The 288,358-nt window shown below is 43.1% G+C and overlaps 1 protein-coding gene across 1 annotated transcript; it reads right to left on the minus strand.

Annotated features, from left to right (window-relative positions):
- Positions 1–56,520: 56,520 nt before the first annotated feature.
- On the minus strand, positions 56,521–228,685 carry KIF26A (kinesin family member 26A). The gene is made up of 15 exons (XM_043980675.1): positions 228,606–228,685; positions 223,064–223,327; positions 162,438–162,926; positions 139,770–139,936; positions 108,471–108,654; positions 81,457–81,666; positions 79,822–79,915; positions 78,081–78,343; positions 77,630–77,813; positions 75,579–75,738; positions 71,347–71,509; positions 66,237–69,588; positions 62,887–63,077; positions 61,131–61,281; positions 56,521–58,132 (listed from the first exon to the last, which is right to left on the minus strand). Exons 1-15 carry the CDS (start codon positions 228,675–228,677, stop codon positions 57,969–57,971), a joined length of 6,108 nt encoding a protein of 2,035 aa, XP_043836610.1. The 5' UTR covers positions 228,678–228,685; the 3' UTR covers positions 56,521–57,968.
- Between the last annotated feature and the right edge of the window lie 59,673 nt (positions 228,686–288,358).

Genomic DNA, 288,358 nt, shown 5'->3' on the forward strand with positions numbered 1-288,358 from the left:
GATTCTCTGGATAGAGGCATAAACCATTGATGTTATTACCAATGTCTCCAAGATTAGTGCTGGTCTTTCCATTCTTAATAACCAGCTAACTATAATGATAATTAATATTCATTTAATAATGATGATAAATGATAATAATAGCCAACATTTTTATGGGCAGCTAGGTGGCAAAGTGGATAGAATGCTAGGCCTAGAGTCAGGAAGACCTGAGTTCAAATCCACCCTCAGATACTTACTAGCTGTGTGACCTTAGACAAGTCACTTAACCCAGTTTGCCTCATTTTTCTCACCTGTAAAATAAGCTGGAGAAGAAAATGGAAAAGCATTTCTGTGTCTTTGCCAAGAAAACCATGAATGGAGCAAAGAATTGGACATGACTGAAAAATGACCAAACGACAATAAATATGTATATGGTGGTTATTATGTGCCAGTCACTGTGCTAACTGAAGTGCTTTATAATTATTATATTACTTGATCCTTACAACAACCATGGGAAGAAGATGCCATTATTATCTCCATTTTACAAATGAAGAAACTGAGATTAAGTGACTTGCCCAGGGTCACACAGCTAGTATGTATATGAGGCTGGATTTGAACTCAGGTTTTTCCTGACTCTAGGCCTGGTATTCTATACACTGAGTGACCAGCTGCCCCATCTAAAGCTTTAGGGTTTATAAAGTACTTTATATCCCAAATAGTATTGTGGAAAGAGCACTGATTTTAGAATCACTTAAAATCTGCGTGATCTTGGGCAACTCACTTTGAGCTTCAGTTTCATCACTTGTAAAATGAAAAGGTTGGACTACATGATCTCTGAGACTCCTACCAGCTCTTAATCTCTGGTCCTACGTGTGTGATCTTCCTTAAGTCCCACAATTGGAGGAGCCTTTAGAGATAAGACAGGTAGTAACAGTATGGACCCAATTTTATAGGTGTGGAAACTGAAGGTCCGTGGATAAGCCCATATTCATTCAGGTCCCTGGATCACTGAATTAGGGTCTTCTTAGGAAAGACATCCCCATCTTACCAGGCCAGTGAGGCTTTGACCAGGACACAGTAATCTCCTTCAGCTCAAGGGTAGACTTCCCCAATAATAAGCAATAAATATTGGGATAGAGGTCACTAGAGCTATAGAATCCTCTTCATTGTAGATCTTAGAAAGCAAGTTTGATCCTCTTCTGGTAAATTCCTTGAGGGAAATTACTATTACACTTTTGTCTTTGTATTCCCAGCTCCTAGCACCATCATAGCACATGCTAGGCACTTAATAAATGCTCATTGAAGGGGGCAGCTAGGTGGTTCCGTGGATAAAGTACCGGCCCTGAATTCAGGAGGACTTGAGTACAAATCCGACCTCAGACACTTGACACTTACTAGCTGTGTGACCTTGGACAAGTCACTTTACCCTCACTGCCCCACCAAAAATAAATAAATAGATAGATGGATGGATGAATGAATGAATGAATAGATAGATAATAATATAATGATAGATAGATAGATAGATAAATGTTCATTGATTTATTGACTTGATTCTGGAAGGGTACTGTCTGGGTGCAGAAGAAAGGACTGAGCAGCTAGGTGATTCAGTGGATAAAGTTCTGGGCCCAGAATCAGGAAGACATGAATTCAAATCCAGCTTCACTTACCAGCTGTGTCAACACTGGGCAAGTCATTTATCTTCTGTCTCCCTCAGTTTCCTCATCTGTAAATTAGGGCTCATAATAGTACCTACCTCACAGGGTTGTTGTGAGGCTCAAGAGACATAACATTTGTTCAGCATAATGCCTGGCACATAGTAAGGGGCTTTAAAAATGCTTACTCCCTCCTTTTCTTTCTTGTGTCTTTCCAGATATAGGCTAGACTAGGTGACTTCTGGGGTCCCTTTCAACACTAAGGGTCTATAATCCTATGATGGTCCAGTCTTCTCATTTTACTGATGAGGAAACTGAGACCAAGGAAGGGAACCCAGTTCAAGGTTAGTCGGGTAGTAAATCACAGAGCCAAGACTCAACCCCAGGCTGCTGTGTGGCTTCAGACCTGGGGCTCGTCTTTGCTCCCCCTCCTCCCACCCCTGCCCCGTGTCTGCTATTCCCAAGATGCTGGCTCAGCTCAGCCTAGGCTGCTGCCCTTGACGCAGTGCATGTCAGCAGCTTATTACAATTTTACTCCCAGATGCAGCATACAATTTCCACTCCCTCGTGGCTTAAACCTCCCATCAGTTTCATGTCAGGACAGAGAGATGCTAGCTTTGATGGGCAATTTTTTTAATCTCTATACTTTTTAAGAGATCAATCTCTCTGCTCCCCTAACCCTGCACTCCATCCTACGCTTTCCTCTATTCAAGTGCCCAAGGATTTGCAATCACAATCTTTGTAGAAAGACTCATTGTTGTTGTCGTTGTTGTTGTTGCTGCTGCTGCTGCTGTTGAGTTATTTCAGTTGTGTCCAATTCTTTGTGACCCCTTTTGGGGTTTTCTTGGCAAAAATACTGGAGTGGTTTGCCATTTCCTTCACATCAGATCTATGGGCATCTCACAAAATTTCACAGTCACATAGATGACAGAACCAACCCTCCCAGCCAGGGTAGAAATCCTCACTACTGTCCAGTCTCCTGATGGGGGAATCATTCTTCTTTTTTAATATTTTCAATCATGCTTCTCTCACTACCTAGTAAGATAAACCATTGCAGACCTGGAGTTCAGGAAATCTTTTTCCTTTTATTGAGCCAAAATTATTGGGGAGCCTTTGATCTCTTCCCTCTGACCGGCCTAAAGATTGTCAACTCTAGGCTGGAAAATTTCAAAGCATCACAAAATTACAGACACTCAGAGTTGAAAGGGACATCAGTGGTCATTTAATCCAACCCACACCTCTCCCAAGCTATTGTTTTCTGATCCCAGTTCTGCCATTTTCTTTCTCTGTGACCTCAAGAAAAACCCTTTCCCAATCTAGTCCTCAGTTTTCCAGTCTTTATGGATTGAGCCAGTATTGGGCTATATCTCTCCCAAGGCCTGGGACAGTAAGCTGTGCTTACTGGGAGATATTTTTGTATATCAAATGCTAGAGGGCTTTGTTCAAGGATCAGAGTGAAGTTATATATGTATGGGACGTTTTTAAAGAGACCCAGGTAGGAAAAGACACAGGGAGAAGAAGATCATGGCTTTTGGGTCTAATTCTTGTCCAGAGTATACCAGTGCCCCAGAGTATCCTGTCCATAGCATCCATCCCAGGTGGAACCAGCAGTGGCACCAAGGTAACAAGATGAGGGGCTCAAGCTTCCCTCCAGGAGGTTTTCCCTTCACTAGCACCAAGATCATGCCAAGACAGGGATTCCCAAGTAGAAACTTCTTCCTTCAGGAGCAATTCCTACCCATGGTTACCATCCCACTGGCTTCAATCCTATATAGTTCCATTGCTGAGTCTGCAAGGATTGTAGCATTTCCCTACTACCTCCCATGAGTGGGTAAGCCCTTCTTGGTGTGTTGAGGAGGCAGAAGGGTTATTTGGTTGCCACTCTAGGAATCCCTCTCCCGGGGTGTGGAAAGATTACCAAAGGAACGGAGATGAGATTCCCAGAAGGGAAGCAGAGAGATGACTTGCCTTGTAACTGTGGAAGATTATATCCCTGGCTGTATGCATTGATTTTCCTTGTCATTAATTTTGTTCTGCTTTTTAATTTACTATCTTTGTTTTGAACAAGCAGGCCTCTGCTTGATTTGAAAATGAAGGTGGGAATTAGGAGCTGGGGCTTTGAGTGCCTGAAGACCAAACTCATTCTCTGAACTTGGGTTGTTTTCAGGGGGACCATAAGGAGGAGCCTCTGAACCCCATTTTCTAAATGATGAAGAGTTCAGCCTGATGATCTTCCAGGGGTCCTTCCAACTTTAACATCCTCCTTCCTATACTTCTAAGCCCCCTAAGCTCCAACACTGTATGGTGTATGATTCTAGGGCTCCTGTCAGCTCTCTCATTCCAAGCTCTGTGACTGAAAGCTATGGCCCATTGAGGGGAAAGGTGAGGAGCAGGGGAAGGAGACCCTCATTTCTATCAGGACATTCTGAGTGAGTGATTGGTTCTCGGGTTTCATTCTCATTTCCCCGCAGTGAGCATTTACACTAGCCACCTAATCCCTTTAGGAAAAAGGCTCCTGAAAATTGGTCCCTTCATTAAATTTGTAGCAATTTTTCATGAAATACAACCCCAAGCCTGGGCCAGTGAAAATCCTGCAGACAAACTGAGGGAAGCATTAGATGAAGACCTTTCCAACCTTGAAAAGGAAAGAAATCCTCCCAGACGTTTCCCTGCTGAATTATTTCAACATTTTAAAACTCATTTTCAGGAATAGGATTTTAAGTGAGGGATTCAATTTACACAGAGAAAAGAACTCAGGCCTATTGAAAGAAAGTGAGCTCTCCTGTCTGTTGCCTGGAGAGTCTGCAAAGACATATGTGCTTTGAAGACTTGGGAAGTGTTAACCTGACAATGGAACAGGCTCTATGGGGCCAAAATGACTTCTACTACAGCACTAACTACCATCTAAAGGAGGGTCCCATTAGGAGAGGGAGAGGGCTGTGTCTCTGTGAAAATAGTGCTAAATCCAGAGCAACCCAAGGCCAGGTAGGTCCCAGCTCTGCCACTTACTAGTTATGACCTTTAGCAAGTCATTTTCCCCCTTTCTGAGGCTTAGTGTCCTCTGTAAAGTGTCAATCTAAATTTTGTAGCCCTTGTAGCATCTGTACAGTGGTCTGACGTAGTAGGTGCTTACTAAAGTTGGGAGAATGTTTGGCAGAAAGGGCAGAAGACAAGAAAATGAGAATACAGGTAAATGAGAAGAAAGGGAGAAAGGAAGGGATAGGGAGGGAAGAAGGGAGGGAGGAAGGAAGGGAGGGAGGGAGGGAGGGAGGAAGGAAGGAAGGAAGGAAGGAAGGAAGGAAGGAAGGAAGGAAGGAAGGAAGGAAGGAAGGAAGGAAGGAAGGAAGGAAGGAAGGGAGGGAGGGAGGGAGGGAGGGAGGGAGAGAGGAAAGAAGAAAGGAAGAGAGGGAGGGAGGGAGGAAGGAAGAGAGGGAGGGAGGGAGGAAGGAAGGAAGGAAGGGAGGGAGGGAAGGAGGAAGGGAGGACAAGAGGGAGGGAGGGATGGGAAAAGGAAGGAAATGAGGGAGGAAGGAAGGAAAAAAGGAAGGAAGGAAGGAAAGAAGGAAAAGGGAAGGGAGGCCAAGAAGACAGTCGAAAAGAAAGGCAGAAAGACCTCATTTTGGCACGGAGGGGCTGCTGTCTTCTGGCGGGCGTTGCCAATAAAGTCAGCTGGAAAAACCTCAAGGATGGACCAAGGTGGTGGACAATGAGCATGCCTATTGCACGAGGACAGTCTAGCTAAGAGTAGAAAGATCCATCCCTTATAGAAGCTGAACACCAGGGGATGATACTTTTTGGCCAAAGCAAGTGAGGAAGAACAATCAATTAAAGCATGCAAAGAGTTCGGCTCAGCCTCAGTGAAGGAAACAGCCACCTCATTGAAAACCAAGGCTCCCTATAGTATTGGAGTAAATAGAAGGGTGGCATTGACTAGCTAGAACAGCCCTTGCTACTTGAGAGCAGCCCTCTGTGGGTTCTGGGAGGGCAGGATCCAGGTCTGCTCTCTCTCTCTCTTACACTCCCCCAGGCTGCTCCTTCTCTGTATCCCCTACACTGGAGTCCAGCACAGACTTGAGAACATTGAGCAGTAGAAAATGCAGATCTCCTTGGTTTATGGATTGGTGGAGAGAGCTCTGACTCCCTGCAGAAATGTCCCTGCCCCTGGGAAGGCCAGCATCCTTAATTTAGCTTCCAGCATCTCCAGAGGAAGTCTCTCTGTGATTCAGACTCAGTAGTCCAGCCGGGGAAGCAGAGCACAACTTATCTCTTTTTGAAGGCTTATGCACTGAGCAACCCAAGGGGCTCAAATCCTTTGATTAGACAAGCCTGGGGTACCACCCCCCCACTACCATCTCCCCCTCCCCAACCTGAACTAGCTTAAGAAGGGAAGGGGATTAAAGGAGCCTTCCTCAGGCTACAGATCATCAGCAGCATGGGCCAAGTTCTCAGCTAAGTCTCATCCAGACTCATAAAAAAGCCAGCAAGCCCTTTGCTTGCACAGCGGGAACACAAATCAGGCCTTGGGGCCCCAGGATTGAAGATGCTATCACCTGCCTGCCAGGGATCGGTGGGCTTAGCTGCTCCTACAACAATCCTGCCCAGAAAGAAAGAAATACAGCCCTTCTCCCTCACTGCTGGGGCTTCTCTGGACCAGAGGAGATTTATTCAGCCAAGGAGAGGGGAAAAAAATTAACTGTGGGCTGAGGCCTCTGTGAACCTCTTTACACATGTAGCCTACTGCTGGCTGTGCCCCTAACAGCGACTAGAGAGCAGCTCTGCCTCGGGCCAGTGACAGGGACCAAGAACACAGACTCTTAGGCACCCCAAATATTCAAAGTCATCAAATCTTAGATTCTTATTATTTTAGAATAATCTACTCAGTATCATAGAAACATAGTCTCTTGAAATATTAGAATCTTAGGGGCAAGGGGCAGCTAGGTGGCACAGTGGATAGAGCACCAGCACTGGAGTCAGGAGTACCTGAGTTCAAATCCGACCTCAGACACTTAACACTTACTAGCTGTGTGACCCTGGGGAAGTCACTTAACCCCAATTGCCTCACAAAAAAAAAAAAAAAAGAAGAATCTTAGGGGCAGCTAGGTGATGCAGTGGATAGAGCACTGGCCCTGGAGTCAGGAGGACTTGAGTTCAAATCTAGCCTCAGATACTTACTTGCTAGATGTGTGACCCTGTGCAAGTCATTTAACCCCAAATGCCCCCCCCCAAAAAAATTAGAATCTTCTGGTTAGAACTAGACAAGTCATTCTCCTTCTCTAGGCCTCAGTTTCCTCATCTGTAAAATGAATGGGTTGGACTAGATGGTCTCTGAAGTTCCTTTGGAGTCACGTCTGACATTCTATGATCATAGTCGTCCTGTTTAACAGTTGCTTCCAGAGGCAGGACTGAGGAGAGAGGGGAAGAGGGAGGAAACCAGAAGACTGCACGGTTAAACAAAAGGTTAAGGATTCTTGAAATTTAAAAAAAGCATTTATTAAATATACATGTGTATACCTGTATCTATATCTGCACATAGATGTAGATATTGATATCAGAGATGCATTACAGAGTAGTGGATAGAGAACTGGTGTCAGAGCCAGGAGGATATGGGTTCAAGTCCTGTCTCTGACTCCTACTGAATGTGTGACCCTGAGCTAATCCCTTAACTTAACTCAGAGCCCCCTGGCAATTTTCTAAGACTAAATTTCAGAATGTTTGCCAGTGAGGAATGGAGGGGGAAGGGTCCCTAACCAGGAGCTCTCCACACAGCATAGAGACATAAATCCAATTGTAAAAGTCTCGGGCCCTGTGCCAAGTACTGGAGACACAAAGACAAGAATTAAACTATTCCTACCCTCAGTGAGTTTACACCGTGTGGGAAGAAAAGCAATAACATTGTTGCAAGAGAAGGTTCCCTGGTATAATGTGATGGGATCCCTCCATCCTCCAGCCTCACTCCTCCCTCAACTGCCTGGCATTGTAAACAAACTAACTGTTTGCTTAATGTTGAGACCCGGAGGCTGAATTTTGGGGGAAAGAATGCTAGATTAGAGGTCAAATGACCTAAATTTATAACCCAGTTCTATAATTTACTGCCTTAGACAAATCCCTTCCTCTCTCTGTCTCACATTCCTCATCTGTAAAATGAGCTAGTTGACCTCGGAGATCCTAGTTATCTCAGCTGGAACTTCATCCAGGTGAACTTGGTTTGCTCCCATGGATTCATTTATCACCCCATATCTATACATCCAGCCCTAACCTCTCTCTCTCTCTCTCTCTCTCTCTCTCTCTCTCTCTCTCTCTCTCTCTCTCTCTCTCTCTCTCTCTCTCTCTCTCCCTCCCTCCCTCTCTCCCCCTCTCCCCCTCTCCCCCTCTCCCCCTCTCCCCCTCTCCCCCTCTCCCTCTCTCCCCCCTTCTCTCTCTGTCTCTCTCTCTGTCTCTCTCTGTCTCTCTGTCTCTCTCTCTCTCCCCCCCCTCCCTTCCTCCCTCCTCCCCCCTCTCTTCCCCCTCGCCCCCTCTCCCCAGCACTCCAATCTCATACCAGCTGCCTTTTGGACATTTCAAACTGGATGGCCCTGGGAATCTCAAACTTAACATGTCCAAAAAAGAGCCCATTATCTTTTCACCAAACCCTCCCCTCTTCCAAACTCACTACCGAGGGCACCACCATCTTCATAGTCACCCAGATTTAACATCATTCTTGATTATTCACTCTCATCCCCTCCATATCCGATCTGTTGCCAGGACTTGTCGATTTCACCTTCCTAACATTTCTCCCATCTCTCCCCTTCTCTCCTCTGACACTGCCACCACTCTAGTGCAGGCCCTCGTCACACACACCCAGATTATTCAGCAGCCTGCCTGCCTCTCCCCACTCCAGTCCATCCCCCACTGAACTGTTCAAGTGATCTTCCTTTTTATAGCACAGGTCTGGTTATGAAACCTCCCCTACTCAATAAACTCCAATGTTTTCAGGATCAAATGTAAAGTCCCCAATTTGACATTTAATGCTCTTTACCACCTGGCCCCTTCCTAACTTTCTTACACCTTATTTCTTTCCACATACACTATAATCCAGCTGCAATCTCTGATTGACCATCTTCTACCCTCATATTTTGTCTATCCCCTTTCTCCTCTTCATTTCTGCCTCTAAGGATCCCAAATCTCGGCTCAAATCCTCTGACCCTCCCCCACCCCATGACTTTCCAATTACTCAGTATATCTCTTGCATTACCGAGGTATTTACAGGTTTCTTCTCCCATAAAACGTGAACTTGTTGAGGACAGGACAATGTTTTTGCCTTTCTGTGTATCCCCAGCACTTAACACAAAGGCCAGAGTTCATCACAAATTACATACCCAAGCCACACTGGTGATGTCAGATGGTAGCTACAAGTCTATCCTTCTCCCTAGAGCATGGAATCTTAGGAGGAACATTTCTATGATCCTAGTTGTGGTGCTAACACTCTGTGGGTCCCTAGGACCAGTAGCTTGAGCTCTCTGGGCTTTGATTCTCATCTACGTTTTGGTGTAAATCATCCCTGCCAGGGCAGCTAGTTAGTGTAGCGGTTAGAACCTGACATCAGGAAGTCTCATCTTCCTGAGTTCAAATCTGGCCTCAGACACTTACTAGCTGTATGACCCTGGGCGAGTCACTTAACCCTGTTTGCCTCAGTTTCCTCAGCTGTAAAATGAGCTGGAGAAGGAAATGGCAAATCACTCCTGTGTCTTTGCCAAGAAAATCCCAAATAGGGTCAAGAAGAGGCAGACACAACTGAAAGGACAGCATAACAACACATAAAAGAAAACTGAGTGTCAGAAAGGAGAAAGTGCCCACCTTGGGTCATCAAGAAATTAATGCCTGACAAGATTTAATCCCAATTTTTCTGATCCTTAGGCCAGTGCTCTTTCCAGCCCAATATAATAAGCCTGGGGAAAAGAGGATTTGGGTTTATCTGGGGTCTCTTTTGTCTCTCCCATGTTCTTCTGAAAGGTTCCAAATGTAGATGCGGACAAATGAAGACAGGAACAGGGCCTGGGTGAGGTGGCACAAGGCCATCAGCCAGTGATTAGGTTGATGTCAGCTGGGACTTGATCCAGATGAAGCCAGAGCTCATCCCATTTAGCACATCCCAGTCCAGTCAGTGACATCAGGTGGTGAGGACACCAGGTTCTCCATTCTACCTTCCCACTGGGCATGGAACCAAAGGCAGGCCCATCACACCTTCATGGTCTGGCCCTGGAGCTGCGGCTTGTGTTAATTAATGGACCTGAATACTGGCAGCTTCTAGGCAGGTCTAGAAAGTAGGTGTTTACAGCAGCTGCTGAAGAACTTGGAGACCTCTGGCCTACTTCCAACAACCCCAGGACTCTTCCACTGTTCCTTTTTGGGCATGGTGAACTCCATTCCTCATTTCCCCAAGAGATCACTGGAATAGTGGGGAAAACCTTATATTTAAAGTCAGGACCTGGGTTCAAATTAACTTATCTTCAACTTCTGCTTGCTATATGACCATGGGAAATTGAATTTACTTCCGAATTAAGTCTCTGAGCCTCAGTTTCTTTATCTATAAAATGGTTGCATTAGATGACATTTCCTTCCAATCCTAAATCCTATGATCGACCTGGAGTAAAAGAAAGCACCTTGGGCTGGAAGTTTAGAAACCCAAAGATCAGGGGTGTGTTGATAAACATTTTAAAAATGGGGGAAAGGGGGAGGTTTGGCACACCTCTAAAATTAATCTGAATTATCAACATTTCCAAATCAACAAAACAATAAACCAAGCCCTGTTTTGTTGGTTTGCCAGTTTCCAAGGTATAAATCCTCACACTGAAAATTTAACAATCAGCTCTCCTCAGCAGGTTTGAGCTGGTTCCAGCACCTCCCTGCCTAATACCCATCTCTGATCATGTCATTCCCTTGCTCATAAGCCCTCAATAGTAACAGCTTACATTTCTATGGTGGTTGAAGATTGGCAAAGCTCTTTTCCTCACCACCCTATTTTGTGTAGTGCATGTATCATTGTCCCCATTTTGCAGATAAGGAAATGAAGTGGATCACATGACTACTAAAAGTGAACTCTGAGTAGCCCACATGGCCTCTCACACCAAGATCTCTCTGGGCCTCTGTCCTCTCATCTGTAAAAGGGGAGAGCTGGACTAAATGATCTAAGGTCCCTTCCAGCACTAAGTCCTATGATCCTCCAGCATCCCCAGACCTCTCCCTTCAATAACTCCCCGGGCTTAGTTCCAATCATTGTCCCCAAGGAAAGAATAGCTGCTCTGGGGAGAGGCAGCAAGAGAACACTACGTCAAGCAATAGCCTGGCTTAGAGTCGTCAGCTCATGAAATGTGTTTTGCCCACAGGGCAGGGAGCTGGCCTCTTTTTCCTCTGTCACTGACGTCAGAGAAACCGAGGACTGTCTGGACAAGGCAGCTGGCTCTAGTTTTCAAAAACACGTCTTCTCAAGTCACATCTTTACAGTCCAGTCAGGAACTTATCAACGTAATATTGGTCCTGTAGACAGGAAACCTCAAATGTAAGTGCCTAAGGTAGAATTTGGGGCCTACATCATCTGATTTTCTAGCTGTTTCCATGGTCCACATCACCCAAAGTCTACTTGTCAGGAGGCTATGTGGACAGGGCCCCATGTATCCCACTTTGTGGAATTACAAAGTCAGGGAACCTTGAAATTGTGTAACAGAAAATCAAAGCCGAAGTGGACCTTAGTGATGGATCATCTAGTAACCAGGGAATCAGGCAAACTACCAGGGTCTGTTTGGGTAAGATATTGACTTAAGAACAGTTTTTACATTTTCAAATGCAAAATATAATAAAAACTTCATTTTAAAATGTAAATACCATTCTTAGCTGGCTGACCAAAAAAAAGCAAAGGCAGGATTTTTCAACCCTGAATCTCCCTCATTGTATCAATGAGAAAACTGAGGCACAGAGAAAGGAAAGGGACTTCTCATAAATCAACAAGCCATTATTAAGTGACTAATATGTGCCAGACATTTTGCTGAATGCTGTCTTTGCTAAGGAAAGGCAAAAATGAAGCATCCCTGCCTTCAAGGAGTTTATACTTTATCATACGTATTGAAAGAATATATACGGAATTAATATAAGGGAAAAAATTTTGGAGGGAAGGCACTAGAAGCTGGAGATAAAGAAAAGCTTCCTGTGGATGATAATGATTGAGCTGAATTTTGAAGGAACCAAAGGATCCTAAGAAGCAGAGATGAAGTAGAACCGCATTCCAGGCACTGGGAACAGAATGCAAAGGCACAAAGACACAGTCAGAGGATCATGCAAGGAAGTCGTGGGAAAGGCAGGGTGTGTATGAATCCAGGTCTCCCATCTCTTAGCCCAGGAATTCTTTAGAAAAGAGATTTTTAAGATTTTAGCTGGGTTCTTTTCCCTAAAACTTGAGCTTCCCCTAAATCCACCTTACAGTCAGGCTGAGACAAGACCCTAGGCCCCATAATTACTAGACTTTACCATCTTCTTATATTACATCTCACTCCCCCCACCCCAGTACAGTACCTGAACCCAGAATCTTTGGGTAAATTGCCTGTCTGGAGTCTCCTATTGCCTTTAACCTATTATCAGAGAATATCTTGCTTACAGGCAGGGCTTTGGACTCTTCCTTGGCATATATGAGAGAGAGAGAGAGAGAGAGAGAGAGAGAGAGAGAGAGAGAGAGAGAGAGAGAGAGAGAGAAACATACCTATCCATGGACCAAACCTTTAATCCTGATTAGTATGGCTAGAGTACTAGAGTAGCTGGAGCATAGAGAGGTCTGCTACTTGCGATCTCCTATCATCTTAGCCCATAGTTTATAGAACCAAAATCTACAGACAAATATTGACTGTTTCATCCAGGGGCCTCAACCTCCTGAGTCCATCGGTATGATGATAATGAGAGAGGAAGGGAGGCCATATAGCCAGAGAGTAATGCTGAGCCCCTACACCCAGGACATCAGGCAAGGTCCCTTTGGATTCCAAGAAGCCCATAAGGAGATAAAGATTTGTGCACAGGAAGAATTCAAACCCCTCCCACACCCTGTTCAAAATAGTAATAGAAAAGAGAGATACACATATATGTGTGTATATGTATGTGTATGTCTATAGACATTTATGTGTATATGCATGTGTACATATATTTCTTTTTTATCATTGTGAACTTGATAAACATCAACAAATATGAACATTTCCATATACAAAGAATAGACAAAGAGGATTAAATAGGAAATTACACATCTCTATTACTTACAACTTGGGCTTTTTAAATATATAGTTTACAATAAATTCCATGCATTAGTTCTAAAGCTGTCCCACTTGTCTACACCCCCCCCTCAAACTTCCTCCTATTCTCTTACATGTATTTTTAAGTGTTTTATTGATATATTGTTTTCCTTTTCTTTTTTTGTGTGTGTGGCATCACTATCATCGGCCTTCCTATCTGTATTGCCCCCCAAAACCCTCCTTGATCATAAACAAACATATTCAAACAAAAAGAAAAAAAATCCACACATAGGTCATGACTGAAAATGTACGTGTCATTTTGTATCTCTGGTCCCTCACATCTCCTTCAAGAGATGAGAAGCATGTTGCATCATCAGCATTCTGGAGGCGTGATTGATTGGTCATTGCATTGATTGCAGTTCTTAACTCTTTCAGAGTTGTTTTTCTTTATAATGTTTTTGTTATTTTATAAGTTGTTTCCTTGGTTCTGCTCATATCATACTTTATCGGTTCATATACATCTTCCCGGGTTTACCTAAATCAGTCTCGCTCACAATTTCACATAATGGGATATATATAATTTATATAATGGAATATATAAATTATATGGTATAATTTATTCAGTCATTTCTCAAGTGAGACCCCCTTTGCTTCCAGTTTTTCAAGAAATTATGCTGTTATGAACAATGGTGGCATCACTGAGTCAAAAGAACAGTTTGGTGACTTTTCAGGTATCCTTCCTAACTGTTTTCCTGGATGGTTGAACCAATTCACAGCTCCACCAGCAGTGCATTAGTGTGATTGTTCTCCTACAGTTCCTCCAAAAATTGTCATTTTCTATTTTTTTCATCATTGCCAATTTAATGGTATATGATGTAAGATGTTGCTCTAAATCTGATTTTGTCCAGACTGCTTTCCTGTTTTCCCACCAATTTTTGTGATACTTTTTAAACAATGAAGTCTTATTCCATTTCTTGAGGGCTTTGAGTTTAACACCATACTACTTTTGTTCTTCTGAGGCAGTTAAGTGGCCCAGTGGATAGAGCATGAAGTCAGAAAAACCTGAGTTCAAATCTAGTCTCAGCTATTTGCCATCTGTGCAACCCTGGATAAGTCACTTATCCTCTGCCTGCTTCAGTTTACTCGTCTGTAAAATAGGGATAATAATAACATCTTCCTTGAAGGGTTGCTATAAGTACCCAATGAGATAATAAAATCAGATAATATAATACTATGAGAAAACATTACAATGATATTTGTAAAGCACTTAGCATAATGCTTGTCATAATAGGTTTATTCCCTCCCCTCATTTGCTTCTGGATCTTGTGAACCTGCTCCACTCTATTGATCAGCTTTCCTAATTTGTAATCTACAATAAATCAAATCATTTTGGTGATTACTACTCTTTCTTTGTTAGTTTGACATATGGTACTACTTAGCTCCGGGTTTTTTTTTTAATTATTATTTCCCTAGAAATTCTTGACCTTTTGTTTCTCCAAATGAATTTTTTTTCTAGCTCTATAAATCATCCCTTTGGTACTTTGGTTGGTATGGCACTGAATCTGTAAATTAATTTATATAGTATTGTTATTTTATGATAATCATTCTTGTCATTTTTATGACAACCATTTAGTATGGTCCCATTCTCAACAATTAATATTCCTCCAATTATTTGTCTTTATTTCTATAAAAGACTGTTTTATAGCTGTATTCATGTGTGTCTTTGTAGATAGATTCCCATACATTTTTATGTTCTTGTAGTTGTTTTGAATGGAATTTCTCTTCCTCTCTTTTTCTGTTGGGGTTTCTTGGTATTACATGGAAATGATGATGGTTTTGTGGGTTCATTTTATTTCCTGTTACTTATAATATCATCTGTAAAAAAGCAATAATTTTGTTTCTTCATTGTATATGTTTATTTCCTCAAGTTTTTTCTTTTCCAGTGTTATAGCTTAACATTTCTAGAATCATACTAAATAACAAGGTGCCAATTACATTATTATTATTTTAAGCCCTTGGGCTTACTGGAAAGACCTTTAGCATTTCTTCATTATGGATAAAGTTTTTTCTAGATTTTATATTATTATTTATCATATTGAGGAAGGGTCCATTTTTCTTCTGGTTTTTTTTTTTTTAATTTAACCTAGGGGCAACTAGGTGGTACAGTGGATAAAGAATCGGCCCTGGAGTCAGGAGGATCTGAGTTCAAATCCAGCCTCAGACATTTGACACTTACTAGCTGTGTGACCCTGGGCAAGTCACTTAATCCCAATTGCCTCACTAAAAAATATAAAATTACCTAAATTGGCACTGTGTTTTTGTGTATTTATTGATATAATGGGATTTTTATTGTTTTTGTTATTTCTGTGGTCTACTATGCTGATAGTCCTTCATTCTTGTTTTTTGTTTGTTTTGTTTTATTTTTGGTTTTGAGGAGCAATGGGGGTTAAGCGACTTGCTCAGGGTCACACAGCTAGTAAGTATCAAGTGTCTGAGGCTGGATTTGAACTCAGGTCCTCCTGAATCCAGGACTGGTGCTTTATCCACTGCGCCACCTAGCTGCCCCACTGATAGTCATCCTATCATTGAACCAACCCCATATTCCTAGTAAACATCAAACTTGATTATAATGTAAAATCTTTTTAATGTGTTAATATGCAGTCTTGGCTAATATTTCATTTCATATTCTTATGTCAATTGCCATTAAGGACATTAGTCTATAGTTTTCTTTCTTTGCTTTGTCACTCCTTTGGTTTAGGTATCAAGACCATATTTATTTAATGTTTTATTCAATTTCTTTTTCTGATATTGGGTTAAAGTCTCTCTTTTTTGTTCTATTAATCTGGGTATTTTATATTTTTGTAAATATTCACCCATTTAATTTATTGGGTTTAGGGGGCAAATAGTTTCCAATAATTTTTTAAATTTCCTCTTTATTTATTGTGAATTTTCTTTTTAAATTTTTGTTGAAATGTTTTTTTCCTTTCTTTTTTATCAGATTAGCTAATGGTTTATTTATTTGATTAGGTTTTGTTTTGTTTTTTTCTTTCAAAAAAACAGTTCGGTTATTTTTAGCAATTAAATGTGGGGTTTTTCTTTCAATTTTATTTAACCTTGTCTTTGATTTTTCAGAATTTCTTTTTTTCTGTTTTTTTAGTTGTTGCTTGTCTATATGTTTTTAGTTGCATATCTAATTAGTTGATGTGTTGTTCCTTTCATTTTTTTTTTTTTTGGTTTCTTTTTTTTAATTGAGTATCTCTCTCAGTTTGAGAGGGGAAAGGATATGGGGGAAAAATCCATCACCACTGGAGGTTTCCTTCTTTCTTTGACATCCTTTCATCTTGTTCCCCTGTACCCCAAACATCCATGCAGGCTGGGGGGCAGAAAGACCCACCGTCATTAAGGGTAATGGGAGACACAAAGAAACTATAAATCAGTTCTGTCAAACTCAAATAGAAACAGATTCCAGGGGCAGCTAGATGGCGCAGTGGTTAAAGCACTGGCCCTGGATTCAGGAGTACCTGAGTTCAAATCCAGCCTCAGACACTTAACGCTTACTAGCTATGTGACCCTGGGCAAGTCACTTAACCCCCATTGCCCCACAAAAAAAAAAAAAAGAAACAGATTCCAGCCTGCCATAAATTGACTTAGAAAACCACAAACTAACATTAGTTATATTGTATTGTATTTTATTAAACATTTCCCAATTATGTTTTAATCTGATTCAGGTCTCACTCAGGAGTTTTTCTAGCCTTAAGTTTGACATGTCTGCTATAAATGAATTCAGAAAAAGAGAAGGTTTAAATACTATATTTATACATCTTAATGCAACAAAACAATAGCAAATTAAGAAAATTCGATAAGGGTATAGGATTATATTGAGATTAAATTACAATTTTTGAGGGGAGCAAAAGGGAGTGTCCTATTAAGAATGGAGTCACAGGAGAAGCTAGGTGGTGCAGTGGATGAAGCACTGGCCCTGGATTTAGGAGGACCTGAGTTCAAATCCAGCCTCAGACACTTGACACTATACTAGCTGGGTGACCCTGGGCAAATAACTTAACCCTCATTGCCTCACAAAAAAAAAAATGGAGTCACAGGATCACAGATTTGAAGCTCCAAGGGACCTTAAAGGTCCTGTAGTTCAACCGCCTCATTTTTCAGAGAAAGAAACTGAGGCCCAAGAGGAAATTAAATTAATTGCTCAATGACACACAGGTAGTTAGGGTGAGACTTGGAGCTTCTAGCATTTCTGATTCCAAGGATGGTGGCCTTTCCACCTCTAACAAAGTTTCAGCTTCCTATTTGCTTCTTGAAATGCACACTAATGGGGGAGAGGTTGGGGAGGGGTCCTGGAAGAATACATATGGATAGTTGATGGGGGAGGTAACATCAGATACAGGACCATAAGTAGAGTTCAAAGCAGGAGAAATAATAACAGTGAAAACCAAGACTTTCTCTTCTTTCCCTTAACCAAGTAACACAAAACTTGGAGAGTTTTCTCCTCCTTTCTCCCACGCCCTGGAAGCCACTGTGAGACCAGGGACAATTCAAGCCACAACTAAGCCTAAGGTGCCCTTGTTGTTGGTGGTTGAACTTCATTCCAAAGAGGACCGTGACATTGGGGAGGTGATGTCATGAGTTTCAGTCAATTGGATTTAAGAGAAGGCAAAGTCACCAGCCTCCTTTTCTCCTCCAGAGACAACTGGGTCCAGTGGCAAGATATACATCAGGATGACTGGAGGTGGCCCTAAATGTTTTTGTGGAAGCAACAACACTAATAGAGAAGCCCAGTGCCCATTCTGGTGGGCACTCATAGTCAGGGCAATATTGGCCTTCCTCCTGTGCAGCCTCAATCAGGAGAGGCAGAATGTCTGTTATAAAGCACTGAACTCCAAAGAAGATGCCCATCCATTGGGGAACAACTAAACAAATTGTGGAATATGAATACCATGGAATACTACTGTGCTGTAAGAAATGATGTGTTTGATAAATACAGAAAAGTATGGAAAGATCTATGTGAACTGATGAAGAGTGAACAGAGCCAAGGAAGCAATAGACACAAGAACAACAAAGAACAATGACACACAAAAAAATTCAAAATAAATCTAACAAAATTATAAAAATCAAACAGGATTCAAATGAAGAGACCCACATACATACACTTTGTGGAGGTATGGGTCTACAGGTATTACACATTGCACATGTTTCTAGACTTTTTTTTTAGTGAGGCAATTGGAGTTAAGTGACTTGCCAAGGGTCCCACAGCTAGTAAGTGTTAAGTCTGAGGCCGGATTTGAACCCAGGTACTCCTGACTCTAGGGCCGGTGCTCTATCCACTTCGCCACCTAGCTGCCCCTAGACTTTTTTAATGTATTGATTAGTTGCGTTGATTTGTTTTCTCTAAAAATACTACTTGTCACATGGGATGGGAAGGAATACTTGGGATAAATATGTAAAAAACAGAAGATATTCATAAAAACTTATTTTTAAAAAAGAATATGACATTGATTTAGTTATAGGTTAAGTCCCTCCAGCTCCTAGGTTGTTTGTCTCTCAAGTGGCAGAAGAAAGAGGAACTGAACTCTAACCTGGGAAGGTTGGGGTTTTTGTGGGTTGTTATTTTTTCTCATATTGCTGTATAGCTTCAGAACTGGGAGTGAGTGTTTATTGTGCTTTTCAATAATGCATTTATGACTTTTGAAATTTATTATGCTCTCATCTAACTTGATTTAATTGCTTGTTGAACTAATCCATTAAATGGGTGGCTAAAACCACATCCTGGGTCTGGAAAGGAAGGAATATGGTTAGTAATTGGGACAGAACTACATATGATAGATGATGATTGTCATATAACCCTAGATAAAAAGCCTGGAATGTCATAGTGAAGGGTGGAGCAGTGGATGTTTGATAGCCAAATGGCTGTTAACAAGGCCATGGCTGTTAACAAAACAGTCTGACATTGCTACAATTAAATACATCTTGACTTAAAAATCAAATTATATAAAGAATAAAAGTATATTAAAGAGAATGATGATATAAATACATCATATTAAAATGTATGTAAGGTAACTAAATCAGAACTGAGAGGCAATTTTACATCATTGTGAAGATGTAAAATGTCTGAACATTTTCGAACATTTATATTAATAAGAGAAAAATTTTAATTACTTATTTGCAGTTTCAAGAGTAAATGAACAAATTATCATATCAAAAGTACAAAACAAGAATATGTCAGAATTAGAAGAGAAATTAATAAAGTATAAGATGAAAGTACAATCTAATTTTAAAATAAAAGACTTGATTTGTGAAGAGACCAATAAAACTGATAAACTATTAGCAAGTATAATCAAAAAGAATAGAAAGATAAATAGCTTTTCCAAAATTAGAAACAAGTGAGGGAAAATCATAGCAAATGAAGATTAAAGAAAATTACCAACAATTATTAGAAACAGCTATATACTAACCAATTTAAGAACATAAAAGAAGTCCGTGAAAGAAATGGATTAACAATATGGCAAACCATGAAAGAAATGGATCAATATTTGCAAAAGCATAAAATGCCCAGATTGTCAAAACAGGAAACAGATGACTCCAATCAACTACCATCAGAATGATAAATTGACCAGATTATTAAGGAGATGTCGTGTGAAAAGATCTTAGTACCAGATATATTTATAAGTAAATTCTGTCAAACATTTAAAAAATTAATAAATCTCTGTACAATATAAATTACTTTCAAGACTGGAGAGCAAACTCCACCAACTTCCTTTTATGAAGTAAATATGATCTTGATTTCTCAAGTCTTAACTCCAACACTGGAAGACCCTTACCATCCACCTCCTTCATTTCTATTCCTGTGCTGCTGAACAGAACTAAAGGAAATCGTGAAATTGTGTAGAATGAGTCCACCAAAAATTTCCCATGATCTCTACTGGGCCCTCACTTCAACAAGGCAATCAAGCCTTCTACTCTTCCCTAATTGACTTTCTATCCCTTTCACCACAACCACTGTCTCAAACCTTTTCTTCTTTCCTCAAAACTCCCCTTCCCCACCTGATGTATATTTTGCCATTGGACCCAGATGGCTCTAGGGGAGAGATTGAGGTTGGTGACCTCACACAGCCCTCCCTCCCTTAAATCCAATTCACTGCAAGCAATGACATCACCCCAATGTCATGGTCCTCTTCAAGAATGAAGGATGGGGGCAGCTAAGTGGCTGGGGATAGCTAGGTGACATAGTGGATGAAGCACCGGCCCTGGATTCAGGAGAACCTGAGTTCAAATGCGGCCTCAGACACTTGACACTTACTAGCTGTATGACCCTGGGCAAGTCACTTAACCGTCATTGACCCACAAAAAAAAGAATGAAGGACAAACAACAACAACAATCTATGACGTTGCTTCCTCGTGGTTTTCTTCCTATCCATCTGACACTTCTTTCTCAGTCTCTTTTGCTAGATCTTCATCTAAGTAATGGCCACAAACCTTGGGTGTCCCATAAGAGTTTTGTCCTGGACCTATCGTGGATTCAATTATCATCTCTATATTGATGACTCCCAGACCTAAACATCCAGCCCAAGTCACTCTCCCGAATTACAGTTCCATATTACAAATGCTTATTAGACATTTCCAACTGAATGTCCCATAGATATTTCAAACTTTACATGTCCAGAAACAAAACTTATTTTCGTTTCTCCCAAGCCCACCTTTCTTCTGAATTCTTTATTACAGCTGAAGATATCACCAGGCTTCAAGTCACCCAGGGTTCAACCTCAATGTCACCCTCACTCCTCACCCTCAATCAGTCCACATAACCAATCAGTCACCAAATATTTTCATTTCTTCCCCACAACGTCCCTTGGTTACATCCCCTTATCTTCATTTATACCACTACCACCCCAGTTCAGACCCTCATTACCTTTTACCTGGACAATTGGAATAACACATTAATTGACCTCACTGCCTTAAGTTTCTCTCCATCCAGTCCATCCTCCAAACTGATTTTCCTAGAGCACAGACCTAAAAATGTCACCCCCTTCCCAAACACACACACATGCACATGTACACGCACAAGCACACACACACACCCATGCACACAGGCACACACACATTCAATAAACTCCGATGGCTTCCTATTACCTATAGAATCCAATGTAAAGTCCTCTTTGGGCACTTAAAATTCTTCACAACCTAGTCTCTTCTTGTCTTTCTAGCCTTCTTAAATATTGTTCAGTTGTTGTTCAGTCCTTTCAGTCATGTCTGACTCCCCATGATCCCATTTGGGGTTTTCTTGGCAAAGATACTACAGCGGTTTTCCATTTGCTTCTCCAGTTCATTTTACAGATGAGGAAACTGAGGCAAACAGGGTTTCTTGCCCAGGGTCACACAGCTAGTAATTGTCTAAAGCTAGATTTAAACTCAAGAAAAGGAGTTTTCCTGACTCCAGGCTCAACATTCTATCCACTGTGCCACCTAGATGCCCTCTTAAATATTGCTCCCCCAAAGTATATCCTAAAATCCAACCATACTTGACTGTTTGTTCTTTCTCACAGGATATTCCATCTGTTATTTTTGGCTTTTGCAATGACTGTCACCCATGTCTGTAGTGTCCTGTCTCCTCTTAGAATTCCTGGTTTCCTTCATGATTCAGTTCAAATTCCACCCTCTGCAACGTCTTTTCTGGTTCTACCTTCCCCTACTTCTGGTACTTTTCTATCTAAAGCTGCCTTCCATCTAATCTGTATGAATCTGATATATACCTATTTATGTACATTACCTCTCCCATTAGTATCTCTGCTCCTTAAGGACGGATACTTTTTGCTTCTTCTTTGTAGTTTAGTAAAGAGCTTATCAAGTCAAGTCAATGAGTAGTCATTAAGCACTTACTATGTGTCAGGCACTGTGCTAAGTGCTAGGAATACAAATTCAGTCAATTCTGCTATAATAGGACATATGGGTTCCCAAAAAGCACTATGCAAAATCACAGAAGAAAAACCCCAAGGGCTTATGGGGGAAATGGGTTAGGTGCACAACACTCAAAAACTTTGTTGATGACATAATAAATAGATAGGAATGGAACAGAAAAAGATAACACATTTTTATACATGTTAAATGGTTTAGAAAGACATAAATACAATAGTTGCGACCTCTGAGGCTGCTGGCTGCTCAGCCTGTGCAAAGGGTACACACACACATACACATACACACACACACACACACACACACACATACACATCCCAAAGTCTCACACTAGTTGGGCAGGCCAAAAACTCAAGACTTGGGGGCATGAGGCCATGGGGTAGGGAGTAGAGAGGACCAGCTTTTCTCTAACCCATAACTCCTACTGCACCAGAACATAAACAATAAATATGTCTTTGTCTCAACAAAAACGTAAAGTTAGCTTGTATCAGAAGGGTTGCTGCTTGTGAGTTATTGTGAAATGGTGTAATTTTCTGCTTTCTCACTGCTTTTTGAGGAAGAAATCATGCAGAAGCAAAAAGTTATGCTCAAAATGTTCCTTAATATATCAATCACATTGAAACAATTTCATGTTTTCAAAACAAACATTACAGCAGAACTGACTATATTGGCAAAAAGATAGTCCCTAATGTGGAAATACGTTTAATGTGATTGTACATCTATAGCCTTTATCAGATTGCTTGCTGTCTTGGGGAGAGAGGAGGGAAAAGAGGGAAGGAGAAAAATCTGGAACTAAAAATCTTACAGAAATGAATGTTGAAAACTATCTTTGCATGTAACTGGAAAAAATAAAATATATGGGGAGCAGCTAGGTGGTGTAGTGGATAAAGCACTGGCCCTGGATTCAGGAGGACCTGAGTTCAAATTTGGCCTCAGACACTTGACATTTATCAGCTGTGTGACCCTGGGCAAGTCACTTAACCCTCACTGTCTAGCAATAAATAGATATAAAATAAGTGTAAAAATATTATTCACATTTCTACATCTCATTAACAACCACAATCAAAACAAAGGACAGCTAGGTGGTACAATGGATAGAGCACTGGCTGGGAGTCAGGAGGACTCATCTTCCTGGCTTCAAATACTTACCTCATATACTTACTACCCGTGTGACCCTAGGCAAATCACTTAACCCTATTTGCCTCAGTTCTTCATCTGGAAAATAAACTGGAGAAGAAAATGGTAAACCACTCTAATATATTTGCCAAGAAAACCCCAAATGGGGTCATAAAGAGTCAAATGTATGAGGCCAAATTTGAACTCAGGTCCTCCTGAGTATGGAAAACAACTGAACAACGATAAAAACCCTAGAAGAAATTGATAGAATGAATAAAGAATGAGAATAATGAAAACATTTATTAATACTTTTGACTTATTAAGACACAAACAAGATCTTTATAATGGTCATTTTAAAGGCTTTTCAATCAAAATGGTGCACTGAGAAGTATGAATGAGGTTCTCACACACATACCTTGAAAAACAACAAAGAGATACAGAGAAGGAAAGAACAACTAAAAACTGCATAAGAAAATAAATAAATAAACCACATCAGAAAATTAACAAAGTAAAGGTCCTTGGAGCAACTAAATAGATGAAAATACTAGAAGCAATTGAAATGGAAAAAGGAAACATTCAAGATACCTTCAAATAGATAAATGCCATATTTAAATAAAACAAATAATAATTAACCTCAAGGCAGATAGGTGGCACAGTAGATAAAGCACTGGCCCTGAATTCAGGAGGACCTGAGTTCAAATCCAGTATCAGGCACTTGATACTTACTAGCTGTGTGACCCTGGGCAAGTCACTCAATCCTCATTGCCCTAAAAAAAAAAAAAGGAGGAAGAGGAGGAGGAGGAGGAGGAGGAGGAGGAGGAGGAGAAGAAGAAGAAGAAGAAGAATTAACCTCATAAGAAATTCACAAGTATAAATGAGAAATCTTGGGGAAAGTAAAGACATTCACAGAAAGAACTAAAAGACATTCACAGAAAGAATTAAAAGGTGCTTTAAAATAAAAATAAAGGTCAGGACAAAATAGTAGAGGAAAATGGCAGGTATGGAGACTGTAATAGAAAATCTCAACAAAAAAATCCCCAGAAGTAACCAGTATCAGATAGTTAAGTGGAAAAAAGAATTTCACAGCTAGAAATACAGACATAAAAAAATTACTGAATGATCCCCAAAAGTAGAAAACACAATGGCGCAACTGATAGATCTTCAAAAACTCAAGAGTTACTGACATCTCTGAAAAATATGTTTTAAAACAAGAATTTGAACATATATTCCAGGGAGTTGTTAAAATAAAGTTTGTTAATTATTTTTTTAAAAAATAGGATTCAAAGTGCAAATAGAATCTATAGGACCTTAATCTTAAGAACCTAAAATTTAACATACCTAGACACATTACAATAATGGTGAATTGAATGCTATACCTGAGTTTGACTTCTGTTTTAAATACTTACCAGCTATGTGACCTTGGGTGATTCATTTAGCTTTTCTTAGCTTCAATTTCCTCATATGTAAAATGGGGATAATTATAGGATCTGCTTCACAGGTTTATCACAAGGATCACATGAGAAAATATATGCAAACATGTATAGCCTATATCTGATTCCTTGCTGCCTCAGGGAGAGGCAAGGTGAGGGAGGGAAGGAGGGATAGAATTTGAAACTCAAAACTTTAAATAAACATGATTATTTTTTTTAAAAAGAAAATATATGCCAAGAGGTTTGCAAACCTTTGTAAGCACTTTGTAAATGTTAGTCGTTATTGTTACTTGAGCCCCATAAGAATCACTTGATGATTAGGTTTAGATAATGTCAATAGGAATCTATAAACGAGATCATAGGAAGAAATTCAATGTCTGGTATAGATCAAGTATAGGGCAGCTATTTATTTCTTCCATAATAACAACAGAAATGCTTAAAAGACAAAAGGCTCATAAGCACAGATTGACAAAAACTTAAACATGAAGCAGTAATTTACAAATACTGTTATACTCTTCTGGAAGATTGATACTTAAAACATCAAAACATGAAATATTTTGCAAGACTGCTGAGTCCACATTCACTTTCACTTCAACTCTGCACCATTTTCCTCAAGGTCTTCAAAAGCCAGGCTCCTCCTCCTGTCAGTGGTCATCTTCTCCTCCAGGAAGTTCAGTAGTGGCTATAGGGGTTACCTTCCATAGGGTAGCTAGCACTGACTGAGGAACCCAAGAGCTTCCAGCCTTTTGAATGCACAAAATTGCCTCCAAGGCTGGACACATCCAAGTAAGGAATCCTGTTGGGTCAACTATGCTCAGACAAAACACACACACACACACACACACACACACAGAAACCCAGCTCAACCTTAATGAATAACACCTACTTAAAGCCACCATAAGAGTAGAGTCCTCTCCCCATCCCTCACAAAAAGTTCTAGAGAGAAAGTTACACTGGGGTGGAGGTGGGGTTACTGGAACCCGCTCATCAGCTCAAGCCAACTGATTATTAAATTTTCAGGGTGAATATGTATTTATACCTTGGAAATCAGCAAGGACCACAACCACACCAGGGGTTGATTTATTGTTTTATTGATTATCTAGATTTTAGAAAGTGATGGAGAAAATATTAATAATGCCAATTAAAATTAAAAGTATGTCATGGCAAAAATGTAAAGTTCGTTTGTATCAGAAGGGCTGCTGCTTGTGAGTTATTGTGAAATGGTGTAATTTTCTGCTTTCTCACTGTTTTTTGAGGAAGAAATCATGCAGAATTTACCAGGATACCTCTAGTTAACATGTCATATTTTCTGAAGGGCAAAAAAGAAGGCAGAGTCACTCCTTTTAAAATGAGCAGGTAGCTCTTCCTCCCTCAGTGGCCAGGCCTCTATGAGGAAGCCTCCCTTCCCCTGCTGTCATGGTGGGGCCAAAAAATTGCTCTTTCAGCCCCAAATGCCAAGTCTTTCAGTCCTGAGCCAGCACATCTGGCTGATCTGAAAGGGCCAGGGTAAATGTGTCAGCAGAAGGGGCCTGACTCCAAGGACAGCACATTGGAAAAGGCCCAGCTCCAGGCACCATCCATGATGGGGTAGGTGGGTACTCTAGTCAAAGACCATCTGGAGGGTCCCCCTGATTGGCCCATTAACCATTACAAGAAACAGCAAGTATGTGAAGTTGGCTGGAATGTTGAGCACATGAAATGAAGTAATGTGAAATCAATCTCAGTATATATGCAGACAGAGACCAGGCACACACACACACACACACACACACACACACACACACACACACACACACACACATACATTCATTCACACATGTTGCAGAACTTCATTTGGAATGGGAAGAAGATACAAGGTAAACACATTATTTTAGTTATCTGTTAATTTAGCTGATTCTACTTTGTTAAATACTAGAAGTTTTTATGTAAGACTTTATTCCTTATTTTCTATTTATATTTGCTTTTGTTGACAGTTATGGTTGAGAATTTAATTTGAATAACATATTATTTTAATAATAAAAACAAAGATAATTATAAAATCATGTTTAAAGAAATAATTAAATAATTAGAAAGAGATACATTGTACACAGCTAGGCCAAGGCAATATCATAAAAATGATGATGCAACCTAAATTAATCTATATATTTAATGTAACACCAATTAAAATACCAATGGGATACTTTGCAGAATTAGATAAACTAATAACAGAATTTATATGGAGGGATAAATGTTCAATATATCAGGGGAACTTATGAAAAAGAAAAGATGAGGACTTACGCAACCAAACTTTCCATTATCCTATAAAACAGTAATTATCAAAACTGGTAATTAGAGAAAAGATAGAAAAATAGATTAGATGATCCAGAGCAAGAACCAAAAGCATCCAATGGGCTAGTGTTCAATAAATTTAAGACTACAAAACAATAGGGAAGGAATTTATTGTTTAATAAAAATTGTTGGGGAAATTGGATAGCAGTGTGGTTTAAAAAATAGATTAGATCCATTTCTCATGTGTATACAAAAGTAAATTTCAAATAGATCTTTGATTTGCAGATATGGATACATATATAGGAAGATAATAGAAATCTATCACAATTGTGGAGAGGAAGATAATTTTCATCTATTCAACAAACAGAAGAAATTATAGTAGATACAATAGACATGTTTGATTATATAAAAGTAAAGAGTTTCTGTGTGGCAAAAAAAAGAATGCATCTAGACTAAAAAGGAAAGAAACAGATTGGGAGAAATATTTACAGTGTAACTCAACAGTCAATTAATAAACATTTATTAAACACCTCCTATATGACATGCACTGTGTCAATGATACAAAACCAAAGAATGAAACAATCTCTACTCTCCAGAAGCTTACATTCTATTGAGGGAGAAAAACACTAGATAAAAGTTTAATAAAACAAATCTATAAGGAATTTATACCTATTTTTAAGTATAAGATCAGTTCCCATGGTCAAAGAATATAAACAAACAGCCTTTGAAAGAAGAAACAAAAATTATCAGTAGAGGGGCAGCTAGGTAGCACAGTGGATAAAGCACTGACCCTAGATTCAGGAGGACCTGAGTTCAAATCTGGCCTCAGACACACTTACTAGCTGTGTGACCATGGGCAAGTCACTTAACCCCCATTGCCTCACCAAAAAAAAAAATAATAAAAATTATCAGTAGCTTCATGAAAGTCTTCCAACCCTTCAACAATTGGTTGCTGTTTAGTTGTTTTCAGTCACATCTGACTCTTCGAGAACCCATTTGGGGTTTTCTTGGCAAAGATACTGGGGTGGTTTGCCATTTCTGTCTCCAGTTCATTTTATAGATGAGGAAACTGAAGCAAATAAGGTTAAATGATTTGCCCAGGGTCACACAGCTAGTAAGTATCTGAGGCCAGATTTGAATTCAGGTCCTCCTGACTCTAGGCCCAATGCTCTATTCACCATACCACCTAGCTGCCCTCTTTTAATAATTAGAGAAGTGCAAATCAAAACAACTCTGAGATACCACTTTTTTCTTTTTATTGTTTTTTATTGGAAAAGATAGTTTTAAATGATAAAATAAAGCACTGACAGGGCTGTGTGCGATGCTTTCAATTGCTCTGTTGGCAGAACTGTGAAATGGCACAATTTGGGGGGGAGGGAATAATAAGGATTTGTTATTAAAATTGGTGGGGGGAGTCATTGAGAAGTGACAGTGATCTAAAAAAGAAAAAAATCAGTATCAGTAAAGAAAAAAACACCCTTTAAGAGCAAAAAAAAAAAAAGATGTATTACTTGAGTAACAAAGTTGTCCAAATAACTCTACAACCCAAGACTCCCTTTCCTGGAATTTCAAAAGAATAAAAAGGATCATGGATGATATCATTACACAAGGTGACCAAAACGACATCAGCCAACTACCAACCCAGATGCTACTTTCTCATCTCTATAAAATAGTGATGAGAGTGGACAATATACACATGTAGGGTATCCTAGTTGAAAACATGAGGAGTGGACAGACAGGCTTTTCCAAATGATTTTCAACATCAGGTTACATCTGCACCATTACACAATTGCCTGAGAAGTGTCAAGAATACTTTATTTGCTTTAATTGTTTAAGGAAAAAGCATTTGAATCAGTAGAGCAAAACAAAGCTAGAAAAAGACTGTCTTCCAGCAAGATCTCCACTATGCTTATGGTAAGAACATATTAAATTCCTTGATAGATACAACCACAAAGATAATTTTGTTAAGTGGTCTTCTTCCTAGTCAATATTAAACCACATATAATACAGGAGAAGGAGGAAGAAGAGGGAGGAAGAGGAAGAAGAGGAAGAGGAGGAAGACAAGGAGGAGAAGGAGGAGGAAGAGGAGAAAAGAAGAAGAAGAAGAAGAGGAGGAGGAGGAGGAGGAGGTGGAGACAAATGAGGAGGAGGAAGAAGAGGAGGAGGAGGAAGAAAAAGTAGAAGAAGAAGAAGAAGAAGAAGAAGAAAAGAAGAAGAAGAGGAGGAGGAAGAAGAGGAGGAGGAGGAAGAAAAAGTAGAAGAAGAAGAAGAGGAGGAGGAGGAGGAGGAAGAAAAAGTAGAAGAAGAAGAAGAAGAAGAGGAGGAGGAGGAGGAAGAAAAAGTAAAAGAAGAAGAAGAAGAGGAGGAGGAGGAGGAGGAAGAAAAAGTAGAAGAAGAAGAAGAAGAAGAAGAAGAAGAAGAAGAGGAGGAGGAGGAGGAGGAGGAGGAAGAAAAAGTAGAAGAAGAAGAAGAAGAGAAGGAGGAGGTGGAGACAAATGAGGAGGAGGAATAAAAAGAAGAAGAAGAAGAAGAAGAAGGCTCACCAGAGGAATTTGTCACTATAATGGAGGATGAAGAGATGAAATCCAGAAGTTAATAGCAGAGAGCAACTCTGGAACCATAGAACCAGGTATTTATTAAATATATAACTTGTGTCAAGCACTGTGCTCCATTCTGGGGATACAAATGGAAAAATTAGACTGTCCCTAATCTCAAGGAGTTTCCGTTCTAAGAGATGAAGACAACACAGGAGGTTTTAGCTACAAATCAGTTGGAAAGGTCCATGAGTAGGTTCCTAGGTGGCAGCCACAGCACTGATGCTGATAACGCAGATGCTACCTCTACTTCAGCACCATTCCCATGAATAAAACCATACCTATGTCTGGAGAGGAGCCTCTGAAGGTTTTGGCCAAGGTGGTGACGTGATCATATCTGTGCTCTAGCAATATGATTTTGGTGGTTGTGTGGAAGACAAACTAGCAAGGGGAAAGGATCAGAAGCAGAAGCCGATCAATTAAAGAGCCCAAGTTAGGGTTTGGGTAGCATGAGTAGGAAGAAAGGAGCTGATACAAGAGATGTCATCTTGGTATTTTGGAGACTTGGCATATGGGTGGCTATAATGAGTAATGAAGAGGAAAGAGTCAAGCATGTCCCCACGATTGTGAACCTTGGAGAGGTTAATAGAAGGAAAGGTAGACATAGAGTAAACAGAAGATACTCAGTTCTGTCTTGGACTCATTGAGCTTGAGATGCTGACGGAACATCAAAGTGGGAATATCCAACAATCAGGTAAAAGACCCCTTTTCCCAGCCCATGGCCTCTGCTGTCTCCCCTCCACCAGCACCCTCCCCATGCTCATTTCCATTACTAGGGCCCTCCCTCCTCTTCTCCTAGGCCTTTCTTCAGGGCTTTATCCATGCTGCACCTGTTTCTGTCTTCCTCCAAGGGCACCTTGCCCTGACTATCTCAGCCCTGAAGGGGGCAGCAGCATACCTAAGCGAGTCTGAACTAAGGCCCTGGGAGTTGGGTAGAAGCTGGATATCTTGGCAGAGTAGCCCATACCAACCTGGAGCCCAGAACTACTCCTGTTGTAGGGGAAAGAGTGAGGGATGTTGGAGTCAGTGCTTGGGTTCTATGACCTGGAAGTCTTTTCTTTCCTCTGGGGTTTGGTTCTCCCATCTGCAAAATGCCCGTAGTAGACACGCTATTTGCTTTACAGAAACGAAAATGTTTTGTAAACATCAAAAGATGACTAATTATGATTACCTGTGTGACCTTGGACAAATCAATTAACCTCTCTAGGCCTCATTTCTTTATCCTTAAGATAGGGATGTTGGACCAGATGATCTCTCAGGCCTCTCATCTCTAAATCCTATGAACCTACTATTTGGGGCAGGTGGGGGGGGGGAACTAAGATGTAGGAATGATGGTACTGGGGCAGGGAAGTGCTGGTAAATGTGGAACAACCAGCTCTGTGGGGTATGGAGAGAAATGTGCCACATGACACACTTTTAAATTTGATCTAAATTATTAACATTTTCTCCATCACTTTCTTAAGTTAGAAAACTAACAAAACAACAAGCCAATTCCTGATTTGTAGCATTTGTCTACTGCAGAGGTGTAAACGCTCAGACTGGACATTTAATAATTAGCTTGGCAGCTTTGAGCTGGCTCCAGTTCACCCCTGACTGGACCTAATTAGAAAAACAAACTTAGCCTGTGCTTTTGGAGAACTGCACTCCCATCCCACATCAGTCTTTACAGACTCGAGTGCATACACACACATGCACACACACATTCACATACACACATACACAACTACCTCCACCAAGCTGTGTGACCAAAAGGAATTTGCTTAACTTCTCTGAGACCAGTTTTTCATCTGTAAGGAGGAGGTGGCCCTATTTAACCACCTCTTAGGAAGTTGTGAGCCTTTAATCCTTGCTTGCTCAGCCCTCCGAGAGCCTCCTGGGCAGGACTTTGCTCTGGCTCAATGCCTCATGATTAAGTGAAACAACTGTTAAATGATTAATGGCCCTACTCTATATTTATGTAGCCTCTTTCATCTAAGGATCTCAAAACATTTCCTAACCATCTCAGCTATATTCCTGCCCCATTCTTCACCTCACCTAACACCCAGGGCTCTATGAAGTCCAGCAGGAGTTGATAATAACCAGGGTTATTAGCTAGTGATCTTGCCTTGGGCTCATTTCTCAGATGGGGAAATTGGGTCCTAGAGAGACCATCTCCTAGTGTAAGTTCTGTGTTCCCTCTGTCCCCACCATAATAACAATAACAACAACTAATATTAATAATTCACATTTCTATAGTGCTTTAAGACTTACAGTGCACCCTCCTCAAAACAACCCTACGAGACAGGTAGCATAAGTATTATTATACCCATTTTATAAGTGAGGAAACTGAGTCTCAGATAGGGGAAGTGACTTGTCCAAAATGCCACAGGAACCAAGGATGAGAGCTGACACTCAATCTCAGGTCTTCTGACTGCTGGTACAGGGCTCATCCACTCAGGACACCACTGGTCTCTCCACAGATTTCTGGCAGTGCAGGATATAAAACGAACAAAGAGTCCTGCAAAAGTAGAGGGAAGAAATCCCTTGGGGTCTGAGGCCTGTGCTCCTCCTAAAACTGGCGGTCATTTTGCACTTAGATGTGTCTGCAAAATCCCGGCGCCCTCAGAGTCAGGGAAGGTCATAAGGCCTGGACTTTCTGCCTGCCTGTGGGGGGCTGCCATCCCCATAACTCGCTGTCAACACCACGTCACAACCTGCTCTCACCATTGCCATCTTCCTCATCAGTCCCATCCCCTTTGCCAACTCTGATGCCCTGGGAAAGCCATTTCACTTGTCTGGATCTTGGTCCCTTCACCTAGAGAATGGGAATAACAGCCTTTCAGTGCCAACTTCCTATAGGCCTTATGAGAAAAGTGCTTTATAAATCTTAAACATTCTAGAAATGAGAGCTGCTACTACTACGACAACAACAATGATGACTACTACTACTACTTCTATAACTACTACTACTACTACAGACTCTATCTTCTGTTCTTTCTCTCTTTTTTTTTTTCCTGAGGGGGCTATGAGGGTTAAGTGACTTGCCCAGGGTCACACAGCTAGCAAGTGTCAAGTGTCTGAGGCCAAATTTGAACTCAGGTCCTCCTGAATCCAGGGCTGGTGCTTTATCCATTGTGCCACCTAGCTGCCCTGTTCTTTCTCTAACTCTAAACTATTTCACTTGTTGTTTTTATCCCCCATGGTTTTAATTATCATCTCTGCAGATGATTCCCAAAGCTACTAGTCCAGCTCCATCTTCTCTGCCAACATGCAGTTTAGCATCTCCAACTCTCTATTAGACATCTGGAACTACATGTCCCATAGACCTCTTGAGCTCAACATGCCCCAAACAGGATTCATATCTTTCCCCCAGAACCCTCCCCTAACCCATCCTCCAAACTTCCCTATTACTGTTGAGGACAGTGCCATCATCCCAGTCACCCAGGCTCACAGTCTAGGTGTCATCCTCAACCCCTCACTCTCTCTCACCATCCCCAACCACCACATCCAATCAGTTGTCAATGTCTGCTGATTTTACCTTTGTAACATCTCTTGCACACTTCTCCTCCTTTTCCGCTCTGCCACGCCCACTCTCCTGGTATAGGTTCTCATCTCGTCACACCTGTAAAATGCAGCAGGTCCCTTGGAGCCCCAGATCTGTAAGCCTCTGACCATTACTACAATCATTAGCTTACCCTCACCATCATCATTCCCAGCCATGAAGCCTTTATGAAGATACTGCTTTAATCGTGGGACTAGATGACCAGCCTCCCTGCCCAGTTATGTCCAGTTATGTGAGCCCAGTTGGGATTTTCTTGGCAAAGATCCTAGAGTGGTTTGCCACTTTCTTCTCCAGATCATTTCACAGATAAGGAAACTGAGGCAAATAGAGTTAAGTGACTTGCCCAGGTAATAAGTGTCTGAGGCCAGATTTGAACTCAGATGGATCTTCCTGGCTCCTGGCTCAGTGCCCTATCACTGTGCCACCTAGCTGCCCCTATCATGCTTTCATACTTTAATATTTTCAAAGTATGTTGTCATCCATGACCTAATTTATTCCTTACAACACCCTTCAGAGGAGGGAATATTATTCCCATTATATAGATGGGGAAACTGAGGCCCAGGAAAGGCTTGTGACTTGACTAAAGTTTCATAGGACTCATTATAGAATCTAGGGCATCAGATTCTCAGCCCAGAGCTCTTTCCAAGGAGCCTGACTGACCTCCTCCAGGTTGCTCCGTAGGAAAGGGGGAGGGAAGGACATTAATCTCCAAGTCAGTAAGACTGGGAAGCAAGCCTAGTGAGTGATTCCCCAGCCTGCCGTGCCCTGCCCTTCCCCCACCCAGTCCTGTCTCTGGCTCTGCCTCAGCTTTCTGGGAGTTCCAGCACCAGGGCTGAATGCCAAGTATTTCCAGACAAGGGCCTGTGAGTCAGCAGGGGCCAGACACATCCCCATACAGGCAGGTCCTGTGCCTCTTTCTCAGAGGGTCAGTTAAACTCTCCTCAGAGAATTAAACCCAAGCGGCACCATTTCCTCAGCTCCCAAGTCAAGGATGAGATCAGTACCTGGCGAGGACAGTGGCCAAGTCCTCCCCCAGCCTTAAAGATCCCTAGGAACTAACTTTCTTTCTCATTAACAAAAAATCATAGAATCATGGACCTCTAGAGCGGGAAGTGGCCTTAAGAAGCCAGCAAGGCATAGTAGAATTAAATCAAATAAGGCAAAAGTCTTGAGCTCAGATCCCAATATCAGCACTTACTGATTGCATGACTTTGTGCAAATCAACCACCATCTCTTTACAAATAGCTCCCAAATGGATCTCGATGTCCCTCTTAACTCCCTCCAGTTTCTTATCACCAATGGCCCACTGGACATCTCCAAGCGAATGTTGCATAGACAACTCAGTCTTATGGCCAAAACTAAACTCATCATTTCTCCCCCCCCTCCAAATTCTTTCTACTTCCTAACTTCTGTATTCCCATGGAGGGGTCCATCATCCTTCTAGTCACCTTGATTCACAACACCTGAATCACCTTCAGCTCTTCCTTCTCCTTTATCCCTATATCCAGTCAGTTACCATGTCTTGTTGATTCTACCTCCACAGTCTAGCCTCCATCTTTCCCTTTTTCTCCACTCCCTGTATCATTTACAGTAGCCTCTTTAGAGGTCTCCCTGCCTCCAGCCTCTCCTTTCTCCAATCCATCCTCCACCCAGATGCCAAATTGATGTTCCTAAGACTGACCACCTCAGTCGGCTGCTCAAGAAACTCAAGCTCTTTCTTGTCTTTATGGTGAACTGCAAACTCTCTGTTGGATTTTTTAAAAACCCCTTTCAAGTAGGGCCTAATCTACTGTTCTAGATTTATTTCATATTAACAGTTATCCCTTCCACATCACAGGGGTTAAGAGCACGGCATTTCTGTGATCTAGAAAATCTGTGTCAAATGTTTTGCCCCCCCGCCCTGCACCAGAGAAGAAGTCTGAATTTTTATGATATTAAAAGATAAAATATGTTCTTATGCAATACTATATATATATTTTGTGCATTTCTGAGTTTCTAAACTTTTTTCTGTGTCATCTGCAGGCCTTCACGTGTCATCTGCGGCTTCCACAAAACTCCCCCAAAATTCCCATTTAATTTTTTATGCTGACCTGTGACATATCAAAACCACAATGGGGAAAGTTACAATGTGGAAGGGATAACTGTATTCTCTTGTTCGTGCTACATTCCAACCAAACCTGGCTACTTAGCATTCTCCATACACAAAGACACTCCCATCTCCTGGCTCTGCACTTTGCACAAACCATTCCCTGTGCCTGGGCAAAGTTTCCTTCTCACCTCTACTTCTTACAAGGCCTAGCTTCTTTCAAGGCTTAACTCACAGACTGCCTCCTACAAGAAGCCTATCCATCCTCTCAGATGCTAGTGTCTCTGCCCCCAGAAATTATTTTATATTTCCTTTGTCTATAGTTTACAGTTATTTGCTGTATGCAGGGCAGCTAGGTGGCAGAGTGGATAAAGCACTGGCCCTGGATTCAGGAGGACCTGAGTTCAAATTTGTCCTTATACATTTGACATTTACTAGCTGTGTGACTTTGGGCAAGTTGAATAAGATTAAAGAATCAGAGAATTGGAAGGTACCTCCAAGATCATCTCATCAGACCTCCTATCCAGTACCAGAATCTCCCTTGCTTGCCTGCCTGATGAATAAATTGTCATCTAGTCTTTACTTGAACACTTCCAAAGATGTAGATCTTACCACTTCTTAAGGCAGCCCAGTTTGGTTGTCTTCAAAGTCTGCTGGTCTATACCAGCTCACCCAGGGCTCTTAGGCAGATCCTATCACCTGATATGACCTATCAGCTCAATTGAGAATAGATAAAGATGGACCTAAGGCAAAAGCTTGGACATTAGGAGCCAGAGAGGGAAGAATCCCATGAACAGCTTCTCTCTAATCTGGGTCAGGCCATACTCAGAAAAGCCTATGCTCTGGACCCAAGCTGCCAGGTGAGACTCAGTAGCCCCTTCCCCTACTAAAAATGCTAACTTTAGAATCTCTACTGAGTTGAAGTCCAGGCTGTAGCACTAACTGGCTGTGAAATGAGGGGGCTGGACTTCTAGAGTCCCTCACATCCCTGCAGGCTATGGCTCTTAGGTCACTTTCTGCTGTGGTGTGTTCCAAGTCCTTAGTCATGTTCCAACTCTGACATTCTGTGTTCTAAGATCACCTCCAGCTATGGCGCTATATACTCTGAGCTAAGGTTAATATACTCTAGCTCTGACATTCTGTGTTCTAAGATCACCTCCAGCTACGGCGCTATATACTCTAAGCTAAGGTTATATACTCTAGCTCTGACATTCTGTGTTCCAAGATCACCTCCAGCTATGGCGCTATATACTCTAAGCTAAGGTTATATACTCTAGCTCTGACATTCTATGTTCCAAGATCACCTCCAGCTATGGCGCTATATACTCTAAGCTAAGGTTATATACTCTAGCTCTGACATTCTGTGTTCCAAGATCACCTCCAGCTATATACTATATACAGTGTTATATACTCTAAGCTAAGGTTATATACTCTAGCTCTGAAATTCTGTGTTCCAAGGTCCCTGCCAGCTCTAATGGTCTACCAAACTAGGAATTTAACTTCATCCTTCCCCCTTCCAAGGCCTGAGGGAGCCACACCTGAAACACTCCAGTTTTCCCATCCATTAAATGGGTATAATCATAGCTGTGGCTCAGCGGGGTGGTGAAGCTTTAATAAAGGTGTGGAAAGTACTTTGATATTCCCCGATGAAAGGGATCCTAGAAGTTCAAAGGGTTCTAAGCACAGGACAACAGTGTTTCCAAGAAAACCAATCTTGTTGCTAAGTGAAGAGGGGAAAAAAGGGCCTGTGAGAAAAACCAGAATGAGCAGCGAGTCAGGCAGGTATTAGCATCCATCCTGGAAGGGGCCCCAACCTCCAATCCTGGCCAGAAGGTGATCTTAAGCAAGTTTCATCCCCTCTCAAGCCTCAGTTTCCCTATCTGTAATTGGACTAGGTTATCTCTCAGGTCCCTTCCAGTTCTAAATCCTGTGACCTTCATATAATGAGAACTCCCATTTTTAGTGCCCTTAAGGCTTCCTAAGCCCTTTCTTCACAAAAAGCCTGTGATGTGGTAATTCCAGTAGTAAGTGGCAAAGGGAGGATTTGAACAGAACATTCTGGAGAGAGCTCAGCACTGCATAAAGTGTCAGCAGCTTCACCCCCCTTTAGTCCCTGACTAGGTTAAGTCTGACTCCTGTCCCTGGGGCTTCTCAGGGATTTCCATTAAAGCACCCAAACTTTTCTGCAGAAAAGCCATCATGGATAGGACATAGTTGGGGGAGCTGAGGCACAGCCCCTTTGACCGACTCTAAGACTTTCCCACCAGCAATGTTGGCCCTGAGACCTCAAGTGTTTGTTCCTCAAGCCAAGTCTGTAAATATGTAGTCAGGGTTTATTATATGCAATAGTCAACAGGCATACAAAGATACCTTAGACTTCATCTTCCATAACTTACAAATTGGGGGTGGGGAGCGCACAGCACAAATGATACCAGTGAGAAGGAAGTACATGCAAAGAATTTAATACAATTCCAATCTATCCTTTCTCTCCATCTCACACTGAGCTGCTCACACATTAGCATCACCAGCTCTTAGAATTATACCACATCTAAAAGATGGACATTCTGCTCTCTGACAACAGTCTCCAATCCCTCCACGTCACTGAAAGGGAGAGGGAGAGAGAGGGAGAGAAACAGAGATGGAGAGAGAGACAGAGGGAGACAGAGAGAGACAGAAAGAGACAGAGAAAGAGACAGAGACAGAGACAGAAACAGACACAGAGACAAAGACACAGAGATAGACAGAAAGAGGCACAGAGACAGACAGAGACAGAGAAAGGGAGGGAGGAGGGAGGAGGATAGAGGAGGGAGTGGGAGAGGGAGGGAAGGAAAGAAGGAGGGAAAAAGGGAAGGAAAGAAGGAAGGAGGGAGGGAGGGAGGAAGGAAAGAAGGAAGGAGGGAGGAAAGGAGGAAGGAAGGAATGAAGGAAGGAACTGTGCTAAGTGTTTTACAAATATCTCAGCTGATCCTCCCAACAACCCTGGGAGCCAGGTGCTATTATGACCTCCATTTTACAGTTGAGAAAACTGAGGCAAACGGAGGTTAAGTGACTTGCCCAGGGTCATACAGCTGTTAAGTGTCTGAGGTCATATTTGAACTTAGGCCCTCCTGACTCCAGGTCCAGCACTCTATGTATTGCACCACCCAGCTTTGACCCATTTCTTTTCTCTTAGCCCAACTCCCTGTAGATGGGTTCAATTTCTTCCAAGTTTGACCCAATAATTTGCCACTTTAATGTCTCACTAGATTTGAGGGGATATAGGGAAAGGAGCAAGTAGTAAAGAGGGACCAGATCTGCTATGTCATTCATGCATAGAAATCCCTATGAGGAAATTCCCTCTACCAATAAAGATGGTCAGTTAAACTGAAATTTAAAGTCCTTGAGAATTACTTGGGAATGCTGAAGTTAAATGACTTGCCCAGAGTCACATGGCCAGTATGTATCAGAGGCAGGTTTTGAACCCAAGCTCCATCCACAATGCCATAGCTGTCTCACTGGGCATTACCCCCAAATCCTACATCCCCGTGAGCAAATCTGGTTTCAGGTAATTCCCACTATTTAGTTTCTCATTCTTACTCTCAAACTGTTGAAAATAACTGAAAAAAAGCCATAATATTGAACGGATTTCGCCCACCACAAATTTAAGGACATAATTTCATCTTGACTCTCTCTGCTACTCAACAACCCTTTATTCCTCCTTATCCATTTAACCTCCTTCCCTGAACAGCATCTCCTTTTCTTCCCAGTTCAAGCATGGTTGAAGCAGCTAGGTCGCACAGTAGATAGACAGTCCTAGAGTTAGGAGAACCTGAGTTCATATCTGACCTCAGACACATGACCTTGGACAAGTCATTTCACCCTGTTTGCCTCAGTTCCTTATCTGGATCTGGAGAAAGAAATGGCAAACAATTCTAGTATCTTTGCCAAGAAAACCCCAAATGGGGTCACAAAGAGTCAGACACAGTTTAAAAAATATTAAAACAACAAAAATAAATTAAATAAGAAAAATGTCTAGTCACACATTTCCTCTATCCTATATTTGGGGAGTTTATTTTTTTAATTCCATGTATAGTCCATTAAATTCATCTCTATTAAATTTTATTGCATTAGTCAGCTCATCACTTATATGTTTCAGCTATCCCTCCCAGGTTTTTGTGTTATCTTTAAGTCTGCCATCTATAAGTTTCAAGTCATTTATAAAAATCTTGAACAACCCAAGGCCAACAAAAGTTCCTTAGGATCTGCCTACAAACACACTCTGGTCTCCTCAATCCTTTCTCTTCAACCCCTTGAAATGTGACTCTACTCTCCTGCCCTCAAACCATTTTGCTGAGGCTGCTCTAAAGCCTCCAGTGACCTCCTCAAAGCCAAACCCAGAGGCCGCTCCCCTCAGTCCTTGGCATCTGTAGCTCCTGGCACTCCTACTGGATGTGAAATCTTCCATTGGCTTCAGAGACAAATCATTTTCTGTTTTTCCTCCTGCCTCTCTAACTTCTCTGCTCTTAATTTTTTCCTGGTCCCTTAATTCAGGTGTCACCCAAGGATTTATCTTTGTCTCTCTTCCTCTTCTTTCCATTGGCACTCTACATTCTTGTTCATTGGCAATTTCATCCATTCCCAATATTTTGGCTACTAGTGGTTTACTATGCAGATGACTCCCAAAGACTTATCCTCAGCCCTGACCTCTTCTGACGTTTGACTCACCTCTCCCACTGCCTACAAGACAGTCTCAGTATGTCCAAAACCCAGATCAGCACCTCTCTCCCCAAATCCACTCCTTCTGACTTCATTATTTTTGTCTGTATCCCCACCATTCACCCAGGCTGCCATGTTGAAAACGTTGGAGTGATCTTGAATGCTTCCCTCTTCACTTCTCATTTCTAATCAATTACCAAGCATTTATTAAATGACTACTATGTGCTGGGAGGGCAGCTAGAAAGCATGATAGAGCTCTGGGCAAAGCGTCAGAAAGATTCCTCTTTGTGAGTTCAAATCTGGCCTCAGACACTTACTAGCTGTGTGACCCTGGTCACTTAACCCTGTTGGCCTCAGTTTCTTAATCTATAAAATGAGCAAGAGAAGGAAATGGCAAACCACTCCAGTATCTTTTCCCAAAAAAAAACCAATTGGGGTCATGAAGAATCAGACACCACTGAAAAATGATTAAAATGTGCAGGGACTCTACTATATTCTCAGGATACAAAAACAAAAATGAAACAATCCCTGACCTCAAGGAGTTTACAGCACAACAGGAGAAACAGTTTGTCATATTTAAGAGGTAGAGTGGAACAAGGACAGAGTCAAAAGACCTGGATTCAAATCCTACAACTGTAGGGACTACCTCACAGTCATGTAGCTGATATTTGCTGAGGGACCCAGTAGCCCTCAAACTCATAAAGCTGCCTACAAAATTGGAAATGTCCATCTAATGATCACTGTTCAATCAACTGTGCTCAGGGGAAAAAAACAAAACACAAAGCAAAAGAGGAAGCCCATGAACCAGGCTCTACTTTACCCATCTAAGCCCCTGATTTAGCTATCACATGCTAGCAGCAGCCATTTCTTCTGGGGTCCCTTATGACAAGCCCCTTAAAAGAGAACTGCATGCCATACATGTTCTACCAATCAAAAGGAAAAGAGATAGAAGGCTGAAAGTATACCGGGCATCACTTCCTGATTCAGTGACTGATCTTTAATGTAATTTTAGCAGAGGGACCATTCTTCAAGGAGAAGAGACCAAAGGGTCACCCAGCTTTGCTGCATCATCCGAAAGTGCCAAGTCCTTCAGTTCTCAGCACATGTCCCCCGTAAAGTCGCCAGGGTCTAGACTTATCCCCTATGGTTCCTGATATACCTAAAATATCCAGTCTTCTCCTTTCTATCTGATAAATTCCTACCTATCCTTTAAAGTCCAACTCAAATGTCACCTCCTCTCTGAAGGTGATCCCCTTGGTCAGTGATTACTTTTTCTCTACCATTCCTACTTCCCTTAAACTCACATGGTCCTTTGTTTTAAACCTAATGAAGTTAAAACAAAATATTGTGCATTGTGATTTAACTGTGTTGTCTTATCCCATGACTAAACTGTGAGCTCCGTGAACGCAGGAATTATCTCTTTTAAAGTTAACGTATCTTTTTTTTGTTTTTGTTTTGTTTTGTTTTTTGTGGGGCAATGGGGGTTAAGTGACTTGCCCAGGGTCACACAGCTAGTGTTAAGTGTCTGAGGCTGGATTTGAACTCAGGTCCTCCTGAATCCAGGGTCCATGTTTTATCCACTGCACCACCTAGCTGCCCAAGTTAACGTATCTTTTTAAAAAAATTTTACATTCATTATTTATTTATTTTATTGTTTTCTTTTTAAATTTTGAGTTCCAGATTCTTTCCTTTCCTTCCACCTCCTCTCCCATCCACTAAGAAAGCAAGAAATATGGCATCAATTATATATGTGAAATCATGCAAAATATAATTCCATATTAGCTATATTGCCCCCAAAAAGTAAAGTGAAAAAACTATACTTCGATTTACACTCAGAGTTCATCAATTCTCTTTCTGGAATTGGATACCATTTTTCATCATGAGTCTTTTGGAATTGTCTTGGATCAAATGTCTTGGATCAGAGGGTCATGGATATTGATTAGAGTAGCCAAGTCTTTCAAAGTTGATCATCATTACAATGTTGCTGTTACTATACACATTGATTTCCCAGTTCTTCTCACTTCACTTTGGTTCAGTTCATATAGGTCTTCCCATGTTTTTCTGAAATTGTCCCCTTGTCATTTCCTTTTTAAAATATATATATTTTCCCCCAATTACATGTAAAAGCAATTTTTAATATTTGGGTTTTTTAAAGTTTTGAGTTCCAAGTTCAATCCTTCCCTCCCTCCCCTACCCCTTCCTTGAGATGGTAAGCAATCTGATATAGGTTATACATGTGCAATCATGTAAAACATTTTCATATTAGTCATTTTGTGGAAGAAAACTCAACTCCCTCAAAAAAATGAAAGAAGGAAAGAGAGTGAAAAATAGCATGCTGTGGTCTATATTCAGATGTCAACACTTGTTTCTCTGGAGGTGGATAGCATTTTTCATCATGAGTCCTTCGGGATTGTCTTAGATTACTGAGAAGAGCTAAGTCGTTCACAGTTGTTGACCATACAATATTGCTGTTACAACTGCTGAACATTATATGTAATGTTCTCTTGATTCTACTCACTTTACTCTGTATCAGTTCCTAAGTCTTTCCAGGTTTTTCTGAAAGCATCCTGCTCATCATTTCTTATACCACAGTAAAACTCCATCACAATCATATGTCACAGGGGCAGCTAGGTGGCACAGTGGATAGAGCACCGGCCCTGGAGTCAGGAGTACCTGAGTTCAAATCCGGCCTCAGACACTTAATATTTACTAGCTGTGTGACCCTGGGCAAGTCACTTAACCCCAATTGCCTCACTAAAAAAAAAAAAAAGTGTAACAATCATATGTCACAACTTGTTCAGGCATCCAATTAATGAGTATCCCCTCGATTTCCACCACTTTTTGTGCTCTTTTTGAGCTGCTAAAAATATTTTTGTACACATAGGTCCATTTCCTTTTTCTTTGATCTCTTTGACATAAAGACCTAATAGTGGTATTGCTGGGTCTTTGGACATAGTTCCAAATTATTCTCCAGAACAGTTGGACCAGTTCACTACTCCATCAAAATTCATTAATGTATCTATTTTCCCTCATCTTCTTCAGCATTTGTCATTTCTGATAGGTGTGAAGGGGTACCTCAGAGTTATTTTAATTTACATTTAATGTTCATTTGCATTTCTCTAATCAATAGTGATTTAGAGCATTTTTACATGAATATAAATAGCTTTGCTTTCTTCTGAACACCACCTATTCATCTCCTTTGGACATGTATCAGTTGGGAAATGGCTCTTTATACATTTGACTCAGTTCTCTTTATATTTGAGAAATGAGGCTTTTATCAGAGAAACTTCCTGCAAAAATGTTTACATTACATCATTGTCTATGGTACCTTTAACAAAATGTAATTTCCAGGGGCAGCTAGATGGTGAAGTGGATAGAGCACCGGCCCTGGAGTCAGGAGTACCTGAGTTCAAATCCAGCCTCAGACACTTAACACTTACTAGCTGTGTGACCCTAGGCAAGTCACTTAACCCCAATTGCCTCACTAAAAAAAAAAAAAAAAAGTAATTTCCATTTTTGTTTAAGCAACAAGTCATAAACACAGTTATCTGAAGTTTACCAAGTTCAAATAGTAACATGCATTTATCAGTGTAGTTTATTAAGTCTTACTATTTAAAGTGTATGTTCACCCTGGGGGGGGAGGTTACAAAAATAAATATTTTAATTCTGTAAAAAAAAAAGTAATTTCCCTGATTATCTCTTTTAATTTGGTCTATTTTTGTTTTTCTTTTGTCTGAAATCTTGATCGCTACCTTTTTTTTTTTGGTAAGGCAATGAGGGTTAAGTGACTTACCCAGGGTCACACAGCTAGTAAGTGTCAAGTGTCTGAGGCCAGATTCGAACTCAGGTCCTCCTGAATCCAGGGCCAGTGCTTTATCCACTTCACCACTTAGCTGCCCTACTCCTGTCTTTTTTACTACAATTTAAACATATTAGATTCTGTTCCAGCCTTTTATTTTAATTGTGTGTATATCTTTCTTTTTTCAAGTGTGTTTCTTGTAAACAACATATTGTGGGATTTTGATTTCTAATCTATTCTGATATCCACTTCAGTTTTCAGGTGAGCTTATTCCATTCATATTCGCAGTTAAGATTACTGTCTTTCCCTCTATCCCACTTTATTCTGTTTCTTCTCTCTCTTTTTACCCTGTCCCTCCTCAAAAGTTTATTTTGCTTCTAATTACTGCCTCCCTTAATCCTTCTTCTCTTTGATCATTCTCCTCCTACTCCCCTCTCCCTGATTTATCTCTTTCACCTTCTATTTTCCTATTGGATAAGATAGACTTCTATACATAACTGTGTGTGTATATGTATGTATGTATGTATATTCTTCCTTCTTTGAACTAATCAGATGAGAGTAAGGTTCAAATATTGCCCACTCCCCCAGCCTGAATTTTCCCCTAAACTGTAAAAAGTCTTCCTTGCACAACTCTTTAATGTGAGGAAATTTTCCTCATTCTATCTCTCCCTTCCCCCTTCTCTCAATGCATTCCTCTTTCTCACCCTTTCAATTTTTTGGAGATTATTCCAACATAATTCACTCACACCAATGTCCTCTGTCTCTGTAAATTCCTTTTAACTGCCCTAATTATTATAAAGTTCTTAGGAGTTATATGAATCATCTTCCCATGCAGGAATGTAAAGAATTTGACCTTATTGAGTTCCTTATGATTTCTCTTTCATGTTTATCTTTTTATGCTTCTCTTGAGTCTTGTGTTTGAATGTCAAATTTTCTATTCAGCTCTGATCTTTTCATCAAGAATGCTTGAAAGTTCTCTGTTTCATTAAAGATCCATTTTCCCCCTGAAAGATTATAGTTTGCTTTGCTGGGTAGGTTATTCTTGGTTCTAATCTTAGTTCCTTTGCCTTCTGGGATATCATATTCCAAGCCTTCTGCTCCTTTAACATGGAAGCTGCTAAATCTTGTGGTACTGCAGCTTCATGATATTTTAATTATTTCTTTTTGATTGCTTGCAATATTTTCTCCTTGACCTGGGAGCTCTGAAATTTGACTATAAGATTCATGGGAGTTTTCATTTTGGGATCTCTTTCAAGAAGTGACCAGTAGATTCTTTGAATTTCTCTTTTACTCTTTGGATCTAAGATATCAGGGCAATTTTCCTTGAGAATTTCTTGAAATATGATGTCTAAGGTCTTTTTTTTATCATGGCTTTCAGGTAGTCCAAAAATTATTAAATTATCTCTTCTAGATCTATTTTCCAGGTCAGTTGTTTTTCTGATAAGATATTTCACATTCTTTTTTTGTTTTGTTTTGTTCTTTTGACCTTATTTCTTGATGTTTCATGGAGTCATTAGTTTCTACTTGTCTAATTCTAATTTTTAAGGAACTATTTTTCAGTGAGATTTTGTACCACTTTTTCCATTTGGCCAATTCTGCTTTTTTTTTTCTTTTTTTTTCTTTTTTTTTTAGTGAGGCAATTGGGGTTAAGTGACTTGCCCAGGGTCACACAGCTAGTAAGCGTTAAGTGTCTGAGGCTGGATTTGAACTCAGGTACTCCTGACTCCAGGGCCAGTGCTCTATCCACTGGGCCACCTAGCTGCCCCTTTATTAATATTTATTAATCACTTGATTAATCTTGGATATCAAATCGTTATCAGAGAGATTTGATGAAATGATGTTTTGACATTCCAATTAATCTATTTTGCCTTTAATTTTTTTTTTGTAGGGCAATGGGGGTTAAGTGACTTGCCCAGGGTCACACAGCTAGTAAGTGTCAAATGTCTGAGGCCAGATTTGAACTCAGGTCCTCCTGAATCCAGGGCTGGTGCTCTATCCACTGTGCCACCTAGCTGCCCCTTTCAATTCTAGTTTTTAAGGAGTTCTTTTCTTCAATGATTTTTTGTGTCTTTTTTTAACCAATCTGTTCATTCTCTTTTCAAAATTTTCTTGCATCTCTCTCAATTCTTTTCCCATTTTTTTCTCTTTCCCTCTTATCTCTTTAACTCTTGTAGGAATTATTGTTAGGCTTTTGTCCAATTATCAGTTTTTCTTTGAGGCATTGCATATAGATGTTTTTTGTATTTTCTTCTGAGTTTGTGTCTTTGTTTTCCCTGCCAACATAGTAGCTTTTAATGCTCAAGTTTTTTTGTTGTTGTTTGCTCATTTTTCCACCCTATTTCTTGTATGTTAAAATTGGGCTCTGCTCACCTCGGAGATGGGAAGGCACTGTCCCCAAGCTTCAGGCCTTTTCATTCTGCTGCTTTCAGAGTTAGTTCTGGGAGTCTGCAAGTTTCCTGTGCTTCCAAGGTGGTGCGATCTGAAGAGAGGTGTGGTCACTGCTTTCCTGGTCCCTACTCTGGTTTTTATGCAGGAGGAGTCCCTATTCCCCTGCAGCCACTAGCACTAGCACTCCCCTTGGCCCTGAAACTGTGACCAGGTCCCTCTTCTCCTATAGCCACAAGCTCTAGTGCTCCTTTCTGCCTTGGAACTGCGACCAGGTCCCCTACTATTCTGCTGCTACAAGTACTAGCACTCCTCTTGACCCTAGAATTGTGACTAGGCCTCCTGCTCCCTTGTGACAGACCACAAGTGCTCCTCTCCATTCTGGAACTGCATATGGTCAATAGAAATGCCAATTAGCACCATTCATACCTGGTGCCAACAATGGGTCCCCTGTAAATTCTTTCTGATTTTGGGCAAGTTGTTTAACCAAACTATATTTCAGTTTTCCCAACGAAGGCACTGCATTGTTGAACAAGAGTCTAAAGCCCCTATGTTGTAAGCTCTGAGCTTCTAGGTTCTAAAACCCTTTCTCTAGCATTTAAATTCTAGAATTGTAGACCCTTTATGGAAAAGAGGAAAGAATCTGCAAACTCCCCAGGGCCTCCACAGAATCTCTTTGTATTAAAAAAAATATGTCAAGTGGCAGATACACCTTTTCCTGACTCCATTACTTGACTCTAAACAGGGAATTAATTACCTTCTGAATTTAGTCCTAATGAACTATTAGCGTAAAGACCTGGCTGATAAGAAGCAATTTTGCTCAAGGGCTTCCTTAATGAAATGACTTATAGCATATTATAAAAATATGATAAATTGTGGCAGGCCCCAGGCTCATCTGTCTCCCAAAGTACTACTAATGCCTGAAGGTGACTGGTCCAAAGCCCTGGAGACTCAGGTAGTGGCAGGAAGAAACCAAAGTCGATTCCTAAAGCTTTAGGGCAAAAAGTCCAAAGTCAGAGAATGAAGAGGTGAGAGGTCACAATTATCTGGATAATTCAGGCCAATTCTCCTAGCATGATCTCCCTCCTGGTGAAAGTCATTTAGTTTCTATACCTCTAGAAACAAGAGAGGAGCTCAAAGCTCCCGTGCCCCCTGGGATGTCACTGGCTCCTCCTCCACCTGGCTGAGCTCACTCTGGGCACTGGACTTGGAGTCAGAAAACCTGGATTCATACTTGTCTCTGACACATTCATTCTCTCTCTCTCTCTCTCTTTCTCTCTCTCTCTCTTTCTCTCTCTCTCTCTCTCTCTCTCTCTCTCTCTCTCTCTCTCTCTCTCTCTCTCTCTCTCTCTCTCCCTCCCTCCCTCTCCTTCTCCCTCTTTTCTCTCTGTGTCTCTTTCTCCCTCCCTCCCTCGCCTTCTCTCTCTGTCTCTTTCTCTGTCTCTCTGTCTCTCTGTCTGTCTCTCTGTCTCTCTCTGTCTCCGTCTCTCTGTCTCTCTCTGTCTCCGTCTCTCTCTCTCTCTCTCTCTCTCTCTCTCTCTCTCTCTCTCTCTCTCTCTCTCTCTGACATTTGCTTTCTATGGAACAGTCATTTAGCACAGCTGAGCCTCAGTTTTCTCATCTGTAAAACTGGGAAGCTTGCTCTGTTATTTTTCCAAAATGTCAGTGTGTTAAAGAAATATAGAAATGCATGTTCTTAGCATCTTGCAGAGCCACAACTAGAAGTATTTGATTAGCCTCAGCTGTTAGCATGTGCTCTGTGTATCCCATTTTATTCTACATCTGCAGAAAGATTGTTAAAGTTACTAAGTCATTTCCTGTGGGTGGGTAGGTTAAGTCCTGTTTCCTCACTCAGATGTGAGTTCCTTTGGGGCAGGACCTAGGACTATCACTCTGCCTCTGTCTTCTCTGCCATGAATGCTCTAAGGACAGAATCCAGCCCTGCTCCTCCTCTGTCTCCCCCCAACTATGAGATTTCTAAGACCAAACCCAGGTCTCTTCCTCCTCTCTCTCTTCTCCCCTAACTCTGACGACATCATCTTGTGAACTCATTGAAAAAAAAGCCCTGGGTCTGTTTCCTCTTTTTCCTCTTCTGGGATGTTCCAACCACTGAATCCGTCTCTGGTTACCCTCCCCATAACTGGGAAAGCCCTTCTAAAAATCCCAGGGCCCAAATTGTGCTCCTTAATGCTGGTCCCCTGGGGGCAAGTAGTTGGTACAGTGGATAGAGTATCATTCCTGGAGTCAAGAAGACTCTTCTTCCTGAGTTCAACTTTGGCCTCAAACACTTACAAGCCATGTGACTGTGGGCAAGTCACTTAACCCTGTTTGACTCAGTTTCCTCATCTATAAAATGAGCTGGAGAAGGAAATGTCAAACCCCTGCAGAATCTTTACCAAGAAAACCCCAAATGGGGTCACAAAGAGTCAGACATGACTAAAAATGGCTCAGTAATGACAACAACACTGGTCCCCTAGAGAGACGAGGACACTCTCAAAATCTCTCTGAAGAACTTTGGAATCAATTGTGAGACATGAGAGACACTGGCACAGGCCCACCCAGTATGGCATGCTCGCATCAAAGAAGGCACTGTGCTCTCTGAGTGAAGCAGAATTGCAGTAGCTCAAAAGAGAGGTGAGCTGCACACATTTAGACATCTCCACTCCCAATGGTCATATGGACTATTTTTGCCCAACCTGTGGTAGAGTCTTCCTCTTCTTCTTCTTCTTCTTCTTCTTCTTCTTCTTCTTCTTCTTCTTCTTCTTCTTCTTCTTCTTCTTCTTCTTCTTCTTCTTGTGTAAGGCAATTGGGATTAAGTGACTTGCCCAGGGTCACACAGCTAGTAAGTGTCAAGTGTCTGAGGCCAGATTTAAACTCAGGTCCTCCGGACTCCAGGGTCAGTGCTCTGGACTCCAGGGTCAGTGCTCTATCCACTGCACCACGTAGCTGCCCCTTGTGGTAGAGTCTTCTGACTCCTATTGTTCTGATCAGCCATAGTCAGACACATTGTACACTGACCCCACATAGTGATGGCACTTTGGTCCTCTTCAAGCAGGAAGGACAACTGTACTATACCCCAGACCTTGCTTGCATCCTTTCTCTCCAGCCTCCCCCTTGATCTTCCCATTTCTCTTCATTATTTCTGTTTTAGTTGCTCTAGTCTCCCTCCTTCTGTTTGTATTACTAAGTTCACACCAAATCCCTTACTCTCGCTAAGCCTCACTTTCTTCATCTGTAAAATGGGGATAATAATAGCACCTACCTCACAGGACGGTTATGAGGATCAAATGAGATAATAATTGTTAAGCACTTTGCAAACCTTAAAGCAATGCATGCATTCTGGCTATCATCATCATCATTAGTCTTTGCACAGCCAATTAAGAGCCTGCTAAAGACCACTCCTCTCCCAGAAGTCCTCTCTGATTACCCACACACAACTCTCTAACACCTCCTTTCAGCCCCCTTCTCCTCCCTCCCTCCTTTCCTCTTCTTGCCCCGCCCCCAGTAATGTACCAAGGGCTTACTAATATGCTTCTGTCTATCTACATGAATTGTCTTTTTCTAGTTTCAGGTCCTGGACCCTTCTGTGGCCCTCCTGGACTCTTCAAACATCAAGTCATCCTGCAGAGACAGGTTTCTGGGTAGATGAGAGGTTCTGGCCTTTATCACTGGCCTCCACATGCTACAATCCAAAGAGACCTCCTTGCACCTCCTGGACCACGGCCCTCCATCTCCCTTCTCTCCACTTTTGCATGAGCTATTTCCTCATTCTTGAACAGTACTGACTCCTTACCATCACCATGTAGACTTGCTGGCTTAGCTCCAACCCCATGTCCTACATAAGGTCTCTCCCTACTCCTCCTGCCACCCCCTACTCCCCAAGCACACTCCCACCTATACTACTTTCAATTAATTTCTTTTTTTTTTTCAATTGATTTCTTAACAGCAGTGGACTGATAAACCATTAATGACCAGTTCTCCCAGAGGGGAAAATATACACTAGACATACTTTTCATTTTAATCTCCATTATTAACATTTTCTGCAGCACTTCCTTAAGTCTGGACAATCAACAAAAGTTGGTGTTGCTGTGGATAGAGCACTGGGCCTGAAGTCAGGAAGACATGAGTTCAAACCAGCCTCAAATACTTAATAACGGTGTGACCCTGGGCAAGCCACTTAATCTGTGCATGCCTCAGTTTCCTCAACTATAAAATGAAGACAATAATAGCACCTCCCCCCACAAGCATTGGTGTGAGGGTCAAATGAGATAATATTTGTAAAACTCTTGGGGGAAACTAGATGGCGCAGTGGTTAAAGCGCTGGCCCTGGATTCAGGAATACCTGAGTTCAAATCCGGCCTCAGACACTTGACACTTACTAGCTGTGTGACCCTGGGCAAGTCACTTAACCCCCGTTGCCTTGCAAAAAAAAAAATCCAAAAAAACCTCTTAGCACATTGCCTGGCACGTAGTAGGTGTCATATAAATATTTATTCTCTTCCCCACCCCCACCAATTTTAATCTTTTACTGAATGAAGTCCAAAAAAAGTCAAATTATTTGCCTAATGTCACACAGGTAGTAAGTAGATGCTACATGCTCTCTACAATTCCAGTATCTTGTGGAGCTATGAAAACATAAGTGAAGCCATGAACCTCTACAAGACCACAGCTGGTAGTATTTGATTAGCCTCTGCTGCCTCCCAAAGACTTCAGTGCCTGGAGTAGGCCTCCTGAAGAACCAGCCACCTCCCAATCCATTCCCCATCTTTTTCCTCCCATGACCTTTTGTTGTTGTTCATTCTTCATTCTTGAAAAAGACCAATGTCATCACTATGCCCTATGTACAAAAATTAAGATTTACATTGTTTGCTGTATTTTGTAGTAAAAAGTGTCCTGGACTAGAAATGGGAGACCTAGCTTCTAATTCCAACTTTGCCATTAAATTGCTATGTGGTGGGGCGGCTAGGTGGCGCAGTGGATAAAGCACTGGCCCTGATTCAGGAGGACCTGAGTTCAAATCCGACCTCAGACACTTGACACTTACTAGCTGTGTGACCCCTGGGCAAGTCACTTGACCCCATTGCCCCGTAAAAAAAAAAAAAAAAAATTGCTATGTGGCCCAGGGAAAACCTTCTTTCCATCTGTGGGCCTCAGTTTCTTCATTTGTATCATGAGAGGGTTGGACTAAATGATTTCTAAGGTTTCTTCCAATTCTGACCTTGTATTGTCTAGGTGCTAAGGTCCCTTATAGCTCCTAGGTTCTGTGTTCTATCTGCTAATGTACTTCCTAGCCTTGACTTTCTATGTTCTGTTGTATTATCTAACCCCCTCTCTCAGCTCTAAAATGTTCTTATTATAATATTCTATGAGGGGGCAACTAGGTGGCACAGTAGATAAAGCACCTGCCCTGGATTCAGGAGGACCTGAGTTCAAAGCTGGCCTCAGACACTTAACACTTACTAGCTGTGTGACCCTGGGAAAGTCACTTAACCCTCATTGCCCTGCCTAATAATAATAATAATAATAATAATAATAATAATAATATTCTATGAGTCACATATAATCCAGTCTCCTTAAACTTGACACTGAATGCCATTGCAACCCATATCCAATCTGCTGCCAAGTCAGTTTGATAATACCTTTGTAATAACTCTCCCCTGATATTGTCACTGCTGTGATGGTGGCCCTCATCTTCTAATACCTGGACTTTTGCCATAAGCTACAAAAGTGGATTTGCCTACCTCAAGTCTCTCCCCACTACAATCCATCCTCCGCTTGACTGTCAAAGTGATCTTCCTAAAGCACCAATCTGGCTATGGCACCTTCCCTATAACACACACACAAACACAAACACACACACACACACACACACACACACACACACACCCCTCAACAAACTCCAATGGTTCCCTATTACCTCCAAGAACAAATAGAAACTCCTCTGTCATCCAAAGCCCTCTACAACCTTATCGCTTCCTTCCTTTTCAGTCTTCTTACATCTCACTCCCTCCCCGATCCAAAGAGGATTTTCCATGCTCTGTCATCTTGGATCCATTGACATTGGCCTCCTTGTGGTTCCTCACACAAAACACTTTATCTCCAGACTCCAGGCATTTCCTCTGACTGTCCCCCATATCTGGTATTCCCTTTCCTCATCTCTGCCTCCTGACTTCCCTTGGCTTCCTTCAAGTCCCAGCTAAAATCTCACCTTCTACAGGTGTAATCCAATCATGCCTTCCCTCTGTGGATTAATTTCCTCACCCATAAAATGGGAATAATCATACTCATACTATCTACCGCATAAGGTTGTTCTGAGGAAAGTACTTTGCAAACCTTGTCGATGGGAGTTGTTATGGTTAAGTGGAGGAAGAGCTAGGTGGCACCACAGTGCACAGAGCACTGGGCCTAGAGTTGAAAAGACTCATCTTTTTGAGTTCCAATCCGATCTCAGACACTTACTAGCTGTGTCACCTTAGGCAAGTCACTTAACCCTGTTTGCCTCAGTTTTCTCATGTGTAAAACAAGCTGGAAAAGAAAATGGCAAATTACTCCAGTATTTTTCCCAGGAAAACTCCAAATGGGGTCATGGAGATTTGGACCTGACTGAAAATGACTAAACAATAACAAAAACCTTTAAGCTGAGGGTAAGTGGGAAGGGAGAAATAAGAAGTAGATTTGAAGTCAGAAGGTCTGGCTTCTAGTTCTTCAGGTGTTACCCACTACCTGCATGGACCTTAGACTTTACCTATCTGAACCTTGGTCTCTTCAAGCCTTTGAGGCCTCTTCTAACTTTAAATCTTTGTTATACCTTATGAATCCTAGATCCGTGTCTCAGTTTCCCCTTTCTTTCTGCCCCCCCCATAAAATGAAGGGTTTTGACTAGACCTTCTTTGTCACAGGACAACTAAGCCTCCCCATCTCTCTCCTCTAACCCTTCCATACATAGACTCCATAACTCCTACAATACCAAACCATCATTTAAGCATCTTCAATGAGGTACCTAAAGAACTAGTTATCCGTGAAAGTTTATACAAGTCACCTAATATCTCCACACCTCAGTTTCCTAATATGTAAAATGGGATGGTTGGGCCAACTGAGCTCTAAGAAGATTTTATGATTCCATGTAATTGTTGAGTGGATGGATACTCGTAATCTCTGAAAAATGAAAATAAGAGAATTAAAGAGGTGCCCCATGATTGGAGCTCCCCTTCATTTACTAAGGGATGGAATCTTCAGTCTAGAGGCTGATGAGCCTGACTTTAGTTCCTGAACAGTCCCAATCACCAGCTTCTGAGAGAGCATCTAGATGGAAGTGTGTGTGGTCCACAGATCATGGTCACCCATGGAACTGATTTCATAATAATACTAAGACATGATTTGCCTATTGAAACACTCCTCCCTTTTCCAACTACATATCTGCGTATGGCTGGATTTTCTTCAAATACTTTAACCAAAAGAGTTTATCACAATGATTGAATACAGAAGCAGATATGAGAATCCAGAATTAAATGAGAAATTAAAGGGATTCACAAAAAATATAAAACAATGCTACTCTTCTTACTACATTTTTGTTTTGAAAATGTAGCTATTTTTCATTAAAAATGTTACTTATATTTAAATGTAGTGGGTTTATTATTATTATTTTTTAATGAATTAAGAAATATTTTTAAATTTTATCAGCTTTTAACTCTGTTACAATAACTATAACCCATATAAATAAAACCTCTTTGAAGTCCTCAGTAATTACTATTGTTCTAGATCATAGAACTAGAGAGGAGAGAACCTTGAAAGGCTTATCTAATCCAACCTGTCTCTTTCACACACGAGGAAAGAGTTAATTAATTTTCTCACCAGACCACTTTCAGTGACATCACTATTCACCCAGGCTTCTACTGGTAACCATTGTCACCAATAGCTCTACCCTCTCTCACTTTAAATTTTTTTCTTTTGTTGTGAATTTAACAACCATCAACAAACATTTCAACTCACTAATTTTTCTGACAAATAGAATTGATCACGCTATACCTGTCCTCAAAAGCCTGCTCTGTCTATTTTTTTCCGGAAGTAAATTCCAGCCTGTTCGCCCAACTTTCAGACGTTCCCCAATATGGTTCCATCCTACCTGCGATATTTATCTGTACTCCCTCTGCTCCACAGCCTACACTTCAATCGAACTGGGTCTCTGCACTTTTCAATGCCTTTGTGAAATGCCTTTTCATGTGGAATGTCATTCCTAATCTTTGCCTGTTGAATTCTCACCCATCTTTAAAAACCCATCCCAAATGTCATCTCCCCCAGGCGGTATGCCCTGACTCCTGGATATAATCTTTCTCCACCTTCCATTTTCACAGCAGGACTCCAGTCTATTCCTGTGCCCTAATAGACCGATCTCCCCAATTTACAGCTCAAACCCACTCCCTTTGGCTTCTATTTACGAACTCTCCAGAGCCCAGGTCTCCTCCTCTTCCACCTCCTGTGCAACCCTATGCCATGCTAGAAAGAAGCAGTGTGGCAAAATGGTTAGTGCTGGACTTCTACATCCAGTGACAAAGAGGCAGTAGCGATTTAAAGTGGTCAGACCAGAACCCACTATAGGCTGACCAAAACAATGATGTAATTTCGCCATGACACTCTTGTCATTCTCAGGTCTGACTTTCTTTTGGCTGGAAGATGTGGATTTGAATCCTACTTCAGACACTAAGTATGTCAATTGACCACTCTTAGCCAGTCTCCTTCCTGATGAAAGGTGGATAACCACTGGAGCTTTATCTCCCAGGGCAATCATTAGGTAGGTTCCAGAAAGATAAAGTTGGTCTTTGTTCTTAGAATCTGCATTTGACCAGAGCTTTCTTCACATACACTACATACACACACACACACACACACACACACACACACACACACGCACACACCACCCTTTCCATACACCTTCTGACCAAAATGGAGAATGTACTCAACCTGGAAAGTTCCCATTAGAGAACCTCAAATTCCATATGCCAACATCAGCGTTAAAGTTGAAAGGGACTTCAGAAGTCATCTAATCCAACCTCCTCATTTCACTGATGAGGAAACAGGCCCCAAATGCTTGTGATGGAAGACAAAGTTACTGTTACTTCATTTTATTTATCCTCTCACAGGATTCCAGGGGACTCTGTGGCTGTCACCCCATGTCTACATTTTTGTGATGTGACCTGAGACAATAGAAAGAGACCTGGATTTAATCATTGGAACAGAACTGGAAGGGTCCTCAGAGGCGAACTAGTCCAAACCCCCAATTTTATAATAAAGAAACTGAGGCACATGGAGGTTAGGAGACGCAAGTTCATATCCCAGCTATAATATTTCCAAGCCTTTTGAGCTTGGGTGAGTCATTCAACTTTTCTGGGCTTCAGTTTCCACAAACATAAAAAAAGGGAAAGTGTTTTGTAAACCCTAAAGTGCCGTACAGCTGGGAGCTAATGTTCCCTCTTCTGAATTCCTAGAGCATACTTTCTGCCCCACACTGAGTGGATATTGGTATCCCTAGCTGGTTTCCCCTCTCCCCCTATTACAATGCAAATTCCTTGAGGGCAGAGACTGGTCTGAATCATCTCTCAAAGTCTAGTCTCTCTTCTTCATCTCCTCCTTTTTCTTTTTTCTTCTTTTTCTTTTTTTCTTCTCTCTCTTCCCTTTCTCTCCCTCCCTCTCTCTTTCTCTCCCCCATTCCCTCCATTCCTCTTTCTCTTCTTCCTTTTGTTATGGGGGAAATAGAGTGGGGGTTTGGGATAGGAGTTCTTAGGAATTCCTCTTTAAAGAATTCCACCCTCTTGCACGCAAATCCAATTAGAATAAAATGAGTTTATTTAGGGACTAGGGAAAGGAAACCAAGAGAGAAGTCCTTGGACTTCTTCTCATGGGGAGAAGGCATGGCACAGAGGCGTGGCTCTGAGATACCAATCTTCTCAAGCAGAAGACAGGTAGATACTTCTATAGAGGACTGATGGTGGTCTAATGGGGGGATCATTCGACTGTGGAAAGTTTCCTTATTGGGGGTGGATCATCCCGCACTGGTGGTGGCTGGGGGAAGTTGGGTGAGAGACAGCTCGGATCTCTCAAGCCATCTCTGTCCCCATCAGGCAACAAAGGTAACAGCCACACCTAATCTTATCTCCCCGAAGGGTGGGGGAAACTGGAATGAAGGGTCCTAAAGCTAACAGTCCAGATCGGTGCCACTTATCTCTTTAGGTGTGCCTATCCTTTGGTTTAGTTTCTCAAGGAGAAGGTTCCTTGATTTCCCCCAGAAAACTTCTGAGGTACCCCAGTCCCATAATACCTTCCTCTCCCCATAGTAGTCATTGCTTCCCAATCATTTCTTCCTTATGGAACATAATGAATTGAGGACATCAATCATTTCATTTCTATCCTTGTATTTTCAGTGTCCTCACAGAACACATGAAATAAATGTTTCTTGATTAATTGGTTGTAAAGGAAAGACCATATAAATATGACTTTTTGTTCATTTTCGAAAGCATGAAAAAGCAACATTAACAATAGATGTATCTTTTATTCACAAGTAAAAGGGGGGATGCCATGTTATCATACACATTTATACAAAGGCTCATAAAACCCCTATAAATCAAAATGGTCAGAAAATATGATTCGTATGAAATGGGACCTTACATACAGTATTCAACCCTGGGAAAAGTTTGTTTTCTTTTTCCTTTTTTCCTCATTTGGCAACAACTGATTGGCCCAGGGCCCCCCCACTGGGGAACCTCTGGGCCAGCCTCTTTCCCTCCCACTTCCCCCCCTTCCCCCCTCCATCCTCAGCACAAACTCATGCAGCCGTCCATCCCACTCATATCCTGAGCATTCATTCATCATTACAAAAACTGGGAAAAGGTCGATTTTTTTGACTCCAAAGTTTTTGATGCAAATATTGGCTTCATGGTCAAAACGATAGAAAAATATGAACCTAATGAAACATTTACAAAAACTCTTCCCCCCAACTTTTTTTTTTTTGCTGGTTTATTTTGGTAAGAAATTGGAGGCTCTATTCCTGCCATTGAAGAAGGCTCTCGGTGCTTTTTACTAAGCCCTTGGCCGCTGCTTTCCCCAAGGGGGAAGAACAGGTTTGTAAAAAATGAGGTTAATTCAACCACGGATGAGCTCATTCCGTAGTTAACGGTCCCCCTTGGCCCCAAATATACTTCAATCCCCACATTTATTTTCATCCATGTGGGTCCTCCAACAACACAGTTCCTAACCCCTCTTACAATTTTAGTAAGACAGTCTTAATGAGTTGCTGTGCACCCCTCCCCCCCCAAAAAAATATTCCATCCCCTAGTGGCTAATCCTCTGGCGATGAGCCCTGACCATGGAGGTCGGTATTCAAGGCTTTTCTAGCTAGGCTAGCTCTCCACACACAGGCTTCAAAAGCCTAGGGGGTCACCTCCACACTACAATGAGGCATCAGATAAGGATGGCAGAAAACTTTTAGTTTTTTAAAAAATATGTATCAACCAGAAGTAAAAGCCAATCTTGGTTCTGCTCTGATGAGGGAATGAAAACTAGTCCTTGTCAGAGCTCATTCCATGCCCTTTGGAAAGATAAAAACGCCCATGAAAAATATCTTGGATCCGAACCCCCAAATTGGTTTTCTGGCCATTTTAAGTTTTGCTACATCAAACCACTTCTCTAGGAGACCAGAAGGCAAGGCCAGTGGGAAACAGTCATGTGCTTATTGCTCTTGTTACTGTGTTTTTACACGGGGTCAGAAGTATGTGATACAATATCAAAGGGTCTGTAGGAAAACAGCTGATGCCTGGGCTGCTGGCTTCCAAATTTCTAGCACCAAAGGGAGAAAAAAAAAATCCAATTAACGTGAAAGGCACTTGGCATTGCTAGGGGAATGTCTGTTGGTGTTCTTAATCCTCAGTTCCTGTCTGTCTGTCTGTCCGTCCGTCCGTCCGTCCATCAGTCCATTTGTCAGTCAGGCATGGTTCATTCTCACTCTCTGGACAGTTTGGTCTTGAATGAGGCACCATGTTGATTGTGAAACATTCCAGTTCCTTGCCCACATCTATCCCCTCTCTCCCTCCCACGTTCCCACCCCACTGTTCCTTTCACCTCTACATTCCCGTTCCCCTTGTCACTTCCTTGTGGCGTCGCAACCTTGGCACAACCAGGCATCGCCCTGGATTCTGTCTTCTGCCCCTTTCCTTGTCTCATCCCTTTCCCATCCCATTCCTGTCCCATCCTGTCCATTCCAGTCAGCTCTCAAACTTCTACTTCCTGTACATCTGACACGCCAATATCAAAGCAGGTGACAATCATGACGTGGGCTTTGCACAGGTTCACACAGTGCTCCAGGTCTTCCGTGACTTGTTCAAGAGCCTCCAGGTACTCTTCAGACTCTTTATCCAGCTCTGGGTCCACCTCAACTGCAAACAAAATTATAATGGGGTTCAGAACATTAAGTGCTCTCTAAGAAAGTCTCCCTGCCTCCACCATAATCCATCCTTTACTTGGCTGTCCATATCCTATAAACACCAGAGTCTCTTCCATCTCTGAACTCCCATTGTTTTTCACTGCCTGATCCTGATTCCTGGAACTCTCTTCCCCCTTATCTCTGTCTCCCAGCTTCCCTGACTTCCTTTAGGAGTTGTATCTAATCCCACTTACTATGGAAGGCTTTTCCCAGGTGTGCCTACCCTGCCCTCCCACTTCTCTGAGATTATTTTCATTAACAGAGTATAGATTTCATAAGTACATAGTTATTTGCATGTTGCACAAGATGTCTGAGGACAATGAATGTACTTTGGTATTTCTTCCTACGGTGTCTTTACCCCTGAGACCATCTCCACACCTACTGGAAGCTCAGACTCCATACCTGACTACCAGCTTTGAAAGGTGAACCTCCTTGGCTTATCTGGTAAAGAGCCAAGACTCCATACCACTTCCTTCAGTATCATCACCTCTCCACTCTCACTTCCACCCCCTGCTTTCCAACCCCCCATTATGTGTCTTCCCCCATTAGAATATATGCTCCTTGAGGACAAGAAATAACTAACAAGCTTTTATTTGAAGCCTCATACTGAGCACTGGGCCTGGCACTTAATATGTGTTCTAACATCTACCTATCTATGGATCTGTATACCTATTTATCCATCCATCCATCCATCTATCCATCCAACCATCCATCCATCCATCCATCCATCCATCCAACCATCCATTCATCCATCCATCCAACCATCCATTCATCCATCTATCTATCCACCCATCCATCTTTGTGTCCCCAGAATTTAGCAGAATATCTGTAGCATACTAAGAGCTTAATAAATGTGTATTAACTGACTGACTGATGTGTCGTATAAGCAAGCATCCAAGAATAAACTCCTTCAATACTTGAAACATTCATCATTTAGTCAATGAGGTCCCTCCCATAACCTCTGTAGCTCACAACCTCTGTACAATTCATTTTTCAGAAGAGGAAACTGGGGCTCAGAAAAGTAAAGTGACTTGCTCAAAGTCCCATAGGTATTGAAGTGGCAGAATCTGGATTTGAACCAGGCTCCTGTGACTCCAAATGTATGATCAAGGGTAAGCCACTGTCACTCTCCAGGCCTCAGTCTCTTCCTCTGCAAATGGGAAGAATAGCATGTGTATTAGATACCAGACAAAAGATGGTGGGAGGAAAGTCCTTTGTTTACGTCAAGGTACTTTAAAATGTGAATTGTTAGTATTCAGGGGCTAAAAATGAGCAGCCCAGGCTCCAGTCCTTCCCTTTCTCCTCTCAGATGACTGACCATCCATTAGTAGGTACCTATTCATAAGCCCTTCTCCCAGGCTGGGAAAGGGGAATAGAGACCCTGGCCCTTGGACAAATCACTTTTTTTTCTAGGACTCAGTTTCCTCTTGAAATAAAGGGGTTGCAATTGAGAAATGGTCAAAGGATATGAACAGGCAGTTTTCTGATGAAGAAACCAAAGCTATCTATTCCCATATGAAAAAATGCTCTAAATCTCTAATGATTAGAGAGATGTAAATTAAAACAACTATGAGGTACCACCTGACACCTATCAGATTGGCTAAAATGACAAAAAAGGAAAATAATAAATGTTGGAGAAGCTGTGGGAAAATTAGAACACTAATTCATTGTTGGTGGAGCTGTGAACTGATCCAACCATTCTGGAGAGCAATTTGGAATTATGGCCAAAGGGCGATAAAGCTCTGCATACCCTTTGACCCAGCAATACCACTTTTAGGTCTTTTTCCCAAAGAAATCATGGAAAGGGGAAAGGGACCCACATGTACAAAAATATTTATAGCTGCTCATTACGTGGTAGCAAGGAATTGGAAGTTGAGGGGGTGCCCATCAGTTGGGGAATGGCTGGACAAGTTGTGGTATATGAATACAATGGAATACTATTGTGCTGTAAGAAATGATGAGCAGGAGGAGTTCAGAGAAACCTGGAGGGTCTTGCATGAGCTGATGATGAGTGAGATGAGCAGAACCAGAACATTGTACACAGTATCAACATTGAGTGTTGATCTACTGTGATGGACTATATTCTTCTCACCAATGCAATGGTACAGAAGAGTTCCAGGGAACTCATGATAGAAGAGGATCTCCAAATCCAAGAAAAAAAAAAAGAACTGTGGAGTATAGATGCTGAATGAACCATACTATTTCTTTTGTTTTTGGTGCTGTTGTTTTTTTTTTCTATTTTGAGGTTTTTCATCATTGCTCTGATTTTTTCTCTTATAACAGGACTAATGCAGAAATAGGATTAATGTTATTATGTGTATATATATGTGTGTATAGATATATCTATATCTATATCTATATAGATATATAGATATAACCTATATCAGATTACCTGCTGTCCAGGGGAAGGGGGAGGGAGGGGAGGGAGGGAGAAAAATCTGAAATTGTAAAGCTTGTATAAACAAAAGTTGAGAACTATCTTTACATGTAATGGAAAAAATAAAATACCTTATATACCTTATATGTAAAAAAAAAAAAAAAGAAAGAAAGGGGTTGGTCCACATTATCTCTAAATCCTCTGATCCTGTGAAACTTCAGCCAGGCTGCAGTTAACAATGGCAGTCCTTACTCAGAAGCCCTCAGCACATAGAGGGGGAACTGGCAGTGCCTACACCGCCTAGAGGCACATTCCATTGGCCCTTGCCCTGAGAAGATGGATCAATGGGAATGTTTCCCCGTGGTGGGACCTCAGACTATGCCAACCAATGAAAGAGTTTAGGGATTCTCTGTACATTTCAATTATTCAGACTCTTCCCAGAATCAGGCAGTATGGACAACAATGCAAGAAAGACCGCAGGACACAGGCATTGTTTTTGTCCCTGCAGCCACCGAGTCTTAGGAGGCTCCAGGGTACAGGGAGCATCAAAAGGATGCTGTTCCTACACACTTACATTCATCTCTCCACTTGTTAGGATCCATCATCAGCCGGCTTTTGGTCTCCTCCAGCTCCTCCTTCAAGAGTTCATGCTTGGCCTCCATCTCCTTGATTCGCTGATGTCTCCTTTCCAGGACCTTCAGCTTGGCGTTAAAATACATCAGACCCTTTGGAAAACAGAGAGAATTCCCAGGCATCTGAGTTCATGCTGTAGCCATCAGTCTCAGGCAGGTGAAAGATTAAAGGATGAGGTGCAGGAAGAGACCCTAAAGATCATTTAGTCCTACCCCAATGTCTTCTAGGTGAGAAAACCCAGGCCCATCCACAGAGAGGGAGGGATCTGCTCAGAGTGATAGTTAGTAAGTAATGAGACCCACAGTTCAAGCCTAGGTCTCTGAATTCAAAAACCCATAGTCTTCCCTCTCCATTACATTAGGAAGTTGGGGGAGCAGTGGATAGAGCGCTGGTCCTGGAGTCAGGCCCAAGTTCAAGTGCTGCCTCAAACACTTACTAGCTGTGTGACTCTGGGCAAGTCCCTTAACCTTGTTTGCCTCCGTTTCTTCAACTGTAATAACAGGTATAATAATACTCCCACCTCATGAGGTTTGGATGAGCAAATGAAATAATATTATTGAAACTCTTAGCAAAATTCCTGACACATAGTATATAAATGTTGTCTAAATGGTTAGTAGCAGACTTGGGTGACCTTGGGCAAAACCCTTTCCCTTCCCCTGGGCTTCACTTTCCTCTTCTAATAGATAGATAGATAGATAGATAGATAGATAGATAGATAGATAGATAGATAGATAGATAGATAGATAGATAGAAGTAAATGAACAAATGATGTATAAATAAATGAATAAATGAACAAACCAAATGGATAAAGTAGAAGGAAGGAAGGAAGGAAGGAAGGAAGGAAGGAAGGAAGGAAGGAAGGAAGGAAGGAAGGAAGGAAGAGGGAGGGAGGGAGGAAGGAAAGAAGGAAGGAAGGAAGGAAGAAAGAAAGAAAGAAAGAAAGAAAGAAAGAAAGAAAGAAAGAAAGAAAGAAAGAAAGAAAGAAAGAGAAAGGGAGGGAGGAAGGAAGCAAGGAACGAAGGAACAAAGGAACAAAGGAAGGAAGGAACAAAGGAAGGAAATGAGTGAATAAAAAATGATGAAGCTGAGTTCCCAAGGAAGGTATCCCTATGGGTCATCTCTAAGGCTTCTCCTAACTCTGAGGCTCTGAAGTTCTGCAATCCTGGAGGAGCCCTACCTACATCAGCGTGGGAAGGGAACATGCTATTTACCTTTTCCACATCTTGGAAAGGCTAGAGGAAAAAGAGAGAGAGGAAAAAAGGGAAAACGCCATCAGAAGGACGCAGGCATTGGGCTGAATGACTTTCCCAATAATAGCCCCCTCTGCCTCCCCCTCCCCACCAACATGGAGGTGCCCTAACTAAGGGTGACTGACCTTGCTCTGGAGGGAAGCTATTAAGGGGGACTTAAAAGGTTCTGAACAAAGTCTGCTGCAACAGGGCTAGGAGCAGACAGCATCCTCATCATGAGTGCATGCACATTCTCCACTCATGTTCTCCATCGGGTTAAACACAATTAACTATAGCCTATAATGATGTTTCTCTATTCAGGGGATCTAAACATGCAAAACAGTGAAAATTCATCATGCCAGGAGCTCTAATTGTGTGGCCATTTTCAATTGAACCCCTTCCTCCCTCAGGGACCTGGACCAAAGGGGTTAGGAAGGGAGGGGGCTGAAGGAGAGGGGAGGGGCTGACCTCGGGCTCCTCCCGCCGGTGCCTCTGCAGGCGCTCCACATCGTCAATCTCATACACTTTGATTTCAAAAGGCTCCTTCAAAGTGCCAGGCAGTGGGGGCAGGTCCACCCACTGCCCAGTCGCACTGGGCTTCCTGCCCAGCGCTGCCGCATCAGGCAATGGAGTGGGCACGAGGCGCCGCCTCTGCAGACCTGCAAACACATAACCAACATCCCCAGGCCGTCAGTCAGTGATGCTCCCCAGGCTAGCTTCCTGCTATCTGCCACACATCTCCACGCACACATGTTTTCTTCTTCAGGTGAGAGCAGAAGGGAGATTGCTTAGCAATAGTAAGTAACAGTGCTTAATGAGAAGCCCACTGACACTGGTCTCATGCTTCAGTTCAATGCATTTCTGTGATGGAAAGGTTGCTGCCTTTGGGGCTGGAAGACTGGATGTGACCCTACCCTTGATGCTCGCTGTGTAACTTTAGACTGGTCACTTATCTTCATGGGACTCAATTCTCTCGTTTGTAAAATGAGCAAATTGGACTAGGTGGAGCCGACTAACCCCAACCCCTGCCTCCCATTTTCTGATTCCCTTCCACTTCCCCCCATGTTCCACTCCATGTGGCCACCCTTTCCACTGTCCCCTGGAATTACCATTCCATAGTGAACAAATTACTCTATAAGCTAGACCTCTTTCTACTTCCATCTCCTCACCCTCACTGAGACCTGGCGCTTCATCTACCACCTACCCCACCCCTATCTCCCAAATTGGAACTTAAGTTCCTTGAGAGTAGGGATTACATCATTCTTTGTCTTTGTATGCCCAGCACCTAGCATAGTGTCCGATACACAGTAGGTGCTTAACAAATGATTGTTGACTGAATAATTGACTGATGGAAAAAAATTAGCAGGTTTAGGCATTACGCATTCAAAATAAGAGAGCCCATTTACCGATAACAGACAGCCCTTATTGGAAAAGAAATAGTTTGTCATCTTTAAAGACCTCACAAGTATTTCCTGGGGCTAAAAACAAAATCGAATCCATCAGTGAGTAATACCCTCCTCAATTCCTGTGCAACTTTACAGGGCCGTTAATATTGATTTGTGGGGGAGGCTTAAGTGGGAAGGGAGCTCACGTTAGTTTGATTTATTTCCCGCCCACAGAAGGGACTCAGAAACCCTGCCCACAAAGCTCCAGCCAAACTGGGCTGGTTATCTCACTGAGGCTGAACTTCGGTACTGGAAAATTAACTATCCTGTTCTCAATTCCCCCTCCCTAGTGGTGGGTACCCAGTGGTGAGTAACAGGAAGGACAGTTAACAGGAAGCCAGGGTACCTCCAGAAGAAAGCAGCTCAGATGGACAGAGGACTAGTGATCGGGCCAAGGAAGAGATGTAGGGTAGCCTACATGTCTGAAGGGCTATCAAGAGGAAGAGAAATTAGATTTGTTCTGGTTGGCACCAGAATATCAAACTAGGAGCAATGAGGAAAGTTTCAGGGAAGCAGATTTGGCTTGGTAATTAGGCGGTGCAGCAGATAGAGCACTGGGCCTAGAGGCAGAAAGACTCCTCTTGGTGAATGCAAATCCAGCCTCATATATTTACTATGTGACCCTGGGCAAGTTACTTAACCCTGTTGGCCTCAGTTTCCTCATCTGTAAAATGAGCTGAAGAAGGAAATGGCAAACCACTCCAGTATCTTTGCCAAGAAAATCCCCAGTGGGGTAACAAAGAGTCAGATGTGACTGAAAAGACTGAACAACAACAAAAAGAGTAATTTCCTAAGAATCTTGGCTTCAAAGAGGAATGACCTGCCTTGGGAGATAGGAATTTTCCCAGGACTGGTCTTGATTTGAACCCAGATCTTCTGACTCCAAACACAATAGCTAAGTGGTGCAAGAGATAGAATGATAAGCTTAGAGTCAGGAAGACGTATGGTCAAATTCAGCCTCAAAACTAACTAGAAAAACTTGAAAAAGTTAAGACTTAAGACTAAAAAAAATGAAGAAGTGTGACTCTGGAAAAGTCACTTAACCTTGTTTCTTCACCTATAAAATGAGAAGAATAGCACCTACCTCCCAGTGTTGTTGTTAGGATAAGATTAGATACTATTTGTAAAGTGCTTTACAAACCTTAAAGTACTATGCAAATGCTAGCTACAATCATTATTATTATTATTATTATTATTATTATTATTATTATTATTATTATTATTATTATTATTTTGTGGGGCAATGGGGGTTAAGTGACTTGCCCAGGGTCACACAGCCAGTAAGTGTCAGGTGTCTGAGACCAGATTTGAACTCAGGTCATCCTAAATCCAGGGCTGGTGCTTTATCCAGTTCGCCACCTAGCTGCCCTCCTACAATCATTATTTTGTTTCACACTATCGTCTCTATTGGTCTCAGTTTGCCCATTTTTCAAATCTTTATATCCCTTCCAGTCCTGACATAATATGTCCTATGATTCTGTAAGCCTCAGCTTTCTCAATTGTAAAATACAGATAACAAAAATGGCTAAAATGCATTTGCCTAAATTATTACACTCTACAAAGCACTTTACATTCCTTTCTTCCTCATATAATGTGAGGCATTTATTATGCCCATTTTATAGATGAGGACATTGAGGCTCAAAGAGATGATGTTATTTGCCAAAGGTTGCATAGCAGTTCAATGTCAGAGTCAGGACTTGCACCAGGTCTCTGGATACCAAAAGCCTTGCTCCATTCCTCCAAACTGGAAACTGGACCAACTTTTGCTGGCTTTCTTGGATTACACTGAGATTAGATGCTGAAAGACTGCCCGAGGTTGCCTATAGAGTTCCCCTTTCGGAGGAGGGATTAAGTAGAAGGAAGTGGAGTTGAATGTTGGTTTTGTAGCATGTCACTCAGGATTTGGCTGAGTTGCCTGGGATGAACTACATCCCTCAACTCTGGGCTGAACGCTTATCTTCACATCAAAGACCATGGGGCAGAGGATGCCTAGGACCATCAAAGCCCAGATGGGGAGTGGGGTACTCAAGGCTGGCATGAATCTTAGAATATAGAACATAGTCTGAAGGTGGTTTCTGCCTCAACCCAATGTCTGGTCTGGGACGGAGGGGGGAGGGGTTAGGGTTTGGAAAAACCACTGGTGTCAGCTCAGTTTTGTCATCCTCATCCCTCTCTCTGCTTTCTCTGCCCCTCCCCAGAAAGCTGTGAAAGGTAAAAGCCATAGTTAAAGGTTCCCTGGGTCATCTAACAGAAAACAATGAAGATAAAGTCCCCTAGACCCTCCACCCTTTTCAGATACTGAATATCTGGGAGAGGAAAAGGGAGGAAATTTTTTCTTTAGAGTACTTGGGGTTTTGTTGGGTTTTTTTTTACCTGTTGACCTTTTCTTGGGAGATTTCAGGCTCCTCATCCGGCCCCCAGGGGACGACAGGCCACTCTCGCTCATGGAGTCATGGGTGGAAGAGGCGCTCCCAGTGGCTTCGCTGTCCCGGATCATGCTCTCGTAGCCACTACTGCCACCGCTGTGGTAGAACAGGGCTGTCCGGCCCATGGCGGGGGGCAGCTCCCCACTCAGCACGCTGCTGTTGTCGCTGCCGTGCCCGCTGCTGTACCGCTGCGGCCGCCGGGGAGCCGTGATCTTGCTGTAGGGGGAGGGCAGGGCGGGCACCGGCAGCTTCTCATCTCCCAGATTCACCCCGCTGTCATTCCCGCTGTCCGAGTCCGCCGAGCTCCGGGAATGACCCCCTCTGCCAGGGTTCCCGGAGGCCAGCTCGTTCACGCGGCTGTTGGCGGCCCTCATCGCCTGCTTGGTGCCCATGACGGTTCCCCGGCTAGGCTTGCTGTTGACCCCGGGCGTGGTACGTGGGGCCACCTTGCTGTTGGCGGGGGCCCCGGGGTTCTTCCCGGCAGGCTGCTGACTCAGAGACTTCACCGAAGAGCTGAGAGACCGGGACCCGCTGGCCAACAGGTTCCGGCTCTTACTTCCACCGGCTGGTGATTTAGCGTTGGCCACACCCTTCGCGGAGCTGCCCTTGCAGGGACCGGGAGTCATGTATGATGTCGGAGATACAGGAGAAGAGGCCGCGGGGGGCACGCCCAAGCGTGGCACAGACCGTCCCTGCCTCCCGATGTTGCTTCCAGCGGCGTCGGCCTTGCCCCCACCCAGGCCTAGGCCCTCACATCGCTCCAGGGACATGTGGCTCCCGTAACGATGTACTATATCGGGCTTGGCTGCTCTCGCCTTCAGGCTGGATGTACTCTTGGGCAGAGAATGCTCCCCCTTGACACCAGCCTTGCCTTTCAGGCTCTCTGGAGCCATGCCTGTACCAGGCCTAGGCCGAAGCTCTGCCTCATCTTCCCCTTTGGAAGCGGGGGCTCTTGCAGGGTCCATGGCTCCCCTAGATGGAGAAATGCCGCTTTTTTGCTCAAGGCTTGATTTCCGGACTGGGGGGGCGGGAGGTCCTGCCCCGCTGGGCCTGGGTAAGAGACTTGACTTCTGGGGGACATTCTTCTTCCCTATAGAGGTTTTTAGGCTGCTGCCGGTCAAGGTCGAGTCGGGATTGCCTCGGGCCAGGGCCTCAGCAGGGCTATCTCCATTTCGAGGCACTGGCATAACACCCAGTGTGGTGGCTCCTCTCCTCAGGGGCGGGATGTGGGGCATGACCTCTGGTTTCTTAGCATGGTCCCCGGCTGACTTGCAAGACATTTCACATCCATCCACCACCCGCTGGGAACAAGCAAACATTGTCTGGGACTTGGGGGGCCTACACCCTGTGGCCTCCCTGCACGGCACCTTTAAGGAGTCACTGGCTAATGGAGGATTGCTAGAAGAGGACAGTGGGTCTGTGGAGTGGGTGCCCGGTGGGGCATCCACTCGCACTAGCCACGGGTCATCAAACAGCCCACCCGGACTGGGCAGTTCATGGCTACGGTGCATGGCACCCATATAATTGGGGGTTGAGGTAGTAGTTCTCAGAGTCCGAGGAAGACTAGAATGGATGGTTTGCATCTTAGGTGTCACTTGTGGGTTCCCGGCCCTCCCCGCTCTCCTGGGCTGATTGGGGATCCTGGAGATGCCTGGAGCGGGGGCAGCTTTGGTGGATCCCAAGGACGGAGAATTCTTGGCAATGGCTGGTGACATCTTTCTGGAGCTGGTGCTCTCCAAGCTGTCCAGCTCTGAGACACAAAGCCCGCTGTCATTCAGGGAGTTCTTGAGGTTCCCTGGAGTAAATGTGACAGTGACAGCGGGAGAGTCCAAGGTGAAGTTCTCCCCAGGGGGATCACAGGCAAAGGGAGAAGATGTAGTGAGGAGGTCCCCAGGAGGCATCCCATCACCATCCATGGTGCAGAGGCTGACCTCGCTTAGCCAGGAGCTGATGGAAGAGCGGCGACTTCCAGAGGGAAAGGATCCCTCTGTGAAAGGTAGGACAATGTCAATGTTCACACCAGATGCCTGAGACGTGTAGGCATCAAACTCATCATTGATGCTGCTGATAATGCTGACTGGGCGGGAGCCTGAGGCCAGGGCCTGCAGGGAACAGTCACTGTTGAAACTGATGATGCTTGTGGGCCTGCCTGAGTCCACCATGCCGCTGATCGACAGCTCCTCAACTACTGTGAACACCAGCTCATCCTCGCCATTCAGCTCCACTGGCTGCTGTAGGGTCACTGTGGTTGTCAGGATGTCTCGGTCAAAGCACTTACCCCGGAAAGCAGAGTGGAAGCTGTGTACCTCCAGGGTGCCAGTGGATGGTGGTGGGGATGCCCCCTGTGCAGAGGGCATCTCTCCAGAGCTCACCATCTGCTTACTCATTCCCAGTGGAGGTGTCCGAACCCCACCATCATCCAGCTTGGAATACGTGTTGCTAGGCGGTGTGAGATCCTTCTGCTGAGGGGGTGGGGGTGCTGGGCTGGGCAGAGGTCGCTTCCCATACGTGGCCTTGTCCTTGACGACTGGCTCTGTGGAGGTGCTACAGTCTGGATTCCTAGTCACATCAGGCTTACAGGATCTTGATGAGTGTAGAGTTGTGTCTCTCCCTCCATCTGAGACCACATCTGATTTTTTCCCATCACCTCTAGTCATGGGAGCCGGGATATCCACTTGGCCTTGGGAGGGGCTGTTTCCTGGACAGGCACCATTTCGGGGAGGTCCTGCTGAGATATTAGGGCCAGGCCCCTTTTTGGGGGATGCTGCCTCCAGCAACGCAGGTTTCTTGCACCCCCTCAATGGGGAGGGTGGTTTCTCCTTGGCCGACTTGGCCGGGCCAGCCTCTGCATTGCCTGGACCACCGCCATTTGCTAACCCAGAGGAGTCGCCCCCACCAAAGCGAGCGGGCTCCTCGCTCCCATCAATACACTCCAGTCTCTCCTGCAGCTCAGCAAACGTGTTACACTTGAAGTGGTCCTTGTCTGAGCTCCATGGACCAGCCAGCCCATTTTTACCCCTCTTCTTGTTGAGTGATGGGATGATAGGGACAAACTCGGGCGGGCCCTCGTTGTCTGTGAGCTCACGGTCAGACAGGGCGGCCCCATTGGGCCCCACATAGATGACGGTGTCACAGGACTGCTCACTGCTGGAGGAATAATCAGGATCACTAGAAAGACCCAGGCCAGGAAGGTCAGGATCCAAGGCCACCGTGCGTGGGTGAAAAGGCCTCAGGTGTGGGGGCCTCCGCACCCGGCCCTCCTCACAGGAACTCTCTCCTCCTGAGGAGCTAGATGCATACTGAAACAGAAAGAAAGTGCCCCCATCAGTTCAAGTCCTTAGCTTGGAAAGCTATCCTGGCTCTCGTACTTCCTCCTGGGATGAGTCCAAAATGATGTTCAAGACTCTCCAAACCCCGCTCTCCACAAGCCTCAGTTTCCCTATCTGTAAATAAGGAGGGTTGAACTAGATAGCATCATTGCTTGTTGTTCACTTGTTTCAGTCATGTCCCCATTTGGGGTTTTCCTGGCAAAGATACTGGAGTGGTTTGCCATTTCCTTCTCTAGTTCATTTTACAGATGAGGAAACTGAGGCAAACAGCATGAAGTGACTTGCCCAGGATCACACAGCTGGATTTGAACTCAGGGAGAGGAAGCTTTCTGACTCCAGGCCTGGTATTCCATCCACTGAGCCACCTAGCCACCCCCTAGTGACATACAGAGTCCCTTTCAACTCTAATATTTCATGTTCTGAGCCTATGTTCTAAAAAGTCCCCTCCCTCAACCACTTGAGGGTTCTGCATTTCTAAGAGCCCTTCCATTTCTAATGATCCATGTTCTGAGGTGCCTTCATCCCTGACATTCAATCCGTGATCGCAAGCAGACCACCAACACTTTCAATCCTGAATTTGGAATTTAAGGAGCATGGGAAAAAAACAAAACAAACCAAAAAAAAAAAAAAACAGACAGAACTTAGAGCCCCAGAAGATAAAAGCTCTAGGTATCACACAGTGCCTTCCAAGAGAGGCATTCATGGGGAGGGTTCACTTGGAGAAGGAGCCTGATATACTGGGACAAGCAATGGGTAGGCATGGCAATCAAGAGCTATGAGGTCAAGTCCTGTCTCCAAGATCCATTGGGTGATTTTTCTATCAGCCACAGGAAGATCTGAGTTCAAATCCTAACTTTGATACATCCTGACCTGTAACCTTGGGCAAATCATTTAACCTGTCAGTGCCCCCAGACAAGCCTCCAAAGCTATAAGTTTCAGAACAGTTGAGACATGTCCTGGAAGGAGGGGTTCTTCACCAAGAGATCCCTATGGTGATGGAATCACAGGTCTGGTTAAAACAAGGATAATAGGGGCAGCTAGGTTGGCATGGTGGATAGCACACCGGCCCTGGAATCAGGGAGACCTGAACTCAAATCCAACCTCAGACACTAACTAGCTATGTGACCCAGGGCAAATTACTTGAATCTGATTGCCCTCCCTCCCCCAACCCCCACCCCCAAAAAAAAAAACAAAAAAAAAGGATGTGACAATTTCCCAGGGTTGCTATAAGGATCATTGTATCATGGTTACAGAGCATAGAAGCCATTAAACCCAACCCTTCCATTTTGCAAATGAGGAAACTAAGGCCCGGAGAGGTTTAAGTAAACTGCCCAAATGTTAAATATCTGAGGTAGGATTTGATCCCAGGTCTTCTCACCTCCAAGGGCACTGCCTTATATACAATACTGTGTTGCCTTTCTCTAGGCCTCAGTTTTCCCAATTGTAAAATGGGAAGGTGTTTTGTAAACTGCAAAGAGGCTAGGAGCAGCTAGGTGGCACAGTGGATAAAGCATCCACCCTGGATACAGGGAGGACCTGAGTTCAAATCTGGCCTCAGCCACTTGACATTTACTAGCTGTGTGACCTTGGACAAGTCACTTAACCCTCATTGCCCCGCAAAAAACAAAAACAAAAAACAAAACAAAGGGTATGCAAAGAGGCTAGATAGAGGTCTACAGTTGTGATGATTCTGACCCAGGCGAGCCCCAACTCAAGGGGTTAACGCACCTTGGACTTCTTCTTTCTCATTCGGTGGATGCGGGAGGCAAGCTGCACCGTGGTAAGGGTCTCTGCATAGTTGGCTGGGGAGTCAGAGATGTGGGCGATCATGGTGGTCCTGCAGTTGATGTTGCCCAGTGACTCTCTAAGGAGCATCGTAAGCTTGTTGTCCCTGGTAGAGCATAGGGAAAGTCAGTTCCAAGGTCTTCCTTATCTCCACTCATCCAACCAGAAGTGCATCCCTCATGCCTCCCAATCTGACTTCTGCTACGTATTTCATGCCATTAAATGTCTCTTGTGGACTTACCTGCATTTGTGTAACAGGAAGAGACCACTGAGTAGAATCCCTGTCATTTTACTAAGACCCAGAGAACTTAGGGTCGTATAGCTAGGAAGTGTCTGAATCAGGATTTGAACTCAGGCCTTCCTGACTCCAAGTCCAGTGCTCTATCCACTGTACCACTTAGCTACCTTGATGGTGAGTCATGGACTTGGGAGTCAAAAGACCTGGGTTTTAGGCCCAGTACTGATACTTAATAGCTATGTGGCCTCAAGCAAACCACTTGCCCTACTGACCTCATAGATTTCTTGGGACAAAAGTGCTTCATAAACTTCAAATTATTAGTGGAATGGGGGCTGTTATTGCTATTCTCATCATGGACTTTCTAAAGGGCTCTTGGAGATCACTTAGTCAGAGAGAGAGATGATGGTTACACCCGCCCACTGCTGACCTTAGAGCCGACAAAGGGTCAGGGCTGTTGGCCTCTCCTAACCACCTATATCCTGTCCTGGAATGCCTACACACTTCCAGACCCACCCTTTAAAGATAAGTCCAACACTATCATTTTACAGATAGAGAAACTGAGGCCTGGAGCAAGGAAGGAACTGTCACAAATTCAAATGGAAAGGACCCTTGCACTTCACAACAGTCCACAACAAGGTCCAACCAAGGCAGGCACAAAACCAGGAAGCGATAGATACTTGATCTGGAGCAGAGATGGAACTACCAATATAATGACAGCTAGTTAGTGAGGTAGAGCATTGGGTCTGGAATTAGGAAGACCTGGGTTCAAGTCTGGTCTCAGACACTTCCTAGTCCTGTGACCCTGGGCAAGTCACTTAACCTTTGCTTGTCTCAGTTTCCTCATCTGTGAAATGAGGATCATAATAGCATCTGCTTCCCAGAATTGTTGCAAACATCATGTGAGATAATAATTGTAAAGCACTTAGCACAGTGCCTGGCACATAGTAAGCACTATATGTGTTTACTACTACTACTGCAACTACCACTAACATTACCACTACTACCACTACTTTAAAATTTTTTTTTTGAGGCAATGAGGGTTAAGTGACTTGCCCAGGGTCACACAGCTAGCAAATGTCAAGCATCTGAGGCCGGATTCAAACTCAGGTCATCCTGAATCCAGGGCCAGTGTTTTATCTACTGCACCACCTAACTGCTCCCTACTACTGCTTCTTTTCATTCTAACTGAAACAGTAAGCAAGAAGCAAAACCCCTTTCTCCCTTAGTCTATGCATAGACCAGAGTCCCAAGTAGCACCTTCTCTAAATTACACAAAAAATGTCAAGTGAACCTAGCGTTTTCCAGGATCTCATTTCTTCCATGCATCCCCCTGAACCTTCTGACAAGCCTAAAGATTTGAAAAGGTACTTTGGGTAGCATTCATGCAGGCATTCACATGAGGCCTGGAAAGATCAGAGACATTGTTATTTGCCTGAAGCACACAGTGAATCATAGGCTTGGAAGGACCCTGAAGGTCTTCTAACCCAACCCACACCAAACAAGAACAATGCCTTTCCACAATGACCCCAACCAGAAGTCATCAGGCTCCTACCTCAATACCTCAGTGAAGGGAAATTCACCACCTCCCAGAGACATCATGTTCCCATTTTAGAGGGCTACAGGATCAGGAGTTTGGGTTGTTTTTTTCTTTACCCCAAGTCTAAATTTGCCCCTCTGTACAACACCCATCCCCCAACCTCCACCTACTCATTGCTCCTGGTTCTACCTTCTGGGGCCAAACAGAACAGACCCAATCACTCTTCTTCACAACAGCCCTTGAAATAGGCAAAGACAGTCGTTGTGTCTCCTCTAAGTCTTCTCTTTGTCAAGCTATCCATCCCCGAGTTCCTTCCCTCCATCCTCACGTGGCACACCCTCCAGTCCCATCCCCACCCTCCGTGTCCTCCTCTGGACATACTCCAGTTTATCAATGTCCTCCCTAAAATGTAAGGCCTGGTCCTGAAATCTGGATGTAATCTGGGACAGCGAGACAGTCTCCTCCTCCTCCCTGGGCCCGGGCATGAGGCTTCCTCCCATTAATGCAGCCAAAGACTGAATAGCTCCAGTATTTTATAGGTTGTCACGTCATACTATTGGCTCATATAGAGTTTATGGCCCTCTAAAACGTACAGATCTTTTTCACATGAGCTGTTGTCAATGAATAGAGATGCGGGGGGGGGGGGGAGGGGAGACAGCACTCAGACTCGGAATGTCCTGGGACTCAACAGGCTGAACGAAACCAAACCAAATGAAAAATCTGAAGAGCCAAAAGGGACACATGCTGGGTCACATTTGAGGCTCAAACTTCCACCTGCACTTGGCTGAGGGCCACAAACTGAATTAGGGTCAGAGCCAAGACCCAAACCCAGGTCTCTTAACTCCTTAAAGCCTTTTGGTAGACGGGGAGATAGGCAGAAAAAAAAAGGGAGGTCTGTCTGGGGTTAGTACAGATTACAAGGACGGGTCACCTATGAAAGCCTCCATGACCACAAACTTTCTGTCTCACCTGGGGCCTTGTCAAGTAGAGGATGCTTGTGAGTTTCAAAGTTCTGTTTAGACCTTAGGAATGGGAATGTATGGGCTCTGGGAAGAACTACAAGTACACCATTATATTCCAATGACACTTTATCCCCACTGTATGATCCCAGCTGGCCACAAACTACACAAATGTTTTGTCCAAAAGAAACATGCGTTTGAGAAATCTCCGTTCTCAAGAAGCTGAGAGCCGATTTTAAGTGCAGGAGCTTTGGCCTAGATCAGCACAGCATATAGTGCGATGGTTCAAGGTCCAAGGGATTCACGATTTAAAAGATTTTAACGGCACCATAAGCTGCAAACAATTGACCAGAATTTGTAAAATGAAATTGAATATACAATCTTGAATATTTGTGGGCATATAAGGTCTTGCTGGAATTCTTCTTTTAATGCTTACAGAATGGCCCACATAAAATATTCATAATTCTTTTATAATTAGAACTTTATCATTGTATATTTAGCGTTTTCATAATTATAGGTAGAATACACTTTTAGATTGAATCGTTATATAATGCAAATTTTAATTCAGAGTTTTTGGGGAAAAAAGTTTTCACTGAAGTTACTGTAAGCACTTAATGAACAAATCTAAAAATATACTCTGAGTAGTGCATTAAATTATCCCGGGGGTTCACAACACATATTTTTGTTGTTGCTGTTGTTGTTGTTGTTGAAAGGGTATGGAAGAACCAAAAAAAAATGGGAACCATTGACATAGAGGAAGGAGTAGTGGACCAGAAGGCAATGGGTTTCTCAGTTTCCTCATCTTTAAAATGAGGATAACAAGTCCTATGATATCTATAAAATGGGATTGTTGTTAGGAAAGCACTTTGTGAATCTGAAAGTCCAACAGAAATTCAAGCTACTGTTCTTACAGTGTGAAAATTATACCAGTAGACACAAAGTTTCCAAAGAACCAGAGGAGGTTGGATGTCTTATGGAGGATTTATAGAAAGCCATAAATTCCAATCAAATAGGATAGGAGGTGAGAAGAGAGGGTAGAAATCTGTACCAGTGAAAGAAAAACCAACCTCGATAAGGTCATAATCCCAATTTCTATAGGAAGCCCTTTCCAATCTCTCTTAATTCTAGTGCCATCTCTCTGTTAATTATTGGCTATTTATCCTGTATATAGTTTATTTGTTTGCTTGTTGTCTTTCCTATTAGATTGTAAGCTTCTGCAGGACAGGGATTGTCTTTTGTCTCTCTCCATATCTCTGATGCCTGGCACAGTGCCTGGCACATAGAAGGTGCTTGATAAATGCACGTTGACTGGCTGACAGATCCATATGATACCAAGGTACTGTTATGCCAGAAACCAATACCCAGAGGTATCTGTGACCTGAACTGTGGACCCATGGTAAGATGTCAGTCTTATATGAGCTGTGCATGGTCATTCACTCACTTGTATGGCACATGCTTTGCACCATTGATTAAGGCCAAGATCACATTGCCCAAGGCAGACAGAGACAGGCAGAGGGAACCGCCAGCTTCCCGGTTCTTGCTCAGCACTTTTTCACAACTCCCCAGGTCAATAAGGTGCAAGCGGCTACGTCCTCCAGACACTGAAACCAAAGAAAGGGAAAATGTTATCATAGGAAACCGAAGGACTCTGGATACAACTCTGGACCAATTCAAAGAACTGAGAACTATTGGCTCCAACTGGATAATAATGAAAAATAAAAAGCAATACTAGCAGAACTCAGGAAGGCCTGAATTCAGATCTGGCCTCAGGCATTTACTAGCTGTGTGACCCTGGACAAGTCACTTCACCCTATTTGCCTCAGTTTCCTCATATGTAAAATGAGCTGGAGAAGTAAATGGCAAACCACTCCAGTATCTTTGTCAAGAAAACCCCAAATGGGGTCCCAGAGATTTAGACATGGCTGAACAACTGAACAACAACAAAAAAGAGCTAAGTGACATTTCACTAAAACCAAGAATGAGTCTCAGGGTCAGTGCTCAGATAGGCAAATGAATGGAATTGAACATTAGTCTAACTCAGCTCCTTGTCTAAACAGAGGATTAAGCAGATGGCAGGCAGCCTGTGCATGGGTATATAGCACAGTTCAAGCTCCCAGCCCCATTGCAGATACTGAGAGAAGTGCACTTAGAAGTCCTCAATCTGTACTTATCCATTGACTGGTTTTCAGTCTTGAAAACCAAATGCTAACTGTCAAGGGTATCAACCCTAGAATACTGATCAGGTCCTACCATGAGGATTCCCTTCAAATCTAAACTTTGTCTGTGATCAAGAGAATTCCAAGTCTCAATATTTGGCCTGATTGTTCGGAGACATGAAATTCAATGAAATTCTAATGGATAGATAGATGGATAGGATAGACAGAGGATGGATAGAGAGAAAATGAGACAGGAAGAAAGAGAGACAGAGAGAGAGAAAGAGAGAAAGAGAGGGAAGGAGGGGGAGAGAGACAGACAGACGACAGAGAGAAAGAGAGGGAGGGAGGGGAAGAGACAGAGACAGAGAGACCGAGAGAGGGAGGAAGGGGGAGAGAGAGAGAGAGAGAGAATGAGAGACAGAGACAGAGAGAGAGAGAGAGGGAAGGAGGGGGAGAGAGACAGACAGACCACAGAGAGAAAGAGAGGGAGGGAGGGGAAAAAAGAGACAGATGACAGAGAGACAGAGAGAGCGAGGAAGGGGGAGAGAGAGACAGAGAGAGACAGAGACAGAGAGAGACAGAGACAGAGAGAGAGACAGAGACAGAGAGAGGGAAAGAGAGAGGTTGAGCACATGCATTTATTAAGTGTTTCCTGTTTGCCAGGCACTGAAGTTCACTGTCCTGAGGCTAAAGGACATTGGACAGAACTTCACTGTTCTGAGGCTGGAGTAACATGAAAGACAAAGGACTTGGGCAGTGGAGGGAAAGAGCTCACCACTTCTGTTTACAATAGATACAGTTTTCATATGAGGCTTATATTGCTGATTCCCCATTGGTACAATATACCTACTGAGGAATTTTTCCCCCTGTAGTGGAGATGGGTTGCACTGAATTTTCCATACTCTTATGCTCAATCTAGGGTTAGGGGTCGTGGCTCAGTCTAGGACCAAAGAACAAAGCCTTGCCCCAAGACAATGAACCTCAGTGCTTCTTCACTCTCTGCCTGTGCTAAGGCAAATAGAAAACACTTAATAAATACTCTCTCTCCTTTCCTCCATGCCTCCCTCCCTCCCTCCCTCCCTCCCTCCCTCCCTCTGTCTCTCTGTGTCTCTCTCTGTCCCTGTCTGTGTGTGTGTATCTGTCTGTCTCTCTCTGTCTCTCTCTGTCCCTCCCTGGGTCACAACCATAACTCATGCCCAACATGCACCTAGGGTACACAGCCATGAAGCCTTTGTAGCATCCTGACACTTGTGGAAATCCAATGGAAGGTCCCAAACCTCAGAACAAAACCTAAAAAGAGTAGGGGGAGGGGAGGGGAAGAGGAGGGGAGACCTACTTCCTCCTTTGCCACACTTCTCCATCCGGTACTGGTAGATGTGGAGGGTGAACAGCATGTGTGAGTTCCTCCGGTCCTCTTCATCACAGTCAGCTCGGCTGGTGCTCCGGGCAGCCAGTGCTGCATCCAGAAAGAAGGCAGCTTTCTCTGCACTTGGGGCCCGGAGCTCACTCTGGTTCTGAAGCTGAAAACCAAGGAGGAAGCGGCTCATTAGAGAGAGGGCTGACTGGCATTTTTTGTCTGACAGATTAAGTCTCGAGGGCTATCAGAGAAATAAATATGTACAGCCAGGGAGAGGGGATTAAAAATTAAAGGCGGAAAAAAAAATTTAAAGGCACTATCTTTTTTTTATAGCCACCATAGAAACTGTTGTAATCATCTTCAGAGTAAAAGGCGGGCAAGAGAGGGAAGGGGCTGGCTTAGCTAGGGCTAGCCATGCTGCTCTTTATACCTGTGTCCCACAGACAGGATCCTCTCGAAGGTAAACCCCAGGAGACTGGCCGTCCTGAAGGCTGCCACTGGCCACGTCCCCTAACAAGTCCTTGAGGTTTTCATCTTTGCCGCTAATCTCCACAGCAGAAACACGCACGGAGAACCGAGTGCCCGTCTTCTCTTTCCGCTCATTGATCAGCTTAAACAACCAAGAAATGGCACAGGGCACGATCCCCAAGCTCTGGGTGGAATGATCCTTCCCAATCATGGTATATGATTTCCCTGTGGGGAACAATGAGGAAAAAAAAAAAGGCTGAGCAGAATTATCATCAAGTGATGGGAAATGGAGACAGGGACTAGGGGGACTCCATCCTTTGGACACCAGCCACACCAGCCACACCAGCCCCAGCAGCATTAGGGAGAAAACACTCAACTCAAATACACCCAGCCCCTTATGTGCTGGGCACTGTGCAAAGCACTTTTACAAATATTATCTCATTTGATCTTCATAACCACCCTGGGAGGTAGGTGTTATTATCATCCCCCTTTTGCAGTTAAGCAAACAGAGATGAAATGAGTTGCCCAGGGTCACTCAACTAGTACATTCTTGAGGCTGGATTTGAACTCAGGTCCTCCTGACTTCAGGCTGAGTGCTTTATCCACCATACCACCAGCTGCTTCAATGACCTTATCCTATCCCTAAGGCCATGAGAAGTCAGTGTCCATTTCAAGGCAGATCTATTAGTATTTATTAATCACATCCTTCCTTCTAACTCAATCTTGCAACATATTAATCTCCAAACTCAACTCATCTTTCCAATACATAGTATTTTGGAATTTTAGAACCGGAAAGAACCTTTAAAGGCCAACTTGTTCTGGGGTTCTTAGATTTCAAGGGGGTTTGTGAACTTAGACAGGAAAAATCTATGTCTTTATTTCAATATTTACTGTTTTCCTTTGTAATTGCATTTTATTTTATGCATTTAAAAATATTATTCTGAGAAAGTGTCCATTGACCTCACCAATTCCCAAAGGGATCCATGACATAAAAAAGTTAAGAACCCCTGTTCCAGACCAGTTGTCTCATTTTACAGATAAGGTAGCAGATTAGAATGGAAAGAAGCCTAGAGGAAATTAGAAGAGACCTTATTTTCAAATCTTGCCTCCAATGCTTACCATAGGCAAGTCTCTTCATTTAATTCAATATAACAAATATGTATTAGGCACCCACTTAAAGGTGCTGAGCCTTGGTTTCCTTATCTGTAAAATGGGAGCAATAGTCCCTGCCTCACAGAGTTTGTCTCTGAGGATTTAATGAGATGATGCATGTTAAGCATTTTACAAAATGTAAACCCAAATATGAAGATCAGTGAGAATGATGAAGATAACGATGATGGTGGTGATGGAACTGCAGCTCAGGGAGAAGGGTCAAAGGCCACACAGGCCAATGTGTGGAACCAGGATTTGAACCGAGACCTTTTGACCCTAAATCCAGTATTTTTACAATTACTCCACAAAACAGGGCCCAGCACATCGACCCCCTTCAATGCCCCTTGAGCTCCTTGGTTTCATTCTTCGACCTCCTCCCCCATTAAAGTTGAAGGTTTTAATGCTGCAGAAATAAACCTGGGAAGTTTGCAAAGCTAATTAAGAAGAAATCCCCATCTCTTTCCAGACTCCAGGTTTATTGTTCTGGGAGCTGACAGCGTGTAATTATCAGACTGACGGTGTCATTATCAGAAGGGAAACTGGGTGCTCACCAAGCCTGACGTGGCCAAAGCAGAATATGCAGCCATCAGCACCGTTCACCACTGACTGGATCACATCTGCCACTGTTCCAGAGCACACCTCGGCCTGCAGGAGAGGAGACATGGAGGTGGGAGTGGGTGAGGGCCTTGTCCCTGCTCACTACCCAACCTGCCACCCAAATCAAGAAGTGTCCATAGAAAACCAGTTATAGGTTCTCCCCTGGAATACAGAAACCAAATATTCCCTCTGGGCAATTTGCAAGCATTTATTAAGTACCTACTGTGTACAAAAACCAAAAGCAAGATAGTCCCTATCCTCATAGTTACTATTATACCTACTTTGGGAAGGAGGGTGTTGGGGGAACAACATGTGTGCAGATGAGTAAATACAAAATAGATAAAAAATAATTTCAGTGGGACACTAGAATGTCATCTCCTTGAGGGCAGGCAGAGGCTGCTCTTGCCTTTCTCTGTATCCCCAGCACTTAGTACAGTGCTTTGCACAAAATAAATACTTCATAAATGCTTGTTGACTGACTGATTGACTGACACTGAGAACTGAGAGATGGCCCTCAAGCTGAGCCCTGGAAAGGATCTAGGGAGTAATAGTGAAAACTGTGATTTATTAGTCCACGCAGAACTTACCTTTTATGCATTCAGGATAAATGCAAATAAAGTCAAAGAAGAATGGCACACTCACATGATACATGTGTAAACATACATGTGCCTTCCATGTAAACATGTATAATACATGAGCTAATCTTTAAATCCATTTTTATAGTCTTGAGTCTCATGACATACTAAGTTAGGCTTTTTTTAAGTAGGAGACTCTAAGGGAGAAAGAACCTTGAGGCCAGGTTTCTGTATCTCTTCAAGTGCCATCCAGTGGGGAAGGTGGAATAACTGGTCTATGGGGTGAGAAGGCAACAAGCACTGCTAATAACCCCAAGGTAGGAACCAGTTCCTCTTCCCCTTCTTCTGTGGTTGCCTAGAGCCAGCGTGGAAAAGCTGAATGAGCCCAGGCTGCTGAGTCACTCGCTTGCTGTTCCCAAGCTGGCCCTCCCAGCACTGAGAGTACTGACAGGGATGAGAGCAAGAGAAGCCAGTGAGATCTATCCATGGACAGCAATGGGGATCTGTACAATCTGCTTCCCCCGTAGGAAGTCTCATGCAGCGAGCTGGGCTGAGAACTGCCTGAGGTCTTGAAGGACAGCACATATACAATAAGGGGCTGAATGCCAATAACTTTGCATCACCAGGTCAATGCATCCCTGACAGCACCTTTTGAGCCCCTCCCTGTTCTCCAGAGTGGACCCATGTTAGAGTTGAAGAGAACACAGCAATGAGCTTCAGAGACCCGAACAGGCCAAGAAGCCTCCTATTTGTAGGAGAAAACATGAATGTTCTGAAATCTCACCAGGTGTCACCACTCCTACTGGAATGAGAAACCGCCTTGTCAGCAGGACCACATTTTGAGTTCTCGATTCTCTCTATTATGTATTACAGGAGAATGAAAACACTCTTCTCACTACCTCCTCCACCCCCAGAGAATGATACAACCATTAGGAGGCAGCTTCAAAAGCCAAGTTCCAGAGATCCCAGTCTGGCCCTTCCTTCCCCAAGATGGTCCTGCTGGCCCTAACTCACCTGAGCAGCATCCTGTGGGAAGACAGCATCAAAAGCAAACATCTTTGGGACTGCACCTGCGGTTCTCCGGGAGCCCCCATTAGCGGGGGAACTGGTGGCTGGGTCATACAGCGTCACCTGTTTCTTCCGGGAATCCACCTTGAGGAAGGACATGGGCTCGGACGAGTGAGGGGCACCCGGTGATGTACAGATCCTCACCATCACCTTTACCTGAGAGGGAGAGAGACAGGACATGGCTCTCTGAGCAAACCTCGAGCTGGGGCCAGTAAGCTCTTGGACAGTAGAGCAATAAGCAGATAATGAGACAGAGGTACAGGAAAACTCACATCCCTTTTTCATGTTCCAGAAGTTGAAAACACTTTCTTCATATAAAAAAAAAGAGACAATTTGTATAGTGGAAGGAGCCCTGGATGTGGAGTCTGTAGAAACTAACAGTGTGACCAAGGGAATGCCCATTAAACTCTCTGACCCTCAGTCTCTTCTTCTGTAAAATAAGGAAAATTAATTCCTCTAGTGCCAAATGAAATGAGGCATGTAAACTTTTTCAAACCTTAACATATTACCCAAGTATCAGTTGTTGTTGTTGTTGCTGTTGTTGTTGTTAGTCTATCAAGAGCTCCTTTTTCTCTAGTGCTTAAATATTTATAAATGGCTTTCCCTCCAACAACTCTGTGAGGCAGAGAGTCTAAGTGTTCTTATCCCCCTTTCATAGATGAAGAAACTGAGACTCATTGAGCTTCATCTTCAGCACAACAGAAATTATGAGAACCTTGTTGGCCAGTGACTAGTGCATCCTAGAGTTCATGATAGAGAAGGAGAGCAGGTCCAGTCTTGCTATGATACCTTGGTCTGACCCTAGACAAAGGGTCATACTTCAAAGCGTTCATAGAAAAGCAATCCGGGCTCCAATAATTTCATATTTTGCAGGGGAAGACAGCCCAACATGGAGAGGAAGTTCTCAGTGAAATTCTGGATAAGGAGGAAAGGGTGCTGCTGCTCAGTCTCTAGCCCTGTGAAGCTGCTGGTATAACTCAGGTATAATCATGGGACCTGATGCCTAGAAAAACCAGTCAGTCAGCCAGTCAACAAACATTTATTAAATACCTATTATATGTTACTACTGGGCCTGATGTCAGGAAAATATTAATTCAAATCCAGTTTCAGACATCAGCTATGTGACCTTGAATAAGGATAATAATAGAACCTATTTCCCATGGATACTTTGTAAAGCACTTAGCACCAAGCCTGGCTCACAGTAAATTCTATATAAATATCATTATTAATTTGTTTTATCTTGTTTGACAAACAGCAAAGAGACACATGTCACTGGGCCAAAGAGTACATGGGAGGGTCAATATAAGAAGCCTGAAAGGGGGTTGGGGTTACAGGCCACAAATGGCTTTGAAAACCAAACATAGGGAGACAGCTAGGTGGTGCAGTGGATAAAGCACCGGCCCTGAATTCAGGAGGACCTGAGTTCAAATCTGGGCTCAGACACTTGACACTTACTAGCTGTGTGATCCTGGACAAGTCACTTAACCCTCATTGCCCCACCAGAAAGAAAGAAAGAAAGAAAGAAAGAAAGAAAGAAAGAAAGAAAGAAAGAAAGAAAGAAAGAAAGAAAGAAAGAAAGAAAGAAAGAAAGAAAGAAAGAAAGAAAGAAAGAAGGAAGGAAAGAAAACCAAACATAGGATTTTATATTTGATTCTGGAGGTAATAGGGAGCCATTGGAGTTTATGGAGTAGGGGAGTGACATTGTCAGACCTGCATTCAAAGATCATTTTGACAGCTGGGTGGAGGAGGGGCCGGAGTGGGGAGAGACTGGAAGCAGGGAGACCAATCAGCAGTCTGCTGGTGGCAGTGGCAGTGGACATTAGGGGAGATAGAGTCCAGATGACAGTCCCTACTTCTGTGAAATTTATAATCTAGTAGGCGATAAGACACAAACTGAGGTAACTAACACAAAATAATTTGTAAGTGCAATGCAGGACTGCATGCTGGATGAATTCTTTCTTCCTCACTAGACAGTGGGCTCCCCGAGGGCAGGGACCTCAACTGTCTTCCCTTGCATCTCCAGTGCTTAGCACAGTGCCTGGCTCATAGTAGGCACTTTATAAATTCTTTGTCACTGACTTATTGACTGAAGGGGAGATCAACTCAGGGATCAGCGCAAGCTCCAAAGAGAAGCCAGTATTTGAGGTGGGCTTTAAGGAGGAGTAGGAACACAGCAGGAGGAGACAGGGTGAAATGTAGGCAAAAAAGACAGGAAATGACAGGGTGGCTTCTGGACTCAGGCATGGGGATGCATTGCATTAGAGCAGCCAGGAAGAGTGCTATGTTGTAAGAAGAGAGCAGAGGATTCAAAGTCAGAAGGTTTGGGGCTTGAGAATCAGCCCTGCCACTTACTGTGTGACCTTGGACAAGTCATTTCTCCACTTTCTCCTCTGTGAAAGAATGGGTTGCACTAGATCAACTCTAATATCCTTTCCTAAGATCCTGAGGGCCCGTGAGCTGTGCCGCCTGCCTCTCCTCTTGGCTGCCCCAAAGAAACTACAATGAGTATGTATCCATTGGGTGGGAGAGGAGGAGAGGGGGTATTGTTGCACCCCAGCAGTTTAAAGGGTTTAGTGAAAGTAAAGACTAAGCTTTCCACAGGACCCAAAAGGCAGCTTCCTCCCCTTCTTCTGCCTCAGGCAGTGCCTCAAGGAAGGAAGGAGAAACAGAAAGAGACGGAATTCTCCAGCTGAAGACGGTGACCTTACAACAGGGAACCGCCCCCTCCCCATCCCTCCTCTCCAAAGCCCAGGCAGAAGGGAGGAAACCGGTTCATTCAGGCTTCTATAGATTCTGGCTGCCCTGGATCATTAGGATGTACAACTAAAAGGTTGTCTCCTGGTACAGCTCTTTGTGCCCAGGAAGAAAGAGAATTCATTCAAATCATCAGCCAGCCTGAATGCTCTCCAGAAGGCCTAACAAGACCCCCAGAGCCCTGGGGCCATCTGCTGCAGAGGCCTGGACTGGCTCACACACCCATTAGCCTCACTTAACAACAGAATAAATGCATTGCTGGGGAGGGGCTGCCTAGAAAGTAAATTTCTCCCTATCAAATCATATTTTTCACATCAATTTTTGTTGTGAGATTGGAAATGTGTTCCTCTGGGGGACAAATACTCCTGACCTTGTTCAAAAGCTTAGAGATAGATGAGTCTGTGTGGTGCAGTGAAGGACTTGGAACAGAAAGATCTGGGTTCAAATCCTGACTCTCACTTAGCCTGTGTGACACTGACCTCAGACACTTGATACTTACTAGCTTTGTGATCCTGGGCAAGTCATTTAACCCTAATTGCTTCACCCCACCTCCAAAAAAAAAAAAATAGAATTCACACATAGGTTATCATTGGTCCCCTTAGAAAATGAAAGATGAACAACATCCTTGGAATGTCCTTCATCTCCCTCACTCATTCCCTATTGAATTCCTACTCATCCTTTAAAATTCAACTCAAATGCCACCTCCTACAAGAAGCCTTCCCCGATTCCATTCCCCTAAACCCCCAAATCCCAAGACAGGAAGTATTCTGCCATGAACTTCACTTAGCATGTATACACCTAAGGCCAAAGCAAATTACTGTTGGAGCTGGGCCTAGTACCCTCATCTCCTAATTCATACTCTAGTGCTCTTTCCACTGGACCACCTTGCCTCTCCAACTCTTTGTGACCCCATTTGGGCAAATATACTGGAGTAGTTTGCCATTTCCTTCTCCAGTTCATTTTTGTTCGTTTTTTGTGGAACAATGAGGATTAAGTGACTTGCCCAGGGTTACACAGCTAGTGAGTGTCAAGTGTCTGAGGCTGGCTTTGAACTCAGGTCCTCCTGAATCTAGGGCTAGTGCTTTATCCACTGTGCCACCTAGTTGCCCCTCCAGTTCATTTTTACAGATGAAGAAACTGAGGCAAACAGAGTTAAATGACTTGCCCAAGGTCACACAGCTAGCAAATGTCTGAGTCTTCTTAACTCCAAGCCCAACACTCCTATCCAATGTACCACCTAGCTGCCCATACATTGCCTCTCACATGTTAAATTAATATATAAATGAACCACAGGCTTCAAGAATTAGGTGGCACCTCGATAGCCACACACACACAAACACACACAAAAGGAATTCCCACTATAACATATACAAAAAGTGGTCATCTAGCCTCTGCTTGAAGACATCTAAAGTGGGGGAATTCACCATTTTTCATGGTAGCCCATTTTATTGAATGGATGAATAATGCAGAATGGAATAGCATAAAGTGGATAGTCCATAATAACACACGAATACCACAAATGCTGATGCATTTGTAAGTTCAATAATCAGTTCTGGTGAGGAAGAAAGAACCCAAGAATCAGAAGCCCTAAACTAATTTCTCCACCATTATCTCATTTAATCCTCCTAATCAGCTTTGTGAAGAAGTTGAGGCAGGAAATCAAACCACAGAGATCACAGAATCATAGATTTCAAGTTGGAAAGAACATCAGAGACCATTGAGTCCAACGTCCTCAATTAACATATGAGGAAACTGAGACCCAGACAAATGAAATGATTTGCCCAGAATTATGCAGCTATGAAACAGGATTGGAACTCAGATCTTCCTGACTTTGAAATCCCGCTTTCTATCCATTAGCTCACCTACCTGTGAAGCAGCTCAAGTCAGTGCCTCTCTCTCTCTCTCTCTCTCTCTCTCTTTTTCATGAAGCAGTTGGGGTTAAGTGACTTGCCCAAGGTCACACAGCTAGTAAGTGTCAAGTGTCTGAGACTGGATTTGAACTCAGATCTTCCTGAATCCAGGGCTGGTGCTTTATCCACTGCGCCACCTAGCTGCCCCTCAGTGCTTCTTTCAAGCACACCTGGGTGTGAAGGACATAGTGGAAGGATCAGTTATGGATTGGACTCGAAGCTCTCTGATGTCTCCTCCAGCTCTGAGGTTCTACCATTGTATGGATGTACCACGTGGGTTCCTGCTTCTGCTGCCAAGATTCATGGCAATATCAATCTTAAGTAAGTTACTATCCAGTAAAAACTGAAGAAGTTCTGAGTTCGGAGGTAGAAGTCCCTATGGGCTGAGGTGGTACAGGAAGAAGGGGGGACTTTGAGTTGACCTTGAAGGATGGATAGAATTTGGAGGGGAAGAAATGCTAGGAATCGTGAAATGCTGGAAAGGTGATCTGAGGCACAGGGGGAGGAAGGACCCTGGCATGTATGCAGTGAGGCCAGGTTGTAAGAAAACAAGCAAGCTGGAGGACATCCCAGAGAGGACAACCAGCAAGGTGAGGACTGGGATTCCTACTCTGTGTCAGGCTCTGGGCTGAGAGCTGACAAACAGGATCTCACTAGATCCTCACAGCAAGAGAACTGAGGGCTGTTTAGTTCAGAGAAGAGGGGACCTGACTGTGATCTTTAAGTATTTAAAGGGCATCTCATGAGGAGAGATTCAACTTACTCTGTCTGGTCCCAGAGAGAAGAACTTGGAGCAATGAACAGAACCTGCAGAAAGACGACTTTAGGCTTAAAGTCAGGAGCATCTGCCTAACACTCAGAGCCTTCAAAAAGCAAAATGAGCTTCCATGGCAGCTACTGAGAGACCTGTCGCTGAAACTACTAAGATACTGTAGAAATTGATGTAGTAGAAATTCGTCTTCAGGTACAAGTTGAACTAGGTGGCCCACAAGGTCTATTCAAACTCTGAAATTCAGGGAAAAGGAAGCAAAACTACCAACCATAAACCCTCAAAAGAATGTTGTTTGGGGGGTTAAAAATGTGAAGGAATAATAAGGGGGGGGTTAAATGGGAAAAAAATACAATGGATTAAGAAAAGTAGGGGCAGCTAGGTGGTATAATGGATAGAGCACCAGCCCCAGTGGTTAGGAGGACCTGGGTTCAGATCTGACCTCAGACACTTACTAGCTATGTGACCCTGGGCAAGTCACTTAACCCTAATTGCCGGAAGGGGAAGGGGAAGGGGAAGGGAGAGGGGGAGGGGAGGGGAGGGGAGGGAAGGGAAGGGAAAGATAGAGAAATGCTCAAATAAGGACAGCCACAATAACAGAAAAAACCCAGAGATAGTCAATGCTGGAGCTGCTGTGGAAAGACAGGAACATTAATATAATATTAGTGGAGCTGGGAATTGGTTCAACCATTCTGGTAAACCATGTCAAATTACACAAGGAAAGTCACTAACTTGTTCATACTCTGAGCCAGCAATCCCAATATTGGGTATATAGCCCAATGTAAACCACAGAAATAAAGGTCCAATATAAAAGAAAAATGTTTGTGTGTGATAACAATGAATTGGAGACAGAGTAGATGCCAATCAGTTGGGGAATGAGTGGGGAAAATGGTTTTTGACTGTAATGGAATATTATTGACTAATATGAGAAAGTCATAAAAACATGGGGAAATTAACATGACCCGATGCTGAGTGAAATATTCAGACCTGTTCGCAGTGACCACAACAATGCAAATTAAATGATCACTGAGTAAGGGGGGGGGGCGCGGGACCAATAATGGTACTAGGGAATCAATAATGGAACATATCCCTCCCTTCCTGGCTGGTACCAGGGATGATGACAAAGGCAGAATGCTGCATTCGCCATCAGATGCAATCATTGTATTGGTCATTTTTACTTAATTGCTTTTCTTCATTACAAAGAAGGATTCAGTTGGGGGTGGGGTGTATATAGAAAAACAATTTATAAATAGACATCATTAAAACATATTTTGAAAAAGAAGACTAGAAGCAACACTGGAATTTCCTATTAACACAATAAGCTATAGCTAGACTTGGAGACAGGAAGACAGTTCAAACCCAGACAAAGACACTAGCTGCATGACTCAAGGCAAATCAACTAACCACTGCCTGCCTCAGTTTCCTCATCTGTAAAATGGAGATGATAATAATGGCACTTACCTCCCAGCATTGATGTGAGGATAAAATGAACTGTTTGTAAAGAACTATATAAACGTTAACTATTATTGTTATTATTAAAAGGGAGAGTGGACACACTCATTAGCAAAAACATCAAAGGGGGAAGAGAAGGAACTAAGACACCGAAGAACAAAATTATGATAAAACTCAACAGGTTGGACATAGCTACGGCAAGTATAGACAAAACAATAGACAAAAATGGCTGAGAAAACAACAGAGAAAGCCAAACAAGTTCTCAACATCCCACCTCTAGAAACTAATTATGGCTTGAAAAATAGCCCCAAAGTCCACTCTCTCTTCCCCAAAATGGCCCTTCAGACCCTGGAAGTCAGCTACCATATGCCCACTGTCTTTTCTTCTATGGACTAAACATCATTTCGTTTAACTCATCCTTACACAGCAGTTTCGAGCTCAACTATCTTGCTCAACCTTTCTGGAGGTGATCCAACTTAATCTTTTTTATTTTTTTTAGAGGCAATTGGGGTTAAGTGACTTGTCCAGGGTCACACAGCTAGTAAGTGTTAAGTGTCTGAGGCCAGATTTGAACTCAGGTACTCCTGACTCCAGGGCCGGTGCTTTATCCACTGCGCCACCTAGCTGCCCCAATCTTTTTTATTTTAATCTGAACTTCTGATTTAATGGGTGTGGGGACTTGTAATGAAGGAACTCCGTCTACCAATGAAGGCCTCTAACTTGTCCGCAATATCTAGTCTTGGAGACCTGTCTGGGACTCAGAGAGGTTAGGTGATTTGCCCAGGGTCCCAGAGCTACTATATGCCAGGCAAAGGATCTGAGCCTAGGTTTTCCTAGCTCTAAGGCCTAGTCTACTCTCTATCCACTATGCAAGTGTCTCTCAACTTATCTATGTCTCTCCTAAAACATGGTAAACAGAGCTAGACTCACATGTATAACCTATATCAAATTGCTTACCATCTCAGAGAGAATATTTGGAGACCAAAATTTTTTTTTTAAATTAATGTTAAAAATTGTCTTTAGGGGCAGCTAGGTGGTGCCGTGGATAGAGCACCGGCCCTGGAGTCAGGAGTACCTGAGTTCAAATGCGACCTCAGACACTTAACACTTACTAGCTGTGTGACCCTGGGCAAGTCACTTAACCCCAATTGCCTCACTAAAAAAAAAAAAAAAGTCTTTACATGTAATTGTGGGAGAGGGGCTAAAATGTTATTTTTTAAAACAGAGCTGGAATCAGTACCACAGATATAATCTGATAGGGGCAGAAGACAAAAGCCCTGTGACTTCCCTCCCTCTGAAAACTAGATTTTATCAATGAAGCCTAAAATCACAATCATTTCATTGGCAGCCATACTGCATTGCTGGCTCAAGGGTTCTTCTGGTCAGCTGAGAACCTCTAACTCTTTTTCACAAGAACTGTTAGGGCAGCTAGGTGGCATGGGCAGCTAGGTGGCTTAGTGGATAAAGCACTGGCCTTGGATTCAGGAGGACCTGAGTTCAAATCCAGCCTCAGACACTTGACACTTACTAGCTGTGTGACCCTGGGCAAGTCATTTAACCCTCATTGCCTTGCAAAAACAAAACAAAAACAGAACTGCTGATAATCCAGATCTCTCCTTTCCCTTTGCTCTAAGGAAGGGAGTGAGAGGTTCCACCAGAATAGGCTGGTAGGATAACAAAAGAAGGTGTTGGGATGGGGACAGGGGCAGAAGATGGGGGCAGAGTGAGGGGCAATCCTTCACTGATCCAGGGGTAAGCGCTCCATGAAGACCTCTCTGCATATACCAATGTTGCTGAATTAAAAAAAAAAAATCAAAGATATAAATCCAATTGCCAGTTGTCAGGAGGCCCTACAGCTAATACTATCAATAAACAAACAAAAGGGGTATGCTCTGAAGCCCCAATATAATCACTACCTCTACATATAGCAAAACATAATCACGCAAGCCTCTCTTTGAGATTTATAGATGAAAGATGCCCTAAGGGCAAAATATGAGGCTGTTTGTTATTATTCCGCTGATAGAATTTGCAAGTACCTGGGAAAGGGGATAGACAGAAGGTAAAAGGGAGAGGGGAAGCCTCAGCCTGGGTAAGAGGCTAATGGCATTTCTTGGTTTTATCTTACACAAGATCAGCTAGGAGGAGAAGAAAAAAACCTAAAGAATACAAGGAGTGATGTTTGAAATTCACAAACTCCTTATATACATATATACACATTGTAGCAATGGGTTAAAGCCCTTCATCAACCACGTGCTGGTAAATGTTTAACATCCAGATTGCCCCCCCTCAAAGACCAAAAAAAAAAACTTATGCACAACACATTTTTAAAATTTAATCTGCATTAATAACATTTTTCTCCATCATTTCCTAAATCTAGACAATCAACACAACAATAAGGCAGGCCCTGATTTATAGCAACTTGCTGATTGCTGATTTCCCAGGTGTAAATGTTCACTCTGAAAATTTAACAGTCATGTTGCACTGACTCCAGCATGACCCTTCCTGTGCTAAAAAGCTAAAATTGTGGGTCTGAACCCTATACAGGCCAGGCAACTTTGCTTGGTTTCTCAGCCACGATGGAGAAGGGACAGAGAGCAGCTCCTGTATCCAGCCACCCTTTCCTCAAAGGGATGCATTGACCCCTGGTCTGGCTGGCGCCAGTGTAGTCTTGAATCAGAAAATCTCAGAGTAAAAAACGGATTTCAGGGTTCATCTGAGCAGGAATCCCATCCCTGCTCCTAGAATCGAAACATAATATATGAACAGGGTCCAGGAACTTGGTGTCTGTGTCCAAAGAGCAGCACACACTTCTTTGGATCCTGTTTCTGTCTATATGTCTGCCTGGTTTGCCCAGTGAGATTAGAAGAACCCTAAGAGGGGCAGCTAGGTGGCGCAGTGTTTAGAGCACCAGCCCTGGATTCAGGAGGACCTGAGTTCAAATCCAGCCCCAGACACTTAACACTTAGGAGCTGTGTGACCCTGGGCAAGTTACTTAACCTCAATTGCCTAACCAAAGAAGAAGAAGAAGAAGAAGAAGAACCCTGAGAGCAAGGACCATAATTAGGTTGTAGTGTATATCATAACCTAAATTCCTGAAAAAAAATAGTTTAAGCCTCTACCTCTCCCTTTCCTACTACCCATGAATTCTTTCATTGTAATCTGGTTCCTGACCTTCCACTTTACCACCATTATTCTATCCAATCACCAACATCTAGCAGTTACTAATCCAAAATCTAAATTTCTAACAACAAGACTTCGACGGCCTTTCTATAGCATTTGATGCCAGTGGCCATCCCTTCTGCCAGGATACTTTTCCTTCCCTCAGTTTCCTGGACACTGATCTCTACTGGTTCTCTTCTTCCTACCTCTCTGATTTCTCCCTCTCTTCATTATTCTTCTGTCTCAAAGCCTGTCATAAATCCTCATCTCTCTTTACTCTAATGATGACATTTCTTATCCGTTCTCATAGGTCCTATCATCACCTCAAAGCAAATGACCATTAAGTACATAAATCCATCCCTAATTTTTCTCCAGCATCTCCAACTGGTCATCTTCATTCAGATGTCCCACCAGCACCTCAAACTCAACATGTCCAAAAGAGAAATAAGTCATCACCTTCCCCTCCAAACAGCTACCTCCTCTAAAGTCCTTTTTTCTGTTGCTGGTACAACAAACCTCCCAGTCACACAGAGCCTTGAAATCTCAAGTCACCTTTGACTTTTCTCCATCTCTTTTACTTTCTATACACAGTCAGCCCCCAAGTCTTGAGGATTCCATCACCACCACATTTCTCAAATCTGCCCCCTTCTCTCCACTCTCCCAGCTATCATGCTGAGTCAGGCAATTTCAATTCTCACCTGGAATACTGTAATAGTCTCCGAACAGGTCTTACTGCTTTCAGTCTTCCCACTCTCCAATCACATAGCTGTCAAGATAATCATCTGAAGAAACTGTCCTGACTGTGTCACTCTCTTGTTTGGTGGCTACCTATTACAGCTAGGACAAAATGCAAAGTCCTTAACCTAGCATTTAAGGTCTTATGTAATCTGGACCCAGCCTATTATCCAGCCTCACTGGTTTCTTAAATGAGTTCTTATGAACAAAGTTTGACAATTAAGGACCCTAGGACCCTGATAGAAGTAATATAATCAGTTGTCCACTGAGGACCTGAGCCATGAATGGGAATTGGAGTAGGGAAAGTAAGTTCAGAGGAGGTACTATCCTTGACATTCTAGACACTAGTCTTGGAGGGTCATTCCATGCTTTTCTATTTATTCTGTTACCTGTTCTTGCTTCCATCTTCTTGACATTTCCCCACCTTAATCTAAATTGCTCAATGGATTCTCTGTATACCCACTCTGGTCTCTTTAGACCACTCTCCCCTTTCCTCATTAGACTGCCTTTGCATCTTCAGAATTTGATTCTAGAGAGCTTCCCATCCCTCCTATGCTGCCCTCTTCTAAAGATTTAGGCCCTGAAATTCTATCTATCTTTTTTGCTGAATGAATCTATCAATAAGCATTGATGGGGGGCAGCTAGATGGTGCAGTGGTTAAAGCACCAGCCCTGGATTCAGGAGTACCTGAGTTCAAATCTGGCCTCAGACACCTGACACTTACTAGCTGTGTGACCCTGGGCAAGTCACTTAACCCCCATTGCCTGCAAAAAAACAAAAACAAAATAAGCATTTATGAAAGCACCTACCATGTACCAATGCAAAGAATGCAAAAATCCCCAATCTATACCCAGCCTTCCTTTCCTTCTCTATCACAAATGCTAAGATGAAGCAACAATATCAGGAAGACCCGGGTTTGAGTCCTTGCCTCTGACACTGAGAGGAAAGTCACTTAATTCTTAGTGCCTCAAGAAACGACCTAACATTTTTAAGTTGCAGAGAAGTCGTAGGCCTGCATTAACAGAAGGAGCTTCTTCACTTGGGAGTTCTTTATTTTAATGAAATGATGATTCCAAAAATCATACAAGGGATTGTGCTTAGGTGCCAGTGGATACGCTAACCACCACAACAACAATATGGAGTGGTCACTTTATGGCCCATCCTCTGCAAGGTTGAAATCATTTCTAGTTCAGTAAATAATTCCTCCTTCATACTTCAGAAAGGTACACAAGAGTAGCTTCATTCTTTGCTTCCTCCTCCATTTGGAAGATAAAATTATCATTAAGGCAAGTCAAGAATGTATTCAATGCTCTGCTTTTGGCAGAGAGAACTCCAGAAGGTATCTGGAGCAATGAAGTTCTCCAACACAATTATATTATCCCACTATGTCATCCTTATGACCAGCTTCCTAAATTCCTCATCTCTTTGAGACTCTGCTCTCTAAGAGGGGTCATGCAACATGTACACATGTAATGACAATTTAAGGTAGAACGTGACGAGGGCAAAGTCAAGGTCCAAATAAAATAAAATACTCCAAGAGAATTTAAGGAAGAAGTGATCAATTAATGCCTCCAAACATTTCTCCCTCCCTCTGCCCCCTCTGATGCCCAGTCCTATGCCAAGGTCAAGAGAAGGAAGGTATCAGGAGGAAAAGTCATTTCTAGCTCCTTAGAGACCTGGCTTTGAATCCCAACTTTGCCTCTTGATAGCTGTGTGACCTCAGGCAAACTGTTTAAACACTGTGGGCCTGGATGTCCTCATTTCTAAAAAGAGACGGCTTCCAGATCTATGATCCCAATCCCTCAGAAAGCTCCCAGTCTAAACTTAGTTTAGAAATTTTTTTAAATTAAGTAAGACATATGCTGCTGTGCACTCTAGGAGAACTCAATAAATTCCCATTGATTTCCATATGCATTTAACAAGTATCCAGGACTATCAATGAATTTATTCACAAGCTTTAATCTAGCATGTTTTAAAAGCATGAGAAGACATGATTATCTTCATTCCGCACCAGGCACGCGGCTGATTCCAGAAATTCTTCTCCATTTCCGTAACAGCACAATAGTCAATCCTCATATCCTGTGACTGAATAAAGAACTCAGCCCATAGCAATAAAGATCATGAGAGCATGTTGGCAGGGGCATTGCAGATACCCCTGAAATCTGCATCGAAAGCCAAAGATACCCAGAGAAATTCATCTTGTGCAACGCGCCGCCCACAACTGGCTGTTCAAGCAGGTTTGTAAAGCAAGCTTATTTAGACACAAACCATCTGAATTAAGACTTCTTACCATCAAATTACCCGATTTCATTTTCCACCGGAGAATGCCACCGTCCATTTTCCAATGGAATCTCTTATTTCTCAACTACAGCATAAATCAAATTACCAAAGTCTTATTTCAGAGCCAATATTTTTCATGGATTTAATTGTAAGTGACAGATATATAACCCTTGCAAAATTGGTTTACTGTGGATAGTTCTTACAAGCCCTCCATACACTCCCCCTTTTAGCATATGGCAAATTTATATGCAAAATTGCTATGCACGCAGTTGAATAGCTGGCTCTCTAGGGAGAACCTTAAAGAAACACTTTTATATTGTACTCTTTAGAAACTGGCCTCTATTAGGCACGAATCGATTCTTTATTCCCAGATGACACTAACAAAACTATTTCATTTTCAAATGGTCCTGCAAAGTAGAAGAAAATGTATCCTTCCAGGTAATTTTCAACAATTTCTTTTTTTTTTTCTGTTCCTTAGCCTGCCTTTGGCAGGCAAATGTGTTCTCTGGATTTGAGAGCATCTCAAGATAGGAATAAAGGGTTGATTTTTTTTTTCCAGAGAGCCGGGCAATTTGTGTTGCTTTAAGAAATGTTCCTCTCACCAGGAAACCAGTGACACTGGGGGGAGGGGGGGGGGCGGAATTAAACACGAATTTGTTATTTGTCGAGCCTGGCCAGGCACTGAGAGATCCCATCAACCTAGGTGATCCCGGGAGTCAATGGGCTTCTTGGTACTTAGCTGGGGCCCTGAGAAAAAATTGAAGGAGGGAAAAGACAGAGAGGAGCTAATGATTAAACAACATACCAGCCAGTGTACTCAGACAACAAAATGTAGTCTTTGCCGATGCCCAGCTTGTGAACTGGTTTGTTGGTTCATGCTTTCCTCTAAGTGCCTCTTTTCCATTGTCTCCTACGGAAGGGATTTTATTATTTCTATTGGGGAGGGGGGGAACCCGCCAGCATCTTTAAAAGAGATGAACACTTTAAGTGGTTCTTCTGTATGTTGGGATATTACAAAGAGTGCTCTGAATAGTACCCCAGAAGAAAAAAAAATCTTACATGAAAAAGGCTTCTAGCTACACAGTGGTGTTCTCAGAGGCAGTGGGCAGGGGGGAAGAAAATTAGGATTCGACTCAGCCACCCCAGTGAAAAGGATGTCTTTTTTAATACCACAATATGATAAATTATCTTAAGTAGCACATTAATGTCAGAAATTGAGCATAATCTAACTTCTTTTCAGTGACAATATTAAATGGCTTTCAGATACCTTTCCTCCCATTCTGACATTAAAGTTAATGACATCCAGGGAGACCAGGCACCATTTTGAGGGTGGGTGGGTGGGTGTGTCAGGGAGGGGGGGGGGCGGTGTTTTAAGGATCTAGTTTTTTAAAATTTCTTCCCCACACAGGCTCCTTGCATTTAAAAAGAGGTTCACCTGAATGGTCTGAACTCTGTTGTCATCAGAGTGAATAGGAAAAGGAAGAGGGATCAAGCTGGCTCCGTAATTGGCAAGCAATAACTTGGGAAATTTCATTCATTGTAAGAATGACAGGATCACACAACCTCATGACTTAAAGGGAACTCAGAGGTCATTAGTTGAACCTTTGCTTGAATGAGAAATTCCCAGAGATGGGGAAAACACCAACCTGTCTCTCTTAAGGCTGCACACTGCTCCACTCTTGAACAAGTTACTCTTAGGAAGTTTTCTCTATATGCAGAGTCTCAGAATTTTTAGAGTCAGAAAGGGTCTGAGCAGACATCTGGACCCATCCATAGTTGGACAGCATCTCTACTATAACTTAACATATTGAAAAGAAGTCATCTAGCCTCTGTTTTTAAGATTTCAAAGGAGGGGGATGCTACTTCCCCCCAAGACAACCCATTCTACCTCTGGGCAGCTCTAATCATTGAGGTCTTCCCTGACACAAAGCCAAAATCTATCTCTCTCCAGCTTCTCCTCATTGTTTCTGGTTCTGCCCTTTGGGACCAACAGAACAAGACAAATCACATGATTACCCTTAAGATCCTTGAAGACAATTATCATATCCCCACACACCTTCTGTGGCCTCTTTGCCACCCTGGTTACCCTCTTACAAATGTGTTTGTCAAAGTCCTTCCTAAAATTCAACACCCAGACCTGAACAATACTCTAGTTATTTCTGATCAAGATGGGGAAGGAGAATGGAAATGATTTCCGTTACCCCGAGATATTTCATCCACTGCTTCTCCTGGTCTTCTCTTATTTGGAGAATAGCAAACATGAGAAATATAATTAAATTCAAAAAAGCATTTTTTAATTTTTTTTTTTTGCGGGGCAATGGGGGTTAAGTGACTTGCCCAGGGTCACACAGCTAGTAAGTGTCAAGTGTCTGAGGTCGGATTTGAACTCAGGTACTCCTGAATCCAGGGCCGGTGCTTCATCCACTGCGCCACCTAGCCGCCCCCCAAAAAAGCATTTCTTAATTGCTTTTCTATGTACTGACACTTATGCACTACCTGAGAGTTTGCAAAGCACTAGCCAGCCCACATCTCATTTGAACAACCGTGCAATATAGATATTACAGGTATCATCTCCATTTGACAGATGGGGGAGTTGAGGATGGAGAGGTTGATTTGTTCATGGCCACAAGTCTACCAAGCGTCAGAGGTAGGATTTGAACCCATATCCAAATGTGCCATACCACCTCACAGAGATGGTGGATATAACAATATTGGATATATCAATAATCAAGATCATCTTCATGAATTCAAATCTGACCTCAGATACTTACTAGCTGTGTGACCCCGGACAAGTCACTTAACCCTGTTTGCCTCAGTTTTCTCATCTCTAAAATGAACTGGAGACGGAAATGGCAAATCACTCCAGTATCTCTGCCAAGAAAACCCCAAATGGGGACAAAAAGAGTCAGAAATGACTGAAAAACAACTGAACCACCACAACAAAACTCTGCTGAGGCTGCAGCAATGTGGACATAGTGAAAAGAGCAATGAAATTAGACAACCTGAGGGCAAATCCCAGCTCTGATACTTATTATGTGACCTTGGGTAAGTCACCTCTCTTCCCTACCCAGGGTCAGGTCCACATAGATTCCCATCTAGTCACTGTTGCCGAATCTCCAATTATGCCAGAATTCTCACTTTCTCCTACATATAGTGGAATGGGAGACTCAGAATCAAGAAACTTGGAATTGGCATTGCCAATAAATCACTGTGTAACCTCAGGTGACTGAGGTATAAAAAACTTTCAGTCATGATGGAGTTTTATCATGTATGTGTATAAATGTTTATGTATATGTATGTGTCATATAACATAACAGCTTGCAATTTGGGCCTCAGTTTCCATATCTGTAAAATGAGAGGATTGGACGAGTTTTTCTCTAAGATGCTCAGTTTCCTCATTTGCACTATCTCACAAGGCAATTGCAAGCTAAGGAAAGTGCTTTGAAAACCTTAAGGTACTATCTAAATGTGATGTTCTAAAATCCCTCCAAGCCCTGATGGACTAACATTTTTTTGGTTGTTTTTTGGTTTGTTTGTGGTTTTTTTGTTTTGTTTTGTTTTTGGTGAGGCAATTGGGGTTAAATGACTTGCCCAGGGTCACACAGCTAGTAAGTGTTAAATGTCTGAGGCTGGATTTGAACTCAGGTCCTCCTGAATCCTGGGCCAGTGCTCTATCCACTGCACCACCTAGCTGCCCCCTGAACTAACATTTTTAAGTAGAATTAGGGCCATAGGGGTTTTTAACAAGGTTGGGGAGAGGGGTTCTCCAGGACAGAGGGCAGAGACTACCCCTCCAAGGCCCATACTCAAACAACTCAGGCCCCTGTTCACCATGGACATGTCTCTTGGGCTGCTCTCTCTGGGGTGCATGAGCCTGGGACCAGACTAGCCCTTGACCATCTGCTCTGAAGGCCACATCAACAATCTGCCCAGAGGACCAGATTGAACATAGGGAGATCTGGGTCTTGTCCCTGCTCTGACACTCTGTCTAGTTCTTAGTTTCTTCCTCTATGAAATGAGGAGATTGTATATCTAATTAATATTCTGTCAAGATACCTTGGGAGTTGGTTGGGGGGTAGCAGCTTCAGTCTTTCTCTCAGTCCCAGTCCCCAAAGCATGACCATCTTTGTTGTAGTCACCTTGTTGAGAACTCCATCCCCACTCTATGAATGGACTCCTTAAGATGCCAAGTATGAAAAAAAAACTGAACTTAGCACCTAGTTATGTTACAAAGTAAGAGGACATTACCTGATGGTCTGCTTCTTCTCCCTGGGGCAGCCTCCTGACCAGTGGCCTCATTCCATCCCAGGGCTTCCCCATGACAGGAAAGTGTATGTCACATCCCTTCCCCCAGGTGAAGGCACCTTATATGCAAACTGTCCCAGATGCAATATGTGGCGCTTGACTCAGATGCTCAAATTTCTAGTCACAGTTCTGGTGTGTCATGCTGTTATTATAATGATGACACGTAATATTTGTCTTATGCACTGCCTATATTGTGAATGTTTACCTTATACTCCTACAACCAGATTAGAAATTCTTCTTGGGCAGGAATCCTGTCTTCTCTTCCTCTCAGACACAAGGCTGTGCATAAATAGGCCCTCTGGAAAATCTTGCAGACTTTTGCTTGGTCCAGACCTCCAAGAAGCTTATGGGATAATGACCAAGATTTGGCTGCTTTTCTTGGCCCAGAGTTTGTAGCACAGATAGGTTTCCCCTGTTCAAGAAACTCCTCTGGATTATCTCAAGACACATCTCCCATAGCTCAGCTGGTTAATGCATCAGACTAATGAGACCAAGGTCATGGGTTCTATCCCCACAAGAGCCAATTAGCTTTTCTCAATTCCAGGGCCACAATATGCACCCCTGCCTTGTAAGTGTGTGTGTGTGTGTGTGTGTGTGTGTGTGTGTGTGTGTGTGTGTGTGAGAGAGAGAGAGAGAGAGAGAAAGAGAGAGAGAGAGAGAGAGAGAGAGAGAGAGAGAGAGAGAGAGAGAGAGAGAGAGAAAGAGAGAGGGGGGGGATGGTTCACTGGGACTGGAGAAATCATTTAAGAGTTTCTATGATGTAGATGGTAATCTCCCATATGTGAAGCCAGGAAAGAATATTAGACCCTAAATAATAAATGGTCAAGGGATATAAACAGACAGTTTTCAAAGGAACAAATCCAAGCTATCAACAGCCATATGAAAAAAAAATCACCAATTATTAGATAATTGCAAATTAAAACAACTCTGAAATTCTACCTCACTCTTCAGATTGGAAAAGAAAAGGAAAATGACAAATGTTGGAGAGATTATGGGAAAACAGACAATTAATGCACACTAATATAATGGTGAAGTTGTGAATCGGGTGGACCATTCTGGAAAGTAATTTGGAATTATATCCAAAAAATCATTAAACTGTTTATTCCCTTTGGCCCACTGATACCTCTATGAGGCCCATGGCCCCAAAGAGATCAGTGAAAGGACTCATTTGTACAAAAATATTTATAGCAGCTCAAAGAAATGGAAACTAAGGAGGTGTCCATCAAATAAGGAATGGCTAAACAAATTATGGGATATGGGTGTAATAGAATATTAGTGCACTATAAGAAATTATGAAAGGGATCATTTCAGAGAAACCTGAGAAGATTTGTATGAGCAAATGCAAAGTGAAATGAGCAGAGTAAGTAGCATAATTTATACAATAAGATACTGTAGATGAAAACAACTACACACCTAATATGCCCTTAATAAATGGCTTGTTGACTTATTGACTTGACTGCTGATCAATGCAACTAGGATTCTAGAGAAACAATGATGAGCTATGCTGCCCACCACCTGGGTGATGGATTCAAGATGGGGAATGAGACATACACTGTTGGACATGGACAATGAGGGAATCTGTTTTGCTTGACTACACGTATTTGCTAATGAGAGTTTTATTTTTCTTTTCAAGGAAGATGGGGACAATAAAAGATAGAGAAAGGGGAAAGGGGAGAAAAGCTTATTAAATTAAATATATACATGTGGATATGTGCACACACATGTGTATATTCATATAGATGTGTACCATATACCAGTACATCCATCCATTCATACACATACATGTATGTGTGTATACATGCATACATTAAATATGAAAGAATGTTGGACCTGAAGTCAGGAGACCTTGGGTTAGAGTCTTGGCTCAGGACACTTATTAGTTGCATAATTTTAGTCACTTCATTTCACAACTCAACCTCAGTTTTCTCCTCTATAAAATAGGATTATTAATACCTGAAGAACCTACGTGATAGGATTGCTGTGAGAAAACACTTTGTAGACATTAAAATGTTTCATAGAATAAAAGTCATCATTACATGAAGGTTAGTTAGAGAATTAAGTTCCTGCCATGTTAACCCTCCAGTGAAGTCTTTGCACAGTGTCTGCCCATGGTCTAGAGGTGATCATAGACTCTCAAAAGCTATCAAAGGCAGTCAAGCACCAGCTCTAACAGTTCTACCAAGCTGAAAAGACTTCAGCTCTTGGCCTCGTGCTGGGTCTGTGACATTTGAAGCCTGAAGGCTAGCCTGACCAAGGACAAAGAGATTCATCATTGGAAGACTGGCCACAGTCATTCATGCAAATTGTTCATTAAGGTATGGGTGGGTGTGATCTATGTTGGCAGAGGGAATGTTCACAGTGATATGATTCCAATTTCAAGACCTACTCTGTGCAGGGTGCTGAAGAAGTCCTAAGATGAATAAGACATAGGAGATTAATCTAATAGGGAAGTTAAGACATGCATAATTTTTTTTAATTTCGGACCTGACTTTTGATTTCATTGGCATAAAAACTCCTTATACCAATATAGATCTGAAACAGTTCTCTATAATCTGGTAGAGTTGCCTTGGGCACTAAGAAATTAAATGATTTCTCCCAGGTCACACTGTCAATTTTGTCAGAGGCAGGATCTGAACCCAGATCTATGATTCTGGTCTTATCATCTACCATACCATACTGCACCTCATGCATACAACATACAAGTGTTAAATGTGCTATGTGTCCACAAAAGGGAAAGATTCCCACCAGATGACTAGGGAGAGACAGCATGCAAGCTGAGCCTTGAAGGATGGATAGTCTTTCAACAGGTAGAAATGAGGATGAGGGAGGAACTCACAAACTCAGGGAAGGACGTGAGCAAAAGAAACTCAAGTGTGAGTGTGCAGGACACGCCTAGGAAGCAGTATGGTTGACATGTTGAGCCCATATAGAGTTAGAAATAAAGCTTGAAAGACAAGACAGGGCCAAACTATGGAGGGCTTTTAATTCTTGGATATATATTTTGGACTCAATTTTGCAAACAAGAGAGCACACAGTTCAGTTCAAATAAAGACCCACATTGCTATTTAAATTCAAAATTAAACTTAAATGCCTACTACATGAAAAGGTAGTTTCCCTCAAATAATCACAGCTATTTAAACTTATCTGTTTATGGAATATATTCTCCCAAGTAGAATGTAAGTTCCTCAAGGGCAGGAACTGGTTTTCTGTTCAGTCTTTGTATCATTAGTGCCTATCACAATGCCTTGCATACAGTAGGTTTTTAATAGATGCTCATTGGAGAAAGCCTTGTGCTGAGGGCTGGGGGTAGTTGTGGTTTAGTGGTTTTCAGTCATGTCTGACTCTTCCTGGCTCCTTTTGAGGTTTTCTTGGCAAAGATACTGGAGTGGTTTGCCATTTCTTTTTCCAGTTCATTTTACAAAAGAGGAAACTGAAGCAACAGAATTAAGTGACTTGCCCAAGGTCACCCAGCTAGGAAGTATCTGAGACTGGGTTTGAATTCAGGTCTTCCTGCTCCAGGCCTGGCACCAAGATGAGGGAGGAGAGGCAAAGCATTATCAGAAATCTGGGGAGAGTCACCTGCTAAATAGTGATAGTACTCGGGGATTGTGATTTTGGATTGTGACTTGGTGAACCCTAAGAAGACCACTCTTTTAGACACATGGTCCCCACATGAAGGATATGCTGTGCTTTTATTTTTAAATACACAAGACATTCCACTGCAGAACTTTATTGCCAACTCCTTGAGGTTTGAGGGGAGAATGTTTTCAGTAAACAACGTATACCACCATGGCGCAGAATGTAGGATTCTGGGAAGAAAGGAACACTGTGCCCCAATGAAGAACACACTGTGCATTCCAGTGATCTGTTCCAGTGAATTATCAGGCATTTTCCTCACTAATCAATCACACAGGAATTGGAAGGGAGCAAACCCGTATGGTCAGGAAAGCTGCATGGAATATCATCCCCACGTGCCTAGACTGGGCTATCACGGGGAATAGGGGGACGTGGGGGGGGGGCAGGAGAAGAGAGGCCTGGTCTTGTCTCTCCCAACCACAAGCTCTGTATCCTGGAAGTTCAAGGAGCGGCTCACAGCTGGCTTGGAAGCCATCAAAGAAACCCATCACCAACACAGATGCTGCTGAGGGGACCACAAATTCCTGCGGAGACTGGCATCTGGAACCCAGAGCTTCCAAGTTGATTGATGGCCAACACAAGTCATTACTGGCCTTCTCTGATCCCTCCCTGCAGCCCCCTCTAGTAATGACCTTTAATGGACTGATCAGTCATGTATTCGTTAACTGTTTGTGTCTTGTCCCCTTGTTAGTCTGTGAGCCATCTTACCTAAAATTTCTATCTCCCCTTTCCCCAACCCAGTGCTCTAGATGCAGCAAGCTCATTATGGATGCAAGCAGGGCTCACTCATATCTGATTTATCCTTCTGTTTCCTCTTGTTGTTGTGGTTGAGTCATTTCAGACTCTTCATGACCCCATTTGGAGTTTTCTTGGCAAAGATACTGGAGTAGTTTGGCATTTCCTTCTCCAGGTCATTTTATAGGTGAGGAAACTGAGGCAAAGAGGGGTAAGTGATTTGTCCAGGGTCACACAGCTAGGAAATGTCTGAGGCCAGATTTGAACTCATGAAGATGATTCTTCCTGGCTCCAGGCCCAGTGTTCTCTCCACTGTACCACCTAGCTGCCTTTATTTCCTCTAATACTGACTCAATGCTCTGCACATTTTTTAAAGATTCAGATGTGACTTCATTGGTGTAAGGAGCTTCTGCATGAGGAAACTTCCTATATCAAAGCACACATGCAACTCCTCCGAGAAGTTAATCGACTTCCACAGGCTCACACAGCTAATATGTGTCAGAGGCAGAACTAGAACTAGGGTCTTCCTGGCTCTGAGGCTGGCTACCCACTCCCCCTCATTGCTTTCTCACCCTGCATAGAGTAGATAATTAATAAATGGTTGCTGACTGAGAGGATGACATGGAACAGGCTGACACCCCACAACCATGAGGAGAGGCTGACTTTGAAGGGTGTGGCCAAGTTAGGCACATCTGTTTATTATTTTCCCCTTTGGGAAATGGAGGGGAGGGGGGAGAAGAAAGGAGGGCGGCAGTGGTTCTTCTTACTGAAGATATTACCAGAGATGATCATATCAGCAAACCACAGAATATGGGGAAATAGAAAACTCAGACATCATGCAGCATGTGCTTACTTCCCTGAAAGCTATTTTCCTACTGTTGATGGGTAAAAAAAAATGGCAAGCCAGCTTTGAAATGGGACAGGAATGCCAACCTTGGAGCACAGGTAATGTCCTGTGTTTGATTCCTTGCAACCCAGTCTGGGAGAACAATGACAACTAGACCTCAGCCAGGATGACAACCAGGAAGGTGAGGGAACCAGCTCTGGAGATTTTGTCATATCAGGACCAGTTAAGTCACTGGCCATTTCTTGCCTGAAGAAGAGAAGGCTGAGGGAAGAACATTGCAGATGTCTTCAAATGTCCAAAGAGCTGTCATGTCAGAGAAATTTGATTTGTTCTACTTGGCCCTGGGAGTTAGCTAGGGGGAGCAGGGGATAGAATGCCAAGCCTGGAGTCAGGAGGACCTGAGTTCAAATCCAGATTCAGATATGTACTAGGTGTGTGACCCTGAGCAGGTCACTTAACCCTGTTTGCCTCATCTGTAAAGTGAGCTGGAGAAGGAAAAATCCAGTATATTTGCCAAGAAAAACCCAAAAGGGTCATACACAACTGAACAACTGGGCCCTCTGCAGCAGAAATAGGAGCAATGCATGAAGGGAGTTAGAGAGGAGCTGATTTCAGACCTAACAATCAGAATTATTTAGCAATTCATATTCCACAAACATTTATTAAGCACCTCCTATGTGGAGACCTAGTCCTGGAAGATACACAATTTTGATTAAGACATGGTCCCTAGGTCTAAAATAATGAAACAAGCTGTCTTCGGAGGTGGGATCACAGGGTTTAGAACTGGAAGGGTCTAAGTGATAATCGAATTTAATACTTTCATCATACAGATGAGTAGCACAATTAGAATTGCTCACAGCCATTAAAAATTAACACATGGACATTGAGAGGATGCCCATCTGTTGGGGAATGGCTCAACAACTTGTAGTATACGATTGGGATGGAATACTAGTGTGCTATAAGAAATGACAAGCAGGATGGTTTTAGAAAAACCTGGGAAGACTCACATGAACTGATGCAAAGTGAAGAAAGCAGAATCAGGAGAACATTGTAAGAGCAATATTGTAATGATGAGCAATGGTGAAAGACTTAGCTACTCTGATCAAGACAATTTCAAAGGCTTCATGATGAAAAATGCTATCTACCTCCAGAGAGAACTGATGAACTCTGAGTGCAGATTAAAGCATAAATTTTTTCACTTTCTTCATTTTTCTCGCCTCTTTTTTTGCAACATGGCTAATATGGAAATATGTTTTACACGATTTCACATGTATAATTGATATCACATTGCTTAGGAAAGAGACCAGAGGGAGGGAGAGAATTTGGAACTCAAATTTTTTTTTAATGCATGTTAAAAATAAATAATGAATTTACTTTTTAAAGTTAGCATGCACACAAATGCAGACAGATACACACACACACAGACACACACACACAGAAACACAAAGAAACGAAGATGTCCCCCCACATACACCTTCATACACCCATAGAGATGACCACATAGATGCACATGTGTGCACACACACCCTTCAAACACCAGCACCCACAGGTAACCACTGTAACTGGAGAAGTTCCAGCAGAAGCTAAATCACCTCCTTTCAGGGAGGCTGTGATAGAGAGTCCTGCAGAATGGAAAAAATTACTGGTGTAGTGGAAAGATCACTGGATTTTCAGTCATATGAACTGAGTTCAAATTCCACCTCTACCACTTAGAAGTTGTATGACTTTAGAGCAAGACATTTTCCCTTTCTAGGCCTCAGTTTCTTCATCTTTAAAATGTGGGAGGGGGGCAGCTAGGTGGCGCAGTGCATAAAGCACCAGCCCTGGATTCCGGAGAGCCTGAGTTCAAATCCGGCTTCAGACACTTGACACTTACTAGCTGTGTGACCCTGGGCAAGTCATTTAACCCCAATTGCCTCACAGAAAAAAAAAATGAGGGAGGAGTGTACTAGGTAGCTCATGAGGCCTCTTCAGCTCCAATGTCCTTTAGTCCCAGTTCTGTGGTTCTGTGAGGAACGCCAAGACTTGTTCTTCACTGAGACTGAAATTGGCCCTCTATAGTCTCACCTGATCAGATTTTACTTTAAGAAGCCAAATGAGGAAGACCATCATCCTCTTTAATCTGGCGTCCCACTGAGCACATACTCAGATCTTCATGCCTACTCTCACAATGACACACAGATATAAAGAGGTCATCCACAAATATACATACATACATACACACACACAAAAACCCCAATCACCTCTACAGAGAGCTACACAGACCTTCAAACGCACACACCCCAACACTCCCATCAAGAGTGGTATTTGTGAACTCACGCACAGAGAAAGCCCCATCCGCACCACCCACAGTTGTATATCCACAGAGAACCTCAGATCCATACACTAACATACATGACCTCCCCACAGAGATAACCACATAGTCACAGAGATTTAAATATACACATATGCACTCACACAGATAAACCCCACATATATGCACAAATACATACTGATGTGCCTACGTTTAAACTCCCAGATCTGCCTCCCATCAGAGATGACCACACACACACACATCCACATTCTTACACCCATGCACAATCACACAAGAGACTCCAGATCCACAGAGACTCAAACTCCTAAAGATGAGCATATACACACAAATGTCAATGAACAGCACAGAGATGTATGTATGCTTACACAAAGAAACAAAACAATACCAAGAAATGGACCCAAGTACACCCTCATGCCCAGAGATAGACATGGGATACACACAGCTCTCATCACTAACCCCTGGACCCACAGGCAACATTTTTTTATTTTCTCCCCAATCACCCTAGAAAGAGAAGCCTCTGACCTCCCGTCATCTCATGTCTCCATTCTCCCTCCCTCCCTCCCTCCCTCCTCTGGTGTGAATTGGCTTGGCTCTGAATATTTTAGCTCTCCATTAGTTTGACTCCTTTCTTCTTAATTCCCATTCTCCGGCTTAAAATGCAATGTGATTTTCTCAATTACTATTAAAGACCAAGGACCTTAGATTCAGACATAATGCATGGTGGACATTGTAAGAAGGGCCCTGAAGTGAGAGACAAAAAGACTTGAGCCCAAATCTTTCCTGAAGTCAGTCAACAAGCATTTCCTCACACTGACTCATTGGATGATATCACTTCAATGACCTGAAATCAACCACAAGAATCTTGGGGGTATGGGGAGAGGGGGTGGTCATTTTCTTCTCACTGCCCACAATAGTCTAGTCACTTCACTGAGCCTTATTTTTTCCTATCTATGAAATGGGAATAATACTTGTAAATACATCATAGGGTACTGTGAAGAAAGTGCTTGATAATAATAACACTAAGGATAATCATGCACAAGTAGTCTCATCTAGCTTAATCTTCCTAAAGCATAGCTTTTAGTCAATTACTCTCCTACTCAAAAACCTTCAATGACTCCTGATTCTCTATTGCTGTGCAGTATGGCATAGCCCATGCCTCTAAAATCCTGCCCATCTCAGTTCCAGTACCACCTCTTCTTGCTCCTACAGCAATATATGGGTAGCAGGAGAAAAACAACTTGGGATTAACAAGCACATTAACAAGCAACACAACACAACTCCCCCATATGGATGGGGTCATCTCCCAACAGTGTCAGAAAAAAAATCAATGAAGGAGAAAGATTGCTAAACAGGGGCATAGTTATGGGTTTCAATACTGGCTCTACCCCTCAGTAGCTGTGTGACCCAGGGCAGGTCATGTCACTCTCTGTGCCTCAGTTTCCCTGCCCATAATATAGGGATTATAACACTTGCCGCCCTCCCTCCCTGGGTTGTTGTAGTGATGGCTTTGTCATTTCGTAGGGATTATTACTCATTAAAAGACCAAGAACAGAGTCTCTAGAACCCTGAGTGACTCCTCTATGGAGGATTTACAGAAAACGTATCCAAGAATGGGAGGCTCAAGAGAAGCTGCAACCTACCATGTTGGAGAGGACATCCAAACTGGAGAATCAGAGAGCTATGTCATTGAATCCAGCTCTTTCATTTTATATATAAGGCAACTGAGGCCCAGAGAGACTGTGTGACTTATCCAGAGCCACATGATAATAAGTAGAAGAGCTAGAATTTGAACTCAGGTCCTCTGACTCCTAACCCAGTATCTATATCTATATCTATATCTATATCTATATCTATATCTATATCTATATCTATATCTATATCTATATCTATATCATCTATATCTATATCTATATCATCTATATCTATATCTATCTTTTGATCCTGTCCCTCAGACCCATGCAACATCAAAGAATCTATGGCTTGTTCCAGTAGCTCTTGTCTACCCAAAGCTCTCCTACCCACCCCCCAAATCTGGCTCAAATCTGCACAAGTCTGCAGGCCTACCTTCCCGATGCCTGGGTTCTCCTTGGCTTTGGCCACCGATCTCAGGAGGCAGGGGGGTGCCGGGGGAGGGCTGAGCTGCAGCACACCACTGAAGTTTGTCCCGTAGATGGAAAAGTCATGAGCGGGGGTCAGGGGTGGGTGGGGCTTCTTCTTCTTGGAGGCCAGGTTGAGCTTCTGGGCTGCTCTGTGATGAGAAACAGCAGAGAGAGAGAGAGAGAGAGAGAGAGAGAGAGAGAGAGAGAGAGAGAGAGAGAGAGAGAGAGAGAGGTTACGTTACATTCCATCCCATTTCTGCAATCGAGACGGGCAAAACAGATGTGCGCTGTCCCTGCTGCCTGCTTAGCAAATCAAGTCATTCCATTCTAATCAGATTTCATAAGGACACACCATCAGGAGACTAATAGAGGAAAATATGGGCAGAAATATGGCTGGCAAGATAGTCTCTTAATTTCTCTCCCAGCAGAGTTTCAATTATACGGTAACTTTTTTTTTCTAGCCACTTGGCAGTTGAGTTGAAGGCTGCGGAAATCTCATTGACATCATCAATTACTGAAATCAGTCCCTTGTCACTTGGCTGGACCAGATGGGTTTTCCTGGTACTGGTGTTTAGAAAAGTGATATCCTGGGATCTAACAAGTTACTCTGCAAAAGAAGGCATTTCTTTACATTGCAAAACATCTCCAGCTGTTTTTAGTGAAATTAACTTAAAATAAACTAGGCTCCTCATTGCCCAGAGAATAAAATGCCAAGTCCCTAGATTGGCATTCAAGGCCCTCCATTACCTGGTGCCAACCTACATTTTGAGCTTTATCTTGCTTCCTACACTTTGCATCCCAATCAAACTGAAATATTACTAACTGTTCCCTGATCTCATCTTTCCTTCTCCTGCCCATGCTCACTATGGGAACTGTGTCTTATATAAACTTCCTATCTCCATGCATATGTTTATTACATTTTTTCTGAATGAATGAATGAGTATTTGGGGAAAGCCTTTGGATGAATTCTAGACATTTGGGGCTCAAAACCCCGAAGGCAGATCTTGCATATTTTTGCTTGACAGAACAGAACTTCGGATGGAAAGCATTGCTGAAAAATGAAAGAATGAGGAATGAACCCACCGGCCATTCTTACATCTAAAGTTGCCCCCTCCAAGCAAATTTCCTGATGAAATTAGTTCAACTAGTGAGAATTTAGCCTTGTACCAACCGTGACGTTATGGAACTCATATGCGAACCAAGAAGAAAACAAGAGACCTCTGAGCAGAGAAAGCAGGTGGTCCCAAGTACCTGTCCTCAGCTCATACACAGGGGACAGGGGGCCCTAAGGCTTCACTCTGAGATCATTTACTTTCATTTTCCCATAATTCTCACTGAACTGGACTCCTTGGGCCCCTAGGACCACAGCAAATCAGAAACAGATGTTTAGAAAATCACAGAATGAGAAGCCAGGAGAAACCTTACAGATTAGCTAGTTCCTCAGTAGGATCTAGAGACACTATCATTTACCCAGGGTCACCTAGGTAGTCAGTAACCAAGCCAAGATTCAGACCCAGTCTTCTGATTCTAAATTCATGGCTCTCACCATTACACCACACTGCCCGTAAGAAGCAGGCACAGTAAGAGGAGTGGGGGGTAGGGTCAGCCTGACACTGAAAAAAGAGACAAAAGAATTATAAATAGCAGACACAAGAATGCAAAAGGTCCAGCCATCTGGAGACATTTAGTGTCCAGGGAAACAGTCCCCCAAGCTCCAAGAGGCCCACAAGGGTATCTCTGCATTCCACTAACTGGTGCCTCTAATAATGATCCTGAGAAGCCACCTAGCAAAACATATAATGTTCATCTAGAATGATCAAGGGATCCTAGAATTAAAAGCAAAAAAAAATGTAGAATTGTACAATATCAGAGCTGGAAGAAACTTTACAAATCACTTATTCCCATGGCTATCCATTTGGGTGGGGGGAAGGATACAGGATACAGTAGTACTATTCTTTGCTGCAAAGAACTAAGATATACAGATTATATACACTGGCAAAATGCTGACAGAGTTGTGTTCCAGTTCTGTACAATCTAGGTGACACCTCGGAAAACTCATTGCTATAGAAGATCCTTTGAGAACCATGGATTGAATGCCTACATTCATTTTTCATATGGGGAAATGGAGGCCCAGAGAATTCAGGTGACTTGTTCAATGTCCTACAAGTAGAAACTGGAGAGCCAGCTCTCAAATTCAGGTCTTCTGAACCCAAATCTACTGCTTTTCCCACCAAACTGCGTTGATTCTCATATATTACATTTTCTTTTCTTTTTTTGTTTGTTTTGTTTGTTTGTTTGTTTGTTTGTGGGGCAATGAGGGTTAAGTGACTTGCCCAGGGTCACACAGCTAGTAAGTGTCAAGTGTCTGAAGCCAGATTTGAACTCAGGTCCTCCTGAATCCAGGACCAGTGCTTTATCCACTGTGCCACCTAGCTAACCCATATATTTCATTTTCTACTTTGCAATGTATATTCACATATTATATATTATTAGCTTGCATACTCAAAATAACAACAAAAAATAATAATATGAAAGACGAGTTATAGGATATCAACTTGTCCCAGGATCATTTCTAGCTGAGCCACATCAAAAAGAAGAAGAAGAATATGATTTTGATGATGAAAAAATGATGATGATGATGGGGGAGAGCCCATGGATGACTATGATCCAAGCATGGAATCAAGAGACTCCCATGGGCAGCATAATCCATATAATCTCAGCCAAGAGTATAATGACAAAGTAGCACAGAATATGGTTGTCATTCAAATTTTTGGAAATGGGGAGGTTTGTGATTGACAATTCCAGAGCAGACTGCCACTGCCAGAAACTAGAGAAGACTTATCCTTAAGAATTATAGACTTAATGAAGGATATAGATTATGCGAAGAAGCACCTACCAAATACCTAGCAAGATATGACCCAGTGGCTAGAATTATACATCAGAGACACATTATTTTTCATAGACTGACAGTCAGTAAATACCCATACTTACAAATACAGACCTCAAAATACCCTGGAGAACTCAACCAATAAATTGCGCTTATGATCTCCTCTATAGATGGAATAAATAGCTTTTAAAATCTAGAGACTTAGCAGAAGACGTTAAAATCAGATGCATAAGGTACATGGCATTCCTGTTCATCGTGTCTGCCATGGGACATGTTTTTGTCCATACACCAAGAATACTTTCAGTGACCCTAGAGAGGATGATGTTAATACTTTTACTCAACTACAAAAGGCAATTATTTTATTGACCCACATAATGATCAATAGAACATAAATGTAAAAGAACAATAATAGGATAGAGATTTGTCCAAGGAGCATATCTTTCTGAATGCCATTAATGAATGAATGAAGAGATGATGGAGGAGGAGGAGGAAGAGGAAGGAGAGGAGGAGGAGGAGGAGGCAGTGGCGGCGGTGGCAGCAGCAACAAAAAAGGAGAAAGAGAGACAGTGTGAAGTAATAAATAGAGAATGGCTTCTGAGTTAGGAAGACCCCAGTTCCAGTCCCACCTCCCACAGATTCTGGCTGTGTGACCTGAGGCAGATCTCAGGGCCCAGGGACCAAGAATTGCAGAAGAGTTAAAGATCTGGATTGGTTGTTGTTTGTGACTCCTGTATGGGGTTTTCTTGAAAAAATGATTTGCCATCTTGCTTTTCCAGCTCATTTTACAGATGAGGAAACTGAGGCAAATAGGGTTAAGTGACTTGTCCCGCATCACACAGCTAGTAAGTGTCTGAGGTTGGATTTGAACTCAGCAAGATGAATCTTCCTGCATTGGTAGAAACAGTTTACTCACCCAAAGGTGCCCTCACAAATGAAACTATGATCCATGCAAAATTATTATTGTTGTTATCATTATTATGCAAATCTTAAAATGCTATACAAAAGTAAAAAGTACTTTATATATAGTCTCATCTGATCTTATTTGATCTTATTTAGATCGAACAAATTTATAGGGTAGGAGTAGGTAGCATTATCCACATTTGAGCAGCAGGAATGTGTGATTTGTTTAAAAAGATTTCCATTCTAGGGGCAGCTAGGTGGCACAATAGATAAAGCACTGGCCCTGGATTCAGGAGAACCTGAGTTCAAATCCGGCTTCAGACACTTGATACTTACTAGCTGTGTGACCCTGGGCAAGTCACTTAACCCTCATTGCCCCGCAAAAAAAAAAAAAAAAAAAAAGATTCCCATTCTATATGGTTAAAAAATTTTTTTTTTTTTAAACTCTGGTACAGGGGCGGCTAGGTGGCACAGTGGATAAAGCACTGGCCCTGGATTCAGGAGGACCTGAGTTCAAATCCAGCCTCAGACACTTGATACTTACTAGCTGTGTGACCCTGGGCAAGTCACTTAACCCCCATTGCCCCACCAAAAAAACAAAAACAAAAAACCACCAACTCTGGTACATAAAAGGAATAGTCCAAACACCTAGGTCTCCATTAAGATTCATCTGCCAATAAGTTCCATTAAGGTAGAGACTAAGTCTTGCAGCTAAATGTTATATCTCCCCTCCTGAGACTCAGTTTCCTCATCTGCAAAAGGAAGATTTAGACTAGATGACCTCTGAGGTCTCTTCCAGCTCTTGATCTATGATCCCAGGAACGCAGCCTCTACATCACACAACCTCTCTTTAAAGTGGTATATAAAAGTGGGCAGTTTATTCAATTTCCATGTCCAATTTCCATTCTATTTAGAGGTCCTAGGTTCTCAAGTCCCTTCCAGCTCTGACACTGTGTTCTATGTTCTAAGATCCCCTCCAGCTCTTGTGTTCTATGATTCATTCTCTACTTGAGGTCAGAAAAGGACTAAGACTTTCTTTCTGGGATGAGGCTGATGGACTCTTGTGGTCTCCACCAGCCTGCCAACCGGCTCTGTGATCTCCTATCTTATTTCCCATTTCCCCCAGTGTCTCTTCATCTTCAGACCTCTCACTTCTAAAGGACTTGCTCCCTCTTCCACTCTTCCCAAAGACTGTTATTTATTTAGTCTGCCAAACGAAACCCTTGGAGTGGAACCACACCTTGGACTGTCGGGCCATGAGCCCCATCTCCCCTTCCAATTAAACCTTCCACCGAAGAGCTCTATATTATATCTGCCTCCCTTGCTGTGAGATCTACCGCCGGCATTTTGCTTAACTCCTTTTCTCTTTAATAGGAGTTGTCTTTTAAGATACTCCAGGGACATCCTTCCTCATAGCGAGGTGTCATAGCAGAAAATAAAAGTAATCTACGACACATTTAGGGGCACTCAAATATAACGGCAACAAGGGACAGGCCCTAACCCGCTCCTCTGAACAATCCACAGATTATAGAGGCTTGGCTGGGCTGCCCAGCAGGCCTACCAGAAGTTCAATTACCCTGTGCATAGGTCCAAGAGATCAGGCTTGCCTAGGGCTGGATCTAAGTACACAAACAAATATTCATCCTGGGAGAATGGCCTGGGGCTGGGGGTCGGATGGGGAGAGAAAGGAAGATAAGACTGTTGTTTGTCATTAGCTGTAAACATTCTAAGTGGTGACACTTTTGGAAGAATAGGATGGAATGTCATCTTACCTATAGGATCACAAGAAATCATAGAATCACAGACCTTGGGTTAGAAGGGACTGAGGGGACACTTATATCCCCAACCCCTTCATTTTACAGGTAAGGAAACTGAATCCCAGGGAAGTTAAATTACTTGCTCTAGGGGGCAACTAGGTAGCACAGTGGCTAAAGCACCAGCCCTGGAGTCAGAAGGACCTGAGTTCAAACCCGACCCCAGACACTTGATACTTACTAGCTGTGTGACCCTGGGCAAGTCACTTAATCCTGATTGCCCCACCAAAAAAAAAAAAATTACTTTCTCTAAATCACAGAAGTAGCAGAACCCTGCTATCTGTGTGGGTTTATGTATATTATCTCCCCATAGTGAGCACCTTGAACGTATTCCTTTTTTCTGTGTATCCCCAGAGTTCGGCACTATGCTTGTACATAGTGCTTTGGAAAAGTTTTTTTTTCTTTCTAAGTAGGGAAGAAGGAAACAAGTAATAATTAAGCCCCTACCATGTACCACAGGCACTATGCTACAAATATTACCTCATTTGACACCGGGAAGAAGGTGATTAGCCCTGCTTAGCTGGTGTAAGTGGGCCCTGGACCTGGAGTCATATCCTTCCTCAGCCCCTTGGTAACTGGGTGGGCAATTTAACACTTAACCTCTTGTGCCTCAGTTTCCTCTCCTCTGCAAAATGAAGACATTAGTTTCCATAGCCTCTGAGGTTGCTTCCTATTTGAAATCAATTGAATGTGATGATCATATTTCCTTCTCCAGGCCAAATATTGCCTTTTTATTGATTCTTTTATGGCAGTCCTTAGTGCTCTTCTCAGAGTAGAGCCCAGAGCTAAAGACAATGCTCCATGTAGAGCGTGACCAGGAAGGAATACAATGAAATTAAAGCCCACCTTGTCCTGGACACTTCTTCCTCCCTTAAGGGACCTGGAAGCATTTATTTTTTCTGGCTCTCCTGTTATATTGTTGACTCAATCTTAAAGTTGTGGGCCATTAAAACATGGAGATCTTTTTTCACACAAAGGGAATGACCCTTGCCCTTGAAATGGCAGGACCAGATTGGCTAACTGGAAGTTAATAGCCAAAATATTTAAAAGATAGTTAATGCCAAGATCTGGGAGATAATGACTTTTGAGTCACTGCTAATAAGTAGGAAAGAGAGAATGGGAGAGACACCACAAGACTGGAGAAGGGCCAATGTCTTGATTTTCAAAAAAGAGAGAAGAGTTGGCAACCTAGAGGTCAGTTAACTTGACTTCAATTCCTGGGAAATTTTTTGAAAGGATCGTTAAAAGATGGTTGATAAACATCTAGGAAGGAAAGCAATGATCACAAAAATCGAGCAAGGCTTCATCAAGAATAGGCCATGCCAAACGAATCTCATTTCCTTTCTTGACAGGATTACTATTTTGTTGTTGTTCAGTCATGTCTGACTCTTCGTGACCCGGTTTGGGGTCTTTTTAGCAAAGCTACTGGAGTGGTTTACCATTTCCTTCTCCAGCTCATTTTACAGCTGAGGAAACTGAGGCAAACAGGGTTAAGTGACTTGCCCAGGGTCACACAGCTAGTAAGTATCTAAGAATGGATTTAAACTCAGGCCCTCCTACCCCAGGGCCAGTCCTCTATACACTGTTCCAAGGTTACTATACTGATAGATTAAGGGAATGCTAGGGATATAATGACCTAGATTGTTTTTTTTTTTTTAGTGAGGTAATTGGGGTTAAGTGACTTGCCCAGGGTCACACAGCTAGTAAGTGTTAAGTGTCTGAGGCTGAATTTGAACTCGGGTACGCCAGTGCTCTATCCACCTGGACACCTAGCTGCCCCTAATGACCTAGATTTTAGCAAAGATTTTGATAAAATATCTCATACTATTCTTATGGAGAAGATAGAGAATAGAGAAAATGAGAACACAATTAGATGAATACAATGGTTGGATGGCTGGATTCTTTGTTAATGATTACAAATCAATACAGCCAGAGGTCTCTGGTGAGGTGCCCCAGGGATTTTCTCCTAGCCCCAGACTGTTTAGCATTTTTATCAGTGACTAGAAATAAAGGCATAGATGGCATGCTCATCAAATTTATGGATGATGAAAAGCTAACTGAGTAAAAGCTAACAAACAAGATGACATTCACTAGAGATAATGCAAAATCTCACTTGAATATAAAAAATCTATTTCACAAGTAGAAGATAGGGAAGGCATGGTTAGACATCATTTGATTGAGAAATATGCATGGAGGTTGTTGGTTAGTCGTTTTTCAGTTATATTAGACTCTTCATGACCCCATTTGAGGTTTTCTTGGCAAAGATACTGAAATGCTTTGCCATTTCCTTCTCTAGCTCATTCCACAGATGAGGAAACTGAGGCAATTAGGATTAAGTGACTTGCCCAGAGTCACACAACTAGAAAGTGTCTGAGGCTGGATTTGAACTCAGGTCGTCCTTACTCCAGGCCGAGGATTCTATCCTCTACACCACTTAGCTTCCCTGGGGGTTTTACTGGACAGCAAGTACAATATAAGTCAGCAATGTACAGCAGCTAAAAAAAGCTAATTTGATCTTGGGCTACATTGAGAGAGGAATAAGGAGATGACAGCAGCCCTCTACTGAGCTTCCTCTGGAGAATTATGCTAAATTCTGGGGGCCATAGTTCAAGGAGAACATTAGAGTCAGGACCTCCCTTCCTCTCTCCACCCCTCTCCCCCACCCCACCCCCAACCCCACAGTTAATGGAGTGAGTCTCAATCAGAAGAGGAAGTGAAAAATTCCAAACACAGAGAACCCTTTCCTAAAGACGAGGCAACACCTGGTGTTTTAAGAGGCAACAGAAACCTGAGGCCCGAGGCCCTTAGCTATGCATCTTCCTTGACAGGAGCAGGCCCTCCCCCCAGTATCAGGCCTCTGCCCCCTGGCTGAGACTCGGCTTCTGCTACCCTAGAAACACACCTTCCTTCCCTGCCTGCCATTTTTGCAGTTGTAGGAAGAGAGGGGGGAAGATCTCTCTATCTCTCCCTCCTTCTTGGAAACTGCCTGGGTCACTTCCTTCTGCCCATCTCCTCCTCCCCCACATTAATCACTGGTGTCAATGTCTCCCCTCATAATCAGGGAGGAGGCCTCCAGGGTTGTTTACAGAAGGAATGCGGCCTCTCTGGACTGAAACCGCTCGTCTGTCGTCTGTCCATCAGAGGTTCTGGCCAGTTGGTTTAGCTCAGGCTTCCCCAGGCTGGCAGGCCTCCCCCAGGGCGCCAGCCTGGGGGCTCCCCCACAGACCAGGCTAAGGGGGAAGTTGGAAACAATAGCACGAAGGCCTCTCCCTTTCAGGCCCCAGGCCCTGGGGGAAAGTGGTCAGCCCAGAGAGATAGGACCAAACCTGATAGGCCCTCCATAGGATTCCTCCTCTAGGAACCCAAGACCACAAAACTATAGAATCTCAAAACCACGGTTAGAAGGCACCACGGAGGGCAATTAGTCCAACTCATAAGGAATCCCTTCTATCATATCCCTAACACATGGAGAAACTGAGTCCCAAGAAAGTGACTTGCTGAAGGTCAAAGAGCGAGCTGATGGCAGAACATAGGCTCATCTACCTCAAGTAGGTATCAATTATAAAAGATAACTGCTTGAAGACCTTCAATGATGAAAAACTATGTGACCTTGGACAATACACCCCTTCTGGGTTTCAATTTCCTCATCTATAAAATAAGGGAATTGGATGAGAGCAGTGGTTATCAAAGTGTGATCTGCAGACCACTGGTGGTCCCTGAGACACTTTCAGGGGTTGTTGAGGTCAAAAGTATTGTCATAAAAATACTAAGACATTATTTGCCTAGTAAAATAATCCACCCTTTTCCAACTACTTGTTATTTCAAATTTATCCTATACATATACATAGCTATTTACATGTTCTCTCCCTCATTATTCTGTGAGCATCTTGGGGGGGGGTGTCTTTGACCTTTCTCTGTATCCCCAATGCTTGATACAGTGCCTGGCACATAGTAGGTGCTTAATAAAAGTTGACTGACTGACTACCTGTAAGGAGGCCATATGTTCTTCACATGCTTCAAACAAAACAACATCACAATAGATCGCCTGCAGAAACAGATATTAGTATCCAGCTGTCTTCTATTAAGCCAAACATTAAGAGATTTGCAAAAAGATGTAAAACAAAGCCACTTTGCTAAGTAAATATGTATTTTTTTGTTTTGGAAACTGTTTTTCATGAAAGTATGTTATTTGTGCTAAAGTGTAATAGGCGTGTTATTGTTTTTAAGTGAATAAATCATTTATATTTATTTTTAAATGAATAAATGTTCATCAGTTTTGATTTCTAATATGGTAGTTATCAATAAACTCACAAGCTCAAAAACTTTTGGAGGTCTTCAATTTTTAAGAGGCGGTCCTGAGGCCAAAAAGTATGGGAGCCACCAGACTAGATACACTTTGAGGTTCCTTTCAGCTCTGAATCCATATTCCTTAGGCAGCTTGGTTCAATTTTGAACAAATCCAGTTGCTTGAAAGTTTTTTCTTACTTTGAGCCAAAATCTTCCTCTCTACCACCATCTTTTTGCTCTTCATCCTGTCATCTAGAGTTGGGTAGAGCAAATCTGATCCTATTTCCATGTGAAAACTTTTTTTTTTGTTCAGTCAGGTCCAACTCTTCATGACCCCATTTGGGGTTTTCTTGGCAAAGATACTGAAGTGATTTACCATTTCCTTCTCCAGCTTATTTTACAGATGAAGAAACTGAGGCAAACTGGATTAAGTGATTTGCCCAAGGTCACAAAATTAGTAAGCATCTGAGACCAGATTTGAACTCAGGAAGATGAGTCTTCCTGACTCCAAGCCCAGTGTTTTATCCACTGGGCCACCTAGCCACCCAGAAAATTTTTTAGAAACTTAAAGAAAGCTATCCCATCCTTCCAAGTCTTCTCTTCTCCAGGCCACACATTCCCAGTTTCTCCAACAATGCCCTCACCTAGGCTCAAGTTAGATTCAGTTGCTCCTCATTTTCCTTAACTTTAAAAAAAGGGTCCCTGAACTAAATAACTTTCAAGGTCCCGCCTAGCTCTAATGTATGAGCCTAAGATCAAGGAGAAGTTAGAGAAAAGTAAAGGCACAGGGCCTCCAGTGATGCCCAGGGGTGTGGTAGTAAATGTTTAACAACCAGGCTTCTCTAAGGGGGAAAAATGTAAGCACATACTTTTGACTTTAATCTGCACATTAGCACCTTCTCAAGTCTAGACAGTCAACAAAACAATAAATCAAAGTTGGATTTGTAGGATTGTTGATTTCTGAGGTATAAATTCTCACACTGAACATTCAACAATAGGGCTCTCTGCCAAAAAATCTGGTTCCTGCATAAGCCAAGTGGTGGGGTAGATGGACATTGACCTAGCAAAGGAGAAGCCAGAACCAAGAGCAATGCAAAAGACAGTGCCCAGGAGGAAGGTGACAACTGAGCCTGGCCTTAAAAGGGGAAAAGGATTTTCATAGGACATGAGAGGAAGGTGTTTAGGACACAGGGAAAGTATGTATGAATATGTAGAGGCAGAAGAGGGAGGATCAAGAGTGTGGGAAAATAAATTGTCTGATTTGGCTGGGTTGTAAGAGTGTGTGAAATGAGGCAATGAAGGTGGGTTGAGGCCAGATTTTGGTGGGTCAACAAATGGAAGTATAAGATGGTTACACAGAAAATTATAATACTTCATAGGATCAAGAGCAAACAGGCACCTTAGAGATCACCTAGCCCAGTGCACTCCAAATTTTTTTGATCATATACCCCATCACCAAAAAATGCTTACACGAATACCCAAAATATGTCTATTTATTTATTTATAAATTTATATACATGTACGGCTGGACTAATAATTAAGCACATTATAAAACCCCAAAATAGAAATTGAAAAGCAAAGAGACAAAGATGAAACAATATCTGATCTTAGAGGCAATAGGGAATATGGAAGTGACGTGGTTGGCTATGAATTTTAAGAAAATCATTTTGGCGGCTTTGTGGAACATGATTAGAGAAGGAAGAATAATAGATTGAGACAGGAAAACCAAGTAGGAGGCCATTGAAATAGAGAGAGATAATGAGACTCTGAACTAGTAGTTAAATAGTGCAGTGGACAGAACATTGGGCTTAGAGTTCAAATCCAACTTCAGAAACGTCCTAGCTGTGTGACCCTGGGCAAGTCACTTGACGCTGATTGCCTCAAATAAATAAATAAATAAATAAATAGATCTATGTGCATAGAGATGATAATCAAACCCATGGAACTGATGAGATCACCAAGTGAAAGAAAGTCTAGAAAGGAGAGAATTGCAGGCAGGACAGAGCCTTGAGGTATATACCCTCTTTAGGGAGCATGCATTGAGCTGAGGTCATGAGGCTTCCCTACCAACTGAAGGGAAAATTCAGTCATGGTAGAAACAGCAAGTGTGCAAGGGCACACTACAAAGAACTCAGCTGCATGGTCTGTGATCACAAAACCCTAAGATTTAGGACTGCAAGAGACCTTGGAGCTTGCTTGGTTCATTAAAATTCCTCATTTTGCAGATGAGGAAATAGAGAAAGGAAATGACTTACCCAAGGAATAAATAAGTAGTGAGGCTCAGATTAAGCTCCAATGCAAACTCAGGTCCTGACTCCAAGTCCAGTGCTTTATCATATCCCACTGGCTTTCACTAAATCCTTATTACAACAAAGGGAAATATTTTGCCTTTTTTAGAAAAAAAAAAAAGAAACTAGGTTTTGTTTTTTAAAAAAGAAGTAATTTCACAGGCAGTTGGCCTTGATGGGTTAAGTAAGGTATTTAATTATGCTAAAAAGAGATCTAAAATGAACTGTTACAATCTGCTGGGTCACTGAGCTGCAAACACAACACTTCCTAATTGGGCCTTGTAATGGGTCTAATGGACCAGAACAGCATCCCATCCTCTACACAGAGAGGGGGAGGCAGGCACTGCAGTCTAACCACAAGAGGAGACTATTTCAAGCCAGACCTCGGCGGCATGGATGGGAGAAGCTGTGCTGACTGGGACCAGGAAGGATGTCCTAGGCAGGCTGGAGCATAAAGTACAAGAGAATCAAGGCTACCCGGGGGCTCAGAGTAAAATGCTCAAGGCAGGAGGCCATGGGTTAGTCAGTAATACAGTGTTAGCATACAGGCCAGGGGCTCAGAAGGCAGGGAGTGAGTGAGAAGCAAGGACTTGTTGTTCAGGCATTTTCAGTCCTTTCTGACCCTTTGTGACCCTATCTGAGGTTTTCTTGGCAGAGATATTGATGTAGTTTGCCGTTTTCTTCTCCAATTCATTTTATGGATGAGGGAAATTGAGACAAACAGGGTTAAGTGACTTGCCCAGGGTCACACTGAAGCCAGATTTGAACTCAGAAATATGAGTCTTCCTGACTCCAGGCCTGGCACTCTAACCACTGCACCACATGGCTGCCCTAAGTAAGGACTAGGGCTTATCAAATAACTGTGGTCAGGAATAGACAAGGAGTCACCAACATTAAACTGCATCCTATATGTGATAGGCATTCAATAACAATCCCTATTGTCATGGTACCTTACACAGCACTTTTCTCATAACAGATTCTTTTTCCACTTTCTCATAACAGGTTAATGCAAATATTACCATCCCATTTTACAATTAAGGAAATCAAGGTTCAGAGTTCTTCAGGGTTACACACTTTGTATTAGAAGCATGATTGAAACCCAGATCTTCAGACTTTTAAGACCAAAGCTCTTTTAAGTATGCCATGCTGCCTCACAATCAATGGTTTGTTGATGTTGACAATAAGGAGAACCAGAATCAGGAGGTCCCCAGGTTCTATTCTATTCTAATCAATTCTAATCAACATTTAGCAAATACCTTCTTGCTTCCAGGCCTGCACTGGGGGGTGCAGGCAGCTAGGTATCACAGTGGATAGAGCACCAGCCCTGAAGTTGGGAGGATCTGAGTTCAAATCTCACCCCAGGCACTTACTAGCTGTGTGACCCCAGGAAAGTCACTTAACCCCGCAGTTGCCTTAAAAATCCAGGGCTATCTCCAGTAGTTCTGGTAACATATCTTGCCACTGGACCCAGATGGTTCTGGAGGAGAAAGTGAGGCTGGTGACTTTGCACAGTCCTCCCTCACTTAAATCCAATTCACTGCAAGGCATGACATCTATCATGGTCCTCTTCAAGAACAAAGGACAAACAACAACCCTGCACTAGACTTCAAAATCTGTAAGAGGATGGCCCTTTGCTCATCAGTATACAACAAAGTCCCCTCCTTCCCTCCCACCCCCATCTTCTTACCTTCTCTCATTGGCTGACCCTGACAATTCTACACTTCATTAGACTTTCTTGTTCACTCGTTTGTGTGTTTCCCCCCATTCCCAGCCCCACCACCTCCAGTAAGATCATAAGTTCCATGTGGTTGGGGATGATGTATTCTTCTTTCTTTCTTTTTTTGTTTTGTTTTTTGTTGTTGGGTTTTTTTGTGGGGTGTTTTTTGTTTGTTTGTTTTTTGGGGTTTTTTTGCTGGGCAATGAGGGTTAAGTGACTTGCCCAGGGTCACACAGCTAGTAAGTGTCAAGTGTCTGAGGCCAGATTTGAACTTAGGTCCTCCTGAATCCAGGACCAGTGCTTAATCCACTTTGCCACCTAGCTGCCCCACCATGTATTCTTCTTTCTTGTCCCCACCCCCATCCCATCCCTAGGTGCCTACTAGGCACATATCAGGTATTCTGTGAATATTGACACTGTAGTCTAGTAGTGGGGGAGCAATGGATTCAAATGCTGGCTCGTCTCTTCATTAGCCATATGATTGAACAAGTCAATTCACACCTCTAAACTGCAGTCTCCCTCTCTTGTAAATTAGGGATAACAATCCTTCTCCAGCAGAGGCTCAAATGAGCTAAACCCTGGGCCAAGTCACTTCCTCTCCAAGTTTGAGATTTCCCTTCTGTCAAGTGAGAGGGCTGGACCAGATAATCTCTAAGGTCCCTTTGCCCTTAAAATCTCAAGAGTCATAGAGATAAGGGATGTAGAAACAGGTCAGTTAAGGCCATTGAGAAGGAAGGCAGCACTCTTACAGATAACCCTGAAAAGGGGCTACCCTCCCTCTCCAGTGTGGGACTGCTGGGTGAATAATGGGAGGAGGACATTTGGCCCTCCATATAGCAGAAAAGGGAAAGGAAGGGAATAAGCATTTATATATAATTGCAAGGGGGCAGCTAGGTGGTGCAGTGGATAAAGCATTGGTCCTGGAGTCAGGAGGACCTGAGTTCAAATCTGGCCTCAGACACTTGACACTTACTAGCTGTGTGGCCCTGGGCAAGTCACTTAACCCTCATTGCCCTGTCAAATATATATATATATATATATATACATATATACATATATATATATACATACATACATATATATATACACACATATATATACAGAGAGAGAGAGAAAGAGAGAGCAGGAGACACTGTACTAGGCACTCTACAAATGTTATTTCATTTAATCCTCAGAATAACCCTCCAAGGTAGGTGCTATTATTAACCCCATTTTACAGTAGAGCAAACTGAAATCCACAGTGGTTAAGTGACTTGCCCAAGGTTACCTAGCTAATAAATGTCTGAGGCTGGATTTGAATTTCGTTCTTCACGAATTCAAATTTGGCCTCAGACACTTACTAGCTGTGAGACCTGGAGAAGTCACTTACTCCTGTTTGCCTCAGTTTCCTCATCTGTAAAATGACCTGGAGAAGGAAATGGCAAACCACTCCAGTATCTTTGCCAAGAAAACCCCAAATGGGGTCAAAAAAAAGGCAGACACAATTGATATGACGGAACAACAACTTCCTGACTCTGAACCCCACACTCTATCCACTATGCCACCTAGCTGCCTCAGGTACAGCAGGTGCAGAGTTAACTTTTCTCAAAGGAAGCTCAAAAAGAACCAAATGAAACCTATTCAAGGCAGAACAGAATAGCCCTGGAGATATTTGGTTTTCCTGGCTGGCTTTCTCCCATGTTTGTATCTATGCTTTTCTGTGTGTGTGTGTGTGTGTGTGTGTGTGTGTGTGTGTGTGTTTTCCTGGGGAAGTACTGGTTTTATTAGTGATTAATCTGTGCTTCATGGCCAATGACAGTCAATTCCTTGACTACAATTTTCCTATTCACTCAGGCCTGCCCAGCCCAGAGGATTGACTCTTAGAAGATGTATACAAGTATAGAGTAACATTTTTATTATTATAATGAATAATTCCAACAACATCACATTCTCTTGCCCCATCATGGCATGGAGGGAGCCTGGCACAAGCTCTAGCAAGTCCCAATCAAGTTGGAATAGGCTTTGGTGTAATTCAAATTTGGAGGTAGAGGAATTAAGTTCAAATCCTTGGTTTGCCACTTACTACCAGTGTGACTTAAGACAAGTGACCTAACCTTCCTACTCCTCAGTTTCCTCCTCTGTAAAAATAGAGTTAAGAGTTTGGACTAGACGATATTTTAGGTGCCTTCCAATTCTAAATGGGTGATCCCCTAGTTGAGAGTGTTTTCCAAGGATCAGTGGTTCATCCATAGGGTTAACCTCCAGAAGATGAACTCTTGGGCTGCAGCTGGAGGAGAAATCCCAGTCCTCACTGATGAAAAGGGTATACGTACTGATGAAGTCAGGGGTCCTTATAATATTCTAATGCCTATAAAAGAACAACCCTTCCTTAGATCCAATTCAATAAAATTCAACAAGCATTTAAGCTACCTACTGTGTGCCAGGCACAGTACTAGGCACTAGGGATGAAAAGACCAAAATGAAATAGACCTTGCCCAGAAGGAGCTTATTTTCTAGTAGGAAGAAACAATATTGAAACATAAATGTAGAAGCAAAATGAATACAAAATATCAGGGTAGAGTACTAGCAACTGGAGGCACCAGGAAAGGTCTCTCGAAGGAGGTGGCACTTGGCTTCGTCACATCTTTTTGTTTTTTTTAAGTGAGGCAATTGGGGTTAAGTGACTTGCCCAGGGTCACACAGCTAGTAAGTGTTAAGTGTCTGAGGCCGGATCTGAACTCAGGTACTCCTGACTCCAGGGCCAGTGCTCTATCCACTGCGCCACCTAGCTGCCCCACGTCACATCTTATAACAGATGCATTTATGATCTAATAGCACTCAGGTCAAAACCCTCAAGGGAGTTAGTGGCGAAGGGGAGAAGGAGGCAGCCTGGGAAACAAGAAGACATGAATTCAAGTTCTGTCTCCAACACATACTGTTGTGAGAACTTGGGCAAATAGAAAACTCTTAGAATATAAATGGCACCCGCAAAAGCTGGTGATTGAGAACTCCCTGCACAGGAGGTCCAGTCAATTTTTCAAAATAGCTGAGTTTGTATTTTTTTCCTGAGAGTTAAATGCCAATAACTCAATGAAAAGGAATGAGTGTTTGATGGCTGCATCACATATCACTTGGGAAGCCACCAAGATGCCCCCAAGCTTGAGGAAGGAAAGAGCCTGAATCAGAACAAGGCTCCCCAAAAGAGGTTAGACAGGACAAAGAAACTAAGGGGGTGGGGCAGCTAGGTGGCATCATGGATAAAGCACTGGCCCTGGAGTCAGGAGGACCTGAGTTCAAATCCAGCCTTAAGGGCGGCTAGGTGGTGCAGTGGATAAAGCACCAGCCCTGGATTCAGGAGTACCTGAGTTCAAATCCGGCCTCAGACACTTAACACTTAACTAGCTGTGTGACTCTGGGCAAGTCACTTAACCCCAATTGCCTCACTTAAAAAAAAAAATCCAGCCTCAGACACTTGACACTTACTAGCTGTGTGACCCTGGGCAAGTCACTTAACCCCCATTGACCTGCAAAAATAAAAATAATAATAATAGAAACTAAGGAGGTGCTCTATTCAATTCAACAAGCATTAAGTACCTACTATGTGCCAGGCACTGTGCTAGGTACAGGGATACATAGGAAAAATGAAAATGGTCCTGGGGCAGGGGGGAACAGATATAAAGATAAATAACTTAAAAAAAAACTATAAAGTAGGGGCAGCTAGGTGGCGCAGTGGATAGAGCACCAGCCCTGGATTCAGGAGGACCTGAGTTCAAATCTGACCTCAGATACTAGCTGTGTGACTCTGGGCAATGAACTTAACCCCAAATGCCTCCCCCCCAAAAAAATCTATAAAGTAAATACCAAATAGTTTCAAGGTGAGAAAATATACTGATAAGTGGGACAATCAGGAAAAACTTCAGGTAGAAGGCGGCCCTGGTGCTAGGTCTTCAACAACAACAACAACAATAATAATTTACTGCTATGAATTAATGATCTGAGAGAAGAGTTGAGAAAATTCACCTTCTTCCCTTCTTTGAAGAAGTGAGAGGCTATGGGTGTGGAATAGTGCAAGTACTATCATGTACAGTTTAATGAGTTAATTGATTCTAACTGCTTTTTCTTCTTCTTTTTAAATCTGTTACAAAGGAAGGTTACAGAATTACAAAGTGCTATATTCAGAAATGAAGGTGATGTAAAAACAAAAGATTATCATTAATAAAAGATTAAAAATCATCATCATTTACATCTCTATAGTGTGATAAGATTTAGAAAGAGAATTCTGCACCACTCCAAGAAGAAGGGAGGGAGGGAAGGAGTTTTCCTTTCTGGGCACATTTCATTAAGTACAAAGCTTGAAGCCCTCTTCAGAGAGGTTGTGACACCAGAAAGCATCGGAGCTGGAATCGAGCCTCAGGTCTTTCAAGGCCCCATCCAGTACTTCCTATCACATCAGGTTACTTCAAGGTAGACAGGAGTACAAGAAAAGTCTTCTTGGAGAAATGAGGGGGAGGCATAAAAAAAAGGAGGAGGCCAAGTGAAGGAGGAAAGATAATTCAAGCTGTAAATGCCCTAATGGGTAAAGATCTGATCCAGAAGGATTAAAAGGAATGAAGATCAATTAATTAGCAAGCACTTATTAAGCCCCTTCTGTATACCAGGTTCAATGCTAAGCATTAGAGATACAAAGACAAAAATGAAACAGATCCTGCCCTCAAGAAGTTTACATTACATCAGAAAAGATAGCATGCCCACATTCATATTCCCCGGTGCCTAAGCACAATGCCATATAATAGGTGCTTAATAAGTATACATTGATTGATTAATTAAAAAAAATAAATACAAGATAACTGGGGGAGGGGATTAATCACTAGGGGGATTAAGAAAGGTCTCAGGTAAGGAAGGTGGATTTGAGCAGCTTTGAAGGATTCTAATAGGCAGAGGTGAAGAGGAAGCACATTCTGGGGCCCCTGGAACAGCCCCTGCAAATGGGAGACATTACATTGTGCAAGAAGGTCAATTCAGCTTGTCTACAGAATGTGTAGAGGGGAATATATAACATATAACAAGCCTAGAAAGGGTAGGTTGGGGCCAGGTTGTGAAGGGCTTTAAATCCCAATCAGAGGACATTGTATTTGACCCTAGAGGAGTAGAATGGTCAGAACTATGCTTCAGAAATATGACTTTGGTACCTGCATGGAAGATGAATTAGAGAGAAGAAAGGCTTGAAGCAAGAAACACCAATAAGAAGGCTAAAGGCAGCTAGATGGAACAGTCCATAGATCCTTGTACTTAAGAGTCAGGAAGACCTGAGTTCAATTCTGACCTCAGACACTTAGCTGCATGACCCTGGGCAAGTCACTAAACCTCTGCTTGACTCAGTCTCATCATCTGTAAAATGAGGATGATGATGATAACAGCACCTATCTCCTAGGACTGTTGTAAGGATCAGATGAAAAATTATTCATAAAGTGCTTAGCAGAGCTTGGCATGTAGTTGGTACTTAATATGTGATTAATGTAATTTTTAACAATAAATAAAATTACTGCAATAGTCCAGGGAAGTGGTGATAAGGATCTAGAGTTAGAGCTGGAATCTCATCCAATCCATTCATTTTATAAATGAGGAAACTGAAGCTCAGAAAAGTGAGTTGACTAAGGTTACAGAGATAGTAAGTAAAAAGTAAGAATTTGAACCCATGTTCTCTGATTTCAAATAGAGTCCTCTTTTCAAGTCATGGTCCTGACTCCATTCATACATAAGCAATCATTTAAAACCCAACTCAAATGTCTCTTCTTCCAGGAAGTCTTCCCTGAGCTCCTAAGTGATTAATGGAGGACAACTAGATGACACAGTGGATAGAGCATTGGTCCTGTAGTCAAGAGGACCTGAGTTCAAATCTCATCTCAGACACTTACAGCTAGTGTGACCCTTGGTAAGTCACTTAATCCCAATCACCTTAAACATCTAGGGCCATCTCTAGTTAGCCTCCCCCCCCCTTTTATTTGTTTGTTTGCTTGTTTATTTAATTATTTGTTTGTTTAGATTTTTCCTGTTACATGTATAAATAAATTTTCACATCGATTTTTAAAACTTTATGTTCCAAATTCTCTTCTCCCTTCCCTCTCCTTAAGAACTCAAGCAATTCAATATAAGTTATACATATGCAGTCATGCAAAATATTTCCACATTAATCAAGTTGTGAAAGAAAACAGACAAAAAACTTTAGAAAGAAGAACTAACAAAAAAAATCATACTTCAATCTGTATTCAGCTACCATCTGTTCTTTCTTTGTAGATGGATTGCATTTTTCATAAGTCCTTCTGATATCATCCTGCTCATCATTTTTTACAGCACAATAGTGTTCCATCCTAATCTCATCCCACAATTTGTTCAGCCTTTCCCCAAGTGATGGGCATCTCCCCAGTTTCAATTCAACTTTTTAAAAATATCTTTTAGGATATCAACCTAGTAGTGGTATTGCTAGGTCAAAGAGTATGCATGGTTTTATAATCCTTTGGCCATAGTTCCAAATTGTTCTACAGAATGTTTGAATGAGTTTACAACTTTACCAAGAGTGTATTAATGTCTCATTTTCCCCATATCCCCCACTACATTTGTCATTTTGCTCTGCTGTCCTATTATCCAATCCAATAGGTATGAGGTAGTACCCCAGAAGTGTTTTGACCTGAATCTCTCCAATAAGTAGTGAGAGCATTTTTTCATATGGCTACAATCATCCTGATATATACCTTGCCACTGGACCCAGATGGCTCTGGAGGAGAGAGTGAGTTAAATCTAATTTAGTGCAAGTCATGACATCACCCCTGCTGTTATGGTCTTCTTCAGAATGAAGGACAAACAACAACAACAACTACAACAACAATAAAAGTGATTAATGACTTCTTGTACTTCAGAATTCACTTTGTTTTACATCTCTCTAACATTCTAATGGAATTTGCTTATAATAGCTATGTGATTAGGTTCCTACAGAAAGGCAAGGACTGTCTTCTCTAAATTTTGTACATCCTTGTCCAGCAGAGAGCACAGTTCTCTACATACAGTGGGTGTTTAATAAGTGCCTGTTGCTGGAGAAATGAGGCACCATCACACAAAACATTTACACAGCAAGAGAAGGCAGCTGGCAATTACTGTCCAAATGCAAAGTACAGAAAACAAGTGGGATGGGTTTAGAGAAAGAAACAGAGCTCAAGTGTGGCCTGCAGGAGTGTGAAAAAGACTCCAGGAACTACAAGGCTCAGCAGAACATGGAGAGACCAAAGGGAAAAGGAGCAGCCTTCTAGGAAAAAGGAGCAGCCTGAGCAAAGACAGGCAGGAAAGGGCCCACCCCTCGAATTAATATATGTACCCTAAGCACCTATTGTTTGAAAAAAGTGATAATGACAAAAAGCTGGATATATGAATCTGTAGGACAGGGACTGGGATAAGGAAGCCCCTCTGCCATGCAGGCTGACATATTATAGCCAGGGTGTAAAATAGAAATGGATCCCTAGCAGCTGACTTAGAAAACCACACATTAACATTCTCTATGTTGTATCTTTTTTATTTACTTTGCTATAAACTTTTCCCAATCGTGTTTTTTGTTGTTGTTTTTTTTTTTTTTTAGTAAGGAAATTGGGGTTAAGTGACTTGCCCAGGGTCACACAGCTAGTAAGCGTTAAGTGTCTGAGGCCGGGTTTGAACTCAGGTCCTCCTGACTCTAGGGCTGGTGCTCTATCCACTGCGCCACCTAGCTGCCCCTCCCAATCGTGTTTTTAATTTGGTTCTGGCCACACTGTGGAATTTTTTCAGGCTGCTTGGGCCTATGGGCCTCAAATTGACACCACTGGTATAGAGCAGGGCTTCTTACAACTTTTTCTACTTTTCACCTCAGAAATTTTTATGCAACCCTGAGTATATAGGTATATAAAATAGGTATATAAATCAAACATTTACTGCCAAATTTTTTGTGACCCCCCCCCCACATTCAGTTAGCCACAATTTAGGAAACTTTGGTCTAGAACACTGAGAAGCAAATTGACTTGCCTAGGGTCACACAGTCCTGTGGCAGAGAGAGGCCTAAATGTGTCTTCCTTCCTGACTTCAAAGGCCCTCTTTGCTATCCACTACAATAGAGAGGTCCAATTCACATTGCATGTCACCCAACACTCCCAAGTGAAGCAGGAACCAGATTAAAATGTAATTGGGGGGACAGCTAGGTGGCGCAGTGGATAGAGCACCAGACCTGGAGTCAGAAGGACCTGAGTTCAAATCCGGCCTCAGACACTTAACACTTACTAGCTGTGTGACCCTGGGCAAGTCACTTAACCCCAATTGCCACACCAAAAAAAGAAAGAAAGAAAGATAAAAGAAAAAATGTGATTGGGAAATGTTTAACAGAATAACTAAAAATACAATAAAACTCAGATAATGTTAATTTGTAGTCTTCTAAGTCAATATGAAACCCACAGGGGCCCATTTCTGTTTGAGTTTGAACCTCCTACACTACAATACATTGGAGACCTAATAATGCTTTTAAATGGTTTTTAAATTAATCACAGAAGATTAATTTTTAATTAGTCACAAAATGAATAAAAACTAATTTTAATTAATCACAACTACCTGTAGTTGAAAATTGTAATGCATTTATCTGACCCAGTGGTGACAATTATCACCAAATATCATAGGCCAAGCCTGACCCAGGCCAGTCCAATGTTTTAAGTTCAGCATTAGATTGAAACGAGCCAACCATTTAACTTTAAAAAAGAAATTTACTTAACAGGTGATTTCTGGGCCTTTGGGCCAGATGAATCATGAAGGTCCCTTCTCACTTTAAATCCAATGTCCCTTACCATATCAATTCAATTCTTACTGGGAGGACCACTTCCCAAAGCTGCTGGCATCTAAGCCAGGCTTTGAAAGATGTGAAAAATACCAGCTCAAAAATATTGAAGAGGGAGGGATTCTAGGCACAGGGAATGGTGTGTGAAAAGGCACAGCAGGGGCTGAACAAGATTAGGAAACAGAAAGTAGTATACTCTACTAAAAAGTAGAATGCACTTATGAAAAGGATAGAGTGAGATAAGGCAGGAAGGGTAGATGTGAGCCAGATTATTGAGGTCCTTGAATGCCAGGAAATTGTGTTGAACTTTATCTTGAAGGCCAGGATTCCCCATCTTTTTTGAGTATGAGAGGCTTCTTTTTAATATTTAAGACTTACATGTGGTAAGAGTTGAACTGTGAGTATCCATTAATTGTTAGTAATTTTTTTTTGTGGGGGGCAATGAGGGTTAAGTGACTTGCCAAGGGTCACACAGCTAGTGTCAAGTGTCTGAGGCTGGATTTGAATTCAGGTCCTCCTGAATCCAGGGCCCATACTTTATCCACTGTACTACCTAGTTACCCCCTGAGTATCCATTAATTGAAAAAATACATATTGGGGCAGCTAGGTGGCACAGTGGATAGAGCACTGGCCCTGGAGTCAGGAGGACCTGAGTTCAAAGTCAACCTCAGACACTTAACACTTACTAGCTGTGTGACCCTGGGCAAGTCACTTAACCCCAACTGCCTCACTAAAAAAAAAAAATACAATAGAGAGAGCTCTGGATTTGGGGTCAGAGGACCTGGGTTCAAATCCTGCCTCTCTCACTTACAAACTATGAGACCCTGAGCAAGATGCCTAATTGCCTCTGGGCCTCAGTTTCCTCACCTGTAAAATGAGAGGTTTGGACTAGGTGTCTTCTAAGGATCCTTCCTGCTCTAAATCTATGATCCACAACTCTCTGTAGATCTGGTAACCCCTTTTCAATAGCTCAAGGTCCCCTGGGAGTCCATGACCCACAGACTGGGAACCATTGCTCTAGGCCTGGGGCACTCAACATCTGAGTATGAGTCCCTGCTCTTTGACTTAGAGAGAAATTGTTTCTCCTTTCTGGACCAGAGCCCATTCACCTGTCAAGTGAGGAGAACTGGACTAAATGATATTTTACAGCCCTTCCAGCTCTAATATTCTATGATTCTGGGGATTTGGGGTGGACACAGTACACATTAGGGAACTATTGTAGGTTTCCAAGCAGATGTGAGAAATAACTGCCAGGGGATTGCAGGTCTTTGCAGAGATCCTGCAAGGACATTTCCATCTGACTTATTAAACTGGGGGTGGGGGGTGCAGGGGCGGACACGATGACCTAGTTTGATTGAATTCCACTCATAAACCAGTCATCTGTTGAATCATTCAAGTCTCCAGATAGATACAAGGTTCAAAGCATCCTGGAGTAAATAATAGAACTAGAATTCAAATCCACTTCTGTCTCTGACCTGTACTCTTTCTACAACATAAGAATCTCCTTCTAGCTGTGTTGAGCCAGATTTGGGCAAGCATATTTCTCTTCTTGTCTATAAAATACAGATAATAATGCTTGTATTCCCCACCCCCTGCCTAGCACGGCCCCTCCATCCTGTGCTAGGGCCTAGCAATGCCCCTCTGTTCTAGGGCCGTGGGGAAAGCCCCAGCTGGGATCGAAACTGTGACCGAAGGACCCAAGAGCTCTGGCTCATTTGATCTCACAAGGTTGCTACCAAAGCTAGGAATGTTCAGCTCAGGATCACTCACCTACACGCAGGAGACAAGACACTAAACAAAGGAGGTCAGCAGATTCCTCTAAGCTCTGGCTGCTATGTGCAAGCAGTCATCATTTCTGCCAAGATGGCGGGGGAGAAAGAGAGAGAGAGAGAGAGAGAGAGAGAGAGAGAGAGAGAGAGAGAGAGAGAGAGAGAGAGAGAGAGAAGGAGGGAGGGTGACAGAGGAAGAGAGGGAGGGAGAGGAGAGAGGAAAGGAGTATTATTTCTCCTTTCTGGGTCAGAGCCCATTCACCTGTCAAGTGAGGAGAAAGGCAGGGGGAAAGAGAGAGAGAAAGAGAGAGATGCACAGTTCCCAGTTCCAGAGAAAGATCAGACATGGTCTCTTGCTTTAAGTTGACATAGTCCCACCCAATTGTCGTCAGCAAATCAGCTGCAGTGTCTTTTGCACATTTGCCCCTAATTCTAATTCCATAAACAGAGAAAACTGAGTCCCCAGGAGGGTGATTGGTTTGTCCAAGGTCACACATGTAATGAGCATGGTTGGCAGGATCTGAACCCAGGTCAGTGCTCTTCCCCTGTATTAACTCAGATTTTTTTTTTTTTTTAGTGAGGCAATTGGGGTTAAGTGACTTGCCCAGGGTCACACAGCTAGTAAATATTAAGTGTCTGAGGCCGGATTTGAACTCAGGTACTCCTGACTCCAGGGCCGGTGCTCTATCCACTGCTCCATCTAGCTGCCCCATTAACTCCATTTATAGATTTATGAAATACCAGCTCCTCAGACTGGCATCAAGAGCCATCCACAATCTGGTGTCAATTTACCTAGTTTCCAGGCTTACTGCATATTACTTGCCTTCACATACTCTACATTCCAGCCAAAATGGACAACTAGCTATTCCCCAAATTCAAAACCCCTTTATCTATTTATCTGTGTGCTTTCTCACAGGCCATTGCTCCCACTGGAGTTCTTAAATGTTCTCTCCTTCCTCAAATTATCTTCTATTTGCTTATCTATATACATATTGTATCCCCCAGTAAGATGTAAGCATTTTGAGGGCAGGAAATATTTCGTTTTTGTCTCTGTCTTTCCAGCACATAACAGAGTCTGGCACAAGGTAGGAACTTCATAAATGTTTGCTGAAATGTTTGTTGTTGAAGTCAATGAGAAAGCTGAGGTTCAGAGCAGCTGCCTGACTTGCCTAAAGTCACAGAGCTCAGAAGAGGCAAAGCCGATATTCCATGCCAATTCTTCTTACTCCAAGGCCAGAACTCTTTGCCCAATGCAGTGATGCTTCCCAGCCTACCTCAGCTGTTTAAAAAAAAAAAAAAGAACGCATAACCCTTCCCCGCATTCCCTGCTGTACCTTTCTGGGTTGTAGGGAGAAGGAAAGAAGATAATGTATGTAAAGTACTTTGTAAAACTGGGGGTGCCACAGAAAAAATTGCCTAGAGTTATTATCCCCCTGGATGTAAATTTTCAGAGTGTTCAAGCATTAGAGAAATGTGAATCACCATTGACTATTATTCTTATTTGCCAGGGAAAAAACATCCAAGATGAAAAAGTCAAGGTCTTAGAAAGGAAATCGAGCAAAATTAATTCACCCCAAGCCAAAGGAAAACACCCCCTGCATTTGTCAATTACACAGACTTCCCTGAGCTGGGAATATGTTCAGTCCAACTTGGGGCTCCAGAGCTCCCTTTCCCCGGGTTTCCATTAAATTCTAAACAGGCACAATTTAATCAAGTTTAACAAGCCGGAAGGAGGGGACGCCTCTTGAGCTCGCTGCACACTCCCGGAATCTGCATCACTGTCATCCCAAACTCCTGGTTTTCAGTTGATGCTTTTAAACACTTGTTTCTATGGTAACTTTACAAGGTCAGAGAACTGGAGGTGGGGGGTGAGGGTTGGGGAGTGAGGGTGGAGTTAGCTCAGCAAGACAAAAGGTGGCCTGGGCTGCCTGAATTTGCAATCAAAGGAGGTTAGGGCTCGAAAGAGCCAGAGAGGTCATCTAGTCCAGCCCCAGCCCACCCCCACTTCAGAAGAATAAACTGAGGGATGGGAGAAACCAGACAGAAGACAACACTTGGAGGAGAAAGGACTGGTCCACAGGGTCCTACAGCAATTTAGGGTCAGAGTTAAGACTAGAAAAATCATAGGAATAAGTAACTCCCATAGCCAATACCTTTTAGGATTTGCCAAGCACTTTCCACACGACGATCCTGGAAGGCAGAGGTGGTGCTAATATAATGATAGCCTCCTCAGATAGGTAGAGATACAAAACTAGCAGTTTTCCAAGCCATGATATGAAGTGATGTCTCCTCTCTCACATTCAACAATCCATCTCCTAACTCTGTGCTTTGCCATAATTGTGCCCCATTCCTGCCTATTTGGAATCCCTGATTCCCTTCAAAGTTCAAACAGCATCTCTTGCACAAAGCCTTTGCTAATGCCTCCCAGTTGCTAATGTCTCCCCACAAAGACCGCCTTGAATTTATTTTGTATATGGCACAGGGAAAAAAGCACTGGGCTTGGGAGTCAGGGGACTTGGGTTCAAATCTTACCTTTGACACTAATTACCTGTGTGACTGGCTCCATGAGTCTCAGTTTCTGTAACTGCAAATTAAGGAAGTGGAACTAGATGGCTTCAGATGTCCCTTGTAGCTCTAAATCTATGCAGCCTTCCTGCCCTAAGAATGTGTTTTTTTTTCTTTCGTTGGTGATGTCACCTTCATTTTCAAATAAATCCCTCCCCCTGATCATTAAGGATGGTTTTTTAAAAAATAGTCAGCTTAGCACATCCACTGTTCTGAAAGCATATGCAATGTTCCACACTCATAGTGCCCATCTGTTAAAAGGAAGGGAGGAAGAAAGAGGGATACATCTTCTCAATTCCTCTCTATGTCCAAACTTATTCATTAAGGTGGTGCAGTGGAGTCCAGAGAACCTGAGTTCAAATTTCACCTCAGACACTTATCAGCTGTGTGACCCTGGACAAGTCACTTAACCCCAATCGCCTTAAACATCCAGGGCCATCTCTAGTCGTCCTTATATATATCTTGCCCCTGGACCCAGATGGCTCTGGAGGAGAAAGTTAGCCTGGTCACTTTTCACAGCCCTCCCTCATTTATATCCAATTCACTGCAAGAATCACCTCCTGGGGGCAGTTAGGTGGCACACTGGATAAAGCACCAGCCCTGGATTCAGGAGGACCTGCATTCAAATCCAGCCTCAAACACTTACTAGCTGTGTGACCCTCAGCAAGTCACTTAACCCCCATTGCCCCGCAAAAAAAAAAAGAAAGAAAGAAAGAATCGCCTCCTGATGTCATGTCTTTGAGAAAGAAGGACCAACAACAACAATTATATAATATTTTTAAAGGTTTTTTTTTTGTTCTTCCATTTATATTACGGCTGTCTTTATATATGTTGCTTTCCTGTCTTGTTTACTTCTCTCTGCTCTTTTCATGTATGTCTTCCCACACTTCTCTGATTGAGTTGGTTTTGTCCAGAACACTAATAGTCCATCTTGTTCCCATATCACAGTCTGTTTAGCCTTTCCCCAATCAATGGGCACCTACTTTATTTCCAGTTCTTGGCAACTGTACGTAGTGATGCTATGATTTTTTTTTAATTGATGCATCCTTTCTTTCTGTCTTGAGGTGATGCCTCATGGCCTTCTCTGCCTAGAAGTGCAATCTCTAGGTCAAAGGTTATGTCTTAGTCACTTTGAATACCTTTTCTAAAGTCAGTTGACATAGAGGCCTGAAATCCCATCCCTCCCTATTACCAGCTCACTACAGATGCTTCCCAAAGTCCCTAGGTACCAAAGGAGACTTTAAAATGGAAAATTAACTTGGTACTAGGAAATTGGCTCTGGGACTCCTCGCTGCTTCCACTGGCTGATAATTCAAAAGCATCCAGGTTTTGATTTTATCATCATGATGCCCCCAACCCTCTCCACCACGAGCCTGGCACATGGCTCTGGCAGCTAACTACCAGGCATTTCGGGCACCTTCAGTGAACAATGGCCAGAGCTATCCCATGATAATACACACACCAAACTCCATTCTGAGCTTCCGGCAGCTAATTGGGGGATCGGATGCATAGGACAAGAGTCCATTAGTCATTTAGTGGTTGTCCTAATATTGTTCTCTGGCTCAGTGGCACTTTCATTAGCCCAACATAGAGAGGATGGTCTCATCATATGCTCAGTCACAGCACAATCAGGGCTGGAAGCCCCCCGGGTTAGCCCCCTCCTCTCTGCACCATCCCTAACATTGATAAGGTGTCTCTGCTCTCAGCAGAAGCTCGGCTGTGGGCAATAATTCATGGCCAATCTAATGACCCAATGCTTATCGGGGCCCACGCAGGGCTGCTAATAGGAGAGTGACCTCCAGTTTATATGTGTCATTACTGTTCATTAGTGATAATTACATTTTTTTAATCCACAATGCACATACATGCAGACAGAGAAAGCAGGATTCACTGCTCAGACCCTGCAAGGAAAGGGACATTTGAAAGCAACTCTGACAAACGCACAAAGAATGATAGAAAATTGAAAAGTCCTCTGGTCAAAAGGAAGCCTACAAGGTCACTTCATTCATGCTCCTGCCTTCAGTTAGCATTATGCTTATTACCGTTGATCATAATAACAATAACAATGTTCAGAACAGAACTGCTATTTCTAGAGTCTAGATTGATAGTTTACAAAAATGCCTTCTTTACAGCACCCCAGGGAGGTAGCACTGGTTTGGGGCCCAGGGATCTGGATTCGAGTCCTAGTCCTGATGAGAAGCTAGTCACTTCCTCTGAGCTCCAACTTCCTCATCTATAAAATAAGCACCTGCCTCATGGGGTTAGTTCAAAGAAAGGGTTTTGTAAATCTCAAAGGCATTCTAGAAACAGAGCTTTCCTTAACAATTATGACTATCATGATCCCCATTTGACAGGTGGGGAAACTGAGACCCAGCGAGACAGATGACAGGCTAGTGCTCACTGGCTACTAAGTGTCACAACTCTGGTACGGGCCCAGGTCTCTGCACTCCTAACCCAGCGCTATTTCTACTTTGCTACCATGCTGCCTCTCAATTATCTATCCTCTGTACAGAATGGGCAAAGACTAAAGAGATTAAATTTAACAAACTAATGTAAAATCCTCTGTTTAGATGCAATTTCATCCTCATGAGGATAAAATAGAGCCCTGATTTGACAGTAGCTTGTGGAAGAAACACATACACACAGACACACACACACACACACACACACACACACACACACACACACATTTCGTTCGACCACAAACTAAATACGAATCCACAGTACAATTCAGTTTTTCAAAAAGCTCTATTGGACTTAGAGAAGGGAGAGGCAGTGTGGCATAAAGGTTGGAGTCAGAAAAACCTGGGTTCGAATCCTGACTTGGACACTCACTAGCTGTATGATCCCTCTGTTAGTTTCGGTTTCCTCATCTATAAAGGGGTTGGGTTCAGTCTCTACAATCCTTTTTAACTCTAAATCTATGACCTTTTGACAGTACCCATCATGCTTTGGGCTGGTCAAACCCTATCCGGAGCACTATCCATTCGTGGGTTCAGTTTTTCTTCAGAGTCTCCTGGGAAATTTCAAGGCCTCCTCTTGGTGATGCAGTCCAATGCCTCCGAAGCATCACAGCTGAGAAGTTCCTTCTCATGTCTAACCTAAATTCACCCTGCTGTGGAAGAAGCAGGCTCCCCATCGTGGGGGTTAAGTGACTCGCCCAGGGTCACACAGCTAGTAAGTGTCAAGTGTCTGAGGCCAGATTTGAACTCAGATACTCCTGAATCCAGGGCCGGTGTTTTATACACTGCACCACCTAGCTGCCCCAATAGTAGGCTCTTAATAAATATTGTTCGACTCACTGATTGAGTCAGGATCACTGGGCCCAAATTCTGGTGCTGACACAAATTAGCTTCAGGAACTGAGGACAAGTCATTTCACCAAATCCCAGAAACTTCAAAAATCATCCCCTCCAAGCAGCATCCAGACCCAAGCAGGAATCCTCATCCCACCCCCCTTTCCTTCCCACAATCACCACAAGTGGTCATCCAGCTAGGAGATGTGTTGCCCCCAGGGGAAATTCGTCCACTTTGGGACAGCATTAATTATGAAGAAGTTTTTCTTTGCATCAACCTGAAACCTGCCTCTCCTTTGTCCTCTGTCTGGAGGCAGAGAGAGGAAGCCTAACCCTTATTCCTCTAAAACAGCCACCCTTCAGATATCTAAAAGCAGCTTTCACCCCCCTCCTCGCCCACCCACCAGGCACACAGCTTCTCTCCTCCAGGCTAAGCATCGCCAGTTCTTTTAACAGGTTCATCCTTAGGTGGCATCGTCTAATCCCATCTCGATCCTGGTCACTGACCTCCAGATCCCATGAAGTTTATCAGTGAGACTCATAAAATGTAGTGGCCAGGAGAAAAGCCACACTCAGCATGTAATCTGACCAGGAAAGGGCCCAGTTGGGGCTTGTCTCTGTTCTTGTCCCAGGCACCAGGCGTCCAATAATTCAGCCTGAGCTCATATTTGCTTTGCTAGCCACCTCTCTGAGGGTCTGTTTTACCACCTATAAAATGGGAGAAGTAATTCTTGCACTTCCAATCTCCTAAAGTTATTACACGGAAATGGCTTTGCAAACAACGAAGACCTGTATAAGCGTGAGATGTCATCATTATGGCCCGTAACAAAAGGAGCTCCTAGTGAGAGACTCCCAGCAATTTTGGCCCCAAAATAGACCCACAGACTGAAGCAACTATGCAAAGTGGGGGGAAAGGAAATTTACCTTATGAAGAAGGAAGCTGCAGCAGAAGTACCTGTTGAGACTCCCCCCGGTGCCACCAGACTCTGTGAAGTGCCAGGGGGACAACATCCGGGCTGGTCACAGCGGTGCTGCCCAGGGGCCCCTTGGCCACGGGGTCCATCCTTCACCTGTTCCGTAGCTGCTTCTGCCTGGGGCGCAGGGAGAAAGAAAGGGAAGCAGAGCCATTAGTCTATAGAAAAAGATAGAAAGCTCTTGTCTGGCTGGCCTTCCATAATCTCATTCCAACCATCCTCTTCAGTCTTATGTCCCACTACTCCTCTTCATGCAGCCTGTGTTCCAGCCAGACGGGACTACTCTCTTCCAGCCATTTCCGCCATCCTTTGCATCTGGAAAGTTATTCCTTCCTCATCTCATCCTATCAAAATCCTCCTGTTCCTTCAAGACCCAATTCAGTTGCTGCTACCTATAAGAAGCCTTATAAGAATCCATGCCCCGAAAGGAATTACACTTTTAATTCTATAGCACTTTACCTACATAGTTCCTATTCCCAGGATACTCTCTTGGAGCATATTTATCTCTATGTGTATGTCACCCCACCCCAATAGACTGTAAGCTATTTAAGAAACTGTTTTTCACCTTTGTATACCTAGTACCTAGTACAGAAAATTGCGTATTGCAAGTACATATGTATATATATACAATATATATATATTGTAATCGATTTGCACTTTGCCTAGGATAAGCAGAGACACATAATTCACAAAAGACACCAGTTCTACAGGCTAGTGTTGGCAAAGCAAGAAGAATGGGAGGCAGAAGGGTACATGCTGGGGCATGGAGACAGCCAGGGCTAGAGATCAGAGGTTCCCTCATGCTCCCCTCTCTGTCCATGATGCACAGTGAAAATGAGGCAGCTCGATGGAACATGGAGATGAGGATACCTGCATCTGGCTCCTCTGAGTTCCAATGGCTGGTCATCCAGGAGACCCCTCTACTGGAAGAGAGCCAACCAAACAGAAGTGGCTGCCTCCCCTTTCTACTGCAGCTTCCCTGGGAAACCCAAGGCACAGCCTTTCAGGCTAGAGAGGAGAGGAGAGATCTTGAACTTTCAGAATGTTGACAATCTTTGTAGAACCACAAGAGACAACTCCTACATGGGACATGTTTGGCTTATGCCCCTAATTTTGCATCTGTAATAAATGTGACTTGTGTTTTCATATGGATATGTCTCATCTCCCCAGTCAGACTATGAAGGGGGATCATGACTTTTACCGCTTGGTGTCCCATATGGTCCCTAGCACATAGTAACCAGATGATAAAATTTCTGTGGCTCCCTATTGCCAAAGTTGATAGAACAAATGCTGGGCTTGGTATCAGAAAGCCCAAATTCAAACTTTATTGCTGGCATGTAGGAGCTGGATGACCAAGAAGAAATCGCAACCTCTTTGAGCTTGTTTCTTCATTTGCAAAATGGGCATAATCATACACTGCCTACCTACCACTCAAGGTTGTTGTAAAGAAAGTGCTTTGTCAATGTTATTTAAAGTGCTATAGAAATAAAACTCATACTCCTTTGTTTGGCTAATAGTAATAATGAGGAAGCGAGGTAGCACAGTGGATAAAGTACTACACTGGGTAACCTGGCAAGTCATTTGACTTTTCTGCTGCTTCAGTTTCTTCATCTAGAAAATGGGGATTGTACTAATAGTTACTACTTCCCAGGGTTGTTGTGAGGGTAAAATAAAATAAGGTTTGTAAAGCACTTTGCAAACCTTAAATCATAATATAAATGCTGGCTATCATCATCATCATTGTATGACACTCCTTTGACTTCCCAGTTTTACGTCATTATTGCCATCCATAGACTCTATAGTCCAAACTGAAGTACTCTTTGTCCCCCAAACAAGCCATATACTTTCAGTCTCCATGCCTTTTTACTCACACTGTTCCCTATACCTAGAATGTTTTCTCTTTTTGACTATTGGAACCCATCCTTTAGAGCCCAAATCAAATTATATCACTCAAAGGAAGTTTTCTCTGACTTGCCACTTTGTTAACAAACTCCCTCTTCTTTATCGTAATTATGATATAATAGTCTGTATCCCCTCCCTCTGTGTTAGGAAGACAGTGATCAAATGGGGGCTATGATAGACCCTATCCAGGGAACATGTAGGGAGTTAATGGTCACTGGGAATGGGTGTAAAAGTCTTTATTCCCTCATTTAATCCCCCACTTTGAGATGTCTTTACTTTGAACTCAGAGTGATCTGGTTTGATCTGCTAAAATGAGCACTGGTGGGGGCTCATGAGTAATAGATTTGAATAGCTAATTACCTGATATAGTGCCATGGACCTAGATCATCCATGTCTTATTCTGCTTTTACAACTCCTGATCTAGCGTTCTTTTGACTTCTGAATGACTGTGTGATCTGTGTATTTTCCTTCGTGTCCTGAATGATTCTAAAGTATCCATCGATGAATAGGTTGATTGGCTTGGATAAGATGACTACCTATGTTCCTTCATTCAGGTCATCACCTAAAATTCACTACCTGGAAACAGCCACAAGATTTCCCAGCCCCCTAACTCTTTCTGGATAAAGTCACCAGAAATTCAAGCAACCCCATAGTTGAGGTTGGCTATAAGTTCCAAGTTCCTAGGCCAAGAAACCCCAAGCCTCTGAGCAGCCAGGCTGTCCATCCCAGAGCACAAAAGGGTGTAATTAGAGGAGACACCACAATAAATATTTGTCAGAGCCTTAATTGTGCCGTGTATGATAATATATGATGTTCCCGTCACCTGAAATACTACTCTGACATTTCCCACTAATTAGCTAAAATAAATTTCAGAAAGGGAGACAGTCTTGTAATGAAGGACAGAAGCAATTACACGCTCCCCGGGATGCCTGCAAACTTTAAATCCCGGTACACTGTATATCACTTTTTATACCTGCCTTTCCCAGGGACAGACCAGGGAGGCCCTCCACACTTGCCTGCTTTCCATGAAGTTCCTTTGTTACACAGAACTTAATGGACCCCATCTTGAGGGCATTGGAGCAGGAAGCCTGCTGTCTGATAGAGGTGCAGCCTGTCACCCAGTCCACATTACACATTTGACCAAATTTGGTCTTCTTTATGTTACTACCCTGCACAAAAAAAAAAAAACCCATCAAGTGACCCCTGCCTGCATCATCTACTCATCGAGTCCTAGGATATCAGAATTAGAAGAGGCCTGATCTCAGAACGCAGAATGATTTCCAACATGAGGCACATTCTATAGGTATTATTATGACTATTTCATGAATCATGGGATGCATCCTTCTGTTCCCTATAAATGAGGATCATCTCCCTAGCCCGACTGGGAGCTCCCTGAAGGCAGAACCTGAGTCTTTACTTTACAACCAGCAGAGTCAAGAAGAGGGCTCTCTGCTAGGCTTGGAGGTTCAGGATAGAGATGCAGAACTCAACAGAAGAATGGAGACTAATCTGCTAGACTTCGTGGAGCTAAGTGCCCCCTTACCCGGCCCAGCCTTTCCTCCCGGTCACTGAGCACCCAGGAGACATAGGGAATCCTAGTTCCTGAGCAGCACCGAGGATGTGCACCTGCCATCGCAGTTGATCAGTGGAGAGAAGCTGGACCATCCAAACCAAGCACATGGAGGCAGGGGGAAGGTGGCCAGCTTCATCCGCTTCCTTGCCCAGCCAAATGTGTCTTGTTTTCCTGGACGTGCTCCAGTCCCTGGACACTGACCTGTCTCTTCTGGTCCACAGAGCTCTTCTGCAGCCACTGCAGGCATTTCTCTGCTCCATCTAATGGACTAGCGACAGCCAAACCCTGCACAAAAACTGGAACTGGGCGGTACAGAAGAAGCAAATTGGGAGGAGAGAGACCCAGAGCAGGGAGAGTCAGGACAAAGGAAAGGCGAGGGGAGGGGGCAGAGGGAAAGTCTTGCGGGGAGTTGGGATGGGGGACGAGGGGATGAGACAGGAAATGGAAAGGTTTCTAAAAACAAAAAACTGAGCAGCTTCACAAAGGAGCAACTTAAGGAAAAGTATGAAGAGAGGGGAAAAAAATAAATAAGATTTCTTTTTTTTTCATACAAAATGATTCATTCGGATAGTTCCTACTCTGATTTTGTTGTAATAACTCAGTTCCATTCGGCTAGCATTCCAAGGACCTACTATGTGCCAGTGGGCTGAGAATACAAATAGGAAAAGCAAAACTGCCCCTGCCCTCAAGGGACTTGCATTTTACTGGAGAATTTGAGTCTTTGTTGTCCATTGATATAGTTAGGCCTGCCGCATGTACCTTAGAGAGTTTTCCTATTTTGTTTTGGGTTGGGGATGGGAGAACCAAAAAATGTCATTACCCAGCAGGCAGCTCTCTGGAAAGCTCTGACAACAGACACAGCACCCATCAATAGGCCTCCTCTCTAAGTGTTGCCAGCCTGGCTGAACCTGAAAGAGCCTGTGCTTCATTGGCAAAGCATATGAGACCCCAATATCACCTTGATGACTTCTTGAAAGCACCAGAATTACCTCAGATTAATTTTGCGTGTGTACTTATACATATATATACATGTTTATATGTGTGTGTGTTGTGCATTTTGCCTCTCCCCATAGAATGCAGGACTGTCTCATGTTCATCTTTATACTCTCACGGTCTAGTCCAGCCCCTGGCACATAGTGGATGCTTAATAAATACTTATTGATGGATTAATAGAACAACAATAACTTACGCTCATATAGTGCTTTCAGGTTTAAAAAGTGCTTTCTTCAAAACAATCCTATATATAGGTATTTCAAGTCTTGTTGGAGGATGTAGGGAGACACCAGGTATGGAACTCTCACTGTAAAAACTCCCTCCACCATTGCAGATTAAGTTAGAGTCTCAGAGAGTTTTCTAGGCACTAAGAGATTGGGTGACTTACCCATGGTCACAAAGTAAGTCTATGTCAGAGCCTGTACCCTAATTCAGCTTTTCTTTGATGCCAAGACCAGTCCTTTTTCCCCTATGATGCAGAGCTATCTCTTTTTAAATATTATCTCCATTTTACAGATGAAGAAAATTGAAACTCAGAGGGGGAAAATTATTCATCCATGAGCATACAGCTTAGAAAGTGTCAGTGTTCAGATTCTAAACCAGGCCTCCCTCTTCTAAGTCTAACGTTCTTTCTACTATCCAACGTTTCTTCTCAAAATGGATTGATTTTTTTTTTATATTTCATTTTCTAAGTCCCAACCAATTGTAAGGGAATCAAAGCTGAGGCTATTCCCCATCAAAAAATAAGTCTGCTCGGCTTAGTGTCACTGGCACAAAATCCCAAGAAATCCTGTTGCCAACGTCAGAGTGAGGCTAAAGCCTTCTCACCGGCCTCTGTTAATGGCAGCAGATGGCATGGGCATGTTCAATAAATTCTCCTTCCCTCCAAGGTTGGCGAGCCCTGAAACAGGCCCCCTCCTGGCCTGGCCAGTGTCACATAAAGGGACCAGGCTGTCCATCAGAAGAGAACCACATCTGGGATCTACCCAGCAGGACTTCCGCTGGGGCTCGTAAGGAGGAAACTAGGCAGTTTATAACTCAGATTCACCACAGCACACATTTTTACAGCCAGAAGCTGTAGAATTGTAACAAGAATCATCTCCAGTCAGTTTCACCTTGGCTTCAGCACAGACCCCATGAAGAAAGCTGCCCTCAGAAATAACAGGAACCTTAGAAGCCTCAAATATGAGTGCCAGAAACAGCCTTGGAGACCACAGAATTTAGAATTAGACCATTGATTGAGATGATTCTCTTCTCCTCTCTCAGCCTCGGTTTCATCATCCATAAAATGGGGATAATATTAACACCTACTTTACACGGATGTTTACAAGATCAAATGAGATCATAGATGTAAAGTGCTTTGCAGACCTTAAAACACGAGGGGGAATGGAGGGAGGGGCCTAAAAGTCTTAGAGCCAGTTTAGCCTTGATAGATTAATAAAAGCTAGGCACAGCTAGGTGGCACAGTGGATAAAGCACTGGCCCTGGATTCAGGAGGACCTGAGTTCAAATCCGGCCTCAGACACTTGACACTTAAATAGCTGTGTGACCCTGGGCAAGTCACTTAACCCTCATTGCCCTACCAAAAAAAAATAAATAAAAGCTATATAAATAAAATAAATAGTATTTTTAAATAAATGTTACAACAGTGTAGTCATCATCATCACCATCATCTCGTTCAACCCATTAGTTTCTCAGATAAGGAAAATGAGGCTTTATTCAAGATCACACAGATGAAAAAAAGGAGAGCAGGGAACCAAACTCAGGATTCAGATGAGACAAGAGAAAGAGTATTGAATTTGGAGTGAAAGGACCTAGCTTCAAACCCTAGTTTTACCTCTTACTAGCCATGTGACCTTGGAAAAGTCATTTCATTAACCTTGCTAGTCCTCATTTTCCTAACATGCAAAACTAGAGAGTGAGGTGGAACAGACAACAACTAAGGGTCCTTTCACTTTTTTTTTTTTTTAAGTGAGGCAATTGGGGTTAAGTGGCTTGCCCAGGGTCACACAGCTAGTAAGTGTTAAGTGTCTGAGGCCGAATTTGAACTCGAGTACTCCTGACTCCAGGGCCGGTGCTCTATCCACTGCACCACCTAGCTGCCCCCTGTCCTTTCACTTTTAAATTTTGCATTCTGACTCTGAAGCCAGAGGTTTTTCACCTTCTTCTTTTCCACATTCTATTATTGCTTTGGACCTCACTTCTTCAAAAGTACAATAGTTTAATTTCCATGATTATGCCCTCTTAACAATGTAATTTGAGGTGCCCCTCCCCTATTTTTTATTTCTTTTAATTAATTTTTTTGGAGGCAGTCAGAGTTAAAGTGACTTACCCAGGGTCACACAGCTAATAAGTGTCTGAGGTATATTTGAACTCAGGTCCTCCTGATTCTAGAGCTGGTGCCCTATCTACTGTTCCATCCAGCTGCCCCCTCCCCTATTTTCTAGAAGTTGGCTTTCATGAATGGTTGTGGCTAGAAATGGTCATCACAGTTGGCCATCCCCCTTTAGTGATTAGGTTCTTTTTTTTTCATCATAAAAGTATTTTATTATTTTTCAGTTACATGTAAAGATAGTTTTCAACATGGGTTTTTATAAGATTTTTAGTTCTGAATTTTTCTCCTCCTTCTTTTCCTTCCCCCCTCCCCAAGACAGTAATCTGATATAGGTTACACATGTACAAAATGATTAGGTTATTTACACTTAGCTAAGCTGACCCAAAGACAACAGACATACTATCTTTCCCCAGACCCACGATCAAAGCTGTTCTGGCCTGGTTGCACCTCCCAGTGCTTCAATTCCACTGATGTAGCCTGGCTGTCTCCCGTAATGATGAGAGATCCCCGGGACAACATCAGTGGAGGCACCTGAGAGCTCTGGGGTCAAGAGAGGGAAAAGGATCTCCCCCAAGATAACGCAAGATGGATTCCAGACCTCCAAAATCCAAGGCCAGTGATTCTTCTACTCTGCCACCTGCTTCCTTATAAAAATGTCTCATTTTTCCAAAATGAGGGAATGTTCCTTAATTTTAAAAAAATATTATATGATTAAGCTTGAAACTAGGAACCAGAAACTATGTACAAGAATCTAATAAAATGGTCAGATACTCATAAGAGAATTGTTTAGATATGAAGCCAATAATGTCACATGGAGTGAAACTAAACTCAGAAATAAATTGCATTCACTGAAAATGATATTAACTGAATCATCTCCCATAAGGACCCAGAGTTCTATAATTTATTTGCTCATCGTGGTCACTAGGCAGTCATTTAAATAATCATTTGATACCATAAAACACCATATACCTTATTTAGAATATTTGGGACTTCCAAAGAATCATCTAGTAAAAAGGTATTCCACATAAGTGAATTTCCAGATAACTGAAGTTGGCTCCCTTAAGTATCAAAATTATTTCTCGGGGCAGCTAGGTGGCGCAGTGGATAAAGGACCAGCCCTGGATTCAGGAGGACCTAAGCTCAAATCTGGCCTCAGACACTTGACACTTACTAGCTGTGTGACCCTGGGCAAGTCACTTAACCCTCATTGCCCCGCAAAAGAAAAAAAAAATCTAACTTTTAGCATTTGAGATGAAAATCTTTCTAGGATAAACCACACAAGTCCTTGTCTTTTTAAATAGAGGACAGTGAATATCACTTAACCATCCCTTGATGGTTCAAAGACTTGTTCAGTCGTTTCAATCTTGTCCAACTCTTCATGACCCCATTTGGGGTTTTCTTGGCAAAGACAGTAGAATATTTTGCCGTTTCCCTCTTCAGCTCATTTTACTGAGGCAAACAGGATTATTAGGTAACCTGTCACACAGCTAGTGAGTATCTGAGGCCAGATTTGAACTCAGGGAGATGAGTCTTCCTGACTCCAGGTGCTCTGTGCACTAAGTCGCCACCTAGTTGCCCCGCTCAAAATCATTGAAAGGTAAATGGGACAATGGAAAGAGACCTAGATTTGAACACACAAGTCTTCATTTTAAACCCCAGTTCTGCTACTTATCAAGTGAACAAGTCACTTCCTTTCTCTTTTTCTCTTCCCTTCGATTTTCCCATCTCTAAGTGCTCTTATCATTATAAAGTATCAGTTACTCTACAGAGTTGTAAAACAGGAAAGCCTTTAGGGCCCTGGGAGGTTCATGGGGCTATTTACTCCTACACTGAATTTCCCTAGGTGATGATGCTTCCTGAGGGTTTTTTATATACTTTTTTATAGTGCTTTTGTCTCCTCCTTCACCAGCAAGCTATTAACTGTCACTTTCTGCTGCCCTCAATATCCCTGCCAGTAACAGCCTCACTCTCTCCTATGCTATCCCAAGATTAGAAAACAAACCTCTAAGCTTACTAGAATCTTACAGAAAATAAGCTTCTATAGGCTTTGAGAAAGGACCTGAGGGCTCTCCAAATAGTAAAGTATAAGGACTTTAGGGCAGCTAGGTGGTTCAGTGGATAGAATGCCAGGCCTGGAATATGGAATACCTGATTTCAAATGTAGCCTCAGACACTGCCGCTTAACCATGTACAAATCACTTCACCCTGTTTACCAACCACTCCTGTGTCTTTGCTAAGAAAATGCCAAAGGGGTCACAGAGAGTCAGACACAGCAACTAGGGACTTGATGATCTCAGAGAGTTCTTTTGCTTCCTTCTGAGATTCTCAACATGGGTCTAACGAGATCACTGGGCAAGTGTCCCCTGGCTAAGTAGGTTATTACTACATTTGCTTTTGGATCACCCCAACTATTCTTTCAGTTGGGACAGGAAGAAACTGAAAAAAAGCACATTTCCTTGAAGATCCTGGGCCAGCAGGGAGGAGTAGATTCTCATGTGCCTGTAGTCTCTCCTGAGTCCTTAGCTGGATAATCACTAAGGCTTAGTAGGCCCCTGGCCCAGCCTATCTTTGGCTGATAGACAACTGCCCTGGGAAGAAGCTAGATAATACCCTAAACCAAACCCAGTTAGGAAGGAAAATCTTCTGCTTAAAAACAAACAAGCAAACTAAGGATAAGGCATTCCAAAGGCAATTAGACTTGTCCTGGCTGAACCACTGTTTGAGGTTACTGCACCATGTCCTATGCCACTATCTACTTTGGATACATGGGTGCTATGGGCTTATACATAAAGAAACAGGAATCGAACACTCATTAAGCACCTACTACATGCCAGGCTCTGTGCTAAGTGCTGGTAATACAAAAAAAGTAAAAGACCGTTCCCACTCTCAAGGATGTTCCCAGGAGAAATGGGGGGTGGGGGCGGCTAGGTGGTACAGTGGATAAAGCACCAGTTCTGAATTCAGGAGGACCTGAGTTCAAATCCATCCTCGGACACTTGACACTTACTAGCTGTGTGACCCTGGGCCAATCACTTAGCCCTCATTGTCCCCCTGCCCCCCCCCCAAAAAAAGGAATGAACAGGTTTGGAGGAAGAAATTCCCAAGAGAAAGTGGATGGAGAAAGGAGACAGAAATGACCATTACTGAGATGCCCTCAAGATTGAGACTGGTCCACGTGAACCCAGATCTGCCCTTCTCAGCTACAGTTTACATTTTGTCCCATAAGAACATAGAACACAAGACAGCAGAACTAGGAGGAAGCCAGACTATAGAACACAGAAGGATGGTGCAAGAAGAGGTCTTAGATAGCAATAGTTTAACCCTTTCATTTTACAGATGATGAAATTGAGGATCAGAAGCAAAGTGACCTGCTGAAGATCATTTGCTCAGTTGATTTTTAGTTAGGGCCAACCTGTCATGACCCATTTGGGGTTTTCTTGGCAGAGATACTGGAGTGGTTTGCCATTTCCTTCTCCAGTTCATTTGACAGATGAGGAAACTGAGGCAAACAGGGTTAAATGACTTGTCATGGATCACACAGCTAAGGGTCTGAGGCTGGATTTGAACTCAGGTCTTCCTGGTTCTGGGCCTACATCTCTATCCACTGTACCACCTAGCTGCACCAAAGATTAGAGATCTAATAAATTTCAAGAATAGGGATTTAAATCTGGATCTTCTGACTTTGAGCTTAATGTTCCTTCCACTCAGAATAATAGGGGACTGGAATAAATAGTCTCTAAAGGTAATTCCATCTTGGACATTCCAGAATTAGCCATTAGTATGGAAAGTCAGATATTGAACTCATTTTAAACGCTTTTTAAACCCACTACGTGCCTGTGTGAAGTGAATACTTCACCTCTTCTCATCTCCCATTAGCCATCCCTTTAATCAGAAGAGAAAATGAACTGTTTACCCAGTTGAGGAAATTGAGAGGCCCTCTTTCCACTGTTATTGCACTGAAGAAAACAGATGTTGGAAACGCACCAGGAAGAATTTCACAAACCAGTGAAAATGGAGTTTTTCACAAGCTGAGACTCTCTTGCCTCCCTCCTGCTTCCACCTGGTGTCATATAAGACAAGGGACATGAAAGAGGAGGAAAAGGTGGGGGGAGGAGAACAGCTTTGAGCAATCCCAGACTTTTTCTTTCTTTCTTTCTTTCTTCTTCTTTTTTTTTTTTAACAAGGCACTGCTGGGTAGATGAGCCTTGTTTGAGGAGTACTGGTAGTTTCCCGAGCTGCCCCCATTGTAAACCTCCCACAGAGACCCCAGGGACAAACACCTGGCCCTCAGGCTGAAGCAGCTGCTTGGGCAGCCCCCAAACCCCTCCCAGTCACAAAGTGCACTCCACGAATATTTCTGTCTTTACAAACTCAGATTCATAGAATGTCAGAGCTGGGGGCTTTAGAATCATAAAACAAAAACAAAAGAAGTCAAAGCTAAAAGGGGTCTTAAATCACGGAAGTCAAGTAAAGTCAAAATGACAAGCATTGGAGGCAGCTGGGTGGCTCAATGCATAGCGTGCTAGGCCTGGAGACAGGAAGAACCGAGTTGAAATCCAGCCCCAGAAGCTTAGTAGCTGTGTGACCCTGGGCAAGTCATTTAACCCATTTGCCTTAATACACTGGAGAAGGAAAACAGCAAACCAATCCAGTATCTGCCAATAAAACCCCAACAACAGGATAGTCCACTGGGTCATGAAGAGCCGAACAAGACAACAAGTAAGCAACAATATGTGCTAAATTCTGAGGATACAAAGAAAGCAGCCTCTAGCTTGTAGTCTTCTCTCTTCCTCCTCTCCCAGAGCTCTCAATCAGAGGTGGAAGAGAGAAGACAACCAGCTAGAGGCTGAAGAATGCATTAACATGAAAAAGAAATGGGAAAGTTTTGCATAAGGTGGAATTTTAGCTGAGAGAAGAAGGAAGCCAGGGAAGGCAGAAGGCAAATGGAATTGGGAGACTGGTATCTTGTGGAAAGAACAAGGTTGGGCAGCTAGGTGGCGCAGTGGATAAAGCACTGTTCCTGGATTCAGGAGGACCTGAGTTCAAATCTAGCCTCAAATACTTGACACTTACTAGCTGTGTGACCCTGGGCAAGTCACTTAACCCTCATTGCCTCAGAAAGAAAGAAAGAAAGAAAGAAAGAAAGAAAGAAAGAAAGAAAGAAAGAAAGAAAGAAAGAAAGAAAGAAAGAAAGAAAGAAAGAAAGAAAGAAAGAAAGAAAGAAAGAAAGAAAGAAAGAAAGAAAAAGAGAAAGAAAGAAAGGAAGAAAGAGAGAGAGAAAAAGAGAAAGAAAGAAAGAAAGAACAAGGTCACTTGGAGGGGAGTACAATGTAATTAGACTAGAAAGGTGGGAAGTGGCCAGGTTTTGAAGGGCTTTAAAAGCAAAATAGAGAACATAGAATGTCAGAGCTGGAAGGAGCCTTATGATCCTAGAACATAGAATGAGCAAGTAGGGCCTTAGAAAACAGAACACAAAAATGTCAGAGCTAAAAAGGCCCTTGGAAGGGGGCAGCTAGGTAGTGCAGTGGATAAAGCAACCTCCCTGGATTCAGGAGGACCTCAGTTCAAATCTGGCCTCAGACACTTGACACTTACTAGCTGTGTGACCTTGGGCAAGTCACTTAACCCTAATTGCCCTGCCAAAAAAAAAAAGGCCCTCGGAATCAGAAAACATAGAACATTCAAGTCTGGAAGGGCTTTGGAATCCTAGAACCTAAAATGTCAGAGCAGGAATGGGTTCTTAGGATCATAGAACATAAAATGACAACTGGAAGGGGCCTTGGAATCACAGAACCACAGAATTACTGGAAACTTCACCAGTCCAGCTCTTCCCTCAAACCCATCCTTCCCTTCTTCCACCTCCAAACTAGTTTAAAGTAGGAGAAATTAAGTTCCTGAAAGAGAAAGGAATCCATCAAAGTGACATAGTCACAGAGGATGGAACAGAACCCACGTCTCTCCAACCCTTCAGCAAGAGAATCTAATATTCTTCTTAGTACACCACACTAAGCCTCTTCCAACATCTTCTCCAAGACCATATTCTCTGAATACATCTCATAGTGTATACACATACACACACACACACATCACACACAGGCCTCTTCTAGCTGACACATAGTAGGTGCTTAATAAATGTTTTTAAAAGCATTGAACTGATTGTTCTCCAATAGTAGCTGTGACCAAAAACATCAATCGCCTGGTAGCCAACCTTTTAACAGAGAGCCTAGCCTCTCCATTCTGATGGGTCCTCATTCAGACAATACATGCATCCCTTTCACGTCTGGGCCTATACTCCTCAGCTGAGTAGCTGGCATTTATGTAGTGCTTGAAGGTTTCGCAAAGCATTTTACAAATTTTGATCCTCACGACAGCCCTAGTAGGGGGCAGCTAGGTGGTGCCGTGGATAGAGCACTGGCCCTGGAGTCAGGAGGACCTGAGTTCAAATCCGGCCTCAGACACTTAACACTTACTAGCTGTGTGACCCTGGGCAAGTCACTTAACCTCCATTGCCTCACTAAAAAAAAAAAAAAAAAACACTAGCAGGTGTGTGTTATTATTATCCCCATTGTACAGATGAGGAAACTGAGGCAAACAGAGGTTAAGTGACTTGCCCAGCTAATAAGTTTCTCAGGCCACTTCTGAACTCACACCTTCCTTATTCCAGGCCTAGTGCTCTATCCACCGCACCACAAAGCTGCCAGCTTTCGGTGTAGAGGGCCCAAGCTCACCTCCATGCCGTGCTGAGGCATCAGAGGAGAATGTCAGTAGAGGCCCCACACAGTAGCAAGTTAAATATTTGTAGGATGAATGAGTAAATTTGGATCTCTCTCTTTCCCTGAGCTTCCCATGAAGAGAGGCCCCCCCAGAACGCCAAAGCTATTATCAGAATTAAATGAGATCATGTCTGTACAGTGCTTTGTAACTATAAAGCATGATACAACTGTGAGCTACTATTATCCCAGCTTCAACACCTACTAGATGGTGCCTTGGGGCAAGTCTTCTTTTTTTTTTTTTTTTTTTGGTCCAGCCAGACCTATGATTTCACCCAGTGTGCGGAAGCTCCTCCACCCATGCAGGTTACTGACCCATACAGGTGGGCAATCTCCGGAAGCTGGCCCTCTATCTACTTCCCCTCACCGTCTCTCTGGGCAAGGCATTTAGAGCTGGAAGGAACCTTAGAAAAGTCCTGCTCCCTCATTTCACAGGTGAGGAGGAGACCCAGAGAGGTTAATGACTCAGCTAATTAGCCAGGAGCTGGGGATTCAAATCCAAGTGTGCTTTTCTACCTAGTCAAGTCACACCAATAACAGCCTCAGTTCTCTCCTCTACAGAAACAGAGATAAGGAGACTTGTATTCCTACATTCCTACTTCCATGGGAGGAAATAAGGAATATGACCTTATTCGCCAGTGATCTTAAGCCAACCCTGACTTCCCCAAGGGCAGAAGTAGCATCTTGGATGACCCAGAGGGTCATCTTAGGGAATTTTTTTTAAAGCAACATTATTATTGTGAGAAAAACACCTTGTAAATCTTAAATCTTTATTAAAAATGCATGTCACTGTTGCACTCACTGTTATCATCATTGATTGTCCTTATTAGAAAAGATGAATTTGTCCGTGAGGATGAACCACATTGGCATCTCAACAGCATCCCTATTCTCAGACAGAGACCCTGGACCACAGGTCTTTCCCCTAACATCCCCCCCACCCCAAAATTATTTTCTGTTACCCTTGTTAGTAATAAAATAAACATACAACTGTTTATGGGCAATACAATGAAGAAAGGGAGATTCATGGGGCTGTCTGCACCAAAGTATTTAATTCTGAAGTCTTCAGAGAGGTATTTTAACATTCCAGGGCTAGTTCTAATTATTGATCCCTGGACACAGCAGGAAATTACCTCATCTAAGGCTTAAAGTTCTATTTATATGCTTAATAATACCATCATTGATTACTGTGACTGTTCTCTAATTATAAATCCATTATCCAACCCCCTCCCTACCCCCCACACACATAACACACATACCAACACAAGCTGAAATAAAGTCAGTAGCTCCTGTAAAAGATGGTAGGAAAGAAGAAGAAGGCTTAAAGGACCACATTTTATGTCCTACCATTGAATTTCCATGCCCTATGACATTATTCACCAGGGGCCCCAAACCAACCCTGCCTTCTCCAACCAAAGGGTCATTTTAGGGAATGTTATAAGGAACACAAAATATCAATTCTCTCTCCCTTGTTTTGGATTTCAACACAAAGATATGGGGCAGCTTCCTAGCTCTCTATCAGTATCAGTGGTGGGGGTAGGAGAGGAAGGGGAAGGATAATAATAGGCTGAATAAAATCTCAGGGAAATGGAAAAGGAATATTTCCAATGACCTGGTCTTTAAGACCTTCTACAATGTGGTTCCCCATCACCCACCCTGGCTTTTCTTTCTTTTCTAGTTTATTTTATTTTTATTCTGAATTTAACAGACACCCAATAAAATCAGCACTTCCATATACATTGTAGAACAGAAAGAGAAACAGAGGGGATGATACATGAAACAGCAAATCCCTATTAGGTAAAGCTTAGCTTTTATTTTAAGCATATAATAAATTCAACATGTAACTTTCAAAGCTGTCCTGCTTGTCTGTGCTTCCTTCTGGGTTTTTTTTTTCTTTTGGGAGGAGACTATTATAATATCTCCTCTCCCTTTCATCTATCCTCATAGGAGAAAAAGAAAAACACTTGTAACAAATATGTATAATCTAATTACACATATATAATCCATAGCAGATTGCTTACTGCCTAAGGGAGGGGAGACAGGGGAGGGGAGGGAGGGAAGGAGAGATAAAATTTGGAACTCAAAACTTCAAATAAAGGAGTATTTACTGAGAAAACAAATAAATATGTATAGTTGAGAAAAACAAATTCCCACATTGGGCACAATCCCATAATGGTGGTCTCTTTGCCTTGAGTCCATCACCTCCTTGTTAGGAGGGGAGTAGCATACTTTATCACTGAACCTGTGAAATAGTAGTTGATTATTACATTGATCAGTTCTCAAGTCTTTCAAAGTTTTTCTTCACAGTGCCGTTGATATGTTCTATAAATTGTTTGCCTGCTTCTGGTTCCTTCACTCTGCATTGTTGTGGAGCTGTTTTTCAGTCATGTCTCACTCTGTGTCCCCATTTGGGGTTTTCTGGGCAGGTTTACTTACCATTTCCTTCCTCAGAGGAGGAACTGAGACAAACAGGTGAATTGTATGGGGTAACACAGCTAGTAAGTGTCTGAGGCCAGATTTGAACTCAGGAAGATGAGTCTTCCTGGCTCTAGGCTTAGCACTCTACCCATTATGCCATCTGGCTGCCCCATCACTCTGCAGTAGTTCCTGTAAACCTCAGGTTTTGTCAAAACTGTTCCATAACAAGGGGGCAGCTAGGTGGTGCAGTGGATAAAGCACCGGCCCTGGATTCAGGAGGACCCAAGTTCAAATCTGACCCCAGACACTTGACACTTATTAGCTGTATGACCCTGGGCAAATCACTTAACCCTCATTGATTGCCCCACCAAAAAAAACAAAAAAACTTCCATAACATGAAATGATATTCCATTACATTCATAAACCATGATTTTGTTCAAATTTTCCCAACTGATGGGCACCTCCTTAGTTTTCGATTCTTTGCCATTACAAAAAGAGCTGCTATAATTATTTTTTAATTTATGGGTCTTTTTCTTCTTTCTTTGATCTCCTTATGATATAGGTCTCAGTAGTGGGCCACAGGGCATAAATATATGTTAGTGACCTCAGAGGCACAGTTTCAAATTGCTGTACTGACTGTCTAGGCCAATGCCCAACTCTACTGACAGTGTAGGTATATGCCTATTTTTCCACAGCCCCTCCAACAATTGGAATCCTTCTCCTTCGTCATTATTGACAATGTGATGGGCATAAAGAAGAACCTCAGAGTTGGTCTCATTTGTATTTCTCTCACTTTTAGTGATTTGGAGCATTTTTTCATATGATTGTTGACAGCTCAGAACTCTTCCTTTGAAAACTGTTTGTTGACAGCTCAGAACTCTTCCTTTGAAAACTGTTTGTTCATATCCTTCGACTATCTATTGGGGAATAGCTTCTGATCTTCTCCCTTTCTTTTTAGCTTTATCTCATATTATTCATCAGTGAAATGAGGGAATCAAAATGATGGATTCTAAGTTCCTTCCAAATCAATACTATTTACAATTGGAACAGACTCCAGAGGCCCATTATGTTACACCTGAAGGCCCAAACAGCTTAAGTGACTTACCCAAGGTCATATAGATAAGTGAATGAAAAAGGCATCCACATCCTTGTTAATGCCATCCCCCAGACTTGGCATGGATACCCCTCCCCATCTCCATCTGTTGAAGCACCCAACTGCCTTGTGATTCTGAGGAAAATACTTAACTTCTCTGGGCCTCAGTTTCCTCACCTGTAAAATGAAGGGACTAGACTAAATTGGTTTGGACTAAATTCCCTCCCATCTTCCAAATTCTCAAGGTCTTCCTTCCAAATTTCCACTATCCTCCACCCCAAGCTAAAAGCGATCTCTCCACCACTCCTGCCTTTACCCAACTACGTAACATTTTCCAGTATTTCTCCTTTACATTTACCACACACAAGGGCATGTGCCTCAAAAGCCTAGATCTGGGCTTACCTAAAGCTAACGATCTTTTATTAGTCTGAGGTTGCAGGATGAGCAAGTCACCAGAAGTCTCTGAGCCTCATTTTTCCAATCTGAAAAATAGGGATGAGCTGGGTGACACTGGTCAAATCACTTACCCTCCCTGTAGGGCTCTTTTTTTTTTTAATTTCAATGTCCCCTCATTTTTAAAGTGAGAGGGCAGGATTTATTGTCTCTAAATTTCCCTTCAGCTCTAAATCTGTGATCTTATAATCTCCGATCTCTGCCCTCTCTTCTTTCCAGGGCTAGAAAGAAGATGAATCCAACAACAACAAACATGTGCTAAACACACTTATTCTATGGGGGATATAATCCCAGGAACAGGGAAAGATGAAGTTTAGAGAAAGCATAACACTTCTTGGAATTTACCCTCTAATTCCATTTCAATTCAATTCAATACACATTTTCAATTCTAGTTAACCTTTTTTTTTTTTTTTTTGGCAGGGCAATGGGGGTTAAGTGACTTGCCCAGGGTCACACAGCTAGTAAGTGTTAAGTGTCTGAGGCTGGATTTAAACTCAGGTACTCCTGAATCCAGGGCCGGTGCTCTATCCACTGTACCACCTAAGCTGCCCCTCTAGTTAACTTTCAAAATATTGTCTAATTTCTAAATAATTTTCAAGTCTATAAATATTTCGATTCAATAAACAATTCAAATCCATAAATCTACTATGATAGGCACTGTGCTAAGTGCTGGGGATACAAAAGACAGCACCTGCCCACAGTAAGTTTATAATTTAATGGAGGAGACAAGATACAAATCAATATATCCAAAGCAAGCTATATAAAGAATAGATGGGAAATAATTAAAAAGAGGGAAAGCAGTGGACTTAAGAGGGGTTAGGGAAGGCTCCCTATGGAAGATGGGATTTTAATTGGGACTTAAAGGAAGCTATGGAGGTCAGTAGTCAAGGCAGAGGAGAAAGAGCATTCCAGGCATGGGGGCAGCCGTGATGGGGAGAGGGAGAGAGAGAGAGGAATAGAAACAGCTGAGATTTAAATCTTTTGCACTTTTCACTTTATAAGATAATATATATATATATATATATATATTAGAGAGATATAGATATTCATTTGATCCTCACTACTGCCAGCCATTGTTATTAATGAAAAACTAAAACAAAGACCATCAATTGTACTGAACACTTGGACTCACAGCTCTAGAGCTGAAAGAGACCTCAGAGACCATCCAGCCCAATGCCTTCATTTTAGAGAGATGAGGAAAGAAAGGCCCAGGGAGAACCGGTAACTTGGTCACTCAGGTGCTAAACATCAGGTGCAGGTTTTGAACCCAGATCCTCTGACTCCAGGGTCATGCTGTATTCTAGTGCCTTGACTTAAAGGGATTACTTGGGGATAGAGCTGATGTTCTTTATTTGGCGGAAGGGATTTCCATTGTACAGACCAATGGACTGCCAGGGAGGACTGGCACCTGTTTCCTATCTTCTGCCACTCACTGCACTGGCCCTTGACTCTACCTCTATTCCCTAAGCAACCTCCCTATATTTTCTCAGGCTCCTTCATCCCCAAAACCCTCACCAATCTCTACATATTGTCATGTTACCAATCTTTTAAGACCCACGTGGTGGGGTAGGTACTTTCTCCTATTTGAACCTTTCCATAATCCACTCCTACACACACACACACACTGGTTCCCTCTTTCCTTTGTAATTCCCTAGCACTAGCTTTAGAACAGAAGGCCCGGGTTCAAATCCAAACTCTAATACTAACCACTATATCGTGTGGGACAAATCATTTCTCTCTAGGCCGCAGCTTCCCCATTAATATGTACCTGTTACCAAAGAGGGTTTTCTTAAAAAAAAGAACATGAAAAGCTCCCCACCTCCTGACTGAAAGGAGATAGACTTATAGTCCATGTTTTGTGAAGGTGGAAAATGTATGAATTTGTTTTACATGACTGTGTATGTTGTTACAAAGGTTTTGTTTTTCTTCTTCTATCAATGGGGCATGACATAGGGAGGAATAAGATCAATTTCTGATCCTTTAAAAGATTTAAATTTTATTTTTTTAAGTAGTATGAGATAAATCAAGGAAATGAAAGATTGACAAAGGAGGTAGGTCAATGATGTAAACTATTTAAAGGGGTTAAGATTAGAAATTTCCCACTTCTACCCATTCTTGTATCCTGCCTTGAGCTGTAGCTATCTGAATCCTGATCTTATCTCCTTTCAAGACAGTGAGCTTCACATGGGATCATACCCATCTCTGTCTGTCTCTTCCAGAGCTTGCAACACAGGGTAGATTCAAAGTAGATCTAAAGAAATGTTTGTGGATATCAGTGAGAGAATGGGTTAAAAGTGGGGATATGTGACTAGACAATAGTTCGACTGGAAAAAAAACAAAACCAAACCCAACCCGGGGCTCTTATTGGATTGCAAGCTCAGAGAAAGTCAGAAGGATACCACAATAACAAAAAAACCTTATACTTCAATATCTTGATTGACCTACAATCATATCAGTGCAGGCTCTCCCTCCATCGACCCTTACCTTCTCGGCCTCTGTTCCCAGAAATTCTCCACAGATCTATCTCATTATATTCTCTTCTGAGGTCTCTGAGCATGCTTTGGATACCAGTGCAATACTCTTGCTGTCCATCAATTATTCCTTGCTCTTACTGTATAACTGGCCCATCTTCTTTACTGATTATACATTTCCTTAATAACATCTCTAATGCTCCTTCTTGCATGAAAGTTATCTTGAGTAACATGCCACAACCCACATACTCATATCCACTCAACATCTCTCTATTTCTTTCTGGGTCACAATTCTTCCAATCACGATTCTTTGAAGATTGTCCCTAGCCAGATAGCAGAATGCTACTACTAAAAAGATGGATGTTTGTGTCAGAGAGCTTCTTGAGATCATTAAAAGTAATTCACACTTTTCTAAATCCAATCAAATCCATTCTCTCATTCCCATTCAATTTGGGGTCCAGCTATCTGTCTAGGTGCAATGTCTGTCTAGGCATTGTTAGTACCATTGGACTAATTCAATGAGCTACTCATCCAAATGTATGTCAAAGTCTGGATGATTTATATATTCTCCATGTCTTTGTCTTTTTTGGTGTGTGGCATAATAAATATCCAATCTCTTATGAGTGGCCATAAATTTTATTGAGAGGCTATAGAATTCAGAGGTTTGATGCAAACACTACATTGTAACTAATTGAGAGAAACATCTGAAGGACTTCCCAAACTGAATTGTATCTGTCTTCTCTTTGGTATTATCTCATTTCCTTTGGTCTCAGAACAAGCTTTCTGTAGGTTCTTCCTCCCCTTCTTTTCCATTAGTCTTTATCACTATTTTATAAGTACCCAAATTCTTCTGTTACTCTCCTCTATAAAGTTCGGGAAATTAGCTTTTCCTCTAAATTGGTGTGGTTTTGGCTGTCGTGTCTCTCTACCTGGCAAGATCAACCATGTATTTGTTGAGGAGGATTCTGAGTTCTTTGGACCTCCCCATTATGGTGATTGCTTTACATCAGGTAATTTTCTCCAAGAAAATGATAATGATGACAGCTGATATTTACGTAATACTTTAAGGTTTACAGTGAACTCTACACAAACTATCTCATATCACGACAGCTCTGAGTGGTATTATTAGCTCTGTTTTACAGATGGGGAAACTGAGGCTCAGAAAGGTTAAGTGATTTGCATATAGTAACATAGTTAATAGGTAGGCTACACAGTGGATAGAGCACTGGCCTTGGGATCAGGAAGACTCATCTTCATGAGTTCAAATCCAGCCTCAGACACTTACTACCTTTGTGACCCTGGGCAAGTGACTTAACCCTGTTTGCCTCAGTTTCTTCATCTAGAAAATGAACTAGAGAAAGAAATGGCAAATCACTTCAGTATCTCTGCCAAGAAAACTCCAAATGGGGTCATGAAGAGTTGGACACGACTGAAACAACTCAACAACAGAAATGGTATTCAGGCTCATATCTCTCTTGATTTCAGTCTGGTGCATATCATACTGCCTCTCCAGAATCAATGATCATCAGAATCAAAGTTTTTTTCTTTATCCATTTCCTATTTTTCAGTATCAATAACTTGTTTAAATAGATCTAATAAGAGATATTACAATTGCATGCAGTGTCTTCACCTTTTTCCTTCCTTCAGTCTGGTGTTTATTTTGGCTGATTCAGAGATGACTTAAACCTCTGTCGGTAACCAGTCATTTTATCATCCATTAAGATACAGTCAATTTCATTTTTTGTCATGTTGTTCAATACTCACCATGACTGGCACCTTCTGACTTTCTTAAAGAAAGCATTTATGAATATAAGTAGAAGTCAACCAAATGAAGAATTTATAGCAGAGTATCACCACCAGACCCATATAAGAAAGGCAACATTAGCCACAGGTAAGAACAGTTCTCATTGGGTTGCAACAGTTGCCCACTAGAGACCACTTGTAATATCCAGAACATGTGATTCACAGCCCTACTCCCAATATGTTCACACCCTAATGGTAGCTGCTTGGCCACAGGTTCCACTCCCTAATGCTACAAACACAGCCCCATTCTACCAGATGGGCCAAGCCCAAGCCACCTTTCGTGTTGGGCCAGTAAACCAATAGCTTCAGGGTCACATTCAGATGTAGCTTTCAAGCTCTTCCCATGTGACTCTGTAGCAAAGGTTAAAAAAAAAAACAACACCTTCCATTGACGACTGTATTAATAATGGAAAAAGAGTGCTGTGACAACTTTGGGAAGAACCAGAGTGGTATTACAATGTAGAGACACAATAGGAAATCCTACCCAACCAGGAATAGAGACAACCCTTCAGTCAGCCAGTCAACCAATGTGTCTTTATCAAGAACCTTCAAAGACTAAGATTTTACTTTTTGTTGTTGTTGTTGGAGAGGTATTATGTACCACTATTAATACCCCTGCCCATTTCTAGCTTAGGAACAAGGTAAGAGCCTTGTTCTGCAAGGTGAAGCTATCTGGAAAGGGTTAGCAAAATATGTCATTTTGCAGGGAACATGGTTTGAAGCATCTTTTCTACGGTGACTGCTCAAGGCAACATGCAAATAATTTTCCTTGGGCTTGGTTCTATGTGAGCAAAAATCACCAGTACTTACCAGGCAAGTTGGTGGGAGGAAGCTGTTCACTCTAGAGATACTCCACATGCCTTCCAGGTACTGCTGAGCCTGGATGGTGACGGAACTCAAGGCACCGCCGAGGCCTGTGGGAGCCACAGTGACTTGGACGCTGGAGTTGGGAAAGCCGCCAGAGCCTGGGGGCCATGCCAGAGCTTTTTTCCTCTCTGCCCCAGGGAAAAGAGAAGCCTGCTGCTTGCCCACCTGTCCTGAGGCCAAAGGCAAGTCTCCACCCATGGAGCAATGGGTGGCCAGGTTCTGGGATGCCAAGCGGGCCAGGGCCCCAGGACTGTGTGGGTGGTCAGGCTTCTCGTGACAGGATGACACCTGAACCATCTGGATGGCTTCGTGCTTAAGCTGGTTCAGGTGTGTGGCACACACATCACAGCGACTCTCTCCTTCCAACCGGTTCCTCTGGAGATATTCAGGCACTTGGAGTCTATCAAGAATTAAAGCTGAAATTCTTGGGTCCTGGAGAGAAAAGGAAAGACAAAGAGACATCAGTCTTGATGAAGGCAGGAGAGGAAAGGACAGGGAAACAATTGGGCCTGTCACTCCCAGAAGCTCTTGCTCACACTCCCGCAGTCCATAGCTAGTTAACAAGCTACATGCATGTTTCATTTTTAAGAACCCAGTGTGAAAATAATTATCAGGGCTTAATAGCTGGGCTCGGGGTGTCCTTAATAACTATCCATTCACTTGTGTTCTTAATTAACTGTCCTTTGGAAACCACTAACAAGACTGTTGTCCATGCTCCCAGACAACCTAGGGCTCTGGCAAACCAGGGGGAGAGGATGATACCACCAGCTCTTCGTTTGGAGCCTTGGACCCTCCAGAGGGACCACGGAATTCTAGAATTGGAAGGGCCCTCAGAGGCCATACCTGAACAAGAATACCCCCTACAATATGTCACAAAATGGTTATCCACTTTTTCTAGTGATGGAGAAGTCACTCCCTTATAGCAGCCTCTTCTACTTTAAGACAGCTGTTCTTCCTAGCGAGTTTTTCCTTCTATCCAGCCAAGGTCTGCCTCTCTCCAACTTCCATCCCTTCCTCCTGCTTCTGACTTTTTTCAAGCACCAATGGTCTTCAACATGACAGCCTGTCAAGTACTGGAAGACAGCAATTATTTCTCCCTTTGGTCTTTTCCTCTCTATACTAAACATCCTTGGTTACTTTAACCAGTTCTCATGGGATCTTTGATCTTTCCATCATCTTGGTCACGCTCCTCCGGATCTCCTCCAACTCACCCATATCCTTCAAAAATGTTGATTCCAGAATGGAACCACCTCCAGCTGGGGTCTGACCAGGGCATAGAACCTCAGAACTCTCCTCTTTCCTGCTCTACTACTCAGTAAAATAAACTCTACTAAATCCTATGCCTGAAGGGAACTTGAAAGATTATCTAGTCCAAGACTTCTTAACCTATGGCAGTCTAGTGAAGCCTATGGACTCCTCAGAATGGATTAAAACAATTAATTTGTTCAACTGTTCAGTTGTTTTTCAGTTGTGTCTGACTTTTCATGACCCCATTTGGGCTTTTCTTGGCAAAGATACTGGAGTGATTTGCTATTTCCTTCTGCAGCTCATTTTGCAGATGAGTAAACTGAGGCAAACAAGGTCAAGTGACTTGCCCAGGGTCACACAGCTAGTGAGTGTGTGAGGCCACATTTGAACTCTGGTCTTTTTGACTGTAGGCCAGGCACTCTATCCACTGTACCACCCAGTTGCAAAAAATGTGTGTGTGTGTGTGTGTGTGTGTGTGTGTGTGTGTGTGTGTGTAGATACACATGTGTATGAATAGATATGTGTATTATGGGTGTATGTATACCAATGTATTTTCATATGTGTGCATATATGGATTGTGTATATACATATGGATGTGTATATGGATGTATATATTCCTGCCTAGTCATTCTTCTAACAGCAAAACCCAACTACAGCCCTGGCTCTGCTACTCTCATGTAATTGGTTGAACAAGAAACACATGGTATTCATATGGCCAAGTGCAATAATGACCTACACTCCCAAGAAACCAATTGAACAACCGCATGTATCAAATGACTTCCAATTCTCTCTGACTCAAATTTGCTTGACAAGAGGGGGTAAGGGGCATAGGCTGATGGGGCCAGAGAGCTCCAGGGTTTTGTTCTGAGGTTACCAATTCAGAAATACTGTGAGAAAACTCAGACCAGGCAGTTGGGTGTAATAGGAAAAAAAAAAAAAGGCACCACTACATTTGGAGTTAGGAAATTCAGGCTCTCATTCCAGCCTGGCCATAAATTTTTTTTTTTGACTGGGCAATGGGGGTTAAGTGACTTGCCCAGGGTCACACAGCTAGTAAGTGTCAAGTATCTGAGGTCATATTTGAACTCAGGTCCTCCTGAATCCAGGGCCAGTGCTTTATCCACTGTGCCACCTAGCTGCCCCCTAGCCATAAATCTTTGTGGTAAATCCTTTCCCCAGTCTGGAACTCAACATCCTTCTGTGGAAAAAAAAGGGGGGGGGGACTAAATGAGAAATTTCCTAAGGTCTCTTCCAGCTCTAAAGCCTAGGAAATATCTTCTCCAACAACTCTTTCCCAACCTTTCCAGTTCCTCAAAGGGCTTAATATAAAAGTGGTAATCTAACTCTAAAAGGTCAGACTGGAAAATAAAATTGACCAATTTAACAATCACAGTTTAGTAAAACATATGCCTAAGAATTTGTTTAAGGGGGTTAGGGACACTTCTCAAATAGTAATTGACTTGATGATCAATCAACACCAAGTTATTAAATACCTACTATGTACCAGAGACTGTACTAGGTACTGGGGATATGAATATAAAAGTAAGACAACCCCCTACCCCAGAGAGCTGTCCCTTTGAAATCTTTGTGACTTTGGGTAAATCATCTTCTCTCTCTCTGGGTCTCAGTTTTCTTATTTGTAAAATGAATGAATCCAACTAGGTCAAGGGTTCTTAAGTTGGGGTCTGTGAACTTTTTTTATTGATTAATTAATTTTTGTGGGGCAATGAGGGTTAAGTGACTTGCCCAGGGTCACATAGCTAGTAAGTGTCAAGTGTCTGAGGTTGGATTTGAACTCACATTCTCCTGAATCCAGGACCAGTGCTTTATCCACTATGCCACCTAGCTGCCCCTGTGAACTTGTTTTTTTTTAAAAATTTTAATAACTGTACTTTGTTATAAATAGTTCCTTTACTTACATGAACTGATGCTGAGTGAGATGAGCAGAACCAGGAGAACATTGTACATAGTATCAACAACACTGTGTGATGTTCAACTGTGATAGACTTAACTCTTCTCAGCAATACAATTGACCAAGATAATTCCAAAGGACTCATGATAGAAAATGATCTCTAAATTCAGAAAAAAAGAACTGTGGAATCTAGGTACGGATTGAACCATACTGTTTCTACATTTTTTTTGGTTTTTCTTTTTCTTTTTTGAGGTTTTTCCCTTTTGTTCTGAATCTTCTTTCACAGTATGACTAATGCAGAAATATGTTTAATGTGATTGTACATATATAACATATCAGATTGCTTGCTGTCTTGGGGAGGGGGGAGGGAAGGGAGGGAGGGAGAAAAATTTGGAACTAGAAATCTTATAAAACAAATGTTGAAAACTATCTCTACATGTAACTAGAAAATAATAAAATACTTTTATAATAAAAAAGAAATGGGGGCAGCTAGGTGGCGCAGTGGATAGAGTACCGGCCCTGGAGTCAGGAGGACCTGAGTTCAAATCTGGCCTCAGACACTTAACACTTACTAGCTGTGTGACCCTGGACAAGTCATTTAACCCCAATTGCCTCACTAAAAAGAAAAAAAAAAGAAATGGTTCCTTTGATAATCACTATGTATTTTATATATTTTAAAACTTTATTCCAAGAAAGGGTCCATAAGTTTTGCCAAATGGTCAAAGAGGCCCATGACATTATAAAGGTTAAAAACCCTTGGACCAGATGCTCTCTGAGGTTACTTTCAGAGCTAATATTCTATGGCATCCTAGCACATTGTTGGCAGAGTCATCAGGGCTAGGCCAAGGGTCTCCAGGCCCCTGTGCTCTTTCCAACAGTTTGCACATGTGGCTGTCAAGGAAGGGCTTTTCTCCCAAAGGTTAAGAAATCAAAGGCCCACAGAAGGGCATCTGCTTATGCTCAGCAAATTTACAATTTACCTGTGAAGCTTTTCTAACTGCCTACAGGAAACAATCCCATAGCCTCCGCAAAAATCCTAAAAGCAAGACATTTGCAACCTTTGGCCAGCCTGAGGATGAAAGGGAAGTTACCATTCAACTCAGCTCAACTCAGACCCTGCTGTAATTGCTGGGGGTGCCTGGTGGTGAGCCCCAGACTTGTTCAAAGTCTCTCTGGAGCCCTGGACTATCTCCCAGAGGGCTCTACTCAATGAGAATTGAGGACTTAGTTAATGCTACCTTTGAAGTTCCCTAGGACTTCTGGTCCTGATTAAAAATCCTCTTTCCTATCCCATAGAAAGTTTGCAAAGTTCAAAAAGCCAGGGCTAGATCAAACAGAGCCCTGTGTCTGCCTTGGGAAATATGCTCTCATTAACAAAGGGAAACCTTCTTATAGAGCTCCCATTAGAAAGAAGCTGGCCCCTCGGAAAATCATGGAATGGAAGAGCTGGGAAAGGCTTTAGAGCAAAGAACCTAGAGTAGAAGACCTGGGAGAGATCTTAGCCTCGATCAACAAGCATTTATTAAGCACCTACTATGTGCTGGGCATTGTGGCCCAGATACAATACAGATACAAAATCCAGATACAAAATATCTGGCAATACAGATAGAAAAAAAGATGAAATAATCTCTGCTCTCAGGAATCTTAGACCATAGAACAAAGAATGTCCAAACCAAGAGGAAGCTTGGTCTATCTATAACAGAATATTAGTGCCAGAAGAAATATTGTCACATGGATCCTAAGACCCAGAAGAATCCTTAATAGAGCTAGAGCTGGAAGGGACCTCAGAGTTAATATAATAATAGCTAACACTGATATAGCACCTACTATGTGCAAAGAACTGTGCTAAGCATTTTACAATTGTTATCCCATTTGGTCCTCAAGACCCTGGGAGGTAGATGCTATTATATTATCCTCATTTTTACACATAAGGAATCTAAGGCAAATGGAGTTTTTGTCTTGTGCAGGGACATATAACTAAGGTCTGAGGTCAGATTTGAACTCAGGAATACAGTTTTATCCTGACTCCAAGTCCCCAAGTTCTATCCTATGCACCATTTCGTCCACATTTCCAGGGGAAGACACTGAAGCTAGGGAAGTTTAGATCACTTGCCTAAGGACACACACGTAGACTGCACTAGAAGCAGGACTCAAGAGCCCAGAGAGGTGAAAATACTTAGCCTAGGAACAGCTAGGTGGCACAATGGATAGAGCACTGGCCCTGGATTGAGGAGGACCTGAGTTCAAATCCGGCCTCAGACCCTTGACACTTACTAGCTGTGTGACCCTGGGCAAGTCACTTAACTCCAATTGCCTCACTAAAAAAAAAAAAAAAAAAGAAAAGAAAAGAAAATACTTAGCCTACTTGCCCACATTCACAATGAGCTCCCCTCAGAAGCCAGGTCCCATATCTCCTAGCCCAGGGCTCTTTCCACCACCCCAAGGTTCCTCCCTCACTGACAGTATGGAAGTCTGAATATACCCATCCACCTCTGTTTTTCCTCTTATTCCACTAATTGGAAGAGAGTCAGAAAAACACCAGCTAGGCGTCAGAGCCAGAAATAAACTGTATTGGAAGAAAGATTGAAATATCCCTTCCTGTTGGGGAGAAATTCTCTTTCCAAGGCTGTAATCCAGGCTGCCCAGGGCTGGCCAGCTGCTGTCCTCCTCCCCAGCTCTCCCCAGGGGGCCAGCTGGGAGCTATAGGCCTTTTCCACAGTGGGGGGCCAAAGCCAGCCAGCCAATGGGTGGGTGTGAAGAGGAAAGGAAATACACCGGATGCCCTGTTAAGACCATTAGGCCCAGGCTTAAAAGGCAGCAGGTCCAGCTCCTCACACCCATCCCAACCCTCCCCACAGCTCCCCACAGCAGGAGGTCCGCTCCATTGTTTGGAGGAGTATCCCTCCCCCTCCTGCCCACCCCTTCCCTAGCCCCCAGTCACACTCACACTTTTATGACCCAGAGAAAGGAAAGCTGGCCCCTGCCTCCAGAATGGTAGGACCTCCAGCAACCCCCTCCCCTACCCCTCCCAGGGTGATCTGTCCAAGGTCACTCAAGCCCAAAACACTGACTATCCAAGGGGAGGAGACTAAGTCGGAGGTCCTTCCAGGGTCTAACCCAGGCTAGGGAGAACTAACAAGAAGGACGGGGGAGAACCCACCTACCGACCAACATTTCTTTGACTCCCACTGTGTGAGGAAGGTGGGAATTTTGGAGTACTCTACTGCCTGGAGATCTCAGGGCCAGTCTACCACGTCCCGTCCTTTCCTTTCCTTTCCTTTCCTTTCCTTTCCTTTCCTTTCCTTTCCTTTCCTTTCCTTTCCTTTCCTTTCCTTTCCTTTCCTTTTTGCAGGGCAATGAGGGTTAAGTGACTTGCCCAGGGTCACACAGCTAGTAAATGTCAAGTGTCTGAAGCCACATTTGAACTCAGGTCCTCCTGAATCCAGGGCCATTGCTTTATCCACTGCACCACCTAGCTGTCCTCTGCCACATTCTTTTCTAGCATCCCACCTCCCACCCACTAATGGCCAAGGCAATCCATTCTCCTGGTGGATAGTTCCGTCATTAGGAAGGCTCCATGTCGTTCCTTGTTCTGCCATCTGCCAAGTAGAACACTAAAACTCACTTTTTACATACCTTTTCAGACTCCCTTCACTCCCACCTGGGTGAGGCAGATGGCCCAAGTATCCTCATCTTACAGGCTGAGGAAACTGAGGTTTGGAAATGCCCCCCCTCCACCACCCCTGCCCATTACCCATAGCAACTAGCAAGTAGTTGAGGGTGGATTTGAAGAACTCAGTTTATATGACTCCAAGCCAGCCCTCCAGCTACCACTACCTCTCAATGACTTCTCTTAACTAAACAGGTATAACAGTGTCACATATAGAATGCTAAATTTGGAGTCAGGCCCTGCATTCAAATCCCACACCTAATAATTACAGTAGCTAGCATTCTCATCAATGCAATGACCCAAGTCAATCCCAAAGGACTCATGATGAGGCATACTATCCACCTCCAAAGAAAGAACTGATATTGATGGAACACAGACTGAAGCAGGCTATTTTTCACTCTCTTTTTTTATTTTTCATTCTTTTTTTATTCTGGTCTTCTTGTACAAAATGACTAATATGTAATGTTTTACATGATGGCACATGTATAACCTATATCTGATTGCTTACCATCTAAGGCAGTGGGAAGGGGAAGAAGGGAGGAAGGGATAGAATTTGGAACTCAAAACTTTTTTTAAATGTTAAAAAATTGTTTTAACATATAATGGGGGGAATAAAATATTATTTATTAAATTGCAAAAAAAAATAATAGCTAGCATTTATATATTGCCAACTATATGCCAGAAACTATGCTAAAAGTCTTTATCCCATTTGATCTTCACAACCCTGGGACGTAGGTGTTGTTACGATCCCCCTTTTACAGATGAGGAAACTGAGGCAAAGTCAGGTTATGTGACTTGCTCAAGGGTCACACTGTAAGTATCTGACACTGGATTTGAACTCTGGTCTTCCTGACTCCAAGGCCCAGTGTTCTCTATTCACTGCACCTGACTGCCTCCCAGCATCCGTTACTGACTATCTGTGTGATCTTGGGAAAGTCATTTAAGCTCCAGACTCCCCTTTCCTCATCTGTAAAATGAGGGGAGTTGATCAAAAGATTATCTCTAAGATCCCTTTCAGCTTTAAATTCCATGATTCCTTGACCGGATGACAAGGAAATAAAAGCCAGGAACCTCGGCCATGACAGAGCCAGTCGGAATCTCCCCTGGGGAGAGGGTTTTACAAGCAGCAAACAGCGTTTAATGTATTCCCATATGTATGTCATGCAACCCCGGCCTCTGAGGTCTCAGCTCATTTGCACCCTGAGTCGTAACTGCCCCCAACTCAGCAGAAGCCTGAGGCCCCCTGAGCTCTCAAATGCAGGTTTCCTCTTCCAGGGTTTTAGCTGGTAAAATAACCTTGCAATGAGCTTGGTCACACTCAGGCCCTGAAAGTTCCTCAGCTAGGGAGGCCTAACCCCCTCCCCATGTCCTCCAGGGCACTCAGAGCCAGAACTGTCCCAAGGGCTGGGAAATGCCCCTCCATACCCCCCATCCCACCCCAAGCCTACATACACCCTGTGCCCTTTGGAGGAAGCTAAGAGAAGTGACAAAGGGTTGACTGAGAGGGGCATCCCAGAAAAAATAATAGCTATAGAATCAACCAGAAAGCCTTTTGAATGCCACCAAAACAAAGAGAAAGGACTGTCCCAACTCCTTCCTCCTCTCAAGCTACCCTGGGGCCACTTCCCCTTTGACTTCAAGGCTATCCCTTACAGACCCATTTTACAGATGAGAAAACTGAGTGAGGCCAGAGAAGAAAAGGGAGTTCTTCAAATTAGTGGCACAAAGGATTTAAGGGCAGGTCCTTGAATGGAAAATCAGCCTTAGTGCTTAGTATAAGTGCCTGGCACTATGTGGGGCATATGGAAGTGCTACATAAATGTTAGCTATTATTATTATAATACCCTCTATGCCTTGCCAACTTTTCTCACCACAGTCCTTTGAGACAGATAATCCAGGACTGATGTCCAAAGGAAAAGAAGGCTCACTGGCCCACCATGGAAACACCATCTCGACTGAATCTACATCTAGGGCTCTGCTTGTAAAATCTTTTAAATGCCAGCCCCAGGGTCACCTGAGCTCCATGCCCCCTAGGAATGCCTCAGAGAGGTCTAGGGTCCTGGTGCCATGTGCTGCCACCTCCAAGGACACTCCAATTCCTTGGGGCCACAGAATCTAGAACGAGAAGAGCCCTCATACCTCATGTCATCAGAGTCCCTCATTTTACAGATGGAGAAACTAAGGCCCAGGATCAAATAGAGAGCAGAGCTGGAATTCAGATGCAGATCTACTGACTCCAAGCTCAGTGTCTGTTCTGCTCTCTAGCACAGAGGACCTTGGAAAGCCCCAGTTCATTCCCTGAGGGTCCAGATTGTTTTCACAAAGCTTCTGGGCTCTGAACCAAACCCCACCGGCCCATGCTGCCACCACCACCACCACCATGACCATTACCGCCTCACTCCACAACCCCAGCCAAGCCAGCAGGAAGGAGCATGTTTAAGTCAGACACCTGAAAGCTGGCTCCTTCCCACTGTGAAACCCACCAAGAGATCCTCCTTCCACCCTCACTTACAGACATTCGTGGTTGGCCTCAACCCAATCAGCCAGAGAGGAAGCAAAGAGGCATCTGGAAATTCAATGGAGGCTTTCAAATTCTCCCACCTCCCATCTGGAAATCTCCCCTTTCAGAAAGTTCATGCTCCGGAGCCTGACCAACCGTAGGGCTCACAGAATTGCGGGGATGGAAAAGACCTTAGAAACCCATCTAATCAAACTCTCTGACAGACCAGAAATGTAAGATCCAGAGCAGGGAAGAGATGGGCTCTGGGTCACACAGGTAGCAAGCAGCAGAGCCAGCATCCAATCCCAGGTTCACAGCTGTTACTGTTTCCACTGCACCAAGTCAATTTCCTTACATGTTACTGTCTTGTCTAATCTTTTTTTTCTCTTACAAGAATCTCCTTCAGTGCCCCCACCACTTCCATACCTCCTCAAAGAACCATCAAACACCAGGACTAGAAAAGTCACAGAACATAGAATGTCAGGACTAAAAGGGACCATAGAACCCAGCATTCCAGAGCTAGAAGTGGCCTTAGAACATATAGTATGGAATATCAGAACTGGAGGGGGCAGCTGGGTGGTGCAGTAGATAAAGCACCAACCCTGGATTCAGGAGGACCTGAGTTCAAATGAGGCCTCAGACACTTGACATTTACTAGCTGTGTGACCCTGGGCAAGTCACTTAACCCTCATTGCTTTGCCAAAGAAGAAGAAGAAGAACTGGAAAGGGCATTAGAAAGAGTGTCAAAGCTAGAAGGGGCCTTAGAACATAGAGAATAGAATGTTAGAACTGGAAGGTCTTATGATGATGGTGGTGGTGGTGGTGGTGGTAGTGATGGTGATGATAGCTAGCATTCCTATAGTTTTTTGGTTTTGTTTTGTTTTGCAGGGTAATGAGGGTTAAGTGACTTGCCCAGGGTCACACAGCTAGTCAGTGTCAAGTGTCTGAGGCCAGATTTGAACTCAGGTCCTCCTGAATCCAGGGCCAGTGCTTTATTCACTGCCCCACCTAGCTCCCCCTTATAGTTTTTTTAAAGTTTGCAAAGTGCTTTTCAAATATAACCTCATTTAATCCTTGCAACAACCCTAGAAGGTAGGTGCTGCTATTACCCCACTTTACAGATGAGGCAAATAGAGATGAAGTGACTCACCCAGGATCACACAGCTCATAAGTGTCTGAGGCTGGCTTTGAACTCTGGATTTCCCAACTCTAGGCCCAGCACTCTATTCACTTTACTACCTCACTATAGCCTGGCCATATCAATACAGCCTATCAGAGCCAGAAAGAGACTTTGCAAGCATCTTGTCCAAGCCCTTCATGTTAGAGATAAGGAGAGCAATGATGGAACTGGGGAATAACAGTTCCTACTTCTATAGCACTTTACAATTTACAAAGTATCTTCCTTTCAAAACTGTGTGAGGGGGGCAGCTAGGTGGCGCAGTGGATGAAGCACCGGCCCTGGATTCAGGAGTACCTGAGTTCAAATCTGGCCTCAGACACTTGACACTAGCTGTGTGACCCTGGGCAAGTCACTTAACCCCAATTGCCCAGCAAAAAAAAAAAAAAACTGTGTGAGGAAAGAAGTACAAGTATTGTTCTCCCCATTTTATAGATTCTGAAACTGAGCCCCCAAAAGGAGAATGAATTAACCAAGGTCACACCACCAACAGAATCTTGAACCCAGTTCTTGATCTCCAGGATAGCTCTCTTTCTAGTAGCTTGCTTGCTGTGCCTTGTTCTCTATTTCCTGTTACTTTTTCTGGACTAAAGCAAGGCCATCATAGCCATTAGCACACAAAACATAGCAGAAACAGGAAATTGAGGCATTCCCTCTCTTGACCTACTCTGCCCCAGCTCTCCCCACCTGACCCCCCACCTGACCTCTCATTGATTATAATTTCCTTTCCTGTTATGCTCACACACTGTCCCTCCCTCCCTGTCTTCCTCCCTTGACCAAAGAACAGAGAAGGAGAGAAGTAAGGCAAATTGAAAGCTAGGGTCCATTCTGGGGTGCGAGAACCCACACTCAAAGAAACTCTGAGCTATGAAGGGTATGTTGGAAACAGTCTATTTCAACTCCCTCATTTTACAGAAGAGAAAACTGAAGTCCAGAAAAAAAAAAAAGAAAGAGACTTGTCCAAGGTTATCCACCCAGCCAGGGCTTCAGCCCACATCAGACCAATCTGGCAACTCAAAGACATCCAACCGAAAGGCAGGACTGGGATAATGAAAAAGATGAGGGCCACTACATCCAGACTGCTGAAATGAAAGCCAAGCAACAGAGAGAGACCTCTCGCCTTCAAAAAAAAAAAAAAACCCCAGTCATTACCATGCTACAAAATATTACTTTTAATTCCCTTTTTATGATCTAATTAAACAGATATTTTACTTGCACTTGGAAAATGTTTTTCTTAATTTGATTCAATTTAGCATTGCTGGGGAATCCACAGATCACACACCCCCTGCCCACCCGCTGCCACCATCACTGTTGACTTTCAGGGGTTGGAACATTTCATTTAAAAAATAAATAAATAACCTGGTTCCTTTCTTTCTTTCCTTCCTTCTTTTAGGTTTATTAGTTGCTTAATTAAGCCTTCCATTTTCTCCTTCCTGGGAAGCCATTCCTTACTTTATCCTGAGGGTCCTGCTCCCTTTGGCTTCGGCCCTGTTAACTGGCTACATGCTCCTGATAAAACTGTGGTCCTGACCTCAAGGACTTTACAGTAAGGATAGATATCCTGCGCGCACACACACACACACACACACACACACTCTATCTTCACTTAGGGTTTACAAAGCACTTATCTGCCTCACAGCAAACCTGAGAGAGAGAGAGAGAGAGAAGAGATTACAGAAGTTATGACACCCATTTTACAAATAAGGAAAGGAAAGCCCTATTCACATGCTACCTTCTCCCATTTCCCTTTGCCCCTGTGGTCTCCCATACCTGGAATGGGCTTCCCTTCAGCCCATTTCTCTGCAAAAGTTCCTCCAAAGTAACCTCTTCTATTAAAAACAAAACAAAACAAAAAACCCTGTCAAGATAAAAGTGATCCCATTTCTTGATGCACTTTACTAGGTTCTCTCTGAGCTTATTTAACTTTATATAGTTTAACTCTATAATAGTTTGAGTATTCGTTCTGCCCCCACCCCATTCATCTATATTACCAGGGACTATGTCCTTTGTAACTCACCCAGAGGATAGTCACTTTATTCAGTGAGTGCTTAATAAATGCTTGGGAACTGAATTTCTAGAATAGAATTTCTAGACCCCCTTCATGCCCTCAAGAGCCCTAACCAACTGAGAAATGTGTGTGGGGGTTGGGACAAGAGGAGGGAGGAGATTCTTTCTCAAGTAATAAGGGAATTTGGGCCTGAGGCTGGAACCATAAATGCTTTGTTTCAGGAAGGTTGAATTAACATGGAAATTTCCACCCACTTTCAAAGAGAGCTGGGACTTATAGATGGTTATCTGTCCATGTTAGATAGTCCTACAGTTCAATCACTTTCCTCCTCACTGTGATGAAAGAGAATTCCTGTGTAAAACAGAGGGCCCTCAGCCAGACAAATTTCGATTCAACTCAGAAAGAATTCAGGTCAATTCCAAACAAACAGTTATTGAGGTAAAAAATGACATAGTCCCTGCCCTCAGGGAGCTTACAATCTAAGAGAGGGGGGTGTCATAGAGGGTGTGTGTGTGTGTGTGTGTGTGTGTGTGTGTGTGTGTGTGTGTGACCCTGTCTATTTTTGCCCAACAGGCTCTCTCTTCCCTGGTCATGTCTCCTCCTCTGTCCTGTCCCGTCTCTGATTGCTACCTCCTCCACTTCCCTATACCCAATACCTGGTAACTTCTATACTTGGAATATTACAGGCTAGAAACTTCCAGGCTCCAAAGTGAATGGTGTTTCCCTTCCTGTGACCTCATGGACAGGAAAGCAATTAGAAAGTCCTAAGTAGCTTCCCTTCTCTATAAAAACACCTGAGCTGCTAGGACCTCAGATTGGCTCTGACATTCAGGATGATCCAGGAGTTGCCCTGGCTCTCCACCACCAGCCGCCCCCATCCACAAAACTCACCAAGCTAGTGCTGTGCCCTACTACCTAAGCCTGAAGACTCTTACACCCAAGGCTCCTCAGGAGCTCTCTCCATTGGCTTGGAGGGGACTAGTTCTAGCTCCAGCAAGAAGAGGCTGCTGGGGGCAGCTAGGTGGCACAGTGGATAGAGCACCAGCCCTGGATTCAGGAAGACCTGAGTTCAAATTTGGCCTCTGATGTGTAACGATTACTAGCTGTGTGACCCTAGGCAAGTCACTTAACCCCAATTGCCTCACCAAAAAAAAAAAGAAGAAGAAGAAGAAGAAGAAGAGGCTGCTGGTCTGCCCTAGTTTTGAGGTGTCTATCCAGTGCCTGGTTTAAAAAGGGGCAAATGGGCTGCCTAAATACACCTCCCATGCTGTTCAGGCCTCCAGTTCTCTTGGGATTCTCCATTTGGGGTCTTCCCTTAGGAATATCAAATAAAAGGCTTGGTGGCTTCTAGCACTGACTCATTTAATTCTTCTGCAAAACCCTTTTATAATCGGTAAGGAACTCTAACAAGGAGCTATCACACAAGCAAACAAGCATGCTTCAAGGTAGAACATTATGGAGGCAAAGGAGAGATCAGGAAAAGAGCAGTTAAGACAATTTGAGGAGAGAGAAGACACCTTCAGCTGGAAAAATCAAGAAGAGGTTGCACCAGCACCCTGAAGGATTTCACAGGAGGTGGAAGGGAGGAAACACTACCTTCCAAGCAAGTCTAGGTGAGTGCACAGTGCCAGCAAAGGGTATCCAAAGGCTATGGCTTGGCGGATGGAGAAGCCGCCCTTGGAGTCTAGAAGACCTGGATTGAACACAAATCATGTGATGCTTGGTAAATCATTTATCCCCTCAGAGCCCCTCACAGTGAAGACTAAGTTACAGATGAGGTGCAGATCGCATTGGTGGAGAGAATTTCCACGCATGGAGTTCACCGAGGCCTAAGGTCAGGGCACTCACTCTAAATTCAGTATCCTGGGACAGAGCTCAGTCCTCCTCCTCAATTAAAGCTCTGTTTAGAAAACAGAATGAACCATTTTGCAGTTTCACCAAAGAAGTGTTTCTCCTAAGGACAGACCCGATCCATTGCCAAAGTTGAGTCCCGGATTTTTGGAGTCCAAAGACGTAAGTGTAAGTCCCAAGTGCTGCCAATGACTAGCCATAAAGTAATTTTGAGCAAATCACTTCCATAAGCTTCAGTTTCTCCTTCACTTTAAAAAAAGAGAGAGAGAGAGAGAGAGTAACGGTTGCCCTACCCCCTTCACCAAGGTAGGAATCAAGGGAAAGTTAAGATCCTGAAAGTCAGGGTCAGTTTTTACCTTGGTATTCCCAGAACCCAGACAATGACTGGGAAAGTGCTTAGTAAAGTCAAATTTATATAAATTCGGGGGGTTACAAGCAGAAGTCTTTAGCCAGACCTGAGGCCTAGCCCAAGGAAGAATTGCCTTTGATTCAGGACCCCTGGCCCTTCCCCTCCAGTGTCCCTCTCCATTCTCCAGGTGACAGAATTCCTCATTCCTAATCCTTCCTTCCCTCCCTCTCCTCTTCTACCCCCCTTCCTAACTAATTCCTTGCAGATTGAAAGGAAGTCCCTGACTTCAGTGGGTCTCAATTTCCACCCGTACAAATGAAGGATTTGGAAGAGGAGGTCTCTAAGATTCTAAATCCAAAACCCCTGAAGGATTGGGTATGCTTAAAGTGGGATATCCCTACTCCCATTCCTCAAACCGAGGAGAGTTTGCATTTTAAGAGGTATTAAGCATTCAATTTCAAAAATTAAAGAGCCTTAATTAAGCCCATACTCCGGGCCACAGCTTAAACTCCGGAAATTCAAATACAAGCACACACACACACACACACACACACACACACAAAGAGAGAGAGAGAGAGAGAGAGAAATGAATGAATGAATGAATGAATAAAGTGAATAAGTAAATGAATGAATATGAAATGAATATAAATGAATGAAGTGAATAAGTGAATGAATGAATGAATGAATGAATGAATAGATGAAGAATCCCTGCTCTCACTCAAGGAGTTTACATTCCAAAAGGGGAATGAAAAAGCTGGGGCATAGCAGCAAAATTGGGAGAATTTGGAAAGGCTGGTCTAGACCCTTCCTCAATGGAAGGAGGGAAGAGATATATGGAGATTCTGAAGTCTGGCAGTGATGAATGGCCAGTCTAGGCCCTTCCTCTAAACAGGAGAAACAGGGGTTCTTTCTTTACATAATAACCATTGTGATTCTATGGTTCTAGGTTTGGAGAACAAAAGGAGCTTTTTGGCACCTCTACGATTCCACCTACTCCCTTGGAATATGAGGGCAAATTTCCGCTACCCATCCCACAGGCTGTTATGAGAAAAATATTATTAAAAACAGAAGTTATATATAAAGTAATAAAATTTATATATCATTTTAAAGTCTGGAAATTGCTTTACATTCATCACCTTAACCCTGTGAGGTAAATAACACTATGGTATTAGAGTTTCAATTTACAGATGAGCACAGGGAGGGCGGGAGAGGTTCAGCAATTATTAATGTCAGAGGAAGGATCTGAACCCAGGTCTCCCCCAGATTCTAAGTCTGGCACCCTAGCCATTACTCTACAATACCTCCCTAAGCATAACCATGGTATAGTAGAGAGATGGCTGGATTCACATCAAAAGAACCTGGGCTCCAATTCAGGCTGTGCAACCTGATGTCCTAATGACAATAGGCAAGTCACTTCCTCTTCTGGGCCTCAGTTGCCTTATCTGTCAAATGAAGGAGCTTGACCTCTGAAGCCCCTTCCAGTTCTAGATCTTATGAAGACTTTATGAAGTTACAAACCCCTACCCTCCAGGCTCCACCCCCTCTCTAATCATTGCCAGAGGGAAAGCTTTTTAAGACACTTTTTTTGGACTCAGCAATCATGCCGCTAGGTGGTTCAGTGGATAGAGTGCCAGGCCAGGAGCCAGAAAGACTCCTCTTCCAGAGTTCAAATATGTACTCGGACACTCACTAGCTGTGTGACCCTGGGCAAGTCACTTAATGCTGTTTGCCTCAGTTTCCTCAACTGTAAAATGAGCTGGAGAAGGAACTGGCAAACCACTCTAACATCTTTGCCAAGAAAACCCCAAATGGGGTCACAAGGAGTCAGACACAACTGAAACAACTGAACAACAATCATGTTTACCAGGAGACCTTTCCTTACAGAAAGTGTCCCTGGGCTGGGTTCAGGGCAACCACCTTATCCTTGGATTTATAGCCTACAGACTGCATTCTCAGAACAGCAGTTCATTATGCAACCCGGCCAGGGCCACTCTAAAATGTGCATTTTATTGTTCAATCTGGGAGGAGATTCCTAGGGCCCCCAGCTCACCAGGGGGCTTAGGCAAGCAGGAGGTAATTGTACCAGGGGTAGGTAGGCCTGTGGCTTTGAAGATCCAACCAGCCCATAAATTAAACACACCTCTGACAAAATTAACACATGGAGCTGGGGTTTGGTTCCTCTGACCTGCTTATTTGTTGGTCATAAAACCCTAGGATTTAGAACTGCGAAAGCCCTTAGAAATCACTAGTCCAACCCCCTCATTACTCAAGAGTTGGAAACCGAGGCCCAGGGAGAGGAAGAGACTTGCCTTAAATCACATTTCATAAGCAGCAGAGTTGGGATTCAGACCCAAGTCCATTCAGGCCTGTTTTCCTGACAGTGTTGCCTCTGGGTTTTGAAGAGCTTCCTAAGACAACTGGTCTTGGCATTCATGGGAAGCCAGCCAGAACTAGCTCAGAACCCAGCATATTTAGCTAAGCTAGAAGAAAAGACTCAGAGGGTCACATGCTCACTTCTTCAAGAAAGAAAAAAACCAAAAAACCTGTTCTCCTTGGAGCTAGAAGAGGATCTATGAACACATAAAACTATTTTAATGATTATTCCATCATAACTGGTTTCCATTATAATCCTATGCACTTTTATGCATTTAAAAGCATTATTCTAAGAAGGGGCTCATAGTCTTCACCAGACTGCCACAGGGGTCCATGCTACACAAAAAAATTAAGGACACCTTAGAAGCTAGAAGGGACCTTAAAAGGCATTGAGTGGGGCAGCTAGGTGGTGCAGCGGATAGAGCACCGGCCCTGGAGTCAGGAGTACCTGAGTTCAAATCCGGCCTCAGACACTTAACACTTACTAGTTGTGTGACCCTGGGCAAGTTACTTAACCCCAATTGCCTCACTAAAAAAAAAAAAAACAAAGTTTAAAAAAAAAAGGCATTGAGAGGGGCAGCTAGGTGGCACAGTGGATAAAGCACCTGCCCTGGATTCAGGAGGACCTGAGTTCAAATCCGGCCTCAGACACTTGACACTTACTAGCTGTGTGACCCTGGGCAAGTCGCTTAACCCCCATTGCCCTGCCAAAAAAAAAAAAAAGAAGGCATCGAGCCCAACCCCCTCTTTCTACTGATAAGGAGACTGAGGCCAAGAGGTTGAGTTAATTATACAGGGTCACACTATTAGTGAATATCTAAAGTGGGACTATAAGGGCAGCTAGGTGACCTAGTGGATAGAGTACTGGGTCTAGAGTCAGGAAGATGCATCTTCCCAGAGTTCAAAATCTGACCTCAGACACTTACTAGCTGTGTGACCCTAGGCAAGTCACTTAACCATTTGCCTCAGTTTCTTCATCTGTAAAATGAACTAGAAAAGGAAATGCTAAACCATTCCAGTATCTTTGCCAGGAGAGTCAAACACAACTGAAAAACAACCAAACAACAACAAACAAGGTGAGACCTAAACCCAGGTCTTCCTGACACCAAACTCAGCAAACTTTCTACTATTTCACCTAGCTACTGTAGGATGGACGGAATGAAGGAAATGGAGACATTCAAACTGAAGAAAAGATTTAGAGGACAAGATAAATGCCTTCAAATACACGGAAAACTAAGAGTTCTAATCCCAGCTCTGCTGCTTATCAGCTATCTAACTTAGAGCAGATTGTTTGGTGGCTTGAGACCTCGATTTCTTCATCTGTCAAATGGACTGGACTAAAGGTAAACGCAATATAAGAAACCTTCCTAATAATCAGACCTAGCCAACAACACAAGACTGTAATATCTTGGATAGCAGGGTTGATTTCTTAGCCATTTTTGTATTCCTCTCCTTCCCCAGTCTTCAAGGAGGAGGAGGATCATCATGTAATTGGGGGAAAAGGGGGGACCTGAGGGATGGGTTCCTGCTCAGATACAGGTTTGACTGTATGTTTCCTAAGCTCCAGATTCTGGGCTTCTGTGGAATTTTCTATATGCAGAGAAATGGGCAGTGGGAAGGAGATGCAGCCAAGTTCCCTCAGCCTCAGCCTTCAGCCAGCCCAGGCTCCCTCCTCATCCTACACCACCCCACCCCCACCCATCCCCCCATCTCCTCTCAGTGAGGAGAGCTGGCCCAAGGGCCACATGCCACATCTGGAAGAATATTTGTGCTTACAGAGTCAACTCCAAGAGGGGAACTGCTGAGAAAAACCAATTAATCTGCAACTGTCAAACTTTCCTGGGCTGGGGACAGTGTGTCTGGGGGGAGAGTTAAGAGAAGGGGGAGAACAAGGAAGCCAATGGAAGGTGGCTAGAAAAAACGACTTAGAGCTGACAGGGTATATATTGTTAGAGGTCACCTAGTCTAACCTCGACCATTTTCTGGATGGTGAGATGTCCAGGGCAGAGAGGGGAAGCAACTTGGCCAGAGCCATAAAGCCGGCCAGGAGAACAGCTGGGATTAGGACCAGACTCCTTAGCGGCTGGGCCTCCACCACATGTCCCTCGGTCCTCCTCACTTACTGGTTGGGTTTTCCCCCCATTTTGCCTCGATTTCCCCCCACCCATTTAAAAACAAGCAGTGACCTGGGTGTGACTGCAAACAACCCCAGGCTTTTCCGGAGTTAACAACAGGTCCAGGAAGGCCTCTCCTGACTTCAGGGGGCCTCCCTGCCCCAGGCAGCAGTCAGATCATACTGTCGAGGAAATTCCGATCTCATACACCAATTAGCAACCCAGCCCAGGGTTCTCTGGGGGCTCAATTTTCCAAACCTGGAAAACCACATATGCTGTTGTCAGCAAATACCACATTTGACCCCTAGGGCCTCCATCCCAATGATCCTTCTAGCTCGGGGGCAGCCATATTTAAAGGGAGATTGGCTGCTAGGCGGCCAGACTTCCTCTCCACCAGACCCCCTGCCCCCCACCTCTGCCTGACCATCACCAGGCACCAATGTAGTGTTTTTGGAAAAATCCTCATGCTGTTGAAATGATTGCAAATCAAATCTGACTTTTCCGAGGTTTCTAGGATTTTATCAAATCTTCAATGTTTTCATTTCTTCAGGGGCTTTCAAGGGTCACGGGGTCATTTTTAGTTTAGTGGAGAGAGCATTGAACTTACAACTGGAAGACCTGGATCCAGATTCCCTGCTCCACTGCTAATTACTGACCACAGAATCTCAAGGAAGCCCCTTTTCCAGCCTGAGCCTTGTTTTCCTCATCTATAGAGTCAGTAGGTCAAGTTAAATTATCTCTAAGGTCAATCCTATCTATGAGGCTGCTATTTTAGCTTCCATGAACCTCTGAACATTTGAGGGGCCCTAACTTTTCAGCCTTATCCTATATTACACAGCACTTAGGGAGTAGACGCTATCTAATTTTTTTATTATTATTATATTGGACTAGACTTACGATTTCTCACTCCTAATGAGGAATCTCCCTCTACCGATTCTGTTCGCACCTAGATGATTTTTTAGTCTGAAGTGAACATCATTGTTTGAGAGGAAGGTCAGTGTGTCAGGAGCTAAAAAAGAACCAGGGACAGTGAAAGACTGTCAAATGAAGGAAGTCTCTGGAGTAGGGGATTTGACTTAGCCCTGGAAGTTGTTATGGTGTTGGAGGAAAATTAATTTACAAGGAAAAGTCATTTAGAGAGACCCAATTCACTTGTGAGCAAATTTATTTTAAAAAGGGAAGAATCCTTTGGGAGGAGAAATTTACAGCCACTAACAGGAGTCGGTAAGTGTGGATTTCTCGGTGTAGGATTTCTTAAAAGGAAATCCACCTGCAGCTGGTCCTTACCTGTTCCCTTGGGAAGGCGTTTCATGTTCCTGAAAGGCCAAGGTGTCTGTCTACCAGTGTCATCCTACAGGATGGGTGCTAGATAGATCTTCTCTGGCTTACAGAGGAAGCATCCAAGGACTCCCTTCCCCCATCCCCATCCAAACACAAGGTATTGTTGACAGAGCTGAGTCAGGAGAAAGCACAGCTGACCAAACCTGTAATCAGGCACTCGAGAGAGAGTGCTGGGGTTGGAGGCAAATCCCATCTCAGATGCTCGTCACCTGTATGACCCTGGGAAATTCACTTAATACCTCTAGGCCTCAGTTTCCTTCTCTGAAAAAGGAAAGGACTGAACCCAATGGCTTCTAAAACATAGCTCTATGAGGCTATCACATGTTATAGGATTTTAGAGCTGGAAGGGACCTGGGATATCATCTAGTACTTTTTTTTTTTTGGTGAGGCAATTGGAGTTAAGTGACTTGCCCAGGGTCACACAGCTTGTAAGTGTTAAGTGTCTGAGGTCGGACTTGAACTCAGGTTCTCCTGAATCCAGGGTTGGTGTTCTTATCCACTGAGCCACCTAGCTGCCCCATCTAGTACATTTTACATATGAAGAAACTGAGGCTCAGAGAAGTTATAAAGGGCCTGCTCAGGTCTATGAAGGTACTAAATAGGAGGGTCAGGATTTGAACCCAGATCCAAAGCAACACTCTACATCTGCTGTGGGTGCAACAGGAGAGGGAGCCCTCACCAATACCAGAAAAAGATAAAGAACTGGGGAGATGGACTGAGCCGGGCAATCCCCAAATTCTCTGAATCCTGCCCTCCTGATGCAGGCATCTCCCCATCACTATTGGTTTCTGCTTCTATCTCAGCCCCTTGCCTCTTGATTTGGATCTCAGTCCTCTTTCCAGGAAGGGGGTATGTCTCCCCTACTATGTTCTGATTCTCCTCCAGGTGGGAGATGGCAAAGGATGGCTCTCCACCCCTGGCCAGCCTGTGCCAGGCGACAGCTGCAGCTGGGAAGTTCATCCACACAAACAGGTTTATTGAGACAATTCATTGGTCAATACAGTCCTCTGTCTTCTGTTTCACTCTGGCAAAAGCAAGCAGTGGTTCATGAATCAGGGTGGCTCCCCTGTCACTCAGTGGAGAACCAGGCAGCAAAGCCATCCACCCTCACTCCCATCTGAGGCCTGAAAGCACTCTGGCAGAGCTAACTCGGGGAGGATGAGTCAGAACCCAGTTGCCAATTGAGCCTAGGCAGGAGGAGGGTGTGCCCTGGTAAATGTTTAACAACCAGCTCTCTGGTGGGGGGGGGGGGAATTTATGTACAACACCCTTTTAAATCTAATCTACATTATTAAAATTTTCTCCATCACTTTCTTCAGTCTAGACAAGCAACAAAGCAGTAAATAAAGCCCTGGTGTGTAAGATCTGCCCATTTCTGAGCTCTAACCTCTCTGCCGGTCTCCTTCCTGCTGCTCCTCCACCCACAACATGTACTGCCATGAACCATGAAACTCCTTTCTCCTGCTCTCCCTCTCTTACCCTGGCTCCAAGAAGTGGGATTAGGGGTGTTTGTTTCTGTGTCCTATTGTTTGTCTTCCTAAATTTCAAGTTCCTTGGAAGCAGGATTTCAGGAGGGCTGAGCCAGCTAGCCAGACTGACCTGGAAGCCTTGAGAAGCTGGGGGTGCCTGGGACTCGAAGCCCAAGTTGGGGTTTGGCATTTAGGACTTAGACTATGCTCTAAGGGAATCTAGCTAAACGGTGAACCTAATCTCCTTCCTCCCCAGAGACTGAGATGGGGTGTGTGTGTGTGTGTGTGTGTGTGTGTGTGTGTGTGTGTGTGTGTGTGTGTGTGTGTTGGGGGGGGTGGAGATTATATCTCCCAGGTGCTGTTGTTGATTATATTTTCTGAAGTAAATATTTCTGTGTAAAAGTTAAAAACAAACAAACAAAAGATCTAGTCCTGTAGACCTGGATCCAGAACACCCAAGTCTAGGATACCTCCTAACATAGGCACATCTCACAAGTACCTGTGCCCTGTGACAGTAACCTTTCTTCTTATACTGAAGCCCACAGCCAATCCTAAACTCCAGCTAACGTTGTTGTTGGCCAAATTGGGTTAATTCTCACAATTTTGAGACCACAAAAATCTCCACCAGGAAAGTCCAGATTAACTCTATTTTTTTTTTTTTTTGGTGAGGCAATTGGGTTTAAGTGACTTGCCCAGGGTCACACAGCTAGTGTTAAGTGTCTAAGGCCGGATTTGAACTCAGGTCCTCCTGACTCCAGGGCCGGTGCTCTATCCACTGCACCACCTAGCTGCCCCTAGATTAATTCTTTTAAACATGAGGGTTAAACTTCAAAATGCCAACTTAATGAAGTCCTTCCATAAGTACAGATCAGCACAATCTCAATATCCTTGGGTTTCTGTGCTTTTTGTCCATATCTTTCCATAATCCTCCTGAGAGAACACGCCCAACCTGCTGGAGATTCACTGGGTCTTTTTCCATTCTATGGGTACCAGTGGAATGCTGGCTATGCTCATGCCCATTCTCCCTCTTTCTCACTTCCTTTTCTAATCAGACTTTGTTTTTTGAGGGGGGGGGCGGGGCTACTGTCCCTTCTACCACTTATTAAAGTCTCCCCTGGAAAGAAATTGTTGCAAGGTTGTGGCTGCCCTCTATTATTTCATTGATTTTTGCATCACCTGTAACTTTAATACCCAGAGGCTGAGAGGTGTTCTAAAATACACAACTACACAGGCTTGCTGGGAGACCTTCTGTTGTTATAAAGATGGATCCCTATGTTAGAGAACAGTTTGGGATTATTAAAAGTGAAGCACAGTTTTCCAAATGCAATCCCTCAGGCTCTTTTCCTCCTGTTCAGTTCTGGGCCTGATTCACTGTTCTAAACATATGTACTAATTCAAAGGAGTAGATATCCAATTATAAGTCAGATAGGACAAGAATCCGTTTCATCCATTCAGTTTTCCCTCTGTGGATTGTCAAATTAATCTCTTTTGAAAAGTCTTGAATCTTATTAAAGAGGTTTTGTAAAATTTTGGCACTTAATGAGATCAGTACAATATCCATTGCCTGTCCTAGAAGATGTAATATTAAGAGTATCCAGTTTTTAGACTTTCAATATAACATCAATAATTAGCAAATACCTTACATCCCTTCTAACTTTGTGAAATCTCTCCAATTCATTTGATATCTAAAACAACCCAGAAAAGCAGATGGTCTACATGCCCTGTGATCCTCATTTTAAAGATGAAAAAACCAAAGGCCCATTCTACCTGAAATGTTAAATGACTTACCTTTGTCATGTAACCTCTTGTCTGCCTCAATTTCCATAATGGTAAAATAGCACCCACCTCCCAGGATCATTGAGAGGATCAAATGAGATCATATTTGTAGAGTACTTAGCAAAATGCCTGGAACATTTTTTTTCAGTCATGTCTGACTCTTTGTGACCCCATTTGGGGTTTTCTTGGCAAAGATACTAAAGTGGTTTGCCATTTGCCTTTTCAGTTCACTTTACAGATGAGGAAACTAAGGCAAACAGGGTTAAGTGACTTGCCCAGGGTCACACAGCTAGTAAGTATCTGAGGCTGTATTTAATCTCAGGAAGATGAATTTTCCTGACTCCAGGCCCATCACTCTATCCTATTGTGCTACCTAGCTGCCCAGTGCCTGGCATCTAGTAGTTTCTTGATAAATGCTTGATCCCTCAAAAGAGGTCAACTTACCTATCTACACAAGAAAAACCAAGTGGATGAAGAATGCCTATAGTCTAGACCAACATCCAACTAACATATAGTTAGTTGTACAAGCCATCCAGTGAATTGTTCATGAATTCATATATCTTATACAGACTCTGCAGATGGACAGTCATCTAAGCCCAGAACTGACTAAAAGGCCAAGAGTGGGCTAGATTGTCATTGAGAAACTGCAGAGTGCTTTTATATGACTCCAACAATCTGATATTTTTCTGAAGATGCTTTATAGCTCTGAGTCATAGAGTAGTAGCTTACAAATCATTGAAATTGTAAGTCATTCAAGGGTGTGATCTCTAGTTAGAAGAACCCACACAGTCAGCACGTGACATAGTGAGGCTCTCATATATTACTGAATTGCACAGAAGTGTCATAAAAGTTGCAGTAAGAAAGATTTTCACCAGAAAAGGAGGCAGGGAGAGTTATGTAGAAAAAGAGATGGAAAGCTGATGTGTAGCCCCCATTTTCCATCAGTATCTATGCAATGTCAAGAGATCTAGAGGAAAGTTACCAGCATATTTAGATGGGTATCCTGAGGAGGATTTATGAGATGATATCACATAAGATGAGCAGGCTGGGTGGACTGAAATCTACACTGTTGGAATTAATAAAATTGATAAGATCATAGGAAGTGTGAAAGTCTGATAAAGAAAAACTTTACATATAAAACTCATAAGGAACTTTTTTTCAATATTTTCAGTTAATACCCAGTCCCCTGTGAATAAATGGTCAAAGGATGTCAATACATAATTTCCAAAAGATGAAATTCAAATTGTAAATAATCACATGAAAGAATGTTCAATCTCTCTTAATAATCAAAGAAATGTACACTTAAACAACTTCAGGTTAACACTTCATACCCATCCAATTAGGAGGGAGGGTTAAAGCAATGAAATTCAATCTTGGGAGAATTGTGATTTTTTTAAAAGTACACTCATACATTGCTGTTAGAATTGCAAAGTGAAAAAAAAACTTTTTTGGAGAGCCATCTGGCAATTCTCTGCAAAAGTTACTAAAATAATCATATACCTTGGCTCAATAATTCCATTGCTTGGAATATACCCTGAGAGTATAATAAAAAAGGAAAAAAGCTATGCATTAAAAGATTTTTATAGCAGCATTATTTATAATTGCAAAAAAAGTTGAGCCCAAATGTCTAATAATGAGTACATTTTATCATGGAATATCATAATGCAACTAAGGTCAGAAAGTATGAGCGAAATAAATAAATCTAGAAATGCATTTATTAATGCAACCCCCACCTACCCCCAAAAAAGCAAAATCAGAAATACAGTGCCAATTAAAACTGCATAAATGGAAAACTGAATGAAAAATGAATAGATAAAACCAAACAGCTAATATAACCTCAAAGGGAATGAAGGACAAGGTGCTACAATAATTTGTGCATCTGAATTCATTTATTCAACTGCAAATAGTTGTAAAGCAAGTTTAATTGGTTTCATTGATGTCTAATATTCACTGTATAATAAATCATCAATGGCCAAAAGAATAAAAGGTGGCAGGGGAGAATCCCCATTAATTGAAGGCCTCATTTTGGGTTTTGTTTCATGTTTAGTATCTATTGTTACTAAGAAGGGTTTTTACTATAGAAATTAGGCAGACACTAAGAAGCTGGAGGCAGCAGAACGCTGGATTTTGAATCATCAGACCTGGGTTTAAATCCCAACCTCTGCTACTTATTACTTGTGTAACTTTGGCTTCAGTTTCCTTATCAATGAAATGAGAGGGTCAGTATTGTTCAGTCATTTTCAGCTATGTCCAACTCCTCATCAGGAAGAATAATAATAATGATGATGACATTTATATAATGCTATAAAGTTGCGAAGCTCATTATAATAATCTCATCTAAGTCTTACCGTGACCTTATGAAGTTAGTATTGCATTCTCTCCAATACAGAGGTTAAGGGACTTGCCCATGGCCACAGTCAATAAGTGCTGGGGGTGTGATCTGCATTGAAATCTTCACAACTCTAATTCCAGCATTCTATCCGCTAAGATAAGGCAGTCAGGTGGCAAAGTGGATAGATCACTCACCCTGGAGTTAGGAGGAACGGAGTTCCAATCCGGCCTCAGAAACTTACTAACTGTGTAATCCTGGGCAAGTCACTTAACACTGTTTGCCTCAGTTTCCTTCACTCTAAAATGAGCTAGAGAAGAAAATGGCAAACCACTTCAGTGTCTTTGCCAAGAAAACCCCAAATGGGGTCGGGATGAGTTGGACACCACTGAAACGATTTGACAACAACAAATGCACTAAGATACCATACATTCCGAAGAATGATAGATTCTGCCTCACATACACATATACCCAACCCCATTTCCCTTTGTATGAATTTGTTTACTGCTTCTCTGGCCACTCAGAGCTAGAGTTAACTGCTTTCAGGGTTGGTCTGGAGATGAAGAAAGCCTTACCTTGGGAATTTTTGGCCTAAGCAATAGATAACCTCCGGCCACGCAATCCTCTGTCCTTCAATGTTAATACCATATTATCAAAGTAGAAACACACATCCTTCCTTTCTGTTAACAATCGCTAAACTACAAAAGTGGAAAGTGGTGGTATTATAAATTGTGATCTGGCCATCAGGCAGTTTTGCTAAACTATTTTCAGGGAATGTGCTAATGTGCTTTAATTAGGGGCCAAGAGAAGATGTTTGAGTTTTTGTTTAGAAGTGTCAGTTTTGCCACCGATCCAGTTAATATATTGCTTGTTTTTGCTGAACTGCTTTTTTTCCTCTTTCTTAATCTAGGGATGACTTCCTGGGGAGAGAAGGGGAGAGGAAAAGCCATTCAGAAAGGCTGGTGATATGAAAATGAAAAGTATCAATGAAATAAAATAAAAATTTTAAAGTAAAATCTAAATGCATCCATTTTCTAAAAAATCAATAAGAATTAATTTGAATAAACATTGATGAAATGCCAGATGGGTGCAAATGAAAAGTGGCATTATTCTAGTTATGCTACTATGCTCAGAAATGGGAGAGATAGGGGCAGCTAGGTGGCGCAGTGGATAGAGCACCGGCCCTGGAGTCAGGAGTACCTGAGTTCAAATCCGGCCTCAGACACTTAACTTACTAGCTGTGTGACTCTGGACAAGTCACTTAATCCCAATTGCCTCACTAAAAAATAATAAAAGAAAAAAAAATAAAAAAAGAAATGGGAGAGACAGAAAATATAGGCCAGACTCCATCTGCCCTCAGAGAGCTCACAGGCAAGCAGGGAGATAAAACATAAATTTGTGTCCCCTCCTAACTCCTTGCCTCCTTGGCTTCCTGCAAGGCTCAGCTCAAATCTACAGTAAACCAAGGATCAGAAAACAATATGCAAATTACCATAACAATGTAAACAACTCCAAACTAGTGGCCATACCCCAAGGAAGAGTTGAGGCTGGGAACTCTATCTTTGCAGAGGTGGGAGATTACAGAAAATCTCACGTGCTGCTCTGACAGTTGTTTCTGTTTAACTGCGAAGACTCACAGGATGAGGGAGGGAGGTATATTCAGGTATGATTGTGATGCAAAAATCAAAGGTGTCAATAAAACATTTAATAAAATAAGTGGATTGATCTAAAAGTCCTCTAAAGTCTCTTCTAGCAATAAATCCTATGATCCTGATTCATGATTCTGATTTCACAGTTCCACTATAGAAAACCCACACTTGGTTCCCAGCATCAAGCTTCATCCTAATCTTGCCTTTTATTTCCCTGGAAGGGATGGAGTTCTGCAGACTGTGATGAGCCAGATAGGACCAGGGGCTTCAGAATGGGTAAGAACTCTCCTGACCATGGTAATTTGGATTAAACATCCCAACTCCAGCCAGGAGAGAAGGGGATGCATGGATGAAGGCTAAGCTGACAGAATTCCCTACCTTTCTCTTCCTCCCTTCACCTCCCTGGGAGATGCTCACCAGAGCACCAGGTATCCCCATAGAGCAGCCTGATCTCCAAGCAACTTTGTTATCTTTTTTTTTTTTTGCAGGGCAATGAGGGTTAAGTGACTTGCCCAGGGTCACACAGCTAGTGTCAAATGTCTGAGGCCAGATTTGAACTCAGGTCCTCCTGAATACAGGGCCAGTGCTCTATCTACTGCACCACCTAGCTGCCCCTTTCTGTTATCTTTTTTTTTTTCCCCAAGCAACTTTGAAGTTAGCTGCCCACTATCAGTCCACATCACTCAGTTCATAAGGATTTTTTGCATGCTCTGGCAGGGATTTTGTTTTGTTTTGTTTTGTTTTGCTTTTGGTAGAGAACTGTGCCAGAGACATTACAACTCCCCAGAGGTGCCTCCGAAAGGACCAGGCTGAGCAGTTTTGTGTAGATGTTTCCTCATTACCTCACTGAGTGAGGAATAGAGTTATCACTGCTCCCTTGGAAAGGGGGCGCTCCCAGACAAGGGGCTAGGATATTCTCTGGGTGCCACATTTAAGAGGAACACGAATTAGCTGGTATCTATCCAGAGGGAGGCCACCAGGAAAAGTCAAAGGGTTCAAATCCATGACATACAAGTTGTAGAAAGTGGAGAAATTTAGCCCAGAGAATAGACAATGTGATAACTACCTTCAGATCTATCAAGAGAAAGACTTACTCTGCTTGGTCCCAGGGCAGAACACAGAACAATCAGGAAGAAGCCACACAAAGGCAGAGAGTGATTCAATAAGAGGAAATTTTCCTTACAATCAGAGCTGTGCAAAAGTAAAAGGAGCTACACACAAGACAAGCATATAATATTACCAAATTTCATTGAATGAACTTCCTTAGAAGGGAAATAAACTCCCCGAGCCTGAGGTTTCTCCCTCAGGAATGACCACTTGAAGACTGTATAGAGGGGTTTCCTGCTGAAGGAGTAGAATGACACCATCTTTGTGGCCTTTCCAACCTCAAGAGGACCTGACAGAGACTGTATGCCATTGACACAGCCTTTAAGAACCTAGCGTTACCTCCACCCTGTGATGAGGCACCAGAACAGGATGTCAGTGGAGTGAGGTCCACTAGGATGATTTTCATGTGAAACCATTTGAAAAGGGCATATGGTGATTCAGCTACAAATATGATATTACCCAGTTGGGGGAAACAATGACCCCTTCCCTCCCCAAAACAGCCCTAGATTGGCAGTTAGGGGACTTGGGTTTTAGTTTCCTGTCCTGCCACTAACTTGCTGAATGACCTTAGGCAAGTCACTTTCCATCTCTAGATCACAGTTTCCTCCTCCATAAAATGAGGGAGGCAGAGCATATGATCTCTCAAGTCCTTCTAGCTCTGACATTCTATATTTTATGTGTAAGGATATGGGTCCAATGATTACTATCACCACAACCCTTCCCCCAAAGCAATTACCTTTGTTAGGCTGTTGATTGAATCAATCGGAACTAGGCATGAACAAAAAATGTACACCTCCTTGAATCAATGAAAGACATTTCAATTAGATGCAACGCTAAGTCTCTTTCAATTGGATGAAGGAGTTGGTCATTCTCCAAGGAATTTGTATAAAACAAGCAGCTACCTCAGCACCAGAAGATATTTTGAGGGTCTGGCACTGAAGAAAAGGAAGTAGGAACTCCTTGGGAGCTGAAATGGAAAGAATTAGCAATATAGAGGCAACTGACAAAAAAAAAGAAAGAAGGACTGAGCAGAAAATGGAAAAATCAAAGCCGAACATTGGCCTTACAGGCATCTCAGAGTGGCCGACTTTGGCCAATGCCACCATTTGTACCCACCTCCTCCAGAATTGTGGGCACTTCCAAGAACAGGTCTGCTCTTTCTCCAACTTCCCCTCCAGGTGACTGTCTATCAACATACTTCAATAAGCATACTCTGCTCACTTCTTTGCCCTAACATTTCTAGCAACCTGAATTTTTCCTAAACCACAAAGAGGGCAAGGGTTAACGAGAGATAAACATAGATATAAATTAAGACAGTGAGCTAAACTTCCGTAGAAATATTAGGAATTTCCCCAACTGGGGGTTCAGTGATTGTGATCATACTTCTAAATTTTCATTTAATATAATAAACTCCCCAAAGCAGAAGAGAAGGGACACATAGACCCGAGGGGCAATTGTATTGTCTGGAGCCTAAAATGAGCTAATTCTTGTAACAAGTTATTACGTATAAAATAAATAAATAAATAAATACAAAATAAAATAAAAAACAAGTTGTTACATATGTTATCCAGGTGTGACATTATACTCCTAAATCAAGGAAGTTGCATTAGAAAAGACCTAAGGAAGCAGGTGTAGCTCCTGTACTCTCAGCTTCTGGATGGACTGAGGCTGGTTAATCACTTGAGTTTGGAAGTTCTGAGCTGCAGAGGTCTAAGCCTCCAACACACTGAATGTCCATTCTAAGTTCAGAACCAATATGGCAAAGATCCCTTGGAGCAGCAAACCACCAGGCTGAATCAGCCTGTGAGTGGCTCATGCACTTCCTCTTAAGTGAGATAGAGATTCAGTTTTGGGGAGGGGAAGGGACTCAGAGATATCCCAGCTTTGAAACTCAGTTTTAATGAAAAGCCAGAAAGACAGAGAAAGGCAGCAGAGCTAGTATCAATTTAGACAAGAAGCTATCCATCCTGCTTCCCTGGAGTCAAGCCTACAGAACAAGAATGCCCATGTATATATGGCACCTGTATTATGAGAACTGCTATAGAGGGAGAAGACTCAAACAGACAGTAACCTCATGGTACCCAGTTTGGTGACATCTTTTATCTCGCCTTTCTGGAAGATTTCTTTGGAGGTTTTAAGGAAAGAAAAGACAGAAGAGAGAAGTTCATTCTCCATCTTGTTCCCAAACCATGGGAGAAGACACAAGGGTAAAACCGAGAATTTGGACACCTGCTGTTCCTCTGCCCTGTTTCTTCCACAGCTATGAGGGTAAGAAGCTAAAGGGCTTCTTCAGGAGCTGATGGGGCAGACTGGTGAGATGGGGCAGAGCAGCTGGAAGAAGCTGCTCAGCCCTCCCCACCTCTTGCCTGGTAAAGGGGTAATAGCTCAAAGCTCCTACCACTGTTAGGCTAGTGGAAAGACAATTCTTCCTGGTCCCTCCTCACTATGGGAGAGGGTGGAGCTTAGGAGAAGCAGCCAATTCTATTCCCCATCTCAGGCAACTATTTCCTTACAAATGGCTTGTTCCATTGTTATTACATGATTGTGTTTCCTTTCCTTGATGTAAAAGAAAAAAATCAAGCAGCTACCAAATTCTTGCCTAGGATGATAAATGAGGGTAGTGGGCAGAGGTTCTGATGCTTAGAAAGCATGGAAGGCGCATCTCTTCTTCAGCACAGAAGGTCAGAAATAGAGCAGTGTCCACAGGACACTGGTCCTATATGGAAATTCCAAAGGCAAGGAAGGTATACAGTTATCATCCCACTAGGGAAACACAGGTTCCTATAAACAGGAGGGCATAATATATTTATATCCCTAGGTTTGGCCAAGATAAAGCCACTAGGAAAAAGCAAGCCAAGACAGGGCTTGGCCCCTGGAAGGGGAAGGAAAAGGGAAAGGAATGATCCTAATATTGGGTGCCCATCTCTTAAACTTCCTACTATGGAAAGAAAACCCTGCAAGCAAGAACCATCTACCAAAACCTGTTTCTTTCTTTCTCTCTCTCTCTCTCTCTCTCTCTCTCTCTCTCTCTCTCTCTCTCTCTCTCTCTCTCTCTTTCTCTCTCCCCCCCCCTCTCTTTCTCTCTCTCATGCACACATACACACACATGCCAATTTCTACCTATAGGCCAAGTCAGATGCATAATGAGGTTATATCCATTTTGGCAGAAATAAGTCCCTATTGGACTCAGGAAGTCTTCATTTGGACAAGGTTTCCACATACTGGATTTTAACCAACCCACACCTCAGCACCTTTCAAATTTAGCCTCTCCAAGCAACCTTCCAATGAAGGTTCTGGCAACCTTTTTGGAACCTTCAGACTTGGAAAGGAACATGGGAAGTCACCCCCTCCCACCCGGGCTCTAGGCAGGAATTCACCTAGTACTGTATATAGACTTGAAGGAGAGAAATGATTCCCTACTCACCAAAAATCCCGTCTGAGACACAGTCTGATGTTTCGGGATCTCCCAGCATGAGGAAAAGAGATTCCCTGCTCTCAGACAAACATCTAGTGGCAGAGAGGAAACATCACACAAACACACACACACACACACACACACACACACACACTCATACTGTGTAACAAAGTAACAAATCATTTCTTGTAACCAAAGGGGACCATTAAGCAGTGGCAAACTGGAATTGCTGGTGAGCCCTCCAGCAATTGCTATCTCCTCCAGGAGCCAGCTGACTGTATATTCCTAAGGGTGGCATAGACCCATTCCTGGCTCTCAGGGAAAAACCATTAGACTTATTAGTAAAGATAATAGCTTGCGGGGGAAGCTAGGTGGCTCAGTGGATAAAGCACAGGGCCTGGATTCAAGAGGACCTGAATTCAAATCCACCCTCAGACACTTGAAACTCACTAGTTGTGTGACCTTGGGCAAATCACTCTAACCCTCATTGCCCCACAAAAAAAAAAAGAAAGAAAGAAAAAGGAAAAGGAAAAGGAAAAAAAAAGGATAATAGCTTGCACTTATAAAGTGGCTTAGGGTTTACAAAGCACTTAACATATGTTGTCTCATTTGATCCACAACCTTGGGTTGTTATTATCCCCATTTTATAGATGAGGAAACAAGCTGAGAGAGGATGACTTGCCCAGGGTCATGCTGCTAGTGTCTAAAGCAGGATTTGAACTCAGTTTTTCCTAACTCCAAGTCCAATCACCATCAGATACCCAGCTTTCCCTCTCAGATCCCTGGTATCAGGGGGCAGGCCCTACACATTTTCAAAGCAGGCTGAGGACAATATCATAATACTAGGGGAAGGGAAATAGATGAGGACAGGAGGAGAAACACCAGCCAGATGAAAAAAGGACACCCAGAACGATCATCAATGTTAGCTGGGCTCTCTCTGCCTTCCTCCACAACAGAGATCAAACTAGGAATTCATGAGAGCTCATTAAAATTCAATATTGTTATCCTCCCTCTCCCCCCCCCCCACCCCACTCCACCCCCTTCCCTTGAACAACCTGGAAGAGCAGAGTCAAAACCTCTGCCAGCTGGTGTGTGGTGCTTCACACTGTGTACAGTCAGTCACCCGGCCCCTTTGAAAGAGCCCAACTCCTTGGAACAATTTTTCAAAGGCTGACAGAACTAAACTCCACAAACAGGAGGGAGGAGAACATGAACAGAGAGACGACACGAAGTCGTGGGGCTTGAAAGACATTGTGCAACTCCAATCTCTGAACCAGCCTGGGAGCTGAAGACTCCCTAGCCCAAGAGCTAAAACGGACCCACGACAGACCAGTGGAGCCTCAACGTGGGGACTCCCTATGATGGTGGACATTGCTCCCCATCTGCCACTTTTGTCTATGCACCTCAAAAAGGACTTGAGAGGGGGCGGCTAGGTGGTGCAGTGGATAAAGCACTGGCCCTGGATTCAGGAGTACCTGAGTTCAAATCCAGCCTCAGACACTTGACACTTACTAGCTGTGTGACCCTGGGCAAGTCACTTAACCGCCATTGCCCCGCAAAAAAAAAAAAAAAAAAAAAAAAAGACTTAAGAATGTGAGCACCCATTCCATCCCAGCTAAGGAAATCCTTTTCTCACCTACCCCACCAAAATAAATGAGAGAATCATAGACTCTCCAAGCTCGAGGTACCCACAGAGGACACCAAATCCAACCTGCAGCAGAACATGAATCCCTCAGACTAGACGAGTAGCCTATAATAGAAGATTTCTACGAACAGGGATCCCACCACCTCCTAAAGCAGTTTGTCTTTATTTCAAGCTAAAATCTACCTCTAGCTTATAATTGAAGACCTCCAGGGACAGGAAGCTCTCAATCTCCTAAAGCAGTTTGTCTTCATCTCAAGTTGAAATTTACCACTATCATTTCCCAATTGATAAATGGTCAAAGGATATGAACAAGGAGGCAGCTAGGTGGTACAGTGGATAAAGCATCAGCCCTGGATTCAGAAGGACCTGAGTTCAAATCTGCCCTCAGACACTTGACACTTATTAGCTGTGTGACCTTAGGCAAGTCACTTAACCCTCATTGCCCTGCACAAAAAAAAAAAAAAGGATAAAGGATATGAATAGGCAGTTTTCAGATGAAGAGATAAAAGCTATCTATATGAAAAAATGTTCTAAATCACTATTGATTAGAGAAATGCGAATTAAAACAACTCTAAGGTACTACCTAACACCTATCAGATTGACTAATATGACAGAAAAGGAAAATGATAAATGTTGGAGAAGATGTGAGAAAAGTGGAACACTAATGCATTGTTTGTGGAGTTGTGAAGTGATCCAACCATTGTGGAGAGCAAATTGGAATTAATTAACAATTACTAATTCACAGATGTGATAACTTATTCCATAAACATAGGCCATATACTACACTCCCTCAAGATCACAGGATTCTAGCTTTCAAGGCCACTGAGTTCAGCTTCCTCATCATTTCACAGATGAGGAAACTGAGGCCCAAAGACTTGCCCGGGTCACCCTGGGTCTCAGAAAGGGTCTCAGAAAGAATTTGAACTCAGGTCTTCCTGACTCCAGCTCCAGAAGTCTCTCTGCTCCACCACCTAGCTGTAATAGGGAGAATGAACTTGTGCCCCCTACTAAGTAGGTAAAGTGTGAGTGCCACAGCTATTGTGCCCACCACTATGATGTTGTGGAAAGAACAGCGGCTTTGCAAACACAGATCCCCAATTTGAATCTTAGGTTTTCCACTTACTACCTAAATCCTATGACCCTATGGGCCACTGACCACCCACCTGGCCTTTGGCAAGGGCCCGGAAACCCAAGCATCATGAACAAAGGCAGCAATCCATCAGGAGGATGGCCTGGGGTCAGGGGTTAACGTAGCCTAGCAGTATAACAACAGGAGCTAGCCAGGAGGCCACATGTCCTATAAGGGTTTGTGGTGACAACCAAAGGGGGAGGGGAGGTCTGAGTTGTCACTAAAATTCACAAGCCTATTACACCCAGAAGAGAGGAAGAATGATTTAAGGGATGGATAGCCACCTCTGGGTCCAGAAGACCTCCGTTCAAGTCCTTCCTCTTAACATATGTTGGCTGTGTGACCCAGAAGAGGTCACTTAAGTTCTCCGTGACCCCAGGCTACTTTATGTGACTGTAAATTACAGAGAAGACCCAGATCCCCATAGAGAGATTTTCTTCCAAGGGATTTCCTTACACCAATGACATTATATGTCCGGACCCAAAAACAAAACTATACTAAAAAACCAAAACCCCAAAAGTGATCATGGTCTTCCTCAGTTCTCTCTTGGTCTTTGTCTCTATCTCTCTGTCTGTCTCTGTCTCTCTCTCACTCTTCCATCTGTCTCTCTGTCTCTCTATCTCTGTCTTTGTCTCTGTCTCTCTGTCACTTTGTCTCTCTGTCTCTGTCTCTCTCTCTGTCTCTCTATCTCTGTCTGTCTCTGTCACTCTTTCTCTGTCTGTTTCTCTCAAAGTTGTACTAAAATGTAACAGCCACTACAATTCTTCCATTGCCGAGAAATATGGAAAGGGATAACCTCTCCCTTTTAACCTGGGCCAGTTTACCCCACTTAGGCATCCTGATGGACCTTCTATTCTCCAGGACTCCCCATACTGGTGCCAGACTCAGTGTGGACACCCAATCCTCCTTAGCTCCCTTTGCAGCTGACAACTTCCAAATGCAAGTTATCCACTAGCCTCAAACTCCTGGTAATAGGGACCACAGACATTTGTCACCACACCCCATCTCAGTGCATTTTTCTACCAAAGAAAACCAGTTGACATACCAAAGATCAAGTCCAATTAAAGGTCTCAGGTTCTAAAAATGACTTCTCAGTTTTCTCTACTCATTCAGAAATAAAAACCATCCTGCAGCCACCCAAAACTATGATGGGAAGAGATTTTGAGTTGAAAGAGACATACCTACCTAAGGGCTCCTGAGTTCATCAGTCTATTGTCCTCAGCCCTGTACCATTGGATCAAAAGATAATACCTGATTCCATTTCTCTCCTCTCTAAGAAATCTCCACTACCATCAGCCTGGCTGCACTAGAAAACCCTGCATTGATGTAAGACCTAATACTTTACAAAACGCTTACAAAATTTTCATCTTATCTGAACCTCACAAAAAGTCCTCTGGGAAAGCAGGACAGAAATAGTAAGATCACAGAATTAGATCTAGAAGGTTCCTAAAAGCCCATCTAATTCAGAGCCCTCATTGCACTGAGGCCCGGATAGATTAATACCTTGCTCAACATCATATGGATAATAAATAGCAAAGCAAGGATTTTAACCCATGTCTTTCGTTTTGGGTTTTTTTTTTGAAAGGCTTTAAATATTTTTTTCAATTACCTGGAAAAACAATTTTTAACATTATTTTAAAATTTTGAGTTCCAAATTCTTTCCCTTCCCTCCTCCCCTTTCCCTGAGATGGCAAGCAGTTTGATGTAGGTTATACTTGTGCAGTCATGGAAAACATATTTCCATATTAGTCATGTTGTGAAAGAAAACACAGATAAAAAAAATAACATGAAAAAAAGAAAGTAAAAATAATAGTATGCTTCAATCTTCATTCAGACTCCAACAGTTTTTTCTCTGGGAATGGATAGCATTTTTCATCATAAGTCCTTTGGAATTGTCCTACTTTTTGTATTATTGGGAATAGCTAAGTCATTCACAGTTGATCATTTGCACAATATTGCTGTTACTGTGTACAATGTTCTCCTGATTCTGCTCACTTCACTTTGCATCAGTTCATGTAAGCCTTTCCAAGTTTATCTGAACCCATCCCCTTGTCATTTCTTATAGCACAATAGTATTACTGTGCTATACACCATATGCCACAACTTGTTCATTGCCCATTGATGGGCATTGCTTAAATCTCTAATTCTTTGTCACCACAAAAAGAGCTGCTATTTTTGTACATATAGGTCCTTTCCCTTTTTTTAAAAAATCTCTTTGGGATACAGACCCAGTAGCGGTATTGCTGGGTCAAATGGTATATGCAGTTTTATTGCCTTTTGGGCATAGTTGCAAAATGCTTTTCAAAATGGTTGGATCAGTTCACAACTCCACCAAGAGTGTTTTAGTGTCCCAATTTTCCCACATCCCCTGCAACTTTTGTCATTTTCTTTTTCTGTCATATTAGCCAATCTGATAGGTGTGAGGTAGTATCTCAGAGTTGTTTTAATTTGCATTTCTCTAATCAATAGTAATTTAGAGTATTTTTCATATGACTATAGATAGTTTTGATTTCTTCTTCTAAAACTGCCTGTTCATATCCTTTGACCATTCATCAACTGGGGAATGATAATTATAAATTATAAATTATAAATTTGACTCAGTTCTCTATATATTTGAGAAATAAGGCTTTTATCAGAGAAATTTGCTGTAAAATTTTCCCCCAGTTTTCTGATTTCCATCTGCATTGGTTTTTTGTGCAAAATCTTTTTAATTTAATGTAATTAAAATTATCCATTTTGGGGGCAGCTAGGTGGCACAGTAGATAAAGCACCAGCCTGGATTCAGGAGGACCTGAGTTCAAATCCAGCCTCAGACCCTTGACATTTACTAGCTGTGTGACCCTGGGCAAGTCGTTTAATCCTCATTGCCCTGCAAAAAAAAAAAAAATTTCCATTTTACTGTTTGACCTTGGGCAAGTCACTTAAATCCTCATTGCTCTACCAAAAAAAAAAAAAAAAAAAACCCTTTCCATTTTATATCCTGTAATGCTATCTCTTGTTTGGTCATAAATCCTTCCCTTATCTATAGATACGACAGTTAAGCTATTCCTTGAACTTTATTTTGTATAAGGTATAACCCTTTATGCCTAACTCATGTATCCATTTTGACCTTATCTTGGTATATGGTGTGAGATGTTGGTCTATACCTAGTTTCTGCCGAAGTGCTTTCCAGTTTTCCTAGAAGTTTTTGTCAAATAGTGAGTTCTTGTCCCAAAATCTTGGATCTTTGGGTTTATCAAAAACTAGATTACTATGGTCATTTACTATTGTATATTGTGTACCTAATCTATCCCACTGACCTACCACTCTACTTCTTAGCCAGTACTAGATTGTTTTCATGATTACCACTTTAAAATACAGTTTGAGATTTGATATGGTTAAGGCCACCTTCCTTCATTGTTTTTTTTTCTTTAATTCACTTGATAATCTTCACCTTGTGTTCTTACAGATGAATTCTGTTGCTATTTTTTTCTAGCTCTATAAAATAATTTTTGGTACCTAAACCAGACCAATCAAGCACAGAGCCATGACAATATTTCCTATATGGATAGAATTTTCAACTTACAAAATTCTTTCTTCATATAATGATCTTGTGAGAGAGTTAATACTTGAGTGCTAACGGCCATGTTACTTAATAGAAAGTCAATCAGTGAAGTAAAGATTTATTAAATACCTACTCCATGCTAGGCAGTAGGGACACAAGGCAAAAGACAGTCCCTGACCTCAAAGAGCTCACAGTCTAATGAGGAGGGCTGATGACTCTGAAATCAGAGGACCTGGATTCAAGTATCGACTCTGCTATATGACTTTTAGACAAGTCCTCTATCCTCTCTAGATCTCAGTTTCCTCATCTGTAAAATGGACATCCAGAAAATCTCTACAGTTCCTTGTAGCTCAAAATCCACTGGATAAGTAGGGAAAATGAGGTTCCCAAGGTGAGTTGACTTGCACAGGATCACACAGCCAATAAGTATTAGAAAAAGAGTGACCCATCTGCCTAACTGGAACTTTTTGCCCTCTACCACATGGCCTAGAAATATCAATAAAGCAAGCAATTGAGGTTTTAATATTCATCCAACAAACATGGTGTTTTTTTGGGGGGGAGCAGGACAATGAGGGTTAAGTGACTTACCCAGGGTCACACAGCTAGTAAGTGTCAAGTGTCTGAGGCTGGATTTGAACTCAGGTCCTCCTGAATCCAGGGCCAGTGCTTCATCCACTGCACCACCTAGCTGCCCCCCAACAAAAATGTTTTTAAACACCTTCTACATACAAAGCCTCCTGCAGTTCTGGGTGAACTACAGAGATGAAAAAGACATGGTTCCTATGCTCAGGGAGCTTGTAGTAGCCTATTACTAATTGTGTACTATCCATCATTCACACAACCTGTGCATTTTATATTTAAAAGGATGTTCATATCATCTTCCATGGTTCTGCCAAGAGTCCCATGAGGCAAGCAGGAGAGAGATCACTATCTGCAATTTCAGAACTAGACCAGACGATCCAGTCCAATCTCTTCTTTTTTTTTTTTTAAGTGAGGCAATTGGGGTTAAGTGACTTGCCCAGGACCACACAACTAGTAAGTGTTAAGTGTCTGAGACTGGATTTGAACTCAGGTACTCCTGACTCCAGGGCCGGTGCTCTATCCACTGTGCCACCTAACTGCCCCTCTTCATTTTTTACAAATGGAGAAACTAAGACCCAGTCACAGAAAGGGACTTAATAGGCAATGGCTTTAAGGTTTGCAAAGTCCTTTATTCACATGATCTCAACAGATCTCCACAACAACCCCATGAGGTATTGTTATCCCCATTTTATAGGTGAGAAGACAGGCTCAAAGACCTAAGTGACTTCTTAATGGACATTAAAAATTGATAATGGGCATAACTCATAAGTGTTGTGGGTAGATTTGGACCTGGGTCTTCCTAAATCTTGGTATACCACACTGTGAGACAATGAATGAGACTTTAGCATCTCCTGAAGCCATCTAGAAAAAGGATTTCTGAGCAGACTTGCCAAAGAGATGAAGAGATTCCTTTCCTAACCCTTCCCTCACCACCTTTCCCACCCACTTTCACTCAATACTCATCCAGGCCCCTGCCCTAGTTCCTGCAGATCAGAAAAAGCTAGGTCTTTGTTTGCCGTCAAAGAGGTGGTGTCTCCTATTTTTTGAGAGTATTGTGTAATGGCAAGGTGGCACAGTGGATTGAGTGCTGGGCTTGAAGTCAGGAAGACTTATCTTCCTGAGTTCACATCTGGCCTCAGAGACTTACTAGCTATATGACCCTGGGCAAGTCATTTAACCCTTTTTTGCCTCAGTTTCCTCATATGTAAAATCAGCTAGAGAAAAAAAATGGCAAACTACTCCAGTATCTTTGCCAAGGGGGTCATAAAGAGTCAGACACAAATGAAACAACTGAACAATAAAAGTGGTGTAACAGGAAGTAGAGTAGTTTTGCTCTGTTGCTTATTACCTATATGACACTTCCCCTTCTCCAAACCTCATCTCCTCCCTGATTACAATGAAGACCTTAGACTCTAAGGTCCTTTCATACTCAAAAATCTATGATAACTATGGTCCCCCTGGTTTTTCCCTTGTCTTGCATCTCCTTGCCTGGCCTTTGAGAAAGGGGAAGGTTATTAGCTCAATGATTAACCTAGAATAATGGACAGGCCATAATCAGTTGGTCAGGCCAATAAGAGACTGCCTAATTGCCTGAGGTTGAGCCTGGGATTGTAGAATGAACAGACCAGTTCAAAATAAATGTCCCATAGGCATCTCAAACTCAAGATGTCCAAGACAGAATTCAAAGTATCTTTCTCCCAAACACTCTGCCCTCTTCCAAACTCTTCTTACTATCACCCAGTCCTTCCCAAGGTCCCAGGCCCCCAACTTATGCATCATCCTTGACTCCTCACTCACACTCATCCCACATATCCAAACTGTTCTCACCTGGTCATTTTCACCTTTACTACATCACTTGCATAAACTCCCTTCTACCCTCTCACTGCCCCCACTCTTGTGCAGACCCTTAACACCCCTTGCCTAGACAAGTACTTTAGCCTTCTAATTGGCCTCTGTTCCTCAAGTCTCTCCCCACTCCAGTTCATTTGCCCCTTAGCTGCCAGAATGATTTTCCTACAGTGTAGGTCTGGTCACATCACCCTCTCCTGAATAAACTCCAGTAGCTCCCTACTAACTCCCAGATCAAATGTAAAATCCTCTGTTTGGCTTTTAAAACCTTTACAACCTGACTCCTTTCTACCTTTCCAGGCTTCTCACACCTTACTCCCCTCCATGAACTCCATGATAGAGCTATGACGGTCTTCTTGTTCTTTCTCCCATAGGACACTCCCTGACTTTTCTTTTCTTTTCTTTTCTTTTCTTTTCTTTTCTTTTCTTTTCTTTTCTTTTGCAGGGCAATGGGGGTTAAGTGACTTGCCCAGGGTCACACAGCTAGTAAGTGTCAAGTGTCTGAGGCCTAATTTGAACTCAGGTACTCCTGAATCCAGGGCCAGTGCTTTATCCACTGCGCCACCTAGTTGCGCCCCCCTCCCCCCCCCCACTCCATGACTTTTCATGGGCTCTCATTCATGCTTGGAATTCTCTCTCTTCCCTTCTACCTCCTGACTCCCTTCAAGACTCAGCTCAAATCTCACCTTTTGTGGGCCTTTCCCTGCCTGAGGCTCTGCCAAGATCCTTCTTTCCATTTATCCTGTCTCTATCTCATATGTATCTAGTTAAGTGTATATTGTCTCTCTCATTAGGATGAGAGCTGCTTGAGAGCAGGGACTGGGTTTTGCCTTTCTTTGCATCCACAGCATTTAGCACAGCCTGGAACATAGTGAGGGCTTAATCAATGCTTGTTGACTGTCACTGAGTATGACACCTGTGTGACATTGGGTAAATCATTTAATTTCACTGGGCCTCATTTTCCTCATCTGCAAAATTAAAGGGTTGGACTAGATGATCAATGAGAGTGAGATAGGACTTCTATTCATATGACTCTATGACTTTTGTTGTTTAGTCATTTCCATCATGTCTGACTCTCTGGGACTCCCTTTTGGGGTTTTCTTGGCAAAGAGACTGAAGTGGTTTGTTGCCACTTCCTTCTGTAGCTCATTTTACAGATGAGGAAACTGAGGCAAACAGGGTTAAGTGATTTGCCCAGAGTCACACAGCTAATAAGTATACAAGGTCATATTTGAATTCAGGAAGATGAGTTGTCCTGACTCCAGGCCCAGCATTCTAACCACTGCACTACCCAGCTGGCCCACCTATAACTAGATGACCCCTAAGATTCCTTATAGATCCAAGAATTAAGAACCTATATAATATTTCTAAATTTATAATCTTTTTTCCACCTCTAAATATTCTTCAATATGTCAAAAAAGATCTGGGGGGACAGCTAGTTGACGCAATGGATAGAGCACTGGCCCTGGATTCAGGAGGACCTGAGTTCAAATCCAGCCTCAGATCCTTGACACTTACTAGCTGTGTAACCCTGGGCAAGTCACTTAACCCCAACTGCCTCACCCCCCCCCCCAAAAAAAAAAAGATCTGGGATTTCATCAGTGTGGGTCCTCTTTCCATGAGGCCAGATTTATGGCCCTTCCAAACTTTATTAGGGGTGACCAAGAAAATTCATAGTCAAAACTACAGACACATAAGCCTTTTCAAAGCATTTCCATTTGGAAAAACCTGGAAGAGCTAGCATTTCTCTATCATAGTGCTCTAGAACGGATGGTTCCTGCCTCTTTTGGTCATATGAAGACTTTCCCTTTTCTGAGAAAATGCACGATACACTTTGGAGAGTATGTAGATAACAATGAAAAGGATATGCGAAGTAAATGCTGACTGGACCCCCAAGAAGAGGGGGCAGCCACTGAAGCTTGAAAGTTGGCAGGAAGGAAGGAAGACATGTATAAGGCTGGTGGCTATATGAGTAGAGATAAGAGGACATACAAAAGCTGTTGTGAAGATGAAAACAGGGGGCAGCTAGGTGGTGCAATGGATAAAGCGCCGGCCCTGGATTCAGGAAGACCTGAGTTCAAATCCGGCATCAGAAACTTGACACTAGCTGTGTGACCCTGGGCAAGTCACTTATCTTCATTGCCCCGCCAAGAAGAAGAAGAAGAAGAAGAAGAAGAAGAAGAAGAAGAAGAAGAAGAAGAAGAAGAAGAAGAAGAAGAAGAAGAAGAAGAAGAAGAAGAAGAAGAAGAAGAAGAAGAAGAAGAAGAAGACATCAAGACTTGGCAAAAGATTGGATAAGGGTAGGAGTGAAGATGAAACCTAGGTTGTGAACCTGGGTGACTGGGAGGAGGGGGATGCCCTCAAACAATAACAGGGAAGTTAAAAAGAGGGGAGAACTCAGGGGAAGAGATAATATGTTCTGTTTGAACATGTTCAGTTTGAGATGTCTAGGAGACAACCAGGTAGAGAGAGCCTCCAGGTAGTTAGAGATGAAGAACTGGAGCACAAAACAGAGATGAAGGCTAGGAACATAGATGTGGGTGTCCTCTGCATAGACATGATCCTTGAACCCATGAAAGCTCAAAAGATGATGAAGAGAGAAGAGGAAGAGCCCAGGACAGAAATGTAAGGTACACCCTAGGGAGGGGACGTGAATGATGATCCACCAAAGAATACTTAGAAGGAACTGTCATCTAAGTAGGAGCAGAATCGGATAAGGGCAATGTCCTGAAAACCCAGGAAGGACAGATTGTCTAGAAGGAAGGGATGCCTAAAAGCGTCAAGCACCACAGAAAGACCAAAAAAAAAAGTGAGTACTAACATAAGGCCATTGGATTTAGCAACGAGGAGATCATTAGTGATCTTGTAGGAAGTTGTTTCAATCAAGTATTTGGGATGGAAGCCAAGCTACAAGAGGTGGGGGAGTGAGTAGGAGGTGAGAAAGTGGAGGCAAGTAGCATAGACAGCTTTTTTCCTGGGGTGGTTGGCTCTGAAAGGAAAAGGAGATTTAAAATGATAGCTTGATGACATGGTATGGCCAACAGCAGATGGGTTTTTTTTTATTAATTTTTTTTTATATTCACCACTTGATAAACATTACACGAATATTTCCACATAATGAGGGGAAAAAGAAAGCCAGGATTGTGTCTAAAATCACAGCCCACCCTATTAAGTACAGCTTAGGTTTTTATGTGTATAATAAATTCAACATATCAGTTCCAAAGCTATCCTGTTTGTTTGTGGCTCCCTCCAAATTTCGCTGTTCTTCTGAGCATTTTCAAACACTTCATTGAAGCTCCTTTTTTTCTCTCGGGATTGGCATCACCAGTTTCCCTTTCTTGCTTTCCCCCACTTATCCTCCTCCTCTCCTCCCCCCTGTCCTCCTCAAAAAAGTCCTCCTTTGTAACAAATGAACACAGCCAAACAGAACAAATCCAGACATTGGTCCGAAAACACATGCCTTATTCTTCACCTTCTGGCCTCTCCATCAAGAGGTGGGAAACATGCTTCATCATCAGTTTTCTAGAATTGTGGTTGGTTGTTATGACAACAATAAAAGTTCTTAAGTCTCTCAAAGCTGTCTGTCTTTATAATGTTGGAGTGCAGTGGAAATTGTCCTCCTGGTTCAGCTTTAAGCGGAGGGTTTTTTAAGGACAGGGAAAATCTGGGGATATTTGTAGGCAGAAGGGAAGAAGGCAGGGGATAAAGGGTTGAAAATTAGGAAGAGGCAGGGGATGACTGAAGGTGAAATCTTCTAGAGGAGAGGGAAGAGAATGGGACCAAAGGTACAAGGAGAAGGGCAGGTCACCTTCTCCTCCCGAGGCTCTGTCAGAGGAGGAGAGAATGGGGAACTATGTTGAGGTGACTTGGAATGTGGGGTTTTGGAGGAGGAGATCTAGAGGGATGACTTCCCGTGTTTTCAGTGATGTATAAGGCCTAGTCACTGCTAAGAGGGAGACAGGTAGCTTGAGGAGGAAAGAGAAGGCTTGGGACAGCTCACATAGAGCCTCCATGAGTGGCTATGAGGGACCAGTGGGCACTAAAGAAGGGAACAGCATATGAGAGGAGATACGGGATAGAAACTTGTCCTAAGAGTCAACAAAACAAGACCCCAGCACCAGGCCCGGCGAAGTACCCGGGTACAGAGAGTTAAGTGTTCGGTGTGTGTTATTGATTGGTTCATGATAGCAACCTGCTGATTGAAGAACCATGAATGATAGAAACGGAACCAGAACCCAGGCCCCCTGAGCCCAGACCCAGCAGCCTCACTACTCATTGCCTGGGGGAAACACCACTAAAGATGTCGTTTGTTCCTACCTCTCCTGAGCCACCTCCTGAATGCAGATGCCCCAAGCCTTGGCTCAAACTGCTCCCCTGTGCCTGCCACTCGTGTCCCCACCTCCCCAGAGGCCCAGATACAAGCTACATCCATCAGCCTGACAGAGGCCGCTGGCTCAGAAGAGGGTGGGGCTCACACTCTACCACAGACAAGCATCAGGAGTGGCCTAGAGGCCAGCAGAGAGATTGTGGCCTAGGAGGGAGCTGGCCCAGCAAAGTCTGTCTGAAGAATACAGCCTCCTTTTTTTTTTTTTCCAGGTGTTGACAGGCCTCCCCTGCTAATTAATCTACCTCAGCCTGGGAAGTGCCTAAGAAGGTGTGAGAAGATTAAATAGAAGCCAAAGGGAGAAAAGCAAACTCAAAGCGGGAAACAGTCCAAAAGTCATTGAACACTGGTTTGGAATGCACCTCTCTGTTCACATTTGAATACAGGTGTGTCTGCTGCTCCAGGAATCCACTTGAGAGAAAATAATAAAGGAAGAACTGAGTAAGCATCCGGAGGCGATGCTGTGAGGACTCCCCAGTCTGTCCTGTTGCACATCTAGCTCCTCTGTGCTCCCTAGTCTGAGAGCCAGACAGAGCACCAGCCTAATCAGAGCCACCTTCTCTCATACATTTCTCTGGTGCAGAGGAGATAGGGAACCATCACAAAGTTTCTTGGAGTGGGGGTGGGGGAGTGTGTCTATAGGCTGCAAAGCAAAAAACAATAATATCTTACTTTGAGGGAGATACACCAGGGATTATCATTCCTGTTTTACATTGGAGGAAACTGAGGCCCATTAAAGGGAATGCACCCACTCAAGATTATGTAGCTATTAAGTAACCAGGGCTGGATTTGAACCCAGGTCCTCTGACTCTTAGTCCCATTATCTTGCTACTATGTCACAACACAGTTAAGGACACATACTTCAACTTCAGGGGTCTGTGGTTGGTTTGGCACAGGTTCTCCCTCTATCAAAAAAAATCACATTTAACCACCTAGTAGATGACCCTTGAGATTTGCTACTATAGGTAAAAAAAACCCAACAACAATTAATCACCCTGGCCAGACGGAGGATGAACTTCTTCCACTTACTTGGCCTGGCCCTTGGAAGAAAGTTACACACTCCATTCCTAACCCATATTCAAAGCCTTTCCACTTCTATTGACTTAGTCTACAGGAAGCCAGGACCACCTCCAGTCAAAATTCAGTAAGCCTTTATTTTTTATTTTATTTTTTTGTCGGGGAAATGAGGGTTAAGTTACTTGCCCAGGGTCACACAGCTAGTAAGTGTCAAGTGTCTGAAGCCGCATTTGAACTCAGGTCCTCCTGAATCCAGGGCCAGTGCTCTATCCACTGCACCACCTAGCATCTATTACATACCAGGCTCTTTCTGGGCACTAGGAATGCAATGACAAAAACAACAAAAAACCAACAAACAATAACAACAACAAACCGTGGTTCCTGCCTTCAAGAAGCTTACCTTCTCCTGGTGAAATATTAGGATAATTATAGCTAACCTTTTATATAGCATTTCAAAGTTTTCAAAACGCTACCCAATGCAAGCACATTCTTATCCAGGTTTCATGGGTGAGGAAACTGAGGCGGAGAGAGATTAAATGATTTGTCCAGAATCACAGAGCTAGTAAGTACCTAGGGCAGGATTTGAATCCAATTCTTCCTAATTCCAAATTGAGTATGCTATATACTATATCACCTAGCCTCATCTAGTTGGGGGGTCAGCAGAGACTATGGGATATTTTTAAATGAATAATAATAATGAAAGCCAGTGAGTTGTGGTAGAGAGGTGCCAGGACTCAGCTGAGTCAGGAGACCGAGGTTCTAAACCTGGCTTTGCTACAAAATAACGTGTAACCTTAGGCAACTCACTTCTCCCTGGGCTGGTCTCCACATTCATCAAATGGGCATAATAATCCCTGCCCTGTTTATCTAATGGGGCTATAAATAGGGCCTATGCAATTCAGAAGCTATATGGTGTTGGCAAAAGGGCATGGAGGACTTGGGAGTCAGGAGACTGGGTTCATTTTCCTCATTCATCCACTTAGTAGAAGTGTGACCTTGGGCAAATGATTTCATTTCTCTGAGCCTCAGTTTCCCCACCTGCAAAATTGGGACAATAATAATGATGCTCCCTGATCCCAGAAATCTTTGTGAGGAAAGTTCTAAGGCAACTGAAGCTGGTGTTCTCATTATAATATGAAGTAATACACATAACAGTGGTTACAGAGCTGTGAAACAGCAGCTTAACAGAGGTTAAAATTGCTATTCGAATAGACGTGACCTAATTATTTTCATTGACATTATAAATTTTTAGGATCTTAGGATTTAGAGCTAAGAGGAACTTTAGTGACCGTGTAAGTCCAACCCCTTTATTTTAAAAAGGAGAAAACTGGGCCCAATGGGGAAATGACCTATCATTATCCAGAGGCTTATTCTTCAGGGGGTGGTGTTAGTGTCTCTTCCCTTCAACTTTGTGGAACCAAATCCCAGGAGAGGGACAGAGATCACACCCCAAGTGGTCTATGCTGGCTTCTCAGAAAGTCAGGGTAGGGTCAGTTTGGTGGGATCAGCTAGAAGTCAGAACTAAAGGTGAAACGCAATTGAGGCTGGAGGTTTGTCTGGGAATATCAAAGCCCACACTATCTTCCCCATCCTCACTGACCACAGGACAACAGGGAATTATGAGCTCTACGTAATTTGATGTTCTCTTCCAGAATGGAAGGGGAGGGTGAAAAAAGGATGAAGAGGAAGATCTGGTGATTTAAACATGCACATCGGCCACTGACTTCCTGGAACTGAATGAAGAGTCTGGGTCAGTGCCAGAGAGCTCTGGAATGTGGAAGAAGACAGTGGCCATTGGCACTGACAATGGAGGCACAGCCTGATGCTCTGTTAGGGTGTGCTTGTGAGTAGCCAAGTTAATAAAGAAAAAGAACAAAGTACTTTCTGCTTCTGAGGCTCTTTGTTCATAGGATCACAGATTTGAAACCCAGTGAGCCCAACCCCTTCATTTTACCGATCAGGAAACTGAGGCACTGAGGTGTAAAATAACTTGCCCAAGGTGTGGGTAAGCAGTAGAGCTGAAATTTGAATACAAGCCCTCTGACTCCAATTCCAGCACTCTACTCTTTCCATTGCACCAGAAAATATCTGTTGCTATGTAAACCCTGGACAAATCACTTAACCTCTCTGGACTTCAGTTTCCTCAACTATTAAAAGAAGGAATTAAACTCAGTGAGCCCTGAGGTCACCTCCAGCTCTAATTCTATGATCTTATGGTACTAAAAATGAGCCCTCCAGCTGGGTCTGCCATTCTGTGACTCCAAGGTTCCCGTTAGATGTGTGTCTGGTAATTCTGTGGACCTCTATAAGCTAGAGGTCATTGAGAAATGGGCCATCAAATTCCAGAAATTTTAATGTAGAAAGGATGAAGAAATGAGGAACACGTGGCATTGATTTAGCCAGCAACGAGGATGAGAGAAAGCAGATGGGGCTGGGGGGAACAGATCCAGTGCCCTTCCAGGAACCCTTGGTAAAAATGAAGAGAATCCAAGTAAAAACTCTCAAGCAGGAGAACCCATTTCCTGCAGATACCTGGCCAGGTGCTTGAGAGCGCGATTGGATTGCAGGACACCCTTTCAAAGGCAGCAGCAGCTAATCTTCTCAAAGCAGCAAAAAGTAGAACAAATTCTCTTCTTTCACGCCAATGCTAAAAGGGCAGCCAGCGCTGGCCCGGAACAGAGGTATCACGTTTCCGCTGGGCTCCCAACGCTCTTGTCTGGTCTTCCTTGAGGAGCGTGAAATCTCCCAACAATAGAAGCAGGAGATTTGCTGCGAGCTAAATGAAAATTGATCATTTACCCACTCCTGGCTGGTGTTCTAATCAATTCTGCACAGGTATTGACATATGGAGATGCCGCCCTCATCTTGGTGAGAAACACAGATCAGATTACAACATTGAAAGGAGGCTAAAGGAGGGGCTGGTCCCTGAGCCAGGAAGGACCCCCTCTTCCCACCGCCCTTCCCCACCCCCACCCCATAACCTCCCCAGCTCCTAATGCCTACAGATCAAGACCTCCACAGGGAAGCAGCATTTGGCATCGGGACAAGGAGCCCATAAAGCTGCCTCCTGGGTAAGATAAATGAGGAGGCGATGACTTTTGATTTTGATTCACTTTCTGGATGAGCAGGACAGCCGTGTCTACACCACAGCACATCATACCGAAAGCACTGCATTTTCCCAAATTCATTATGTCATGTGATCCTCCCAACAGCCATGGGAGGGAGACAGGATGCGGATGATTATACTTGAAACTGGTCTGAAGCACAGTTCAGGTGCCACTTCCTTCTGTACGCCTTTCCTGACACTCCCAGACACCTGCACTCTCTCCCTCTTGAAACGGCTTTGAATTAATTTATAAATACTATGGATTTATGTACTTGTGTGCCATACGTGTTGTAACGCTATCAGTAAACTCACTGAGGGCAGGCACTGTTTCTTCTTTTTCTTCATAACACAGAACCTAACCTGGCCGATGCAAGCACTGAATGCTTAATGAATTGAATTATCCTCATTTGACAGGAGGAGAAAGAAGAGAAAGAGGGGAAAGAGGAGGCAATAAAGGGAGATGGAGGGGAGGACACTGGCCTTTCACTTCAGAGAAGGAAAGAGACTCATCAACAGTCAAACAACCAGAAATCAAACCTCAGTCTCCTGGTTCCAAATTTGGGAACCTTCATTATAAAACACTTCCACACAAGGGTTCCATACATAAGACTACAAGTGCTTCAGAAAAATGGGCAAAAGAAGGAAGGTCAAGATGAATTGTGATGATCAGAATGGAACTTTCCCTGGACTTTCAAAGAAGAGGTTCATGATACATTAGAAATGCAAGGGGAGGCAGCTAGGTGACACCATGGATAAAGCACCAGTCCTGGATTCAGGAGGACCTGAGTTCAACTCTGCCCTCACACACTTGACACTTATTAGCTGTGTGACCCTGGGCAAGTCACTTAACCCCAATTGCCTCACACCAAAAAAAGAAAGAAAAGAAATTCAAGGAAAGCCAATTTGGGTGGGGAGCCCTCAGATGCCAGGGATGGCAGTACCTCTCTGTTCTCAGAATAGTGATACCTTATGAAAGCCAAAGGTCCAGGTGGTTACACATAACTAATTAATGACTACAGCATTCAAACAATAGCAAAGAGCCCCAGCCAGAGGCAATCTGGCCCTGGCAGTGCCCCTGGAACAGTAGCCCTGGCAGAGTAGAATGACCCCTGGACCCGGCTCTGCCACCCACCAACTGAATGACCATAGGCAGGAACTTAACCTCTTTGGTCTCCATTTCCTCTTCTGTAAAATGAGGAATTAGGATTAAGTGGTCATTGAGGTTGCTTCCAGTTCTAAATCCTATAAGCCAACAATATCTCTTGTTTTGTTTTGTTTTGTTTTTCTGGGGTAATGGGGGTTAAGTGACTTGCCCAGGGTCACACAGCTAGTAAGTGTCAAGTGTCTGAGGTCGGATTTGAACTCAGGTCCTCCTGAATCCAGGGCTGGTGCTTTATCCACTGTGTCACCTAGCTGCCCCAACAATATCTCTTAAAATTTCAGACACAGGAGCAGTTATGGTCCTCAGAACAAGTATTCTTACAGCACAACAAATGTTTCCTAGCTGGAAACCCATTTGAAATTATTGAGATATTTGCTGATCTAGAAAAATACTTGAAAACAGGGGCAAGAGTTCTATATTTGAAGTCAAAGGACCTGGCTACCTGTGCGACATTGGACAAGGAACTTAACTTATCCGGGCCTCAGTTTCCTCATCTGTAAAGTGAAGGATTGAGCTTAGATGTCCTCTAAGGTCCCTTCTAGCTCTTTATTTCTCATCCTATTCAACTTTCCAACTCTAAATCCATGACCCTAACTTGGTGTTATGAATTCCAGTGGGGAAGAGATCATTACTGGGTGGAGGGATTAGGTCAGGCTGTCTGGAAAAGGTGATTTAACTGGAATTATTTGAAGGAAAAATATAATGTCACCAAATGGATGGGGTGGGGGGAGAGTTCATTCTAGAATATGGAAAAGTATATAAAGTCATGTGTACAGAAGAGGTCAGGATGAAATAAAAGGACAGAGAATAATCCTGGCTGAAATCGAATATATGGAAAGGATAGGGATTACACCTATAAATATAGGGAACTCCCTGATTAAGAAACTCTCTCCACCAATGCAAGTTGGCACCTTCTCCACAACTTACAGTTCTAGAGAGCTGCCAAGAATACTAAAGGGCTGTGACCTGCCCAGGATCTCATAGCTAGTATACAGCTGAGATGAAACTTGAACTCAGATCTCCCTGGCTCCAAGATCAGCTCTCTATTGACCTCACCATTTTGGCTCTATGGAGACTGGAGACTGGAAAGCTAAGTGGGTGAAAGATGATGAATGGCCTTGAACACCAAGCTGATGTGCCTTGACTTTACCTAGCTGATAACCGTAAAGAAAAGGATGGCCCAAAACCTCAGGAGTCAACCAGGAAAATATTCAGGCAATCCTGTGTTAGGTCCGTGGGAGCATCCTTAGTCAGAGTTTGGCAGCAGCCTCCTTAGTCTGGCCTGTCTACTCGAAGACTTTCCTTCCTAACAGAACAAAAAGCAGCCAACACCAGTATTTCTCTGCCAACTTCCTCTAGCTCCCCCTGGGTTCTTTCCTGAAATGGTAAAGGAAACTGCCCCCAGTCAAGCCGATGAACTCAGGCAGCCAGGACAGGGGTCTAGAGGAAATGATTCAAAGCTTGGTGTGGAAAGCAAATATTTTCATAAACAACAAGACACTGAAACTCCCTCAGTGTTCATACAACTTTCTTCTAGGCTGTATATAGCAATACCCTCGCACCAGCCGGACAGCTAGAAGAGCCCTATACTGAGACGCAAGGGTGCTGTTCGATCCCGGTTCTACCACTGCCTGACCATGTGACCATATAGGAATGTCACAAAAAATATCTGGCATTTTCAAAATCAGTTGGTCCAACCCTCTCACTTTAAAGGTGAAGACACCAACATCCAGAGAAGATGAACTTAGCCAAAGTCGCACTGACTGTCTCTGAAGTTTCTCCATCTTTAAAATGAGAGGACTGAGCTAAGAAGCCTTCCAAGGTCTCTTCTTCACTTTATGAGACAGACTGGTACAATGGGAAGGACACTGTATCTGAAGTCAAGAGACCTGAGCTTAAATCCCAACTCCGACTCTTCCTAACTGTAAGCCTGGGCGACTCACTCTACCTCTCAAAAGCCTCAGTTTCTCCATCTGTAAAATGATCAAAATAATACTTGCACTCTCTACCTAAAAGAATTGAGAGCCCTTTGGAAAACTTGAAGCACTGTAAAAATGAGAGTTGGAATGATGATCTAAGATCGAAGGGAGCATTAGTCAGTGTGTGAAGAGCATTCAACATCCCCTGAAGAGGTCAGACTGTTGCTGGTCCCAGAAAGTTGTGAATCGTCGGCTAGTCTATAGAGGAAGGGACAATTGGAATTTCGTTTCCCCACCATTCCATGCTGCTTCCCCCCACTCCCCTCAGCACAGACACGATGAAACAACTGGGCATTCTAAGGGAAAAGGGAATATCCGTCAGCAGTGAGCAGGTGAAGGGTTTTTTCCTCTCTTGCAGGGCAAGGTCAGCACCAATCCAGAATATCAGAATGACATAGGGATAACCCCCACTTGCTAGCAAAGATCACTCCTCAGTTGAAACATCCCTAGCAGCTGAAAGCCCCTCTCTCTCAGTGGCTCAAATGTCTACTTAGCTTCTGCATTGGTGGGATACTTGGGAATTGGGATGTGAGATACTTTGAGGGCAAGAATGAATGAATGAAAGAAATCAATCCAGTCACAGGTGTTTGTGAGCATCAACTACATGCCTGGTTCTGTAGTTGGAGGGAGGGGAAAGAGGAGAGGGGAGAGAGAACAAGTGGGTCTTTGACAATCTGATGCATGACAAGGTCTGAAACGCATTCATTCAACGAACACTTCCTAAGTGCTTCAGCATGGGTCCCTGGGCTTGCATCTGATAGAGAAGGGGGGGGGATGAGGCATTTATGAAGTTCATTGTGGCATGAGAAGATCTAGTCAAATTCTAGCTCTGCCTCTTATGGCCAGTAGGACCTTTGCAGAAGTCTCTTCCCCACTTCTTGTCTACAGTCATCTCATCTATAGAAGAAGAATGTTAGACCAAATGATCAGGGATGTCCCTTCTAGCTCCAGAGCCTTCCAGACAGGGGATACAGAATGAGCAGAGGTGAGAAAACAGGCAGCCTAAAAACAAAGAAAAAGAAAACAGGCAGCCTGATGTAGGGGAAAGAATGCTGGATTTTAGAGTCTTCGGAACAGCATTCAAATAGTATTGACATCTAATCTATTGTTAGTTAATCCCACTGAGTGACTAGGAGTAAGATATTTCTTTCTAAGGCTCAGTTTCCTCATCTGAAAAGTGGGGGAGTGAGAGTAGATGACCTCTAAGGTCCCCTCCAGTTTGAAATCCTATGATACAGAGTTCAATAGAGCATGCTTGGCCAATGCAAAAGGTTCTTGGAGGGAAGTAGGGACTTCTCACACCTCACCCAGAACAGATTCTACCCCACCCTCATCACTTCCTTTCAATGAATTCCTCTCTTCAAGACCCAGTTCAGTCAATACCTCCTACATCCTTCCTGACCTGTGCTCTCCCTCCCCACTCAACTGAAAGTAATTTCTCCCATTTATAATTTCTCACATCACTTTTCCTGGATTTGTTCTTCCCTCTTTCTCACCCTCCCCCGTATCAAAATATTTGTATACTCATCCATCAGATTTTAAGTTCCTTGCGAACAGAGTTATATCTATCTTTTTTTGTTTGGTTGGTTTGGGGGGGCAGGGCAATGAGGGTTAAGTGACACAGCTAGTAAGTGTCAAGTGACTGAGGCCAGATTTGAATTCAGGTCTTCCTGAATCCAGGGCCAGTGCTTTATCTACTGCACCACCTAGCTGTCCTGTGGGTTGTATCTATCTTAACATGCCCAGGACCAGCATAGGGCCTTAGCCATGGTAAGCACTTAATGTTTATCTTAATTGAATGTAAAGTTTCCAAATTCTTAGGGTACTTTTCCCCAGCTCTATGTATACATTTTCCTAGAGAAGATTCATATTTCCCTCAGTCATCATCACAGCTACTGTGTTCTGCCTATGCAATCAGTCATTATGAAGTGCTTACTGTAAACTACAAACAGTGCTGAGCACCCCAGGATAAATACCAAAAGAAGGGCAAAAACAGTACCTGCCCTCAAGCAGCTCCCATTTCTAAGGGAGGGAGGCAAACATGGAATTATTCAAATAGAAACAAGATAAATACAGAGTAGATAGATGGTCATCCGAGAGGGGAAGCCATGAGTAGCTGGAGGAACCAGGAAACATCTCTTAAAGAAAGTAGAAATTGAGATGATTCTTGAAGAAAGCAATGGAAGCCACTAGTATCTCTCACTGCTCTGCTGCTACTCCAAGAGAGTCAAAATCTCCAAGTCTCTTGGTTCAACCCTCTACCCAAGTAGGGGAAGGTCAAGAGTTAACACTTCCCACTTTGGAGGGGGTGGGAGTCAGGGGGAAGGATGGATTTTAAATCTTTCTACAAGATTGCTTTGATCACAGATGTTCCTATACCATGAGGGAGGCAGTACTTCTAGTGCCCTAGGAAAGGGAAACTGCCTTTTTCTTTTTACCACTGGGGTGGGCTTTATGTTGCCATCTAAAGGAGGCAGCAGGGAACTTAGTACATTCAATATGGAGGGCAGTTGATAGAGATGAGGAAGCTGGAAAACAGTGGAAGGGAACAGATCGTCTTTGTGATGATTTTGAGTAACCATTGGAGACTATGATCCTGATTTTCAGGTGAGAGAAACCCCATCTGAACCCATTTATGTATCCTTGTTTTCACTTAAGGGGAGAGATAATGGGTCCCACCTGAGTGCCATGCCTTATTCCCCTTCTAATCAGGAGACTTTCTGATTTATTTATTGGGGGGGGGGCAGGGCAATGAGGGTTAAGTGACTTGCCCAGGGTCACACAGCTAGTTAAGTGTCAAGTGTCTGAGGCTGGATTTGAACTCAGGTGTTCCTGAATCCAAGGCCAGTGCTTTATCCACTGTGCCACCCAGCTGCCCCCTTCTGATGCTTTTATAGTGAAATTTGTATTATAGAATAAACCACTCATCTCAATCTACAATTCCCAGTTGGGTAAATGGGAAATGGATGGGGATTCATCCTTGAAATGAGGATAATATTACTTGGTCTACACAGTCATTGAGAAGATTAAATAAGATAAGAATACAGAATTGTAGAGAGTGAGGACACTATCAAACAGATACCCTCCTTTCATAGGTGAGGAAACTGAGTTCACATAGGTTAAATGACTTACTTGCTGGAAATCACACAGCTAGAAAGCAGAGTCCACTGTCTAAATAATCTTCTGGATTTCAAAGCCAGCACACCTTGTTGTTCCTTCCATGTACCAAATAAATGTGGATTGTTAATATCAATATATTCATTTCTTTGAGTTAAGATCTCCATTTTTTAAAAATCACCTTTTTATCCAGAAGAGTAACTATTAGGAGTTAGTACAGGCTGGTGAACTGGAAAAAGCCTTGGATCTGAGGCCAAAAGACCTGGGTTCAAATCCCAGTTTTTCTTTTTACTACCTATGTGACCTTGAGCAAATTTCTTCTCACTCTGGGACTCAGTTTCCTCCTCTGTGTAATAAGTAAGGTAAGATGGTTCCTCCAACTTTCAACAGCCTCCTTCCTGACATCCTATTACTTAAAACTACCCATTCTTGTCTTTTACTACTGACTCATCCAAAGCACTGACAGTTATCCCATTCATTCTGGTTTTTCAAAGCAGAAATACAAGGAGTGAATAAATAGTTCATGAGTTTGGGGGGTTTTGGTTTTTGTTTTTGGCCTTGCTCCAGGAAGAAACACACAGATTAAAAAAATAAAAAATAAAGAAGAGCCACCCAATGAATGAGATGGCCTTGATCTTATTACCCCTCAAAACTGAAGGGAATTCCTTCTCAATATGCTGAGAAGAGATAGAAAATACAGGTCCTTCCTACAGAGTTACTGACCATTGAACTCCCCTGGAAAAATACAAGGCCTGCAAAGTGAATCTGGCAGCTAGAGGACACAATGGATAGAGGACTGGCCTGGAGTTAGGAGTACAGGAGGTCAAAGCCAGCCTCAGATACTTACTAGCTGTGTGACCCTGGGCAAGTCACTTAAACCTCTGTCTGCCTCAGTTCCTAAAGTGTAAAATGGAGATAATAATAGTACCTTCCCCCCAGTGTTTTAAAAATCAAATGATATTTGACTGAGGATACTTCACTCAGCAGCAGAGTACCTGTTGCCTCACCTCAATTTCCTCCCCTCCCACCAAAGACCATAGTATTTAAAGCAGGAAGAGACCTTTAAATCACCAATTCCAGCCTCCTCATTTCATAGAAAAAGAAACTGAGGCACAAAGCTATTTGAAAAATCGATTAGCACCGTACATGGCCAATCGTACTTCAATAAATGCTCATTTCTTTCCTTTCTTCATTCCTCTGGCTTTCTTCCAAATACATCTGACCATAAGCTGAACCCAAATAGGACTTGCAGGAACTTTAAACAATGAGAGATGGGATAAGGTCATAGCGATGGAAACACCTTTAAGGACTGTTCATTGCAACAGCCCATTGGAATTAGCATTCTTGTTTCTCATTAGCTTCCCTCAAAAAAGCAGAGAATTTTCAGAAAACAACTTTATACCCAGTTAGCCAACACACAACCATGCCCATGCATGTCCAGAGACAGAAGCCAGGGTTCAAGTTCTGGCTGTAACATGAACTCCCTCTCAGGAGGATCTTGGGCAAATCTTTCATCTGCTAAAAGGGGAGGGGGGCACTGAGCTAGAATCTTCTCTAAGGTCCTTCCTAGCTCTGATATAGAAATTCTATGAGTCTATAGTTCCAGACACAAAACTTTCCACATGGGCAGCATTTCATCATGATCACACCCAACAAACAGGATGAGAAAACCCAGCTTCAGAAACTGGCCAGCTGCTGGATCCCTGTAACCTGTCTCTGAGGAGTTACCCTCATCCTTGGGTCAACTACAAAACAGTCTCCTTTGTGACTCAGAGAAAAAAAATCTCCTGATATCTCTACTCAGCCCCTCTCAGGAGTAACCAGAGACTCCAGAGGAGTGCTCTCTCTTTCATCAGTTGCTGAGTTTGTTTCCAAGCTACACCCCCTTGACTCCCCCATGGGACCTGGGCTGGTCCAGTAGGTAGAGGAGCTGCCGAAAGATCTCTTGGTTATCACAGCCAATGACACCCATCATCAGAGTATGGTAAGTTCAAAGGAGTTGTCTCTGCCTCCTGGGAGATAGAACAAGTGAAAGAGGTTATCTTGATGTTCAGATTAAGGTCTTCTAGCTGCTGTGGAAAGAAACTGCCTTTATTTCATTAAGGAGAGGGGAAAAAAAGGGATGACATGTAACAGGCTAACAAGGGGATGAGAAGATGACGATGATGACCTAGGATGCTTCACTCAGCAGCAGATTGTCTGTTTTCTCCCCTCAATTTCCTCCCCATCCACCAGAGACCATAGTATTTAAAGCAGAAAGGAACTTTTGAAATCACCTATTGCAACCTCCTCATTTCATAGAGAAAGAAACTGAGGCACAGGGCTATTAAGTGACTTGCCCAAGGTAACAGAGCAGAGATTCCAACCCAGGTCCCCTAACTCTAGTATACCTGGGAAGATTAAAGGGAACGGAGGCGCATGCCCATACAAGCTTTGGTACTTATTATAACCTTGTCCTGTGGCATCAGCATTTGTCAATCGGGTTTCAGGGATGAATGCCTACTTTATTACCTCTAGGTTTTTGACCCCACCCTTCTCTCCCCACCACTACCATCCCATACTATGAGGTAACCCAGCCTCAGTTTCAATCTCTAACCCCTAAAAGGAGGGAGAGACCTGGCCCTGGATTGCACTTGGTGACAGATTTTCAATTAATTCTTTTCTTTGCCTACTTTGAAAGGCTAAGAGGGGAAACCGGGATAGGTTTACTCATCCTGGAGGTCTTCTCAAAGACAGATGCCTGAGAGAGGCAGGATGGGGACCACACAGGAGGCCTTTACTGACAGGTCTCCTCACCTGACCTCTCCAGCACCAAACAACATGTATTTATTCCTCTTCAGAGGCTCCAGTTACTATCCCTCTGGAGAGAATCCTCATGGCATTCCCACGAGAGGCACAGACCCTGAAAAGAAACTGAAAAACTGGAGGATTATATGGTCTGGGCAAATTCAACCCATCTCTGGCCCGACAACAGAAATATTGCACTTTGCTGGGCCACAATGTACAACATACAACAGATCGAGAGCTGGAAAGGGCCTTAGAGATCACTGAACCCGATTTTACAGTTGAAGAAACTGCGGTTCAGAGAGACAAAATCCAGAGTCACCTGGGTCCTACCTTGGCCAAGCTAGGTTTCAGACCCAAAGCTTATGTTCTTTCTACTGTACAAATTGCTGTATCAAAAAAAGTCATTATCCTTCATGTGAGAAACCAACCTCCTGAAGATGAGGTTAGCTGATCCTCAAACAATAGAAACATCTCGTTGCTGGGCCCAAACTCCAAGCTTTTCCAGCTTGGCAGAACCTGCCAGCACTCGTGTCTCTGCTAAAAGAGCTTTCAGTTATCCATGGTCACCTCTGAGCCACAGTGAGGCATCAGAGAAGGGCTACACATTAGGCCATAAAATAACTCACATGTATATGAGATTACTGTATTTAGAACTGGAAGGAATCTCAGAGGTAACTTATTACAACCTCCACATTTTGACAGGGGAGAATCAAGGCCCAGAGAGCTTAAGGGACTTGCCTGAAGACATTCGAGTAGTAAAGATCAGAACTAAAATTCCAACCCAAGTCTGCAGATTCCAAGTACACAATTCTTTTCAAGCTATTCTCTTCCCACTGCCCCCTCTTCACACACACACACACACACACACACACACACACACACACACATTCACCAGCTATATTTAGATTCAATAGGAATTATGCTGACTTCCCAGGAACTTTTTCAATAAGTCTGAAGGTCAAGAGGGATTGGTTTCCTCTGGAGACCCCCAATCTCACAAGACTTTGCAAACATCCAGGGCAGCATTGTTTAGGAAAACAATGTCCCACATGAAGTCCAAACCCAAGGGTCCCAAGGCCCCTAGTTCAGCTTTTATCAGGCTTCTGGCCAGTCCTTTCCACTTATTTTAGCGAGGGCAGGGATAAAACACAGCTGTGGGCTACCTGCCTCCAGTCTGATGGTTTCCTCCCCCCACCCCCACCCCAAGTCCTGCCAAAAGCAGCAACTGTATACACAGAGGGAAAACTGAAAGTGAATACCCAATATATTCATATAGCCATGTGTATGCCAGGACCAGGGAGATAGAATAAAAACTCATCAGAGAAGCAGTTTGATAGAATGAAGACAGCATTCCACCAAGAATCATAAAGGCCTAAATCCAAATTCTAGCTCCCCCTACAGGACACATGGAGTATGAGTGCTGTGTGGTCGTGAGTAAATCACTTAACTTCTCTGATCATCAGCGTTCCCAAATGTCAAATAAGAGGTTGGACTAGTCCCTTCTAGCTCTAGATCTTATGAAAACCTATAAATCTCCCCTGAACTATGTAAATCACCACACTAAAAGACGAAGTCAAGCACAGACCAGATAGTTTGGCCCATTTTCCACTCTCCCGAAGGCCAAACCTCTTCCATTTGCTTCTCTATCCTTTCCACCGGCAGTCCTGGTTTAACCCTTATTCCCCAAAAGATGTCTGGGTGGAAGATTCAGGACAGCCCAAGCAGCAGAGTCTACTGCATGGTACCGGCTTCGGCATTCTTAGGCACACACAAAAGCTCTTCTTGCTCTCTCTGTGGAATGTCTGCGACAACCCGATTGCCCTCTCTCCCAACATGCACATAACTCCCCTTCCCCAAACGTGTGAATCTGCTGGGATTCGACCAGACAAGCACCTTCCTAGGCCTTAGGAGGGGGCTCAGGGTTGGTGCAGAGTCGTTAAGAACACAAGAAAACTCGGTAACGCGGCAGTGAATGACTTACCCCGAGGGGCGTACCCTGCCCACCGACCAGTTTCCAGGCCTGTCTCTTGAGTTCGGCTAGTTTGGTCTGACAGTGGCGGCACCAGCCCCCTCTCCCGGATCTCTCAAAGTGGCCAGGTTCCGACCCGGCTCCAGCCCCAGCGCCGGCTCCCTCGGGCGGGGGTCGGTTGCCACATCGATCCTCGTCTGGGGGCGCAGCCGGCAGCCTCTTCCGTGGGGACAGCTCCAGGGGCAGCGGCTCCCGGCACGGGCTTCCCTCGGCCACCTGCGGGGAGGCGGGGCAAAGTGAACGGTGAGACAGCGGAAGAGCAAACGGTGTCCTGACTCTCCCGGTACCCACACCCCAAATATCCAGCTCCCCCCAAACTGGCACCCACTCTCGTCCCAACACCCTCCAAACTCTTTTAAGTAGCCACACAACTTCTTCAGGCTGACGTACACACCTAGGAAACTGTGCCCTGACACACTCGACACCCCCCCCCCAAACAACCCACATTTAAATTCACCCCGTCACTCACTCCCTCAATAACCCAGAGGTGACTTTTCAAGCTCCATACAACCCCAAGCTATCAGAACAAGCGACACCCCTCAATTCTCAAACTGCACCCCAAAGTCGAAACTGAGGAGATACTGGGCCAGACAAAAGAGACTGAGTGTATTTCTCATCTTGAGATCGGCCCCCACTCCCACCCCCCAGCTAAAGTCACGCATCTCCTCCCTGTGACCCCTCTCCCAAGAAAACATCGATCATTACTCCCTTCCCCCTAAAGTCCAAGGAGCGGGTAACTTGGGGGTTCCTGGCCCCGGGGGCTGCACTCTGTTCCCGGAGAAATCAAACAAAAATGAAGGGGAAAAGAGCAGGCGTCGGGTACCGAGCGAGAGTTATTGTGCCAGGGCAGTGACCTCTCCTAGCTTCCCGGACCAACCACACTCACCTCACCCCATTCCCTGGGTTATCTTCCCCCGCCCCAGGAATCTTAAGAGTAGCGCATAACGTCCGAAAAAGAAAGCGTTATGTCAGGGGAAGGGCGCACAGCGCAGGGCCCCCTATTTCCCCAGCAGAAGTAGCACTATAGTGGGGGAAGTGGGGAGCGCTGTGCAGAAGGCCAGGGCCCCTAGCTCTCCCCAGAAGAAGCGCGAAGGCCAGGGATTGGGGAGCCCTACGCCGAGGGAGAACGACACAGCCAGAGTCCCGAGTCCCCTCTGCCCTTAAAGACTCGCTACCAGGAGAAGTAAAGCGGAGCTTTACTACAAGCACCCAGAAGCCCCCTTTCCTCGAAGTCAGGAGCGCTACACCCAGGAGGGGCTAGCCCTCCACGAGGGGTGAGCAACACCCACAAACACACGGACGCGGTCAAAGCCCCCCTCATCCCTCAGAAAAGCGATATACCAGGGGCCCCGCTATGCCGGGGGGAGTGCCGCGGCTGCCCATGGCCGGGCTGCGGCCGCTGCAGCTGGGGCGCAACTGGAAGCGGTAGCTGGGGGCCTGGCCCGATCTATGCTGGCTCTGCGGGCGCGGCGGTGACTACGTGATCCGGCTCCTTCCCGCCCCCATGGCCCGAGTCCGGAGTAGTCCAAAGTTTTGGGGGCGGCAAGTTTGGTGAGAGCTAACCCGGAGGGCGGGAACCTGGCTGAGCCGGGGCGGGGTGGGGCGGGGCTTCCAGGGAGAAAAAGGCGGAGCCGGTGGAAGGTGGCTGGGGAGACTGGGCGGGGGACAGCCGCCAAGCCGAGAGAGTGGGCAGGGCCTGGCAGAGAAGGTGAGGGGAAGGGAAAGCCTGTCTGTCACTCACTCTCCCGCTCCCCTAGCGCGGACTCTAAACCAGAAGGGGAGGGGAGGGAAGGAGAAGGAATAAGGAGAGAGCTGAGCTGGGGGAAGGGTAGATTTTTTTTCCCCTTTGGCACAGCATCTGGAGGTGTGGGGGAGGAGAGGGAACAGTGGAGTGGAGGAGGGGGCACCTAGGCCAGGGCCCCATCCTCTACACTCTATTAGTGTGTAACAGGAGGAAATTGCCCAGCTGAAAGCCGGTTGGTTGAGAACGGGGAGAGCCCAACATTGGAGAGGGAGAGATTTCAGGATGAAAGACACCCTCAGCCTCTTCCCCAGGACACTCCTACCCAGTACCTTCAGTTTCCCCATTCCTATACTGAAGAATCGAAATCGCTTCTTTGCCCAAGGCCCAGACTCCTGTCTACTTGGAGTCATAGAACAGATATCGTCGAAGCTGGCAGGGACTTTAGACAGATGGAGAGACTAAAGGCCTAAAAAGGGGGTGGTACTTGTCCCTATGTCGGGAGTTAGTTAGCCCAGTAAAGGATAAATAAAGCCCATGTCTTGACCTTCTGTAGGCACCGGTCCCTCTCCATTGGCCCTCAGCTGTATCTTTGTATGTCTTTCTATATATGCCTGTGGTTCTGTATATATAGTATCTGTTTCTATATATACTGTGTGTCTCTATATATACACGGTATCCATGTGTGTCTGTCACTAAGTGATTAGCATGTGTCAAATTGGATTCAACAAGCATTTATTAAGCTATTTGAGCTGGGAAGAGAGACAAATTTGCCTTGTTCTAGGAGGTGGGGACATTGTGCGTCTAATTGTTTATCTTTGTGAGGGTGTGTCTGATTATCTGTGTATCTCTGTGTTACTGTACCTATCATTGTGTGTCTGTACCTATAACTGTAGCTAGCTGTGGTTGTTGGCTGGGTATATGTTGTAAGAAAATATCTGACATATGGTGACCCTACCTCCAAAATTAATTGTCTATTTGCAAGGGTTGCTTCCCAAATGAAAGCTCACTCAGCTCACCCATCCACTCCTCCCCACAGTGACCCAAGTCTCTTCTCCCGCCCTCAAATGTGACAGCCCCGTACACTCCAATCCCTATCCCCACGCCCTCGGGTCCAAACACAAGCTTCTCACAGTTCGGGGTCGCCCAGCAGGCTGAGAGAGGCAGTGGGAGCAGGGAGTTGGAGGAGGGAAGGACTTCGCCTCCTGCCCCGGAGAACTGTACCTGGAGAGGATAGCCTCGATGCAATGGAAGCGCCAAGCCTGCCTGATCTGTTACGCCAGTGCCATCTGCTGGCCACGGCCGGCTCGGCAACACTGAGAGGGAATTGACTCAAACACGCGGACGGAGAGACACACCAAGCAAGAGACACAGGGGCAGTGGGAGAGGAAAGGGTAAGGGAAAGAGAGTGGGAGAAAAATCAAACCCAGAAAAGATAGAATTATTAACTTTAGCCCAGAAAGATCAATAAAAAGGGTAACAATAACGCAGAAACACAAAAGAGATAGAGAGACATCACAGACAGAAGGGCCAATTTGTAAGACAGGAGCCAGAGACAAGAGAGCTTGAAGAGACAAAGAGATGGAGCACACTACACAGGAACAGGCACACCATTTCAAGAACATACACAAAAGAACGCCACACATATATATGTATGCACACACTTTCCTCCCAGAGGCATCTCTCTCCCCTCCTCAAGGTGGAGGTTGGGGGAAGCGGGGGGGAGGGGGGGGAACTAACTAGCCAGGGTTTTGTCCTTTGGGTTCATCTCCATCAGCCCAAGGACCGCTCAGGTTCAGCCTAAAGAGGTCAGCCTCACCCTAGCCTTGTCCTGTCCCACTACTTCAGAAAGACCTGGGAAGGTCGGAGAGCTTGTCTGGGAAGAACCCACCCCCAACCCTGGGCTGTGTCTGGAAAAACAGAAGGGATTGACTTTGCTCCTATTATCTAGGACTTATTCCTGCCGCGGATCCTGCCCAGTCCCTGTCATTTTCCTCCAGCAAGTGGGAAGTCGGTGGCAGGGAAGGGGAGAACAGTTCCCTGATAATTTTGCAAACTCAGCCGGGTCTACAACACGAGTTTAAGTGCATTGATTGAAGGCCGCGTGGTACGTGCTGCTAGCCTGGACCAGGAAGTGGGAGGGGTTGCTCCGTGGGGGAAAGGTTCGAGGTTCGACACCTAGTAGTTCCTACTCCAATCCCAGGGTTTCCAGAGGACCGTTCCCCACCCCCCCCACCCCCACACACAGTCTCCACCTCTAGCAGTGGGCTCGACTCTCTTTATTCAGCTCCACTCCACCTGATGCGCCCAGCAAACGCCCAGCTCTCCAGTGGCCCCGCCCCAGTTCTATTGCAGGATAGCTCCCCTAACTGCTGCTTCCTCTCCCTCTCCCGATCACCACCTTCTACTCCATCTCACTCCCCACCACCACCACCACCACCTCTTTCCTCCCCTTCCACCAAGCACCGGCAGCGGCTGCCACGCGCCCCTCCCCGTGGCGTGGTCCCGTACATTCCTTATCTAGAACCTTGTAACAGGAGTCGCGCTCGCGCGCGCGCCCACCAACACACACGCACGTGTGTGTCCCTGGACCCGCGGTGCAATGTCTAGGCCCCACCCCCAACTTCTCCCCACAAATGCAACACCTTACATGCATACATACATACATACATACACACGCGCGCACACACACACACATATACACACGCAAGCACGCGCGCACACGACTCCATAAACCATATCTCTTTGGGTCTTGGGGGTGGGGATTGACGTGGGGGAGGGGGACAAAGAGGAAATTCAAGTTTCCGGATTGGGAAAGAAAGGAGGCAACCCAACCTGCCCCCTCCTCTAATACTGGAATGTTTCCTTAACTAAGAGGCTGAGGCTAGGGTTGGACCCTAGGAGACATCTGAACCACCTCTGCCCCCCACTCCCAACCACCCCCACCCCCTATCCCCAGTCTCAGGCTTTCAATCCAATACGCTCCTGGCAAGGATTTTCCAGGACTGAAAGGGAGCTTGGAATGGAGGGAGGGAGCAGTGAAAAGCAAATGCCTCATGGGACGAACCCCGGCCCCGAAATCCTCACCCGACCAGGGCTTGGAGGTCAGGGACAAGCCTGGCTCACTCCGGCTTAGGAACCCTACCCTGGCCGCGCCCTAGGAATGCTGGGGTTCCCCGTTAAGATCCTGGTACTGGGATCCCCATCTCCTTTACCCCTTCCCTCCCCCAACTCGTCTCAGGATAATAGGGGTAAGTTTGGTTGGGAGTTGCCTTGCCTTGGACACCCCCAGTCCCAGCAGTACCACAAACCGAGAGTTAACACAACAGTGTCTTCAAAGTCTCGTTGGACGGCGCCTGGTGCTGAAATAGAGGAAGGTGTTGGCTTTGGGCGTGGGGGGAGGGGAGGAAGCTGCCTCGACCAGAAGCTAGAGCAATACCACCCCCACCTCCCCGCCCCTCTCTACCCTCCCCCTGCTAACAGCCTCCCGCTCCGCATCCCTGTCAGTTGTCCTCCCCTTGAGCTGGGGAGCTGCCTTCTGGGGGTGGGTACATCCCGGGCACCGACAACCCCGCTCCAAGTTTCCACTCGAGAGACAAGTATGGTGAAGTCAGCCCTGGTTCCTCTGCTTCGACCGTCCGCCCCGCTCAGCGCCCCCACCCCCCACCCTGGGTCCTCGAAACATCCAGAAGTAGGGGTTCGGGGAGGCTGGGGGAGGGGCTGGGGTTCACGCACTGCCCAGGCCCCCCTCACCTTTCCTCTCCTGCGCAGGAGGTGACTTGTGAAGCCGAAGATAATCTCCGAGTCCAGGCAGAGAGCGCCCATCTCCAGCAGAGTGGGCGCTTTCCTCTGGGCGCCCGGCGCAGGCTCGGCAGGTTTCGGCAAAGCCATCCTGTTAGCGCTGGGGAGCTTGAGAGAACAAGTGGCTGGAGGCGGGCGGGCTGGAAATCGCCTGTCCGCGCCTCCGGGCTCCCTGTCACTGCTCCCTCATGCCTGCGGAGCTGACTCCAGGCGCCCTCTGTGCCGCCGCCGCCTCCTCTCCGCGCCTGGCTCCAGAGGGTGGAAGGCGCTCTGCAGGTCCCGCCCGCAGCCGCCGCCGCGTAGCTAGCTGTTCCACTCGCCCGCCCGCTTGCTCGCCGGCTTGCTCTTGCTCTCTCCGCACCGCTTGCCACTGCGCGGGGCTCCCCGCGGCGTCCAGCCCGCTCTCCAGCGGCAGCGCCCCAGTCGCCGCTGGCCACTTGGTCACCGCCCCTCCTCCTCCTTCTTTCCTCCACCTCCCCTCCTCTTCCTCTTGTCCCTTCTTCTTCCTCTTCCTCGTCCTTCCCCCTTCTTCCTCCTCTTGCTCTTCCTCTCCCTTCTTCCTCCTTTTCCTCCTCCTTCCCCCTTCTTCCTCTTCCTTCCCTCTCTCCTTCCTTCTTTCCCCTCTTTCTCCTCCTTCCCCCTTCTCCTCCTTCTTCCTTCTTCCCCTTTCCCCTCCTCTCGCCTTCTCCTTCTTCCTTCCCCCTTCTTTATCTTTCTTCCTCCTTCTTCCTTCCCCCTTCTCCTTCTCCTCCTTCCCCCTTCTCCTCCCCATGCACTAATTGTGCTTCCTCCGAGGTAGGCAGGGGGGCGTTTCCGATGGACTTTTTTGCGCCGAAGTCCGCGATGCCACGCGGGGGCTGGCGCGAGCTGCGAGCTGTGGAGGTGTTGCTGCCACCGCCGCCGCCTCCGTTTTCTGCTTGGGGGCGGAGGTGTGGGGGGGGGGTCCGAGAAGATAGATAAAGGAAGCGAAATCAGAGTGAGGCACCCGAGGGGCGCCCGATACAGCTTTTACCCTGGGCGCAGATCACCAAAGCTTAGGGGTTTAGAGTTGGTGGGAGGGGAGGGCGAGGGTACGGAATGATGGGTAGGAGGGGCTGGGAGCTGTCCCCGGCCCCAGTTAACCTCTTTTCTAGGGCCCCACAGTGCTCTGTCATCTCTGAAAGACCGGGTATGGCTTCAGGGACCCAGGACTAGCAGGACACTTCGTCACGTACCCTGCCCCAGAGGGAATAACCCGCAAACGGTGGGAGGAAGAAGTAGCCTTCGACCGGCTTGGAAAAGCATCACTCCTCCCCGCACCCCGCCCCCGCCCCCGCCCCAACACTACCATCACCACCACCTTGGTTTCGAAGCTAACCGCGCAGCCCCAGCCACAAGGAGGAAGCAGCGCTGGACCCCTAGCGGAACTCGGGAATAAGCAGAGATATCCGAGCGCGCAGTACTGCGCAACCCGCGCAAGCCCCTACATCCACCTTACTCCGCTGGAGAAGCGCAGAGGCAGGCAGGGGTAGGAACCGGGTGCGACCCAACAGCTTGGGGCTAAGCTAGGCTGGAAGGGTGGGGCGTTCAGACAACGTACAATCTGAGAGGGAAGAAGAGGGATGCCACCTTGTTTTCGTCTTGGATTCTAGGGGTCATTAAGGCCAGCTCCATGTCTCAGTGTCCCATCGACCTTTCCCCTGATGTTTTCCTGTTGTGGGAACACACACACACTCACACACACACCTCGCCCTCAGTACAATGATGCTTGATCAGATAAGATCGGTGCTGGAATGGAAGCCCTTCAGATTTCCCCTCCCATCAAGATCCCAAGGGCAACTGTTGGTCCCAAGTACTTAGACACTGTCCCTGCCCCTACCCCTGGGCTTCTTTCTCTGTCAATCTTCCTTGGTGGAGATCCATTCTTTTCAACTGACCCTTGTGTCACACAAATTCTGAGGCTGTTTGGGATGCATCCCTCAATCAATCAACAGGTATTACTTAGCACTTACTCTGTAGCAAGCACTGTGCTGGGCATTAGGATAAAAAAAATACAATAAACGAAATAGTGCCTACCAACAGGCGTTAGATTAAAAGGGGGAGGGAAAGAGAGAAGGGGAAGGAAGGGAGAGAGGGAAGGAAAGAAGGAGGAAAAAGAGAGGAGTGGAGAGAGGAAGAAGGAGGGGGAGGGGGGAGAGAGGAGGAAAGAAGAGAGGGGGGAGAAAAAGAGAAGGGGGGGGGAGAGGAAGACAGAAAGGAGAGACCCAGAACAAATATAATGAGAATAAATACAAAATAGTTAAATACAAAGTAGTTTGAGAGGTAGAGTACTAGTTGTTGTGGGTGTCAGAAAAGTCTTCATGTACAAGGGATTATGTGAGGCAGAGGTGGGGACAGAGTGCATTCCAGGCGTGAGGAAATAAGGAGGGCAGGAGGATGGAAGATAGGGTGTGGTGTGTGACACAAAAACACAACATTGGAATAGGCTGCCTTGTGGAATAGTCAACTCTTCACTGTTGGAATTGTTCAAGTGAAAGCTGGATATTGGCTAACGGGGAGTCTATGTCCAGGAGAGTTTTATTGTGGGAAGGATATAGAACTAGATGCCTTTTGGGGATTAGGGATATTGTAGAAGAGATTCCTGCTCAAATATGGGGTAGACCAGATGCTTTCTGAGGTACCTTCTAGCGCTATGATTTGACTCTTTCTCAAGCTGGCAAACAAAAACAGACCTGATTCAAGCTCCCTTTGTGCCATCCCATACACAGCCCAAAGACAGCTAAGCATAAATCTCAGAAGTACCCACTTTCTCTTGCCCCATCCCCATTCCATCTATCAAATTATTTTTTTCCTTTGTTTTCTTTCAGAGCTCTGATTTCATTTGTGTAAGAAATCTGCCAGTGCAGATTGGCAACCCTTCTGAAACTTAGAGTCTAACAGAGTTGTTTGGCAACACCAAGAGGCTGTGATTTATTCTATTTCATACATCCAGGCTGTTTCAGAAGGCAGGGTTTGAATGAACCAAGGTCTTCCTGAATACCTGGCTAGCTCCTCATAGCCTATGCCAAGCTTTCTCTCCATCAGAATAATTCCTTCATCATTCAGTGGATAAAAGTTTCCTAAGCACCTACTTACTATGTGAAAAACTTTTTGTTAGACACTGAAGGAGGTACAAAGATCATGAATATATGGATGCTTACCGTCACCTAGTGGGGATTGCAAATGTACACCCTGCTGCTTAGTGGACCTGTGACATTGGGCAAAACAGTTTTTCCTTTTGGATTTCAATTTATCAATGTCCAGTGGACTAGGTGGTTTCCAAGGGCCCTTCCAACTCTGAGGTTCTATGGTCTCATGTCTGACACCCTCCAGTCTTTTCATGCCCTGGTCTATAATTTTTAAAAAGGTTTACAGTATGAAACAGAACATTCTAAGTGCAAATAAGACTAGGTGCTGTGAGGAATCTGTACTATGTATGGGTCTGGGAAGAGTTTCCATGCTGAATTCCAAACACTTCCTCCCCAGAGGCTTTCTTTATGTCTCCCTATTCAATTTCCAGGAGTTCCAGTCTAACTGTTGGGACACTGGGCTCCTAAAGATAATCATGAGCTAGACCTCAAACCAAAACATTTCTACCTTTAGTCTCAAAGTGAGGAAAATGTCTAAACAATCAGAGAGACAGGAAAGAGTGCTAAGCTAAGGATTGAGAGAAACCTGGGTTCAAATTCTACTCTGACACTTATGAGCTGCAAGATTATGGTCAAGTTATTTAACCTCTTTGAGCCTCAGTTTCCTTCTCAGTAAAATGGACATAATATTTGTATCAGATATGAATAAGCAGTTTTCTGATGAAGAAGTCAAAGCTATTTCCATATGAAAAATGCTCTAAATCACTATTGATCAGACAAATGCAAATTAAAACAACTTTGAGGTACCACCTCACACCTATCAGATTGGCTGATATGACAAAAAAGGAAAATAATAAATGTTGGAGAAGTTGTGGAAAAATTGGAACACTAATGCATTGTTGGTGGAGCTGTGAACTGATCCAACTATTCTGAAGAGCAATTTGGAACTATGCCCAAAGGGCATACCCTTTGACCCAGTGGTACCACTGCTAGATCTGTATCCCAAAGAGATCATAGAAGAGGGAAAAGGACCCACATGTACAAAAATATTTATAGCAGCTCTCCTTATGGTGGCAAAGAATTGGAAATTGAAACAATGCCCATCAATAGGGAAATGGCTAAACAGGTTGTGGTATATGAATGTAATGGAATACTACTGTGCTGTAAGAAACGATGAGCAGGAGGAGTTCAGAGAAACTTGGAAGGACTTACATGAATTGATGCTGGCTAAGAGGAGCAGAACCAGGAGAACATAGTACACAGTAACAGCAACATTGTGTGATGAACAATGGGGATAGACTTGGCTCTTCTCAGCAATGCAACGATCCAAAACAGTTTCAAAGAACTCATGATAGAAAATGTTCTCAACATCCAGAAAAAAAGAACTGTGAATTATGAATGCAGATTGAACCATATTTTTCTACTTTTGGACTGTTTTTTTTCTTTGTGTTTGAGGTTTTTCCTTTGTGCTTTGATTCTTCTTTCACAAGACGACTAATGTAGAAATATGTTTCATGTGATTGTGCATATACAACATATATCAGACTGCTTTCTGTCTTGGGGAGGAGGGAGGGAAGGGAGGGGGAGAGAAAAAATTTGGAACTAAAAATCCAGTGAAAACAAATATCAAAAACCATCCTTATATGTAATATGTAACCAGAAAATAATTTTTTAAAAGTTTTTAATGAGAAAAAAAATATTTATCAGAGATTCCACAGGATTATTTTGAGGATCATATGAGACAATGTATGTAATTTTGTTGTTGTTCAGTCATTTCAGTCATGTCTGACTCTTCATGACCCCTATTTGGGGTTTTTTGGCAAAGCTACTAGAGTGGTTTGCCATTTCCTTCTCCAGTCCATTTTACAAATGAGGAAACTGAGGCAAGCAAAATTAAGTGACTTTTCCAGGGTCACACAGCTTAGAAGCTAGATTGGTCTTCAAGAGATCATGGAGAATAGAAAAAGGTGTCACAGAACCAGAAGAGGGCAAATGTCCTAATTTTCAAAGGAAAGAGTGGTGTCTACAATCTCTTGGCCAGCGACTACCTCTACTTTGTTTCATTGAAAAATTCTAGACTATAGCATTAAAGAGCAGGTTTGTGAACAGTTAGAGAAGGAAATGGTGATTCCAAAGAGTCAGTAAGGTTTCACTGAGAACAATTCATACCAGGCTAACCTAATATTCTTTTTCTGACAAGTCTACAAGACTGTTAAATCAGAGAAATGGCATCGACATAATTTAACTATATTTCAGGAAAGTTATTGGTTTATCATTGTGAGTTTAAAATTGTCCAACCTATGGGGGCAGCCAGGTGGCACCAGCCCTGGAGTCAGGAGGATCTGAGTTCAAATCCAGCCTCAGACACTTAATACTTACTAGCTGTGTGACCCTGGGCAGGTCACTTAGCCCCAATTGCCTCACACACACAAAAAAATTGTCCAACCTACTGAGGCAAAGCTGTGAGCCAAAGGCATTTTATTAAAAGGTCCATGGTCCCCTCTAATGAAGTGGACCTCAGATCATCCTCATGATCTGAGATGCCCCCTTCCTCCAGGGCCTTGTTTTTATAAAGTTTGATACCTGAACACTCTATTAGGGCTCCACAAAATACAGAATCCCATTGGTTGATAGACCTTGTTTCAATGGCCAAAAATGATGTTTCAACCCCAAAATATGGTATATCAGCAGCATGGGTCTTGGGTTGGGTGAAGTATGGGGCATCTCCACTGACTAAGCGGTCATAAAATGAGCACTGGCTCATGTTGGGCAAGAGAGAGAGGTACAGAGGCACAACAATAAGTTGGGAGACTATCCATGGAATTGAGTCATCTCTGCCATACTAGGCTTGGTCACCGTAACAAAGAAAAACAAGAGTGGAGGGCCTCTAGTTAGTTTCCTATGATTAAGCAAGTGAATTTATAATCTGCAGTTCACAGCACTAGGGCCTAATATATAGAATTTACAATCACTACCCCTGTGGAATTATATAAAACTGATTAATACTGATTAGAATAGATTAGGGGTCTAAATGAATCATTTTTCACAGGATGTGGTGCACTGGTCAACCTGCAAATGGATGAATGGCCAGACTCAAAGAATAATCATGAATGTATTGATGGCAACTTGAAAGTAGGTCTCTAGTGGAGTCCCCTGGTATACTGTCCTTGTATCAAAGCATGGTTGGCATGCTCATTAAATTTTCAGATGCACAGAACTGGGGAAAATAGCTAACATATTATATGACAGAGTCAGGACATCTAAAAAAATCTCAGCCATCTAGAATACTGGACCAAATCTAAGAAGATTAAGTTTAATAGTGATCATCAAATTCACAAGTACAAGACTGAATAATGGCCAAAAAGATTCCAGTCTGAAAAAGATATGTGGGTTTTTAGTGTACTGAGAGCTCAATGAGTCAATAATACAGTGGTCCAAAAAGTTAATGCAATATTAAGCTGCTTTAATGTGTTTAGTCTGAGGTACCACATTTTAGCACAAACACATTAGAGGCCTTTAATATAGAACTATTTTTCAAAATATCTTAGGGGAAGGACAATACCAAAAGAGCATCAACAGCTAACAATATGAATTTCTTCTCATCTTCATTCCTTTTAAAAAGTTTTATGGATGCTCTTTTTTGATACCCTGTCACTTCCCAATAATATCCCCTTCCTCCCAAAGAATCCTCCCTTGTAATAAAGAAATAGGTGAAACAAATCAGTCAACTCAACAAAGCATTTATTAAGAACCTACTATGTGCCAGGCATTGTGCTAAGTGCTGGGGATATAAAGAAAAACCAAAAAAAGGTCCCTGCCTTCAAAGAGCTCACATTCTAATTCACATTCTAAAGTAAACAACTATATACATATAGGATATAGTATAGATATATGTACACACACATATAGACTTTGTATATATGATATATACTTTATATATATACATGTATATGTATGTGTGTGTGTGTGTATATATATATATATACACACACATAAATATGTATTATATAGGGTGTTCAGGAAGGACTAGCACCTCTGGTATGAGGGCTTGCCAAGCACTTTTCAGGGCTGCTCATTCACCTATGGTGCCCACTTGTTACCCAACTCTCACCTGTGGCTCCAAGAAGTTGTAGCATGAACAGTGGCCACACCCAAGTAAAGCTGTCTCAGCAGATGGGCTAAACCAGGTTGAGGGTAATCAACAGGTGTCAAACCTGTCAATGAGTTAGGGGGATGTCTACCCCTAACCTGTGAAGATTTTCCCCAAAGTAATGGGCAGATGAGAATAATTTGTTCCCATGACCATGAAGGTGCCTGAAACAGGTGCTGTGGAGTGCTTAAGAGCTTGGTCATTCACTGTATCCTGGGCCATCGACAATCATCTCCACTTTTGTCTTGCCACTGTATTTCAATGACTCAGGAAGAGGAAAGTGCAGCTAATCATTATGTGCAACTCTGCCTCACTGAAATCCAATTCAAGAAAAAGTCAAGTTAACACCTCTGATGTCACTGATCCTCTTCAGAAATAAAGGGTGAACAACAACAACAAGGTACAAATAAGAGATAAACTTTAACAAAACAAACAAAAAAACAAAACAAAACAAAAATTTTAAAAGGGAGCAGCGGGGGCAGCTAGGTGGCGCAGTGGATAGAGCACCGGCCCTGGAGTCAAGAGTACCTGAGTTCAAATCCGGCCTCAGACACTTAAACATTTACTAGCTGTGTGACCCTGGGCAAGTCACTTAACCCCAATTGCCTCACTGAAAAAAAGGGGGGGCAGCTAGGTGGTACAGTGGATAGAGCACTGGCCCTGGAGTCAGGAGGACCTGAGTTCAAATCTGGCCTCAGACACTTGACACTTACTAGCTGTGTGGCCCTGGGCAAGTTACTTAACCCCAATTGCCTCACCAAAAGAGAGAGAGAGAGAGAGAGAGAGAGAGAGAGAGAGAGAGAGAGAGAGAGATTTTATGGAAAGACAGCCATGGGATAGGGGAGTACATAAAGGAGGGAAGAGAGACATGGGAAAGTCCCTTGCAGAAGGTAGGATTTGAGCTGTGTCTGGAAGGAATCTAGGGAGGACAAGAGGTGGAAGTAAGGTGGGAGAGCATTCCAGGTGTGGAAGAATGCCCAGAATCAAGAGATGGAGAGTCTTGTGCAAGCAATGGCAAGTGGGCCAGTGTATCTGGATTACCAAATATGTGTGTGTGTATGGCGGGGAGGAGGGGGAGGGAATAAAGTACTAGAAAACTGGAAATTGTGAAAGGCTTTAAAATCCAGAGATTTTTAGACATAATCCTGGAGGTAATAAGGAGCCACTGGAGTTGATTGAATAGGGGGTGCCATGGTCAGACCCCACACTTTAGGAAGATTGCTGTGGCAGCCGAGCCAAGGATAGCCTAGAATGGGAAAAGACTTAAGGTAGGGAGATGAATCCAAAGCCTATTACAATAGTCCATATGAAGGGTGATAAGGTCCTGTACCAGAATGGAGGCTGTGTGAGTGGCATGAAGGGGACACATGAGAGATGTGGGGAAGGTTGAAACACAACTTGACAACAGATTGGATATGCAGAGTGAGTACAAGTGAGTAGTAGAGAATGACCCAGAGATTATGAGCTTGAGTGACTGGGAGGATGAATCAATACATTGGCCATGTGTGACAATGTATATATCATATCTCTCTCCCTCTGAAAGGTGGGAGGCATGCTTCAATCTCTATATTATCTTTATGACAATGATATGCAAATGAATTGAAGGTATCCTTTTTTAAAGTACAGGAAGGGAGGAAGCGGACTTTTAAAAACAATTCTCTATTTAGTTACACAATTGGCTAAAAGGTGCATAGAACACAAGACATTGTTGTGGTTTTCTGTTTGTTTTGTTGGGGGGGGGGGACAGGGCAATGAAGGCTAAATGACTTGCCCAGGGTCACACAGCTAGTAAGTGTCAAGTGTCTGGGGCAGGATTTGAACTCAGGTGATTTATCCACTGTACCACCAGCTGCCCCCATTGTTTATTTTTTGCTGATCTCCCTTCCCTCCCTACCACCCCCCAAAAAAATTATCACTCATAGGGAATGTTCCACTGGGATTTTGAATTGAGGATCCTCCATAACAGTTGTAACACCTTGTTTAATAATCAAAGGATTGTAGGGAAAAGTTACCTTTGTTGTTACATCTAAACATTCATGGAAGACACCTTGTTGGATGAGAGTCTTTAAGGGAACATTTTGCTCTTTTGAATCAAATGCTTTTTATAGTCAACAAACATTAAGCACAGTGGGATCTCGTATCCTCCACACCTTTCAGATACTTCTATGACTGTGAATGCTGTCTGATGCAGAATATCCTTTGTGAAATATCCACTGTTCCCTTCTCAGACCATCATCAATGATGCCCTTGATGTGTATGTAGGTTATTTGGTAGAGAAAGGACAATGACACATGAGTTGATAGTTTCTTATATTCTTTGTCACTTTAAAAAAAAATAATCAGGCTTGAGAGTTTCCCTCAAGTTTTTTATTTCCTTTCCTTTTCAGATATCTTGAGAACCGATTCCTCAGTGCCCACAAAATCATGTCACCTGTATTGGACCATTATCATTTATACTCTGTCCTATCCAATTGTTCTTTCTATCTGTTTTCTTCACAATCACTTCCACTTTCTCATGCACTACGTCTGGCATTGTGATGTCAGAATCCAAATGTTTCTGTTACTTTGTTTTTTCCTCCATGGCTCCTTATGGTTTTATAAGATGATACTACTCAACTTTCCACTATCTTCTTCCATAAGTTTTTACAAATGAGTTTAATGCTAACCTTTGGCTTCCAGGAATGAATTGCTCTTTCAGCTTATCAAGGAGGTCAACTGTATGTTGGCTAAAGTAATTTCCAAGATTTCATAGATCTTATTATTGGAATTGTCTTGGGGGGCAGCTAGGTGGCACAGTGGATAAAGCACTGGCCCTGGAGTCAGGAGGACCTGAGTTCAAATCCCGCCTCAGACACTTGACACTTACTAGCTTTGTAACCCTGGGCAAGTCACTTAACCCCAATTGCCTCACCAAAGCAAAAACAAAGAAATGGAAAAGGAATTGTCTTATAACACTTAAGCTTCTTTAACTGTTTGCTAAGAATCTAATTCAGTGTCTATTATTTATTTGTCATTTTCAATGGCAAGAGTCTATTTAAACAGGTTAGTTTGGAGTTGCCTCAACTTCACCCTATATCTTTTTTCTCATTTTTTTGTCTTCATAATGATATCAGTAAAGACATTAGAAACCTTGCATCATTAGAGGCATGAGTTTCCCCTCACCTGTGTGCATTGGTCACACACACATATTCCCTTCATGAGTGCCCCTCTGCATGTTTGTACCCTATCCATATTTTTCATGTGTCTATTCTTCCTACTGGTGGTATATGTATTAGGGGCATATTGGGGTAGGAAGGATATCCTCTAGCTAATTTTTATATTATTTCATGTTTTTCATTCTGGTTCGTTAAAAGTCTAGTCTGAATTAATTGTGTCCTCCAGATGACTAGTGAAAGTAGACATATTGGTGGGGGCTCATAAGCTATGGTTTTGATAGCTACTGACCCACAAAATATCTTAGAATCTAAGGGAGCTTTTCTAGGGATCAGTAGATGAGGAGTGAGCCAGGCTGGTCCTCAAACAACAGACACACTCTGCATGTCTATCCACACTAGCTAGTGATTTAAGTCTTTCCAGTCTGATAGCACCCACAAGACCTTGTCGTCTGAACTCATGTCACAATGAGGCAGCAGAGAAGGACTTAAGTGGCAATGTTTTCTATTATGGTTACAAAGAACAATAAAAATATAAATTTTAATTGCCTGTTAGAGAAAGTTCCATATAATGCGGGGTAAAAACACTGGTTTGGTATCTTCTAACTCTAAATTCCAATGTCTTCTAAAATCACTCCCACCTAATCATGTCTACCCATCCCTATTCTAGACCCTAAACCATTTCCTAGGAAGGTCATAGCATCTCATATTTCCCTAACTGATATTCGTCTCATTTACCTCCCTCCAACTGCCTCCTCAGTCACATGTCAGTGAAGCCTTGGAAACTACCTTTGCAGCATTCATAGACTAACATCTAAGACTGGCTCCTTTTCTTTTTCATGTTCACAATCCTTGTTCAGGGATGCACATCTCACTAAGATGGAGCTTCTGCTCTAGGGGTCTGTCTAGTCTGAAATAGCTCTGAGCCCATCAGAAAAGCTGGAATGACAGGTAAGATACCCACCACCAACCACGATCACCAATGGAAATTGCTCACTTTTCCAGATTCCTAGTTGCTGACTCCATCGATTCTGATTGATGACTCATTTGTCCCCAATGAAGTGGCCATATAAACCCTTGTCTTCCAGTTTTGCAGACAATTTTCACCTGAAAGGCAGCATAGCAGAGGAATTTTTAATCCTGGATCTGTCTGCATGATCTTAGAGAAATATTTTTCCCTTATGGCCCTCAATCTCCTTATCTATAAAAAGTGTGTGTGTGGGGGGGTAGATTATCAGGAGTTCTTTAAACAAGTGGGAGACTATAGGTTCTGCAGCATGGCATGTAATGCCAGCTTTGATTGATATGGTAGTTAAGTTTGTTGGAGATGGTTTCTCTTTTTTCTTCTTTGTTAAAAGTTATGGCTCTCTGGAAGAGCAAGGAAATTAAGATGAAATGGAAAACAAAAGATATCAATAAAAATATAAAAATAAATACATACACACAAACCATAGGAAGTTGAAATAGAGGATTTCAAGGATCCCTTCCTTTTAGTTTTAGATTCCACCTTCCCCCTATGTCACGTGGGCCAGCATGCCTTTGGAGGAATAGTGCAGGGGCAGCTAGGTGGCACAGTGTTATAGAGCACTGGCCCTGGAGTCAGGAGTACCTGAGTTCAAATCCGGCCTCAGACATTTGACACTTACTAGCTGTGTGAACCTGGGCAAGTCACTTAACCCCAATGCCCCCCCCCAAAAAAGAATAGTGCAAAGGACCCCAGGGTTCACCCTTGAAAGATAAGCATTTCTATTTGGGACATGCTGATCTTAACATGCCAATAGAAGATCTAGGTGGAAATGTCCCATTGACTCAGGACCAGCACTGAAATTCAGGATCAAGATTGAGCTAGAGGGGGCGGCTAGGTGGCGCAGTGGATAAAGTACCGGCCCTGGATTCAGGAGGACCTGAGTTCAAATCCTGCCTCAGACACTTGACACTTACTAGCTGTGTGACCCTGGGCAAGTCACTTAACCCCCATTGCCCCGCAAAAAAAAAAAAAAGATTGAGCTAAATAATATAGATTTGGAAGTCATTTGTGTCTAGATGATAATTAAATTCAGGAGAGTGATTGTTATAAGGAAGAAGAGAGGGAAAAAAGTCCAGAACAGAGTCTTTTTGGGAGGGGGACATTTAAAATTAATAAGGAATAGATAGTTTATCATCCAGTAAAGGAGACTGAAAAGGAGTCAGTTGAAGGAGTCACCATTGTTAAGGTTCCTAACCTGGGAGTCATCCTTAACTCTTCTTTCTCACTTCAAAAATAATCTCCAAATACAATCAGTTAAGTCCTATCAAATCTACCTCCAATGTTCATCCATTCCCTTCTTTACACTCCCACCACAACTCCCATTCAAACCTTCATCAACTATTCCCTGGGCTACTACTGCCAGAGCTACCTAAGTGACTTCCCTGCATCCATGCTTTCCCTCACACTTATCCATCCAATTGCCACTGATATTCCAAAAGCACAAGTTTGACCACATTGCTCAGCTTCAAGGAATCTTCCCAGTCTCCCTATTGCCTCTAGGAAAAAAAGAATTCAAGTTCCCCGATTTGACATTTATAGCCCTTCCTGATCTGACTTTGACCTATCTTTCCAGTTTGATGGCACATTACTTCCCCCTCACGTACAATATGTTCCAACCAAAGTAGATGGCTTCCCACATACAACATTCTATTTTCAGAATGTTCTCCCTCCCCACCTACACCTTTTGGAGCCCCTAGCTCACTGCAAGGCTCACATTCTACCTCCTATAAGAAATCTTACCTAATTCCCTCAGGTACTAGTGTCTTTCCAAATTACTGTGCATTTACCTCAATACATATATAGTTAAAGGAAGGACCCCAGGCCCAAAAAGAGGGACCCTAAATGAAACAGAGTCTGATCCCAGATTACAAAAGCATTTATTGTCTGAGAAGAGCTTGCAAAAGAAAACTTGTAAGGGAGCAAAGAGGGAACAAGAGTTCTCAGGTGCTCAAAGGGGAGTAGAAAAAGGATGAGATGATACAGTTTCTAAAAGGCTTTTTGGATGGGTAGTGGGGGGGGGGGTGGAGGGATAAGGGAGAAAACATCTGTAGACACAATAATCCAGGAAGCAGAAAGTCCTGAGCAAGGTCTTGAATCTGTAACTACTGTTCAAGGTTAACTGGTCAGTGTTGGTTTTGTGGTTTCTGGCTGCTACAAGTATCTCCAAATTCAGCTAGAGTTCACTCACAAAGGATCACTGGTATGTCAAGCACTTTTAGGCTTCAGAAGCCTTTCTGATTGGCTAGTATCATGCTGACAGGTTAGTAGAGTCATTACAGAGCCCGTGTTAACAATACACATATGCATATTATTATTATTATTATTATTTACTTAACTACAAATACATTGCTCCCTGCCCTCCCCTCAAGAAGATTGTAAGCTCCCAGAGGACAAGTCTTCTTAAAAGACTATTTCATTTTTGCTATTGTATCCCTAGCACAGGATTCCTGGTACATAGGAGTCATTTAATAAATGCTGGTTGAATTTAATTAAATTGGGTGGTTAGAGAAAGAACCCAGAGAAAATAGTCCTAAGGAAGCCAAGAAAAAAAAAGAATATTCAGGAGGAAGGGATGGTAGATAGCATCAAAAGCCCTAGAGAGATCCAAAGGATGAGGAGTCCTCATCTGCTAAAAGTGATCTCTACCTCCTGACATTTTTCATTCATACTCTCCATTTATCTTGAGTTGTGAATATGTCAAAACCTCTTTATTGGATTATTACATCATTGAAACCAGAGACGGTATCGAATTCCTCTTGTGGAATGCTCAGTGTGAGGCCTTGAACATTAGAAGCATTTGGTTTGTTGAATTTAACTGAACTGAATTCACAGATGGAGAAACAGAAGCTCAGAATGCGGAAGTTTGCCAGAAAGACACTTGGCAAAATGGAGCATGTCTAGAGATACAAGGATGGGGAAGGGACTGGACACCATGAAATACAAGATCACTTGAAGAAACTGGAGATGAGCCTAGAAAAAGAGAACACTTAGGAAGGAATGTGACCCATAACATTAAATATTTGAAGGGCAGAACTAGTGACAAGGGTACAAGCTCTCAGGGAGCAAATTTCAGCTCAATGTGAAAAAAACACTTCCTACTAATCTTAACTTTGAATGAGATAATGTGGTACTGAAGAACTTTGCCAAGTATTTCCTACATCAATCCCAGGAGGAGAGAGAACATGCTGAGAAGCTGATGAAACTCCAAAGCAACAAGGAGGCAGGATTTTCCTTCAAGATACCAAGAAACCAGACCCTCCAAAAGTTAAAAAGTTATTTCAGGAAGTAACGGGCTCTCCCTCAGTGGATAGGCTGGTTAATCACCAGACAAGTAATTCTGTACAGCTTAAATTAGATGACTTTTGAATTTCCTAGGGGCAGCTAGGTGGTACACTGGATAAAGCACCAGTCCTGGATTCAGAAGGACCTGAGTTCAAATCTGGCCTCAGACACTTAACACTTACTAACTGTGTGACCCTGGGCAAGTCACTTAACCCTCATTGCCCCCCCCCCCAAAAAAAAGAGTTTCCTTCTAGTTCCAGTATCCAAGGAAGTGACTTGTCCAAGGTCACAAAATTAATGAGTTAAAATCAGGATTTTCCCAGTTCAAAGCTTCATCTGCTACTTCAGGCAGAATCAAATCTACACCCCTCCTCCCAGCCACTTTTCCAAACCGATCCCCATCCTACCCATCGCACACATATGTGTGATTTATCAGTCCCTTCCCCCAGTTCTACACCTATGTCTTAGCGGGGGAAGCTCTCTGCCTTGGGACTTTCCTCTTTTCAGTGAGTCAGTCAGCATTACTTGAATACCCCCTGGATTCCCAGCTTTGTGCTTAGTTTGCCCTGAAGGAGATATGGAAGAGGAGACCTTCTCTGCTGTCAGATTTATTTTGATTGTAGCTTGATGTCCAAGGCTCCTAAGAAAGCTTTATTACCACAAAGAGTCCCCACCATAAGGCAGCCTCCAGAGACAAGATAACGAGCATGGTTGAGAGAGAATGAGGTTGATGTGATTGGAGCCTTGGGTGGGGGGAGGAGTTATAGAGAATCAGATTAAATATTATTTAAAGTTCTGGATTTCTTCCTCTACCTTGACAATCTAGCAAGAATACCTTCACACACACACACACACACACACACACACACACACACACACACCTCCCCATCCCTACTCTCTCACCAAACCCCCATCCCCACCCCTGGTCCTGCCCCAGGCCCCAGAGATCTGTCTCATGCATAGCCAGTTGTGAAGTCATTTCAATGACTTGTGGGTCATCTGGCCCAGGGAGGTTTTGTCACTACCTCCCAGACACCAGCAGAGGGCACACTTCTCCAGCATCTTCCTTCCATAATCCACCCTTCTTAAACCTGGAATTTAAGAGGTGGCAAAACTCCTCAGAGATCAGCTTGTCTTACTCCCTCATCTTATAATTGATGGGGGGTGGGGGTAGAGGGGAGGGGCTGAAGCCCACGGTGATTAAGTGACTTGTTCTCTCTTTTCTCTCTCCCCTCTTCTTTCTCCCCTCTCTTCTTTTTTCTTCTCTCTCCTTTCCTCTTCTTTTCTCTATTTCTCTCTTCTTTTCCTCTTTTTCCCTTTCCTTCTCTCCTTTGCCTTTTCTTGGTCTGGACCTCTGCTTTGGTTGGAATAAGAGAAATTCCTAACATCAGTAAAGGTCAACAACTCACCTGTAACTGCTAGTCTTCAAACACAACCTAAATCTTTGAATAGTTGAGTTCCTCTTTTCTCTCTGCTTCTTTCATCCATTCCTTCCCCTTCTCCCACTCCCTGTCTCATTCTTCCTCTCCCGGTTCTCCTGCCAAGAGCTCCTATGAGTATGATTCGGGTCCTGAGACCCAAGAGTTCACTGTGCCCTGGATTAGAGCTGGAGATTTTTCTGTGGAGTTAGATCCCCCATTTTGTAATTAGAAACACCTAGAAGAGTAAGCTCCTTATATAAGTAGTCAGCCTATACCAGGCAGCCTTCAGTATGGTCAGTGTAGGTAGCCTCTGATTGAAAGAAATGGTTCTTGTCTTCCTCTGATGGGAATTATTCAATTTTACAAGCATTTATTAAGCATCCATTATATTCAAAGCAGCAGAATAGGGTGAATAGAGTCAGGAGAGCTGGGTTTTGGTCTCAGTTATGTGAATTTAAGTGGGTCCCTTTCCTTTATGTGTCTTAGTTTTCTCAATCAAATGAAGGGGTATAAAAAGAGCCCACTCCTAGATCTTAAATTTCACTCGACCATCAGCTCCCAGGGTCTCTAGCTCCTTCTTGGACCTGAGCAAGGGGACTATGTCTTTAGGCTCAGGGCTTTTCCTTTGTTACTTTATTAATCTTCCCTGACCACTGAACATTCCCCCTCCTAGTCACAGAAATAGAATCTCAGAACTGTAAGGTGATGTCAGAGTCTGCCTGGTCTAAACTGTAGCTAAGCAAAAATGTCCTTGATAACATTTCCAACCTTCACTTGAAAACCTCTAGCAAGAGAATTTTCCACTATCTCCAAGCCAGACAAATCCATTTGGGGATAGCTTGAATTACTAGGAATTTTTGCCTTAGGTTTAGCCACCATCTGTCTCTCTTCCCTTCTACCCTATGGCTCAGAGTCTGAGTATAAACTGAGTTAGCCTAACCCCTCTTCTACACCACAGCTGTTCAAATTCTTGACAACAGCTTCCTGTCTCTGAGTCTTCTCTTCTCCTCATCAAATATCTCCAGTTCCTCTTAGCAAATGTCTCTGGTACCATCTTGGTACCACTCACTATCCTATAGGATGCCCTCCTATAGATACTCTTCAGCATGTCAATGTTATTCCCAGAACTGACCAGGCAGGGCAGAGCATGGTCGGACTATCATCTCCTTTCTTCTGGACATCATGGATCTTTTAGTTCCATTTAAGATTATATTAGGGGCAGCTAGGTGGCACCGTGGATAGAGCACTGGCCCTGGAGTCAGAGGACCTGAGTTCAAATCCAGCCTCAGACACTTGACATTTACTAGCTTTGTAACCCTGGGCAAGTCACTTAACCCCAATTGCCTCACCAAAAGAGAGAGAGAGAGAGAGAGAGAGAGAGAGAGAGAGAGAGAGAGAGAGAGAGAGAGAGAGAGAGAGAGAGATAGATTATATTACACTATGTCATCCTGTTGACTTGAATTGAGCCTGTAGTACATTAAAACCTTCAACCCCTTTTCATATGAAATGCCTAGTCACACCTTCACCATATTGTACTTTTGAAGTTGCTCTTGGAACTCATGTTTTGAAGGAAGCCAAGACAGCCTGGAGGTGGAGGTGAGGAGGGAGAGCATTCACAGCATGGAGTATAAAGGTGGAACTTCTTGTAAGAAAACCAAGGAGCTCAATGTAGTTGGATCATAGAATTCCTGGAGTGAGTAAAGTGTAAGACCAGAAAGGTAGGAAGAGGCCAGATAGAAAAATGTTATATTTAATCCTGGTGGTAATAGGGAGCCACTGTAGATTATTTGAGTAGGAGAGGTGGAATAGTCAAACATAAGCCTTAGAAAAATCTTTTTGCGGGGGGGGGGGGGGGGCTTGGGGAAGCTGAACAGCTGGCACAATGTCACTTCACAAGGGTGGTAAGAAGAGGCCTCTGAAACAGCCCAAGAAGCAAACGAAGGACATCCGCATTTCCTATTTCAACATCTGTTGCCACCTGCAGTGAAGACTGTCTCATCTTTTTTTCCATAAAATTATTTTATTGTTTTCCAGTTACATGTAGAGATAGTTTACAACATTTGTTTTATAAGATTTCTAGTTTTAATTTTTCTCCCTCCCTCCACTCCCTTCCCCCCTCCCCTTGACAGCAAGAAATCTGATATGGGTTATATATGTACAATCACATTAAACATATTTCTGCATTAATCATGCTGTGCAAGATTGTGTCATCTTAATGGACAAGTCACTTAATTCCAATTGCCTCACCAAAAAAGAAAGAAAGAAAGAAATTAATGATTATTGAGAGAGTGAGGATGATAGAGGGAACAATGGGCTGGAGATGAACATGCTTTATAAATAAGAGGTCTCTCTTTGCTCTCTTCCTTTCCTTTCCTAACACACTCCACAATATGGCCACAACATAAGAGCCAGCCCAGAAATCTGGGCTCACCTGTTATAGAGATTCAGAAACATACCTGTGAATGATCATCGCATTAGCTGGTATCCAAATGGTTCCCTTTCCTCTTCCCAGGTGACTCCAGACAATAATCTGTTTCTCCATCCTGGAATAGTCCCAACACCAACTTTGGATCCCCCCTCCTGATTTCCATAGGACCAAGCTATATAATCTTAGGCTTCCTCTCAGCCAATCAAGCAGTTCCTCCTGCCTGCATGGCAGGTATGGAGGTGTTCACTCCACACTCCTGCTTGCTAACTGCCTTTTTGTTCATTTCATGGGTGACTGTAGCCAAACTAAAGAAAATAAAATCTGTCTGAGGCCATCCATCTGCTGATGAGCCTCCCTCATTTAGCTAAGACCCAGAGGCCTATGTTGCTGAATCTGTGCTTCAAGCCTATCTTATATCTTCCACAGCCTTTGCAAACTCAGTGTTCCCTCCATGGCATAATTAGATAGGGGGAGAGGTTTCTCCCCAGCTCCAGACACCAACGGGAAAAATCAGGAAATACAAATGTAGGTACAAGATCCCAGCTCTCCCCAAAGAGAATACAACACCCCTCCAATGGTGCCCACAGACAAGCTCATCTGTCACAAGGGGTTGAATTAGATGACCTCTAAGGTCCCTGCTAGCTCTAAAATCAATCATTCTAATTTAATTCTGTGTCTTTCTTGTTCTTCCTTTAATACTTCAATGGTTCTATGATTTCATCAATTCCTTCCACCAAGGTAGCTCCCAATGCTATCGTGGTTTTCCATCCTGTGAAGTTCTGCTTTGTGTTCTGCCACAGACCCTCAGAAGAAGATTCATTCAGTGAGCTTGTGGTCTGTTTACAATTCCAGGGGACACTTTGAAGCTTGCACCTGGGCACATATCAGTATTCTTCTTTTTTTACTTTTTTGAATCCAATCTAAGGGGGCTTCCAGCTGACCTTGCCTCTCAGCCTATGAGCAAAACTCTGGAAACCACAAAAATATTTGGGCCCACTTTAGATAGATAGATAGAGATATAGATAGAGAGAATGAGATAGATAGATAGATAGATAGATAGATAGATAGATAGATAGATAGATAGATAGATAGATAGGTAGATAGATATAGGCAATGAGGGTTAAGTGACTTGCCCAGGGTCACACAGCTAGTAAGTGTCAAGTGTCTGAGGTCGGATTTGAACTCAGGTCCTCCTGAATCCAGGACCGCTGCTTTATCCACTTTGCCACCTAGCTGCCCCTCAATTAATATATTTTCAACAACATGAATGAATAGGATGTTATTAATAAATAAGAGGCAAGAAAATAAAATATTGAACACATAGCTACATTTAATGGCTGGTTAGGTGAAGTAAAGTCTAACAAATATAAATAATTTTTCCAGCATGACCTGAATGTGGCCATTTAGCACTTTTATTTGGAAAGTGTTTGGCAGTCATTGTCATCACAGTTCATGATATTCTCATGCAGCAGGTCAGCACTGAGATTCCCATTTTATTTAAATTTTTTTGTTGTTTTTTACATAACTATCACTCCCCAATTACTCTACCTCCTTATTGTAACAAATAAATACAGATAAGCAAAACAAATCAAAACACTGGATATGTCTGAAAACGTATACCTCACTCTGCACCTATACTGCACTACTTATCTGCTAAGAGAACATTCCCATTTTACAAGTGAAAAAAATGGAGGCATTTTAAAGTAATTTGCCTGGTCCTATGACATGGGAATAGGCAGCATGTAACTCAGAATCCTGAATCTCTGATTTCGTGCTTTGCTCACTAATGTGAATATCATCTCTTTGAAATCTGTTCTGACCTGCTCCTCAGCAAAGATCAGTTAAAGGGTAAATAGGGCAGATGAAGTTAGGGAATGGGAGGGAATGACTAAAAGGCCACACAGAAGTAGAGGTTATGTGACACAGCTATGGAATTCTGAGTATTATCATTAAGACCCTCCCCCCCCCACACACACACACACCCCTTCTATCACTTTGCCACCAGCTCCCCTTCTCTGCTTTCTTCCGGGTAGAAAAAAGATCCATGACCTGTCTATCAAACTAAATTACATACTCTATGCAACCTATCTATAAGGAATTTTTATATCTTCCCCCTAAATATTAAAATATCACCATATTACCATCTTGCCTCCAAACTGGATCTTTTATTTGCTCTACCTTAATTCATCATTATCTCCCCCACCCCCATCCCATTGTTCTGCTTTCATATAGTTTATTGAAAAATCACCTTTTGGTATATAGAACAAAACTTTTTTGCTAATTTATAATAGTATGTGAAGATGATAATAATTTATAGATATTATCAAATAACTTTAAAAAGTGATGAACACAGGGCAGCTAGGCGGTGCAGTGGATAAAGCACTGACCCTGGATTCAGGAGGCCCTGAGTTCAAATCCAGCCTCAGATACTTGACACTTACTAGCTGTGTGACCCTGGGCAAGTCACTTAACCCTCATTGCCCTGCCCCCCCCCCCAAAAAAGTGATGAACACTTTTGCAACATCCAATTTCACATATTGGGGATGAAGAAAGTCATCCAGTCAAATGCCTCATTTGAAAAATGAGAAAATCTAGACCCAGAAAAGAGGAATGATTTGCCCAAGGTCATGCAGCTAGTTAGTAGCATATTTAGGTCTAGGACCTCTGTTTCTAAATGCTCCTTACTTTGTGTCCAGTGTTCCATCCTGTCTTCTTCTACCCAACTTCCTACTGGACTTGAGTCATTTTAGATAGTCTGAGGAGGTGTGGAAAGGGTAGAACTCAAGGCAGTGTCACCTTCCTGATATTTTACAAGTTTACGATATTCCAGTACTTTTAACATGCATCAGTAAGAAAGTTTCCAGCCAAGTTAAGAAAAAAATTACTGGTTTTGGGGAAATCAGTCTCAGCCCTGGACAGTGCTGATTTATTAAAACTCTTTGTCTCCTTTTGGCTCAGTCCTACCCAGAGTCAATAAGAAAATGGGAGAAGAACAAGACCATTGAGTTTAGACACAAGCTTACAAACTGTCAGTACCATGGCCAGAGACAGTAACAAAACGGGAATGAGATGGGGTGGTTGCCCCTATGCAGAGGAAAAACAATGAGCCACCATTAAAATCCAGTGCTCTATAAGCACAGATTTGAGGATGGGGAAAATATTTACTAAGGAGGAAGAGGTAAAGGAGGAAGTGGAGCTGGATGACAGCTAAACTGTCACATTCTCAGCACTTTAATGGTTTACAAAGCACTTTCCTCACAGTATTCCAGTGCAAGAACTAATGCTGCCATTTTTTTTAATGAGGAAACTGAATATTAGAGAAATTAAGTGACTTGCCCAGGATCACATAACAAGGAACTTTCAGAACTGGGATGTAAATCCAGATACCTCCTTACTCTAAGTCTAGAATTCTTTCCACTATGTTATACTGCCTTTCTGACTGTCAAGGGCAGTTGTCATTTATTTCTTCATATATCTTATATATGTCCCCTTATTTCCACTCACACAGCTAACACCCTAATTTAATCAGCCAATAACACACATTTATTAAGCAGTTACTATTGGGCATCTAGGTGGCAAAGTTGATAGAGTGCCATGGCTAGAGTCAGGAAAATGAGTTCAAATCTGACCCCAGATATTTATTAGCTGTGTGACCCTGGGCAAGTCACTGGACCCTCTTTGCCTCAGTATCCTCATAGGTAAAATGAGCTGGAGAAAAAAACCATTCCAGTACCTCTGCCAAGAAGATTTCATGGACAAAGTCTATGGGGGCACATAGAGTGAGACACAATGGAACAACAATCTGTCAGGTACTGTGCAAGCACTGGAAATGCAAAGAAAGACAAAAACAAGATTCCTGCCCTCAAGGGGCTCACGTTCTAATGGGGGAGATAACATGTAAATAACTAGGTACCTACAATATAAATGGAAGGTAATCTCAGAGGCTTGGGTTCTTTGGGGGGGGGGGAAGTTGACCAGGAAAGACCTCCTGCAAAACAAGTGGGATTTGGGATGAGTCTTGAAGGAAGTAAGAAAAGCAGTAGGCAGAGATGGGGAGAGAGAACATTCCAGGCATGGACTCCAAAGACAGAGATTCCTTTGAAAAGAGCAAGAAGCCCATTGTAGGTAGATCATAGAATGCATAGAGGGGAGTAAAGTGTAAGAAGACTGCAAAGACTTTAAATGCCTGGAGGTAATAGGGAGCCACTGGAGTTTATTGAGCAGGAGGTGACACAATCACACTGTACTTTAGGAAAATCACTTTGGCAGCTGAGTGAGAGATGGATTGGATCAGGGAGAGTAATCAGAAAGTCACTTCAATAGTCAAGGCATGAGGTGTTAGGGTTATTAGGAAGGTAAAAATGGCATGACAACAGATTGGATGTGTGGGTGAGTGCAAATGAGGAATCAAGACCCTCATCACCTCTCCACCTGGACAATTATGGTAGACTTCCACCCGGTCTTCCTACTTCAAGTCTTTTCCCACAACAACTTAATAAATAAAGTATAAACTTTATTGCTTCTAGGATCAAATGGAAAGTCCTTTTTTACATTCAAAGCCTTTTCCAATCTAGCTCTTTCCTACCTTTTCAGTCTTCTCATGCATTACTCCTCTCCATGAACTCAATGGTCCAGACATACTGGAACCTGTACTTCTTTTTTTCCCTCTATGCTTTCTAGTGTTTTTATTTTATTTTAGTTTTTTTAGTTTTCAACATTTGTTTTAATAAGATTTCAAGTTCCAAATTTTTCTCCCTCCCTCCCTCCCCCTCCCCCCAAGACAGAAAGCAATCTGATATAGGTTATATATGTAAAATCACATTGTGGCAATTAAAATTATATGGGATTACCCTATTACTGTCCCAAGTTTTAGGGAAAATTAGCTGGGGTTTATCACATATTGTTACTTAGAAGTTAAAGGCTACTTCACCAGTTTGGGGACATTAAGCATTTATTAAAGCATATTAAATAATAGTAAAGAGATAGAGCACATGGCTCAGAAAGTTAAGAAGTCCTATGTACCTAGGATAGAAGAGTGAGAGAGAGCACAAAGCACAGGCGCCTCCTCTGAGTCTCAGGCCAAGAGAGCGCTTGAGAGCTTGTGTGAGAGGAAGCTTCCTGGAGGAGTGGCAGCCCTTACACACTGCTTCAAGCTAATTGGCTAGCATCATTCAAATCTATTGGTTTACTGGCTTTGAGGGTGGTCCATGAGCAGTACATGCTGAGGTCAGAGTATGGAGGGTCATACCCTCTAAAGGGAAAAGCTTTCAGGTAGGTGTGGTTTTAACCTTTATTGTCTGTATTCACAATCCACTGACTCAGGGCTGGTCTTTTTTTGTTTGTTGTTTGTTTGTTTGTTTGTTTGTTTGCAGGGCAATGGGGGTTAAGTCACTTGCCCAGGGTCACACAGCCAGTAAGTGTCAAGTGTCTAAGGTCGGATTTGAACTCAGGAACTCCTGAATCCAGGGCCGGTGCTTTATCCACTGCGCCACCTAGCCGCCCCCTGGGCTGGTCTTAAAAGTTCAGGGAAGGCTCTCTGGGTTAGGCCCTCAAGTAGGGGCCTCTAGGGGTCCCCAAACCCCATTATTTTCTCACAACATTAAACATATTTCTGCATTAGTCGTGTTGTGAAAAAAGAATCAGAACACAAGGGAAAACCTCAAAATAGAAAAAAACAAAAACAAAAAAAGTAAAAACAGTATGGTTTGATCTGCATCCAGATTCCACAATTCTTTTTTCTAGATTTGGAGAGCATTTTCTATCATGAGTTCTTTGGGATTGTATTGTATCATACAATTATTAATACAATCAATACAATTTGCTGAGGAGAGTTAAGTCTATCAAAATTGATCATCACACAATATTGCTGTTACTGTTACAGTGTTCTCCTGGTTCTGCTCACTTCACTCAGCATCAGTTCATTTAAGTCTTTCCAGGTTTTTTCTGAAATCTGCCTGCTCATCATTTGTTACAGCACAATAGTATTCCATTACATTCATATACCACAACTTATTCAGCCATTCCCCCATTGATGTGCATTCCCTCTATTTCCAATTATTTGCCATCATAAAGAGAGCTGCAATAAATATTTTTGTATATGTGGGTCCTTTTCCCTTTTCTATGATCTCTTTGGGAAATAGACCTAGTAATGTTATTGCTGGATCAAAGGGTATGCACAGCCCCATAATCCTTTGGGCATAGTGGAACCTGTACTTCTTCACCCATAAGTTTCTATCTCTCATCTCCATGCCTTTGTCTCTCTGTCTCTCATGCCTGGAATGCCCTCCTTATCCTTACCTCATACAATCTCTGGCTTCCCTCAGAACTCAGCTTAAATACAACCTTCAGAAAGAGGTTTTATCTAATCATGCCTCCCTCCCCAGCTTCTAGTACCTTCCTCTTTATGCTTTTCTTCCATATAATCTGTATGAAACAATTTATATATACATTGTCTCACCATTAGAATGTAAGCTCTTTAAGGTTGGGGATTATTTTTGCTTCTTCGTATCTCCAGTGCTTAGCATGTTGTTTGTTAGATGGTCAATTGACTGATTAATTAGATCCCCCAAGAGTCTATCTGATATGAAGCCTTCCCTGACCACTCTAGCCCATAACTATCTCTCCCTTTTTTCTACCATCATAAGACTTCAAGTTTGAACCACGTCTTGGAGCTCATTCTCTCACTATCCTTTATTGATTTCTGAAGGTTCCTCAGAAATCCCCAAACTCAAGGGCAGAGTTCAGCTCTTCTTCTCTGTGTCCCCAAAATTTGAACTTCTTGAAAATAGAACCAGGGTCTCCTATCTCCCCCCAAATTACAATCGCCTTTTAAAAAAAAATATTCTGAACTTAATGGATTCCAAATAAAGTAGACATTTCCATATACAGAGAAGAACAAAAAAAAGATTATACATGAAACTGAGAACCTCTATTATATACAGCTTGTTTTCCTTTTAAATATATAACCAATTAAACCTGTTACCTTCAAACCTGTCCTGCTTCATTCATTCTGACCCCTTCCTTCTGTTCTCATCTGTTCAATTAAAAATATTTCAGTGACTCTTTTCTTTCTTTTTTTTTCTTTCTTCTTTTGGCTGCCCTATTCCTAACCCCCATCTCCCTGCTTTCTACCCTCCCCCAAACTGAAAAAAAAAACTTACAACAAATAAGCATAGTCAAACAAAACAAATTCCTTTATTGACCAGATCCAAAAATGCATGCGACATTCTTCACCTTAAGCCCATAACTTCTCTGCCAAGACTATCAGCTTCCTAAAAACAGAGTCAAAGTCCTCCACACTCTCCCCAAAGCTGTAAGACCCCTGCTTTTAGAGCTCAGGCTTTTCTTCTGCTGGGTTTTTTTTTTTTCAGATTATGAGCCTTCTGAAGGATAGCCCTCCATCCCTAAGAAGGCATCTGGTCCTTCCTGGGTCTCCCCATAGTGGATCAAGAGTTCAACATAAAGGGCAGCTAGGTGGCACAGTGAATTGTGTAATTTAAATTTCTAAATGTAGGTTCTAATCTGTCCCCCCAGTTTTGGGGGGAAACTGACTAAAATCATTGATAAACAAGTTTAGGTTTTTAAGGGTTTATTGAAAGATAGTAGAAGAAAGAGAAAGATTGAGAACAAAATTCCTATAACCTGGCAATCCTATCTTTCCTCCACTCCCCTGTGAAGTCCTCTGGAGTCTAGCCTCCACCACAGCCAGGTCAGGAACCAAAAAAAAGGGAACCACTCTGCCAGCATCCACTTCCTACTTCATGTGTTCCTCCCAGAAAATGGGAGGCTCCTCAAGTTGATCAGCTGGTAGCCTTGATAGACAGTACACACGAGCAAACATCTCTTCCTGACGCCAAAGAAAAGCCATATGGCCTTGCCCTCCGAGGCCTTCTCCTCATGGTGGAGCTTTCCTACAGTAAGTCTCCAGCAGGTGGAGTCATTCCAATCATTACAAAATAGAGCACTGGTCCTGAAGTCAGGAAGACCTGAGTTCAAATCCTGCCTAAGGCACTTATTGGCTGTGTGACCCTAAGCAAGTCACTTAACCCCAATTGTCCCCCTCTACTCCCACCCCCCAAAAGAGTTCAGCACAGTGATAGGCCTAACAGGTTTAAACCCTGGTTCTTCCACTAAATACCTCTGTAACTTTAGGCAAGTCACCTCTCTGGGTCCTGGTTTCCTTATCAGTAAAAATTGGGGAGCTGAATTAGATAATCTTTAAACCCTGTCATGATTCTATAACAAACACTTACTAAGCACACACCATATGCAGAACAGGGAAGCTAGGTGGTGCAGTGGATAGTGCCTTGCCTCAAGTCAGGAAGACTCAGCCTTCACAAAGTTAAATCCAGCCTCAGACATTTATCAGCTATGTGACCCTGAGCAAGTCACTTAACCCTGTTTGCCTCGGTTCCTCATTTATAAAATGAGCTGGAGAAGGAAATGGCAAACCACTCCAGTATTTCTGCTGAGAAAACCCCAAATGAGGGTCATAAGGAGTCAAACAAAAATGAAAACAGCTAAACAACAAAACAACATATGCAGAACAATGTATCAGGAGATACAAGGTTTAGTTCGATATAATTCCTGACCCTCGGAACTTAAAATCTAGCAGGGGAAGATGATACATAATACAAAATAATATGTGATAAGTGCAAAATTCTATTCACAGTCCCAGGAGTAAATTGCTAGCAGCAGGAAGGAAAGAAATCAGGGAAGGCATCCTGGAAGAGGTGATATCTGAGTCAACCTTTAAAGATGGGAAAACATTCAGTGGACAGAGAAAAAGTGAAAGGGGCTCAGTCCAGATACAGGAAGACCAGCAATTGTGGACAACTCTTTTGAGAAGTTTGGCTGTGAAAGGAAGAACAGATAGAAGATAATAGCCTGAGGGGATGCTAGGGTCATGTCAATAAGTCCGTAAGTGATAGACATGGCATTTGAGCTGAATTTTCAAAGAAAGATAAGATTTCAACTGGGGAGTTGGAGAGAAAAGGCATTCCAAGCAATAGTTTAAGAAGATGTATAGAGCCTGTAAAGCAAGGGCATCTTCAAGGGATGGAGAGATGTAAATCTGACTGGAGTATAGGGAGCGCAAGGGGAGTGCTAACAGATGAGGCTTGCAAAGTAAGTAGGATGGAAGCTTTAAACATAGGAATCAAAGCTATGCCATTGGAAGATGGCTAGAAGCCTTGCAGGATGGATTGATGGAGAGAGAAACAGGAGATAGGGAGAACAGAAAAATGATTAGAAAATCCAAGAACCAGGGGGCAGCTAAGTGGTTCAGTGGATGAAGCACTGGCCTTGGATTCAGGAGGACCTGAGTTCAAATCCAGCCCCAGACACTTGACATTTGCTAGCTGTGTGACCTTAGGCAAGTCACTTAAGCCTCATTGCCCTGAAAAAATATATAATAATAATAAAATAAGTAGGATAGCCCCAGATTGTGGAAGATCTTGAATGTTAGGCAGAGAAGTTTGAATGAGTAGATGACTAAATATCAGGGTCATAATGACTTTGTGATCTCATATCAATCATTCCCATAAAGTACTTGGGGGTATCATTAACCATTTTTTAAAAACCACATGTCTATTTATACTTAACCCTCTTCCCCAGACATTTAAAAGCTACGATCAAGCTATTGCTCCATGTGTCTCTGGACTATTCTCTGGGCAGGGTTTTATTATATAATCAATTTTTCCCCCTGCAGAACATGGAAGAAGCCTTGAGTATATTAGCTTCTTCCTCAGGGTTCTGGGCAAAATAATTCACCCTAGATATATGTTTTTATTCAAACTCCATCTCCCATGCATTTATGGATCAATAAACACTGCAGGGTAATTCTCTAGTGCTCCCTGGGGACACATTCTCAGGATAAATTTGGAATATGGGGAAATGGAATTTATCAAGTGCCATAAAACTTAGCACCCAATGTGACAAGGTTATGTCAGCGTTAAGCTCAAATGGTACAAACCTCATCAAGCATACTCTTTCTGAGGCAAGGAAAGAGTGATTGGAGCCAATATTTTTCAGTGCTACTACCTAATGTGTCCTTACAAATACTTGTTGGCCCATAGGCCTCTAGGGAGGTCTCCGAGGTGCTACATAGACTTTCTTTCGTTGTTGTTGTTGTTGTTGTTGTTTTGTGAGGTAATGAGGGTTAAGCTCAGGGTCACACAGCTAGTAAATATCAAGTGTCTGAGACTGGATTTGAACTCAGGTCCTCCTGAATCCAGGGCCAGTGCTTTATCCACTGCGCCAACTAGCTACCCCCTACATAGACTTTCTTTCTTTCTTCCTTCCTTTCTTTCTTTCTTTCTTTTTTTGGTGGGGCAATGAGGATTAAGTGACTTGCCCAGGGTCACACAGCTAGTAAGTGTCAAGTGTCTGAAGCCAGATTTGAACTCAGGTCCTCCTGAATCCAGGGCCAGTGCTTTATCCACTGAGCCACCTAGCTGCCCCCCTCCCCTGCATAGACTTTCAATGAAAGATTTATAGAAAGACAATGAGAAGAATCACACACATGAGGAGCCATGACGGGACTGTGATCTAAAGTCATATAGGGAGTCCCCAACATTATTAGTATTCACTGTAGATCACATATCCATTAAAGAATCAATGGATTGCTTATCTATTGAAATATCACAGATGAGAGTAGTATGGTAGAAAGAACCCTCAGAAAACCTTGCCTCATGTTCAGATTCTTCCACTTACTCATTGAGGTAAAAGGACAAAGATAAGGGGAGCCGCTTAGTGGACTATGTAGCCAACAACATTACTCCTCCACACCTTGACTTTTTTCTTTTAGTAGGTGGCTTAATATCAGAGGCAGCCCAGTACAATGGAGAAAGAGCTGGTCTCAAAGTCAGAAAGATGTGGGTTTGAATCTTGCTGCTAACACCTACTGCCTCTGTGAGCCACAGCAGATCACTTAACCATTCGGTGCTTCTTGGCAAAGATATTGGAGTGGTTTGCCATTTCTTTCTCCAGTGGATCAATGCAAACAGGATTGTGATTTGCCCAGGATCACACAGCTAGTAAATGTCTGAGGCTAGATTTGAACTCAGGTCTTCCTGACTCCAAACCCAGTGCTCTATCTACTGAGCCAACTAGCTGCTTCTAGTACTTTCAGTAAAGAATATCACTCTTCCATGAGGAGACACTACCATAATAATATATAGGGCAGACATGAACACACCCACCCCTCTTTCCTTCTTACAGTGAAAGGTCAAATTCAATAAGGAAAATAGGGTTCAGACAAGTTAAGTGACTTGCCCAGTGTCATCCAACTGGTAAGTAATAAAACTAGGATCTGAGGGGCCATCACCAGTGGTCCTGATATATATCTTGCCACTGAAGTCAGATAGCTTTGAAGGAGACAGTGAGGCTGATGGCTTTGCACAGCCCTGCCTCACTTAAATCCAATTCACTTGCAAGCCAAGACAACACTTTCCTGACATCATTGGTCTCTTCAAGGAAGGGGAAGGATGAACAACAAAAACTGGGATTCACAAAAACAAAGTCAGACCATCTGGTCCAACCCCCTCTACTTACATGTAGAGAAAGTCTGTTCAAATAGATCAGAGGTAATATTTGAACCCATATCTGCAAACTCTAAAAGCAGTGAGTGATTTTGCCTCCCAAAGCTTTGAGGTAGAAAGCCAGTGACAATATGAATGATCTCACTCTCTCCTGCCCAGGGGCATTTTGTGCAGGTAAAATCCTAAACCCCAGAACTTTGCATCAATTACCATGTCTAAGTAAACAAGGCCCAACACTCCAGAAAACATGGCAGAGACACAATATGGTAGATCTGAGCCTGAAGGAATTCACAGCCTAATAATACTTGAGCGATTAATTAGGGCCAGTGGGAAGGAGAAATAAGGGATAAATCCTAAGAGCACTGTGCATCCTCTTCAATGCATCCTTTTCGGTTAATTAATAGCACCAATTTAGCTAATGAGCCATAGCACAATAGGTTTAACGAAATGTACTTCTTATATTGAATAGTGGTGGGAAAGCAATTGAAGAAGGAAAGAAAACCTGCACTCCTCCCAGTCAGTAGTGGGAAACACTGGCCAATTTCAGCATGCAGTGTGACCTTGTGCAAGTCACTTCCCTACCTCTATGACTCAATCTCCTTCATCTATAAAATAGAGAGGTTGAACTAGATGATCTCTAAGATCCCTCCCACTTCTGACATTCTATATTATCCCTCAAAGATTCTATGCTGACACAAGAAGGGGGGAACTGTTTTTTAAAAGATTCAGAGAGGGAGCAGTTAGGTGGCATAGTGGATAAAGCACCGGCCCTGGATTCAGGAGAACCTGAATTCAAATCCAGACTCAGACACTTGACACTTACTAGCTGTGTGACCCTGGGCAAGTCACTTAACCCTCATTGCCCCGCAAAAAAAAAACAAAAAAAGATTCAGAGAGATGGAGGATTCTCAGCCCTTCACCATCTTGGTAGGGCTTGCCTAAGGGCTGTGTCCTTTATGAAAGGCTATTCATTGCAATGGAAAGGGTGAGGGGACATTGGTTCTTTCATTTGCTAGCTGTGTGACCTAAGGTAAGTCACCTAGCTAACTCCTCCATAGAACGAGTTTGAATCCCTGTCCTACCACTTACTGGCTGTGTGACCTTGGACTTTCACTTTTCTGGGTTTCTGTCATCTTGATTATAAAATAAGAGGGCTAGAACAAGACAGTCTCTAAGGTCCCTCGGAGCTCTAAATCTGTGACTCTATGATCCTAGGATATAATCTGTATCTCCACCAGAGGGCGATTGTGAGAGTCCTGAGAGATGGAATGGGAAGGGAAGACCATTGAATTAAGAAAGGGAAAGGACCTTAGAGATAATTTCTTCTGTAACCCAAAGATAGGACACTTGTCCAAGGTCCCACTTGTCATATAGGTAGGAATTAGCAGAGCCAGAATCTTAAACCAGGTTCTCTGACTCTAAATACAGTAGTAGTAGTAGTAGTAGTAGTAGTAATGGTGGTAGTAGCAGTAGTGGTGGTAGTGGTAGTGGTAGCAGTGGTAGCAGTGGTAGCAGTGATGGCAGCATTGGTAGTGGTGGTGGTAGTAGTAGTGATGGTGGTGGTGGTGGTAGCAAGAGTAGTAGTGGTAGCAGCAGTGTCAGTGGTGGTGGTAGTAGTAGGAGTAATGATAATTAGTATAGTGTTTTAATGTCTGCCTTACAAACAGGAGTCACTGACTCCTGGAAAATCCATTTGAATGACCTCAGGGTTGACAAACTTGTCAGCCCCATATTTAGATGGTGCAGCAGAGAAAGGTCTACTCCAGAAGAAGAGTAAACAGAGGGGTGTCTGTTATGATCTTTGTGCTGGCCTATAGGTGAGGCTAAAATTAACTAATCTTATTGAGATTAATAATGATCTTGTCTATTCTTGAAACCTTTGTCCCTAAGACTACTTTGTGCCATCAAGAGCCTTCCAGATGGACTGAGAGTAAGCCTGAGATTGGGAGGATTCATTTAGTGAAATCCTTAGAGGCCATAGGGATAAATCCAGGAGTGTGCTGCTAAATGTTTAACAACCAGCTCTCCAAAGAAATGTACACATAGCATATTTTTAAATTAAGTTTAAACTGCATTATTAACATTTTTAACATTTGACATTTTTCATTTTCTTAAATCTAGACAAGTAACAAAACAATAAATCCAGTCCTGATTTGCTGGTTTCAGTGGTGTAAATGCTCACACTGAAAATTTAACAATCTGTTCTCCAGAGCCCCTTCAAGCTGGTTTCGGCACATCTCCACATCTAATCAATGAGAATTCAGAAAGTAGTGAGTAGCAACAGTTCTGAAGCCAAAGACCCCTGAACTGATCCTCAAAGGAGCAGTTAGAGTCCAGGAAGCTTCCTGTAGCAGCAACCCCTCCCCCCAAGGCCAGGGTACCCATCAGCCTTTGCTTGATTACTTCAGGGTTCTGCTAGTCTCAGGCCCTTGGATGCCCTAGGCAAAATGAGTTTCCCCCAGAGGTTCCCCAGTGACTCAGAGTATCTTCACTCTGACACATGCAACTTCACTTATCACCAGATTAATCTCCCTACTAACTGAGAATGGAATTTTCTGGCATAATAATCATAAATCATATTTATGTAGCACTTTAAGGTTTACAATAGAAAAAATATGTGAAGTTCTATCAAGTCATATTACGTGTGTTGTGCCCTAGGCAGCTGCCTACCCTGACTACCCCTGGTCCTGGTTCTGTTTATTATACTTGTGAAGAATTTAAAGAGAAAAGAAATAGGTCTAATCAATCAACTGGTCTTTCTTGACCTCTTCTCCTCTCTCTCCTCCCTCCCTCTTTTCTTTCATTGAGGAAGAGAAAGGAGAAGGCAAGGGGCACAATACCAACTCATAGTCTACCTGAGAAGAGGCTCCCACAGAGGAAACAATAAGGGAATAATACCGGACCAGATTAAATGACAAGTTTAATGGCACTGACTGACTCCCTCTAATCAATTCATCAAGTATTGATTCACCATTTTCGATGTGCCAGGCCTTGTGTTGGGCACCAGGGATACAAAGACTGTGTACCAGTCTAACTGGACAGGAGAGTTCAGAAAGGAAAATAATATGTAATGAATTTGGAAAGGTAGGCTATAGCCAGGTAATGAAGGGTTTAAATGTCCAACAGAGGAGTTTTATTTCATCCTAGAGACAATAGGGAGCCACTGGAGCTTAATGAGGAGGGGAGCAACATGGTCAGAGCTATGCTTTAAGAAGATCACTTTGTGAGGCAGCTAGGTGGTGCAGTGGATAAAGCACTGGCCCTCCATTCAGGAGGACCTGAGTTCAAATCTGGCCTCAGACACTTGACACTTATTAGCTGTGTGACATTGGGCAAGTCACTTAACCCTCAATGTCCTGCAAAAGAAGAAGAAGAAGAGGAAGATCACTTTGGCAGCTGTGTGAACAATAGATCAGAGTGGGGAGAGACTTGAGACAGGGAGGTGGCTACTATATTAGTTCAGGTTATGAGGCAAGAGGTGATGAGGGTCTGAAATAGGGTGATGGGCAGGAGAGGGAAGGGGACATATTTGAGTGATATTCAGACAAAATTGACAAGTATCATGAGCAAAGAAATAAAAACTTAAGTGATGAGTTCATCAAAAGAGAGTATGTAAGGACAAAAGAGAAGGGTGCCCAGGATAGAGACTTGGGGAGGGGTGTGTGGGAAAGCAGAAGTAAGGGGAAGTACGTGGATGATGATCCAGAAAATACATTGAGTAACACTATCAGAATTCCAAAGGATCATAACACTTTAAAACAATGAACTGGAGCTAACCAGATGAAATGGAATCAGGACGAATATAAAGTCTGACACTCAGGTTAATAAAACCAACCACACAAGTACACAATTTGGGAGGCTTGGCTAGGCAGCACCTCATGTGAAAAAGGTCTGGGATGGATTAATGTGAGTCAGTAATAGCCAACGTTTAAAAAGCACTTTAAAATTTGCAAAATACTTTCCATTCCAACGAATTCTCCCAACAGCCCTGGGAAAGAAGTGCTATCATTGTCCCCATTTTACAAATGTGGAAACTAAGACTGCCAGGCTAAGGGACTTGCCAGGGATCATGCAGTTAGCAAGTATCAGAAGCACAATTCAAACCCAAGTCCTCCTTACTCCAAAGCCTGCACACTCAGCATTATACAACACTGTTTCTCTAATCAACATGGTGGCATGCAACCAAAGACCCTATTGTGCTTTTAGGTTGCATTTAAAGAGGCACAGAGTCCCAGAATGAGGGAGATGATGGTTCTGCTAGCCCTTGCCCTAGTCAAATCCTATCTGGAGCATTATGATGTCTGTTTCTGGCCACTTGTCACCCAAGCAACTTTTTAGTGGATCAATAGTCAGTCAACAAACATTCACTAAGTAGCACTGTGCTAAGTCTTTAAGACTGTAAGTTATAGAGAAGTTGGGATATACATAAATGAGGGAAGATAACTTACCAGGAAGACCACTCCCCATGAAAGCACAGGATCAGTTCCCCCAAAATATGTGAAGTTATTCACCAAGCAGGACAAAGCATGGAAAGGTTCCCTTCATGGCTAGGAAATGTCCACTTTGAGCTGAAAGATAGAACTTAACCTCATCTCCAAATTCTGACTCCAGGTCTCAAATGTCTTCTCAGTGTTGCAGTTTCACAAGAGTGTAACAAGCTTCCCAAAATTCACTTCAATTCAATTGAATGAATAAATGAAGAATTAATGAATGGATGAAAATGCATTTAAGTACCTACTATTTGGCACTATTTTAAAGTGCCAAACACCAGGAATACAAATACAAAAAAGCAAGACGGTAATTGCCCTCAAAAAACTTGAATTCTAATAGGGGAAGACAACACATCTAGGGGAAGGGTGGCCAAAGAGGTGTATTTTGGTTTGAGAAGTCACAGGGATGGTGAATAGAGCCATTGAGTGATTGACAAATTGCTACCTGGAATGATAGTGTGGATTTGTTTATTTATTTGGGGGAGTGGGGAGAGGCAATCAGGGTTAAGTGACTTGCCCAGGGTCAGGCAGCTAGTAAGTGTCTGAGGCTAGATTTGAACTCTGGTTCTCCTGACTCTAGGGCCAGTACTCTGAGCCAGCTAGCTGCCCTGATAGTATCAATTTAATTACTGTTCCCAGAGCAAATGGAGGTGAAGGGGATGGGGGTGGGAGGGGGAAATGTTGTACCCAGCAACATAACGTGCATCTGGGATATACTGGCTATGGTGAATTCATAAATCAGGAATTCAGTGCTCCAAAATCATCTATACCAGAGCCCCCATGTCCAAAGACAGCCTCCTAAAACTATGATCCTCTGAGTTCTTGCGACTGCTAACAGAACTTGGAGAATTCCCCCTTGCCAAGGCTGGACTAAAGGAGAGTGTTTTGTATGCCTGGTGTCACAGCTTGGAATTCAAAATTATGCTAACCATTGAAATAGTATTTTAAATGGTAGTTTAGTGTATGGTATAATAGAATCATTGAAATGTAGACCTAGAAGGGACCTTAGACACCCACCAGCTTTGGAAGCTCAGGCCCAAAGAGTCAAAGCTACTTGTCCAATGTCACAGAGCTAGTTAATAGAAGGTTACAGCATTGTGATGTTTAAAATCTAAATTGTGGTCGCCTTAAATCAGAAGCTTCAGCACCAGTCTAGCCCGGTTGGGTTCTTCCTAAAGTCCTCCGCAAGCTGTTTGTGGAAGCATTTTATAGGTCTGGAACAGAGGAGGTCCTTACACACTGCTTCAAGGTGATTGGTTGGTGTCATCCAAATCCATTGGCTTTGAAGGTGTTCTCAAGTTAAGTTCACAGTCTAGTTTCTGAGAACAATACCTTCTTAAGGGATAGTCAGGTGTGATTACAATCCAATTAACTTGAAGTAGGCTTAATCAGCAGTCAATCACTCTCACTTGATTCAATCAGTCTAGATTAATCTCCAGGTGGGTCTTTGAGTATCGACTAAATCCCATTATTTCATCACAGCATCAAACCCAAGGTTCTGTTATCAGAATTCTTGTACATTATGGATTAAATGTTTCATGAACTCACTTAGAAAGGAAATGTTACTTATACCATTATTTCTATAGGGAAATCCATTGAGTTCCAAACAAAACCATTTACAAAACTAACAAAAATAGAACTTCTTGAACCTGAAGGAAGGGAGCCTTCACTAAACAGGAAAATCTCCCAAACTAGTTTCGTGGCATTGGATCCCTAGACTTCAGAGCAGGGCCTCTGAATCTGGGGTCCAGGAATAGATTTCAAAGAGGTTCATGAACTTGGATAGGGAAAAAAAGTTACATCTTTATTTTCACTAACTTCTAAGTGAAATTTAGCATGTCCTTCAATTATTTTTTAAGTTATTTTCTTTTATTTATTTATTTATTTTTTTTTTTTTTTTTTTTTTTTTTTTTGGTGAGGCAGCTGGGGTTGTGACTTGCCTAGGGTCACACAGCTAGTAAGTGTTAAGTGTCTGAGGCCAGATTTGAAATCAGGTCTTCCTGACTCCAGGGCCGGTGCTCTATCCACTGCACCACCTAGCTGCCCCTTTCAGTTATTTTAATAAAGGATCTATAGGTTTCACCAGACTGCCAGAGTGGTCTGTCATATACACACACACCTGATCTAGAGTACTTTTCTGCTGCCATAAACCAGAATATCTAAAAGGGGACAGGACAGATATTTTGGTTTTTTAGTGAGGCAATTGGGGTTAAGTGACCTGCCCAGGGTCACACAGCTAGTAAGTGTTAAGTGTCTGAGGCCGGATTTGAACTCAGGTCCTCCTGACTCCAGGGCCAGTGCTCTATCCACTGTGCCACCTAGCTGCCCCCAGGACAGATATTTTAAAAAACATTTTTATCAAGCCACGTTACAGTTCTGCCATCCTGCAGAGATATTCTTCTCTCCTCATTCCTCTCTGAACTCTTTCTAATTGCTCTTTCTCTGGCACTTTTGCTACCAGTTGAGTACAAAGTGCTCATGCTTCTTCCATCTAAATTGGTTATCCATGGTTATTAGTATTCAATTTCTCCTCCAACTGGGCAGAAAGAAATGGGTCATCCACATGGTTGGAGGAGATCACCTGGCTTTGGGCTCCAATGTGTCTCTCTAGCTCTTTTCCTCTAAAAGAGACCCCTTCATTGTTTTTTCAAACCTTCCACCATTAATAGGACATTTTTTCAGTTTGGTGAGTCCTTATTTAATTAAGTGTGTCCAAAGAGGAAGAAAAAAATAACAATTTCTAACTTTTCTTCTGCTCTACCCCTCAAGCCAAAAGTAATTGGGGTCCCCAAATGCCAATTTTAGTATACTTTTTTTTTTAATTTTATTTTTTTTAGGTGAGGCAATTGGGGTTGTAACGATTGGAATGACGCCACCTGCTGGAGACCTACTGTAGAAGAGTTCCACCCATGAAGCGAAGGTCTTTGAGGGCAAGACCAGGAGTCTTTTCTTTGGCGTCACTTCCTGATGCGGGCTAGTGGGAGGAGGAAGGAAGAGACTGGCGCTCGGTCTCGGGCTCTTTCCTCTGGACTCTGGTGGAGAAGGGAGCTAAAAATGTGCTCTCCCTTTAATAGATAGGAATCTAGGCCTTTCTCTCTCTTTACCAAATTCTTATTCTCCTTAATAAATGCTTAAAAGTCTAACTCTTGCTAAAGCTTATAATTTATTGGCGACCACTCATTAGATATTTTAGACAGACTAGCTAGAATTTTAGCCCTTAACAGGGTTAAGTGACTTGCCCAGGGTCACATAGCTAGTAAGTGTTAAGTGTCTAAGGCCGGATTTGAACTCAGGTATTCCTGACTCCAGGGCCGGTACTCTATCCACTGCGCCACCTAGCTGCCCCCTCCCAAATGCCAATTTTACAGACATTCTTTCTTTATTTCCATAAGGAAATATAATAAAAATTCATATTAGAATTAACATAGTCAGAAAAGCAGTAAAGTCATCTTCATTACTCCAGCTACATAATCACCTATCACCTCACTTAACAGACAGAGCCATAACTAGGGCTTTGCAGACATTTAGAAGACACTACCAGAATTTGTACTACTTTTACAATCTAGAAATCCAACCCTGCACCTGGTAATGATTAGTTAAAATAAGAAACTACCAGATGGGGACAGCTAGGTGGCGCAGTGGATAGAGCACCAGCCCTGAATTCAGGAGGACCTTAGTTCAAATCCAGCCTCAGACTCTTGACACTTACTAGTTGTGTGACCCTGGGCAAGTCACTTAACCCCAATTGCCTCACCAAAAAAAAAAAAAAGAAAAGGAAGAAAGAAAAAAAAGAAAAGAAACTACTAGATGTCTTACTTCCTCCTTGGCTATAGCCCCATGTGAGCTCTCACTTGACCCACCACATCTTTGTTCTGCCTATCAATTAAGTTGTCCAAAATTTCTAGTGATGGCTCTGTTTGGTAGATGATGATAATGAGGATAACTCAAATTCCTGTAGAGCTTTAAAGAGTACAAAACATTTCCCTCACAATGACCCAATGAGGGAGGGAGGAAGCAAAAGTAATTTATAGCCCTTAGCTTCCTGAAACTCTCGCAAGAAATTTGAACTTTGGGGGCAGCTAGGTGGCGCAGTGGATAGAGCACCGGCCCTGGATTCAGGAGGACCTGAGTTCAAATCTGGCCTCAGACACTTAACACTTACTAGCTGTGTGACCCTGGGCAAGTCACTTAACCCCAATTGCCCCGCAAAAAAAAAAAAAAGAAAAAAAAAAAAGAAATTTGAACTTTGCAAGGACACTTCCAATTCTGCCATCTCTCTTGTTCCCAGCTAGAGACCAATGATTACCCAGGTAGTTCCTGATTGAATTTGGTGAGATACTTGGCACTTTTTTTTAATCAGTTAATTAACTAACTAGAACTTTTTTTTTTAACATTTCGAGTTCCAAAACTCCTCTCTCCTTCCAGCCCTTATCCCACCCACTGAGACAGCAAGCAGTATGATTCAACCTCTCCTGACACATATTAGCTGTATGACCTAGAGCAAGTTACCTTACGTCCCACCCCTAGGAAACTCTCTAAACCTCTAAGTTCCAGAAGATGTGACAATCTGCAGTGGCAGATGAAGTTTCCTTTCCAGGACTTTCTTCTACCACTGAAATCACAAATCTAGTCTCAATCCCTATTCCTCATGAAGTTGACTATGGGTTGCTTGACCTCTGATTCTCAGTCTGAATTGATGATCTCTGGTGCAAGTGAAAGAGGAATGCATTTTGGGTTTGAATGCTTACTGTCATTTAATACCTAGAGAAAATCTCTTAAACTTTTCAGACTTCAGTTTCCTCAAGTGTAAAATATAAATTTCAGGCTAGATGACCTCCAAGGTCCTTTCCAACTCTAAATGAGTCCAAACATCAGAAATTTAGGGCAAACCTACCTTAAAGGATAGAAAGAGGAAAAGGAAGGAATGAATGGAAAAAAAAAGTATTTATTACATTTTACTATGTGTCAAACACAGCTAAAGAGATAGAGAGAAAATGATCGGTGAAAAATAAGAACCAGGAGAGAATAATGTCTCCACAGACAAGAGAATAAAAAGTATCTAGACAGGATGTGGTCAATAATGTCAAAAAGGTGCGGAGAGGTTTAATTGGATTGTTGTTTTTGTTCAATTGTTTCAGTTATGTCCAACTTTTCATGACCCCATTTGTGGTTTTCTTGGAAAACATATTGGAGTAGTTTGCCATTTCCTTCTTCAGTTCATTTTTTTACAGATGAGGAAACTGAGGCAAGTAGGGTTGAGTGATTTGTCCAGGGTCCCACAGCTAATAAGTATCTGAGGCCAGATTTGAACTCAGTAAGAGGAGTCTTCCTCACTCCAGGCCTGGCACTCTTTCCACTTCAACACCTAGCAGGATTAGGACTTAATAAAAGGCCAATATACTTAGTTATTAGGAGATCACTAGTGACTTCTGAGATAGCAGTTCTAGTTGAGGGGTGAGGATTGAAAGCAGGTTGCAAGGAGTCCATGAGAAAGTGATCAGAATAAACCCAAAGACTCCAGGTACTGGGATAGGAACTCAATATTTGACAAAAACTGTTGGGAAAACTGGAAGATAGTATGGCAGAAACTAGGCATAAACCAACATCTTATACCGTATACTAAAATAAGGTCAAAATGGGTTCAAGATTTAGACATGAAGGATGATACCATAGATAAATTACGAGAGGAAGGAATAGTTAGTTACCTTTCAGATCTATGGAGAGTAAAACAATTTATATCCAAACAAGAGATAGAGAATATTATGAAATTCAAGATGGAAGACTTTGATTACATTAAATTAAAAAGTTTTAGTACAAACAGAAGCAATGCAGACAAAATTAGAAGGGAGGCAGAAAACTGGGAAACAATTTTTATAAACAGCATTTCTTTAAAAAAAAAAAATAGGGGCAGCTAGGTGGCACAGTGAATAGAGCACTGGCCCTGGAGTCAGGAGTACCTGAGTTCAAATCCGGCCTCAGACACCTGACACTTACTAGCTGTATGACCCTGGGCAAGTCACTTAACCCCAATTGCCTCACTAAAAAGCAAACAAACAAAACAACAACAACATAAAAGTATTTTATTCTTTTCCAGTTACACGTAGAGATAGCTTTCAACATTTGTTTTCATAAAATTTCCAAATTCAAATTTTTCTCCCTCCCCTCCCTCCCCCCCTCCCCAAAACAGCAGGTTATAGGTTATATATGTATAATAACATTAAACATATTTCTGCATTAGTCATGTTATAAGAGAAGAATCAGAGCAAAAAGGAAAAACCTCAAAAAAGAAAAACAAGAGCACCAAAACCAAAAGAAAGAGTATGGTTCAGTCTGCATCCATATTCCACATTTCTTTTTTTTTTTCTGGATTTGGAGAGCCTTTTCCATCATGAGTCCTTTGGAACTTTCTTGTACCATTGTATTGGTGAGAAGAATCTAGTCTATCACAGTTGATCAACACATGATGTTGATGATACTGTGTACAATGTTCTTCTGGTTCTGCTCATCTCACTCATCACCAGTTCATAGCCAGCATTTCTGATAAAGACCTCATTTCTAAAATACATAGGGAACTAAATCAAATTTATAATAATCCAAATCATTCCCCAATTGAGAAATGGTCAAAGGATATAAACAGGCAGTTTTCTGATGAAGAAACCAAAGCTATCTATTGCCATATGAAAAAATGCTCTAAATCACTATTGATCAGAGGAATGCAATTAAAGCAACTCTGAGGTATCACTTCACCTCTACCAGATTGGCTAATGCAACACAAAATAAAAAATGTTGGAGAAGCTGTGGAAAAATTGGAACACATGCATTGTTGGTGGAGCTGTGAACTGATTAAACCATTCTGGAGAGCAATTTGGAACTATGCCCAAAGGGCTAGGGGACTGTTCATACCCTTTGACCCAGTGGTACCACAGCTAAGTCTGTATCCCAAAGAGACCATAGAAAAGGGAAAAAGACCCACATGTACAAAAATATTTATAGCAGCTCTCTTTGTGGTGGCAAAGAATTAGAAATGAAGGGAATGCCCATCAATTGGGGAATGGCTAAACAAGTTGAGGTATATGAATGTAATTGGTACTATTGTGCTGTAAGAAATGATGAGCAGGAGGAGTTCAGAGAAAACTGGAATGACTTACATGAACTGATGCTGACTGAGAGGAGCAGAACCAGGAGAACATTGTACACAGCAACAGCAACATTGTGTGATGAACAATGGGGATAGACTTGGCTCTTCTCAGCAGTGCAACAATCCAAAACAGTTTCAAAGAACTCATGATAGAAGATGTTCTCAACATCCAGAAAAAAGAACTGTGAATTATGAATGCAGATTGAACCAGACTGTTTCTACTTTTGGACTGTTGTTTTTTTCCTTCTTTTTTTGTGAGGCAATTGGGGTTAAGTATTTGCCCAGGGTCACACAGCTAGTAAGTGTCAAGTGTCTGAGGCCAGATTTGAACTCAGATCCTCCTGACTCCAGGGCCGGTGCTCTATCCACTGTGCTACCTAGCTGCCCCTTTTCCCTTCTTTTTTTAGGTTCTTCCCTTTGGCTCTCATTATTCTTTCACAAGATGACTAATGTAGAAATGTGCTTTATGTGATTGTACATATATAACCTATATCAGACTGCTTTCTGTCTTGGGGAAGAGGGAGGAAAGGGGGAGTGGGAGAAAAAAAATTGGAACTAAAAATCCTGTGAAAACAAATGTTGAAAACTATCCTTATATGCAACTGGAAAATAGTTATCAGAAAGAAAATATAGTTGTTAGTGTGCATGACTTTTTTAAAGCATTTATCAATAGAAGTGTAACTTGACTTCCAAAGCCCATCAGTATGGGACTCTCTCATCGTTGCTGGCAATCAATACCCTGCGCCTGTGTGAGAGGCAGAGTGGAGTTGGCGAGAGTGGGAGAAAGCTTCGGCTCTTTGAGGTCAATCATCTCTTCAGGTTTCTTTGAGCCTCTTCGGGCTCTGCAGTCACTTTAGGAACTTCCAGCTTCCAGCTTCAAAAAAGAAGGAGGCAGCTAGGTGGCACAGTGGATAAAGCACCAGCTCTGGATTCAGGAGGACCTGAGTTCAAATTCGGCCTCAGACACTTGACACTTACTAGCTGTGTGACCCTGGGCAAGTCATTTAACCCTCAATGTCCCGCAAAAGAAAAGGAAGAGGAAGAAGAAGAACATGATGATGACGATGATGGATGGATGGATGGATGAGGCCACTTCAGGTTTAGGGAAGAAAACAACATAAGAAGATCTAATGGTCTCTATCATGCCCTTATCCTCATTATCTACATAACATCAATATAAAGCTAAATTCAAACTCCTGAAAGGTGATGAGTTTGCCAATTTACATCAACAAGAAAAAGGACTAAGGCTAGAAGTGGAAACATGGAAGCTCAAGGGACACCTCTATCGATGTTAACTATGTGAATCCTTCACTCTCACCCTTGTCTAAGGGTTTATTGTGGTGTGGAGGAGATTCTGGGCTCCAGAAGGCTACATCAGCAGAACAAAAGTTCTCGAAGGTTCTACCAAACTGAAAAGACTCCAAGATTGGTCCATCGAGGGGGTGGAAAAAAGATGGTCGATTGAGGACAGCCACCCAGCTGAACTCTCCCAACATTCCCCTCCAAACAATTTTAAAATAATGCCTCAGATAAAATTTTGGAGCAGTAAAGCCGACAAAGGCTTAGGTGAGACGTTTTTCTAGCCTAAGAAAACTTAAGAGGTTAGCAGAAGTCGATGACACAGTCTGGAGGCCTTTCTGGAGCTAACACATGCAGCAGTGGCTGTAGCAGCAACAGCAGCAGTTTCAGAAGCTCTCAGCCCAGAGACAGCAAGGGGATCCAAAAGCTATAACAGGGGACCCTTTTCTGGAACTGGGTACAGCTGTCACTGATTGGCAACTCTATTGTGCATGTACAGTTCTGGGTTGTAGTTTCAGGGCAGAGAAGAATGCTGGTGGGTGGTCATGAGGATGCAGGGCCCCTGATCACAGTTTCAAGGCAAACAAGAGCATTAGTGCATGAAGCTACAGGGGACCAGTGGCCCTGTCTGGGTAAAGACCAGGAAATAGACAAGAAGAGCAGTGACCATACCTTTCTCAGGATCACATCACCTTGAAAGCATGGAAAACTTGAAGACCCCCAGAACTAGCTTTAACAACAGTAGCACATGCGTGCACATACACACACATACACACACACACACACACACACACACACGTGCACAAAAGCTTAAAGCTTGGGACTGTAACGATTGGAATGACGCCACCGGCTGGAGACTTACTGTAGAAAAGCTCCGCCATGAGGTGAAGGTCTCTGAGGGCAAGACCATGCGTCTTTTCTTTGGCATCAGGAAGTGACGTTTGCTTGTGGGAGGAAGAAGGGGGAGCCTGGCGCTCTGACTCACTCTTTCCTGTGGACTCTGGCGGAGAGCGGAGCTAGGAATGCTCTCTCCCTTTAATAGATAGAGGAATCTAGGCCTTTCTCTCTCTCTTTACAAATTCTTATTCTCCTTAATAAATGCTTTAAAGTCTAACTCTTGCTAAAGCTTATAATTTATTGGCGACCACTCAGTAGATATTTTAGACACTATAGCTAGAATTTTAGCCTTTACAGGACAATGCCTCCCCACCCCCAGGTGAACAGAGACCAACTTTAACATAAAGTACAAAGTCAAGAAATAGACTAGACAAATGAGCAAACAACAACAACAAAAGTTGGTCATAAAAAGCTATTAGAGCATTGTTGGTGGAGCTATGAACTGATCCAACCATTCTGGAGAGCAATTTGGAACTATGCCCAAAGAGCTAGGGGGCTGTTCATACCCTTTGACCCAGTAATACCATTACTAGGTCTGTATCTCAAAGAGATCATAGAAGAGGGAAAAGGACCCACATGTACACAAATATTTATAGCAGCTCTCTTTGTGGTAGCAAAGAATTGGAAATCAAGGGAATACCCCTCAATTGGGAAATGGCTAAACAAGTTGTGGTATATGAATGTAATGGAATACTATTGTGCTGTAAGAAATGATGAGCAGGAGGATTTCAGAGAAACCTGGAAGAACTTACATGAACTGATACTGAGTGAGAGGAGCACAACTAAGAGGACATTGTACACAGTAGCAGCAACATTGTGTGATGATCAACTGTGATAGACTTGGCTCTTCTCAGCAGTGCAATGATCCAAAACAGTTTCAAAGAACTGGTGAAAGGAAATGTTTCCACATCCAGAAAAAAGAACTGTGGATTCTGAGTGCAGATTGAACCATACTGTTTCTACTTTGGGGCTGTTTTTTTCCTTATTTTTTGAGGTTTTTTTCCCTTGTGCTCTGATTCTTTTTTCACAATATGACTAATGCAGAAATATGTTTCATGTGATTGTACATATATAACCTATATCAGATTGCTTTCTGTCTTGGGGAGGGGGTGGGGAGAGGGGAGGGTGGAAGAAAAATTTGGAACTAAAAATTCCATGAAAAGAAATATTGAAAACTATCCTTACATGTAACTGGAAAATAATAAAATACTTTTATTTTTTAAAAAAGCTATTAGAGTGGCAGGGAAGACCAAGACAAATTCAGAAAAAGACAACAATGTGAAAACAGCAATCAAAACAGCCTCAGAGAAAAATGTGAATTGGACATAAGCCCAATAAGAATTTCCAGAAGAGTTAAAGAAAGGGATGAGAGATATAGGAAAAATTGGGAAAACAAATGAGAAAGATGCAAGCAAATAATGAAAATAGAATTAATAGCTTGGTAAAGGAGGCACAAAAATACTGAAGAAAATAGAACTTTAAAAGAAAGAATTGGCCTAAAGAGAAAAGAAACACAAAAATGAATATTTAATGAAATAGAGGAAATAATGAATTTTTTAGAAAGAAAATGAAGATGATGGAAAACAAAAAATTTAGATGATTTTTAAATAGATTGTCATTTTCTTTTTAAATCATATAAGTATTTTATTATTTTCCAGTTACATGTAAAGCAATCTGATAAAGGTCATATATGTACAATCACATTAAACATATTTTTGCATTAGTTATGTTGTAAAAGAAGAATCAGAACAAAAGGGAAAAACCTCAAAAAAGAAAAATGTAGAGACATTTCTATCTGCAATCAGAATCCTCAGTTCTTTTTTCTGGATGTGGAGAATATTTTCCATCATGAGTTCTTTGGAATTGTCTTGGATCATTGCGCTGCTGAGAAGAGCCAAGTACAATGTTCTCCTGGTTCTGCTCACTTCACTCAGCATCAGTCCATTCAAGTCTTTCCAGGTTTTTCTGAAATTTGCCTGCTCATTATTTCTTACAGAACAATAGTATTCCATTATATTCATATACCACAACTTGTTCAGCCATTCCCCAATTGATGGGCATTGCTTAGGTTTCTAATTCTTTGCCACCACAAAGAGAGCAGCTATAAATATTTTTTTACATGTGGGTCCTTTCCCCTTTTCTATGATCTCTTTGGGATACAGTCCTAGTTGTAGTATTACTGGGTCAAAGGATATGCACAGTCCCATAGTCCTTTGGGCACAATTCCAAACTGCTTTCCAGAATGATTGGATCAGTTCACAACTCCACCAACAATGCATTAGTGTTCCAATTTTTCCACAGCTTCTCCAACATTTATTATTTTCCTTTTTGTCATATTAGTCAGTCTGATAGGTGTGAGATGGTATCTCAGAGTTGTTTTAATTTGCATTTCTCTAATCAATAGTGATTTAGAGCATTTTTTCATATGGCAATGGATAGTTTTGATTTCTTCATCTGAAAACTGCCTGTTCATATCCTTTGACCATTTCTCAATTGGGGAATGACTTGTATTCTTATAAATTTGATTTAGTTCCCTATATATTTTAGAAATGAGGCCTTTATCAGAAATGCTGGCTGTAAAAATTGTTTCCCAGCTTTCTGCTTCCCTTCTAATTTTGGATGCATTGCTTTTGTTTCTACTAAAATTTTTTAATTTAATGTAACCAAAATCATCCATTTTGCCTTTCATAATATTCTCTATCTCTTGTTTGGTAATGAATTGTTCTGGAGTCTTTGGGTTTATCAAACAGTACATTACTATAGTCATTTACTACTGTGTCTCCTGTGATTAACCTATTCCACAGATCTACCACTCTATTTCTTAGCCAGTACCAAATAGTTTTGATAACTACTACTTTATACTATAGCTTCAGATTTGGTACAGCTAGCCCACCTTCCTGTAGATTTTTTTTCATTAGTTCTCTTGATATTCTTTACCTTTTGTTCTTCCAGATGATTTTTGTTATTATTTTTTCTTGCTCTATAAAATAATTTTTAAGTAATCCGATTGGTATGGCACTGAATAAGTAAATTAATTTAGGTATAATTGTCATTGTGTTATATTAGCTCAGCCTATCCTTGAGCAATTGATATTTTTCCAATTATTTAGATCTTAGCTTGTCATTTTCAAAGAAAAAACAGATTGGCCCATTGAAAGTCTACTAATTTACCCAGTCCGTATAAATGCAGAGATGCATCACCAAAGGGTTAACCACTAAGAGACAAATTTCTTTAGCTGTAGAGATTCAGGGAGAACTGTCTATTAAGGCATGAGGGATTGGGATCCATTTGACTAAAGGGGAGGGAACCACAATAATGAAATCCCAGATCCCTGAAATATTGTACACAAAGAAACAGATGGGATAAATCAACTATTTACATGAAATCTGGGAGTTTTAGTGGACTGTAAGCCCAGTGTGAATCATGCTGCAATATAGTGGTGAAAAAGTTAATGTAACTTCAAATTACTTCAGAAAAGGAAGTGTCATAACATGGACAATGCATGATAAGCCTCAGAATTTAAGTAGTATAATTCCTACCTTGGATCATAGAATCATGGATATAAAGCTAAAAAAATCATCTAGACCAGGCAGTCGTAACCTAGGATGCAAAGACCACCTGGACAAGGGGTTAATGGATAGATGTCAGGGAGTCTATGAACTTAGGTAGGAAAGAATTGCATCTTTTTTTTTCCTTAACAACTCTGAATGAAATTTAGCATTTCATTCAATTTTTAATTTAACAAACAAACAATATTATTCTGAAATAGAAGGGAATAGGCTTCACCAACTAGCCAAAGGGGCCCATGACACAGGTCAGGATAAGAAGCCACGATCTAGTCCAACCCCCTCATTTTACAGATGAGAAAGCTGAAACCTGGAGTAGTCATGTGACTTGTTCAATGCTGCTCTCTTCTGGCCAGACTACATTGGAAAAATTTTATTTCCTTCTTAAGAAGAACGTTTACAAAATGGAAAATACACAGAGGGCAACTGGGATGATGAGTGGATTCAGGATCATAATATATGAAGGCCAGTTGAAGGAACTGAAAAAGTATGGTGTGGAGAAAACTTAAGGGACACATTAAGTGCTCTTAAAATACTTGTAGGAAGCTGTCATTTGGAAGAGGGGTTAGAGTCGTTCTGCTTGGACCCAAGGGGCAGTACTAGGAACAATGGGAGGACAATGAAGGAAAAACTTCTTAACAATTAGAAGCATTCTAAAGTGGAATGGGCTGTCTCTGAAGGAGATGGGGTCACTCAATACTGGTGGGTTTTGAAGTGAACACTGTCATGATCACTTTATTGAGTTTGCTGTAGAGAGCAATCTCAAACTTTTTAGTCATAAAACGCCTTTACACTCTTAAAAAATTATTGAGAAAAAAAATTATTGAGGACTTCCCAAAGATCTTTAGTTTATGTGAATTATATCTACTGATATTTTACTGTATTAGAAATCAAAAGTGATAGTTTAAAAATATTTATTTATTAATTAATTTTAAAATATTAATATTAAGCCTATCACATGTTAACATAAACATTTTTCATGAAAAAAAGAACTCTGTTTCTCAAAGCAAAACAAAACTTAGTAAAGAAGAATGGCTTTATTTCACATATTTTTGCAAATCACTTTAATGTTTGGCTTAATAAGACAGGGCAGCTAGGTGGCACAGTGGATAGAGTATTGGGCCTGGAATCAAGAAGATTCATCTGGCCTCAGACACTTACTAGCTATGTGATCCTGGGTAAATCACTTAGCCCTATTTGCCTCAGTTCTTCTTCTATAAAATGAGCTGAAGAAGGAATGGCAAACCATTCCAATATCTCTGCCAAGAAAACCCAAAATGAGGGGGCGGCTAGATAGCACAGTGGATAGAGCACTGGCCCTGGATTCAGGAGTACCTGAGTTCAAATCCGGCCTCGGACACTTGACACTTACTAGCTATGTGACCTTGGGCAAGTCACTTAACCCCCATTGCCCCGTTTAAAAAAAAAAAAAAAGAAAACCCAAAATGGGTTCAAGAAAAGTCAGACACGACTGAAAAAAATGACTCAACAACAACAAATAATAAAAGACAGAAAGTTTTCTGTAAGCTTCTGCATTTGGTCTGTTGCAATATGTTGTTCTGGTTAAAGTATATGACGAAAATTCGGCCTCACACAGATAAATGGTTGGAAAAGAGAAGAGTATTTTAATAAGCAAATTAGTATTATTATGAGAATAGTCTTGAGCTCACAGTCCCTTTGAAAAGATTTCAGGGACCTCAGATGATGCATTGAAGACCACAGGAACCAATACAGGTGGAGGTTAGAGTAGATGAACTTTCAGGTCCCTTCCAATTCTGAGATAGTGACCAGCTTTCATTAAGCTTAGTCATAATTATAATGATGATGATAATAACTAATATCATCCCACTTTAGTCTTACAAGAACCCTGGAAGGGAAGATACTATTATTATCCCCAATTTAAAGATAGAGAAACTGAGGCAGGCAGCTATTAGGCGACTTACCCATGGTCACACAGCTATCCGAGGCCACATTTGAACTCAGCTCTTTCTTACTCTAGGTCTAACATTCTATCCATCGTGATATCTAACTGCCCTTAGAGGAGCAGAAATTGTTTAATCCAGCCAGTGGTGATTATTATTTCTGCATACCAGACGAGCAGGCATATACCTTGCTGCTTCATAAGACATTTGACAAATAGTGCAGGGCACCATTATTGCTACTGTTTATCCTGTGTTTCTATAGTACCTCATGGTTTACAAAGCATTCTCACATACGGTAGTTCCCTCACTGAATGCTAATTAATGGAATCATATAGAGGTAGAAGGGACCCAAAATATAAAACTGTCCAACCTCTTCACTTTACAAATGAGAAATCTAAATAACAACAATAATAGTATTTATGTAGTGCTTTATTGTTTGAAAGCACTGCACATATCTTATCTCATTTGCGTCTCAAAAAAGCCCTGGGAAGTACTTGCTATCATTATTCCAATTTTACAGATGAGGCCACTGAGGCACAGAAAGGTTAAATGACAAGCACAGGGTCTGAGGCAATATTTGAACTCAAGTCTTCCTGACTACAAAGGGCAGTGCTCTTACTGCACCACCAGTTCCAAAACAGTGAAGGGACTTGCCCTACATTAGGTCCCCTGACTGCAGACCCAGGGTTATTTCCATTGTTGTTATCTTAATAACCAGGCCCCACTCACCTCATGTCTACATTCCTATAAACATGGTCTGGTTGTCTCCCCACTCCTAGTCTCTCCTGCCCATCACTGCTGGTTTCAGCTTGCTAAAAGATATTTCTTTACTTCATCACCCCACTGAAGTACCTGCTGAAGTCCAGTTGTCTCTGTTTAGTTTACCCTTACGCTCCAGGAGCCATAATGCAGCTCCACAGGATGTGGCATGAGCCACACCAGCTTTCCTACTCCAAATACCTCTGTTACTGCTCTGTCCCTGCCTTAATCATGTCAATCCAAATAAATATTTGTTAACCATGGACTATGGGGCTGACAGGACAGTTAGGTGGCAAAGTGGATAGAATGCTCCCCTTGGAGTCAGACAGACTCATCTTCATAACTTCAAACGCAGCCTCAGACACTTATTAGCTGTGTGACCCTGGGCAAGTCACTTCACCCTGTTTGCCTCAGTTCCTCATCTGTAAAATGAGCTAGAGAAGGAAATGGCAAACCACTCCAGCATCTCTGCCAAGAAAACCCCAAATGGGGTCATGAAGAGTTGGACACAACTGAAATGATGCAACAACAAACAGAACTGATACCGGGCCACATGCTGAGTATAGAAAGATGATGGCGTGATAAAAACTCTTCGGAAGAGAAGCTTCCAAACAATTAAAGCTATCTCCAAGTAACATGGGCTATCTGAGGAGGTGATGAGCCTCTTCACAACTGAGGTTTTCAAGAATAAGTTGTTCAGTCACTTTAGCAAATTTTAGTGAGGCTTCTATGGTAGGTATGGATTCGAATAGAATCCAGGGGTTCTTAATGCAAGGAAATCAAATCAGTTAATACTTAAAGAAATTAATTCAGACTCTTCACTGGAAGGTTAGATACTGACACTGCAGCTTAAATACTTTGGCCACATAATGAAAAGACAAGAACTCCACGGAAAAGACCCTGATGTTGGGAAAGATTGAAGACAAAAGGAGAAAAGGACAGAAGGAGGATGAGATGATTAGATAGTGTTATGGAAGCAATTAGCATTAATTTGGACAGATTTCAGGAGATATGGTTCATTAGGTCATGAAGAGTCTGACATGATTAAACAACTACACAACAAAAAAAAGTGGGGCCCATGAACTTTTTTGCTTTTTGGTGTTGTTTTTTTTTTTGGTGAGGCAATTGGGGTTAAGTGACTTGCCAAGGGTCACACAGCTAGTAAGTGTCAAGTGTTTGTGGCCAGATTTGAACTCAGGTACTCCTGACTTCAAGGCTGGCTCTATCCACTGCGTCACCTAGCTGCCCCAACTTGGTTGTTTTTTAAAAAATATATTTTAATTGTATTTTGATGTAATTGGTTTCCTTTGTAACATTGTGTGTGTTATGTATTTAGAAATATAATTCTGATGTGATAGGAGGAATGATTACAATAGACACAAGTTTTAGGTAAACATGTTATCAATTTATCAATTTCTACCAGTAAGGGATTGATTAAGCATCTCCTTAGTTTTTTGTAATCCCCAGAGCATGTATGTGGTCCCAAAAGTGAGCGTGTGATCCAAGAGAGAAAGAGAGAGGGCTCCCTGCCAGGTTTTTTTTATCCCTTTTTGATAAGAGGGGGATAGTTTTACATCAATCAAATCTAACTGCTTAGCGTTATTCAAATCTAATTTATTGGCATGATTTGAAGGTGGGATTATATTCAAATGAAGTCCAAGGATGACAGAGAAAGGAATGCAAGACTCCCACTCAAGCTGGTCAGAGCAAAATAGTTTCATCTAGGTAGGGTTTAATCTCATCAGTAAAATCCTTGGGTTATCTAGACAAAAGACTCCATCTCCACCTAAGGCTCTTTTTGTGATCTTGGAGTTGGGATGGGTTTGACCTAGATGAGGTTTGATGAAATCTCTCAAGGAGGCCCTGTCCTTGGAAGAGAGGACCAAAAAGGGGAGATCTCCAGGTCCCCCAAGATATTGACTATTAGTAATTATTTATGACACTGAGAAGGGGTACATAATAAGCTCCACCACACTGACAAAGGGGTCCATGAAACCAAAAAGGTTAAGAACCCCTGCATCAAATGGATGCTGAAGTCTCTTCCAACATGAAAATTCTGTGATTCTGAATAATTTCAAGAATCTTATAATCTAATACTACTCTCCTCCCTTCTGCCATTAATCCTACCCCCAGAAAGCCCAGCTTAAGTTCTCACTACATGAAGCCTTTATAGGCTCTTAAATGTCACAGGTCACCTCCCCAGTCCTGCTGAGGAGGGTTTTTTGAGGACCAGATCTTTAAAACAAGTTTTATATTTTTTCATATTGTCCCGGTCATGGAGAGTTGTTGAACATATAAACATAATGGACAAAAACAGAATTGGTAAAAGGTCCCTAAGGCAGCTCATAGGGGACAAAGTCAGGCCTCTGAATCCAACCCTTCACTGCTTCCTCCACACTACATAGGACCACTCCAGACCGATCTTGGGAAAAATTGTGAAACTAATCTAGTTCTACCTCCCTTTCTCTGGCCCCTGTCTCGCCACCTCCAGGCTCCCCTTTTCCCAGGACCTTCATTGTGCTTCCCAGAAGGAATTATTTCTCTAACACCGCTCAGACCCAAAGAACACAAAAGTCAAAATGGATTTAATTCTCCACATCTTCCCTACCAGGCCAATCCTTATTCTCTGGATGAGTCAGCCATCAGTGAAGATAGCGGACGGGAGGAAATTTGATGAAAAGAACTTCCAATACCAGGTATTCTGGTCTTGAGGGAAGGGCTCTAGATTTAGAATCAAGGACTCAGGTTCAAATTCTGGCTCTGCCACCTGCTTCCCTTGGACAAATCACTTAAATTCTTTGGGCCTCAGTTTCTTCATCTGAAAAAGGAAGGCATTGAACCCCTTCTAGCTCTAAATTTATAATCATAAATGACTAATAGCTCCATATTAACCTTATGAATATAATATTGCATTTTAAAAGGCATTTGCTAACGCAAATTCATCGGTAGAATTTCAGGCAGGGTAGGTAGCAAGGCAAAGTAGAGAATTGTCAGGTAGTGGGGAGAATTGGGTTTAATAATAAGGACCACTTGCCTCCATTGTTCAGTCATTTTAGTCACGTCTTACTCTCCGTTTGGGGTTTTCTTGGCAAATATACTGGAGTGGTTTGCCATTTCCTTCTCTGGCCCATTTTTAAAATGAGGAAACTGAGGTAAACAGGGTTAAGTGACTTGTCCAGGTTCACACAGGTAGTAAGTATCTGAGGATGGATTTGAATTGAACTCAGGAAGAAGAGTCTTTTCTGACTTCAGGCCCAGGACTCTATCCACTACACCACTTAGCTGCTCCATAGGACCACTACCACTCCCATTTCTATAGTTAAGGTTTACAAAGGAAGGAAAGTAGAAAGGAAGCATTTATTAAGCACAATACAATGCCAGACATTGTATCAAGTGCTTTACATGAAACTTTCCTCACCACACTATGAGGTAGATATGAAGTACAAACATTATCCACATTTCACAGGAGAGGAAACTGAAGCTCAGAAAGGTTATGACTTGCTCAAAATCAACCAGCTAATCCATTAAAAGCTGCAGAGCTAGGGGCAGCTAGGTGGCACAGTGGATAGAGCACTGGCCCTGGAGTCAGGAGTACCTGAGTTCAAATCCGGCCTCAGACACTTAACACTTACTAGCTGTGTGACCCTGGGCAAGTCACTTAACCCCAATTGCCTCACTAAAAAAAAAAAAAAAAAGCTGCAGAGCTAAAATCCAACCCCATAACACCAAATCTAGTGCTTTTTTTCAATATGCTGATACTAATATTAGGGCAGCTGGGTGGCCCAGTGGATAGAGCACCATGACTTGAGTCAGGAAGATTCATCTTCCTGAGTTCAAATCTATCATCAGACACTTACTAGCTGTCATTTCACCCTGTTTGCCTCAGTTTCCTCATCTGTAAAATGAGCTGGAGAAGGAAATGGCAAATTAATACAGTATCTTTGCCAAGAAAATTCCAAATGGGGTGATAAAGAATTGGATACAACTGAACAACAACAATACTGATATTGGTATATTCAATGGAAAAGGCATTCGCCAAAGTCCCAGACCAATGGAGCCAAGCAGCAGAGTGAACCACACCCCAGGGAGGAATGGCCTCCTCCCCAACCCAAAAGGCAGGTAGAAGGAAGGCAGGGACTGAAGTGGTGAGGGAAAGCTTACGGAAGCCCATGATCGACCCCTGTGGGACCCCAATCTTGGCTTTTGTTGTGGCAGCACCTTAAGGCTTGTAAAGCCTTTTCCTCCTTTTTAGCCCTGTAAGATATGGAGGGAAAATAGTATTAAGACCCATTTGAGGTGGCACGGTGGATAAAGCACCAGCCCTGGATTCAGAGGGACCTGAGTTCAAATGCGGCTTCAAACACTTGACACTTACTAGCTGTGTGACCCTGGGCAAGTCACTTAACCCCCATTGCCCCAAAACAACAACAACAAAAGGACCCATTTGAAAGAGGAACAAGCTGCCTCAGAGAGGTCAAGAGGTTTTCCTAAGGCCACATCATTAATAAGTGTCAGGGCCAGGATTTGAACTCAGTTTTTCTAACTCCAAGTCTGATCTTCTTAGCACATGCTTCTTTACAATGGGTGAAGGCCTGTGTATGCATGAAGCCCTCAAGGATAAAGGGCTTTTGCTCCATACTGCAATCAGCTGTTAGAGTGGGATGAAGGGGCAGCTAGGTGGCGCAGTGGATAGAGCACCGGCCCTGGATTCAGGAGGACCTGAGTTCAAATTCGGCCTCAGACACTTAACACTTACTAGCTGTGTGACCCTGGGCAAGTCACTTAACCCCAATTGCCCCACCAAAAGAAAACCAAAAAAAAAAAATAACTCTGAAAGAGTGGGATGCAGTCCTTGTTGTTCAGTCGAGTCCGATTCTTGTGATGACCCCATTTCAGGTTTTCTTGGCAAAGATACTGAAGCAGTTTGCCATTTTCTTCTCTAGCTCATTTTACAGATGAGGAAACTGAGGCAAACAGGGTGAAGTGACTTACCCAGGGTCACACAGTCTTCCTGACTCCAGTCACAGCACTCTATCCACTGTGCCACCTAGATGCCCTCACCACCTAGCTGCAATGGGCTATGAGAGTAGAGTGAAGTCCTTAAGAGGTACCAGGTAAACTTAAGAGGTTCCAGTTAAACTTCTCTACTCCTCATCACCTACACTCAACACACAGGGACAGCCCTTACAGTCACAGCTGAAGGGAACGCGTACAGGGAATAGCGAGGAGATCTGAGCTTTTCTTGCCTTTGACAACAATTAAAACATTCATAGGGGCAGCTAGGTGGTGAAGGGGATAGAGCACCGGCCCTAGAGTCAGGAGTACCTGAGTTCAAATTCAACCTCAGACACTTAACACTTACTAGCTGTGTGACCCTGGGCAAGTCACTTAACCCCAATTGCCTCACTAAAAAAAAAAAAAAACCCAAACATTCATAGAAGATGCTGGGAGATCTCTAGCCTTAAGCATCTTCAATCCTCCTTAAGATGATGCACAGGGTTAGATTTGCAGTCATGGGAATCGGCATCCAAACCCTTTCTCTGCCACTTATCTCTATAACCTTATGGAAATTAACTTCCCCTGGCCTCATTCCCTCAACTGTAAAGGGAAGGGATTGAACTATATGTATGATCTCTATGGTCCCTTTTGGCTCTAAAGTCTGATTCCTGCTATTGCAGCAATTGGACTAGATTCCCATTGAAGTCTTTTTAAGCTCCAAAATTCTGGGATTCTAGGTTTTAAATTAGATATTCAATGACTATAACCTGCTCCCGTCACTCAGACTCACTGGCTGAATGACCTCTAGTATGTATCCCTTTTCTTTTGTGGGTCTTGGTTTCCTTATTTGTACAATGAGTTTAGACCAGGTAAAATCCCCTCTAATCTCAGAATCTTTGTTCTATTATCCAACAGATACACACACACACACACACACACACAAATCTGTTGGATAATAGAACAAAGATATATGTGTGTATGTATGTACATGTGTGTGTTGTATTTTTTGTTTTTGTTTGTTTGTTTGTTTGAGGGTTTTTTGTAGGCAATGGGGTTATGTGACTTGCCCAGGGTCACACAGCTAGTAAGTGTCAAGTGTCTGAGGCCGGATTTGGACTCAGGTCCTCCTGAATTCAGGGCCGGTGCTTTAACCACTGCGCCATCTAGCTGCCCCGTGTGTTGTATTTTTTTTTAACAAGCTGTAATAGCTTTGGACTGTGAGTCAAGGAGACATGGACTCTGGTCTTAGTTTTGCCACTGATTCCATGTTTGACAGGTGAGCAAGTCACATCACAGTATCTCAGAGCTGGGAGGTCACCTAGTATAACAGGAACCTAGGGGATACCAAGGATAAAAGGAACAGAAAATTGAAGGAACCTTAATCCAGTGTAACCCTCTCATTTTACAAGGTGAAGAAACATAAACCCAGACTGGGAGGGTGACTTGCCTAAGGTGGCCAGGGCATAACCGGTAGATCCGGTGTTTTAACCTAGGTCTCCTAACTCCAAATCCAGTATTTTTCCCCACTGCATGGCTACATTTCCAGTAAAACGCCAATGAGCCCCTGCTTGGGGATCTCGAATAAACCAGAAATCCTTTCTTCCTGGGATAGTTAATTCTATTTTTGTATAGCTTTGGGGGAAAGTTTCTCCCCAAATGCAGTCAAAATCTACTTCCCCTCAACTTCTACCCATTTTTCAACATTCTGAGTCCAAGTAAATCAAATCTGATTTTTAATTATTTTATTTTATTTTATTTTATTTGCCTCAAGATAGGTCGCTCCTTTCTGGGAGTCAGTTTCCATTTCCAGAACATAACTCCCATCTGCTCACACTTCTGTAGAGCCTAACATTTACACAACACTTTCCCCACAAGGGCTCTAAGAGAAGCATTATCGGCATTTTTGGGCCCACACCTATTTTTTCCATGGAGTAGGGAGTTCCCGGTGAAGAAGCTCCCTCTCCCGCGGCTGATCGGCACCTTCTCCGCAATGTAATCGGCTAGTTAAGAGCCACTTATTCGGCGGAGGCTGGACTTGTAGACTGAGGACAAGTCTCTAACCCCTCCACCACCGCCGCCGCCTCACCAAACTCCGATGCGGGAGTAATTTGCCAGTGTTTATGCGTCTATTAAGTGTCCGAGCTAGAATTTGAATCCAGGACTTCCCACCTAGCTAGGAGGTCCCCTCCAATTCTGAGATTCTGCGGTTTTGTGAGATTTGGGGCGCCCGTGGGAGACAGAGGAAGCGCACCGCGTGTGTGAATATGTGAGTGTCTGGGAGGGTGTGTAAGAGCCAGAGGGTGCGTGGGGATGAGAAAGGACGAATATGATCTCATCCCAGGTCAGCCCCCCACCTTGGAAAACAGGTTCCTTCCCTCGCGGTCGCCTCCCTCTGCTGGAGGTTCCGCGCCCCCACCCCCGCTCCCAGGCCGCCCCCACGTCCGACCCCAGATGCCCCGACGGGGCCGTGAGAACGCCGCTCTCTCCTGGGCGGGCGCCCGCTTGCCCCGGGTGAAACGGGGCTGGGCTCCAGTGCGACCCAGGTTGGGCGCGGCGGCCCGGGGCGCGGGCTAGGAGGGCGGGTCCGCGGCGGCTGCTGAGGCCTGCCCTGATCAAGTGGTCCTAAACATTTCACAATTTTTTAATAGAACTGTTGAACTGTTAAGAACCACTGCACCAGGGAAGCTGAGGGTCCTGGGGGGAGAATAACAGCCAGTCCATGCCGCCCCTGCCAACACGTCCCATCTTCTCCGACGGCTGTTGCAGCTCCCGCCGACCTGATGAGAAAGAGACCCGCAGTCAGGGCCAGCGCCCCTTCTGTGCCACGGTTGAGCCCCCACGCGCCTGTTCCCCATGCCATCCGCCTAGGCCTGGCCCGAAGAGCCCCTACCTGAGCAGAGGCAAGCCCCCGGCTCCCCCTCGGGCCCCCGTTCACCTGACCAACTCCCAAGTCTGAGGGCCAGTCGCTGTCTAAGCTCCCTTCCAGCTCCGAACGCTTAGATCGCTCCCTCTGCAGGGATCCCCCACAATTCCTGGACTCTTCCCGGTCCCCCTCCCCAGTGGTGGGGAGCGCCTGGCGCAAAGCCGGCATCTGCCCCTCAACCCCGGGCGGCGGAGCAAGCCCCGCGGCCGCACCGCCTGCGCACCCCTTCTAAAGTCCCAAAGTCCTCCTTCCTCTCTGCCACCCCCTGCGCCAACTCCGGAACCTGCGTCTCGGCGTTGCGCGCTCAGCGCAAGCCCTGCCATCTGGGTCTGCGCTTCCTCCACAACCTGCCCGCTTCTAGCCCTGTGGAAGTCTGAATCTAGACGAGACACTGAGCTGCCTACACAAAGCCGTCCTCTGCCCTCAAACTCTGGCCACCTGCGTAACCCGCCCTCCCCTAGCCGTAGTACCCCCATGCAAAGCCAATCTCCCCCACTACGAGACTGCAGAGTCCCCGGAATCTTCCCCCTCGCTACTTCTCCCCGAAGGAATTCCCGAAGACTGCGCCTCGGCACTGCGCCTCGATCCCAGTACCCCTGGGTGCTGGGCCCCCCTCTCACCCGGAGCTATGCTGCCTCCCGGCCCCTGCAGCTGGGAGGCGAAGCCCCATCCTGGGCCATCTCGAGAGAGAGGAGGAGAAAGGGCAGGGGTTCTGGGAGGCTGGAATCTCAGTCTTGCGAGTCTCGCTGGGGAGCTGCCTGGCCCGGTCCGACCCGCAGGGATAGTGGCTACCCCAGGGCGCCGTGGGCGCTCAGAGTCTCAGCCAGCTCAGGGCCTCTTATATACTCGCCGGTACCCGCCCGCCCAGCCTCCAGAGGCAGTGGAATGCAGCCCAGCGGCCCGACAAGACCAGTTTTTCTGGGCGCCTCCGCCATCCATGGGGCGGGTCGGGGTGGCTGCTTTGTGTTTGGTTTGGTTTGGTTTAACCCTCCTTGGGGGCCCAGAGACGTCAGTCCGGGGAGCGTCTGCCCCGTTTGGCCCAGGCCCCATTCCCCACCCCCCCACCCCCCTCGCCCGCCCAGGCAGTCCTTCGGGCTGCATTGGGTAGCTCCCGGAGTCCCTCCCTCCTACCACACCTCCTTCAGCTCCTGTCAGGTTTCAGAGAAGTGGAAGGTGACCGTCGGAGCTGTGACATAGCAACTCCCCTAAGGCCTGGTTGGGTGGGGTGCACCCTTTTGCCCCAGATCATAGCCGCCACCTGGTTCCCTTGTTCCTTCTCAAGAGCTGCCCACTGCCTTCTCCTCTTAGGAAAGACAGGAGGTCAGGAAGGGAGGCTTGAGTAGGGCCTCTAAGAATCAGGCTCACAGTACCCTGGTCCAAGCCCCCTCTACATTGCTCCGAAGGCCCTCAATTAAAATCAAATAGCCAAACATTAAGTGTGTGCATATCTGTGTATTCAGAGCTGGGGAAAATAAAGTTTCTAGGAGACTCAGTCCATGTCCTCATAGATGTCATAGTATAGTCATTCATACACCTAGAAGGTTCACTCAATCCAACAAACATCTATGCAGAGTCTTCAGGGAACCTGGGAATCATGAGGTCATAAT

Source organism: Dromiciops gliroides, chromosome 2 (genome assembly GCF_019393635.1).
Source record: "Dromiciops gliroides isolate mDroGli1 chromosome 2, mDroGli1.pri, whole genome shotgun sequence".
NCBI classification, from domain to species: Eukaryota; Metazoa; Chordata; class Mammalia; order Microbiotheria; family Microbiotheriidae; genus Dromiciops; species Dromiciops gliroides.

What these genes read in the sequence shown, in the direction of transcription:
- KIF26A (XM_043980675.1), bottom strand. Translation starts at nt 228,677, where the DNA reads ATGGGCGCTCTCTGCCTGGACTCGGAGATTATCTTCGGCTTCACAAGT. An exon ending in TCCCACAGGATGCTGCTCAG is followed by an intron (nt 79,916 to 81,456) that starts GTGAGTTAGGGC and finishes CCTCTCCTGCAG; the next exon opens with GCCGAGGTGTGCTCTGGAAC. An exon ending in GAAGTGTGGCAAAGGAGGAA is followed by an intron (nt 75,739 to 77,629) that starts GTAGGTCTCCCC and finishes CTTTGGTTTCAG; the next exon opens with TGTCTGGAGGACGTAGCCGC.